The sequence below is a fragment of the Ovis aries genome, chromosome 13 (genome assembly GCF_016772045.2).
Source record: "Ovis aries strain OAR_USU_Benz2616 breed Rambouillet chromosome 13, ARS-UI_Ramb_v3.0, whole genome shotgun sequence".
NCBI lineage: Eukaryota > Metazoa > Chordata > Mammalia > Artiodactyla > Bovidae > Ovis > Ovis aries.
In genome coordinates this window covers 67,281,308-67,542,505 of record NC_056066.1, presented here as the reverse complement: position 1 = coordinate 67,542,505, position 261,198 = coordinate 67,281,308, and the positions used below count along the sequence as shown (strand labels likewise).

General features: G+C 44.4%; 5 protein-coding genes, 2 long non-coding RNA genes and 5 other non-coding genes across 23 annotated transcripts; 6 read left to right on the top strand and 6 right to left on the bottom strand.

Moving 5' to 3' along the window:
* Positions 1–60,637: 60,637 nt before the first annotated feature.
* On the bottom strand, positions 60,638–71,916 carry ADIG (adipogenin). Of its 3 annotated transcripts, XR_009595894.1 has the most exons (4): positions 71,779–71,916; positions 66,379–66,688; positions 62,297–64,313; positions 60,638–61,887 (listed from the first exon to the last, which is right to left on the bottom strand). XR_009595894.1 is itself a non-coding variant. In NM_001112822.1 (2 exon segments), coding segments are annotated over 2 exon segments (246 nt in total). In that variant the 5' UTR covers positions 71,906–71,911; the 3' UTR covers positions 66,556–66,569.
* On the top strand, positions 70,110–75,013 carry LOC121816224 (uncharacterized). The gene is made up of 2 exons (XR_006055705.2): positions 70,110–70,412; positions 71,644–75,013. It is a non-coding gene; the product is annotated as an uncharacterized LOC121816224 (long non-coding RNA).
* Positions 75,014–75,109: 96 nt separating this feature from the next.
* On the bottom strand, positions 75,110–168,326 carry RALGAPB (Ral GTPase activating protein non-catalytic subunit beta). 4 transcript variants are annotated; one of them, XM_042230127.2, is made up of 30 exons: positions 168,053–168,326; positions 152,981–153,196; positions 149,203–149,405; positions 140,051–140,214; positions 138,375–138,561; positions 135,103–135,234; positions 129,704–129,882; positions 128,259–128,407; positions 127,914–128,130; positions 124,013–124,214; positions 121,114–121,281; positions 120,488–120,602; positions 119,969–120,116; positions 118,087–118,151; positions 116,719–116,848; positions 114,779–114,912; positions 111,536–111,718; positions 110,120–110,271; positions 102,900–103,087; positions 100,761–100,867; positions 98,920–99,072; positions 96,311–96,520; positions 91,663–91,821; positions 88,602–88,767; positions 85,884–86,006; positions 84,263–84,399; positions 82,754–82,862; positions 81,946–82,024; positions 79,709–79,857; positions 75,110–79,212 (listed from the first exon to the last, which is right to left on the bottom strand). In XM_042230127.2, the coding sequence occupies exons 2-30, from the start codon at positions 153,164–153,166 to the stop codon at positions 79,019–79,021; spliced, it is 4,488 nt and encodes a 1,495-aa protein (XP_042086061.1). In that variant the 5' UTR covers positions 153,167–153,196; positions 168,053–168,326; the 3' UTR covers positions 75,110–79,018. The 4 variants fall into 4 exon arrangements, with proteins under 4 accessions (XP_042086061.1, XP_004014616.1, XP_012044579.1 ...); XM_004014567.6 differs by having other exon boundaries at positions 168,107–168,326; XM_012189189.5 differs by having other exon boundaries at positions 114,779–114,900; positions 168,107–168,326.
* A 188-nt stretch (positions 168,327–168,514) lies between these two features.
* LOC121816223 (uncharacterized) lies at positions 168,515–176,694 on the top strand. Its single transcript, XR_006055703.1, has 4 exons — positions 168,515–168,647; positions 171,289–171,405; positions 173,116–173,210; positions 174,268–176,694. It is a non-coding gene; the product is annotated as an uncharacterized LOC121816223 (long non-coding RNA).
* Positions 176,695–182,614: 5,920 nt separating this feature from the next.
* Positions 182,615–201,553, bottom strand: LOC105606886 (uncharacterized). Its single transcript, XM_042230036.1, has 5 exons — positions 201,179–201,553; positions 188,670–188,861; positions 186,563–186,738; positions 184,563–184,635; positions 182,615–183,002 (listed from the first exon to the last, which is right to left on the bottom strand). Exons 1-5 carry the CDS (start codon positions 201,551–201,553, stop codon positions 182,691–182,693), a joined length of 1,128 nt encoding a protein of 375 aa, XP_042085970.1. The 3' UTR covers positions 182,615–182,690.
* LOC114117716 (small nucleolar RNA SNORA71) lies at positions 183,908–184,041 on the bottom strand. Its single transcript, XR_003591371.1, has one exon. It is a non-coding gene; the product is annotated as a small nucleolar RNA SNORA71 (small nucleolar RNA).
* Positions 187,248–187,382, bottom strand: LOC114117715 (small nucleolar RNA SNORA71). The gene has a single exon (XR_003591370.1). It is a non-coding gene; the product is annotated as a small nucleolar RNA SNORA71 (small nucleolar RNA).
* On the top strand, positions 201,238–224,991 carry LOC105616742 (endogenous retrovirus group K member 5 Gag polyprotein). 2 transcript variants are annotated; one of them, XR_009596118.1, is made up of 4 exons: positions 202,480–202,991; positions 203,188–203,249; positions 206,585–218,040; positions 223,464–224,991. XR_009596118.1 is itself a non-coding variant. In XM_060397799.1 (3 exons), exon 3 carries the CDS (start codon positions 206,867–206,869, stop codon positions 208,730–208,732), a length of 1,866 nt encoding a protein of 621 aa, XP_060253782.1. In that variant the 5' UTR covers positions 201,238–201,414; positions 203,188–205,473; positions 206,429–206,866; the 3' UTR covers positions 208,733–214,959. The 2 variants fall into 2 exon arrangements, 1 of the variants encoding a protein (XP_060253782.1); XM_060397799.1 differs by lacking the exons at positions 202,480–202,991; positions 223,464–224,991 and adding an exon at positions 201,238–201,414 and having other exon boundaries at positions 203,188–205,473; positions 206,429–214,959.
* LOC114117714 (small nucleolar RNA SNORA71) lies at positions 202,586–202,720 on the top strand. Its single transcript, XR_003591369.1, has one exon. It is a non-coding gene; the product is annotated as a small nucleolar RNA SNORA71 (small nucleolar RNA).
* On the top strand, positions 203,693–203,825 carry LOC114117713 (small nucleolar RNA SNORA71). The gene has a single exon (XR_003591368.1). It is a non-coding gene; the product is annotated as a small nucleolar RNA SNORA71 (small nucleolar RNA).
* A 1,696-nt stretch (positions 224,992–226,687) lies between the features above and the next one.
* Positions 226,688–226,819, top strand: LOC114117717 (small nucleolar RNA SNORA71). The gene has a single exon (XR_003591372.1). It is a non-coding gene; the product is annotated as a small nucleolar RNA SNORA71 (small nucleolar RNA).
* A 3,221-nt stretch (positions 226,820–230,040) lies between these two features.
* Positions 230,041–257,688, bottom strand: LOC105616741 (lipopolysaccharide-binding protein-like). 6 transcript variants are annotated; one of them, XM_042230123.1, is made up of 16 exons: positions 257,502–257,688; positions 256,687–256,801; positions 253,588–253,716; positions 252,608–252,763; positions 249,724–249,787; positions 248,242–248,308; positions 246,533–246,766; positions 245,528–245,619; positions 242,698–242,874; positions 239,799–239,858; positions 238,464–238,634; positions 235,828–235,895; positions 234,423–234,468; positions 233,461–233,524; positions 232,209–232,285; positions 230,041–231,318 (listed from the first exon to the last, which is right to left on the bottom strand). In XM_042230123.1, the coding sequence occupies exons 1-16, from the start codon at positions 257,623–257,625 to the stop codon at positions 231,286–231,288; spliced, it is 1,677 nt and encodes a 558-aa protein (XP_042086057.1). In that variant the 5' UTR covers positions 257,626–257,688; the 3' UTR covers positions 230,041–231,285. The 6 variants fall into 6 exon arrangements, 4 of the variants coding, with proteins under 4 accessions (XP_042086057.1, XP_014955364.3, XP_042086059.1 ...); XR_006055700.2 differs by having other exon boundaries at positions 231,294–231,318; positions 233,373–233,524; XM_015099878.3 differs by lacking the exon at positions 248,242–248,308 and having other exon boundaries at positions 246,703–246,766.
* Positions 257,689–261,198: the final 3,510 nt, after the last annotated feature.

Sequence of the window (261,198 nt, the reverse complement as noted above, 5' to 3'; positions counted from 1 at the left end):
TGCATTGGAAGGCAGATTCTTAACCACTGGACCACCAGGAAAGTCCCAACCCTGCCACATCTTAATCTGAGACTTCCAGCCTTCAGAGTGAGAAAATAAATGGTTGTTGTGTAAGCCACCCAGTCCGTTGTATTTTGTTATGTTGCTCAAGCTAAGACGCTGAGTGACCTGCCAGCCCCTGGCTAGCACTAGTTCAGTGGCCTAAGGTTTTTCTAGGTCACAGCCTCCTTGAACATCTGATGAGGCTGAAGATCTTCTCTCTAGAGACAAACACAAAATGTGGCATGGAGTTTCAAATCCTCTATAGCCCACTCTTGATGGCTCTATGACCTCCAGCCTAAGGGCTCACTCTAGGAGTTTCTTTCTCTTCCGGTTCTGCTGAGAGCTGAAGTCAGGTGAGATACCAACGTTAATAGTTAGCCAATGCTTATTCCATGCCAGGTTCTAGGATGAGTTGCTTTGTCTGTGTTCTCTCACTGTTGCCTTATAGCATCTCTATGAGCTTGGGTTGGTTTCATTACAGAGGAGGACGCTGGCATACAGAGAAGTTAAGTAACTTGCCCAAGATCTCACTCACTAGGGAGTGATCCAGAATTCAAATCCAGAACCAGAGCTGATCTTATAATGTCTACTCTCTAGGTGAGTCCACCAGGAAGGGCTCAGGCCTTGGACTCCGGGGAGGGACTGAAGTCCAGATCTGGCTCCCGCTGGCCAAGCAGATCTCCATGTCTGCTCTTGGACCTGCTCCCTGCACTGACAGGTGTATATGTCTGCTCTGGCCACACTCATCTTCCTCCCAACCACCCAGGCAACTTCTCTGGGAAAGGGAGTTGAGGGAGGCACAGTGCAGCCATAGAGTAGGTGCTCAGGAGAACTTGCACATTTCACAAAAGCCTGGTGGCCTTCGAGGGCTAGGCCCTGTGTCCTGGGCTTCCCAGCCCCAACAGCACATGTTTCTTCCTCTACAGGATGGCTTAGGCTAGCACGACTGATAAGGGCTCCTGGGATATTGTTTCTTAACCTGGGATGTATGAACTCTCACCCAGAATTGATGGATTTTCTGTTGTGTTATTTTACATCTAAACAATCTACCAGCAGATTCTAGATCCCCAGGATGACCAAATAATGCTTTAAGTGTCATAGGCTTTATGACAAAAGGACAGAGGAGGACCAAATGCTGCAGCATACAGAACCACATTCCCTGTGCAAGTGGCGATTTAATTTCAGCAGGGCATCATCCATCACGTGAAATTAATCATGTCATTTTGAAATTTCTGATTTTGTAGCTTTGTTCATGTCACGTGGGTACACTGTGCTTGCTTTTCCAGTTGTATAACGTCAAAAGGATAAGGATTTATACCCAGCTTTATGTTTGTGCATATTTCAGTAAAATCATAATAAAGATAATTTGTCAACTGTTGGGCAGGGGCTGTGATTTTTTCCCCCCCCTTCAAAAGTGACTTGTGTATTAGCCAAGTGTGAGAAGCATGCGTTTAATTCATTCTGACCAAGTAGAAAATAAGCTTCACACATTGATGCCCCCCCACCACAACCCTTGTCACCTGGACGGGTCCCCATCCTCGGCTCAGCTCCCCCACTGCTGCCTTCGAGGGGAAATATGACAGCGTAATGAACAGTGGTACGACGTGCTATAAAAAGGCAATTAAGGGAACTATTGGACTGGGACAAGCCAGCGTGACCTGGTTAATAGCTCTGAGCGGAGCTGGGCTGTGAGGAGGGGGAGGGAAGGCGGGAAGGGGCTTGCTGTTTTACTGTGAAGGGCTGAGCTGAGCTGCTGCCCAGTGCCTGCCAGGTACCCAGGGAACCCGCAATGAACATGTCCAGAGACAGCCCGAGGGGGAGTTTGGTTCAGAGCTCAGCTCCAGAGTCCACTCTGCCACTCCTGGCTGAGTGACCCAGGCAGTTGACTCAGGGTCCTTTAGTTTCAGTTTACTCATCTGTTAAATGGGAATAAAAATGATTGTCCTGAAAGGATGTCCTGGCAGCGGGAGCAAGGAGTGGAACATTCATTGTTGACCTGGCCAGCACTCAGAGCTGCATAAAGAGTCCAGAGGAAGACATGCAAGAGGCTTTTGCTTTGTGTTCAGGTAGGATCTTCAATACAACACCGTGTGTGTATGTGTGTGTGTGTGTGTGTGTGCGCTCATGCATGCCCATGTGTGTGTGTTCTGATTGGTTCACCCAGGCTCTCTACTCTCCACAGGATGTGAGTTCTTGATCGGGTCTCCTGGAGTCACCGGCACAGTCTTCCATCATGAGGTCACCCCTCATCCCCTTTTCACTTCTCTCATCTTCTCAGCGCCAAAGTCCCTGTTCTCCCCGCCTGCCCCTTGAGGACGGAGACGGAAACACTTTTCACCCCTCTCAGTACCTGTTTCACCCTACCTCACAGTGTTGGTGGAAGGATTAACAAGCCCACACATGAAAAGTAGGTGAAGCACCTGGCGCATAGTATGTGCTTGATGAAAGCAAGCTATTCTCATAAATCAACTATATTTCAATAACAAAAATTTAAAAACTTATCCAAAAAAAGTGAGCTATTCTTGTGGTCACAATGGGCAAAGCTCTAGGTTTATATTTAACACCTCGTACAGTGCCTGACACAGAGCGAAAGTCGCTCAGTCGTGTCCAGCTGTTTGCGACCCCATGGACTATACAGACCATGGAATTCTCCAGGCCAGAACACTGGAGTGGGGAGCTGTTCCTTTCTCCAGGGGATCTTCCCAACCCAGGAATCAAACCCAGGTCTCCTGAATTGCAGGCAGATTCTTTAACAACTGAGCTATCAGGGAAGCCCCTGACACATAGTAGGTGCTGAATAAATGCTGGTCGACTGAATTAATTAATGAAACCCTCTTTGGTCCCATTATATACAATCTACGATTGGACACTAATCCCTCTCGCAGCCTCAGTTACTCATTAGTCAAAGATGGATGTGATCCTGCCCTCTAGTCAGAGAGATGCCTTGCTGATTGTCAAGTCCTGCCCACTGCAGGAACTGGTTCTATTCACTTCCATACCCACCCCCGCTCCTCTATGCTTGGCACCTGGATTTCTGAGAGCCTGGGGGCTCAGCCCCCCAGCACATGCATTTATCCTAAAATAAGAGACCAGCACACACATCGGTCTGCCTGGTCCCCCTCCCCCTCCCCACAGCTTCAGATGGAAGTGGGGCTGAGAGCCAGCCAGCGACAAAGGAGCAATCAAGAGTCATTATGGCTTATTTAGGGTGGGCTTGGTGATTGGCTGAGAAGCCCCAGCTCGCTCCTCACTCAAGAGGAAGAAGGTCTGAGCAAGGCAGCTGGAAACCAGCCCCTCAGCTACTTCTTTCCAGCACCCAGCCGCAAGGCGGGCTGTGAGAGCCAGGAGGCTCCCTGAAGGAAACCTTGTCCTTTAGGCAGGCAGTGACTACCCCCACCCCCCAAGCCTGTACACAAGCATCCCCTGCACTGAAGATTGCACCTGTGGGTGTGATGCTGACCCGGCAGAGCTCTAAAGCCAAGTCTGGCCATCTATCCTCCAGCCACATTTACGATGAAGTCCAAACTCCCTCCCTTGCACTCACAGCCAAGAAGACCCTGTGTGTCCTGACCCCAGCCTGCCTTAGCAGCTTCCTGTCCAGCAGTAACACTGGATCTCTGACCAGGGAGTGGCTTCTTTCCCACCCCAACTCCCACTTTTCCTCTCATTTCTGTGGTTCAGAACCCATACCGACAGGCAGGTAGTGCATGCTGTCGCTTCAGTCATGCCTGACTGTGCAACCCTATGGACCGTAGCCTGCCAGCCTCCTCTGTCCATGGGATTCTCCAGCAAGAATACTGGAGTGGGTTGCCATTTTCTCCTCCAGGGGATCTTCCTGACCCCGGGATTGAACTCATATCTCTTATGTCTCTTGCACTAACAGGCAAGTTCTTTACCATTAGCCCTACATGGGAAGCCCAGAAGGCAGGCAGAGCCACCTGCAGATCCAATCTTCACTTTGAAAGTGTGGCCAGGAGATTCACTTCACCTAACAGAACCTCAGCATCCTACCCTCATCGTCAAAAACCAGGTCCTCCTCCCAGGGTGGCAGAGAGATTACATTAAAGGAGATAAAGCATCTAAAATGTCTCACATGTATTACACCCTTCATGAATAGTAGCTTGTATTATTTACTGTGCTTTCTTAGGTCACTGCTTAGATGTCGCCTCCTCCAGGAAGCCCTCTTCTATTGATTCCCCAAGTCTGGGGTTTGCCCCTCTGAAGTATTCTGACCACCCTCTGTGCTTTGCGCTGGGCTGTTGCAGGTACAGAGAGGTGTGGTCTGTGTCTCACTCATCTTTATATCCTGGAGCTCAGCACAGAGTGTGCCATGGAGGAGGCTCTCCAGGGGCCTCCAGACAAACCACTGTCCTGACAGGCACTACCAAGCCAGTATGCCCAGCATCCCTGGCCCCCAAGCCCTGATACAGGAGGAGGTGAGGCTGTATCTCAGGCTGCCCAATCTATACTTCAGCGGGACCTGTCTCTTCATCCCAGCCCCTGGACCATTGTCCAGACCGTACCCCCTGCTGGAATGCTTTCCACACTCCTAGTCTTGCAAGCCTGTCTTGTCCAAGGGGTTTTCTAAGCCCACCCTGCTCAAAACAGTACATAGAAAATAGAATTTGCCCTACTGCACCACACAGACGGATTGCCTGTTAGGGTGTGTATTTGAGCTGGGTCTTTACTCCCTTAAGTGATAGCAACTGATTTTCAACTGTGTATTGTTCTGAATCAAGAAAATTATTCATTAAAAATAATAGCAGCTACCATTTAACTGAGGCCTGCCTTTTTCCATCTAATGTGCAAAGAACTATCTCATAAACTGTAGCATCTCATTAAATGTAGTTTCTCATTTATCCTCAGCCTCAGCCACTAGTTAATATAAAGGGGCATTCCTGGGAGGAACCTGGGGCCTCAGGTAATCCTGGAAGAACAGGAAGCAGCGTGGCCTCAGAGGAGCTGGGGCCAGGGTCCCCTCTGTTCCTTACTTCTGTTTCCTTAACGTGTCACCTTCTTTTTTTTCCTTCCATGTCGAGGGAACACAACTGCCAACAGCTCCCAAGCCTCTCATGTCATAGCTGTCACCACCAGAGGTGGACCAGCTGTCTGGCAGCTCAAGTGTCTGCCTGGTTTGTAGGGTTGTTGCAAGGTTTAAATAAGATCATGTGCATTAAAGTCCCATGCCTTCTAGTAAATGCTCAGTAAATGGTGGCTGTGATTAATATTGTTATTATTACCAGCTTTGATCATGTTCAGCCTAAGAGGACGTGACACTCACAGGTGGGGATGTGAGGCTGGATCCCATAGGCGATCCATCCTTGGAAAAGACTTTGTTCTGAAAAGGGCATTTGTTCACAGCAGAGATCATGCCCCAGACCCAGCATGTCACTGCTGCCAGGGGGATGACATCACAGCAGGGGCTTTAGGGCAGGGCTCAAAGGATGGGGCTCTCCACAAGCCTGCTGGAGGCCTCCCTCTGGCCCTGATCTTGGCAACTGCAGACCAAGACAGAGGGTGTTCTCTTAGGGACTCACAGGCTGGGCTACTTTGTCTGTTAAGCGAAGGCCACTAAGGGACTTCCCTGGCGCTCCAGTGGCTAAGGCTCCACGCTCCCATCGCAACGGCTCTAGGTTTGATCCCTGGTTGGGGAACTAGATCCCATCAGTCACAACTAAGAGACTGCATGTTGCAACGAAAAATCCCTCACGCCTCAACTAAGACCTGGTGCAGCCAGATAAATAAATAAATGCTAAAAAAAAAAAAAAAAGAAGAAGAAGGTCCCTTATAGGCGAGGAGCCTCCTCCATGCAGAGATGTAAAAGTCAAATGAATGTGCTCACCAAAGTGCCTCCTGTAGAGGGTGTCCATCCATGTTAGAAACTCATGGGCCTGCTTGAGGCAGGAGGTCCTCTCTGCAGGGTCTCCGAGTCTAGATTCCGCAGACAGGGAGAGATCCTTGTGCCTGAACAGCACCCAAGGCCCTCGAAGTGGGGCCAGTCAGCCCCAGCCTTTGGCCTCCTCCCTCTGACTCCTGAATCAATGCTGCCCTCGGGTGCAGATGCTACAGGTCATGCCCCATCCCACCTGCCGCCCTCCCATCCCTGCCACCCCCCACATCCCACCCCTGCTCTGTTCCCCCAGCTGGGCCTTCCATGTTCGAAGCTGTGTAAAAGCATTGAGGCGACCTCCACACTGGGCTATTAGTAACCCTGACATCAGCGGGGGTGCTCCCTGCCCCTGGGGATCAGAGAGAGTCAGCCTGAGTCCACGGCTGGTTGGCGCAAGTATCTCGCCAAGAAATTGGATCATTGGGTCTTTCTTGGAGGGTGGGTATGGACAGGAAGGGTGGGGAAGACAGGGGCAGTGAGGTTTCCTTCTTTTTGTTCCTTGGCTTCTTGTATTCAGGCCCTTCCCCACTTCCCCTTTCTGCCCATCCTCTAAGCTGGCCTCTGAATGCCCCCCACCCCCGCCCCGCCAAGAATTCTTTCCTGCCATCTGTCCCACTGCCATCATGGAGGATGCAGAGGCTATGACAAGAGAGATGTCGGATTTAGGGAAATGATTCTGGAAAGCTCAGGGCTCCAGGGAATTCACCTAATGCTTTCTGGGCCAAGATCAATAGGTTAGGGGATGTCTAAGTCCTTAATTAAACTAAGTCCCTGAGAATATGAGTTGTAACTAGGTATTAACTAAGCATTCTTTTCTCTCCAAACAAGAGGGCCACTCTCACTTAGCATTTTCTTGGAGCAGATATTTCCTGTTTTGTTTTCCTTTCTTGGTTTAGTTTTTGTTAACATGGTTGAGAAAATATATATAAAATGTATACAATGAAAAGCCTCCTCTAACACCTGTTTCCCATCCACCCACCTTCTGATTCTCCCCAGTTACTGTTACTGGTTTCTTCCCATTTGCCTACACCACAAATGGAAATGTACAAACAAGTACAAATATATTTTCCTATTGTCCTTTTCCTTTTTTAGTCACGCAAGAGGCAGTGCACTGTTATGCCTTTTGGGTTTATTATTATTTTTTTGCCTAATTTGTCTTTGGAGATCTTTCGCATCAGAATAGAGAAGCTACTTGACATTCTGAAGGAGCTAAAAATAGCGTTCTCTAATTATTTTTCCTTCTTTCTTTTCTTTATATTCTACAGCTTCCCCTAAATAGATATCTCATGTTCATCCATCCATTTATTCAGTGCTCACCAATCTCCTGCTCTATTCTGGGGCCCATGCAAGATGCTGGGGCAGCAGAAATGAATTAGCCCAGACTCCCTTCCTCAGGGCTCAGAGGCTGGGGGGAGCCAAGTCACCACCAGCAAGCTGTGAGTCGGGGGAGGGGACAGTCCCTGGCTCACTTTAGTTTGTGTTAGTTGATCAGTCGTGTCTGACTCTTTGCAACCCCATGGACTGTAGCTCACCAGGCTCCTCTGTCCGTGGGATTCTCCCGGCAAGAATACTGGAGTGGGTAGCTGTTCCCTTCTCTAGGGATCTTCCCAACTCAAGGATTGAACCAGTGTCTCGTGCATTGCAGGAAGACTCTTTACCATCTGAGCCACCAGGGAAGCCCTTACTTTCATTAGTGACTTGTCCTTTGTAGGACAGTGATATGGACTGGGTCTTTCCCTTTCTTACCTTTACTGCACCGTGCCCACACATCCACCAATCTGCTTTTCTGGAGGGCTGGGGGAGTCAATTTTCCCTATTCTGGAGCAATGATTTTTCAACTAGTTTGGGAGGGAAGATTTCTAAGAATCTCTAGCAAGGGTGTGTGTGTGTCTGAGTTTTATAAAAGCAAATTCATCATCAGAATTTACATTGCTCCTCTGGAAATTCCCATTATATGTTTAATACAAAGCACAGAAAATAATAACCAACTGAGATGTTGGCTAGCGAGGGATCTAGAAGGCAAGGTATTAAGATTAAAAATGTGCCTGAGATTGTGTGAATGAAAAGTTCCTTAGTGGAACATCCTTGTGTTTGCCATGTGCCTGGGATGCAAACAGTATGTATTATGATCCACTTTATGCCTCGGGTGCATTTCCTATTTTAAAGTTATGACAGAACAAGGATATAATAGCAGCTACCCCCTAAAGCCACATGGCTAACATTTATTAAACACTTCACATGGAACACTGTCCTAGTAACCCTGTGAGGTGAGTATGACCATCCTCACTGCATTGATGAGCAAACTGAGGAACAGAGAGGTTCAGTTACTCCCCTGGGCCAAATGAGTAGTCAGGGACCTGAGTGGGTCTTTCCTCCATCCACTACATTATCCCTGAGAGTCCATTTCACTTCTCTGGACCGCAACTTTTCTCATCTGTAAAATAGGGATACAAATTACATCAAAAGACTGACTTGATGATTTAAAGGGATCATATTTGTAAAGTATGTAGGACCCTCCCCAACACATTGCTATGGATATGACCTGAGATGAATGTCAATGACACTCCTATACTCAGGCTGCTAGGAAGGGCCTACTTCTTCTTCTTCTTTTTTAATATTTGTGTGTTTATTTCTGGCTGCACTGGGTCTTCATTGCTGGGCATAGGCCTTCTCTCGTTGCAACACGCAGGGGCTACTCTTCGTTGAGGTAGTCGGCTTCTCATTGCGGTGGCTTCTCTTGTTGCAGAGCACAGTCTCTAGGCATGTGGGCTCAGTAGTTACTGTTCTAAGGCTTAGTTTTCCTGTGTCATGTGGAATTTTCCTGGACCAGGGATCGAACCCATGTCCCCTGCCCTGGCAGGCGGATTCTTATTCGCTGGACCACCAGGGAAGTTTAGGGAGGGCCGTCTTCTGAGTGGGGCCCTGGGAAGATTGTGTTGCAGCTGAAAGTCAGGGGAAGGTGAGGGATGGGGTGCCAGGGGAAGCTCATTGATTTGATAAACTCCCTTCTGCATCTCAGCCCCTTCCCTGGCTCCCCTGGAGCGCATCCTCTGCTCAGCAGGGCCAGGGTCCCTCTGGGCAGAGGGTCTGTTTTGGTCCCATTTCCATTACACACTTGGCTGAGCAGAGGCGGAGAGGAGCCAGTGGCCGCCAGGCAGTAATTAATTGCCTATTTGCACACCTGCTGTCACCTAGATGGAGGATGCAGGGCAGTTCCCGCCTGGGCCTGGGCGGGCTGACGGCTGGGAGACGAGTGTCCGTCCTCTTCTGGCCTCTGCTGTCCCCTCTGAATCCATGCCCAGGCCATTTGGGAAGGAACCATGGCAGAGGAGAGGTGCCTTCTGTCCTCTGTGATACACATGTAAACGGAATCTAGAAAGATGGTAACTGATGTTCCTACGTACAGGGCAGTAACGGAGTGTGCTATGTATGCTAAGTCGCTTCAGTCGTGTCCACCTCTTTGCAACTCTATGGACTGTAGCCTGCTGGGCTCCTCTGTCCATGGGATTCTCCAGGCAAGAATATTGGAGTGGGTTGCCATGCCCTCCTCCAGGGGATCTTCCTCACCCAGGGATCGAACCCACATCTCTTATGTCTCCTGAATTGACAGGTGGGTTCTTTACCACTAGCGCCACCTGGGAAGCCCTACACCAGAGGAGACAGACACGAAGAACAGATTTTTGGGCTCAGTGGGAGAAGGAGAGGATGGATGATTTGAGAGAATAGCATTGAAACATATACATTACCATATGTAAAATAGATAGCCAGTGTGAGTTCGGTGCATGAAGCCGGGCATCCAAAGCCCATTCTGTGTGACACCCTGGGGGGATAGGGTGGGGAGGGAGATGGGAGGGGGTTCAGGAGGGAGGGGAAATGTATGCTTGTGGCCAATTCATACTGATGTAGGGCAAAACCACAATATTGTAAAGTAATTATCTTCCAATTTAAATAAATAAAATTTAAAAATATTTAAGCAGAAAAGAAAAGAAAAAAAAGCCCTGTGGTCCTGATCAGTGGTATTTACTGACTTATCATCACCACCTTGGGTACCCTGTCTTGGATGCTTTCTTGAAGATAATAAGGATCACTTTAGCCTCTGAGAAGTGGCTATTGTGAAGGGGAAAAAAAATTCAGAACTCAGAGTTTTCAGACTCTGGGTTCTCATCCTGGCTTTCCCACCCACTGGCTGTGTGATTTTGGATATGGCACTTGCCATCTCTGAGCAGCCACTTTCCTCATCCAGGAAAAGAGGGAGGGGAGCAGGCAGTCATGCGCCCTGTGGACCTGTGCTTTTTCTACCTCCAGAATCCATTCTCTTGGAGAATCATCCGCTCCCCTCCCCATTTCATAATAATCCTTCTTGGTTCCTATGGTATGGTGCCAACCCTGCAGATTCCGGAGACAGAAATTTGACCCAGGCCTAGCCATCAGCGTTCTCTGTGGGGCTTTTTAAAAATGTTTAGTTATTATTTGTGTATGTGTCTGTGTCGGGTCTTAGTTACAGCATGTGGGATCTTTGCTGTGGCATGCAGGCTTTTCTCTAGTTGTAACACACGGGCTTTAGAGTGTGCAAGCTCAGTCGAGGCATGTGGGCTTAGTTGCCCCGTGGCATGTGAGATCTTGGTTCCCAGACCAGGGATCAGACCCAGGTCCCCTGCATTGGAAGGTGAATTCGTAACCACTGGACCACCAGGGAAGCCCCTCTGTGGGGAATTTGTTTTCGAACATGTTTGAGGAAAAAATCCTGTTGGCATGCATGCTCAGCCTCGTCTGACTCTTTTACGACACCATGGACTGTAGCCCTCCAGGTTCCTCTGTCCGTGGGATTTCTCAGGGAAGAATACTGGAGTGGGTTGCCATTTCCTTCTTCAGGGGATCTTCCTGACCCCGGAATCGAAGCCAGGTCTCCTGCATTGGCAGGTGGGTTCTTTACCACCATGCCACCTGGGAAGTCCAACTTTGAGGGTTTAGGGGTACACAGTGGAAGCAATGAAGTTGACAGCACTTCGCAAGCCTCAGAGCACAAGATATGTTTGTGAATAAAATCATTATCACCTCATTGTCACCATAATCACCATTATAGTCAGTAATATTATCATTATCATTGCTATGCCTGGGCCCAAAGACCTTTGCTAGCATGAAACAGGTTTATTAATCATCTGGCAGGGGCTTGCAGGAGCCCCGGACTCTGAGGCTAACTGGATCCTCAGTGAGAAAAATTAGCTGATCGATTAGTGATGTCTGCCCTGACTGTAGAAGGGGACAGTCCTCTGTGCTGGTCATCCTTCATTCACCTCTCCTGTGTTGGAAATGAATATTCAAGGTTATGCGACACTTCCGGTGTTACAAGCAAATGCAAAATCTCAAACTAGAGACCAGAAAGGGGCCCAGAGGATACAGGGGTGAGTTCACTCGGTCGAAGCCAGAGCTTATGGGAGGCCTTTCACCATCAAAAGTTGGAAGCTCAGCCTGGATATGAAAGAGAATTACAGGCACGATCCTGGGCAGAAGAACTGGCAGACGATGGAAGATGTGTAGGCTGGGGATCTGCAGCTGAACCTTCTCTGGTCTAGGTGGTACTCCATCTACCCGGACACTGCTGATGGGTGGATGAGAGTTTGTGTTTTGGCCAAGGCTGATGGCTTATGCATTCTGCCTCTAAGAACAGCTCTGATGAGAACACCCAAAGGAAAGGCTGCAGCTGAAAGCTCCCCTTCTGCAGCCCTGTGGCCAAGATTCCCACTGCCCTCTCAGTCTCACCACCTCCAGGGTTTCCATGACCCAGGTCCTCAACACAAATTCTCAAACAGCATCTGGCTTGACTCAGGGGATTTGTCCCTGAGTCCCCCCAAAGCTGGGTCTTGAAGGATCCTGAATCTTTACAAAGCAAGCACAGACAGGTCTGAGCAAAAAGTCCACTCCTGGTCCCTGCTCTGGCTGGAAAAGTGGTTGAGGTTTTCTAATTGACTTGCCTCGTGAGAATTATTTTTACAATTTGGTGATGCTCAGACTACACATCAGGTGTAAGCTAAGCACTCCCTGCTCACGACTTCACTGGACTCTCACAGCAACCCTGCGGAGCAAGTACTGATATTAATACCTCCATTTTACCAAGGAGAAAACCAAGACTCAGAGAACTGAAGTGCTTTGCCCAAGGTCACACAGCTAGTATGTTGCAAATCTGAGTTTCCATCCCAGCGCTGTCAAATCCCACATTTCTAGGAGCTCGGGGGCAGTGCCAACCTCACCTCACTCCCGTGCATGCACCTCGGTTCTCATCCCCCAGCGTCTGAATGTCCAGCTGCCCCTCTCTGTAGCGGGCACATGCTGAGATGGCACTTGGGGGCATCTGGGCTGCTTCTCATCCCCTGACCTGGGAAAGCTCCAGAGAAGGTCTGGGAACAGGGAATGGCAAATGTGGAGGGGGCAAGGGAGCGGAGAAAACAAACTGGGAAGATGAGAGCTGCAAGGTGAGATGAGGGCACATTGCATTCTAAACATCAGGCATCAGGAAGCCATTGATCACGACCTGGAACAAAGTCATAGAGGGGGGTTCATCTTAGGTTGTTTAGGTACAGTGTAATGTGGGGGAGAGGTTGCCACCCAAAGAAAGAGTGTCGTGATCAGAAGAAGAGGAGGAGAGGGATGTTCTAGCTTAAGGGTGAAAAGTCCTAGGAAGAGGTGACGCCTGGGTTGAGCCATGTGGGCCTCGATGGAGTTGTCCAGGCGAAGAGGGTGGGGGAGGGAAACTAACAAGGTCCAGAGGCGGCAATAGGTGCATTCGGTAAATTGCAAGTATTTCGCTGGAGCAGGGGTCAGTCCTGGAAAGGGACCAGGGCTTTCCGTCCATGAGGGAGGGTCAAGCAGCTTAGGCTGGTGAAGAAGAGGAGGCCCTGGGATTTGGGAGCTGACCTGGCACCGAGCTGACGCTGCCAATCAGAGGGCATGGATGAGCTGGGGCTGGGGGTCCTAGCGCCCACCTCAGGGTGAGGGTGGCAGCAGGGATCTGTGAAGAGGGGCAATGTGACGACCTCACCACATGGGTTGGGCCAGGGCTGGGGGGCCAAGGAAGGTAGTCTCTAGGGAAAGAGGGGACCTGGAGGGGGCTGGGCTGATGGGCTTGTGGGCAAGGACTCAGATCCAATAAAGTCCTGGAAAGCAGATGCCAGAGGGAAGCAGAACAGACTGAGGACAGAGGAAGGAAGCACCTAACACGGCCCAAGAGAAGAAGGTTGGGAAGACTTCCTGGAGGAGAAATCCTAGTGTTTTGCAAGATTAAAAGGAAACAGCTCTGCCTCAGTTCACCAACTTGTACACGGGGGCATTCTCGGGGCAGGGCTGTGGCTCAGTGGGTAGGCATGAACGGTTCAGGCACTAGATACAATCTCTTTTCATCGAGGTCAGAATTAGCCCTTTGGCCAAGGGAAGGGATCTGACTACAGCCACTGGGAGGTGGGGAAGTGGGGATGGGCCACCAGCAGTCGTTTGGAGTGGCTTTGAAGAAGAAGGGAGACCAGTGAGGAGGCAGGTACAAGAATCCAGGTGAGAGGCAGTGAAGTCAAACCTCAGGCGGTGGCCTCAAGGAGGGGAAAGAGATGCTGTCCATGCTGGAGACTGATGGGTCAACAAAACCAGGCCAGGTCTGCTCGCAAGGACTTGTGACCTAGTGGGAGAGTCAGACATTTGGTCAAAAAATCAAGCAACAGCCAGAGGTGTGGAGTGCTATAAAGAGAGGTTCTGGAGCTGTAACATCCTTGTGAAAGGATGAGACTCACTCCAGGAAGCAGGAGGTGAAGACAGTCCTTCCGGAAGAAGAGCTAACAGCACGTCATGAATGTGGAGCACAAGAAATCGTGTTCCTCCTAAAGTTTCAGCCCATTGTATTACCTTTTCCAGAGACAAGCTCTCTTTCCCACACTCCCCCTGTCTTGCTTTACTCAGGACATTGTTGTTGTTCAGTCACCCAGTCATGCCCAATTCTTTGCAACCCCTTGGGCTACAGCATGCCAGGCCTTCCTGTCCCTCACCATCTTCCTGAGTTTGCCCAAGTTTGTGTTCATTGAATCTGTGATGCCATCCAGCCATCTCCTCCTCTGATGCCCTCTTCTCCTTCTGCCCTTGATCTTTCCCAGCGTCAGGGACTTTTCCAGGGAGTCGTCTGTTTGCATCGGATGACCAAAATACTGGAGCTTCAGCTTCAGCATCAGTCCTTCCAGTGAATATTCAGGGTTGATCTCCCTTAAGAGTGTTTGGTCTTCATGCTGTCCAAGGGACTTTTAAGAGTCTTCTCCAGCACCACAGTTCAAAGGCACTGATTCTTAGGCATTCTCAGGACATACTGATTAATATCAGGTGTCCACCTGCCCCAACACCCTGGGCCTTCCAAGGCTGTGACTGTGACCCATTTGCCTCTGTACAGACCCCATCACCTCCCATCCTGGCACTGGCAGAGAGCTGATGCCAATAAGTGTTGTCACAGCCTCATTACAGATTGGGGTGGGTGGACGCATTTGCCATCACTCTTGTCGTAGTTCAGATTCCTCCCAAAGCAAGAACTTGGGTGTAAGTGGTTTATTTGTGAGATGAACCTAGGGAGCTCAGTGAGGGAGTGGGAAGGGAGAAAGCCACGGAAAAGAAGGTATGTGGACAAGTGAGCTGCCGTGGTGGACCACTGGGGCTCCATCCCATTAGAAACACTCTGAGGAATTATACAGAACATGACTTAGAATTGACCCACCAAAGGACAAAGTGGTTTATTGATCCCCACCTCTCCTGGCGCCCCCAGTGTTTCCAAATTGCCCTGCGAGTGGGCTGGGCCAAGTCTCATGGCACCAGAGAGCCTTCAGGATGGGGACAAAAATCAACCAGGCGCTTGAGATGGGGAGTTGCCAGCAGGCTCTGGAACTGTCTGTCGAGGCTGGGAATGAGCATGGAGGTGGCCAAGGGAATGTGAAGTGAGGGCAATAACCGTCTGGTGACATTGCTCACTCCAGGCTCCAAGTCATCATCACCAAGCCTCTCTGTAACCATCTTCTGAGATCAAATACAGCTTCAGAATCCTCGCCATGATGCCCTGGGCAGCCATCTGCTCATCAGGGCGTAGCATCTGCAATGCACATATTCACTGTTCTAGTGAAGATGTGTGGACCCACAGATCAGACCCAGAGCCTCACTTTCCAGAACTGGGGGAAAGGCTGGAATGGATCTGTGTAGACTGAGAAGGGCTGGATGTGTGTCAGCGAGTGTCGCTGAAGTGACCCCAGAACAAAGCCCCAAATCTCTTCTCACGGGGGCTGACCTTTGGACATCTGGGCCTCATCCTAGAGAGGCTTTTTTTTCCCATACAGTCCATCCCCGTAGGAAATTTCCAAAGCAGATGGCTGGGCTGCCCCAGGGAGACAGGCTGGCTTTACCAGAGAGCGGCGGCATCTGATAGTGCGGGCCACGCTTCCAAACAGTCTGAGCAGAGGAATTCCATCCAGATGGAGCTGGAAGGAGGCCTCCACAACTGGAGCTGCTGGAGCTTTCAGCAGATCCTGCCCAGGCTCCCTGCTGCCTCTGCAGGCCAGGGCTAAGAGGGTGGCCCTAGAAGTTGTCTCTGAGCAGAACTGCCAGGCCCAGGGGATCATACCCCGTGTTCTCAGGAACATTTTGAATGTGGAGACTTCCAATGATTCATCAATTTGATCAGGAATCTCAAACACCAGATCAGAAACAGGCACTTATTCCTCCAGTGTGAGCGCAGACAGCTGTAGCCCCTCCTCCCACCCCCAACGCAGGGGAGGTTCTCAAACAGCCAATGGGAGGGGCAGCCTGGGTCTCCTCTCCCCAGTTGTTCTTCCAATGGGTCAGCTCCACCCAGCACCTCTTGACTCTTCACATTGAGGAGACTTGGGGTCCTTCCTCTTACCCATCATAGGCTGGGATCCCCAAGATGCCAGTCCTGAGACAAGGATTTTAATAGTAGGTGATTCTACGAAGCCCAATAGGAGAGCAAGCAACAGAGGGAAGGGAAGCCAGCCAAGAAATAAACAGGAGGGGGGTTATTGAGTAGATATTGCTGAAGGCAGCTGGGGTTCAGTCCCACTGGGGAGCCTGAGAGACAGTGCAGAACACACCTGTGCTGCCCGAGGAATGAGGAAGCTCGGCATTTACTGCCCCCCCCCACCTCCCGGCCAGACAGCATCGGCTGAGGGCAGCTCAGTGCTGAGGATGGAATCCCAGGCCCTCAGGGCTGCCCCAGGCACCGGCTCAGGGGAAGAGCCCTTAGGACACAAACTGAGATGGGGAGTGCTCGCAAGATGTGGGCAGGGTACTGTGATGCCTCCTACATCACCCTTCTCCATCTTTCCTCCCCTTTCTCCTTTTCCTTCTCTTCTTTCCTTCTTTCACCCTGAGATCCTTACTGTGCCTCTTGTTCTTAACATCTTTCCTAGGGTTCTTGGAATTGAATGTTTCTTCAAGTGTGGTCCCCTGAGATTTTTGTTAAAAATATAGACACCAGGGCCCTACCCCAGTCCTACTAAATCAGTATTTTTGGTTTACAGGCCTAGAAACCTGAGTTTATACAAATATCCCGAGTGGATCTGATGCACGTGGACCTTGTTAGTCCTAACCTAGACCTAACTCCATTACAGCAAGGGGGAAGCAGGGAACTGCTGGTCAGTTCTGGAATCTTCAATCCCTGCCTTTGCCCCACCTGACTTCCTGCCTGCCTCCTTGGGTTTTGTTGTTGCTGTATTACCCATCCCTTCTCTTCAGGGTCCTTCTCTCTTGACCAGTTCTTGGGTTGGCTGCCTCTTGCATTTGCCTCTGCCCATGATGGGTCCTTCATAGGATTCAGGGCTTGGCCTTTCACCGAGGAGTGAAGAGGTGGTACTCACTCCATCTACCATTCAGTCACATCTGCAACATCTGGCCAGGTGCATCGTTAGGGTCCACAGGGAAAGAAATTGGATTTGGGTGTTCACACCAGCAGTCACAACAAGGCATCCTGCTAAAACTCACTGAGCACTGCCGTGGCACTCCACCACATCTAGCACACTCTTTAATTCTTGGAGTGCCACACAGTCCAACTGAAGCCCATGTCCCTTTGTGCATGACCAGATGGCATAATTTAGCCATGTACAAACTCATTTTTTAAATGTATGTGCATTAAGCACACATCCACAGATGAGAAGTCTCACAGCGCAATACCAAATGACATAGCAACACAACGTCTTGTGATAACACATGGCACACAAGTTGTCACAGCATGAAAAAAAAACCACTTTCAAGTCTTGTGGTGACATAGCACACACCACATAATACAGTTGCACAGCAAGTTGGTGTTGAAAACACACACACACACATGCACACACACACCCACACACAACTCAATCCACAGCAGCTAACATGGACTTTTACATACAACCAAAAAGAAACCTATATGGAACACAGCCCCAGAGCAGCACATAGTCAAGGTCTCGGTTATAACAACACACCTTGTTGAAATAACACGCTATTTTACAGCCTGGGAACAGAGAGGCAGCAACACACAACCTAGCTCAGCTGACTTAGCCATAGTCAGGGCAGGACAGACCCGGGCGTGCAGAGGAGACTGATGGTGAAGGAAAAGGTTGCCTTTGTTTGAACAGATGTCTCCTAAAGGGGAAGAGGTGTTATTTAGCTGCTTTGATGAGCTAATGGATTCCAGTAGCTGTGAACCTGGGGGGATTCATTAGTGGCCCCATGAGCAATCGCTGTTCTTACACACTCTTCCACCCTCACTGATTTCTCACTTCCTTGCTAGAGCAGACAGCCTCCAGCCGCAAAGCCAAAGCCCTATTTGAACAAGAAGTGCAGAAGCCGAGCAAATATTTGTGTCTTCAGGCCTCACTTGGCACTTGCTGGGATGAGGTTTCCTTCTGGCATCAAGAGGAAACATTTGCCAGGCAGATTCTGTTGGATTTAGCCTGGGTGGGGGGCGGGGGCTCCAGGCCCTGTCCTGGACCTCTCCTGTCGGGCTGGGATGGCCCCTCTCCCTCTCTCCCTGCACTCACCTCTTATCTGTTATCAGCCTTGAACACTTGCGCTCTAGATATACAGTGATTAACTCCAGAGAACAAGGGTTGAGAAAGTGGGTGTGTAATGGGGGCAAGGGGTCCCTGGGTGACAGAAGAGAACTCCACGCCTGCTGGGAGGAGAGGGCCCTGGTGAGGTGTGGGGGTCAGAGACAAGCTTCAGTTCCTGCTGCTTTGCCCTGTAGGCTCCATGAGGGCCCCTCCCTAGTTGGAGGGGTTGCTCATTGTTCTCTTATCTCTCTGAACCAGTGACAGTCTGTCCTCCAAGGCTACTGATCACATGGTATTGTTATCATGCTGTGCCTGTCACCAGCCAGGGCTGTGGGGCTGTTGATTTCTGATGAACAGCACCTGAGCGCCAAAGGGAATCTGTTCTTGGTCTTATCTCCGGCCTGTGTATCCTGCTTGGGCTCCACGTTCACCGTCCCAGTGGAGCCATCACCATACCAGTAGCACTCCCTAGGGTACCCAGATAAGGCGCTAGGTGTCTGTGCCCTGAGCTTGGAAGTCAATGACTGTGGCAGACTGGCATCTCCAGGCCAGGTCAACATCTCTGGGTATCTTTCTGAGGGGAACTGTGACAGTTATGACCATATCCAAGGCACAGAATTTATTCTGGGGAATGTCCCCAGCTTCAGCACTCACTAGCTGTGTGGGATTCCACATCTTTTCACTTGCTTACTGCCTCCTTCCCCAGCTGAACAAGGGAGAAAAACCAGTCAGCACCAAGGACAGCGCATTAGGACGCTTTCCAAGGCGGGGAAGGGAGAGAGGGAGGGAACGGGAAGGGAGGGAGGGAACGAGGGATGGATAAAGGGAGAGGGATAGAGGAGGTAGAGGATGGTGAGAGAAGGGGAAAGAATGGTGAGGGAAGGAGGATTCTTTTGCAGGTCAAATAATGCTGTGTTATTTAGGGGTCTGCCCTTTTCAACTTGCCCAGTAGTTGAAGAAAAGTTGGCCAAGGCAGAATGCTGCTGGTGCTGCTGCTAAGTCGCTTCAGTCGTGTCCGACTCTGTGGGACCCCATAGACGGCAGCCCACTGGGCTCCCCCATCCCTGGGATTCTCCAGGCAAGAATACAGGAGTGGGTTGCCATTTCCTTCTCCAATGCATGAAAGTGAAAAGTGAAAGCGAAGTCGCTGAGTCATGTCTGACTCTTAGCGACTCCATGGACTGCAGCCCACCAGGCTCCTCCGTCCATTGGACCTTCCAGGCAAGAACACTGGGGTAGGGTGCCATTGCCTTCCCTGAAGGCAGAATGAGTGAGGCTAAATTTTTCTGATCTTAGACAGGAAGGATTTGGGGCAATTAGATATTCCACATCTGGAGAAGGAAATGGCAACCCACTCCGGTGTTCTTGCCTGGAGAATCCCAGGGATGGGGGAGCCTGGTGGGCTGCCGTCTGTGGGGTCGCACAGAGTCAGACACGACTGAAGCGACTTAGCAGCAGCAGATATTCCACATCAATATCGGCCAAAGAAGGAACTTGAGGGAAGTGACAATAACAATACAGTTCGTTGACTGTGTCATGCTCTGCGCTAAATCTTCGTGTGCTGCAACTCATGTAATCCACCCACCAAACTTGTCATATTGGTGCTATCATATCTCCCATATAACAAATGAGGAAACAGAATATGAGTGAAGCTTAATTACCAGCCTGAAGTCACACTATAGCATATGGCAGTGCCTGGGACTCGGGAAGAATGAAATCCCTACTTATTTTCCCCTCCGTTCCACTCCTTCCTGACAATATTTCCTGACAACATTTCATCTTCTTGTGTCCTGTATCTCTTTGAACTTGTCTCTCTTTAACTTATTGGCTCATGTATCCTCATGTTTGCAGAAGGAGACTCCTGGGTTCCATCTTTTACCTTAAAAATCTCCTTTAGATTTTCCTGGGCTGGAATCAGCAGGGCAATGTTTGGTTCCCTATGTTCTGCAGCAGGGAGGTTGCTGACTGGGGAAGGACCTAGGGTCTGACTTGTAGCCACTCTGTGGCTGATCCTCAAGGAGGGGTGATGTAAATAGACCTTTGATAGCATCAAACAGAAGGTTGTCTCATGAAAGTTCCATGTGCCTTTGCTGATTCAATGTGAAAGGAATAGCTGGAAAGCAGTATATACCCAAGGAGCATTTGGCTTGGTTGTCAACCCTCAGTGATCCTGAGCAAAACACCTCTTCTCCCCATAAATCGTGGAGGCCCCACAACTTCAAACAGGGCAGATACTTGGCACACATTACTGAATTGGTGTGAATTTCGTCCATCTCATTATGCTTCACTGTCTTGTAGCATAGCCCCATCTGAGCGTCTGAGGCCGTGCTCCGCACTGAGGATAAAAGTGGAGATGGAGATGTGAGGGAGAACACCTGCTAGAGGGAGCTTAACTCTGGGCAAGTTGGGGGAGAGCAGATGGGAAAATGTTTGGATACTCTGGATAAATGAAAACTGTCACACACTCCAACTCTTTCAGGAACATAATTCCTAGTGATCTGGTAGATCTGACTTAGGTACAATCTTCAGTTTAGTTCAGTCCAGTCGCTCAGTCGTGTCCGACTCTTTGCGACCCCATGAATTGCAGCACACCAGGCTTCCCTGTCCATCACCATCTCCTGGAGTTCACTCAGACTCACTTCCATCAAGTCCGTGATGCCATCCAGCCATCTCATCCTCTGTCGTCCCCTTCTCCTCCTGCCCCCAATCCCTCCCAGCATCAGAGTCTTTTCCAATGATCAACTCTTCGCATGAGGTGTCCAAAGGACTGGAGTTTCAGCTTTAGCATCATTCCTTCCAAAGATCTTAGATCTTATCTAATGTCTAGGTTACTAAGTCAGAGGATATAGAGGGATATTTTGACGGGTAAATCAATTAATAGATAATGCATACCCAAGAATTCAAGCTGGAGAAGGCAATGGCAACCCACTCCAGTACTCTTGCCTGGAGAATCCCGTGGGCTGAGGAGCCTGGCAAGCGGCAGTCCATGAGATTGCAAAGAGTCGGACATGACTGAGCAACTAACACACAAGAATTCAAGCTTCACAGCAAAAACCCAGGTTCATCAGGCCTCCTGCATAGGTAGTGCGGAGTCTTAACCCCTGGCCCACCAGGGAAGTCACCTCATTTTTCTCAGGAAAAAAATACTTAATAAGTAGAGTGTAATTAAAATAACCTTGAAGAATTTTTATATTCTTTGAGAAAAACTTGTCTTCTCCTAATAAAGCAAGCCCTGGAAGCTTAGCTATATATCTTCACAATCCAATATTTTCAGGACTTATACCATTGAAAAGGAAGATTAAAATCAATTGGATATGCAGAATTGTGAGTATATTGTCAAAGATCACCCTATATTATGCAGTGTTTTTTAAGTGTGTGTATTTACTTTTAAAATTAAAGTACAGTTGATATATAATATTATATGTTACAAGTATACAATATAGTGATTCACAATTTTTAAAGGTTATAAGTCTATATATGGGCTTCCCAGGTGGCTCAGTGGTAAAGAATCTGCCTGCCAATGCAGGAAACACAGGAGACTCATGTTCGACCCCTAAGTCAGGAAAAAACCCCTGAAGTAGGAAATGGTAATCCATTTCAGTATTTTGGCCTGGAAAATTCCATGGACAGAGGAGTCTGACGGACTATGGTCCATGGGTTGCAAAGAATTGGACTTGATTTAGCACAGATGCACTCTATTTATAGTCAGAATTAAATATTGGCTATATTCCATAAATACATCCTTGTAGTTATATAGTATATTTTGTTCAAACTAAATGGCTGCTTTCACACCAATGTGTCTTTAGAAACTAAAATTTAATTTTAATTTACTTGTACATTTTGAAAGTTAATGTATAATTTTACATTCAATAAAACGCACAACTCATGAAAGAAAAAACCAAGTTCGGATTCTGGTTCAGTGACTCTAGTTATCTGACCCTGGGAAAATCACTTAGCATTTTCATCTGTCTGAGGACAGTTAAAATTGAGAGATCTGTTTAACTCCCAAGTTGACAAGTCAAGTAGACCACTGAATATAAAGGCCAGACTGTAAAGCCAGGATGGGGCTGGAAAAATTAACATGGGAGCCATTGTCGAAGTGAAGTCCTCAGTCATGTCCTACTCTTTGCAGCCTCATGGACTGTAGCCTACCACGCTCCTCCACCCATGGGATGATGTTAAAAGCTATGAGAATGAGTTCCCTGCAGGAAGTTGGGAGAGAGATGTGTTACTTTGAACAAGTTGCTCAGCATCTCTGTATCTGTTTCCTCATCCTCAAAATGGGGATGATAATAGTACCTCCCTCACTGGATTGTCCTAAAGGTAGGACTGAGATAACTCCTATTCAAGTACTTAAGATCTGATTGATATATGTTCAATACGGAGACTTAATCTTCACCTAGCCCTTCAAGACAGGTATAATCAACCCCATTTTGCAGAGAAGGAGGCTGAGGCTCAAAAGAGTCTAAGGTTTCATGGCAAGTATGCAACAAATCAATGTCTATATACAAATTCCATGCCTCACAGCCTCTAGCCTCTGGAGGAACACCATATGAACTCATTAAAAAATTTCAAGGGATGAGTTTATGACTCTTGCCAGAAAGGACAAGGCTGACCTTCCAAAAGGCAGTGGTAGCAGACTCTGGGCTTGGAAGAAGGTGTCATTAGGAAGAGACTACCATAATCTTCAGGGTGAATTCCTGTGACAAAACCCCAAATGATGTGCACACTCGGTTTCCCATCTCACATGTATGAATGCCTCCTAGGCAGTCACTGTTCTCGGTGATCCCAGCTCCTCCCAATTCCAGAAGCCAATGAAGCAGTGTCTCTGCAAGGAGTGACTTAAAGCCTGTCCCATTTGCCTTCTCAGATGAGTCAGTGAAGCAAAATATTCAGACAATAAAGAGAGTTAATGACAGGCCTCCCCAGCTGGCCGAGCTGGCCCCTGGGGGAAAGGAGTCAATGAGCTTCCATCACAGCTCTGCTGGCTTCTCCATTTCTTCATCTTCTCACGCCCATACAGCCCCCTTGCCTGCCTTGCTTGCTGCCTTGGACATTGATTGCAGCAACTCAAGCAGCGAAATGAGACTTTGCAGGCTCTGGGGCATCTCTAGGTCAGTGGCGGGAGGCGAAGGGTGGTGGGGGAGGCAATTTGGTTCTCTTGGTAAGTGATTGCACAACTTCCCCAGGTCCTCTAAAAAGGAACTTCCTTGGAGCCCCATGAAGGTGATATATGAGGAGGATCCCTGGAACTCACAGTTAATAATACAACTAATAATAACTAACATTAAGGTGAGGAGGTGTTATTATGGCAGACACTGTATCAAACTTATTATTGATACATACAGTATCTCATTCAGTTCTTAAAACAGCCTTCCAATGCTGGTACTATTAGCATTCCCATTTTGCAGACGAGAAGACTGAGCTCAGAGAAGTGACATTGTTTTCCTAAGGTCATACAAGTTGGTAGATTTGGCTTCCTTTCTTAAGTCTTTATTGAATTTGTTACAATACTGTTTGCTTTACATTTTGGTTTTTTGGCTGGGGTGGGAGGCATGTGGGATCTTAGCTCTCTGGTCAGGGGTCAAACCTGCACCCCCTGCATTGGAAGATGAAGTCTTAAGCACTGGACTGCCAGGGAAGTCCCTCTTTTTAAAATATATTTTTTATTGACGTAGTTGAATTACAATGTTGTGTGTTAATTACTGCTGTGACTCACATGAGTCACTTTGCTATACAGCAATAATTAACACACAACATTGTAATCTGTATATATTAACACACAACATTGTACACACACACACACACTTCCTTTTTCATACACTTTTCCATTATGGTTTATCACAGGATACTGAATACAGTTTCCTGTGCTATACAGTAGGACCTTGTTGTTATCCATTCTGTATATACCAGCTTGCGTTTGCTAATCTCAAACTCCCAATCCAACCCTCTCCTACCCCCTGCCCCCTTGGCAATCACCAGTTTATTCTCTATGTCCCTGATTCTATTAATATTTCTGTTCCATAGATAGGTTCATTTGTGCCATATTTTAGATTCCACATATAAGTGATACTATGTGGTATTTGTCTTCTCTTTTTGACTTATTTCATTTGTACTTGGTAGAATTGGGATTCAAACTCACTATTACTCCAAAGCTGAAGCTGGACTGCTTCTCTCCTTACACTTTACACTTCTCTCCTTTACACTCCTGTAGAACAATAAGTAAGTTTCACTAATTTATTCAAAAATTAACCAGTCTAGCAAGGTAATGGTCACTAAGCCAGGTGTCTATTATTCCCGTGTTGGCACTGTATCTTTTCCAGTAAAACCTGAGGTTGTACATTTTCTTGTTACTCACTGAATGACACGGTTGATCTCCTTGACTTTGTGGTCAACTCAACTCTTCAAATCTTTCTCATATGAACTGGGATTGAATCAGTATGGTCTGACTTGAATTCACACAGAACACAAAGGTCTCAAGAAATTTTACTGACATAGGGAATTGGCAGTAAAGAAACCAAAACAGGCATATTGGATTTAGATTGGATTTTGCTTTTTTCTTTTTTCCCATTTAAATCAAGGTATAGCTAACATACAGTAAAGTGTACTGATCTCAAGTGTACAACCCACTCAGTTACTTCTCACTCAAGTCAAAATAGAGAATGTTTCCTCGATAGAATTCCCCTATAGGAATCCCAGTCAATTTCTCTACCCCAGAAGTGATCCCTATGGGTTTCACTTTTAAATTTTAAGCATCCACAATTATAAATTATCAACTTTTGCAAAATGAGATTTTAAAGTATCTTGGAAATTAAAATAGTTCAATTTTCTTTTTTCCCAATTGTTTCTAAGCTTTGAAAATCTGTTTTCTTCCTGAGATTTGACAACTTTTCATTTTCATGTGTTCCATGTTAAGAATACTTTATATATTTGTATTTGAGTATTTAACTTGTTTGAAATTTGTTTGATGAACCCCCTGATGTGAAGGTCAAAGCATACTTTTTCTAACCAATTACCATTTTGCTATTTACTGACCATTTCTCTCTAAATTGTTCTTTGAGAATTCTTTTCTTATAACTTAAATTGTTATACATTAACACATTTCTCATCCCCAAATTGGAATGCGAATGACACCCACCTCATAAAATGAGTGTGAATATCAGATTATGTGGAATAAATTAAGTATAGGATCTGTCACAGTCAGAGTTCTGGCATACACTCGGTCTCAACAAGTGGCAATTCCATCCCTCCCCACCCACTCCCATAGACATGCTCCTCCCTCTTATTTAAGGCACTGTAACTATGGAAAGAGGAAAAACTTTCTTACAAGACTGTCCAACAGGCTAACCTGGAGGTCAGATGTGCACCTAGAAAGTACAAGACCTCTGATTTGGATATTTATAGAGATTCTATTTATCTTCTGAGGGCTTGGCTGATGGATCAATTACTCCCAAATGCCAGTTTTGAAAATGATTCCAGTGACTGATAAAATTTTCTGTGGCTTTTAATGAAACGACAGAGATAAGGACAATGAAGTGAGTTTTCATAAATCTATTTTAGTCCACTGTATTTTATTCTAAGATTATGGCCTCCTACTTTTTCAGGTTTTATCAAAAAATGGAAAGAGTAGGTGACTGTTGATGTTTCTGAATGTCTATTACCTGAAATTGTCCTTTTGTTTTCAAAAGTTACTGGCTCACAAAATCCTTAAATCTTGAAGTATCAACTTTGAGGTTCCTTGCAACACCTACAAAACAAGATTCCCTGATAATGAGTTGATCTTTTTTTTAGTTCTTCAGAGAACCATCCACTATATATAGCAGGTGATCAGTAACTTTTGCAGAATTACTGAATGAATAATATTGTAGTATAACATCTGCCTGTGTGTTTATCATTGACTGGAAAGAAACTGTTGCAAGAGGCCAAACTTGGCAGACTGAGAAATATGCACCAGGCATTTAGCTCCAAGCTTTCCTCTCATCTGGCCGTCAGCACCTCGGACAGCTCAGCTACACTTGCACGGATCTCTGAGGAAACCTATCTAAACACAGACAAAGGCATTTTTACATGATCTTTTCTCTACTTCATTATTTAAATAAAAATCTCTTGTTCATACACAAGGCTTTCTCTTTGCTCATTTAAACCTCGCTCTCGGGTTGTTTGCCTCGTGGTCTGCAATTCCCCAGCAAAACAGTCAGCTCCAACTCCGAGCTTCAGAAATGCCAATTTTAATTAAAAGTGCAATTTTCAAATCCACCTAAAGCTCAGATAGGATATGGCACACTTGCTGCCCTGTGATCTTTCTGGCTTCCTTGTTGATTAAGATGGGTGCTGTTCTAAGTGCTTTGTCAAATCTTCACAAAAATGAGACGAAATTGACATTTACACCTTTATACCAGCAAGAAAGTGATATATTAGATTCACCTCTGTTGCTGTAAAAGCTTACTTCTGGCTTAAGGGCAGCAAGAGGCCAATAGGTCCCTAGTGACAAGTCTGTTCTGATGCTTCAGCTTTAAAGGCTTTCTTCCCAGCTGGTGGTGGGGTAGGGGAGAGTTACTATGTCATTTTCCCATTGACTTCTCCAACTCTGTCTTCCTAGAGTTCCCTTTGTTGCTATGCAAGGACTTTGAGCTTTTGGGGTAATGGCTCTCTAACTTTAGTGAATATAAGAAAAGCACAAAAGGTTCTCTTAGCGCCTTCATTGGCTCTACTTCTAGAGACTCTGATTCAACAGTTTTTGAGCATGACTCCAGAATCTGAATTCTAATGAAGCACCGATTATTGTGATGAAGGAAGATCATACTCTGAGAAGATTTGTTCCAGCAATTCCTAGAAAATTTACTACAAAAATCAAAGCTGTAGAGTGGGTGAGAAACGCTGTGTAGGGAATCCAGGAGTGTGGGACCCTGTCCAGATCTAATTATTTGCTTTCTAGTGTCCTTGAGCAACTCATTTCCCCTCTCTGTTACCACTCCTCTATCTTTATAGATGAAGGATGCTGACTCCAGTTCCTGAGACACCTCCAGTCCTCCCTTCCATCAGCAGGCTGGGTTTCTCATGGACGTGGCTAAAGTTGAGACCCAGGAACTGAGGCTATAGTTTTGGGGTTTATTTTTACCCCTTTAAGCAAAATTGTGAAATACACCACACATCTAGAAAAACTTACGACATAAACACATAGTTATTTAATAATTCTAAAGTAGGCATCTATGTAACTACTACCCAAATTAAAGAATGGAACACTGCCTGAAACTCCCCATGTGATCCTTTATAATTATGCCCTCACCCTTCGTCTAGAATAAGTCACTGATCCCATCTGCTATGGTCAATTATTTCCTTGCTTTTATATTTTAAATAGTTTTACCACTTTTGCATGCATCCCAAAACAGTGTCTTAGTTTTGCCTACTGTGGATTTTATATAAAGTGAGACAGTGAAAGTCACTCAGTCATGTCCGACTATTTGCAACCCCATGGACTATACAGTCCATGGAATTCTCCAGGCCAGAATACTGGAGTGGATAGCCTTTCCCTTCTCCAGGGGATCTTCCCAACCCAGGGATCAAACCCAGGTCTCCCGTATTGTAGGCGGATTCTTTACCTGTGGAGCCACAAGGGGAACCCAAGAATATTGGAGTGGGTATCCTATCCCTTCTCCAAGGGGTCTTCCTGACCCAAGAATTAAACCAGGGTCTCCTGAATTGCAGGTAGGTTCTTTACCAACTGAGCTAGGCTCATTTATTTTTTGCTGTCAGTATAAGAAAGATTTATCCACGCTGCTATACATAGCTATAGTTCATTCATTTCGCTGCTGTATAATATTCTTCTCATGATTATACCACAGTTAATTATTCTATTTTTAATGAGTATTTGGATTGTTTCCAGTTTTTAGCTATTATAAACCATGCTGCTATGATCATTGTATATGTGTCTTCTAAAGTCATGTACACAACTACCTCTGGAAAGAAAAAGATTTGCTGGGTCATAGGGCTTGCTGATCTCCAGCTTTGCTAGATAATGCCCAACCATTTTATAAAATCTACCAGTCTGAACCTCTTATTATAAATGACTGAGAATTCATGGTTCTCCTCCTTCTCTCCAGAATTTTATGGATACTCTTTCTCTTTTCAGAGTCCTTGAACATGCTGATCCTTCTTCTTAGAGTGTTCTCTTTCCCTATTTTGTTATGTATCTTGCTAACTCTAGGCAGTCATTAAAGACTCTTCCTCCTGAGGAGTCTTCTCTGACTCCTCAAATCTTGGTTATGTGCCCTCCATATGCCTGTAGCTCCCTTCATTGTCCCCTCCATAGTCTGGATCACATATATTGTAACTTCTTATTCATCTGCCTGTCTTATCCCCTCCCCTGCACCCATATACCAGACTAAAGGATCTCTGAAGGCAAGGTGTGTACCTTGATTTAATATAGTGCCTAGCACACAGCTCAGTAGATGATTGTTGAATGAGTAGAATACATTTCTCCTCTCAACTCATGGCTCCTGTCAACCATTGGGAAGCCAGGTGAGTATTAAGGCTTTTCAGAGAATTGTTGCCAAAACAACAAATAATAACTCTGGGGAAATTAATTGTTATATCTGGCTCTTTCATTAGTAGCTCATCAAAGGGCTCTGAGCCCCTAGGGGGACTCTTAAAGATAAGTAACAGATCAGCATGGAAGAAAAGGCATCTTCCTGCCATCCCCCCACCGCTACCACCACAAACACACAAAACAGATACACCTCCTGCGAATTGTGGGCCTGGCCATTTAACACAGTTATTACCAACTTCCACTTAGTGAATTATGAGAAACAGCCTCAAGAGAGCTTTCAAAGATCCTCAAATGCATGTTTAAAAGCCTGCGGTTTCTCAGACAGGCTCAGCTAATGGCATTTATTACTTGGAGGATAGGGTATTTACATAAAGCGGGATTTTTATTATAATGATCAGATGGTTCCTGAGAGGGAGGACAGAGAGGAGAGGGGGAGAGTGAAGATACAAACATTCTACTTGGATGGATGTCAAACTTAGGAAAGGGGTTGCGTGGGGATGATCCTGGGGCAGGAGAGGCCAGGTACAGAGAACAAGAGAGTCAGCACGCTGGACAGCTCAATGTGTCTGTCAATGCATCTACTGATCGGCATACTGTCTGACACTCCTTTCCTACTAGGGTCCTTCCTTTAATGACTTATGGCATGTTCCTCATTTATCCTAGCTATAGTCTTGGCTGAAGATAACCCAGGGTATTCACTAATTCCTGGCTTCATCAGTAGATCTAGGGATTCCTAAGCACTCATCTGCGCCACAGTGGTCAAGATGAAGAGAATTAAACCAGTTGCTGCTGACTTCAAGGGCCTTGAATTGGTTATCCGATTCTGGATAATAAGCGACCCCAAAACACTTACAGGCATAAAATAATCATTTATTGTAATTCTGCTGATTGCGTGATTCTCCCACTGGCAGTGACTAGGTAATTTATGCAACTGTAACCAGCAAGTGGATCCTTTGGGGCTGGGGTACAAGACAGTGTACAAATTTAATGAGAGTGATTCCAGGAGTGAGTCTGGAAAACATGTCTTCCAGGTGGGCAGCTCTGAGCAGAAGATTTTAGGAAAAAGAATCAGCATGTAAGCAAAGGTATGAACCAACTGGAGGCTGTTTGGGAGCCATGGAAATTGGAAAGTGGTCCTGACCAGGTTATCAAAGGGAGAAATGATTTCAGATGACTCTGGGGAGGTGAGTAGGGCACTGGATATTAAATAAGGAACTTAGCCAGTATCTTATGGATTTTGAGGAGACATGGCATAATATAATAAATATCATTTAGAAGAATAATTGCCAATAAATATCAAGTACACTACTGAGCACTGGACACAGCATTATCTCACCTAATCCTTGCTATGATTGTCAGTTTACACATAAGCTGAGGTTTACCCAGGGTTGCATAGTTAATAAGTGCTAGTGGTGTGATTCAGAACCCAGATGGTCTGGCTTTAGAACTGGTTGACTTAGTTACTATAGTTCTTCTTGGGGGAGGGGGCGGGGAGGGTGTGGATCTTGGAGGCGGGAGTGGGACTGGAAATGAGAAATGAGGCAAAATTAAATTTTCATTTCAGAAAAGGGGGGATGTTCCATAATTTAATAAATATGGAGAACACCAGATTAAACAAAGTTTATCAGGTTTCTTTACTGCTGGACTTCTTGGAGCCTAATGTGAAACACTAATATTCAACTGGAAAGTAAGTTCCATAAGTGCAAGGGTCTTTGCCTCTCATCGACAGTTCTTCCAATTTCCAACAGCCAGAATGGTACCAGACATACAGTAGTAGCTCAATAAACATGCACTGAATTAATTAACTGATTTGAGAATCTCCAAGGGCTTCCATATTCCAGAATTATTTAACTACAGAATAGCCTTTTACCAAGGCTGTTTTTCCCTATTGGCCCTTCAAACAACAATAATGCTCTGTGGAATACAATTGAGAAGTTCAGCCTTAGAGTACATAAAAATTAAATCAACTTTTATTGTGCATCCACTGTGTCTCAGACACTCTTCTTCATTTACCCACTTGTCCATGCCTTTGCATGAGTGCTAAGTTGCTTCAGTCATGTCCAGTCTACTCTTTGTGATCCTATGGACTATATATAGCCTGCCAGGTTCCTCTGTCCATGGGATTCTCCAGGCAAAAATACTGAAGTGAGTTGCTGCGCTCTCCTCCAGGGGTCTTCCTGAGCCAGGGATCAAACCTGAGTCTCTTACGTCTCCAGCACTGGCAGGCAAGTTCTTTACCACTAGCGCCACCTGGGAAACCTGTCCATGCCTTTAGAAAACATGAACTGGGAGCTTGCCACTCATTGGATCCCCTACAAAATACCAAGGGACAATGATAAGAAGACATGTCCCATGCCCTCAGCCAGGGAGCATTTTCTCATTTTATATACGATTTGGTTTTAATTTCCAACAATCTTGCACAGTTTTCTATCTCATTAGAGATGCGAAGCTCAGAGAGATGAAATAACTTAATTAAGATCTCAGCACAGTCAAGTGAAAACTGCTGGCCCTTACATGATGGACAGCCCTCTCCCACTCACAGGTGGAGCAGAGGGAAGCAGTTGTTGGCTTTGAGAATCCCACTCCATCTACACACTAGGATCCTGGACAATCGGGGGCCAGGGCTGCACTGTCCCTTCAAACAGGTAAACTGAGGTTGCCACTGTTTCTTCCTGCTGCAGGAATAAAGTGTTTCTCAGTGGTGGGACCATGCAGCAGAATTCTGAGCTAGAGACGCAGCGGACCCCAGACTGTAACGAGAATGTCCTGCGCCACCCAGTGGGTGGGTCCTGGCTGCAGGCGATTCTTTAGCCAACACACAAGTCTTCCCGCTGTGGGGGCAGGTGACATATGTGGGAGTTCCTTTTATTATCAAAGGGCCCCACCTCCCATGGTCATACAGGCACATGCATGTAGGACTATGCATACATGTCCACAGACAGGCATGAACATGCACCTGGAGACTCAAGCACATAGGCATACATACAGTCACACCAACAAAAGGGCACAAAAATGCAGGTGCACACACAGCACACCCACACAGATGCACACGCAGGGGCCTGTACACTCATCACAGTCACATACCTGACAACCATCCCTCACTCTGCAGCACTCCATGCTAAGTCCTTCCCTGGAAAGATATGAGAGGAGGTGACAGGATGAGATAAGGCCAGGTACCAAGGCATAGTGGGCCCATGGGAATCGGTGACATGCTGTCCCCTGACATGGCAGGTCTGGCCCAGGCTGGCTGCTTGCAAGGTTCTCTCCTTTCAGCCACAGGTTGTCCACTAAAGCACTAATCAGCAGACCTGGACTCTTGGAAGTGCCAGCTCTTATAACAAAGTAGTCACTTTGACAGATGGAAGAACTTAAAAGAAGTTCCCCAGGATCAGGGTACTTGTGTAACCCTATTTAACATCCCTGAAATAAGCTGTGTGTGCGCTAGGTCGCTTCCAATAAGTTGTGTGTGTGCTAAGTCATGTCCAACTCTTTGCGAACCCATGGATTATGGCCTGCCAGGCCCCTCTGTCCATGGGGAATCTCCAGGCAAGAATACTGGAGTGGGTTGCCGTGCCCTCCTCCAGGAAATAAGTTAGCTCCATCATTCTGGGAGTCAGAGTAGTCACAGCACTCATTTCCTAACATTAAATGTGATCAGTTTCAAATCCCCATCCAGCTGGCCAAGAAGAAAATTCAACTAGTCAAAACTGAGCTTCCCTACTCACCTCCACCTCTGCCAGCTGAACTGAGGTCATAAGGGTTTACTCAGAGCAGGTCATCTGGGGAGAATCCTTTGGTTCTCCATTCCCACTGGCCATTATTAAAATACTCTTTGTCCAAACTCATATATAGTCATCCCTCTGTATTCATGGGGGACTGGTTTCAGGACCACTCCAGAATACCAAAAATCTGTGGATGATCAACTGCCTTGTGTAAAATGGCATAGTACAGCCAACCTTCTGTATCTGAGAATTCTGTATCCATGTGTTCTGAATTTGTGGACTCAAGCAACCAGTAGATATTGAGGGCTGACTATAATTCTCAAAGCCATGTGATTCTGAGGTCTGAATGTCAGTCATATACACGGAGACCCCTGCTGGGTCTGAAAACTCTGATGCCTTTCCTACAGAGAGGCTCCCAGGTGGCCTTCCTTAGCATTCCAGAGTTCTAGAAGTGGGTGTGCAGATTGTCATACACACACACACACACACACACACACACACACACACACACACACTCCCTGGATGAGACTCTAGAGTGTCCTGGAGAACAATCAGTTAAAAAGAATCATTGAAATATAAATACATCTTCCTTTATCAGCCCGACTCTCCAACAAAATTGATCGACTCCCAGCACGCTTAATTCCAGTGAAGCGCACGTTCTCAGTGCTATAAAAATGACTTTATCACGGTCAAGAAGAGAATGATTAAAAGAAATGAATATGTGGGTGATTGAATACAGCATGTCCAGTGACAGTGCAGTGGAGGACGAGGATTGCTATCTCGGCTCAGCCTCTGCTGGGTTTACGGTCCTCCCAGGGGCTGCCCCATCTCTGAGCAGAGGTGGGATGGCCACAGAGTAAACGCTGCCCTGGCCACACCTGGCAGCCATCACCCGGCACACAGAATGGTTGGCTGGGCTGGCCTGGCCACCTCCAGCCTCCTGTTGCGGTCAGCACAGAGAAAGCACGGACTGAGGACCCTGGAGTCAGACTGAGAGGGTCTGGATGCCAGCTTTCTCATGTAATATCTGTGCAGCCTTACATAAGCTGGCTAACCCCGTTACACCCTCACTTTCTCCTCCCGGAAAATGGGAATAATGAAAACAGGAGGATTTCACTAAGTTTGCTGTGAAGGTTAAATGTTGTAATATACCTGAAGTAGAGTGATGGCCCCAGGGGAGGCCAGGGCTGACTGACTTGGTACTTGTGTTTTCACTCAGATCTGTGCTTGCCTTCCTGAGCTTGGGCTTCCCTTGTGGCTCAGCTGGTAAAGAATTGACCTGGATTTGATCCCTGGGTTGGGAAGATCCCCTGGAGAAGAGAAAGGCTACCCACTCTAGTATTCTGGCCTGGAGAATCCCATGGACTGCATAGTCCATGGGGTGGAAAAGAGTCAGACATGACTGAGCCTGCCAGGCTCCTCTGTCCATGGAATTTTCCAGGCAAGAGTGCTGCAGTGGGCTGCCATTCCAGGGATGGAACCCACCCGCATTGCAGGCAGACACTTTACCATCTGAGCCACCAGGGAACATATGATCCCTGGGAAGGGACGATCTCTTGGGAAGGGATCATCTTAGCTGGGAGGAGCCTGGCATGTGGGTGAAAGAATGCCTGTCTCCCTGCAGATCCCTGCTGTCCTCAGCTACAGTCCCAGGTTCTTTGCCCAGATTTCAAGGCCCTCCAAGACCAAACCCCATCCACCCCTGCTTCAGGCATTGTGGACTCACCTCCTCCAGGAGGCCTTCCCGGATCTCGCCTGGAGAGTTTGGGGGTCCCCGCTCTGGAGCTACCAGAGTGCCTGAGAATACCTCCCGATCTTAAAATAGGAAGATCCGCACTGAATGAAGCGGAGAGGGAGCTGTGGGCCAGGAGTAGGGAGACTCGGGTCCTGGGGCTTGGGATAGGACAGAGCAGAACTCACCCCCAAACCCTCTTCCCACCCTCAACCCGGGCAGGAAAGCAGCTGGGCCGGGGGCTCCAGGACGGCGACCACATGCCATCCCCAGACCAGCACTCGCCTGGGGCTCCCGGGAGCAGAAGAACAAAGGGCCTGGCGCGGGCGGCCGCGGCGGAGCGGAGCGCCCCCGGCCCGGCGCTCTGCGCTTGCGCCCGGCGGGCACTAGCCACAGGCTGGGCCCCCACGGTCGGGTCCGGGTCCGGGTCTCGCGCTCGGGAGGGGCGCCCGAGGGAGGATTTGGGGCAGGCGTGGGCGGGAGATCAGCGGGTGCTCCCTCGCTCGCTCCCCACACCCCCAATCCGCCCCCTCCCTCGCGCCTTCCGCGGACAGTTAGAAGCATTGCTTTGGTTTTGCTGACCCGCTTGGAGCCGAGTAGAAAATTATCTGTTGCCGAGAAAATGATTAAAGCTGGTGCTCGTGGGGGCGCGTTAGGGTCCCCTCCCTCCCCGCCCTGGGAGAGTCGGGGGCCGAGAGGGAGAGGAGCTATGCCTGGGAACCCCAGAGGCCCCAGAATCTGCCATACTGGACCCAACTTCGAGTGTTTCCGGACATACAGAGCACTGGGTTGGCCATCCTTTCTGACTCCCCTGGTTTAACAAACCCTGAGTCTTTACCATGGCGATGAGACCCTGTGGGATCAGCCCCTGATCCTGCCGCAACCCACACTGACCACGGTGCCCTTTAATGCGCCCCAAGCCTTCAGTGTCCTTTCTGTTTCCTGGATCATGCTGATGGCTTTCATGATCTAGGGTCTCTGCACCTGTTCCTCCTTCTGTGTGGAAAGCTGCGGACCTCACTCTACCATGACTGGCTCCTACCCTCTCAGCTGAATGTCACCGCCTCCAGAAGCCCTCCCTGAACATCCTTTTGGAAGTAGAATTCCCCACTACCTTTTTGGTCCCTGTGCCACCCTGTTGGTTTCCTTCTCTTTCAAGGCATGTATCAAATTTTGTAATTAGATTTGATTGGTTTAAATCTTCCTAAGAGCAGGGCAGTCTGTCCCTCACTACCCCTTTCTTAAGTACCCAGCTGAGTGCCTGGCTTCCCCTCCTCCTCTCTCTTCCTGAGAAGTGAAGGTTCACCGGAACCCCTGATGGAAGAGAAGGTGGCAGGGTGGACAGGTCAAGAAGCGCATCTCCTTGGCAGGTCTGGTCAGGGAAGATGGGTTCTCAGTGTGGGCTGGTTGTCTCTGACCTGGCTCCTGAGGGCCCCATGGCCATTCCAGCCTTAGGTTCCAGGTGCCTGGCACAGAAGGGTTTACCGTCCCCTATAGGAGCTACTAACCGCGTGGCCAGTAGCCATTTGAGCCCTACTAGAGATGTGAAACAAGCATACAATGCAGACTGAACTTTGAGTGTGAAGGAAAGAATGTAAAATAGCTCATTAATAACTTTTTATATTGATTCTGTTGAAATATTGACATGAATATTTTGTATCCATTAAGCCAAATAAAATATATTCTTAAAATTAACTTTACCTGTCTCATTATTTTTTTTAATATGGCTACTAAAAATGTAGAATGATATATGTGGGTTACATTTGTGATGGCCATATATTTTCTTTGGATGGTGCTGAACTGAGTATCTGATTGACTCCATAGGTCTGCCCCTCAGCTCCTGGCCAGCCACATTTAAGGGGAAGGGAATAAATTCTACCACTTGACAGTGAGTGTCCAGAAACTAGGGGGCCAAACTGAACAGACCATTTCTTCCAGCCGACACCTAAAGATGGGCTGCTGTGTCCTGCCCCTGCAGGAGGGTGGGAGCAAACCCAGATGGGTTTCACATGGATCACCTGCCTCTTTCCACTTCTTGTAAATTTTCACTGACTCTGTTGAGCACTGAGTTGGTTCACCTCCAACCTCCATTTCCTCATTCTCCCTCTAATACAACCAGGTGGCTGGTTGTACAAATTTGAGTTGAGTTCAGTTCACACTGGACTCTTCCATATTGCAATAGTATGTTACTATTTTGCGTTACAGTAAAAATCATCTTTCCCACATTCAACTAGCATCTGGCTCTGTTTACCTTTGACAGAGGACACCTAGGGAAAATTGGCAGGGGCTGTTGTGTGTGTGCACTAAATCACCAGCTGTGTCTAACTCTTTGTGACCCCCATGGGCTATAGCCTGCCAGGCTCCTCTGTCCATGGGATTCTCCAGGTAGGAATGCTGGAGTGGGTTGCCATGCCCTTCTGCAGGAGATCTTCCTGACCCAGAGATCAAACCCACATCTCTTGTGTCTCCTGCATTCCAGGCAGATTCTTTACCTCTGAGCCACCGGGGAAGCCCCAGCAGTGGCTTGGCTGACCCCAGGTCTGGGTTCCTTGGCTCCAAGGGCCACTCACAAGAGTCCAGCCTCCTCCAGATCTCTCTCTGAATGCTCAGACTTCTTACCCTCCAGATAAAGGCAGTGTTCTCTAATTTAGTCATCTACAAATCACTATCAAAATGTAGGCTTTATCTGTGTGCCAGCCACACTATTAATTATTTTCTTAATATTTTTCTTTAAATTGGTTCAACTCTTTTACTTTTTCAACTACTTACTAAATTTCAACTTTTACCCTTTTTACATTTATTTAAAAGGGAATTCATATTACTGCCATAAATGCAAAACCAGTATCTCTGGCCATAAAGGTAAGATATCTACAGAGATAAATACAATGAAAGAACCATAATGCTACTAAAATCAAGCCTGCTTGCTTTCTCCTTAAAAAAAGTTCCGGGGCTCCCCTCATTGCTCAGTGGTTAAGAATTCGCCTGCCACTGTAGGAGGCATGGGTTTGGTCCCTGGTCTGGGAAGATTCCACATGTCCCGGAGCAGTGAAGCCCGTGTGCCACAACTATTGATCCTATGCTCTAGAGCCCGGGAAACACAACTGCTGAGTCCACACACTGCAACTCCTGAAGCGGGCAAGCTGCAGAGCCTGTGCCCCACAACAAGAGAAGCCACCACAACGAGAAGCCCCTGCTCCACCACTAGAGAAAAGTCCACGCAGTGAAGAAGACCCAGTACAGCCAAAAATAAATAAATAAATAAATAAATAAATAAATAAATAAATAAATTTTTTTTCAAAGGAGATCAGGAGTGCTAGGCTTGTGTTGAAGACATACCAGCATCAAGCTGCTACTTTCTTCTCTGCCAAAGCAGAGTTGCAATATGACTAAAGAGGGCATGTCCTTCTCACAGCAGGATTTATATATTTGAAGCCAGGACAAAGCACTAACCTATACAGGGGATTTAAAATCCAGGCCTGGAAGTAGTGTATCAGGTGAGGTCATTGAGAGCTGATTTTCTGAGCTAAATGATAATAGGACTAGTCATACTAATAGAGATTACTCACTGTGCAGTTATGCACCTCATATCCTGTTGGTCACTAAAAACATTAGTTTATTTAGTCCTCCCATCAACTCGGTTTATCTGTGCTTTTAACCACTGCAAGGTATCTTGCCTCTCACCTTGAAGAAAGGTCTGATATTTGCATCCAACGTGGACATGTTGGTAACAGGGGCTGCGAGGGTTGAGAAGATACAGCTTGCTGTGGCTATCGCCACTTGGCATTCAGCACTGGTGGCTTGATGGCTTGCAAGAGTAGGCTCTCCCATTCACAATCGGTGTGACTGGGGAAAGTCACTTCACCTTTCTGAGCCTCAGTTTTCCCATCTGTCAATGGGGCCAGCCTGGGGCTCTCCCCTCCTGGCCTGACTCAGATTCAAGTCGAAATGAAGGGCAGGAAAGCACTTTGTCTGTGATCTGTGTGATGGTGATTGGCTTAAGAGCATCTTGCTGATGATCACTGCAGAAACTCCTTCCCCCAAAACACAGTGCAGAAGCCATACAAGCGAGTAGTAAAAGATGTTTAATAAGTAATAAGGACAAACACCAAGTACTTACTATATCGTATCACTGTTCTAGTTCCTGCACACATAGAGACCAATTGACACCTTACCACGGTCCTATACAGAAGCGTTTGTTATTTTCATCCTCATTTTGCAGAGTGGGAAACTGAAGCACAGAGAGGTCAAGTAATTGGCCCAAGGTCACCCTGCATGAAGCGGCAGAACTGGATTTGAACCCAGGCAGCTGGGCTTGAGCATCAGTCCCTTCACTCTGGTGCATCTTTACATTTACAACAGACAAACCAGACGTGGTTGTTGTTCAGTCACTAAGTCATGTCCAACTCTTTGTGACCCCACCGACTGTAGCTCACCAGGCTCCTCTGTCCATAGGATTTCTCAGGCAAGAATTTCCTTCTCCTAGGGATCCTCTGGACCCAGGGATTGAACCCGTGTATCCTGCATTGGCAGGTTGATTCTTTACCGCTGAGCCACCAGGGAAGCCTCAAATTAAATGACTCAGTGGTTAACAGAGTTGGGGCAAATCCCCTGTCTAATGAAGCCCTGATTGGTTTAAAGTAAAAATCTTCTAATTATGATGAGAAAAGAGAATGTCTTTAGGTAAGGTAGTGTTTACTGTCCGCTCTGGTGATTACAAGCCCTCCAGTTCTGGTTGGCAGGCAAAGATATAGTCAAGGATTGAGATAGTGATGGAGGAACAGCTCTGAGCTCATTGCAGAGAGAACCTGAGTGCTAGCCCGGGGCCAAGCTGCTGCTGCTGCTGCTGCTGCTGCTGCTGCTAAGTTGCTTCAGTCGTGTCCGACTCTGTGCGACCTCATAGACAGCAGCCCACCAGGCTCCCCCGTCCCTGGGATTCTCCAGGCAAGAACACTGGAGTGGGTTGCCATTTCCTTCTTCAATGCATGAAAGTGAAAAGTGAAAGTGAAGTCGCTTCAGTCGTGTCCGACTCTTAGCGACCCCATGGACTGTAGCCTACCAGGCTCCTCCGTTGCAAATATTTGTTCTCCCTGAGTCTCCAAACACAACAACAGCAACAAGAGCAAGCGCTCACAGGTGCCAAAAACCGCGCCCGGCATTTTCCATGCCTCTCATGGGCTTCTGAGATTTGAATCATCACCTTCACTTAGGGGGTGGAGCAATAGAGGTTCAAGATTGTGATGAACCTTCTTGGGAGGGTGGACAGGGGGTGTTCCTGGCCAGAGAGGAAGCCTGACGGGGTCTCTGGGCAGAGAGGGGGAGGGGCGGGACCATCCTGGTCTCTTTCACGGCTATGAATAGTTAAGAGGCAATTACGATGCTAATTTGCAGAGCTAATGACTGTAGCTCGGAGAGAGGGGGAGCTGGGAGACGCTATCTGCCAGAGCTGCCAGTCAGCGCCCTGCAGGCACAGTTCCCTTGAAATCCCGGGATGGTGGCTGAGTCTAGGCAGAGACACTGGCTCCTTTTCCCTGAAACGTCGTGGTCCCTGGTCCCAGACAAGACTCATCTCTGCCAGGTCCTTCCTCAGTGTCCCTCAGGACAAAAGCAGTGTTGCTAGGACTTCAGGCCAGTGATCAGGAGGTGGCTGCAGACTCCAGGGACCAAGAAAGGTGTTCAAGAAGGACTTCCTCCGTGGTCCAGTGGTTAAGAATCCTCCTGCCAATGCAGAGGACACAGTTTGATCCCTGGTCCCAGAGGACCACACACCCCACGGAGCAACTAAGCGTGTGCCTTGCAACGATCAAGCCAGTGCTCTAGACCCATGAGCCGCAACTACTGAAGTTACTGCCTAGAGGTCATGCTCCACAAAAAGAGAAGACCCCGCGATGAGGAGGGTGTACCGCAACGAAGAGTAGTCCCTGCTGTCTGCAACTAGAGAAGGCCCGCAGCAACGAAGACAAAGCACAGTCAAAAATAAATAAACCTTAAAATAAGAGGCTCAGGAAATTTTTTCATCTTCCCCTTCCCTGGAACAAAAACAAAAATAACAATAGTACTCACAAAACAAGATGTATTTATCTTGTTGGAGGCAGGCAGACTGTGACTCACTAGCCCTGTGGGTTTGGGCAATGTACTTTACTTCCTGTGCCTCAGTTTCCTCATCTGTAAAATGGGGATGAAAAAATGCCTATCTCATAAGGCGAGTATCAAGTTTAATTGACACAATGCCCATAAAGCCCTTGGCATGATACTGAAAGTGGAATAGAGGTCACTGTGGGCAGGGTCGTGGGGATGTCACCGCAAGTAAGATGCACAGGGTCCCAGGCTTGTGGTGGAAAAAGAAACAATTAAACAAGTGATCCGAGAACAACATGAAAGGTGCTGCAGTGGGCAGGGTTAAGGGGGCTGTAAGCTCATAGTGATGGAGGGGCATAATCAGGATGAAGGTGGGGAGTGGCAGGTAGGGAGGGCTTCATGGAACAGCAGGTATCTCAGAAACGCCAAATATGGGACAAAGATTTTCAGATAAAGACTGGGGTAAAGGGGTAGAGGATGGAGATTTCTTCTCCATCACTGTTTCATCAGCAAATCCGTCAGTGCCAGGCAGAGCCCTCTCCAGTCATCACACACGTGAAATTGACTCAGAAGTCACATCTCACTAGGAAGTCAGGGCTCAGGGACTGAACTGTAGGAGGGGTTCATGTGACACCAGTACACATCATGGGCACATCAGAATAAGGGAATTGCCCACAATTAACCGTGACTATGTCATTGTGACTGATGCTGGAAGACGTGGCAAAAGAGTGGGAGAGAGGAAAAGGACAGATGTTGGAATGAATTGCTGCCACACGGCTAGTGGTAAGGAACCCACTGACAACACAGGAGATACAAGAGATGTGAGTTTGATTCCTGGGTCAGGAAGAGCCCCTGGAGGAGGGCATGGCAACCCACCCCAGGATTCTCGCCTGGAGAAGCCCATGGACAGAGGAGCCTAGCAGGCTGCAGTCCATGGGGTCGCAAAGAGTTGGACACGACTAAAGGGACTGAGCGTGCACGCACGTGGCCAGAAGACAGGGAGGAGATCTCCTCTTCCCTTGAGCTCCTGTCAAGGGGACTCCAAGGAGGAAGCCTGTGAAGGCAGCAAGGGAGGGGCGTCCCTCCATGTCACAGAAGGCCTTCCATGGCTCCTCCCCCTCCTCTCGTTAATCCAGGGTTTCTCAGATGTGAGCACACACCAGAGCCACCTGAGGACTTGTTAAAACATAGCTTCTGGTCCTGGCCCTGAGGTGTCTGGTTTAGTAGATTTGGGGTCAGACCCCAAAATTTGCATTTCTAACAGGTCCCCAGGTTGCCAATGTTGCTGTTCAGTGTACCACACTCTGAGAAACCTCGTACCCCAGCCTCATCTCCTGCCATTTCATCCCACGCCCCCTACAAACCACAACTTTGCCCCCACCCCATGCCTGCTGCCCATCATCAGTGGGTTTTTTGGTTTGGTTTTGTTTTAACCTCTTGGCTGTACAGCATGTGGGATCTTAGTTCCCTGACCAGGGATCGAACCCACGCCCCCTTCATTGGAAGTGAGCCGTCTTAACCACTGGACTGCCAGGGAATTCTCCATCAGTGGTTTTGATGTGTGGTAAAGGCCAAGAAAGTCGGACCCAACCACACAGGATGAGACAACGGAATCCTGAACTCAATTGACTAGGAGACATGAAAAATAAAAACAAAACCTAAACTGAAACGAACCCTCTGAAGCTAGTTTCCATGGAAGGACTCCAGTAAGAGTGTACATCTGTGGTCCTCTCTGCTCCAGCCCTCGCGGGACCTATCTGAACACCTTGTTTTCCAACCTCTCTCCACATTCCAGCAGGCCCAGGAGAGTTAGCCAAAGAGGGCAACAGACAGTGTGGCTCAAGAGGCACGTGTGTGACATGTGTGTCTCTATTCTCCTCGCCTCCTCGCTGCAGACATCACTAATCACTCACAGCTCACTGGAACTGACTTAGCATCAGAATCTTTCCCAGTGTGGTCCAGACACCCACTTCCAAATAAGCAGGCCTGGTACCCAAATTTAAAATTATGTGTGCTGGTCAGGAACTGAGGATGCCTTCCTCACTTCCTCTCTTGACTCCTCTAATTACAAATTACTTCTATTCATTACCTGCTTCTGTCTCAGTTCCTGGTTCCATTCTCCTGCATCCCTGCCACCTCTTGATACTCCCAGCCATAAAGAAATTTAGATTTCAACTCTTCTGAGTGGCCTTTTACTTTGGAGCTTAGCACAAGGCCCAGCAACATCAGGTACCTAAGCCATGTTGTTGTTATCTGGGAGTCTCTGAGTGAAAAAAAGCAAGTTTTCCTAGTGTCTCAGTTATTGTTGCCTAATAAGCTGCTCCAAAACTTAACTAGCTTTTGGAGAACTCTATACTTCGAAAAGATAATGCACTCCAACGCTTACTGCAGCACTATTTACAATAGCCAAGACACGAAAGCAACCTGAAATCCACTGACAGAGGACTGGATAAAGAAGATGTGGTATATATATATACAATGGACTATTACTCAGCCAAAAAAGTTATGCAATATTGATATTTGCAATACCGTGGATGGACCTAAGGATTATCATACTAAGTGAAATAAGTCAGACAGAGAAAGACAAATATCATATCACTTTTATGCAGAATCTTAAAAGATGATATGAATGAACTTATTTACAAAACAGAATCAGGCTCAGACTTTAAAGATAATCTTATGATTATCAAAGGGGAAATGTGGGGGAATAAATTAGGAGTTTGGATTAATATATACACACTGCTGCTGCTGCTGCTGCTGCTTCAGTCGTGTCCGACTCTGTGGGACCCCATAGACAGCAGCCCAGCAGGCTCCCCTGTCCCTGGGATTCTCCAGGCAAGAACACTGGAGTGGGTTGCCATTTCCTTCTCCAATGCATGAAAGTGAAAAGTGAAAGTGAAGTCGCTCAGTCGTGTCCGACTCTTAGCGACCCCACGGACTGCAGCCCACCAGGCTCCTCCGTATAAAACAGGTAATCAACAAGGATCTACTGGATAGCACAGGGCACTCTACTCAATATTCTGTAATAACCTATATGGGAAAAGGATCTGAAAGAGAAGGTTGTATGTGTATGTATAACTGAATCACTCTGTTGTACACTTGAAGGTAACACAACATTATACAATAAATCAATTATGTGTGTGCATGCCCAGTCACTTCATTTGAGTCTGACTCTTTGCTGCTACTGCCGCTAAGTCACTTCAGTCGTGTCTGACTCTGTGCGACCCCATAGACGGCAGCCCACCAGGCTCCCCCGTCCCTGGGATTCTCCAGGCAAGAACACTGGAGCGGGTTGCCATTTCCTTCTCCAATGCATGAAAGTGAAAAGTGAAAGTGAAGTTGCTCAGTCAAGTCTGACTCTTCGTGACCCCATGGACTGCAGCCTACCAGGCTCCTCCATCCACGGGATTTTCCAGACAAGAGTGATGGAGTGGGTTGCCATTGCCTTCTCCACTGACTCTTTGAGACACAATGAATTGTAGCCCAATCTGTTTATGGGATTCTTCAGGCAAGAATGCCAGAGTAGGTTGCCATGCCTTCCTCCAGGGGATCTTCTCAACCCAGGGATCAAACCCACATCTCCTGTGCTTCCTGCATTGCAGGTGGATTCTTTACAGCTGAGTCCCTAGGGAAGCCCAAATCATATTATACTTGAATATAAAATTAAAATTTAAATTTAAAAAGTACTAGCTTAAAGCAACAATGGTTTTATTTGCTCATCATTCTGTGGGTCAAAGCTTTGGTAGGGTTCAGCTGGATGCTTCTTCAGCTTCCCGTGCCATCATATGGCTTTCTCACATGGCTGGCAAATGATACAGATTTCAGGAGGGTCTTTCCACGTAGCTGCTCGGGCTTCCTCACATCGTGGTGGTTGGATTCCAAGAAGGAGCATTTCAAGTGACAAGGGCAGAAGCTGTTGATCTCCTAGGATCCAGTTTCAGAGCTACACAGTGTCACGTACTACTGGTTAAATGGGCCATAGAGCCAGCGCTGACTTAAAAAGAAGGGAAATAGACTCTATTTCTCCAGGAGAGGAGTGGCAAAGACTTTGCACCATTTTTAAGCCACCAAATCTGGAGAGTTTAAGATTATGGTATCCAGTACGTGCTCAATAAGCTCTTCAAAAATGGTGGCTCAGTGGTAAAGCACATGCCTGTCAATGCAGCAGACGGGGATTCAGTCCCTGGATCAGGAAGATCTCCTGGAGAAGAGAATGGCTACCCTCTCCAGTATGCTTGCCTGGGAAATCCCATGGACAGGGGAGCCTGACGGGCTACAGTGCATGGGGTTGCAATGAGTTGGACATGACTTAGTGACTAAACAACAACAGGTGCTCAATAAATATTTCTCTTTTAAAAATTAATTTTTCCAATTTATTTTTGACTGCACTGAGTCTTTTGTTGTGGGCTTTCTCTACTTCCAGAAGTGGGGGCTACTCCTTCATTGTGACCCAAGGGCTTCTCATTGTGGTGGCTTCTCTTGTTGCAGAACACAGGCTCTACAGCACAGGCTCAGTAGTTGCGGGACATGGGCTGAGTTGCCCCGAGACACCTGGGATCTTAGTTTTCAGACCAGGGACCAAACCTGCATCCCCTGCATTGGCAGGCAGATTCTTAACCAGTGGACCACCAGGGAAGTCCACAATCAAGATGGGTTTTTTTGAATTAATTTATTTTTTATTTGAAGGATAAAATTTTTTTTACAGAATTTTGTCATTTTCTGTCAAACATCATATGAATCAGACATAGGCGTACAAATGTCACCTCCCGCAATCAATATTTTTTAAGTGAATGAATAAATTGATGTTATTGCCAGGACTGGCTGGGGCTCTTGCAATTCATCCTGTAACCCAGATCCCAGGCCTGCCCGTTTCCTTGCACAAACCCAGACTTAGGTCCTGACCCAACTGCATGCTACTGTAGGGTGATTGGTGGATTCCTACACCCATCCTTGTATGTGGGAGGGACGAAGGAGGTGCAGGCCTTAAGAGTGGGGACCCCACCAAAGGGTATGGGTAGAAGCTCCCTGGAAATTAGTCATGCTTGGGGGCGGGGAGTCAGGGCTGCCCCGGCCCATTTCTATTTTGCTGATGCGGAATTGGAGAAAATACTGAATTTTTTTTTTTTTTTTTTTTTGAGCACTGGAGACAGAGAGCAATCTGGGTTGCTATGCAACCAGTGCCTGTGCCCAGCTGATAACACCAGAGGAATTAACTGTCCTTGTCCTGCACAGGCTCTGGAGGAGGGGGCTGATGCTGCCTCCCAGCACCCTGGCCTCAGCCCCCCACCAGCTCAGTTTCTGGCCCAGCTACGGATGGGGGAGTCTGGCCTCCCTCTTGCTTCACAAAGAGCAACCAGGGGAGTCCCTTGTCTCGTGCCAAGGAGGAGGGCATTGCAGAGTGTAAGGAGGGGGCTGCCCGGGGGTCTCTTGGACACAGCGCATCCTTGTCTTCTTTGATCTGCTAATGAGCTGTGAATTAAAGACAAACACAAACTCAGAGGGAGGCTGGAAAGAGGGCAAGGCTGGTGAGGGCCTGGCCCAGAGTGAGGACAAGATGGGCAGAATGGGGACGCCTCCTGGGGCAGCAGAAGAACGCAAACACTGCCGCAGCCGGGGCGCAGCCGGGGCTCAGCCGGCTTTGCCCACAAACAAGCCCCCCAAGGCCCGGGAGAGGCAAGCCAGGCAGGGATGGGATGTTCCGGTGAGCAAGGGAGAAGGGGGCGGGCAGGAAAGGCCTGGGCATCCTCAGAAGACCAAGGACTCTCATCCCCAGAGTCTAAGGAGCAGAAAGAAGCCTGTATAGGGACTCAGGGAGGAATCCTCAGGGGGAGACCCAGGGAGACATATTTAATATGTTCATCTCCCCACTGGATCGAGACTTTGAGGACAAAGACCATGTACTATAAGGATTTCCGAGTCAGACCTGCATTCAAATCCAACCACTTATATAGCTGTGGAACCTTGAGCCAACCACTTCACCTCCCTGAACATCAACCTTCACAGCCACAAAAAAGGAGAATAATAGCTCAATGGATGTGTCATGAGAATAGAACGTGATCATGTATTTGGTTTAACCACAAGCTGCTTTTCTGTGAGTGAAAACCAGTTGAATATCAGCTCATCCTAAACCGTCCAGCACCGAGCAGCGTCCCGCACCCAGAATATACTCCATAAATAGAAGCAGCTATTGATCCCTGGTATTGTACTGGGTGGTACTCCAGTGAGTGTGTTCAGTGGATGAATGAATGAGTGAAGAAGAGCAGGCTAGGGACAGCAGAGGCTGAGTAGCCGGTGGCTGGTCCCCAGAGCCCAGAAGATGCTGAGAGGTGATAAGGGCATCCCCCTGGGTCAGCAGGGAGCAATGTTCACAGCCCCTGCCTTCGACTCCTCCCCCCTCAACCCCTTGCTCCCTCCCCCTGCCTCTGGATGCCCTCTGTTTGTTTCTCTCTCTTGCCCCATTTACTGAGCAAAAGTCTTGTTTTCAGGTTACCATGGTTACCATTTACTTGCACACTTACTCTGTGCTGGGCTCCAATCTAAGCACTTTGCAGACATTAACTCATCTACTCTGAACAACCACCTAACTTGAACCTTATTTTTAACCCTTTGAGATAGGGTTTGGCATCTGTTATTTTATTGAGGCATAATGTACATATAATAAAACACACCCCCGTCTCAGTTTACAGTTCAGCGAGTTTTGGCAAATGTATACATCCACACAACCACTACCCTAGGAAAGAGGCAACATTTTTGGAACTTCCCTGGTGGTCCAGTGGTTAAGATTCTTTCTTCCAATGCCAGGGGCTCGGATTCAACCTCTAGGGGTTCAATCCCTGGTCAAGGAATTAAGATCCCACATGCTGGGCAGTGAGACCAAAAAAAAAAGGCCAAAGTCTCATCACCCCAGAAAGTTCCCTTCTGCCCTTTGCAGTCAAGCCCCCCACGGAGTCTCCCCCCTCACGGAGTCTCCCACCCATCCCTCTGCACCAGCTGCCACTGAAGTGCTTTTTGTCACTGTAAATGTGTTTTGACTTTTCTACCATTTTGTATGGGAATCATACAGTGTGTACATTTTTTGTCTGACTTCTCTTATTTATCATTAATTTCTCCCTTTTATTTACTGACTCATTGTTATGGATTGAATCATGTCCGTACCCCACCCCTGAAAATTCAGTGGTTAAAGTCTTAACCCCCAAGGTGATTGTATTTGGAGACTGGACATAAAAAGGGCAATTAAGGCATCACTGACTCAATGGACATGAGTTTGAGCAAGCTCTGGGAGTTGGTGATGGACAGGGAAGCCTAGCGACCTGCGGTCCACGAGGTCGCAAAGAGTCAGACACGACTAAGCAACTGAACTGAACTGAACTGAAGGTTAAATTAGGCCATAAACGCCTGGTGTCCTTTTAAGGAGAGGAAGAGACAAGCAAGGATACACAGGCAGGGAGGAAAGACCACACAAGGATGCAGCAAGAAAGCAGTCATCTGCAAGGTTAGGAGAGGGACCTCGGGAGAAATGAAACATGCCTCAGCTTGATCTTGGACTTCCAGCTTCCAGAATTGTGGGAAATGATGCCCCAGCTGGAGCCCGGGGGTCCCTGCCAGGGGTAAGAAAGCAAGGAAGGGGGAGGAGGCCTGGGAGGTTCCTGGGAAGGACTACCCCCCATCTTTGCCCTCAGAGGCCAGGATACAGCAACCTTCACCAGGAGCCCAGCTAGAGGAGTAGTCGGTGCCCCACAGGCTGAGGGAAGACTGGGAGCAGGAGGTATGCAGGGGGAGACTGCCGAAGAAAGACCCTGCTGAGGACTCGGGACAGGCCCTGCTTCAACGAACCTCAGTCTGCCTGTCACTGCAATGGGCATGATAATTCTCTTCCTGATCCATGGAGCCAGAAGAGATTTTAAAGAGAATGAGAGGAACTTCCTTGGCAGTCCAGTGGTTACGAGTCAGCAGAGGCCAATTTCTCTGGTTCAGTCCTTAGTCTGGGAAGATCCCATATATTGTGAGGTGACTAAGCCCGAGTGCCCACAGACTCGAGAGCCTGTGCTCCACACCAAGAGAAGCCAGCACACCATGATAAAGACCCAGTGCCATCAAAAATAAATACATAAATAAAATTATTTTTAAAAATAAAAGAGAATGAGAGGATTGGAGTTCCATGTTGCCACGTCAGTGAAGTGGGGAGTGGGAAGACTGGTCACCTCCATTGCACAGATGATAAAGCTGAGACCCAGGGAAGGGAAGAGACACCGGGATCTGGGCCAGCCCACCATGAAGCGCCACTGCTGTGGGCTGAGACACTCTCCAGGTCTGGGCTCTGAGAATGGCTCTGGGCCTTTGTGCCTCTGACACTTGCCTCCCAAACAGGCTGTAAGCCCTGGAGTCTGATATCGTTTCCAGTTTCCTATTATCTCCCTGGAATATAGTGGGAGTTCCTGACACAGAGATGGTACCCAGTCAACGTTTATGGAATTAATAAATAAATCCATGAACAGTAGCCATGCTTTTCAAAAGGGCATAGGAATAGCCTGGCAGAGTGCCAGAGAGCACCCCTTCTTGGAATGTCCCTTTTGTTCAGAGTATGGGGGAAATAATCACGCAACAGTTATCATTCTGGGGGGTAATTTTTAGTTGTCATAAAGTAGAAACCCCAGGATGACGGTTTCTTTAAGAAAAAATTAAACATAGGATAACCATATGAATCAACAATTCCACTTCCGGGTCTATATCCCAAACAATTAAAAACAGGGACTCAAACACCCATGTGCATTGCAACATCATTCACAATAGCCAAAAAGTGGAAAACAACCAAAAGTCCATCAATGGGTGAACAAATACGCAGTCTATGCATACAAGGAAATATTATTCAGACTTTAAAAGAAAGGAGATTCTGACACGTGCTACAACATGGATGAACCTTGAAGACGTTGCACACTAAGTGATACAAATCAGACACAAAAGAACAAGCACTGTGTGAGTCCACTTAGACGGAGCACCTAGAGGAGTCAGATTCACAGAGACTGAAGCTAGAATGATGGCTACTGGTAGGGGCTGGAGGGAGAGGGGAGCAGGGAGTTTCTATTTAATGGACACAGAGTTTCTGTTTGGGAAGATGAAAAATTTCCAGGGATGGATGGCAATGATGACTGTACAACAATGTGAATGCACTTAACGTCACTGAACTGTACCCCTAAAAATGGTTAAAATGGGTACATTTTATGTATATAGTTGAGTAGTGGTAAAATACACACAACTCCACAGCACTGAAATCATCCGCATGGGTGATCAGGGTCATCTTTCTATCTCAGTGGGTGAGCCTGGTGGTCAAGGTCATTGCCCACACTGAATGACTCCTCGGGAGCTCCAGGCCCCGAAGTCCAGGCTGCAAGGTGGATGGAGAAGTCAGGGAGGGAGGAGATGGGCTGACTTAAAGGAGCCTGATCAGTCAGCTGATTTTCCCAGTATTCCACCACGTCTGCCAAACTGGTACTTCCTTTCCTTCACAGTATCTCTTGAGTGTGTGCCAAGAGCAGATTTAGGGACTTTCCAGGTGGGCTGGTGGTTAAGAACCCACCTTCCAATGCAGGCAATGAGGGTTTAATCCCTGGTCGGGGAACTAAGATCCCATATGCCTCAAGGGAACTACTGAACCCATGAGCTACAATTAAGATCCCATGTGCTGTAACTAGAACTCAATACATTCAAAAATAAATGAATATATATTTTTTAAAAGAGCAGATTTACCAGAACAGACATGTCAGGGATGAGGGGCACAGAGGCAAACCACGCCCAGGGTCTGGGGTCTGGAGCATCTAGGCCAAGAGGAAATACACAATGCCCGCATCTGTAAGATGGACTGAACGTGTCCAGGGGGTTGGAGGGATGAAACTTGAAAAGCTCTTTGCACAAGACTTGGCCCAGAGCAAGATCCTACGAGATACCAGTTGCTGTTCTTACTTTGCTTCGGTTCATTTTTATTTTTTCCTTTTAACTCTCATACAAGGTAAAGACGAACCAAGTCTTTACTTGGTTCGAACATGAGGTGTGTGTGTGTGTGGGGTGGGGGGAGGTCTGTGAAAGGAGTAGGCAGTTTTATTTTGAATTTCTTTCCAACATAGGAGAAAAATCTCACTGAGAAAGCAAAGTGGGGTTTGGCTAACCGTGATTTCTCTGCACTTCCCCACCCCCACCTCAGTCAAGGGCCTGCTCTAACATTAACCGCCGCCCTCTCTGCAATTTGTGCCCTCACCCCAGTGACTCACACTCCTCAGAACTGATTGTTCACCGGCCTCCTCAGTCCAAAGCTCTTGATGGATTTGGTAATTGGAGTAATTACGGTAATTTTACCTTAAAGACAGGCAGCTGCAGATTCGCTATTGGGGAGTCCCCTCCCTGGGCCCCCTGCCAGCCAGCGTTCAGGGACAATGAAAGTGGCTCCCCTTCCCCTCCCCCAGACGGCAAAGTGGCTGGGGTGGGAAGAGGGGTTCTCAATAGAAGGCTCTCCCACCCTCTGAGCAGCCCCCAGAGGGGGCAGGGAGCAGCAGGATGGGTTTGCCAGGAATCTTTCATTTCTATTACCCTAGCCTTGGTTCCAGGGACGTGCAAAGCACAGCAGCGGATGTCAGCTTGTTTCCCACCCAGACTTGACAATCGGGACAAGAGACTCTCCCCTACCAAGTCTGTGGATGAAGTCCCTTATAGATCACGATGGCACATATCCTGCAAGATCCAGGTGTGAGGGGCAAGCACCGGTGTGGACCCTGGGAGGTATAGGAGGAGAGTTTGCAGGCTCAGAAGGTAAAGAATCCGCCTGCAATGAAGGAGACTGGGGTTCGATCCCTGAGTCAAGAAGATTCCTTGGAGAAGGGAATGGCAACCCACTCTGGTATTCTTGCCTGGAGAATCCCATTGACAGAGGAGGCTGGCGGGCTACAGTCCATGGGGTGGCAAAGAGTCAGACACAATTGAGCAAGTAACACTTTCACCTGCCCACAGCCAGGTACCAGGCCCTCCACTCAGAGCCTCCACCCCTCAGCCCCCTTCCCGCTGAGCCTGGGCTGCCCTGCACCCAGAAGAACTTTCCCCTTCACACTAGTGGCCCTAAGATGCCAAGAGCCAAGTGTGGGGAGAGGAGGACATGGGAGGTGAGATCTCTTCTGATTTCAAGGTTAGAAGGCTTCCCAGAGAGGAAGGACTTCAGTGAAGGTCTGGAAGAATATATGGGACCCTTTGAAAGGGCCTGGGGCAGTAGCCGAAACCCAGAGCAGACCAACTGACGTTCAGTGCCACTGGGGCCAAATGTAGATTTGCTAAGAGCAAATCTGGGAATGGTCTCAGAATTCTCAGGCCACTGATTTGGTAGATTTAAACCCTTCCAGGCAGGATTTACCTGGTAGTCTAAGGCAGGGGATGCAAGCTCAATCCCTGATTAGGGAACTAATACTGCCTAGGGGGGCAACTAAGCCCGCCCACTACAACAAAAGATCCTGTATACCGCAACTAAGATCCAAGACAATCAAAAATAAAAATAAATGAATAGTTTTTAAAAATAAATTAGTAAACCCTTCCGGTCTTCCCAAACCCCTTTGGATCCAGTTCCAGTCTCTGCTCAGCCTGCCCACTGTCCCCTTGACCTTTCTCAGCTCCAGCCACACCAGCCTTTCAGGATCTCCTCCACTCAGAGCCTAACACACACTGTTCCTCCTGCCCAGAGTGGTCTTCCACCTCTCACTGTTCATCTTTCAAGTTCAGCCTCCTGGAAAACTTCAGAGCTAGTCCATTTCCCCTCGCTTTCATCTCACTTCCCACAATTGTAATTAGCAATACCACGGTAATCAGCAAATAGCAATTTGTGGGATGCATCATTTTAACTTCTTTCCTCCTTCACTAGGCTGTAAACTCTGAGATGAAGATCTGTGCTGATTCAGTGCTCCATCCCCAGTGTCTGGCTCTCAACAGAAATTTTTGTTGATTGCATGTTGGAGGTTTTCATCAGGCAGAAATGGGGTTGAAGGGCATTCTCAGAAGAGGGAACAGCATGAGCTAAGGCTCTGAGGCCAAAGAAGAGACAGAGTTCAGAAAATGTGGGGCCAACATGGGGAGCAGAGGAGGAGCAAGGGGACAGGATGGAGTGACTCTGCTGCAGCTGAGGACAAAGGGTAGGAGGAGCCTGCATGAAGGGGGTGAGGAGGGAGGGTTGGGGAATCTCTGGGAGGGAGACTCATCCATCTCTTGGCCCAGCTCCCCCAGACGATCTCTCTGCCCTGGCAAGCGATGCTCTAGCAACAGTGGCCACGGCTGACACCTTTTCTTCCCTCTATCTACAGACCTCTTCTCCTGACTCTTCCGATGGCTGGTCTCTTCTCATCATTTTGACGTCGGTTCCAGCGTGATCTCCTCAGAGAGGTGTTTGGTAGCAGACACTCCACATCAGCCCCACCCACGCCCCTTGGTGCCCACCATGATGGCTTCCGATTGCCAGCACCCAGGAATCTCTCTGCCCAGGGTCTTCCTCTGACACAGGAAGATGCCCAGCCTCGGAGTACGTGGGACAGGCCTGACGAGCTAGGGAGTTAATACCCCTGGAAGGAACACTCAACCCATCAAAGAAGAATCGGTGGATAATACTTCATCCTCTGCTCCTTGGTTGGCCTGTATTCGAGGCACATCTACACCTTTTCCCAGAAATCCCTGCAGCATTTAGCCCCAGCCTGAAGAGAAGTTACATGAATCAAAATAGCCTGGAGTTTAAAACTCCTCTCCAGGTCCTCCCCACCACTCTATGCAAAACAAAGAACTCTCTCACCTGAAGGAAAAAAATGGACATTAAGGTTGATTATGCCCAGCTCCCAGCCGGTCCAGCCTCTCACTGATCTCGAAAATTCCTTGCCCCAGCCATTTAAGAGAAAACAACTCCGCACAACCTTGGAGAGGAACAGGCCCCCTTAAGACAGTAGCTTTCCACATACATGCCCATGTGTCCTTATTTTCTTGGGTTAGTGCAGCAGCTCACGAACTGCTGCTCACTGACTGCTGCCCCTTCTCGCCTCAGCCCATGGGATTTTCCAGGCAAGAATGCTGGAGTGGGTTGCCATTTCCTTCTCCAGGGTGTAAAGTGCTGGTCTCTTCTTTTTTTGAACCTCGCCTTCTCTAACTCCCTTACCCAACACAGCCGGTCATGGCTCTAACCTGCCCTTCCCCATCTCAGATCTCTGCTCTCACTGGGTCTTCCTGGGACTACCTCCCAAATACTTATTCTCCAGCTCTTGGCTCAGGGACCCCAAAGCTAAGACTCTTCTCTGGCCACTCAAAACAAAGATCCACTCACGTTCCCACCCCGTCCCCACCCGATTCTCTCTCTCTCCCTCCTCACCCCGTCGCATCTTTCTTGTCTGCCTCATTTTCTCAGAAATTGATCACAATGTGAGATCATTTGTTCCTAAGTTAGTGTGTCTCTCTCAATAGTCTGTGAGTGCCCTGAGGGCTGAGACTCATCCTATTTATTACCCTGGCCCCAGCCTAGCCCAGGGCTGGGATCACAGTGGGTATTTAATGTCACTGCCAAGCGACTGCAGACTCCCTCATTTCATCCTCCCCACTCTCCGTGGGGAGAGTTGTAGCGATAGCACAAGAATCTGTCTCTTGGGCAAGTTACCTGCAGTCTCATGGAGTAGGACTGGAGCCCTATCTACCAGCCAGGCCCATGGTGGCCCTGTTTCAGCGCTGCCACTCCGGGGAGGCACTCACCTGAATGCCAGGTGAGACACCTCCTCCTCTGCTCAGGGGTCATTTACACCATTTGCCGGAGGAAGCGCTCCCATTGGAGGTTCTCCCACCTCAGAAGCTGGAGGCTGCAAGGGCTTGTTTCAGCCTCTTCCTACTGCCACAACAAAATACCACAGGCTGGGGGCTTAAACAATAGATGTTTATTTTCTCGCAGGCCTGGGGACTAGAAATCCAAGGTCAAGGTGCTAGAAAATTTGGTTTCTGGTGAGAACTCTCTTGCTGGCTTGCAAATGATTGCTTCCTCATTATGTGTTCACCTGGCTTTTTCTCTGTGCCCAGGGACAGAGAGAGAGCACTGGTATCTCTTCTTATAAGGACACCAGTCTTATCAGATCAGGGCCCACCCTTATGACCTCGGTTGACCTTAATTACCTTCTTAAAACCTGATCTCCAAATACAGTTATCTTGAGGGTTATGGCTTCATCATATGAATTGGGGGTGGGAGTGTGTGGGTGATGCAATTCCGTCCATAACAGGGCTCCTTAAAGGAAACATGACTCCAGGCCCAGTGAGCCCCAGGCTGCAAAGAGGCATGAGAGGCTAGGTACCCACTGTGAGCTGTGCTAACCCAGCAGCTGGGCTGGTGTGAGGTCATCCATCACCATGACGCCAGAGAGTGGGGAAAGATGAGGCCTCGGATAGTGCCGAAGATGAATGAGGAAACTGACATGTGATTAAACTGGGCTCCTCTGCTGATGGCTGATGGGCAAAGTCAGTGCAGCCACGCCTGGGCTCCCAGCACCCACTGAGTCATGTGCCCCTCCTCCCTCCAACTACACAGTTCCCTGGCATCCCAGCCTTGTTAATGAGGGAGTGAGGTGTGCCATGGGACCAGCACAGGTGCCAAGAACCATGGGGGAGATAATATCATTCATTACCATCACAGGCCGCCTGGCTTTTGTTGATAATTAATAATAATGACAGCCCTGAATGAGCTCTGGCTACAGGTCCTTCAGGTGCATTTCCTCATTCTCACACGTCACACCAGGGAGATCAGAGTTAACTCAGGTGGCAAAGACAACAGTTTCCGGAGGACACCGACAGAGGAGCAGGGAGGGACTCATGTATCTGTTCATTCAGCAAATGGATTTTTATTGAGCACCTACTCTGCACCATTATATACACAAAAGTGGACAAAGCCTCACGTGGTCTCTGCTTTCATGAGGCTGCATCCCAGTCAGGGTCTCAGATGAGAAAAAGTTAAGTATGATACTTTCAGGTAGTGATAAAAGCTAAGAAGAAAATTAATTAAGGCGGTGAGAAAAAGAAAGAGAGGAAGCATTGATCCCTGGGTTGGGAAGATCCCCTGGAGGAGGGCATGGCAACCCACTCAAGTATTCTTGTCTGGAGAAGCCCATGGACAGAGGAGCCTGGCGGGCTACAGTCCATGGGGTTGCAAAGAGTCAGACACAACTGAAGTGACTTAGCACACACGCAACTTCAAATAAGATGGTCAGAGAAAGCCTCTGAAAGGAAGTGGCATGTGAGCTGAGACCTGGAGATGAAAGGAGCTGGCTATGAGAGTAGCTGAAGGGAGAATGCTCTGGGAGGAGAAAACAGTACATGCAGACATCCCAAAGCAGGAATGAACCTGGTATGTCTGAGAAATAGAAAGGAAGCTCGTGAGGCTGGTAGAGTGGGCGCAGTGGCAACAGATACAACAGACGGGCCTCACGGGCCAGGGTAAGTGGTTGAGATACTATTAATACTTGAAGTGGCGTGGCATCTCTCTGGAAGGTTGTCAGTATGAGGGCTTTTTGTAGAGTTGAGCTTTTGTTTTGCAAGGCTCACCATGGCTGCTGTACAGGGGACAGACAGGAGGGCAAGGAGAAAGAGCAGTGAAAAGGCATAGAAGGGACTTCCCCGGTGGTCCAGTGGTTAAGGCTCTGCACTCCCACTGCAGAGAATAGGGGTTCGATCCCTGGTCGGGGAACTTAAGATCCCACACGTCATGCAGGGTGGTCAATTTTTTTTTTTTTTTTAAGCATTGAAGCCACTGAGACTTAGTGCCATCATATCACCACCACCACCATTATCACCACCATTATCATCACCATCATCATCACCATCATCAAAAGGATCGAGATGACAGAGGCTTGGACCAAGATGATAGCAGGAGCAGAGAAGAGCATCTCTGCCCCTGTATCTGAGGGCTAGCTCTGGTGACTGGGGCACACTTTGCCTGTGCCCATGCAAGCTGAGCCCTCACTCCCATGCACTCCCTACAGTGGGCTCCCACCCCATGATTGCTGTATGCCAACACCACTCGTGGACTTAGATCTGCATGGGTTTTTGTTCACGACTTTGCCTGTGTGCTCATATAGAATTGCTTAAGGAATCCACAGCCACTGGCTCCGGAGCAGGTCGGCTTCAGGTAGCCTGGCCCAGAGACATCAGTTTCACTGGAGGAGCTGTCACACTAAACAAAAATTTCTGTCCCCTCCATGCCTGAAGCCAGCTCCAGGCAAAACTCCAAACCCCAGGATGGAATCCTAAGATACGCACAAACTGAACCTTGACCTCACAGCAAGGTTCTACCTTGTTTCACAGCAGACAGAGGCCTGAGGGGGAGATTCATCCCAGGGTGGACTCTGGCCTTCTCCAGAGGGTCCCAGTGAGCCCTCAAGGCTCAGAGAAAGCTCCCAGGGACCTACATTCAGACCCGTTCCCCGTCAAGGCACTTCCTGATATTCCCTCTGACTTCACAGAGGAGGATGTTGACGGACTTTGTGAACCTGTTGCTATAAGAGAGGGAAGCAAGCAGCTAGTTCTTCTAGAGGCAGTAAGACCAACCACCGAGCATGGAGCCCAGGCCTGGAAGGGGTGGCCTCAGCGATTTTTGGTCTCAGGTGGGAGATGAGATTAAAGGACCCTCCTGAGACAGCCAGAGCCCAGGAAGGAGCCCAGCACCCAGAGGCAGGGAAGAGGCAGGAAGGGCCAGCCACAGGTCCCCCACCATGAGGCCCCTTCCTGCTGGACATCAGAATGAAAGCTAGGGGAGTGCTGGGATGATGACACGAACTTGCAGTGAGGGGCAAATTATGAGTCAAGATGATTATGAATATTGAGTGAGTATTATGTTAATTATAATTAGTATAAAAGGGTCATATAATTATCATATGATAATTATGGATATCCCAAGTTCAATTCCAAAATCTCCCCCCAATTTGTTGTGTAGCTCTGGGCAAGGCTCTTCCCCTCTCTGAGCCTCAGTTTTCCAATCTGTACAAGAGGAACTGGGCTAGATACTTGCTAAGAACTGACAGTCCAAGAGTGCTTCATGCCAGTTCTATCAGGAGGCTTCTGAGAGTTCAAGCTGTTTCTTACATCCTGGGGTGACAGTTGCAGATTATCCCCATGGATCCTCTCTCAGCTCTGTGGCCTGCTGCCTCAGGACCTTTGCACTTGCAGTTTTCGGTGTCTGGAAGCTTTATCTCGTTCTCCAGACTATGCCATACTATACTATACTTGTTTTACATTCCCATTGTTCCTTATATCTCTTATACAACCCAATACACTTTGTAACTTGATATTTACCCTGTGGCTATTTGACTTATGTCGTATCTCTTCCACAGGGCTGTAAACTTGTAGGTCCAGGGCCTCTGTCCTTTTCATTGTGAGTCTAGCATTCCACATGGTGCCTGGTCTAGAGTAGGCATTCATTAAATACCTGTCAAATGAATGAATGAATGATGGCTATCATCATTATGATTTGGAGCCAAGAAGTTCTTTAAGAAGGCTGGAGAACCCAGCTCAGGTTCAGATCTCCCCAGAAAGGGAATGGCCCACAGTCTGCACAACTCCCCTCAATGGCCTTCAGCTCCAAGGTGCTGACCCCTCCCTGTACCTGCACCCCTTTCCCTACAGGGGAGAGGCTTCTGTAAGGGGTAAGGGGAAGCTGTCCGTGTCCTCTCTGCCTTCTTGACCCTGTGATCCAGGGCTGAAACACTTTGTGAACCTGCCCGAGGACGTGGGCCACTCTGGTGTGGGGGAACAGGGCCACTCCCAGGGGATCTTTGATCAGCCAGGCCGCCGGATCTTTGCCACTTGGGGAGTCTGCAGAGAGAGAAAGATTCCTACACATGAACACACACATGCATGCCTGGAGTCCAAATGTGTGTGTAAACACTCATGCACGTGCACTTTCACAAAGACTCACGCTCAAAATACAAGATGTGCACATCCACATCCACACCAGTTGTGTGCATGGATCATATCAAGTCCACATACACAATGTTCCCCAAAGGGTGCACACACAAACACAGGCACAGAACCATGTGTGCACATGCGTTCACGCTCATACACAACAGGAGCGCGTGCAGGGCGCCTGCAGACCCACGCAGACAGGTTCACATAAACATGGGCACAAGGCCAACTTCTTGGTTCTGGACTCCTCCCTGGAACACTCAGGATTCTTAGAAGTACCTTCCTTTCTCCTGCCCGCTTCTCACCACAATCACTCCACACCCCACTTTCCCAACCCTTGGCAAAGTACACAAGAGCTGCCTAAAAACGGGGCAGTCGCGATAGCTTCCGGAAGACCCCGGTGCACCGCACCGTTCCCGCCTTGCTCAGCCGGGTCACCTCCCTAGTTTCTGAGACCCCGCCTCCTCGCTCGCTGCAATGGGCTCGGGGCGCCCCTTTGTGGCCACAATCGGCAGCGCCGTTCCTGGCAGCTTGGTCCCCAGTCCTTGCAGATGCGGAGGATTCAAACGCAGGGCCACCAGGTGCCCTCCCGCTGCCCCTTGCCCCTTTCTTCTTTCACCTGGTGGGGGGTGGGGGTGAGTAGGGAGCACTCACCCACTCGGGGCCGTCCGCCGCCCTGTTGTTGTCTGCGTACGTCTTTCACAGCCAGATCTTGAGTCGCCCGTCGCAGAGATGGGGCTGTCGGCCACTGCTGTCCTTCAGTTTTCACATCAGGGCCATCAAGAAAGGCGGCCTGGCCAGAAAGTCTCAGCAAGGACGTCAGGCCGCCGGGGTGACAGGCAGAGCTGGGGTGGGTCAGTGGGGCCCCTTTCCTGTCCCAGTCCCCCCAAACACAGCTTGGCAATATGTATTTGTTGAACTTAGCGCTGAAGCACTAGTTTGATGAGAGGAGGTGGGCCATTTAGCCCTCTAAAGGGCCATGGACAAAGGGCAGAGCCCACGCCCACTCTCGGGTTTCCTGGACAGCCTGAGACAGGTGGTCTGAACATCAAATGATTATTGCAACTTAAAGAAAACCATGTAACTCAAGTTAGCTCTTTTCTATATATGGGAAATGCTTTTCAAGAGTCTGAGCTCACTGAAATCATTCCTTTGATACGCACCTCTGCTCTCTGGAGCCAGTAAACTGTGTTTTCACATCTTGTACTACTTCAAGCCTCAGCATAGGGAGTGGCTGCAGTCTGATGGCAGCTAGATGGCAGGTGTTCCTTCCTTCCTGAGTTCCCTCAGGGATCACTGGCTCGTCATCTGTGGTGGCTGCAATCGCTGGTGACTGTGACATCCTTGTTTATTGATACGGCAGGAAATATTCCATTGCTCCATGTACTGGTGCCTCAAGATGGGGCCTGGCCCACCAGCCCTTTGGGCAGCATCCTCACCAGCCAGGAGCCCTTGCCTCAGGCACAGGTGCCTCTCCGGACCACCTGCCTCTCTGCAGCAGCTGCACAGCTTGTTTGGAGTCAGTGGAGTCCAAATGCTGAAGATTCCTACCCAGCTCTGCCTCCCTCCTGCCACCACCCGACCCAACTGCAAGCCTGAACTTGCAGCCTTTCAGACTCTGCTGCTGCAGGGAAACAACGTCTGTTTCTGAACAGAACCTCTGTTCAGTCAGACCCAGTCCACTCAGTAGCAATGGCCTAGGATGCAGGGGCTAAGATCCTGACTTAGGAAAGCAAGTTTGGAGGCTGAGGATGCAGGACTTTTGGCTGAAGAAGTGATTTCCCAGACTCAAGCGCAAGCCCCAGGATCAAATAAATGGGCTTAGAGCTCAGACCCATTACCCCCAGGAAGTTATTTCCTAGCTAAGGCTCATTGCCCCAGCAAGTGATTTTTCCAGGCTGAAGTAGAAGTCCACCCTAGGGCCCAAGTTTTCACCTCAGGGTCCCTTCCTACTGTCCTCAGGCCAGAGAGGCAAATGGATGGAAATGCTTAGAGGTGTGTGCATTCTCTCACTTCACAGAACAGCCCCTTAGTGAAGCCTGGAGGATTCCCAGGGCCCTGGAGAAGGAAGACCACTTAGGTGGAGGAGACAAAAGCCCCAGAACCGAGTCACACCCGCGTTCAGTTCAGTTCAGTTCAGTTACTCAGTCGTGCCCGACTCTTTGTGACCCCATGGACTGCAGCTCACCAGGCCTCCCTGTCCATCACCAACTCCCGGAGTTTACTCAAACTCATGCCCATTGAGTCGGTGATGCCATCCAACCATCTCATCCTCTGTTGTCCCCTTCTCCTCCTGCCCTCAATCTTTCCCAGCATCAGGGTCTTTTCCAATAAATCAGCTCTTCGCATCAGGTGGCCAAGTATTGGAGTTTCAGCTTCAGCATCAGTCCTTCCAATGAATATTCAGGACTGTGACCCTGTTTTGACAGCTAAGCAGTGAGGGAGGAGCAGTTGTTTCTTTGGGTGTACTTTCTGAGGAGGTCAGACAGGGTACAGAAAAGAAGTAAAATAAAACCCTAACAGTTCCAATGGCATCGTTGTCCTAAAGTCATGTGATGCAGTGCGACAACAAATCCCTCATTCCACCAGAGAACAAGAGTGCTCAGCACATCCATAGCATTTGTTCCGAGCATCACTAACAGGTGATTTTGTGTTTGTTTTGTTTTCAGTGTTTTATTGATGTGCAGCATATGCAGAAAAGTGCATGGATCCTCAGCGGACAGTATGAATAACAATCTCCGGTTGTCATTTTGTTTCCAACGTTTATCGAATTATTACTACTACGTGCCCAGCACCAGACACGTGCAGACATCATTTAAATATTCAAGGGTGAGTGCTACTGTCCCGTTTACAGATGGGCAGACAGACCCAGGAGTAGATGGCCCATCTACACATATCCAGCTGGCAAGCTGCAGACCCAGGGTTCAAATCCAGGTTGCAAGCCCCAGACGTAGTGCTCTCAAATGCTATGCGCTATGGTTTGTGGAAGCCACAGTGAAAGAAGTGATCTGAGCCCGTTCTTTCCCCTCCATAAACTCTGCTCTCCTTTCTGAATTCCTGGTCTCACCAGATGGTTGCTTCAAGTGCACTGAGGGCCATTCCTGAAAATGATTCGTTGCTGTTGCTTAGTTGCTAAATCGTGTCTGAACCATTGCCATCCCATGGACAGGAGCCCACCAGGCTCCTCTGTCCACGGGATTTCCCAGGCAAGAATACTGGTGGGGGTTGCCATTTCCTTCTCCAGGGGGTCTTCCCAACCTAGAGATCGAATCTGCATCTCCTGCATTGGCAGGTGGGTTCTTTACTACTGAGCCACCAGGGAAGCCCTCACATCCGACTAACCACTAGATAATTTTGTTTCATTAAAAATTTTTTTAAATTTTTAACTGGAAGATATTTGGTTTAAAATGCTGTGCTGGTTTCTGCCATACAACAATATGAATCAGTCATAACTATATATATATATACATATCCCCTCCTTCTTGAGCCTCCCACCCACCTCTCATCCTACCCCTCTATGTCATCACAGAGTGCCAGGCTGAGCTCCCTAAACCTCTAGATAATTCAATCCTTCATACATCTCTTGCATTCACCCACTTCTCCCAATCCCCACCACCTGGTCCAAGTACCCCTCCTCTCTGGCCTGGACCACAGCCTCATCACAGTCTTCCTACATGGCTTCAAGGTACCCTTAAGACCAGACGGGTTCATTTCATGCAGGGTGCTCATTCTTTGAATTGTCCAGTGATGTTCACCACCTTTCTTCCACATAGTAAGTCTGGTAGAGTTGATCTCTGGGTTGTGAATTTCTCAAGCATGGCTCTTGTGTTACAGACAACACGGATGAAAACGTCTTGAAATAGAATCGATATAAGCTTCCTGAATCCAAGCTGAGGCTGGGCCAGGAGACAGAGAAAAGCACAGCTGTGGGTGATCCCTTCTCCTAGTCAAGGTGGGTGAGAGCCAGAGAAATAGGAGACTTGCTGGGCCAAGAAACTGCATTCTAGATGTGGAGACCAGACCCAGAGACCGGTGGTTCTAAACCCTGACTATGCACTGGAATCACACAGGAAATCCTTCAAAGTCCTGACGCCTGGGCAAAACTCCAGACCAATGGCACCAAAACCAGTGGAAATGGGACGTGGGCATCCGCATCATTGGAAGCTGCCCACTTGATTCCATTGTGCAGCCAAGGCTGGGGCACTCTGCTGGAAGCATCATTATGCCATGAGGGCTCAGAGAACTGTACAGAAGCTTTCAAGAGTCAGCAGGGAACAGATGGACTGCTTCGAAATTCTTACATACCACTTCTGGGAGGGAGCGGCCGGCTGCATTCTTCAGGTGACTAGGGAAAATTACAGTGCTGCCCGTGAGCCCAGAGAAGACAAATGCTCCCAACTAGATCAGGATCCTCCAAGCTCCATTTGAAGTGGCAGAGTGGCTCCCCCTAGCGGATGTTAGAGCACATTTAATATAGCTTGCCATCATTTCAACACGGGAATGTTAGCATGTTAGCTTGCCATTATTTGAACAAGGGGCGGTCTCACATTTTAAAATCCTCTAGCTCTAATTCCTCTATGAAAAAAAAAAAAACTAAGAGAGGATTATCCTGGGGTCCTGTCCCTGAGGGACAACAACTTGCAACAGCTGAGTGGTGGCTGCTCCTTCGATGGGCTTCTCTGCAGGGCTTTCCAGAGAGGTTCCGGAAGTTCCCCAGGGGGTTGAGCCTTGCTCTGATCCTTCCTTGGAACTCGGTCAAGCTTTGCCTGCAGAAGCACTTTCTCCAATATAAAATAAAAAGGTAACCAAAAATCAAGTTGCCCAATTAATGAACTAAAAAGTAATTCCGGCTCTAATAACTCAGACTTATTCTCCCTCCTTTGTTTAGAAGCCTTGTGGGGGTTGGTGGGATATGGGTTGAGAGAGAAAAAGGGGACAAAGATGACCACCCAGGTGATCCCCTGGGTCTGTCCTATTCTCCAGCCCATCAACCCTACTGCCTCCATGTAGCCAGCGGGGATGCAGAGACAAGGGGGGTTCTGGAAAGGTCAGATCTCTGTGTCTCCTCCACTTTCTCTTCCAACACCCCATCCTGGAGAACTGGCCCCGCGGAGCAGGGCTGGCACTAGAGGCAGGGCTGAGGTTCCCTCCCAGCCCCACCGGTGTGACTCTGAGCAAGGTGCTTGACAAATCTGTGCCTCAGTTTCCCCATCTGTCAAGGAGGGATAACCAGAGACCCTACCTCACTGCATGCTTCTGAGGGTTAAAAACCATCGTGTGTATTAAAAGTGAAGTGAAAGTCGCTCAGTCGTGTCCGACTCTTTGTAACCCCACAGACTGTACAGTCCATGGGATTCTCCAGGCCAGAATACTGGAGTGGGTAGCCTATTCCTTCTCCAGGGGAATCTTCCCTACCCGAATCGAACCAGTGTCTCCTGCATTGCAGGCGGATTCTTTACCAGCTGAGCTATCAGGGAAGTCCTGTGTATTAAAAAAAAAAAAAAAAAAAAGCCTGGAAAAGCACCTGGTACGCAGTAAGCATTCACTAACCGGGAGCTCTTCTTTTTGTGATAGTTATTAAATGAATATTTGTTATTAAAATCAACCTGAAGACTAATCAAGGAGTGAGACTGAGGGAATTCCTGGGTGGTCCAGTGGCTGGGACTCGATGCTTTTACTGCCAAGGGCCCAGATTCAATTCCTGGCTGGAGGATTAAGATCACAGGTCATGTGGCGTGGCTAAAAAAAAAAAGATGAGTGAATTTGTGCCTGAAATGAGAGAACAGAAGTTCAGAGCAGGATCTGCCAGCCCTTTGGACAGATGGGAACAGATCCCCAAAGGTCAGGATGGCATGAGTCGGTGCCAGGACTACTCCGGTGCCAGGGCTGCCCCTGGCCCCACAGCTTGTCAAATGAGTGGGCTTGATCAGGCCCAGCAGGTTTGTCAGGGTCTCCTGAGCACAGGAACCCTGTTTGTTTCTTTAATACAGATCCACGCCCTCCGGCCCAGCCCTGCCCTCGCAGACCTCTGAGCTCAGCTGGCCAGCTTCTCCCCGGGGGCCCGCTTATGCTGTCTTCACAGTATAAGAGGAGCTCTGGCTCCTCCCTAGGGGGCCGGGGAGGTCATCTGTAACAGAGAAGAGCTGGGTCTCTGGAGGCATTCGTGTGTCCATCAGTGGAGGAGCCAAACTGGGCTCACAGGGGAGCACCTCATTCGCCCAAGTCCTCTCCCCTCCCTGGAGAGTCTCCCATCGCCGTTGGCCATGCCCACAGCTCCACTGATGCCAGGAAAACCAGGCTGGGAAGTAGTGGAACGCTGAACCTAGGGTGACAGGGAGATGAAAGAGTAAGTGAGGGGTGGGAAGGGAGAACGGGACGCGGGTGGGTGGGAGGTTCAAGAGGGAGGGGACATGCATATACTTAGGGTTGATTCACGTTGTAGGCAGAAACCAACACTGCATTATAAAACAATTATCCTCCAATTAAACATTAAAAGAAAAAAAAAGAACGGGACAGGATTCTAGGGTAGAGACCAAAAATCTCCGTCTCTTCCCCCATTAATGGTACGACAACATACACTACCATGTGTGAAATAGGTTAGCTAGTGGGAAGCTGCTGTCGAACAGAGGGAGCTCAGCTTGGTGTTCTGTGATGACCCAGAGGGGTGGGATGGGGTGCGAAGGCTCAAGAGGGAGGGGATATGTGTACACAAAGAGCTGATTCACTTGGTGTACAGCTGACACTAAGACAACAGCGTAAAGCAACTATACTCCAATAATAATAATTGTACATAAACAGGTCAGGCTACGTGATTTGTGGCACCCATTAAAAAAATGAACATGCAGGGCCCCTTGTTCAAAAATTAAGAATTTCAAAGGACTTCCCTGGCAGTCCAGTTGTTAGGATTTCATGATTGCACTGCCAAGCGCTTGGGTTCAATTCCCAGCTGGGGGACTAAGATCCCACAAGCCACATGGCGTGGCCAAAATAAATTGAGAATTTCAAGATGAGGACAGCAGAAGGTTAAACAAAGGACGAGGCTCTCCTGAACAGGCAACCTTGTGGGACTACACAGGTGACCACTGTGAAGCTGGCCCTGAACACAAAACTTTGAGTGCGTATCCAGGTGTGTGGTTTTCTGGGAAAGGGGCCCTCAACTGTCAAGGTCATGACCTGACAAGGTTAAGAATCAGTGTCTCTGAGGTTGAGTGAAGGTCCCTGCTTCTTGCCACCACCTCTTTTCTCCATGTGGACAAGCAGTGAGATATACGGGCTGACCTGGGGGTGGCCCTGGGGACAGAGAGAAGAGGACACGTGAGAGATGGCGTTTAGGATGTTGCTGATGGACTAGACGTGGGTAGGAGGAAAAGAAAGTCATGAAGCCTGACTCTTGGGCTTGTAGCTCAGGCAGCTAGACCAACCAATGGCAGTACTCTTTGTGGACATGGGGACCAGCTGGGAAAAGACGGGCTGCTGTGTTTTGCTTTGTGGGGTAGCAAAGGGAAGGAAGAATCTCATTCTAGCCATGAGAAGACTTTGAGTGGACAGATAACAGGGCTCAGAAGGGAGATTAGAGCGAGAGATATTTGAAGTCACTGGCACAGAAATGGCATTTAATCCCATTAGTATGTCCTAGGTGTCCTCGCTGTTCAGCAAAGGTAGAACTCTGATACTTGGGCAAATTATTTAACTTCACTGCCACTCTGCATTCCCTCATTTAGAACTCTGTAAATGAGCTTGCAAGTGCTTAGCAAGGGTCCTAGCACCTCTTAAAAACCCAGTGACTATCAGCCATTATTATTACTATTACTATATATTTTAAAGGTTTTTTTTATTTTTTTGATGTGGACCATTTTAAAATTTGTTACAATGTTACTTCCGTTTAACGTTTTGGATTTTTGGACAGGAGGCATGTGGGATCTTAGTTCCCTGACTAGGGATTAAACCCAAAGCCACTGCACTGGAAAGCAAAGTCTTAACCACTGGACCACCAGGGAAGTCCCGTTATTACTATTACTGCTGTTATGATGTCATTCGCCTTCCTTTTACAAATATCTACGGAGCCCGCATTGTGTCAGGCATTGCTGTGGGTGCTTAGGAGAGAGATGTCAGTTATCAAGCATGTCAGGGATGGTAAGTGCCATGGCAAAGTAAGTGAGGGGGAGAGATGATAATAGTAAGGAGGTTGGCTGGGGGGCCCTACTGAAAAAGTGATATTTGAGCAGGACTTCCGAGGTGAGGGATGTCTGGAGGAGAAGTTTCCAGGCAGAGGGAAGAGCCAGTGCAAAGACTCTAAGGAGAGTGGTGGGAGGTGAGGTCACAGAGATAAAGGGCAGGGGGACCTTTGTAAAGAAGCCCTTTATGGCAGGGGTGACTGGTCCTCTCACCTGCAAAACCAGGTCTCCCACACAAGGCAGAAGGCTCTCTGATGGCAGAGATCTCAAGCTTTCCAGCACAGTGGAGGGAGCAGACTTCTAGGATGGCAGCCACCCTAGGCTTTGGCTGAGGCTTCAGAAGCACTGAGGCTTCTGGTTCCAGCTCTCCAACCTTCAGAGGGGCCTCACCAGGCAAAATAGGCTCAGCAGCAAGGCCTCTCCTCCTCTTGGTTGTGGAGCATCTCCTCCTGGCAAAACTCGTCAGGGTCTTTGCTCCAGGGCTCCCAATCGAGGCATACATCTGAGTCATTTTCCTCTGAATCTGTGGAGGGACAAGACAAGGCCACTTGGGTGGTCACTTCTTATCTTCTATTCCTGATGCTGAAGGAGCCCCCTGCCGGATACCGGCATCCTTGCAGCCTTATCTGAGGCCAGGGGGCCAAGGCAGAATCACGACACGTGAGACAGCCCTCCCAGGAAGACTTCAGGGCCTTGAATGCGGCCAGAGACCAAGAAAGAAGGCTGGTCCGGGAAATACCAACCTTCTAGAAGAGGGAGGACCCCAGGATGTCCCTGGTGGCATAGTATAAGAATCAGCCTTCCAATGCAACAAACAGGGGTTTGATCTGTGATCTAGGAAGATCCCGCATGCCATGGGGCAGCTAAACCCATGAGCCATCATATTGAGCCCGAGTTCTAGAGCCTCGGACCTGCAACCACTGAACCAGCATGCTGTAACTAGTGAAGCCTGCAAGTCCCAGAGGCCACTGTAATGAGAAGCCCCTGCACTGCAATGAAGTGTAGCCCCCACTTGCCCCAGCTAGAGAATACCTGAGCAGCAACGAAGACCCAGTGCAGCCACAAATACATAAATAATTTTTTTTAAGTGGAGGAAGGACCCTAGAGGTGAAGAAATGACCTACCTGCATTGAGCATGGTCCAGAAGGGGACACAGGAAACACAAGCCCACCCATCCACCTGTTCATCCATTGGTCCACCAGTTCATTTATCAACAAAAATTTGAGTATACGTGTCCAGTGCTTTTTCTTACAGCACTGTTCTTTGGTGAAGCACACAGACACTAAAATACCCTGGACACCACGTGTGTGTCCATGATGAGAGGTCTGGGTGGTGAAGTGTGGCACACTCACACCACAGAACCCTTCCATCCTATAGCATGTCGTGAGGCTGTTACACATTAGATCTGTATCTTTCTGCCTGCAGGATGTCTGTGGTGTATTATTGGGTTGGCCAAAAAGTTTGTTTGAGTTTTTCAATAACATCCTCCCCATGTGAACTTTTTGGCCAACCCAACCAACGGCATTGCAGAGAAGTATATGATAGAATCCTTTTAATTTTAGAACACTTATGAATTTTTGCCTAACTAAAAAAATTATGACATTTTGATTCCACTTGTTTGATCTAGTATGAATAGAATTCGAGATTTCTAATTTAAGAAATAGATGTGCAACAGGTTAAAAGGTTTACTGTATAGCACAGGAAGCTACAGTCAGTATCTTGTAATAACCTATAATAGAAAATAATCTGAAAAATAATATACATATACATATTCAAGTTATACATGTACTCATATATTATTTGTATATATGTATAATTGAATCACCTTGCTGTGTACCTGAAACATTGTAAGTCAATTATACTTGAATACAATATTATATTAAGAAGAAAAAGAACACTTTTTTTAAAACAATCCAAAGAACACACCTCCCATTTTTTTAAAAATGGGATTATTTTGTATTATTATATTTTGTATTATTTGGATAATTACATATTATTAAATGGGCACATGAGCTTGCCGACATGGCTTATCTCGGAAAAGAAAGTTGAGAAAAGAAGGCAAATGGGAGAGATTATTATTTTTCTTGGTATACTCAAGGTGTTTCACCGGTTACAGAGAAGTAAAGGAGGCTGAAAACAGCCCCTCAAATGCAGATCAAGGAAAGGCCGAGCCTTGATTTCCTCCTTTGTAAAATGGGCATCATAATAACTTCTGGTATGGTGAGGGTTAACTGAGAAGTAAGACATGGTAAACAGGCTTTCAACAATGTTAGCAGTTACTGTGATTTAAAATCAGTGCGATGGACTTCCCTGGTGGCCTAGTGGTTGAGAGTCTGCCTGTCAATGCGGGGGACACAGGTTCAACCTCTGCTCTGGGAGGACCCCACAGGCCACGTGACAACTGAGCCTGTGCGCCACAAGAGAAGCCACAGCAATGAGAAGCCTGCTCACCGCAGCTAGAGAGTAACCCCCACTCCCTGCAACTAGAGAGAGCCCGCATGCAGCAAAAAAGACCCCGCACAGCCAAAAAAAAAAAAAAAAAAAATCTGTTAAAAAAAGAACTGAGATCAAAAAAAAGAACTGAGATCATTAAAAAAATAAACTCAGTGTGATGAAGTGACTTTTCCTCCCAAGAGACAGTGACTGTTTTGAACACATCCTCTGTGCTTTTTTTTTTTTTTTGAAAGATAATTGCTTTACAGAATTTTGTTGTTTTCTGTCAAAGTGCAACATGAATCAGCCATAGGTACACATATATCCCCTCCCTTTTGAACCTCCCTCCCATCTCCCTCCCCACCCCACCCCTCTAGGTTGATACAGAGCCCCTGTTTGAGTTTCCTGAGCCATGCAGCAAATTCCCGCTGGCTATCTATTCTACACAAGGTAATGTAAGTTTCCATATTCCTCTTTCCATTGTGCTAACTGTTTTGCATGCACTTTCTCATTTGATCCTCTTAACAACTTCATGAAGGCGATTACCAACCAGTGTTATTCATCTTCTGCAAGGAAAGAAGCTTGGAGAGGTGGAACAACCAGGCTCCCACCAGGTGGTGGTAGCTTGGGACGCAAAGGCAGGTTCCACAGTCCGGTGCAGTTCCATCTGGGGCCCTTGTTCAAAGGCAGAGTTCAGAGGCTACATCCTGCTTCTCCATGTCAGACTAGGGATTGGCATCACTCCCCTTTCCTCCTCTTCAGGGCTCAGCTGCCATAACCTTTTCTTTTTCTTGGCTCTGCTCTCATCTCACCAGGCAGCTCCCTCCTCCTATTCACTTGCTCCCAACTGCACTTGGAAAAGCGCCTCCACCCTCATGGGATGCATGGGTGCTGAGCACTCCACCTTCTGGGCTCTGAAATTGCCCCCCTGAGGCCCAAGCAGGGGTGGGGGGAGGGGAATCAAAACTCCTCTTGCCTGCTGTTCATACTGGATTCCAGACCAGACTGATTCCAATAAAGAAATCCAGGGCAGACTAGAAACCCCTGGACAGGGTGCCTGGAGTCCCAACCCAGCAAGCCCTGGCAGATCCAGACCCTGGGTTTGAGCCAATTCTCAGCACAAGGACAGAACAGACCCAGCAATACTGAGAATTCCAAGAAGACAGGGGCCCTCGGGAGGGCTGCTCGCCTCGCTTTAAAGACAGTTTCTCTTCATTGCAAAATTAACAAAAGGATGTCTTTCAAACTGCCATGTGAGATGTCGGTGGGTGAACGCCCGTCAGAGAAGGGGTCAAACAGGGCAGGCTGTGGATGGCTTAGAGCTGAGCCTCCAGGGAGAAAGAGTTGCTGGAGAAGATTATTGCCTTGGACCTCAGGGACGATGTCCCACCTTCCAGAAAAGTCAACCAAAGCCATGCCTACACATCCTCTAACCTTAACACTGCCTGGATTACTTCTCTCAGTGGGGGAGGGGGAGAGGAGAGGGGCGCGGCGGGGCGAGGCTGAAACCTGAGCCCGCCTCCCCCAGGCTCGAGGGAGATGTGCTTCTATAGCCACTGCTCAGACAAGGGCTTCGCCTTCTACCTGACACCATGACGCCAGGCCTCAGCCTGCGGTCCACCCTGGGAATCGAAAGAGAACACACTTACAGACATTTTCTGGAAGCCCTCGCCAGGAACGCCCAACTGCACAATTCCCCGCCCCCACATTGGAGATCATGGGACAAGTTGACGGTGAACTGCTCAGCCGGTCTGAACGCCATCTGAGCAGAGCTGGCAGCACACCCAGCGCTCTCCCTGCGCAGCTGGTCAAAGGTGATGGGGCGGCGGAGCAGGGGGTGGAGGGTCAAGCGGTCCCCAGGAAGAGGTCGCTGGGTGAGGGGAGTTGCTGGGGGGGCAGGCGGGACCCTCGAGGAGCAGAGTGTCATTCCTGACGTCCCTGCCCGCTGGCCCACCGCCCTCAGCCTCCCTCAGGCCAGCTTCGCCTTGCCTCCTGCTCCTCTGGGTGGTTAGCTGAGTTCAGGACACATGTCAGCCGGCTTCTGGGTCCCACAGAAACCCATATCCTCCCTGCGGCGCGATCTGAGCTGGAAACCTTGAGTGGTCTCTGTGTGCGCATGCGCGCGCCCTCAGGTCCAACTCTGCGACCGCGTGGGCTGTATGTAGCCCTCCAGCCTCTTCTGTGCGTGGGATTTTCCCAGCAAGAATACTGGAGTCGGGTGCCATTTCCTACTCCAGTGAGTGGTCCCCGGGTACCTGCTAAATGCCTAAGGCCGCTATGCCCATCCAGCTGGTTGTTGATTGAAAAAGCACCAGGCTGAGGGCTGAGAGGGGCTGAAAGCCAGCCCAGGCTCTCTACTCCTGGAGCCTTACGCCCTGGCTGCATCCACAGGAGGGATGGCACTGAACTACTTCATCAGCCGAGGGGACCACATCTTTCCAGTTTGTAACCAAAGACTTATGGGCTAGCGGTGGCCCTGAAGGGACGCCTTGTTTTCTTTTTGTACTTGCTTATGTATTATAAAGATTCAGTTCCTCCTAAATTACTGATTGGTTGCAAAACCAGAAAGTGTTCACTAACTATCATGCTAACACATACATTTTACATTTGATACCATATTTCATATTAAAAGTATAGTTCTGTTAGTCTATTTATTTATAAATATAAAAATAAAATATACTTTACATACATTTTTATATTAATAGCTCTTATTACCAGTGGTACATAACTACTGCTTGTTCAGAAATCATGAATTTTGTATATACAACAACCAAGTCTGTTTCTGCTCCATGTTTATTTTACCATAAATATTTATATTGTAGTGTAAAAGTAAATTGTTTTATCTTCTATCTAGAATACCTTAACCAAATTTGCAATCGCACTCACAATAATTTCATGCAGACCAAAGGCCTTCTGTGCTAGCGGTGGCCCTGAAGGGACAGACATGCACACATACATGTTGTTGCCCAAACTCAAGATTCGCTCTGGGACTCCAGGCTCAGAAACTCTAAACTAGCAAGTCAGTCCTTTCCCTTTCTCTTACAGGTGACTGTCTGTTAACACAGAGCCAGCAGTTAAAACACCTGAAGGAAGCCCTTTTCTTGACAGTTGTTTCAGGAACCCCACCCTGTTCCATGCCCTGCCCAGCTCCAGGATTACGGCCCCGCCTGGGCGGCTCACCTTGGTTGAGTAAGAAGCGTAGCCAGATGATCAGCAAGAACAACAGCAAGGCCACGGGCAGACAGAGCCAGAACACCAGGAAAGAAAATGTGAGCTCGTTCACCAGTGGCACCAGAGGGTACTTCATGGTGCGTGTGTGGCTAGGCCGGGCCAGCCGGGGCTGCCCTGGGGACCTGGCGGGCCGGGCCACGCTCTGCTCTCAGCCCAATTGTGACTGAGCCAGTGACGTAACAAGGAAGCAACAGTGTCCTTCAGGCCAAGAGAAAGTTGTTCTGGACGAGTGGGCAGAAGCTGGGGTAATGGGACAGTTTGAGAACAAAAGCCCAGGCTCCTAGGCAGGCCAGCCTGGGTTTAAATCCCTGTACGATGCTGTGGTATCACAATCCTCTTGCTTGTTCAGAAATCATGAATTTCATATATACGACAACCAATTCCATTTCTGCACTTGGAATTTCCTTACTCCCCAATCCTCTTGCAGGAGGAAATAATCCTTAGCATGCCAAGACGCTGTTAGAAAAAATGGATACAAATTGCCCCCAGGTGGGTGTTCACTTATCTGAGGTCACAGACTCTTCCTGGAGCCAGCCAGTCCCTAAGTAAATTATTATTATTTAATCTGGAAACTTCTGTCTCTCTCCTTATTAGGGTTTTTGGTGAAGAGCTTCTAAGACTTTAACCTTGTTCTTTTCTCTCTCATTCTTTCATTTGTAAAGTAGTCAGGAAAGCTCCTTGAGTCAGGCCCCTCGGCAGGAAGGAAGCCCCGGGCTTCCCGGGGCCGGAGAGCACCTAAATTGGAGGGAGGCGCTGGCCAGGCTTGGAGCCTGATGGGTGCAGAAGTCCTCTCAGAGTGGCTGCTGCTTGTGGAGGGGAGGAAGGAAGAAGTGTGGTATCCTCCAAGAGGGTGCTTGGCCCACCTGCCTCAACCACTGCCAGCAGATGGGGGTGGGGGGAGGGGACCTAGGAAACAGGCCGATTGGCACAGTTCACCCTGCTCGGCAGTCAGAACCTCTGGGGTGATGTTTGGAACCCACATGTCAATGGGCAACCAGTCTGATGCCGACTTGATTTTGAGACCATGGCATCCAGTGAAGCACAGGCTGGAAAGTCAGGCAGACCCAGTTCCAGGCTGGGGAAGCAGCTGCAGGAAGAGGGGTAGACTTAGGGGAGACACGGAGTGGACGGACCTCCTTAGAAGACACTGGCCAAAGGAGAAGGGCAAGGGGGGACACCACTGTGAAAATGGGGCAGGTGTTAGGGAAATTAAAATGGAGAAAGTCTTATTCAGGCTTCAGAAGCAGGAGAGCAGGCCTGACTTACCTGGACACTGCCTGGATTCCATGCCTGCTTGCAAGCACAGCAAGTCAGGGAGCTTGTTAGATAAGAAAGGGAATGGCCTTGGAATTCTTGAGCCCCAGGAGGTCTGGCCAATCCCCTAGGGTCTAACAAAATCCTATGACTCACATGGTGAAATGAAAAGCATTGTTAAAAACTTTAAGTAAAACCAGAGCTGCATTTTTTGCCTGTAAACTGATGGTGATATCAGTTTGCAACCTGGGTTTGTAAGCGGGAGCCCCCGAAACGGCAATTTGAAGTCTTTCCATTGGGGTGGACACACCACTAGGGACCCTTTCCCAACTGGTACTCCAGATTGCTGTTAACGAGGGACTTCCCAGTGCTGTTCAAGTCTGGATGTAGGTCGGCCCAATTTGGTGATATATACGCTGTTATTTTCTCTATTGTTTCTTTTCTTTTAATGACTATATACTGAAATTAAGTCTAATAAGCTATAAAAAAATTGAAATTGCATGTAATGAGTGGTTTAACAAATCTAAAACAAAAGTAAAATTTTCAGCAAAACAGGGACTTCCCTGGTGGTCCAGTGAATAAGCCTGGATTCCATCTCTGGTCAGGGAACTAGATCCCACATAACTCAAGTAGAGATCCCCCATGTCACAATTAAGCCAGCACAGCCAAACAGATAATTGAAAACTTTCAGCAAAACAGTGGGTAACAGCTGGGGCTCGGAGGGCCAGTGTGTTTAGACGGAGTCTTAGTCCAACTGTGGAATGACCAAAGTCCCCAGCAGAAGTCAAGGCAGATAGTATTAGAATGTGTACCTTCAAAGCATGGTCCCCTAGTGAGCTGTGCCATTGAGGACCCTGGGGCCAAGAGTAGAGGAAATGGGTCTGGGTTGGGGTGATTTCTTGGCCCTGGGTCCTGAAGGGGCTGGGGGCAGAAAGAACTGAGCAATGTAGCTGAGACAGACTTGAGCACTCATTTCTTTTCCAGACCCCACAACAGGGTCCCCGGGCAGTCAGCCCAGGGCTAAGCTTCCCTGGCCACCAGGACACAGCGGCAGGTCCTGGGGGGAGCAGGCGTAGACACACGGCTGCAGGGGAGGCAGCTCCCAGCCCTGGCTTCCAGGCATACTTTGTGAGGAGTCACACATTAGTGTCACGCAGTCAGTGGCAGGCTGGAGGGGCGGCTCTGGGCAGAGGCCCACACCACAGCTGGGTGCTCAAGTGGCACATAGCTGTGCCACCACCTGCGGCACAGGCATTAGGTGCTAATGGGCCCCATGGAACGTGCTGCAGCCAGCTCTGCTCAAAGGGCCAGTGGGCAGAGGAGGCGCTCCCCCTGTGTCTCTGCCTTCCTGACTGGCCAGTCCTGATGGAGCTCTGTTCTTCTGCAGGCAGGGAGCACAGCTGGCATTTCTGGTTCTCAAGACACAGAGAGCCAGCTAGCCCCTCAGCAACTGCTAGCCTCTGTCAGGTGGGCCTTTTGACAGCACTGCTTTAGTTACATGACCTCCTTTCAGCAGAAAATGCCAAGTACCTTTAATTTTAAAAAATTTTATGAAGTCTAGAAAAATGGTACGGATGAACCTATTTGCAGGGTAGGAATTGAGACGCAGATGTGAAGGACAGACTTGTGGATTCAGCGGGGGAAGAAGAGGGGAGTGAACTGAGAGGGCAGCACTGACATGTATACACTACCACGCGTAACAGAAATGGTGAGTGGAAGCTGCTGTACAGCAGGGAGCTCAGCTCGGTGCTTTGTGACGACTTAGAGGGTGCGCTGGCGGGAGGTAGGGAGCGATGCTTGAGAGGGAGGGGATATATTATGTACATATACAGCTGATTCGCATGGTTGTACAGCAGAAACACAACCCTGTAAAGCAATTATCCTCCAATTAAAAAAATGAAAGTAAATAAAAATTTTCAAATTTTGAGAATTTCATGATAGTCTACAAAACCAGGGTAAAAACCTACTGATGTAGATTCTGAAGAACATCCATGCAATAGTCAAACCAAAAGCAGACGTGACATTGTTAGATAAGAATCTCCTTAAAATTTAATTGACTAAATGTATTACATTCAATATTCCATGGTTTCTTCTGGACAAAGGGTCTGCATAAATACAAACAAGCCTCTGGGCCTTCTTCCCTAACCGACGAAGAGGAAACACAGGAGGCGAGGGTACACGGGACACCTTCATATTTACATTTTGCCTTTACTTTACAGTTCAGTGCCAGAAATATTTACAGAAAATACAATAAGAAAAAGATCATGTCTTGGCAACATACCAAAATTCATACAAATTGTGTATATGATTTCAAGCAAATAATGATACTGTTTATTTTTTTAGCCACAACTGCCAAGCCCTTCAGAGGAGAAAGATGTTCTTGGTCACTGCAAGAGGCAAGGACTTGGGAAACTTGGTTTGCTTCAACAAATATTTATTGGGCGCCTACTGTATGCAAGGCACTGTGGAATCCCAAATTATACCTTTCCCTCACTGTTAAAAAAAGAAAAGCATCTGAAAAAACATGAGTTGATATTCTGAGAAAAACACTATACAGTACATGGCTTCTTTTGCTGCTGAGAACCTACGGTTTGATTCCACGTTAAATGCGTGGATTACCTCCAATCTCTCCATCTCGGGACAAGAGGTTGTCATGGAAATCCCTATAACAGACCATCTAACATAACTTACCGCTTTATGTAAACATATAAACCAATTCTTTTTTTGAAAAATATAACCAGAACAGGTTTTAAAATGCTGAATGAAGAACAACCAGCAGGAGTGTCAAATTACCTCTGATACCTTTTTTTTACTGTCCAGTGCGAAACATGTCTTTGAGCAAGGCTGACTTCCATTTCTTTGGGTAAAGTTCTACCTTCCAATGCAAGTTAAGTACTCCTTGAAGACTCTGCTTCTCTAAAAATCAGTCCACAGAACTCGACAAATGTTTCCTCAGTGTATATAGGAAGTAACCACTCATGAAGGCCTCACATGTGCAACCTGTAGGGAACTGACGTAACTGGCCCAAAGACGTATTTTGTTTTATAAATGAGTCTAAAGGGCTGCCTCAGGGGAGCTGAGGACTTGGAAATGGAGGATAGCATGCATGTGTGTTGTGTATATATTGCCAGGAAGGGAGGGGGGTCAACCCACCAGGTAACAATTCCGGTCAAAGGGCCATTGGATAGGAGGGGGTCTTAGGAGGAAGCACTGGACAAAAAGAGAGCTGGCTGAACAGGAAAACGCAAAAGCACGCCTCACTGTCCTTGGTACTCTCAGGCAGACAGGGGGAGAGAGCCCCTTACCCTCAAATGTGAGAAGGGACTACGAGGGGCTACCTGCCTCTGTCCCTTGGGTAATTAATACATTCCCTGTCACCAAATTCGACATTTATCCATGCCCTGGTTCACCTGTTACAGCAGCAACCGAACTGTTCAAGCCAAAGACCCCCCAAAGGTTCTGAACCTCTGTTAGCAAACATCAAGTGGACTATTAAAGGTTATTCTTGGGACTAAATATGCCCCTCTGGCATTATTCTACTCAAAGTGATTTTTACAAAGGCAGTTGAGAGATCTCAGTGACCATGAAACTCACACCCACACTAGTGAAAGGTCTAAGGGTCCTCACCACACTCCCTTTTTAGGTAGATGTAATTTTGAGCAGAAGGAGCCAGCACCTGACGAGGTGTGCATACCCTGTATTCTGTGCTGTATATACTGGGGTTTCATGCCTCTGGGAGCAGCACAGCCCTGAATCCATCCCGTCTTCCCTGGAAGACCAGTCTTCCAGATCATAACTGCACTAAACACAGTTGTTCGCACAGTTGTTCGCTGACTTATCAAAGCCATTAGAATTACAAAGAGTTGTCAGAAATTAGAGCAAACTGAAGCATCATGAAGCCCACCACTAACACGTACAACCACAGTACGTTTTCCTGACAGGAGAACTATGCCAAAGGTCAAAGTGTCATCTCAAGGGTCACACTGTGGAGGCATACCTACATCAGCTATTTTTAGCTTCTGGAATGTTACAAGTTGCACATTAATTTATAGCCTTCTTTGCCCACACCTATTAGAAAGAAGGGCCCGTTTTTCCCCCAAGAACTGTCAATCTGGAATTTCCATGAAAGTTGTTAAATCTCACTCTATAGCTTAGTAGCTGGGCTACTAATTCAAGAGTAGAACTTACTAATAATATATCCCCCTTCCCCACTGCTACCATCTGGGAACATCAATTTATTGCCCAGATTAAAAAGAAAATCAAATGTTATACCCTGAATGGAAACTGGAGTCATAGAAGGAGGAGGTTACCTTTACCTGAGCTTAAAACAAACATGAAGAAAAAAGGTGAGGCAAACTTGGAGAGCTGCTATGCCCACATTTCTTGCTCCTAGATATCAATATATACTTCTGAAATAGAAATATCTGCACTGGGAGTTAGGTCCTATACTATCCCCTGTCCTCGAAGTAAACTACCAAAACATCGAACCAAACAGCCCACTATAGTCCTGACCTACAGCATCTACTGACATCAGAGTTCAAGTAGGAAACCACCCCTTACACAATTGCGATCATTCCTCTTTGGACTTTTAAATGTCACTTATCTTCTGAGCACAAAATAACCTTAATAAAAAAGAAAATAACATAAATATTCTTATGTTACTCTTAATAAACATAAGAATAGGAGAAATAAGCAGTGTGCACTCCAGCACTGTAACAGGAATCCTTGTGAGGATGTTCTGGGTCTGACCACCTCAAAACATGTATCCCTGGTAGAACAGTAGCAGCGAGGTAACAGAAGTATTTAAAAAACCTGGGCAGGGATTTGTCATGCCTTCAGCTGGCAAAGTCCAGAAAATATGACAACACCTGTTTCTAAAAGCAGCCACCCCAGGAGGCGGTCACTAATGTTTGTCAATTATGATGAAATCCAGTAGCTCTCTGAGAGAGATCTGAATTAGGAGCGTTGAGAGGCTATTTCCTGAACCCCAAATTAGAATCCTTCATAAACTACTGCAGTTTCCTGCTTGGTCCTGAAATAAGAGACAAGGGATGGAACCAAACAATGCTTAAACCTGTGCTATGAATTTATATTTCTTAATATTTAACCAAGAAATTACCAAGGAATTACAAACGGTTAACCTGTCGTTTTGTCTCTGAGCTAGACAATAATGAAGAGGGGGGAGGTGTCACTTCTGACTTTTAACTCCACAAACTCCATCTGTATCCCCGTTAAAGGACCAGGTCGTGCCTCCATTTCAGATCCGTTCCTGGGCTGCCCAGAAACTGAGGCCTTCAGACAGACCTTTGCAGTGATGAGAATAACTTTTTGAAATCTGGAGAGAAAATATGAAATATTTTAATATCAGACTGAGCAAAAAACACTTCTGTTCCTTTCTGTCAGTACGATCGTTGGATGACAGATGGATGACAAATGGACCTACGAGTGAGCAGAAAGTTGAGATTTCCTTCCTTCTCCTCCATGCTAGCAACATGAGTCTTTAAATGTCCTGGACGATTCTGAGACAGATTTTAATTTTGAACACAACCTCCTAAAAAGTGAGGTATAAAACTATCTTCAACTTCTAATTTGCAAATTTGAAACTACCAATGCACATGTTTAACTGAGATGCATAAAAGCCTTTCTCCTCAAAAGGCTTGTATTTAAGTAAAATTGTCACTTCTGAAAGAAAAGTTTATGGCTAAAATGTGTATCATCATTACCAGCAGGAATATGATTGTGTCTGGGAGCCCATTTCACTAGAAAGCCAAAAAGTCTTCTCTCAAATGGGTTTATAACGTGTCTCTTCTATTCTGGTGATTAAACAGTAAGCTCTTGGGGAGTGATTTATTTTTACAGTGATCGCCTATCAAATTGCTTTGCTTTGATATTATAGCCCCAAACTAGAGTTCAACAGTCCTAGACAGACAGTGGTCTAAGAACTGCAGTTTTTGAGTCCAACCTCCTGAAAAAGTGAAGTGTAGAACTCTGGCTCCAACTGTTTGTTCCGGTACTTGTTGACAATGTCAGTGATCTTCTGTTTCCGGCGGACGTGTGGTGGGCTGTAGGAGTCACTCTCCAGTCTTTTTCTTCTACAAATATTAATTACAGTCTGCCTCACCAGAAAACCTTGAAGACAGAAGGTTTCCATTCAAATCGATGTGAATAAACAGGTAGCTAGGTGAACTCTAAGTATTCAAGAGAACTATTTTTGGCAAACTCACACTGTCTTATTCCATTTACAAAACTCCTCACAGAGACAGATAAAACTGTCAGAAGAAAGTAAGACAAAACTGTCAAAAGAAACACAATGATGAGGAAAAACAGATTCAAACTCTAGCCTGACAACCCATTTCCTGCCCTGGAATACAAACAAACTATATTCATTTTCCAATACTGGAAGTTTGTGAATTACAGTTCTGCTCGTACTTACTAGATTGAAGCACACTTCAAAACAGAACAAAACATGCTTCCTCTTATAAATAAGAGTCACAGGATTTTCTACATGTGGGACCTATTAAGTAATATTACCATTTTCTTATTTCTACTCCTTTCTGGTTCATAAAAATGTTAAATAAAAAGAAAAGAAAGAAACTTCAATCCTTCAGCTACATATGAGGCTTACCGAGCGCTCGCCTACTGACAATCATCCCATCCACGAGAGGGATAACCATGTTAAATTTTCCAGTGGCTCCTTGAATTTTTATCCGGAATAATCCAGTGTTTAAAGGGTGGATGAAGATGACAGGAACCTCTTTTTCAAGAGCAGTAGATCTTAAGAAAAGAAAAGAACACTCCTTTTATTCCAGATATTCAAGAGCTGTAGTCCCCCATGTGTGATACAAGAATACCAAGGGAACTACTGCCAGGCAGTGTTTAGATGAGCCAAGTGATCAGTCTGCTCAGAAATCTTCCTGGGAGGCCATGTGGAAGCCCCCCACCAAAATCTAGTCCTACATGCCCATCACGCGGGTTAGCCTTTTGAAGCTGACCAAAAGAAGGGCCTAAAATTGTGCTTAGAAAACCACTGGGGACACAGGGTGGAAGGAAAGGCCAGAAAAATACATCATGGGGAATAACCAATCTAGCAGCCAGCTGCAGGACTTTCACTTAGTTCCTCCTCCTTGTAGGGAACAAAAACAGAACTGGCCAGATGGCAGGGAATTCTACCATGTTCAAGACTAGCACCTCAGAGCAAGTGGGAATGTAGCTTAGGCCCACTAAGGGAATCACTGATGTCATTTTTTTAGGGGCTGGGGAAGGAGGTTGGGAGCACCTTAGTCTGGGGCAGTTGCAGGTGTCCTCCTCAGCAGAGGTGAAAAACAGCTGAATCTGAACACAGCCAAAGCCCGCAAAGCCCCTGAACAGGCAACAGGGGCCAAGGCAAGCAACCACACCCAAAGGAGACTGAATGACATATGTGCTGGGGATATGCCAATGCATCTGGACATACCCATGTAGCTCTTTGATGCTATTTGTCAGGGTTTTGGTTTGTTTTTGTTTTGTAACACAATGAGCCTTCTTTCTAAAGTGATTTTGGCCAAAGTAACAGACAGTCAATTTTTCAAGACATCTAATAAAAATCAATCCTATACTAATTCTGTTCCCAAGACAAACTCTAAACTTTGCTAAACTACTAGTAAAATACAAATTTTACAGTCCAAACATATAGTACTTTTGACCTAAAAAGTTTAAAACAACAACAACAAAAAAAACAGCACAAGACACTTAAAAGTTCTCTTCTAAACTAGTTCAAGTAAAGTTTACCTCATGAAATCTATTTTGGTCTCTTTAGCAAGTCAATGTCAAAAAAGAAGGCTAAAAAGGAGTTAGAAAAACAGGACTGTTCTGTATTAAAACAGACTGAAGGAATGAGTACCGGACACAAGGCTGAAATGGGTGCTGGTTTAAAAAAACCAGCTGCAAAGACTATTTTAGGGGAAATGGAGAAATTTAAATATGAACTGGCTACCAAGTGAAATTAAGGAATTATGACTAACTTTATTACTCTGATAACGTTATCGTTATACATTTGAAAAGTGTTAATTTTCAGAGGCTCATACTGATGTATTCAGAATGTTAGAAAATCTGCAGTTTGCATTAAGATACTTTGGCATAAAACCCAGAAATTTTAGGAATGATTTGCCCTATTCTGGAAATTTAACATAATGTTAAAATAACCATCTTTCTAATGTCAGACTAAATTCATTTTATATGCAATATAAACCAGAACAGGGAAAATAGGAATTTACTCAAAGCTAAAATATCAAGTTAAGCTTGACATAAATTATTTGTCTAAACAAAAGACAAGACAAGCAAAAAGCTTTGAGATGATAAAGCCTGCACAGACACATTTTTACTATTCTGTTTTTAATCCATTTTTGTGCATGAGCAGCTAAAATAAAAATCTTAATACTATAATAAAGTGAGTAACCTGTTTTAGTTAGAAATATTTTCCCATTAAATAGCTCATGTGATGAGGATACTTTAACTGCTATCTATCCAGAATGTTTTGACCAGTTTAACTCCATTATTTCCATCTAATATTGCTACTCTATTATCACTCTTCATTAATAATACTTAATTGTCTCCACTTTTCCATCTTTCTTTTTGCCTCAGATAAATGTACAACAGCAATTAATTATGCCATTTAAAAATCCTTGCTAATTTGATCACGTGCATTTATCTACAAACTTTTTTTATTCTTTCCCCATAATTATGTTTACTTCTTACTGTCTTCATCCCTTTTGTTTCATTAAAGTCATTATTTCTTAATTAAACTACAACCACCATGTTATAAGAAATAGCTTTCTCTATACTTAAAGTCAATACTGGTAAACTTCAAGCCACGGAAGGGAGTACCTCAGAGAAGTGCTACTATTTGCAGTAGTTTCCACACCAGTACTGATTTCTGTCATCAGGTCTGAGAGGGGAAAGTTTTCTGGAAGAAAATCATGGCATTACATTTAACATCTCCCTTCAAGAAAACTCAATTTCCTAAACTCTTTACATAGCAGACAACAAATATACGGACTTTGCTCCCCTAAAACATGTAGTCCTAAATAGTCCTCACACACACACACAAAAACCCCTCAAGGCATGTTTTAGAAAAGTTCAGCTACAGCAGAGAGTTTTTAAAGAATGTAAGAAAGAGCTTTAGAAGCGTTAGAAAGCAACCATTACACTTTCCTATGAACTCTGAGCTGAATGAGATTCTAGGTAAATACACATTTCTAATGTTCTTATGCAGCTTACATAAAAATCATGAGAAACATATTCATAGCAGAATCCCTAAGGACCAATTAATCTTTACAACGAAACAAGATTGTGAAAAGACGGTGAGGAAGGTGAACTCCCTGCCCCTTTCCAGAGGTCCTGGGGTGACTGGGAGCCACATCAAGTGGGACCAAGTGGCCAGAAACCAGTACCTGCCATACCAAGAAGACCTGAAGGCTCTGCATCCATCACATCTTCACGACTACGAAATAAGTGCTGGGTCCCTCACTTAACAGATTAGTCATCTAAGGAGTAATGAAACCCAGGCTTCCTGAACTCCAACCCCAGCTCTTGGCCACCATATAGGGCCTATGCTGCCACTCCTTTTAGACATTCAGCAAGTCACTGTCATCCTACCAAAATCTTGTTTATGGACAAAGTCCTTGCACAATACCTATGTCATCATAGCGTTCCACCCAGACTACAGAAACTCTTGTCTCGGGTCCGAGGGGAGGGACAGGGCGACCCTGAGGCAGCTTCTTCATTCTGGAACTGGGACTGAGCTGTATGAGGTAGAGAAAAGTGGAAGAGGGGAAAAAAAAAAAAACTGGCTTAATAAAACTACAATCATACATTTATCAAGCTACCCAGTGACATAAGGATCAGGTCATGGGAAGTCACTTCTGGAAAACAGTATAAAATACATTTGCAAAAAAGCCCTTCTTTGGTTTCTCTGTTTATCAAGTCTCAAACTAGAACAAGGCAATGAAAGTCTAAAATATTCAAATAAAAAAAGATAAGCAATACTGAACAATTACAATTGACATTAATAAAAACAAAATTTGCAATCTATGTCTTAAAGAGGACTTAAGAGGATCAAGTCTATCTCTGTGACCAGAAGGCAGTATGCTTTTTCAGTCAGAGTAACATCATTGCTCCGCCTGGAGATCTTTTCAGTGTTGAATTCTTGTCAACTGTTTTTCCTCTATCTACTGAGATAATGATATGAATTTTTTTCCCTTAGTTTGTGAGTAGTCTGCAAAGTATGTGGTAAATAAAAACATGGTGCTTTACCAATCTTGCTCTTCTCCAAACTGTATTCTGTGAAATCTTTTTTAAATGTAGCAACTTATGATTTTCAAAATCAGTCTACTTCAGAGTTTTATACAAGCTAACTTTTTTTCCTAAATCAATTTTAAAGGTGAAACCCTTCCCATATTCTTTTAAGCAAATACTTATATTAAAAATAATTTTAAGTGTAGAGAGGTCCAAATTAAAATTCTTTACAATGGAAGAAGGGCATCAGACAAGTTTGCACAGCACTTCTTTGGTCTTTATTATTTATTCTATATCAACTGTCTTACATTTGTGAACTGATCCTATACTCTTGCTAATTACTACTTGGTCATTTTCCAGTAAGGATTAGGAGGTAACACGAGGGGAGAACACAGACAATGATGTAACATCCACTGATAAGGTAAGAAAAAAGTGTAAAACCAAAATGCTCTCTTCCTGTGTCACCTCACTCAGCTGCTGTGTCACCTCACTCAGTGCATTTATTCACACACTGGATTATTCTTCAAAATGCTATCATGTGTGTCAGACCGAAGTTGAATTTTGCATGGTTAATGCTATAAAATACATACTATTATTAGTGGATATTTCAGGGACCAAATAATAACCTATACTTGAGAACGAATGGGTGAAAGAACCAAGCATGGAACCAAAATGACTAAATAGAGAAAAGCAACAAAGATGGAATTAGAGTGAATCATCTGTTGCAAGCTGAAAAGAAGAAAATCATGAAATTTTGATTAAAAAAAATTAAGATCCTAATGAATTAGTACAGATATAATTATTCTTTGGGTTAAAGTTAAAAGCTTTTCAGGTGTGATTTCTATAATTACCTAATTACCTCCATTTCACTACAAATTTCTGGAGATCAATCAACAAAGTGACTTACCCTCTGTGAGGAATTAAGATTGTCTGTGTGATTAGGGAAAAGCTCAAGTGTCAGGGATGGCTGTTTCAGAATTCCTGGCATAAGATCCATATTTGAATCACTATCTTGGTCTGAGATGTTACTTTCCAATGAATCAGCTATAGGGTAAAGAAAAATATATATAAATAAAATATCTACTACTTCGTTAGAGCGAACGTGTTTATTAAACTAGCTATGTTAACAGTACAACTTAAATTACTTAGGCAAAGCATTGCTTATAGAGCCAGGGTTGGCAAACCTTTTCTGTAAAGGATCAAGTAATAAATATTCAGGCTTTGCTGGCTATATAGGTCTTTACTGCATATTCTTATTTTATTTACAACCCTTTAAAAATAAACATTCTTAGTGTTTTGAATTTGGCCTGTGTGCCATAATTTGCTGGCTCCAGCTCTACTGAATTGGTGCAAATAAGCTGGGCCAGAGACCCCAGGGATGGACTCAGTCCACAGAGGATGGTTGGGGCTTCTGGAATTAAGGCAGGAGATCACAGCCTTGACATGAAGGCAAACAGCTGCTCAGACATTGACCTAGACCATGGAAGGGCCCTCCTGCCAGGGACATAACTGGCCCCACAGAAGAGAAAGGGAGGAACCTCAAGTGCAAAATCAAGGGTCCAAGTACAAAGGTTAAGAGGCGGCCAAAGCAGGGTCCAGGAAAAATCATTAGCCTAGAAATGAGAAATGTGAAAGCATGATGTACAGCATCCCATCCTATGGACAGTCTCATGGAGAAGGTGAAGTTTTCCATCTCCTGTTTGGTCAGGCACAAAGTAATGTACTTAATTTGTAAGAAGCAAAGGTTCAAGGCAAAATAAGACTAAGAATTCAGACTGAGAAGTAATGATCACTTCTGATCCTTGAGAAGAACATGCTTGATGGCCACCTTCTCCAGGCTGGAATTTCTCCACTTCAGTGTTAGAAGACCAGGCAGTTACCACCATGAGAGCCTCCAATTGCAGGGTTCTCTGGGGTTCCATACAAAGGCTCTCACATGGAAAGAGGGAAGCAGGTGGGGGTTCACTCATTAGAGAGAGAAATGAATAAACTGAATAACAGGGCTTCTATGTATTAGTTAAACTAATCAGATTTGTTGTTGTTTAGTTGCTAAGTCATGTCCAGCTCTTTTGAGACCCCATTAGCCTGCCAGGCTCCTCTGTCCATGGGATTTTCCAGGCAAGGATTCTGGAGTGGGTAGCCATTTCCTTCTCCAGGGGATCTTCCCGGCCCAAGGATCAAAACTGTGCCTCCTGCATTGGGAGGTGAATTCTTTACCACTGAGCCACCTGGGAAGTCCAATTAATCCCACTAAAGAAAGTAAAAAAAATGGGTCAAAGTAGATCTCCTTTGCTATTTAAAAATTATTATTAGAGGGTCAGTCTTCTAGTCTTTCACTACCTTCCTTTAGTTAAGAGGAACTAACACCCCATACCTCTGCATAATCTAAAAGCTATCATGTCTTTGAAGCTTGAGAATGTCTTAGATGACTTCAGAATCTCTCCCAGTGCAGTAATACTGCACAAATCAGTGAATACAAAAATTGTTCCATACAAAAAAACCCAGCACCATAAAAAAAATTCTCTTACTTAAGGACTCCACAGGAGACGGAACCACAAAAGCTATTTCCGTAAGGGCATCGGCATAATACAGCACCTTCTTCTGTCCATTGAAAATGCTAGCCCCAACATCTTCAGAGGAAATCACTTCATCTATGAATGAGAAACACTACATTACTGCTCTGAAAAGTGGGGAAAACCAGTATCACCCTGCTACATGAAATTTTAACTGGTTAATAAAAAGTGATAATAAATAGAAAGTACATTTCCAACATGAACTAATGTGTAAGAAGAATAAACTATAAATGTTCATTAAATGGCTTAACACTAACTTTAAACCATAAAATCTTAATTTCACAGTTGCTGAAACTGAATCAGATCACTTCTGATGTAGCAGGACCTTAGTTCATGTGTATCAGGCAGTTTCAGGGAATAGACTTTTTGGAAGAGGTAACAGTAATTAAAAGGGAGACCACCCAGTCCCTCTGAAGGGAGGTGGGGCAGATGTCTGCGTGTGTGTACGCTTGCTGCCAGGCATTTCTGTCCCTAGTCTCTCTACTGCTCTTCAGCTTTGCTTCTGTGTCATTTTCTCCCGTGATCAGTGATATAATATGAAAATGTACAGGAAACTTTAATCATAGTATCTGCTCTAAGTCAGCAAGATAGAATTAACCAAAATAACACTCTTGAGAGCTGGTATCAGTTCAGTTCAGTTGCTCAGCTGTGTCCGACTTTTTGCCAACCCCATGAATCGAAGCACGCCAGGCCTCCCTGTCCATCATCAACTCCCGGAGTTCACTCAAACTCACATCCATCGAGTTGGTGATGACATCCAGCCATCTCATCCTCTGTCGTCCCCTTTTCCTCCTGCCCCCAATCCCTCCCAGCATTAGAGTCTTTCCAATGAGTCAACTCTTTTGCATGAGAGCTGGTCTAGTTCCCCATTAAAATGAACACAATGCCCTACAAGCAATACATAAAAGACCAACAACCTGACAAAAAATTGGGAAGAGGAAATAAACAAGTAGTTCTCAGCTAAGAAATAAAAATATGAGATGCTAAAACTCAATCATAATTAAAAATAGAAAACTCCTCATCTAACAGATCAGAAGACACCTAATTTGGTGAGGAGGTGGCAAACGAAGTTTAGACCAGAGTCTAGCAAACTTTTTCTGCAAAGGGTCAGACAGTAAATGAAGCTTTGCATGTCATATGGTCTCTGCCATGACTATGTAAGTCTGCCGTTGTAGTGTGAAAGCAGTCAGATGATACATGAACAAGTATGGCTGAGTGCCAATAAACTTTACTTACAAAAATAGGCATGGGCTGTAGGTGCTGGCTCCTGGTTTAGATGTTGGGCGGGCATTGTGTCTACCATAGCAGACACTGTGGTTACTGCCCCAACACACTCATTCTACCCGCCTCCTAGTTCACATCTCTCTTTCAGGGTCATTCTACCTCTCTTGCCACAGCAATGGTTCATGGTAGTCTAATCACTGTGTATTTCTGGCTTTGGGAGAAGGGAGGTTCTGAGACCCAGCTAACCTCTCCTCTTTAGACTAGTGTGGTATGTGAATGGTTTTAGCCTGGAATGGCCTTTTTGCAGTGTGAAGAAAGCCAGGATGGGACAAAACCAACACATGGAAAACAGAGCTAAAAGAAAACTGCAGAGAAATAGAACAGGAGTGCTGATCACATGGCAACAAAACTGCACACTAATGTCTTGGATTTTCAGTTATATGAGGCAATAAATGACCTTCAAAATCTAGCCCAGTTTGGGTCAGGTTTTCTGTTACTTGCAACCTTAAGCATCCAAGTGACACATTCATACATTTATCAACTTGAAAAATGTGCAAATCTTTTATCAATTCTACTTGTGGGAATTTAGTTGATAAATACACTCAAGCTAACTATTAAAGGTTATGTGGCAATTGAAATTAGAGCACATTCTCATATACTTTGATTCAACCTTGGTTGAAAGCAGGAGAAAACTATGTCACAAGTCACAATGGTATTTAATGGGAAACTTAAGAGCATAATCTTACTGACAGAGGAACTCTGCTAATTCAAAGCATTAGACACAGGTTTTTCCCACTTCAGAGAGGTATAATTAACTTTCCAGTGATTTCAAGGGCCCTTGGAACAGAAAGCTCCAGCCAGGTAGGGCAAAGGCCTTAAGATTAAATTTATACTTGCTATCCTGATTACAGTTCCTCAGGAGGATTTGTATTGATGTGTATGAATCTCTCAGTCAGCTGTTTACTACAAAGGTTTTTATATAATGTCCTAACAGTGTAATCTTAAATGATAGCTCAAAGTCTAAAAAACATACCTGCTAGTAGAAAAACTGTATTTATTACACAAAGTATACTTGTTAGGAAACTATTGTTTGCTATAATCTAAAATTATTATAATATTGTTATAGAAAACGGAATTTGTTCACTCCCACTATAAAAAACTTACCAACTTTATGATAATTAAGCCATTAATTTTATATTAGTCATCATAATGTATGTATATAACATACATGTTCATATATATATACACACATAATTATTCCTCATATTAACAGAAAATGTTTGGAAGATGATACAATTATTAAGTGATCTCCTGTGAGGATGAGAGGAGACTTCTCCATTCCATACATCTGCTTGTTTTTTTTTCTTTCATAAGACTACAAATTCATATTAAAGGAGAAAAGTCAAGAGTAACAAAATAAGAAAAAACAAATGACCATATGAAATTTACCTTGTTCAGGTCCTTCACCATCATCGCAACTGTTAATAGACCAACTGGTGGAAACATGCCCAGTCCAGCCAGGGTGTTTGCCCACATCTACTGACCAGCCAAGGGAGAGCAAAAATTCTAGGAAATGTGGCTGAACATTTCTGGAAGACTCCACATTCTTTAAAATCTGAAATACATACCAATCATCAACTATAGTGAAGGAAACAAAAGAGCATATCAAAGTATCTTCATAAAAATTCTCTTTGGAGTATCTGATAAATCAAGTCCAAGCTGAGAATAAACTGAGGACTATACATATGACTGCAGTTAAACATGTATGCTTCTGGGTTATATAGATCTGGGTTCAAATCCTGGCTGGGCTTTGGGCAAGTTTCTTAATCCCACTGTTTCAGTTTCTTCATCTATAAAGCGAGTAATAATGATGGCTGTGAAGATTAAGTGAGATAAAGCAAGAAAATCCTTTAACTCTCCTCCTAGCAAAATAATTACTGAGCCAGATATGCTTACCAAAAGTAAACAAAGAACACATAGGTATGTGATTATTTACTTACAAATCTTGACAAATGCTATAAAAAGTACAAACCTGTTAAAAATTCAATAATGACTAGCTATAATTAATAAGTGAGTGGGAAAACATTCTTCTCTGGGTTCAAAGAAGAGAATACAACCATCCCAGATAAAAATGAAGGCTTTCTCCTCTTCACCAGGTACCAAATTTAATTCCTGGGCCCCAGAAAGAAAAGTCCCTTGTTCTAAAACAGTGGTTCACCTCAGGTGGATTTTGCTCTCCAGTGGATATCTGGCAATGTCTGGAAACATTTTTGACATCACAACTGGTGGGACACTGCTGGGATCTAGTGAGCAGAGGCCAAAGATGCTGTTACATGTCCTATTTTTATAGAACAGCTCCCCAACAAGGAATTACTTGGCTCAAAACAGTAACACTGCTGCTGTTCAAAGTCCAATGCTAGAAGAAGGAAAATGAGAAGTCCTCTATAAATTAAAAATGAAATGGGGAGAGAGGTAGTGTATCAAAATCACCTGGGGAATTTCTTAAACATGAGATTTTCTTAGCCTACTCCAGAACCTCTGTATCAGATTAGCAGAGATAAGATCCTGGAATTACTACTTCCAAGAGGTCTCCCAAGTAACTTTTAATGTAGCCAGCCCACAGATCACTGATGTAGTTCATACAATGCTAACCTAATGAAGTCAAAATATGTGGTTACATCAAATACTTCTCAATCTAGTGGGCATCATTGCCAGGCCTCATCTCTTTAACACTTGTCTTCAGAAGTATACCTGTTTAGTTCCCCATATCCCTTCATATTCTTATAAGTGCCAGGAAACTGATCTGACAGCCAGTTTTTGTTTTCTCCCAATTAATTATTTTATTCAGAGGTGAGACTTTTAAACAATTTGAAAATGTAGCCAAGATACAATAAGTAAGTTAAATTCAACTTGCAGGCCACTGACTGGCAGCTGGAAATTCATCTAAATCTTCCCTATGGGGCTAGGGAAGGCAGGACTCAGCCATTCTAAAGGAGGCTTCTGGGAATCTTATTGTTTTCCCATCACCCTTGGTCCCTAAAAAGCTAAGGAAACTCAACTGGTGTAAGAATTACTTCAAGGGTTTGTGTCTTCTTCTATACGTAGGAGGAAAATGGCCCCACTACTCTCATATGAACCATGAATAGACTTCCTTCAAGACAGATCCCCACCCTCTGCATTTAATCCACTTCTACTGAAGATCTTCCAAAAAACTTGAGTCTACCAGTCTCATCTCTGGCTACCAGTAGCCTCCCAAGCTACAAACAAATTGGAACCAATAATGAATTTTATGAAAATGAAATTCTCTCTCACCTCCAGGGCCTTTACACATGCTGTTTCTTGATTAGTGACAACCCACTTCTACCTTTTAACCTACAGTCAATGTATACCTCATACATTAGCTTAAAAGTCTTTTATTCCAGGAAGTCTTCAAACCAGGTTAGGTTTTTGTGTTACGGCTCCTATAGCATGTTCCTATCAGCACACTTTATTCACAGTTGTGTGTTTAATCATCTGTCTTTCCCTCTACACAGTAGCAGTTCCAGAAGTCCAGAAACCTCGTATATCTTGCTCACCACTATAACCCAAGCACCTGACAGCAGACACTTAGTAAGTATTTACGGAATCACTAACATGAAATGAGAAGAATTTTCTCCTTTTCTAGTAGTTTGCCAATAATCTGAAATATGCTTCTAGTATAAACATTTTGTAATTCTGGTATATTTTTTCAAGTGTGTTTAATCTGATTAGCTAATGGTCTTGCAATGATTATAGTGAAACTCCAAGATAATACAGTCATAGTGCTCTACACATGTGAATACATGCTATATTTTACACATCTTCCTTTGGTCCTCTCTCAGTTACAGCTGGTAACTACTGTCCAATCCATGTTTCAACCGTTTATCTCTGATAGACACTCGATCTCCTGACATCTTCTCTCAGTTTTCTGTTCTCACCTGTCTTATAGCTGTCTTCATCCTTCTCCTAGTCTCTTGTTACATGTACCCAACTGTTTTTTACTTATTGTTTTTATCCTTTACTTTATTTCAGATGTTCTCCTACTGTGCATGCCTTGACTAAAATTATTTCCTTGTGAAATTACCTGGAAAGTGAGTTCCTTAAGAGGAAAGGGTATTATCACTTCTACACTTGGGCACATTAAGGGAGCCACAGGGAAGATGGTCAGTAAACAGTTGTTGCTGGGCAGTAAAGCCTAACTTTAGCTTCTCATGGTTAACTTTTGTTATTTTAGTTTCCTGTGTCTTAGGAATCTGAATTCCTTAAGATAAGAAAGACATGCTCTAGCTCTTCTCTACATCACATTCACTGAGAGTCAAGAGACTCGAGGGTCTAGGCATCATAGTTTTCATTAACTCAGTTTTTGAACTGATTCACAGGAAATCTTTAAAGATCAAGAATAACTCACCATCCACCATAGGGAAGTGCAAGTCATGTAAATTTTTTTCAGTTTACAGCATAAAAAATTATCCCCCAAATCCAGAAATCTTACCTCCTGGTTTGTTTTCTGGCCTGGCTTCATATAGAAAATAAAAACTGTGTCAAAGGGACGACACGGCAAGAGATCCAGATAACCAATGTCATCAAAAAATCCAGGTATCGTGGAGTCAAGTGCAATAAGGTGAGGAGGTAGACGACTGTTTGCAGGTTCCTACCACCAAAGGAAGAAAGGAGAAGGTATCATCTCTTTGCACTATTCTAATTATAAAACCAATACTTGCCCATGGTTCAATAAACATTAAAAAAAATTTTAAAAGTGACAGGAATAAGCAGAACCATAATCCCAAATTACAGAAACTATTTAACATTCTTGTGTATTTCCTTCCAGTTCTTTTGCCTTTTTTTGTTAAAGACGGTTGAGATCATACTATGTATTTAATTTAAAATCCAATTTTCTCTGTAATACACCAAACTTTCTAGAAAAAATTTAGTATGTATTTTATTCTTATTCATTGCTGGTGGAAATGGAAAATGGTACAGCCATGCTGGAAGACAGTTTGGCAGTTTCTTGCAAAGCTAAGCATAATCTTACCATACAGGACAGCAACTGCATAACTCTTTTCCCATATGAATTAAAAATGTCTACTCAAAAACACAGCTTCATTCGTAACTGGAAACAAAACTTGGAAGCAACCAAGGAGTCTCTCTGTAAGTAAACTGTGATAAATCCACCCAATGGAATATTATTCAATGATAATAAGAAGTGAGCTATCAAGTCACAGAAAGACATGGAGGAACCTGAAATGCAAACTGCTAAGTGAAAGAAGCCAATCTGAAGAGACTACATACTATATGATTCCAACTATATGACATTTTGTAAAAGGCAAAACTGTGGAGACAGCAAAAGATCAGTAGTTGTCAGGAGTCGGGGGAATTTCCAGAGAAGGGGAGGGATGACTAGGAAGACTACAGCAGACTTTAGGGCAGTAAAACTCTTCTCTATAGTGCTATAATGGTGAGCATATGTGATTTCATATTTGCCAAAACCCACAGAACTGTACAACACAGAGTGAACACTAATGTAAACTATAGAGTTCAGTTAATAATCCATCTGATACTGGTTTGTCAATTGTTACAAATTATGTCACAACAATGCAAGATGTTAGGAGAAACTACGTGTGTGGAGGAAAAGAGGTTATATGGAAACTCTCTACACTTTCTACTCAGCTGTTCTGCAAACCTAACTGCTTTAAAAAATAGTCTATTAATTTTTATGCATTTCTTGTTTTGTTTTCCCCCTGATCCCTTATCTTCTTTGAGATCTTGATCTTGACCAGCAGGTTGTATCATTGTTGGTATTTTTCAGGAAAGCATCCCTCAGAGATGGCAAGGATTACTTTTTCCTATTCCAAACAAGGGCTGAGGCAACACCCTGTCATTAAAGACACCACTATTTCTGCAGTCAAACAGAAGAGCATTCACACTATGAAAAAAGACTACAGATAGCCTCGTGTCAGTTCAGGTCAGATTTTTCCACTAAATGAATTTTCTAAAAACATGCAAAAAGTTCAGTTCAGTTCAGTCGCTCAGTCGTGTTCGACTCTTTCCGACCCCATGAATCGCAGCATGCCAGCCCTCCCTGTCCATCACCATCTCCCGGAGTTCACTCAGACTCATGTCCATCGAGTCAATGATGCCATCCAGCCATCTCATCCTCTGTTGTCCCCTTCTCCTCCTGCCCTCAATCCCTCCCAGCATCAGAGTCTTTTCCAATGAGTCAACTCTTCGCATGAGGTGGCCAAAGTACTGGAGTTTCAGCTTCAGCATCATTCGTTCCAAAGAAATCCCAGGGTTGATCTCCTTCAGAATGGACTGGTTGGATCTCCTTGCAGTCCAAGGGACTCTCAAGAGTCTTCTCCAACACCACAGCTCAAAAGCATCAGTTCTTCAGCGCTCAGCCTTCTTCACAGTCCAACTCTCATATCCATACATGACCACAGGAAAAACCATAGCCTTGACTAGACGGACCTCTGATGGCAAAGTAATGTCTCTGCTTTTGAATATGCTATCTAGGTTGGTCATAACTTTTCTTCCAAGGAGTAAGCGTCTTTTAATATCATGGCGGCAGTCACCATCTGCAGTGATTTTGGAGCCCCCCAAAATAAAGTCTGACACTGTTTCCACTGTTTCCCCATCTATTTCCCATGAAGTGATGGGACCAGATGCCATGATCTTCGTTTTCTGAATGTTGAGCTTTAAGCCAACTTTTTCACTTTCCTCTTTTACTTTTTTTTGGCTTTTTTTTTTTTTTTTTTTCAAAAACATGCAAAAAACGTTCTGCTTTTCATTTTTCACCTTGAAATCATGAAGAAGGAACTGCAGTCTGGCAGCGTGCTACAACACATCTTATAGGACAAGGGCTCCTCATTCTTTTGTTTTTTTAAAGCTACCTTATCAGCTTGTTCTTCTGGATGTTCTTCTAATTCAGGAACATAACACGTATGTACTTTATATCTCTTAATAACTTCTTAAAAGTTTTTTCCTCGAGGTCTGTGTTTTTCCTAATAAATTTCCTTAGGATACCTTTTGTCAATATCACAGTTGTAACTGAGTTATTTTGCATTGTATTTCTAACTGGATATTAACAGCTATAGTCATTAATATTTGTACTTCATATGTGGTGATCTTAACTTTCATTTACTTTAAACACTCTACTGATTCTCCTTCTTCTTGTCATTCAGTAGCTCAGTCATATCTGACTCTTCTGCAGCACGCCAGGCTTCCCTGTCCTTCACTATCTTGCGGAGTTTGTTCAAACTCATGTCCACGGAGTCAATGATGCCATGGCTGTCTAATTAGAAATCATATTATCTGGGAACTGTCTTTTCCTTTCTAATGTTTTTTTCCCCTCTTAGTTTCTTTTAGTATTTCATTGACCTTCCTGGTTTTGATAGTATACTACAGTTAGGTAAGATGTTACTCACCGGGGGAATCTCCCTACACACATTTTTTTTAAAAAACATTTCCTCATTCTCCACCTTGTTTCTTAAATGGGCTGCCATTTACACAGATCTACATTACTGTCCCTGGTGAAGTTTTTGGCTGTTTATTCATTTTTTAAAAATCAGACTAAATATTATTTTGCTGAATATTGACTGTTGTATTGACTGATCTGCTAACAGAATCAAATTATTTTCTTAATAACTTAACTAATATTTACCAATAACTGACTCTCCTGCATTCCTAGGATAAACTTTACTTGGTTGTAGAAGTTAATTTGTTTAACGTGCTGCTGAATTCATTTTATTAGCATTCTCCTTAATACTTTTGTATATACTTTTGCATGTGTGTTCCGTCAGGTTTATTAGCGGTATGCTTAGATTCATAAAATAAACCAGGCTACTTGCTAACTTCTTCCTATGTTCTAACCCAGGTGAGAAAGTACAGGAATTATTTTCTTGAAAGGTTAAACATTTCAACTACAGTAGATAACATGAAAGGAAATTTCAATCTCAGAGATTTGTCTTGTCTCCATTCAGTCCACAGCATGCAATCATTTCCTTCTAGAATGTTTTTATTTACTGCTTCTACTCTGTCCAATTTTCTCCACTAGGAATATCACTAATCACCTGTTAGGTTGTATCTTTGTTCCTTTCTTTCCACATTTACCACTGCTTTTCTCATTATTTTCCTCTTTCTGTTCTTTTCTTCTGCATTTTAAGAGTTTTTATTTTTTACTCTCCACCATTAATTCAATTTTCTACAACATAAAATATTTTTCATCTACATGCCAAAATCCAAACTCAAGACAGCAATGTTCCCCTCTACTTTTCTTAAAAGTTAAATGGCCTTTAGCCAAGTAGCTGCTAGAGAGTAAGGCAGGGGGCAACTTGTGCAATAAGTTACTTCTTGCCTGGCAATCTTCAGTTGGGTTTTTCAAAACAAACAGGCTTAGCACAAATTTTAAATTCACATACGTGGAAGCTATTTCACATTTTTGAGGCCCTGTTTCTACATATGTGATATAGAGATACTACCACTTTCCTAGTAAAACTGTTTTAATGAAATTAAGAGTAATGGCAACATTTACCTTACAGGCTGGTTGACTCTATGTACTACATGAACCGCCTGACACAACCGCCATGAGATGATACCCTTATCACCCCTATTTCAGACATGAGAGACTGAGACTCAAAGTTGGGTAACTTTGCCAAGATCACACAGCTGGTAAGTAGTGATGCCAGGACATAAACCAAGACAGTTTGACACTAGAAACTGCACAACCTAACAAGTGTTTACATTCGTTCCTTTTCAAAAGTGGCATGAAAGAGCAGTCAACTGTAGCCCATACTTGCAGTCATAAACTTTACTGGGGAAAAGTTTTAACATTCTTTTTCTAACTGCTTATAGATGTCATTAATATATATAACATGAGTCTTACAGCACCTAGGAAAAGTCAGAGGTGGATATATTATCAAAGCAGCTCTCACAACAGAACTCTAAATACATTCACGGGAAAACTGTCTTGGAGCTCCTATTGTAAGCTGCAGCATAATAGAATTTTATTTCCTTGTATGAAAGGTAAGATTTTAAATAGTTTCTGTTGTTTTAATTCTCCATCTTCACAAAAATGCCTTAGCTATCATCAGTTGAATGTTAATGTATGAATATATTTACTCATAGAAGTTTATGAAAATTACCTTCAATGCTTCTAAAGACAAAAATCCGAAGTGTGAAAGGAAAAGACGTGCTGTTTGGAATTCCTGGGCAGGAGGTGGGGGCTTACAATCTGTAACTGGATCAGGAAAACTTCTCTTCTGCAATTCTTCCTCACTTTGTTGCTCAAGGTGTATTTCATAAGCGATCTGCTGGGCCATGCCATTCCTTAATTTTTCATGTCTCTCTTCTAACTGAAATAAACCGAACATTTCATTTTGGGGGAATTATCATATCAGGATTAATCTTAATTTTTAAATGAAAAGAAGGCTACAAGCAACAAAACAGAAGATAATTTTCAGTGATCAACACTGAGCTTCAATTCAATACAACCAAGAGCAAATATGCATAAACCAAGCAAAAATGTTTTAAAGTTAAAATAAAACCCCAAGAATGTTCCCATAGCCTCAAAAATTGCTCCTTTATCTCCTCGCTATAAGTGAAACCATTCTGTCTCTGCTTCCCTTTACATTGGCAAGAAAGGGGGCAGAGCTGCCATTCTCTGCCATGTCCCCTTCATCTTCCACATCATTTACCCTCTTCTTCCAGACCCCTGTCCATCTTTGTCCTACAAGGATGTCCTCATTCTTTGAAGTCCACAACTGCATGGATTAGCTGCTATACTCTTGGGAGTTACCTCTGCTTTCCTTCTGATCTATCCTATTTAAAATTTTATCCTCTTTGGTGAATAGCCTGGCCTACATTCCTACAACTTCCTCAACCTTCGCAACTCTGGCCTTCCATGACAAACTCTGTACCTCAGATGTGCTATACTTTCAAGAGCTCCAATTTTGAAATTCCTTTCTTACAGCTCACCTGTACCCCCATTCTCCCTTTACCATCACTGTGGGGTAAACAACCCCTCTCTCTATTTCTCCAAGCCTTCTGGCTTCATCTATGTCCCAACCAAAACTAAACCCCCCAAATATGACATCTTAATACCCTCTTCTAAGCATATAAAATGGCTACGTTATTCCTTATGCTTCCTTATTCACCTGGCCAATCTCCACATCACTCAGATTTTTTATTTATGCCTCTGGATACCAATAACTTTTGAAGAAAGTCAGCAGAATGAGTTAAGTAACTTCACTACAGATCTAGCTGGGCTGCCTGGCAATTTTAAGAAGCATCTTTGCTTCCCTATGTCATTTCTAAGAACTAAGATTAAAATTTACGTAAGCAGCTTCAATTTCCCTTCTTTCCACCTCGAAATATCTCTGAACCTAAACCAAGCCCCTCTTCTCTCCTATCTTACCAGAAGGACCCCTTTTCTAGATACAATCACAGATTTTCTTGACCTAATTGCCTCCAGGGCCTTATTCTATTACTTATCATTTCCCCAGCCTGCCTCACAGTGTAGGCTGCTGACCCTTCTTCACTGGCTCCTTCTACTTCTGATTCTTCTTAAATTAAAAAAAAAAAGAAAGAAAAATTAGCCTTGCCTTTCCTTCACTAGGCCATTTCCTCATTCTATTTTCTACTCTGTATCTTTTGCTTCCCTGGTGGCTCAAAGGTAAAGAATCCACCTGCCAATGCAAAAGACGCAGGTTTAATCCCTGGGTCGGGAAGATCCCCTAGAGGAGGAAATGGCAACTTATTCCAGTATTCTTGCCTGGAGAATCTTGCATTCTTGCCTGGAGAATCTTGAACAGAGGAGCCTGGCAGGCTCTAGTCCACAGAGTTGCAAAGAGTCGGACATGACTATAGCAACTAAACAACAACCTTTCCCTTTACTGCTAACAGTTAAACAGTGTAGCCTATATTCATTGCCTTTTCCTCATTTACCATTCATTCCCCAGATCTTACACTTTAATACTTCTTTGAACTTGCTCTCAAAGGTCACCAACATTTCATAACAAAATCCAGGGGTCTCTTCGTGTTCCTTCCCCCAATCTCTCCAGCATCTGACACTATAGGCAGCCTCCATACGTGCCCTTCTATTCGCTCATGCCCTGACATACCTTTCTTTCATTTCTTAGAACTCTTCTTCCTTGACCTAAGTAATCAATTATTTAATCTAGTTAAGTACCTAAATTAATCTAAAGCCAAGTAATTTTTTTCCTAAACCTGTCCTCTTTCTAATGTCTATATTTCTATAAATGGCACTGTTATCTTTGCCACTCAAGCCTAAAATCTAAAGTTCTTCAGCTCTTTTCTATCCCTCATCAATCCAAGACTGTCTGGATCAAAATACCTCTATGTGACATGCCATATATTTAAACTTTACACTACCAATAAGGCAGTCCTTCCCATCCCCTGCCTGAGTTATCATAACGGTCTCTGAATTGGTCTCCCCTCTCCAAACATCCTCCACTAGGGTTGGATCATGCCGTCACACTAACGAAACCACAGACCAGTCCAGTTCCTTTAGACTGGTTCCTTTGGACATCGGCAGCCCGATGTCAAGTTCCTTTCACTTAGCCACAGTCTGTATTTGTCTTACTACATGACAACTTCCTGGATGACAAACATCTAGGTCATCTTAAGAACCACCTCCAGGAATACCGAACAAAGGCAGTATCTTGATCGCAGAAGTTGTTTAAGGATGTTTATAGTCATTCTCTTAACAACAGCTGGTAATAATTTATCTTACTTCTTCCGTGACAATTTCATGCAAATCTGGAATGCTCAGATCCGCTTTCACAAAAGGAATCTTATCCACCTCTTCAGGAAATGGTCGATGTTTCACAGTATATTTAAATCCAACATCATTTTTAGGAACTGGACGAGGTTCAGGCACAAAAAGCTGTTAAAAAAAACAACATTATATGTATTATATTTGGTGCCATCAGAAATGACATGTATTTCCCTGGTCTCTTAGATGTCTGTGTTTCCCTAGGGTTACAAAACACAGAATCTCAGTAAAAATCTGCAAATACTACTGCTCATGGTAAAGGCACCAGTGTACTCTTCTTTATTTTTATAAAAATGTTCATCAACTTATAGATTTTTGTGACTGATATATGTGTTATGGACCTCTAGTATACCAGGCCTGACTCTTCTACATTCAGTGATAAGCTAATAGATAAGGCATTTCCAAATTTAAGACTCAAACTTCCGTCTTCCCCCAAGGGCTCTCAAATCATGCACGTTTACATCCACTGGGCATCTCTAGACAGTGAATTCAATAATTAGAAACTTGGCATCGCTTAACTGAAAAAGTCTGGCACTGAATCTAGGTCTTCATGGCTCCAAATCCCTGATTTAATAAACATATATGAGCTATGTAACTTCTGTTTCCACATTTGACAAACGGAAACAACACATCACAAGACTGCTGCAAGGATTAAATAAAAAAAAAATATGGCACATATTAAACTGTCAAACAGGTTTTAGTGCCTTTTCTGACCTCCTTCCTCCTCAGTCTTTAATGGGACTGAGTGGCTTATAGTGTTGCTGACAGGTATGACGCCACTAGGAGAAAACGGGTGTGTGCTCCTCAGAGCAAACACATGTTATGCAACAGCAACATCTAGAATGTTGAATTATTTTAGGCATGCACTCTAATTTTGTGAGTTTCTCTCTCAAATGCTTGTAAAATTTTATTAAGCCAAATTTTATTCTTTTTTTAAAGAATTTTTAATAACGTAAGTAAAAGCTTTCAATGTGATAAAAAATGAAAAGAGCAGTATACAAAAATGACTAAATTCTACTGAAGTGTTAGGTACAGAAAGGGAAAAAAGATGGGAAGAAATCCACTAAAACATTAACAGAGGCCGTCTACTTCTGCAGAGTGACAATACAGGTGACTTAAAATACCGTCTTCATTATTTTCATTTTCCAACTTTCTCCCATGAGCAAATTTTATTCACATAATTACAACTGTTATAAAAAAATAAACTGTGCCACCCAAAAGAAAGACTTCATTAAATTATACAGCACATTAAAAAATTACAGTACATATTACCAGTTATACAGTTAAATGAAACAATTAGAAACTAAGTACTACTTACAGAGACATCTAGGATCTGGCCAAAGTTTTTTCATATGGCATGTACGTAAATTTTATTTAACATTCCATGAAAAAAGCTGGGGCCACTCCTCAGAACAGCAGTTCTTTTTTTTAACTTTTAATTTTACTTAGAAGTATAGCCGATTAACAATGTTGTGACAGTTCAAGTAGACAGCAAAGGGACTCAGCCACACTCAGAAGAGCACTTCTTAATCTTAAGTGGATGTCAGAGTCACCCCAGAAAGCGTTCTGAAATTACACCTGCCTTGAAGATGTCTTTAAAGAGTATTTCAGTGGACCTGGAATTCTAGCCTCCTAAGATGATTCTGATGTGAACTCACTGAGAACCTGGCTAGGATCAAAAATACTTATTTTCTCTGTTATTTTTGTTGGAGTATTACTTAATCTTTAAATCACAACACACACAAACGCATACACAGGCACTCACTCCTAGCCACTCCCCTGTAACTTCTGATGGATACCTTCTGATTTGCTTTTGCTCCTCTGGGTAAAAGGCAAAGTTGTTGTGCCCAAGCAAGTCTTCCAGACATTCCCCGGACGAGCACAGTGACAGAGGGGAAAAAATCATCTAGAATAAAATGTTGGTGGAAAAGTTTTTATTTCTGGCAACATATAAAATACAGCTGCTGTCAATTTTAGAGCCTCTAATAAACACAGCCCTAGCACAGTGCTTCTCTAGCTTTTCTCCTTTGTAAACCACCTCTGTGGATTCTGCCATATCCACGTACCGCTGTGACTATTACCTTACTTTCTCTATTAACTTCTTTCTTCCCTTTTTCTGTTTTTTCAAAAGGAAATTATATCCTTAAAAGGAAAACCAGAAACTCTGGTGTGTTAATTATATATTTTTAAAACACCTATTTAAAAATACATAAAATAACATCATATCGCATACCTCCAGCAGTACACATACACATGTTTTGGAAACATTATCCTGGCAAATACTCTTAACTGTCAGTGTTGCAGATGGTCTAAATGCAAAAGACAGGCTGGGTGCATGTGATACTGAAGTCACATTCACCCATGCCTTTGTGTACTGCTGCCCACCACTGGCAGGCACTGTTTCATCCCAAGGGGGAATGGACGCAGAATAGACTTCCTAAGCACCTAGATCCTTCTTCCTATTTCCTTCTTTTTCCTCTGGTCTAGCAGTCAAACTTGTTCAAACTTCTCTCACTTTTGTTTTAAAATGTCCTTGTACATATAAATAATCCCAATTGTTTATATTTTTGGTAGACTTTCAATGCAATGAAATCACTTAGAATGAGAGGAGTGGAGTCTTAAAAAATTTGGAAAAGGGTTGACACCCCTCAGGCCAGGAAACAGGGGAGACTGGTATTTTATAGACTCGTACAGCAGGTAGCTTGGGAGTGGGAAGCAGGAGGAGCCAGGAATAATTGATACAAGCCAAGGGAAAAAGTCAAGCAATCCCAGGTCTAAGGTAGAGAAGGATGAGGTGCCTGCAGGAAAGACCTGGGACCAGTGCTTCTGGAATTGGGCAACAATTAAAAGCCCCATCTAGTTGTTATTAAAATCACTATATTTTACCACAACATAAAGGACACCTCTGGTGGTTATTTCCCTGAACTTCTGGGAAACATCTAGTTTTATTTCATGAACAAGTCAAATATCCTCTCTGAGCCCTACTTTCTTCATCTGTAGATTCCCTGGGTTCCTGTATGCCCAAAGATTCTGTAATCTTCACTTTCCTTCCCCTTCCCAGCAATAAAGATCTCTCTAAGAACATGCTTCCTTTACATATTTGTTGATTCCAATTACCATCAGAAAAAAAAGTACTTTGAGCAGTCTGTACTGCAGGGGTAATACACCTTGAGATGGTTATAACTGGGGGAAAGATGGGAAGAAAACAGTGTATGTTGCATCAATGGAAAAATCAATGAAGGATTTTCAGGAGGGCACGGGCATGATCAGATCTACATTTGAGGATGGAGGCACCGCTGGCAGCAAGTTGGATGGAGGGAAGGGTGATGAATTTTGGAACTGGAAGGAGGGACAATCAGATCAGGCAAGAAGCAACTGCAATAATCTAGAAATAAAAGTCCTGCATTTGGTTGTATTGGGAGGAATGCAGAGAACAGAAGACGCCAAAGTCACAAAGGGAAGAGAAACTTGGAAACCAAATATATAAGGGAGTAACAGGAAGGAGCAGGTGAAGATGACTCCTCCAATTTCCAGCCTGTTTGGGTGGCAACCATAACTGAAAAAGAATAATGCGGAGTGAAGGTGGGACAGGAGAGGTACAGGATCCAAAGGTCAAGAAGGAAGGAAGAGGAATAATGATGTTCATACACGGGGAACAACAGAAAATATTCTACCAAAATAAACTTTTTATAAAGCTATGGAGCTCTTTTCTAATAGATATACATTAAGAGCCTCTAAAAGATTCTATTTCATATGTATATTCTACTTTTTGACCCTCTGCTTTTCAGTTGCTATTAGGTCATCAGCTAGAAGCCTTTTTTGACAAATGCAAAATTACTTAAAATTTGTCTTTCCTTCCCCGATCCCAGAGACAGCCTGCTAATATTGATAGATATGTTGATTTAGCAATGGAAAAAGCCCGAAGTGCTGAAACTTACTCTGTTCATTTCCAAGAGGTTGCTCCAGCATTGCCAGGATGACACTGTTATCCAAGACAAAGTACCGGAAACTATGTTTGTTTATGGTTGGCAGTCTGGAGTATTTGATCAAAGTGGTCTCATTCACCAGACTACAAGGAGAGGCAGGACCACTGGGTGAAGGAAATGCGCCAAGCAACTGCATAATACTAGAGAGAATACAAAAGATAAGAGTTAAATCCCAAAGCAAGGCCACAACTTTACCCCATGCATTAATCTGTCTCTAGATTTATCTGACCACAGCCATGCTTCCTCTTTGAGGGTCAGATTTACTCCCTGTGGTGGATGTTGTGGTGTGCTGTCCGGATTCCCTCTCCAAAACTGAAAAGATCCACTGCCCCAGATACAGAGAGACATTGGCCCTAATTTTCAGCTGAGTCCTGGAGAGGCCAATGAGAACCACTTTATTCAAGACCACAGTTTCCTCCTGGGACAGCTCATGTCCAATGAACTGTTGATGCCGGAGGATAAGGGGTATAAAGTCCCACAACATGAGAGACTCCTGAAGGGCCAGCCCAGCTCCAAAGCTCTTTGCTGCAAATGCATCACAGTTTCGGTCTTCCCTCTGCTCAGTGCGACTTCCCTCATTCCCCCGTAAGGGTTGATCCTGACAGCACTTTCCAATAAACCTCTTACAGGCAAATTTCTCTCTCAAAGCCTGCTCCCCAGGGAACCTGACCAATCATACTTCCAAATCATGAAGCTCCTAAAGATATATTTTAAAAATATGCACACTCCAGGTTTAAGGACTATGCTAGCTAAAGTATTCTAGACCCAGACATGGATCTGAAGATCAGCCAAATCCCCTCAACTTTCCAGCTGAGGAAATTCAGGCTCAAAAGAGATAAGTGATCATTAAAAATCAAGCCATGCCTGCGGGGCAACCCAAGACGGGCAGGTCACGGTGGAGAGGCCTGACAGAATGTGGTCCACTGGAGAAGGGAATGGCAAGCCACTTGAGTATTCTTGCCTTGAGAACCCCATGAACAGTAGGAAAAGGCAAAATGATAGGATACCAAAAGAGGAACTCCCCAGGTCATTAGGTGCCCAATATGCTACTGGAGATCAGTGGAGAAATAACTCCAGAAAGAATGAAGGGATGGAGCCAAAGCATAAACAATACCCAGTTGTGGATGTGACTGGTGATAGAAGCAAGATCCGATGCTGTGAAGAGCAATATTGGATATGAACCTAGAATGTCAGGTCCATGAATCAAGGCAAATTGGAAGTGGTCAAACAAGAGATGGCAAGGGTGAACGTCGACATTCTAGGAATCAGCGAACTAAAATGAATGGGTGAATTTAACTCAGATGACCATTACATCTACTACTGTGGGCAGGAATCCCTCAGAAGAAATGGAGTAGCTATCATGGTCAACAAAAGAGTCTGAAATGCAGTACTTGGATGCAATCTCACATGCTAGTTAAGTAATACTCAAAATTCTCCAAGCCAGGGTTCAGCAATACGTGAACCGTAAACTTCCTGATGTTCAAGCTGGTTTTAGAAAAGGCAGAGGAACCAGAGATCAAGTTGACAACATCCGCTGGATCATGGAAAAAGCAAGAGAGTTCCAGAAAAACATCCTATTTCTGCTTTATTGACTACGCCAAAGCCTTTGACTGTGGGGATCACAATAAACTGTGGAAAATTCTGAAAGAGATGGGAATACCAGACCACCTGACCTGCCTCTTGAGAAACCTGTATGCAGGTCAGGAAGCAACAGTTAGAACTGGACATGGAACAACAGACTGGTTCCAAATAGGAAAAGGAGTATGTCAAGGCTGTATACTGTCACCCTGCTTATTTAACTTATATGCAGAGTACATCATGAGAAACGCTGGACTGGAAGAAATACAAGCTGGAATCAAGATTGCTGGGAGAAATATCACTAACCTCAGATATGCAGATGACACCACCCTTATGGCAGAAAGTGAAGAGGAGCTAAAAGCCTCTTGATGAAAGTGAAAGAGAGTGAAAAAGTTGGCTTAAAGCTCAACATTCAGAAAACAAACATCATGGCATCTGGTCCCATCACTTCATGGGAAATAGATGGGGAAACAGGGGAAACAGTGTCAGACTTTATTTTTTTGGGCTCCAAAATCACTGCAGATGGTGACTGCAGCCATGAAATTAAAAGACACTTACTCCTTGGAAGAAAAGTTATGACCAACCTAGATAGTATATTCAAAAGCAGAGACATTACTTTGCCGACTAAGGTCCGTCTAGTCAAGGCTATGGTTTTTCTGGTGGTCATGTATGGATGTGAGAGTTGGACTGTGAAGAAGGCTGAGCGCCGAAGAATTGATGCGTTTGAACTGTGGTGTTGGAGAAGACTCTTGAGAGTCCCTTGGACTGCAAGGAGATCCAACCAGTCCATTCTGAAGGAGATCAACCCTGGGATTTCTTTGGAATGAATGATGCTGAAGCTGAAACTCCAGTACTTTGGCCACCTCATGCGAAGAGTTGACTCATTGGAAAAGACTCTGATGCTGGGAGGGATTGGGGGCAGGAGGAGAAGGGGACGACAGAGGATGAGATGGCTGGATGGCATCACAGACTCGATGGACGTGAGTCTGAGTGAACTCTGGGAGATGGTATGGACAGGAAGGCCTGGCGTGCTGCGACTCATGGGCTCGCAAAGAGTTGGTCACGACTGAGCGACTGAACTGAACTGAAAAGACCAGAAACCAAGACCTGCTGCCTTCTCACTGTGTGGCCATGAACAGCTATCCTCATTTTACAGACCAGGAACTTGATGCACTAGTAGTTACATCTTACAGGACTGCTGTAATTATTAAATCAGACTATATAAGAAAAAATGCTTTTTAAATTAGAATTCAACTGATCAAGCCTAAACATTCCAAAATGTTTACATCCACAGAGATTCCTGCATGTCTTCAAGGAACACTAATAACTTATACAATACCATTTACTATGTGCCAGAGTCTAGAGCTAAGCACTTGACACATAACATTTTATTTATTTATTATAACAACCCTATGAAATAGGTACCATTATTATTTCCATTTCATAATTAAGAAACTGAAACACAGAAAGAATCTTGTTAAGAAAACATAAAGATTTTATCTTGTGGTCCTAATATCATCAGACCTTTCCAAAGCAACTCATTTGGAAAATTAGTATTCCCCACCACTACTTATATCATTGCAATTCTCAGCTTGAGTAGCCTCTCCTCTTCTCTTTCATTCTAATGCTTGAACCCAAATCTCTCTGATAACAGAAGACAACACTGCTCAACAGATACTTTCCCTCCATTTTTTCTCCTTCTAGGACGAGGACTATTTAAGAATTTCAAGGACAAGGAGAATTTCATGATGAGTTCAGGCCTAAGGATTTCTAGAAAACCAGTAATGGGAAAAACATGGGTTTTCTAATATGGAACAGAGATGGTTGTCACAAGCATATGGACCATGTAAGCTTATGTTCCATGCAAGATTTTAAGACGTTATCAAATAGGATGCGGGGAAGGGAATAGGTTGCTAAGATCAAATCACACCAGCCTAACTACATTTTCTCTTCTCGATAATGACTAGACTGGAAAGGCAGAGAAGTATCTTTGAAATCAAGACATGCAGCTTACTTGGCAGTATATCATTAAAAACTTATAGATAAGATTTAAAAATCCCTGTGAACCAGAAGGGAAATCTCTTTATCACGTGCTATGTCAGTCTTTTTCTGTTCAATATTCTTATCAGAGTTTCCGATTAGGATACACAGGGCAGGCTCATTAAATCTACAGTTGGCCTAAAGTTGAGCTGCAGAGTTAATATTACCAGAGTAAGAGCTGGGATCCAAAAGAATCTTAAAAGATTAAAAATAATAAGGTAAATCTTATATAAAGAAATTTCAAGTTTAAATGTAAAATTCTATATATTACATCCAAACACCCCAAAATAAATGTTCAGGATGAGAAAGACAAAATGTAAATGTGTTAAAAAAAAAAAAAGCCTCTACGGTTTGCCTTGACTAGGTTTCTCAAAAACCCAATTTTAATGAAAATATAATATTCTACAGAGTTTAAAGGTGATCACCCTTTAAAGAGGTACACAGTCAAACCAATGCCACTGAAAGGAAAATGACTAGGATAAAAAGTACTATAAATCCCTGTCATATGAAAAATAGTTAAAGGTACTGGCAGAAATGAATGAGGAAGAACATGAGCATTGTTGGAATTCCTTCAGTGGCCCAGAAGCTAAAACTCTGCGTTCCAATGCAGGGTTGTGGGTTTTATTCCTGGTCAAAGAACTAAGACCCCACCTACCAGGGGATGCAGCCAAAATGTAAAATAAAAAACAAACAAAACACAAGCATTGTCTTCAGATAGCCCCACTCTTTGGAAAAAAAGGATTTTACAATCGAAAGTCTGAATCAGAACAAATGGGTAGAAGTTAAAGCGGGAGAGATTTCAGCTAGATGTAAACACCAAGTTTTCAACAGTTGAAAAAGGCACTTGGGGGGTTAAAGTTTCCCCAAATTAGAGGCTAAATAACTTGGTAAATAACTCTTAAAAATCACTAAGCAGAGGGGCTACTGAAATGACTTCCAAGAGTCCTAATGTATATTCTACAGCAAGGGGAAAACCACAACAAGCTGATCTACATTCTGTAACTATCTCCTGTGTGCTTACACCATGAGGGGTGTAAAAAGGGAAATGGGGCCTCTACCCAGGGTAGGGAGCTAAGACTAGCATGTATCAAATACAACCAGGTGTGATCATTGACACCATAGAATTCATGTAGTGTGGCAGGGTCAGACTGAATGAACACAGAGGTATGGAAAAGCAGAATAATCAAAGAAGGTTCCACAGAGGTAGCTAGATGTGACGTGAGCAGCTAACAGTGGAGGATGAGGCCAAGAGGAGAGGGAAGTCCTGAAACGCAGGGGAAGCAGACAGATAGGTATGAACACGTGCAGTTCACAGCCACAAGTGGCCAGCCAGCTGGGGCAGAAGGGTTGTGCTAGGAGATCACAGTTTGAGTGGGGACTCAAGGAGGGCCTTGAACACAAGACCAAAAATTTCACAGCATGTGGCAATAAATAGAAATCTGTTTTCAATCACTCACACAGAATAAGCACAGTACCTAAGATGATGAGTTCAGTAACAGAGTGCAAAATGAAAAGAGTAAGAGATTGAAAACAGGGAAATCAGACAGAAAGTGAGAAGGGCCTGGACTAGGATGCTGAGGTCTGAGGAAATGGAGGAAATACTTCCAAAATTAAATTCTACTGGACTTGGTCACTGACTTCATATAGGGAATGACAGATAAAACACAGATAAATCAGAAAGAGTCAAAATTTTGAGTTTGCATAGCTAGAAAACAGTCATGATACTGACACAAAGCTCTAATTGTGTGGGAATAGAGAAAATTGGTTTTGGATGTTTCATGATGACTCTTTAGGGCCCTCTTTAAGACATGAGGCATTTTGTAGAGCTGCCAGCAGAGATGAGCCACCTAGACAACTACTGCCTAAGTTGAGGACGACAAGCAAGACTCTGCTCATTCCGGGCTTGTATCCAATCCTCGCTGTCAATCATACTCTCAACGGAATGGAATGTCAATCATACTCTCAATGGAATGTCCCATCCACAGGCTAGGATGGAGCAAACTTATTTTTATATAATGCAGAGTCCCAGTGAGAAATATCCTTCCCCCTTTCTCCATATCTCTTTTATTCTCCAAGGTACCTATCAGATCTTAGTTTTTAATAACATTTTTAAGTCCACCCCAGACCACACATTAGCCCAGCATTAGCACAGTGACCAGGACTGAACTAAAGCAAGCATGCTTCTAAAACTTTATTGAATAACCTAAGCCCATGAGGAACAGAAATAAACCCAACTTTATTGTGCATGCCCCAAGTTCTCTTGGAAAAGGCTCATTTGCATATGAATCTTCTACAGGCTGTCTTCTTGTGTAGTCTGGGAGTTGTGTCTGATTCTGCTGTGATGCCATGGACTGTAGCCCGCCAGGCTACTCTGTTCATTGCATTCCCCAAGGCAAGAATATTGCAGTGGCTTGCCATTTCCTTCTCCAGGGGTTCTTTCTGACCCAGGGGTCAAATCCCTGCCTCCTGCATTGCAAGCAGATTCTTTACTGCTAAGCCACCAGGGAAGCCCACAAGCTGTCTTACCACTTTCACTAAGAAGACCAAGATGAGCCAACTCAATATGACCTGACATTCCTCCTCCCTGATTTTTATGTTGTTCTGGATCCTCATCCACACTTACCCTTTCATAAGCCACTTCTTCCCAGCTGTACCAATTCTACCCAATCTTCTCCATCTGTCTCCTTCAGTCAATAAACTGCCTTTCTTCCCTCTTTCTACTCTGCTAACTAACCGGCCAAACATAAACTTTCAACTCTCTCTGCTACTTTTTCAAGATACCAACCTGTCTCCGTCCCTTCATTACCAAAATGCTTGAAATAGGAATTTTCTCTTGCTGCCATAACCACCCCTGCAATCTGACTTACAGCTCAAACTATCCATTCTCTGAGAGTCAGGTCAATGTGATTTTCCTCAGGAATCTGACTTCCCTGAATCTGAAAGTATTCACTCCCTTTTTCCAACACACCTGCATTCCATATGTACCCCTTTCTCTTGGAGCATTTATTCTCCAGCTAATATTATAGATATTTGTGTTCATATCTTATTCCTCCCTATTGGACTAGAAGCTCTCTGGGTGTGGAAACTAAATCTGATTTATTTTTACAATTCTATTACTAGTTCGTAAGAGGATGTTTGTAAGTTTTGGCTGAATGAACCTATAATATGTAATATAAACAATGTAGCACAGAATAAAAACCACTAAGCTGGAAAGCAGAAGAGGTAATGGTGTGATCAAAGTCTCTGGACTTAGCCATCAGAGTGAGGGTGTGGCTAAGGCTCTCCAAGATCCTTTCTAGCTCTAACATGATATGACTTGAATTACTGTCAGCCAGCATAGAAAAACAAGGACCCAAACGTTTAGCCTCAATCCTGGTTTCTTTGGTCCAAAAGAACAAGACAGTTTCTTTTCCATTTTATTTCTGGAGAAAAAGTATCCTAAATCAGGTTACGTCACTTAATGTTGAACAACTGGGGAGGAGATGAAACAACACAGTATCACATCCAATCCCGTCTAACTCCTAGACACAATCCCTGCGACATCACTTTCATACCATGTTAGGGTGGCTTCAGCAGCATCCTTTACTCTCATAGAGGCAGGGTTTGGCTCCTTATCGCCTTTGTACTTGACCTCTTGCTCACTATTCTTGGACTTGCTTCCTGAAATACCCAGTTCCACAATTTCCAGCACTTCCTTAAGGCAATCCTAGAAAAAGGAAAAGCAGATTAGTTTTTATAATACATCTATCTTATGAGAAGACAAGGAAATATATCCAAGTGTCAATATTGGTTGTGTTTTGGTGGTGAGACTCTAATGTCTCATTTTCTTTGGTAGGTACATATCAACTTCATAATAATTTAATAAAATAAACTTGCTGCCCCCCCCCAATTTTTCTTTAAAGATCTAAATTTGAGTATTAAGAGATCTAGATAATAAGTAATGATAAATTCACTTCAATTTTATCAGTCACCATTCTTGTAAAATTACCATGGACTATAAATTGTGAAAGATAACTGAAAGAGATATAACTGTAATTCAGCTAAACCTGGACACTTTTAAAACAATTTCTGAAACCCTATCCTATACGTCATCATGCAAATGACTAAGATTTAATCAATGGTATTATTTTTATAAACTATATAAAGCTCTGTATAATAATAATAATAATAAGCCTGATATCTCTTCTCTTATTTATACTATGCATTCTTTTATAATTGTCTTCCCATAAGAAAAGTATTACAATGGTAAGAGAAAGCAGCCTAGATAATCTGTGTTTACTTAAGATGAAAGAAACATGTGAAATGAAATTTTTAGCTACAACCTTTACGAAGAAGGTGTTCTCTAGGTTTGCAGCCTAGTTATCAAGTTCCCTTTCTGGTCTGATGATAGGTGACCAAAGTACCTTCTGGCCATCTCAAGGCTACCATCCTTTCAAGAAAAAACAATCCTGATTGTTTGCAGATAAATTATCCAAAGCTCCAATCTTTCAAAGAATTTCTCTATGGGTTAATCTGCAATCAAATACAGTTGACCCCTGAGCAACATGGGAGTTAGAGGCATCGACCCCCAGTACAATAAAAAACTCACATATAAATTATTTTTTCTTTTTTCTGTTCCACATATAAATTAAAGTCAGCCCTCCATATATGCAATTCCTCCCTATCCACAGCTCCACATGCATAGGTTCAACCAATCACAAATCATGTAATAGTATTTACAGTTTTTTAAAAATGTGCATGTAAGTGGACCCACGCAGTTCAACCCTATGTTATTCAAGGATCAACTATATAAGCATGATGATAGTTTTTCAGTTATGCTCAATAAGATAAGTGTTCTCCTGAAATATAACAAGTTATATTCAGCTGAAAGTATGCAATATGGATTTAAATTTAGATATTCTCTTTTAAAAGATATTTTCCCAATGTACATTTTTGTTCCTATTTTCTGTTTTAATACCTAGTAAACTAACCTTTTCATCAAGCATGTCGGGGTGCTCTGTCAGCCAGACACAGAGACACTGAAAAGCGGCCACTATCATGGAGTGCAGGTCCCGGGAGTGAAGAGGAGCTGGCCGACTACACTGGTACACAATGTAGCTGCACACAGAACTGATGGCTCGCTTCCGGTCTCCAGAGTCAACCATCACCTTCACCTGAGCATATTCGTTTGGTGAACACAGTTAGCCAGGAACCACGGTACCAATTTCAAAGCCTCTACACTGAGGCCCAGCCTTTCTGAGAATATATTTCAGATGTACTATCATATACACTCTATAAAAAGAGAGGGCAATTTTCAAACCCTAAAACAGTAAAATTTTATTTTAGCATCCCTTTTCATGCTCTAAAACCTCAACTGCTGGGGTACAACTACTCATCACTGCCAGAGACCACAAGAAGAGCTGGCAATGGAACATGTACACATTTTTTTAAGCCCCCTAACCCACCCCGAAATGATGCTCTATGGGCTACAAAGCTCTATGCAGCTGTCCAGAGGTATAATTAACATATAGTAAACTACAGATATTTAACGTGTACAATTTGATAAATTTTGGACTAACTATACACCTGTAAGCTATTACCACAATCAAGATGGTAGACATATTCATTACCCCTCAATCTCATGCGCCTTTATAACACTTCCCCAGAAAAGAAAAAAAAAACAACAAAAAAAAAAACTTCCCCCTACTCCTTTTTGTCCCCTCCCTAGGTTACTGTTGATTTGTTTTTTGTCACTATAGGTTAACCTGCATTTTCTATAGTTTTATATAAATAAAATCATAGAGTACTGTACTATTTGGGGTGGGGGGAAAGTCTGGCTTTTTTTACTCAACATAACTGTTTTGAGATTTATCCAGTCTTGTATATATCAATTTTTCATTCCTTTTTACTACTGAGTAGTATTCCATTATATGGATTATACCATAATTAATTTATCCAGTCAACTGTTAGACATCTGGATTTTTTCCAGCTCTTGAGTATTACAAATAAAGCTGCTATGTATAAGACTTTGTAAGAGTATATGCTCTCTTACTTCCTAGGAGTGGACTGATTAGATTATATGATAGGTGTATGTTTAGTTTTTTAGGGACCTGTGAAGTGTGAGTCAAAGTCTCTCAATTGTGTCCAACTCTTTGTGACCCCATGGACACATTTTTTAAGCCCCCATGGAATTCTCTAGGCCAGAATACTGGAGTGGGTAGCCTTTCCCTTCTCCAGGGGATTGTTTTCTAAAATGGTTACACCATTTAACAGTCCTTTCTCTCTTTTTGTACAGGAATATCTGATTGTTCTAGCACCACTGGATGAAAAGACTATCCTTTCTCCTTTGAATTATCATGGAACCTCTGTCAAAAATCAAATGTCCATACACACGCAGATCTATTTCCGGACTCCCCGCTCTATCTACTGATCCAGCTGTCTAACCTATTCCAATACCAGACTGTTTTGATTACCACAGCTTTATAGCAAGTCATTAAATCAGGTAGTGTTAGCCCTTTATGATTTGTTAGGTCTAGACAGCACTCCATTTAGGGTTAATTATTCCTTACTACTGCAAGGATACTGAAGGTCACAGTCAACAGTATCTTGCTCTCAAAGACCATGTGGTCCTGCACATCACACAAATGGTTGTTCTTACCTCCTACATCAGTAACTGCTCCTCACAAAAATATGGCCATTACATCTATGCTTGAGAATCTTTGAGGTAAAGGTAAGCTCTAAGTGGTAGTGAGAACACCTCAGGTTTTCTTGTCTATTTTGCCTTTCATGACTCAGGTAAGTCACAGCCTCTGCTCACCTGTCCCCTCATCTATAAAATGAGGGCTTAAAGTTTACCATCTCAGACATCATCACTTTATGTGTGTATATCACCTTTGTGTTTACAAAGTGGTCTACATATTTCATTTCACTTCATCCTCACATCACCAGGTGTTACACACAAGATAATCCTGCCTATTTTACAGATATGAAAATACTTATATGCTAGTGAAGATTCAGAGAAACTGGAACCCTCCTACATCACTGGTAGAAATGTAAAGTAATTCAGTTGCTGAGGACAACAGTTTGGCAGCTTCTCAAAAAGTTAAATATAGAATTACCATATGACCCAGCAATTCCCCTCCTAGTTATATAACGAGAATAACTGAAAATTGGCATTCAGATAAACACATGTACATGTATGCTCACAGGAGCACTACTACTCACAACAGTCAAAAGGTAGAAACAGCTCAAATGTGCTACAGAGGAATAGACAGACAAACTGGTACATAAATATGATGGAATATCATTTAGCCACAAATGGAATGAGATTGAGACATTTTCCTACAACATAAATGAACCTCAAGAGCGTATTAAGTGAAGAAAGCCACATACAAATGGTCACAGGTTATATGATTTAATTTCTATGAAGTATCAGAGTAAGTAAATCCACAGAGACAGGACGCAGACTGGTGGTTGTCAGAGATAAGGGGAAAGGGAGATCAGGAAACAACTGCTTCATGGGCACAGGGTTTCTCTGGGGGTGGCAAATGCTTTGGAACCAGCAAGAGGGGGTGGTTGCACAACACTGTGAGAGCACTAATAGGCGCTGCACTGTTCACATCAAAAGGTTAATTTTATGTGAATTTCACTTTAATTAAAAAAAAAGAGAGAGAGAGAAATGCAAACGGACACCCAACTCTAAGGTTCCACAAAATAGATAAACAGTTGGGAAAGAAATCTGAAAGTACAGCCAACTTTCATTTAACTCTGATAATGGAAGATGGAAGAGTCACAGGTAGGCCCAAATGGTGTATTTTAGGATAAGTTTTTCTTTTGTTGCCAAATCTGTATTTATTCGTTAAAATTAGATGATTGCTGATCTTATAACGGCACAAAATGTCATGCTGGCACAAAATGTCATGCTGAAAATTTAAGGGTATTATGAATAAATACAAAATCAACCAGTGTTCTATGTGCAAATAAAGAGCAAGTACTGAAATGTTTCCTATCATCTAACAGCAAAAGTATCATTCACACCCTTTGACCCTATCAAACAAAAAAGTAAAGATCATTTTGTAAAATCTCACTTGGAGGCTCATTTTTGCACATTTTGGGTATCAACTGTGATGAGTGTAATCAAGACTGCAACACACACATGAAGGGGGTCAGGAGATACAGAAAAAAGAGCCATACTCCAAGGCTGCTGGGCTAAAATAAAGGGACTGTCATCTCACCTTTGCCAGTCCAGAGAGGAGCTCCAGAGCTGCCAGTGATATGCTCATGTCTTGCCGCCACTGAGAATTGAGTCTTTGGGTGACAAGATGAATGCTGCGAATCAGGAGCCCAGCAGCTGAATCTGTATTAAGAGCTAGGATATAACCCCAATGCCACATCCCGCAGGGAGGGAAAACAACTAAGCATTAGTAACGAGAAGCACAGCATTCCACCAGGCACAGACCACAGCAGCCACAGTGAGCATGACGGGCACCCACACAGTGCTACGCTCCCCGCCCCACTGGCCTGAGCAGCTGAGCCTGACTGAACAATGGTACGCAGGGTGCACACACTGGACCAGAGCAGCTTCTAGCTCCCAGCTCAGGTACTCTCACACAGACATCCACTGGGATTTGAGAGCTTCAATATCATTCTCTAACAGTATAAATCTCAACATTTCCAAATTAACTCACAGAGTTACATTAAAAAAAAAAACAACAACGAAACAATCAAAAGGCTATCAATTATTTCCTTGGAATTTTATAGAGGAAGGAATTCAAATTCTAGAATCTCTTCAGATGCTGGGAATTATCCTAAAGCATCTGCTGAAATTATTTTCAGGGTTCATATCGTCAAAAGTCACATGCAATGCTTTTTCAAGCAAACTTTAACATTTAATTCTCTGAGACAACTTTAATACTCTTAAAAAATTAAATAATCAAGTAACTGTGTTTTTATGTAGCCTCCAATTCTATATTTAAAAGTAATTACTACTCAGTTAATAATAAATTAGGACAAACTAAATTGAATTTATGAAGGAAGCTTTAGGGACATTATACCTGTCGATCCTATCAGAAAGAGGGCAGTGACAACAGAAAAAGGAATGATCATTAAAGAGAGACATTCATGCGACACTAACACAAATCTGGATTTCTTAGTAAAAACTATTTTATGACATTACAAGCAGAACTCACTAACACCAGTTCAAAATACTGAAACAAACAATAACCACTTCAAACATTTATATTAGAACACATATAATAATGCAAAAATTTCTTTAGTTTAAAAACATTTTAGAAGCAAGAAAAATAAACAAATTTTCACCTATATTTAAATACAAGCATAACGAATACAATAACAATTCAAATAACTTCTTCATAAATGCAATATTTAAATGTGTTAAATAACCACACAATGACCTTATGTATCTGACAAGCTGAAGGATACTTATAGCAAACTTAAATCACTGAAACATGCCTGGACTCCCGGGCTTATAAACTCTCCAAATGATTAAAACATTAAACTCCATCTAAGAAGTTAGATTTCATTCCAATCTAGTTGGATTAATAATCTTAGATTCAATATACCATTAGTATTTATGCATAAAAACATAAAGGCACCCATAAACTCAACAAAATCCAGAAAGCAACTGGCCATGGTAAAGGACATTATTGAATAGGATGCTCTACTTGCAAATGCTTCCTTACTCTTTGTGACTGAAGAATCTAACCAGACATAGTAGGGTACACAGGCTTCAAACACAAAGGCAGACTCTCCTTTGGGTTGCCATCTAATGCATAAACCATCCTCACTACACTGCAAAAACTGAAACACTGACTGATTCTGCCATTAGACTCTGAGGCAGTGCCTAAATCCTATTTGATTCTGAATTACTAGCACCTGGTTATAGAATTCAGAAATGCTTCCTATAAATCACTTATAAAACCTAAGAAACTATCCAAAATCTAACTACTAAAAACTGTAGAGCTAAATTTAAAAGATCTGTTTTCCTTTTCATAATGTTTTAGACTAATAGCTTCTCTGTTATATTAAGTACACAAAAATTATGAACATGAAAATCTAGTTTAAAATTTCTCTGCTTGTTTTATATATCTGGGCATTGAAAGTTATTCTATAACTTAAGATTAAAAAAAAACAAACTAAACTAAACATGGCTTACCATAATCTCTCAGGAGAGCTTGAGCAGGTCTTTCACTGTCAGGAGTTGTGGGTTCTGTGCTTCCACCACTCGCTGAACTAATACCACTATTTGTGCGACTATGACTCTTGAAGTTATTTTCTCCACCACCCTAGTCAAAAAAAAAAAAAAAAAGAATCAAATATGCAAATATGGACAGAAGCCAATCACTAAAAGCCATGTAGGTAAAATGGAATGTGCCAGCTAAATAGCACAAACTGATACATAGATAAAAATTGACAAAGGATTAAAACTGTTGTGGTATTTTTTTATATAAACAGGATTAAAACTGTTGTGTTTTTACATAAACACCATTTACTAGTGGTATCAAGGGTCTGATGATTAGAGGCTGCCCATTCTGGAATCATCTTTGCTGCTGTTTAAAAGGATCAGACTATTTCCACCTTCACTAGACTTCAATAGTTAATGGTTCTGGGTCTGTAAAAAAATACCCTAGTGCCTTCCAGAAAAACTTCAGAATAGGAATACATCTTAAAAAACAAAACACAAATAAATGACTTTCCAATGTTACATAAAATACACAAACAATAAATATATGATTAGTATATATAGCATATATTAGTATAGATAGATAGATAAAGATCAACTCATATGTACAGGAGCTAATGAAGGTATCTGCTAAAGACTTCCCTCATCTCCCCTACAAACACATTTCATCTTATCCATGTAAGGTGACTGTTATTAGCCACCTACTGGGACGTGAACATAATTTCCTTAATAGTAATTTGATCACCCATCCTACATCCACTCATCTCACCCCAGCATACTCGGTTAATTCCCTGCCTACCAACTGCCTGCCTCTATTCCAGGTAGAGGCATCACACATCTTGAAGACAGAAGCAGGGAGCATTGGAGTCTCTGGAAAGTATTTCTGATTTAGAGGCACTGGTGCTTTGGGAAAACCTTCAAACTTTGGTCTAGAGGGACAGAAAGAGCAGCTGAGATCAAAAAGGATAAACTAGATGGTGTTTACAGCAAACACTACATCTACTACAGATACATGGAATCAGAGAATAAGGGAATTTTTCTAGATTATTCAAGCCAATTCACCAACACAGCAAAAGATATAAAAGCTTTAGGTAAACACTGTCCAGGAGTAAAGACACTGTTTAGCTGGAATTTCTCTCCCGAAGAATCTCTCAGGGACCTAATGAGACACTGAAAGGTAAGAAACCTCAAAACAGATAATATTTTTAAAAGGACCCACTGAATCAATGAGCTGAATCTACAAATGCCTTTAAGAACACAAGGACAGACATTTTGGAATATAATTCACATAAAAACAGAAGTTGATATTCTCTGACTAATTACATATTGTATGCTTCTTACCATCTCCATTTGGCAACCAATAGCTTCTAAAAGTGCTGAATCTTGAACAATATTTAACATTGCCCCTGAAACAACAAAAAAATACATTTAAATACATGACAAGAATATGAAAATGTACAAAATATCTCAATTAACAGCAAAGATAAGAATATGATTTTAGCAGAATATTCCTGGAAATTCCATAAGATTACTGATAAATCCATCAGTTGGTCAAAAAAGAAACTCTTCAAAAATGACCTAATTCTGATCTGCCCCCCAAATTTTAAAATGACATTTTTCTAAAATAAATCTGAATGTCAAACTTTGTTTTGTATAAAAACATGACCAATTTTTAAATTGGTGTAAAAGACTAGATGTAAACATCTCAATTTCAAGGGTAATATAAACTAAGAAAAATATTATGGAACATTTTAAAAACCAGATTCTGATCTTTTCAGTATAAAATAACAAAGTGAAAATCCACAGCTGTATCCTTCTGACCAACTAACTGCTTTTTAAGAATGCTTTTAGGGCTTGCCCACAGCTGCATATTCTGAAGGCAAGCCGCATGTATTTATCACCAAGGAACTCACAGCCCTAGAAACTAGTAAAGAAACAAGACGGTGAACTGTGCACTCCTCGTCCCAGTGGGGGAGTGCTCCCGAGCACTAGGGATAGAGAGAACAGTTAACAGTTTTGCCAAACTATGCAAGAGTGACAATTGGCTCTTCCTTGGAACATACAAGGGGAGCTTCTACAGAACAAGGATAAAGCAGAACTAAATACTCCATCAACTGTAGAAACTATCTGATTTCAACTGATATGTGTTTTAAACAATCTAAAAAACTACAACTTGGAGGCCCTCTCATATTGAGCTTTAACCTCTGTTCATTAAACTCCTTTCCAAAATGAAAGGATTTACTCTTCTATTTATTCTCCCTTCTTGCTGCATAACACACTATAATTACGGGGCACCCACTCCGACCACTACTGTCACCACAAATTCTCCGGCCTTGCTGTTTCCCCTCCTGAAATGAAATCCTAACCTCACTGGTGCCTATTCAAATCCTGCCCTTTAAGATCCAATCTAATTTCCACTTTCCCCTATGAAGTTTCCTTGCTCTTTCAGTTTATTCTCTCTCAACACTAAAGACATCCAACATGACATGCTATCAGCACTGCCTTCTGCTGTTATCTGAGTATTCTGAGAAGGTGTTTCAATCTCTGCAATGAGACTTGCTCAAGGATAAAAGCTGTGCAATTTGCTTCTTTCTCCTCAGAGTACCTATACTTAGGACCATGCCCTTAGATTTGATTAAAAACCAAAGAAGTACAGTAAGAGACAGCTGCAGTAACCAAGTTGAGAGGTGATAAGGGTTTAAAATATAGAAGTGGCGATAATGACGAAAAGTCATTCACAACAGTATGATTAGAAAACCAGTAGGAAACAATAAGGGAAAAGGGAGGAGGCAGAAACAGTTACTCCTCAGTCTCCTCTTGGCAGGTTCTGTCATGACTTCCACAATTACACCCAACTCCAAACAGCCTTGCATGTACTAACGGGCAGGAGGAAAAGGCAGAAGTAAAAGTAATGATGGCAGAGAGGAAAGGGGAGAAAAGGGGGACGCAAGGAGAGAGGAAGGGCAAGTGGGGAAGAGAAAAATAAAGAACACACAAAAAACTAATCCAACATGACCTACCAAGACAACTGATGCGTTCCTTCCCTCATCTCACCTCTTCAAACTTTTTTCAAGTTTAAGAGCAAACAATTCTGCCTCTGATTAAGAATTAAGTAGGGCTGTACTTCGCTTAGGTTCCTATCACTGACCCCCTGCCTCAAGACGCCTGAGATCAACAACAGTATCTGGGTTTCCACTTACAGAAAAAATGTGTGAACACAAACCTAGTATCATTTGAGTGTTGTTGGGGTCCGTTTCCGTTTGCAAGGCACCTATTAGTATATTCACAAGTCTCAGCTTCAGTGACAAAAAAGTTATTGGTTTATCATAAGAAGAGCTGTCATCATTACTAAACTTTCCTTCCAGGACTACCTGCGGAAGAAACAAATAACATTTAATATCACCTGCTGCGGCACACTACAGTCCTGTAGGAACTGCTACAGTGGACAAAGAGAGGATCAGTCCAACGAGCAGGGCTTTCAGTCTGACTGATGGTAGCCAACCGTGCTAAAGTCTATCACTAACTTACACAACATAGGGGATCAGACACACTAGCCTCTCCCCACGTGAAATAGTAGAACGGCTGAGTGACAGAAGAAATACCTTCGCAAATCAACTTTGCTGATTCACCTGAAATAATCTGAAATTTTTAAGAAAGTTCCAGTTCCATCTTAAAAAATATATATTGACTTGAATTAGCACACAAAACATAAATAATAGAAAAAACTTTAATAAAATCTTACCTCAGATTTGACTGTGCCAAAGTGATGTGGGAGGGGCAACAAAGAAAGCAGGATATTAATGGAAGATCGTCTCAGTTCTGTTGGGTTTACATAGCTTTTGAATTTTGAGAGTTCTCTGCAAAAAAAACCCAAAAGCTATTAGTATTTCTGAACTGAAGTATGTTTTTAGCTATTGCCATATATATGTATTACACTAATTTTTCACAATACAAGTACTGGGTTTGGTTTTACAGAGAATGCAGAAACTACTTTCCACTGAGTTTATATTCTGTAATTTCTGTGTGTTTGAGAGAGAATCGCACTGTTAAACTGTTAGGGAATTAAACTAGAATCTGATGGATTGATTTTAAATATCAGGCCTATGCTACAAAAGACCCATGGGCTGGGGCTACTCTTATCCCTCTAGACCAGGCAAGAAAGGATTCAATACACCCATGGACAAATCAGAACTGAAGGAGTTTAGGGACAAGGTGGGTCTAGACACTCTACTCTCATTTAATGTGGCCTGAGAGCCCTTGGATTACAAAGACCACTGCACAGGAGAAACTGGGAAACCGGGGAGGAAGCACCAAAATAGACCAGGCCAAAACCAACAACTGACATACTAGTACAGGATGAAAGCTTACCTGTCAGGCAAAATGGTTTCAAGAGCTGAAATAAAGTAAGGAACCACAACGTCAATCCCTTTCAAGTCACAGCAGAACAAAGGAGGGGAGTTTAGAATAACGCTGGCCAAGACAGGATGGCACACATAATCATTTATCTGCAAACCTTGAATTAAAAGCATGTAAAATCTAGGAAAGCAAGAAAAAAATTTTAAACAAACTGCTGGTCAACCGTTTTCATTATCACTAATATTTTCTACATAGTCATCTTAAATTCTATTTCCAATCTTCACTACTTCTATCTTTTAAAAGGCATTAATGAAAGTTAGAACAATTCAGAATCAAATACACTAAGAACCAAGTTATAATTTCTTAAAAGAAAAAAAAAGATTCATGTCTATTACACTTTCTTGCAGTGTTAATTAAGCCTTGCAACTCAAAGTTACAGGTGCCTGCAAATGAAGTAACTAAAAACAAAAGGCCGCAGTAATTATCAATAAACTGGAGGAATGACCAAATTAAATTTCATGTCAGTAAAATTTTGCAGTATTCCAAAATTCCTGGAAAAAAAAGTGTGTTGTGTCTTTTCCCACTTCCCTACTATTTTGGGGGCACGATGAAAGAAAGAAACCTCATTTGACCCTTTACGAACAACATGAAGGTCACCCTGAGTAAGAATCCTTTTAGGAATGTACTTAAAGTGTACCTTACTTTCAACATCCTCCCCTAACCCCCAAAGAACTAAGCATTCAAACTTCTATCATTCAAGAGACACTATACAGGTATACTCTTCAACTATATAAGGCATTTTCTCCACAAAACTCCTCACCTCCTGTTTATTGCTCAACGCATTTCAATCTACCTTCTCTTTCTGGAACTCAACTAAAAACATGTTATAACAAATAACCAGTGGCCTCTCAATTGCTGAATTCAAAAGACATGTCTAACTCTTAATTTACTCTGCTTTTTGAAAGCATTCAACCTTTTGAGTACTCCCTTCTTCTCTTATTCTTCTCTCATGTCTATGGCTAGTTCCTTTAACAAATCTTATTCCACATGCCTCGTAATACTAGTGTTCCCCAGGCTGACAACCTTGGTTCTCTAAGCTGTTAGTCTGGTTAAATAATACACAAGCCAGCAAACATAATCAAATTAGTCTCTAGCTCCATATCCATTAGCCACAAGCACACTGGAGACCTGAGGACAGCACGTGTCTGACTCTAGAACTCCCTGTGCACCGTGTCTGGCACAAAGAAGGAACTTCATAAATACCTGTTGGTAAATAACCCACAGGCACCTCAAATTCAACAGCTTCAACACTAAGCCCATCCTTGGCCCCCTCACACATCTGTTCTTTCGTTGGTCACACTACAACCCATTCGATCTTATGGGCCAAATGGAAGGCTCATGGTCACAGCCTTCCCCCTTACTGCTACTGACACTGTTTGGAGTACCACCCCAACCTATAGTCTCCCTCCTAAGAAATCTGTCCCCACAAGGGGTACCTGTATGTAGTATGAACCACCTACACAGCTGTAGGTGGTTAGACCAGAGGCAGACAGCTGATTAATCAGATCCTCTTTCCCAGGAATCTGAAATTGGGATTCAGAATAATAATTGGCCTTTGTGTCACTAAGGCAAAGGCCATGGAAATTTGGAACTCAGAAGTACACTACAATGTAAGAAATTGCTATGCAGATAACAGAAGAATGAGGCAGTTCTAGAAGGCCATGACGACAGAGAAACAGAAAGGAAGAAAGGTGTTTTGGTCCCTGAATACTTTCTAGCCCCTGGTTTCTGCCCTTTGTGAGACCCTGCTGCATGTCCTGATCTTAGAGGATATTAAATAGCATGAGTTTCTCAAACTGTTGCTTAAGTCACATTAAGAGGGGTTTCCATTAAAGTCAACAGCTTATTAACTCCTGATTAGTTCCCTGCATGTACCATTCTGTTTCTACCTATATTCTCTACTTTTTCTGAGTCAGTTTAATCTCCTCTCCTGAGAATCTAGTATGTACACAGACACCTGAATGTTCTTTCTAATATCACTTCAGCAGCTGTGTGAAAGATCAGTTGAGGAAGGCAAAAGAGAGTCAAGAAAAATAGGAGGTCATTACCAGTTAATCTAGGGAAAAAGTGACACCTGAAGTGTCATGGTGGGGACAGAGTGGAGAGATTAGAAAGAGAGTTAAGTAGAAGAAAGGCAAGAGTTGGCTGACCACCTAAAGATACAGAGGGAGAGAAGAGAAGCCTAAAATGACGGCAAGTTTCTGGCATAAGCAACTGAATGGATGGCAGAGACATTCAAAAAGACTGGCTGAAGGTACAGATTAGGATAGAATGACCCCATTCAACTTGCTAACCCAGTCTAAGTAACTAGCCATCTAGCAAGTCCAGCACGATCACCCAACTCTCTGCACTCTTTCTTGAAGCCCTGGAGCAAGGGCATGCTGCTGCCTCCTCTGAATGCCTACAGCATTTTACCTGTGTCTCTCTCCTGCCAACTTCCTATTGCTGCTGGACTGGTATTACTATGCACATGGTTCTGCTTGAGAAACTTAGCTCCTTAGAGGCAGGATTGACAGCGAACATTTTTGGATCACCTATAGTGTCTAATACTGTGGCAAAAAAAAAAATGTATCAAAAATCGAGTGTGGCCCTTCCAAATCTCTCTATAATTATTACATGTCAATAAGTTGGAATAAATACTTTTAAAATAAAAGAGATGTATTGGGCGTCCTCACGAAATCTAGTATGGTAGGTAAAAAGGAATTCAAGCAAAACTTTCAATTACTTACATGCATTTGCAGGTATTTAAAACCAACATTTACTTATCAATTCAGCCTACCAAGCCATGCTACAATAGACTTTCACTATCACAACTATACAAATGGAAAAATAAACAAAAAAATTCTAAGACCTGGATAAATAAGCTGGCAGAATCTCTTCTCCAGTCTTCTTGCTACAAAAAATCCTACACAGTGTCCCACAAGCCTCAGCTCTTCCTGCTTCATAGTTATCGGGAAATTCACTTGCATCAAACATAGGATTGGAAACCATGGTGTCTGTGGACATTTGTGACCCTTTCCGTCGAAACTCCATGCTAGCTTGTGTTGTAATGGCTGGGGAGAAAAAAGGAGGGTTTTATTATATTTGTTGATATGCAAAAAGGCTCATGGGACCCTGGACACAAAGATCAAATGTTGGTGTCATTAAATAGCTACTTGAATAGAATCCAATAATGCTTTTGTTTGGCAAATGCTTTTGTTTTTTTTTTTTAAAGGGCTCTCTGAAATCTTCTTTGAAAAGGGGTAACAATTAGTTTATAGTGGTACTGTCAGTTAACAGATTCAACAAGAAGCATTTTTCAACTGAATTTCTGATTAGCAGAGTACATTTATATATATCTGTATTCACACACATACAGATATATAACACAGAATTTGGCTTTTCTATTACTTATTCTGTTTTTTCCTCTCCCGATAAAAGTGATGCTTAAACAATAAGAAAAAAAGGTGCTGCAATTTACACATTACCCCAGACAGACATCATAACTGAATGGGTAATCCCATGCCAGGGTGTATACTTTAGGGAGAGGACAAGGTAAGGAAAGAATGGGTAGGGAGGAAGAGAGAGCATTCCCACCACCCACCCAACTCCAAAACACACACCAAAAATTGCTCAACCAAGCAAAATGAGAATGAATTTTAACAACCACAGACAGCAGCTAACTTGAGGTTGATAAATCAGAAAATTGGATTGGGTAAGAAAGATTATCATGGTCATTTGTTGTCACTGAAACAGAAGCCCTTCGAAAGTTGCTCGTGTTTTTAGGAAAAGATTTCATTGTGTAGTGAAAGTCACTCTGAAATCTTTTATCACTCTACATGAAATGTTTAAATTATTTTATAGTAATAGATTTAACAGAATGCAGAGTCAAGCATAAATCTTTATGCAACTTCCCATGAGCCATTTTTAGTCCTGAATAAGGTATCCAGCAATAATACATTTGAAAAACACTACATGCAGAATGCATACAAATCAAACACTAAATCTGTATAAAAATAAGCTTAAGCTTTAAATTAAAAAAAAAAAAAAGCCAAAACACAGTTAGTGCAAAATCCTGGAATTCATGACATGACCAGACTAGTGTACAAAATAATGGGACTGATTCAGGCAGATTAATTTGCTTTTGCCAACAATCTTCCCCATTCAAAACACAGAAAAGTATTTTTCTTCCCAAGTGCAAAAACTACAAGAGACAATGACAATCAAAAATTTTAATGGAATTATGAAAAAAAATAAAAACATGACTGCAATTAAGGAGAAGCTTCTGGTTCCTACTTACAAGATTTATAAGAAAGAAGAATTTGGATAAAAGATGCTGCAAGATAATAGAAATAAATGGAAACAAATCAAAGGACAGCAGTAATTATAAAATACTTTAAAGATGGTGAAATTTTACAATAAGTTAAGAAGCTTTTTAGCTTTTTAAAAGTTAGGTTAAAAGCTTTATGATACCACAAGCTAGTTCAAAAACAGGAAACTGCATTCAGATCCAAAATTATGATTTTTGTATCATGCAAAACAATGAACGGAGAAAATTACACAACTACAAGGAATTGAGGTTCTGAACTGCCCATAACGTGCATTAAAATTTTAGTTCATTAACCCTTCCCAGCTCAATGTTACATTTACAAAGCACCATATACTGTCATGTATATCTAAAGCTAACTAGTTCATAGAAGCAAACATTTTAAGTTAGAGGTGAACTACATGGCAGAATTCCTTGATGGCAGCCAGTACTTAGAACACAGACTAATAGAGTTAGTATTCTCCAACTTTCCACAACCCCCAAATCCTCAAGAGCAGCACCCAAAAGGACTTTAACCCATTCAACTGTCTGGACACCTCCTATCTCCTGAGTAATACGACAGATTTTCTCATCTCTGAACACAAGGTCAGAGAAGAGCTGCTGTCCTTTCCCCACCAAGAAAAATGGTTACGAGTTGAAAATAAGAATTAGTTGCCCTCATACAATGGTGAATTTTAGTTTCTATCTTTTGGCATGAGAGGATGAGCCAAGCTGTTAAAAACTCCCTATAGAGTGGGAAGATTTGTAAGTTCCCTTTAAGCAAGCCCACCAAGGAAGCAGCAGGTTGAACCACTCTGGATTCAGGGATTTTAGTGTCAACAGCTTGATACTCAAAAGTTACACTGTAAAAGAATTATATCTTAGTGAAAATAAATATATGACTGACTCAATCCAGAAAATATAATACAATAAACATAAACATGGGTGATAAAATTCAAAATATAAGGCACAAGAACATAAGAAAATAGAAGCCAGAAAGTTTTTTAAGTGTTTTCATTTAGTCATCAAATAAATACATCTACTTATCCATAAGTCAAACTTGTAAATAAAATATGAAATGGTAGAATAAAAGGTATCTGAATTTGAACAAAACAAACAAGGAATCCCTAAACTCAATCATGCAACCTCAAATTATATTCCTGAAAATGTCTTTATATCCACTACTCTTCTAAATTATTTAAAGATTTATAAGAACATCCAGAATAATTACATGTGTATAATGCTAACAGCCATACACCCTTAGTTCTGAGATGATATATAAAAGAAAAGAATTTATTTCTGAGAGAAAGCAAGATACCCTTATGGCTATTTTATTAGTTTTATCCTTGAAATCAACACTGTCCCCAGAGATGCACTGTGTGTGGTAGTCGCTCAGTTATGTCTGACTCTTTGTGACACCATGGACTGTAGCCCACCAGGCTCTTTTCTCCATGGAATTCTCCAGGCAAGAATACTGGAGTGGGTTACCATTCCCTTCTCCAGGGGATCTTCCCAACTCAGAGATAGAACCTGGGTCTCCTGCATTGCAGGCATATTCTTTACTGTCTGAGCCACCAAGGAAGATGCATAATCTAATGCAATTAGGCATCCTTTTATCTCAAGTTATTTCCAACCCCAGGGGAAAAGTGCTTCTCTTACCAATCAACCAATATTAACTATATTATTACACAGAGCAGAATTAATGCATAAAGCACAGTGCCTGGTACAAAGTAACCACAACTCAATAAATGTTAGCCATTATTATTATTCAGCTCTATTCATTCAGTCATAAATATTCAGTATATTCTATAGGACCCCACCCTCCCATCCTGTACCCTAATGCCACTACTTACAACTGTAAGGGTAAGATGACATAGATAAGATTTAGGTAAGAGTTTCATTTCGGAAATAAAATCTAAATGAAGATATCAAGGTTGAGTTATTAATTCTTTATTAGTCTTATTTACTTACAGAGCAAATGATATTTTTTAAAATGTGCCCTTGAAATAAACTTTTCTAGACTAAAACTTAAAAGGACAGTCTTCTGTGAAGCAGAAATTTGATTTATATACAGTAATGAGCGAATGGCTGTCAAAATCTAAGAAAACACTTCTTGTGAAATTTCCGGTCAATCATGTTTAATTCTTTATATCAACAGTATTATCCTGGCTGACATGAAGGGAACTTCCAGGTCACCTACTGAAAGGAATCTGATTGAACAAAAAGTGGCTAGCCTGAAATGTGTCTAATAAAACCAGACAAAAGCCAAACCTCGTAGAATAAACATGAAAAGGACACATAGGAAAACGTTCAAAATTACTGCAGCTGGAAGGGGTTAAGCACAAGACACTGCTTGGTCAGAGACAGAGAGCTTTTTAAGATACATATTAATCTTGCAGGTAGGAAAGATTAAAAAGAAAAAAAAGGAAAGAAAAAAATGATAACGTATTTCTTGAGCAATATTTACCAGTCATGCTGCTGTCTCTGTTTATCCCATTATGAAGTTTACAGTGAACAAACGCTGCATCAAATAACCATGATCCAAAGAGATTCAAGATGCTGTTAACCTTTGGTCTCCGGGGCGCAGGCAGTGGCCGGGGTTCTGAACTAGTCTGATTTGGACTTGACAGAGGAGAGGTGGAGGATGTCTGGTGCTGAACTTTCGAGGCGTGAGCAGTACTAACCTGTTAGAAGAACAAAATAATAGAGCCACAGTGACAAGAAGTTTGCAAAAATAGCAGGACTTTTTAAAAGGATGGCTGATTAAACAGCCAATTGTATGCGGTATAATAATGGTGATGAAAACTCTTACTGTGCTTGTCTTCATGGTGGCCTTATTCACAGTAACAGCCCGGTGCCTCCGGTTATGTGGTGGGGTGGTATTGACAGCAGTGCTCTGAGGCATACTCAATCTGTTCACGGGTGTTGGAGGAGCACTGTCTGATCGGGGTCTAGAAATGCCTTTAAAGAAAGACAAGAGGAGTTATTCTTTTTATTCCAAATATGTGGTCAGCAAATCTTCCTCAAGCAACACTGGTGAAGGCTCAGGACCGACTAGTATAGCAGAGACTACAAGCTGCCTCCCAACTGCCACCCATCCTTTCTTCCTGAGTTACAGAACACAGAACTCAGCTGGACGTGGCTATCCATAATAAACAACTACATTCTGAAGGCTCGCTTATGGCCAGATGTGGCCATGTTCTCACCATAGAGAAGTGGGTGATTACTGCGTTAAGTCTTCTCCAAAAATCCCTTTTTAAGTGTCCTTTTAACGACCAATCAAAGATAGATGCTTCTTCCTTCCCAGTTACTAAGAGGACGGCTGGGACTCTTTCAACCATCATGGCCCATAAGAGTGTGCACAAAGGATGAAGAGCCAGAAGATGGAAGTGCCCTGGGTTTCTGAGAACGGTGGAACTGCCATAGCAGCCCTGTACAGCTTAGCCTGGGGCTTAACATGTATGAAAATAAGCTACTCTGTTTAAACCCATTGGTATTTTTGACCAAGTGGCAGCCAAACTTAACTAATGTATTATCTCTGTAATACCTCTGTATTATATTAAGTATACATAACAAATGTTTTTTAAATGACAGGTATTACATATCAAGGGCTTCCCAGGTGGCACTAGAATCTGCGTGCCAATGCAAGAGATGTTAAGAGATGTGGGGTTCAATCCCTGGGTCAGTAAGATCCCCTGGAGGAGGAAATGGCAACCCACTCCACTATTCTTGCCAGGAGAATTCCATGGATGGAAGAGCTTGGCAGGTTACAGTCCACGGGATCACAGAGAGTCAGATACACCTGAGCATCTGAGTACATTAAATATCACTGCTCTTTAACAGGTTAAAAAAATTCTGACTTTTCATGTGAAAAACAGTTTAAAACAACGTTTCACAAAAAGTATAATTTGCTTCCTAATGATTCATATAAGAATGATACCTAACACATTTTAACCTGCATTTTCTAGGATTATTAGTGAAATGACACTTCTCTCTTTTGCAAATCATTTATTCATAGCCTTTGTCCACTTATCTACCGGGTCTTATTCTTTTCTCTTTGCATCGCCTGATCTATTCAGCATTTATATAATAATAACAAAAACACTCAGGCTATTACATTAGTTGCAAATAATTTTTCCTAGTTTACTACTTGGCAATCAAATCTCTTCATCTTTTTCTTTGGGCTGTCCCCTAATAGTCTCTAAAACCAGACTCTAGAGTTATCTTCAAACATTCAGCAACATATACAAAATTCACCTAAGAATGCATCCACCAGACAGCTGATTCCACGCATGGCACGAAAAAATATCTGAGGCAGATGTTTAAGGCAGGGATACTGATTCAATTCTTGTGGCATTCCGCTCACATTTAAGAACTGTTCCTGAAATTTGGGAGTAGAGCTTATAATGGCTGGGTTACTCAAATCCACGGGATTACTATCAAAAGAGAGAGCAAGAATTAATTATACATTTAGAAATTTCTTTAGCAAGAAAATGCATGCAATCTAATTTTAAGAACAGGGCTGTGTGTACCTATTTGATTCAGAGAGGAGATGAATCTGTGTTTAATAGGCTAGAGAAGCAAACATCAACTCTACAGAAGACCTGCAGTATGTTTACATAAACTTCATTTGCCTATTCAGAGAATGAGAACCAAAATAAGACTAGAAATTTTTACTTTTTAAAAGTATATATGGATATATTGTTATATGTTTGGAATTAAGCAACAGAATGGTAAAATTATAAATAAATGTACAAGAACCCCAAGGAGAAAATTTTACTTTAGTATTAATATTTCCAATTTTGAAAAAACTACGTGAAAATTGGGATTAGTGCTTCCGTTCTTGTGCATGCACTCAAGTCATACATTTTGATATATTTAAAACAACATATTTGGGCTTGAGTATTTCCACTGAAAAACAGATTTATGTTTTCATTCAAAACAGTCTGCTTAAGTGTCCATTAAACAGCCTTTCCAACTCAAAGTAATAATGTTAGTTAACGCATAGCCAGCCATTTGGAAAGAACTTCCACTAGCTACAAGATCAAAAGAATTAAGCTGAGAAATATAAATCAGTGGTTTATAGAGGACCTGGGCCTTTGAAACCTTTTTTCATCCAGTTAGACTCTTAATTTCATGTAAATGAAAGTAAGGACAGAAGAATTGTATGGAAAAGGGCTTCTAGTATACTGTATACTTTAGTATACTATATCCACAAAACTGCAGTTCACTCTGTGGGGTGGAGGAGAAAAGCAGCCTCTAAGGACTTCCCTGGCAGCGCAGTGGTTAAGAATCTGCCTTCCAGGGCAGGGGATGCAGGTTTAATTCCTGGTTGGGGAACTAAGGTCCCATGTGCCTCAGGGCCAGAGAAAGAGAGCAGTGCATATGCATAAGATCATCAAAACAGCCAAGACAGACAGATGACAGAGCAGCCTATCCCAAGGCTGCCCAGATCCCTCCAATCACGAGTACCGAATGTTCACTGCTTCCCGACGCCCAGTAAGACCTCTCTATTATCACACAATAACGCCTCTTTTCCACCAGCATTTGTTCAAATTCCTATTCTGTATATTCCAAAAAAAAAAAAGTGACTAAAACATTCGTTCAGCTCAAGAAGGACAGAGTATGAAGAGATCAATTAATAGTGAAGGAGTAGGGGCTTCCCTGGTGGCTAAGTGGTAAAGAATCTGCCTGCGAATGCAAGAAACATAGGTTTGATCCCTGGTCTAGGAAGATCCTACATACCATGGAACAGCTAGGCCCACACACCACAACTACTGAGCCTGTGCGCTAAAGCCTAGGAGTCACTACTGAGCCCACTCACTGAAAACTACTGAAGCCCACACGCCCTAGAGCCTGGGCTCCACAAGAGAAGTCATCCCAATGAGAGGGCCATGCAGTGCAACAAAGAGTAGCCGCCTCCGCTCACTGCAATTAGAGAAAAACCCATGCAGCAACAAAGACCCAGCACAACCAAAAGTAAAGACTGTAAATAGTGAAGGAAAAGGAAAAGACTACCTAAGAACCACCACTAAAAAAAAAGAACTACCATTAAAAAAGATTCCACTACTAGAGTTTTACTGGTGGCGTATTTCAAATTCTTAAGGAATATATAACTTTCATACAACAGAGTACAGAAAAAGATAGAAGTTTCCTAGTTTTTTAAAGTTGCCAAAATATAAATTAGTCAAAAAACAGAAAGAGAGACAATTTGGGAAAATATTAAAAGAATAATATTCCATAATTAAGCAGAATTTATCTTTAAAGGATGCAGGATTCAACATTGGGAAAAAAATTAATATACTATCAACAGATAAAAGAAGAAAAGATATTTAATTGCTTAAACAGATCCCAAAACATGACTTGAAAATAATTCAGCCCTATTTCCCATTTATATTTTTAAATTTATAATTCTTTAATTGCTTATGAAATCACGAACACAAGAAACAGTAACTATCTAATATTAACAACCAATATCCCACTCAAAATTTCATGCAGTAGAGGCATTCGAGTGAAAATCAGAAAAGAGGGATGTCAAAACAGTGTCATTTTAACACAACAGTGTTGTAGAAATTCTGACCAGTATCAATAACCTCAGATATGCAGACGACACCACCCTTATGGCAGAAAGTGAAGAAAAACTAAAGAAAGTTGGCTTGAAGCTCAACATTCAGAAAATTAAGATCATGGCATCCGGTCCCGTCACTTCATGGCAGATAGATGGGGAAACAGTGGAAACAGTGTCAGACTTTATCTTTCTGGGCTTCAAAATCACTGCAGATGGTGATTGCAGTCATGAAATTAAAAGATGCTTACTCCTTGGAAGGAAAGTTATGACCAACCTAGATAGCATATTAAAAAGCAGAGACATTACTTTGCCATCAGAGGTCCATCTAGTCAAGGCTATGGTTTTTCCAGTGGTCATGTATGGGTGTGAGAGTTGGACTATAAGGAAAGCTGAGCGCCTAAGAATTGACGCTTTTGAACTATGGTGCTGGAGAAGACTCTTGAGAGTCCCTTGGACTGCAAGGAGATCCAACCAGTTCGTCCTAAAGGAGATCAGTCCTCGGTGTTCATTGGAAGGACTGATGTTGAAGTTGAAACTCCGATACTTTGGCCACCTGATGAGACGAGCTGACTCATTGGAAGAGACCCTGATGCTGGGAAAGATTGAGGGCAGGAGGAGAAGGGGACGACAGAGGATGAGATGGTTGGATGGCATCATCAACTCGATGGACATGGGTTTGGGTGGACTCTGCGAGTTGGTGATAGACGGGGGCGTCTGGCGTGCTGCGGTTCATGGGGTCGCAGAGAGTAGGACAAGACTGAGCAACTGAACTGAACTGAGAACAATATACAAAAATAATTGTAACAAAAGTGGCAACTTTTCAAGCACCTACCATATACCAGATGCAGTCTTTCACATTTTCTTCAGTTCTTATAACAATATGGACACTATAATTATCCCCATTTTATAGACTAAAAAAGACTCAGAGAGACTAAATTGCTTGCTCAAGCTCACAAAGGAAACAGTAGTAGAACACGAACTCATATACAGGTCTTACTGCAATCAAAATACTTTTAATGAATTACCACAGACTCAAGTATAAATGTCTGGAGAATTTCATGGACAGAGGAGCCTGGTGGGCTACAGTCCACGGGGTTGCAAAGAGTCGGACACGACTGAGCGACTTCACACAAGTATAAATTACTAGAAAGGAGACAATTTTTATTTGCAGATATATGCAAATATATATGTCTGTTATATCTAGAAATCTAAAAAGAATCGGTAAAATACAGCATTAAAAAACCCCAAATATAATATACAAAAGTAAAATACGTAAAACATTTTCTTTACAGCAGCAGCAGCCACTTGTAAGATTTAACAATAGGAAAAAAAAGTTAGCCTTTCACAACATCAGCAATAAATACATAGGAATAATGGCAAAAAAAAATTATGCAGATGTACAAAACACTTCCACAAGATATTTAAGATTCTTAAAAAGAAAAATACCTACTCTTGAAAGGCAACCACAATATATTAAGATGTCAGCTGCTCCCAAATATAAATACAAGCTAATACAATTCTCATCTTTGGCAGAGATGAGAATTGCTTAGCTGTTTGGTAATTTCTCTTTTCCTTCTATGTTCTCTTCTAATTTAATGTGGTATATGTGAGTTCCAGCCAAAGGAATATGGGTAGCAGTGATTCACATCAATTTAGGAGCTGGTCCATAAAAACTTTCTACATAATTTTCCTTGCTTTCTCTTTTCCAACTTCTAGCCAGATACAGAGGCTTCTGCCTACAAAGTTAATGCTCTAATAAAGCCACATGTTGAAGATGGCGGAGCCTTTGCCAGCCTGAGGCCCTGAACAACTACCTAAGCAAAGCTGCTCCTTACCCAAGGCTTTTATGAAACATATTGTACTAAGCCACTAAAATTTTCAGGTTCATCTGCTAAAGCAGGACATGTTCCTTACCCTAATATATACTCCAAACCCCAACAGGTTTTGTGAGGTTCTTCTCTTCACGTGTACTTTATAACATGTCAAATGGATTATAAAATTCATCTAAAATGTTAAATAGGCAAGAGGGATTCTTAAAAATATTCTAAGTGGAAAAAGGGAAAAAGTCGTTAGTTCTACCAAATACCAATAACTGTAGCAGGTTAAAGTAATTAACTGTGACTCCTATAAGAATGAATGGAAAGATCAATGGAATAATATGCAACCCAAAGACAAAACCCATACATATAAAGAAACTTAATGGCACAAAGAAAACAGTCAGAAGCAGTGAGTGAGTATAGATGAGTATATACCTGACCAAAGTACACTGAAGACTTTCTAATCTTAAGGAAACAGAAAATGGTCACAGAAAAAGGTAGATGTAAAAAAGTAAACTAAAATCACTGAAAGATGAAAAACAAACTACAAACTGAAAAATAAAATGACAGAATATAGTTAAGACCCCTAATTTATAAACAGGTCATAGAGAGTAATTTAGAATCACTAATATACAAACAGAAAAATGAGGCTCATCAAACTAGAAAGAAAAGATGCAAGGAAAAAGTTTATGAATCAAATAGTACACAACAGAATTAAAGTTCCACAGAGCACAGGATGGGGCTAGAAGAGAGAAAGGTAGGAAGCAATGAAATTGAACTGAAAACAATATCATAAAGAAAGAAAGAGCATGAAGTATTATTACTTTTAACAATTTGTCCCTCTGTGAAATTTTATGCTGTTCCCTTAGTGGAATTTTAAACAAGGTTACCAGAGGAGAGGCCTTGAGAATAAGATTGACCAGTCAGTGCTGGTCACAGAGAGGAACAAGGTAGTCTTCAGCCCCCATAGAATGTGACAAAGTCCTGGAAGAGAGACTGTCACCCAGGCGGCAGCAACAGGCAGGAGAACAAATACTGCACCTACCGCAGGGAACAAGCCCCTAAAGAGTGTGGCCCAAGAGCAGCTGAGGAGAGCCTGACCCTGCCAGGATGAAGGGGCATGTGACGCAGATGAGTGTATTGTCCAATTTGGCTCCATCTGACCCCTGGGCTTGGCAGCTACACTGTGAACTCCAACAAGGAGTTACAGTATGGTTCCTGCCTAAGACATTTACTGGGTAAGGACACATGAAATACAACAACAAAGGTACCTTAACATATGTAAAAAGCGAAACCAAGTCTGTGCAACACACTCATTATCCATTTCAGGAGGGATCAGACTGGCATCTTCATCGGGAACTTTAAATGGAGGAAATGAAGGACCATATGTAAAGCGTAGTAATCTAGAAAATTAAAAAAAAAAAAAAATCACACCACTAAGTTCGTTTTTAACAGAACTGAAGATACATTCAAGCATTAAAATATAGTAAGAGAAATATGATAGGAAAAAATAAATGAAACTTGTATTATACCTCACTGAGGTGAATAAAATAAGTGAAAACCCTTTTATAAAATAAACTGGAAGAGGACTTTCAGTTTTGTAAAAATTATTTTAAAGTATTTATTTATTTAAATATCATTTATAATTTATCTCATATATTTATGTTATATGATTTATATTATAAATTTGTTATTTACTTATATGATTTCATTATAATTATAAAATAAGTGATTTTATAAATTAAATATTTCTCATAAATTTTAATACATCTTATTATACATAACATAGTATGTAATATACAACACTGTATATAAATAACACTTATACAGAATATAATTTTATAATGTATGCTGCTGCTGCTGCTGCTAAGTCACTTCAGTCGTGTCCGACTCTGTGCGACCGCATAGACGGCAGCCCCCCAGGCTCCTCTGTTCCTGGGATTCTCCAGGCAAGAACACTGGAGTGGGTTGCCATATCCTTCTCCAATGCATGAAACTGAAAAGTGAAAGTGAAGTTGTTCAGTCTTGTCCAACTCTTAGCGACACCATGGACTGCAGCCTATCAGGCTCCTCAGTCCATGGGATTGACCAGGCAAGAGGACCAGAGAGGGTTGCCATTGCCTTCTCCATTTATAGTGTATACTACAACATAAATTATAAATTATATATAATTTTATAAAATTACAAATTATTTAAAATTTTAATTTATAACTGAAAATAACAAATCATATAATCATGCACAATTATGCTTATATTGATTATAGTCATATAATATAAACAATAAATTCTTTTTTAAAAGATTCATCACACTACAAATGCCTTCAACACAACTAATTTATTATAATTTATTCATAACAACTGCAACATAACTTTACATGAAGTTTAGAATTTATGGTATGTGTCCCATAAATTGAATTTGACAATTCAATTACTTAACTAAATACTAATATTCCAAATGTATTAAAACTGTTCAAAGCTCTTTGACTCAATTATTAATCTATTATACTGAGAACAGATTATGATCCATTACAGCTAATCTAAAAATATATCTTAACAAAATAACCAGAATACAAACAAAGACTAAGTGTAAAGTACTTGCAAATCAACAATATTTTTTCTTTTTTACTTTTATATCCTCCTTTATTTACCTCTTTTTGTTTTTTTTTTTTCCTGCCCCACTGAGCAACTCATGGGATCTTAATTCCCTGACCTGGGACTGAACCCAGACCATTAACAGTGAGGGTGCTGAGTCCTAACCACTGGACTACCAGGGAATTCCCAACAATAGTTTTTAAAAGGAAAACACAGAGAACAATTTAAATATCAAAACAGCAGAGAAACTATTAAATGAATTATAATTCCATTTATATAATGAAAAACTATAAGGCCAGTTAAAATAGGATCTTGAGATCTATGTAAGAAGAAAAAAGGTACATGTAATTACTGGGACAAGAGTCAGACATAAAGTTAAAAAAAAGCAGGTAACATTATATAGAATCATCTCAAATTGATTTTTAAAAAAGATAGAAAAATATATATTCAAAGATTGGTTATTTGTAAGTGATGGATATTTCCCCTTATGTCTTCCAAATTTTCCATTTGTATTATACTTTTATAATCAAGATAAAAAGATGTATTATTTAAAAATAGATTCATAATAGTGACATTCATAAAGACATACCAGAATAAACAAACAAAAATTCATCTTAAATGATGATAAAGATATATATATTAACTCATAAAAAGACCAATGTACCTTCTGATACCACCTATAATACCACCTAGTAATACCACCTATAAATTATCTGTTTCCACCTCCTCCACTAACCCTCCCATTAAGTCTAAATCAGATTAAGTCTAATCAGATCTCCAGTCTCCTGTCAGATTAACTACCAGCTGACAGGAAATATAAGGGAGAGGAACATATTAATTAACAAAACTAGGACATAATCAGAAAAATCCAGAATGTGAAGCATTCAATAAGACAAAACAAACCAGTTCAACAAAAAACACCTGCAAGGAAATAAAAATGAGAGAGCAGGAACCTACAGTTTAAAATAGGCTTAAGAAATATGTCAACTAAATACAATGTCCATACCTTGTCTGTGTTCTGATTCAATGGAATCAACTATTTTAAAAAGTTGTGACATTCAGGGACATCGGAACACTCAATAGCTAAACAACATTAGAAAACTGTTAACATTTTGTTCATGTGTGATAATGGTATTGTGATCATGTTTAAAAAAGAATGCTCAGCTTTAAAGAGTTATATATTACAAGAAATGAAAAAAAAAAGTCCGAAAAAAATGAAGCTTAACGGTTTACTCACAGAATAGTGATGATATTATATATAAATGGCTAAAAAAAAAGTCATTATTATAAAAAACTACCTACTTTGGTTACAGATGAGAATATTATAGTATGGTCCTATTTCTGTAAAATTATTTATAATAAGATTTCTGGTGAACTTAACTCTTTCTGTTATAACTTTCTTTGGTTCATTTTTTTAAAATAATGATCTTAAACATTTCGGACTTCCCTGGTGGCTCAGACCATAAAGTGTCTGCCTACAATGCAGGAGACCTGGGTTCAATCCCTGGGTCAGGAAGATTCCCTGGAGAAGGAAATGGCAACCCACTCCAGTACTCTTGCCTGTAGAATCCCATGGACGGAGGAACCTGGTAGGCTACAGCACATGGGGACGCAAAGAGTCAGACACGACTTAGCGACTTCACTTTCACTTTCTTTCTAAACATTTTAATAATTAGAATTAGAGTGGGATTTGGGGGGTGGGAATAGTAGGGCTCAGAATTCATCTGCCTCTCCAACATACTTTCTCAATCTAAAAGGTTTTAGATTAAACAGCCACAAGGCCAATTGCTACATCTACTTTTAAAAACTGATTGATTCTATTAACTAAAGTATAATAATAAGAGACACAGAATAGAGACTTTTACCACGTACTCCAGAAAGACACAGAATTAGGGGAAGGCTGCCTACAGCCAGATGGATGAAAGAAGGCAAGTTGATGACAGTAACTTACCTTGAAGTGAGCGCACAGATGACCTTGCTCCATTGCTCCACCACTGCCGGGTGGTGCCTCCAGTTAGCCACCATCTCCTTGGCTGTTTTCCAGTAAGGAGGTGTTGGGAAGCACCGCGTACATGCTAGTAACCAAACCTCAAAGAGAACACCAATCAACTTCTCTGCTAGATTCTCAGCAATGCCACCTTACCAACAAAAAGAAAACATCTTTGGCATACTTATTTGTAAAGCAGACTCTTTAACTCACTGATTTGGGAGAACTGGTCAAAAAATTAAAATAACTGCAATGTTAAGTTTTGACTTTCAAATAACCACTTAATAGTAAGAACAAAAAACTACTCTTAGGAGCTCTTATGAAGGAAATCATGAACACATCAACCCATTATCACATAGGAAGTTTTCGAGTAACCCTGCTGGGTTCTTATGGAAGATCTTAACCTTCCAGGAGCACACACAGAAGAAGGGAAAGGATGAGTGCCTACAATGAGCGAGTGCTATTAGTTTCTGTGCCACATAGCTCATACACGTGACCTCACATTAATTCTGCAGGGTAGGTTTTTATATCAATAGTATCTATTACCAAGTACCAATTATATCCATTTTGAAGATGAGAAAACAGGTTCTGGAAATTTAAGTAACTTGCCCAAGTTCACACAGCCAATAAGAAAAGAAATCAGAACAAATACCTGAGACTTCCTACCTTCAAACTTTGCTATAAAATGCTTCATGTGTTTGAAAGCCAACCTTCAAGGGAGAGGGAGACAAAGAAGGGAGCCAAAGGACTAGTTCTGGTAGGACAAAGCCTCAAGCATGAAAATAGAGCTGCTCCTCGGTTCCAAGCCTGGGAACTAAGGAGAACAGCAGCGGTCTGTACTCTGCCTAGCCACAGAAGGCAAACTTTGGATTTCCATACAGAACAAAAAGTTCTAAGGATTTCAAATGAGCAAAAGTGAAGTTTCAACAATAATAAGCTCCAGAAAGGGATGGATGGCTTGACTTATGGTGCTGAATCCCTGGCATGGGGATTGTTTAAGAGAGAGGCACACTACCTGTCTGGCTAGCTCATCACCAGTCCCAGACAGGGTATTTCTATTACGGAGTCCCTTTCAACACTAAAATTCAGGAATCCTGGACACTGCATTTATGTGAGAGCACAAGCACACTCATATGTGTTAATAAAAAGAACAAACAGATGAATAAGCAACAGGGGAATTTGGAACTAGAATTGTCAACTTATTGTCTGTGTATACTCTATTGTCTGTGCTCTATTATACAAAGCAAGACATCTTAAAATACACTCTGAACTCATAAAACTGAAGGCTTTTTGATGGCTAGGTAATGAATGACATACTTGTCATACTTCCAAATAGAATACTTTAAGATTTTCTAGGTTTCATTTGCTAAACGAAATATCTTCTACAGCCATCAAGTTTTCAGTCTTCCCGGAGGTACATTAGTTGTTTCTTATATAGGCGATCTGTCCTGATACATTGAACAAGCTACTGTTGCTGTCATTATCAAACATGTACATTATCAAACACTGAGTCTCTCCTCATACTGGTTTGTCAACTGTAGTGCCAAATTTTAAATCCCTACTGAGTCTACTACTCATTGAATCTAAAAGTGAACTGTGTTTGGAGCTCAGCAATAAATCAGAAAAAATAATCAACAAACCTTGAACAGTTGGTGGCGCTAGAAGTATGTCATTAATCTGCAGAAGAAACAACAATAAGACTTCCCAGGTTTCTCGGGCCATAATGGATGACTCACGGGCCAGTTTTTGAATGGCTCTCAGGACCTGTAAGCATAGTCGGATCTGACTGGAGCCCTGTTCCTGTCTAAAGAAGACAGACAGACATCACTGACAAGCTTAAGGACAGAATGCAACAGTTAAAGACAGGCAACTCCCTGACAGCACCTGCAGACAGAACTAGGCGCACCCTCTTCAGTTCAAAGCTACTTCCTCCTCATGCAGTTTGGCATTCTGGGATGTAAACCTACCACTCCTAAAGAGCTTGAAAAGCTCCCGAGGAGAAGGAGGATACTAGAAAGTGGACTTCGCCTCTGGGTTTTCTAAGTCTGAAATGTGCCTGGCACATACAACAGATACTCCATAGGTTTCTGCTGAATGAATGAGTAAATACCCACAGCTACTTCTGCTGCTCACACAGCAGAATGACCTTTGTATTCTTTAAAAAATTTTTAAACATATGTTCACAAGAATTCAGCATGAACTTCATAATGCTCACAATCCCTTTGAAGTTAATGTCTGATAGAGAAGAGCTTAAAAAATGAAATATCCTAACAGGTCCCCAAAACTGATGGGATACAGAGATAACTTCCTCAGAAATGAGCACCTGCTAACTGTGGCTCTATCAAAAAAAGGCAACTTAACCCAAAGGTACCCAAGATACTCCCAAAGAAGTTTTATAGCTCTCTTTACTTCACAACACCATTTTTCCCCAACAGTATTATTACATCAGTGTATCAGGGCTAGGGTTGAGGATGAAGATAAAAGTACAAGCCCCAGCCCTTATTCCCACTATCCAACATGGATCACCTTAAGATTTTCAGGAATCATAGTAAACCTACTGCATTGGCAAATAGTGAACTGGCTTCCAGAGTTCCCATGTGAAGACCAAGGCAAGTAACTATCATTATTGAAATAAATCTTGAGGCCAAGTTTCTACATGACTCACGTCACAAAAATTTCATAAAACATGTCTCTATCAGAGGAGGGAATCTCAGAGTCTCCTTGAGAAATCCAGACAATGAAGTGCGTGCTCTTAGAACTTCCATCACAACCTCAGGATAAAGATTCTCAGATTCTGGGCCACAACCCATAAAATCAAACACTTACACTAGAGCTGCAAGAAAATGACAACCCTAAGTTCCTCCTAAAGAAGCCAGACCTAAAGTGAAATGATGAGACATTCACCTAGGAAAAGACAAGAGTCCCCAAGGACAGGGAGAGGTCCCATGTTCAGTCTAAGGTGAATCCAGACCATGGGAAGCCAAGAGGCTCAAGCTTGTATCTGTTGGTCTGCTACTAAGCAAGAGTAAGAAATACACAGTAGCCCCAAACTTCATATAGCCATGTAAGAGGAAACCCAGAATAAAAAATAAAAATACCACTAGTGGTCCTGGGGGCGACATTCTTACAAGCTAGCAATAACACTAGAAACTTTCCAAATGGTAACCCAGGCTTACCTACCATTCCTAGTACTACCTGCCCAGTGCAGAAAAGGAAACATCTGCTCCTTAGGTACTGTGGCATCACTCAGCAGCCTAAATTCAAGAGCAGTGTCCAAGTTTATACAGCTAAGAGAAATAAGGCAACCTTTACTGAAAAACAAACAGAAAGGTCGAAACACCACAGATGCTCTTTTCCCCCTAATATTTCCAAAAGTAACATGCGAACTTCAGAAAAACTATTCTAGAACATGAGCTAGTGAACTATGTATGGTATGTGGGTCAAATCTGGCCTGTCATCTGTTTTTGTAAAAAAAAAAAAAAACTTTATTGGAACACAACCATGCTCATTGATTAATATATCGTCTATGGCCGCTTCTCTATATCAGCACAGTTGAATAGTTGAGACAGACACTATGGTATGGCCCACAAAGCCTAAAATATTTACTATATGCCTCTTTACAAAAAAAGTTTGCCGACGACTGCTTTAGAAAAATGCCACACTTTTTGAAGTACAGTATATTCGAGCAATGAAGACCCTAATCAGTTTTAAATGATGGCTATGTGCTCACTCAGCTATCAGTTCAGTTCAGTTCAGTCACTCAGTCATGTCCGACTCTTTGCGACCCCATGAATCGCAGCATGCCAGCCCTCCCTATCCATCACCATCTCCCGGAGTTCACTCAGACTCATGTCCATCGAGTCAATGATGCCATCCAGCCATCTCATCCTCTGTTGTCCCCTTCTCCTCCTGCCCTCAATCCCTCCCAGCATCAGAGTCTTTTCCAATGAGTCAACTCTTCACACGAAGTGGCCAAAGTACTGGAGTTTCAGCTTTAGCATCATTCCTTCCAAAGAAATCCCAGGGTTAATCTCCTTCAGAATGGACTGGTTGGATCTCCTTGCAGTCCAAGGGACTCTCAAGAGTCTTCTCCAACACCACAGTTCAAACGCATCAATTCTTTGGCGCTCAGCCTTCTTCACAGTCCAACTCTCACATCCATACATGACCACAGGAAAAACCATAGCCTTGACTAGACGGACCTCTGATGGCAAAGTAATGTCTCTGCTTTTGAATATACTATCTAGGTTGGTCATAACTTTTCTTCCAAGGAGTAAGTGTCTTTTAATTTCATGGCTGCAGTCACCATCTGCAGTGATTTTGAAGCCCAAAAATAAAGTCTGACACTGTTTCCCTGTTTCCCCATCTATCTCCCATGAAGTGATGGGACCAGATGCCATGATGTTTGTTTTCTGAATGTTGAGCTTTAAGCCAACTTTTTCACTCTCCTCTTTCACTTTCATCAAGAGGCTTTTTAGCTCCTCTTCACTTTCTGCCATAAGGGTGGTGTCATCTGCATATCTGAGGTTATTGATATTTCTCCCGGCAATCTTGATTCCAGCTTGTGTTTCTTCCAGTCCAGCGTTTCTCATGATGTACTCTGCATATAAGTTATGCACTCCCCCAAATCAAACTGACAGGGAAAAAAGAAAGGCTACACCATTCTGACCTAATCTTCAGCAAAGTGGTAGAGGCTGTTTCCTCTATTTGAGCATTAGTTTTCATAAAAACAATTAAGTAAACTTGATGATTTTGTGACTATTTGACTCAAAAAACAAAATCAAAAAACTCCCAATAACAGGAGATAATATCATAACTCCCAATATTTAGCACTGAAAATATTCAGCTCCCTAAGATACAATTATCCAGGAGAACTCTAATACTCAGTTCAGCAAGCACCCTCTCAGAATTACACACACTTTTGGGAAAACAAGCTAATTACCAAATAGTAAAATGAACAATTTATACGGTAGTCATGCTTCTCAAAAGAGAAAAGCAAAAGCCTAATTAATATAAATCCAATTGATTTTTCTCATTAATAAAATTAACTGAGCACTCAGAGTTGGTAAGAGTACAAAGAGGAGACAATACTACCCATGAAACTCTCCCATTTACTACGAAAAAGCCTAGTAAATTAGTCTCCTAAATGGGATGATAAGAAAGCATTAAAAGTATTATCATTTTAGAAGAATCTGCTTAGCTACAAACAATGTCTTCCTACCACTTACTTTCCACCATTTCCTGTTATAACTTCTATTTGAAATCAATAAATACAAACAACCAGCATTTAATTCACCCAAATGTAACCTAGACAGTGTATTAAAAAGCAAAGACATCACTTTGCCAACAAAGGTCCAAACAGTCAAAGCTATGGTTTATCTAGTAGTCATGTACAGATGTGAGGGTTGGACCATAAAGAAAGCTGAGCACTGAAGAACTGATGCATTTGAACTGTGTGTTAGAGAAGACTTCCCTTGGACAGCAAGGAGATCAAACCAGTCAATTCTAAGGAAATCAATTCCAAACATTCATTGGAAGGACTGAGGCTGAAGCTCCAATACCTTGGCCACCTGAAGCAAAGAGCCGACTCATTGGAGAAGACCCTGATCCTGGAAAAGACCGAAGGTTGGAGGAGAAGGGTGCAACAGAGGATGAGATAGTTGGATGACATCACCGACTCAATGGACATGAGTTATAGCAAGTTCTGGGAGATAGTGAAGCCTGGCGTGCTGCAGTTCACAAGGTCACAATGAGTTGGACATGACTGAATGACTACACCATCAGAAGTAGAACTGGGTGGCTGGTGACGGGGTGGTAAGATTAAGGCGTTAACAGACATACCTCAATGTACTGCACTTCGTTTTATTGCACTTCACCAATATTGTGGGTTTTTTACAAACTAAAGACTTATAGCAACCTTACACGGACTGAGCAAGTCTGTATGTGCAATTTCCCCCACTGCATTGCACACTTTGTGTCTCTATGCCACATTTTGGTAATTCTCAAAATATTTTCATTGTTATTATATCTTTACAGTGATTTGATGATCAGTGATCTTTGATGTTACTACTATAATTGTTTTGCGGCATCAAAAAACACGCCCATATAAGATGTCAAACTTCACTGATAAATGTGTTCTGACTGCTCCACCAACCAGCCATTTTCCTGCATTGTCTTTCTCCTCAGGCCTCCCTATTCCCTGAGACACAGCAATATTGAAATTAGGCCATTTAATAACCCTACAATGCCTCTAAGTGTCCAAATGAAAGGAAGAATCAAGTCTTTCACTTTAAATCAAAAACCAGAAATAACAAGTACCTACCGTAATAGCACAGGGAACCATATTCAATATCCTATAATAACCTATAATGGAAAAGAATCTTAAAAAGAATATGTGTGTGTGTGCACGCACGTGCACAAAACTGAATCACTTTGTTGTATAACAAAATGTAACACGGCACTGTAAAATGGTAGAAATGACTAAGCTTAGTGAGGAAAGCAGGTCAAAAGCCAAGACAGGCTAGAAGCTAGGCCTTCCGCATCAGTAAGCCAAATTGTGAATGCAAAGGAAAAGCTTTTGAAGGAAATTAAAAGTGTTACTCCAGTGAACACACAAATGATAAGAAAAAGAAACAGCCTTATTACTGATATGAAGAAAGTTTTAGTGTCTGGATAGATCAAACAAACCACAACATTCCCTTAAGCCAAAGCCTAACCCGCAGCAAGGCCCTTAACTCTCTTCAATTCTGTGAAGGCTGAGAATGGTGAGGAGGCTGCAGAAGGAAAGTCTGAAGCGCAGAGGCTGGTTCATGAGGCTGAAGGAAAGAAGCTGTCGCCATAAAAAAAAAAAAAAAGTGTACATGGGGGGTGGGGGCAGCAGCAAGGTGAAGCAGCAAGTGCTAATGTAAAAGCTGTAGCAAGTTATCCAGAAGATCTAGCCAAGATAATTAAGGAAGATGAAAGTAGCCACACTAAACAATTGATTTTCAGTGGAGACAAAACAGCCTACAGGCTTCTAATGGAAGAAGATCCCATCTAAGGACTTTCATAGCTAGAGAGAACTCCTGGCTTCAAAAATGCAAAGGACAGGCTGACTCTTGATAGGGGCCTCAAGCAGCTAGTGGCTTCAAGTTGAAGCCAATGCTCATTTACCATTCTGACAATTCTAGGACCCCTAAGAATTATGCTCAATCTACTCTGCCTGTGCCATATAAATGAAACAATAAAGCCCAGATGACAGCACACCAGTTTACAACATGATTTGCTAAATATTTTAAGCCCATTGTTGAGACCTACTACTCAGGAAAAAAGATGCCTTTTAAAATATTACTGCTCATTTACAAAGCACTTGGTCATCCAAGAGCTCTGATGGATGTCACCTGCCATTTCAGTAAACAATGTTGTGGCCATAAAGCCACAGTCAATAAAGCCACTCCCTACAGTACACCCTAGGGGAATTCAGGACAGAGGAAAACAAAATACTGGGCCTACACAGTTAAGATGCATATCAAAGGAATAATTTCAATAAGCTCAAACTCTTGCATCTTCCTATACAAAGAAAGGCACTAAAATCATTACCTTAAGATGTCTTCTTTTTGAATAGCAGTAATTTTTCATGTTCTGCTACACAGCTTTTTTTTTTTCCCCCAGAAAAACTCCTATATATCTTTGCTCCTTCTTTACCTCTTTGGAACACTCCCTCTGAGCATCTGAGAGGCTATATCCAGGCTATAGTTTTCAGTAAATCCGATGAATAAAATGTAATTCTCAACTTTTAGGCTGTGCAGTTTTTTCTGTCAACACTGAGATGTACAATGAGATTAATGTTGCCTGCTAACCTACCATTCATTCTGCTGCCCATGGATGAAGGAGAAATTTGAACTTTCAAGTCCTATTATTTAAGAAATACATTTGGGTAAGACTACAGCTGCCATAGACAGTGATTTCTCTGATGGCCACTTTCAATTTCAAGTAGAAACTGAAAACCCGGTGGAAAAGATTCATCATTCTAAATGGCATTAAGAATATTTATGATTCATGGGGAAAGGTCAAAATATCAACATTAATAACAGTCTGGAAGAAGCTGATTCCAGTCCTCATGGATGACACTGAGGGGCTTAAGACTTCAGTGGAGGAAGTGAATGCAGATGTGGTAGAAATAACAAGAGAACTAAAATTAGAAGTGGAACCTGAAGACGGGGCTGAATCGCCGTAATCTCATGATGAAACTTTCATGGATGAGGAGCTGCCTCTTATAGATGAGCAGAGAAAGTGGTTTCTTAAGATGGAATCTACTTTTGGTGTAGATGTTGTACACATTATTGAAGTGAAAACAAAGGATTTAGAATATTGCATAAATTTAGTTGATAAAGCAGAAGGCTTTGACAGGATTAACTCTAATTCTGAAAGAACCTCTATTGTAGGCAAAATGTTATCAAATAGCACTGCATGTTACAGAGAAATCATTCATGAACTGCTGAGTCAATCCATGTGGCAAATGTCACTGTTGTCTTATAAGAAACTGCCACATCCACCCAACCTGATCAGCTAGCAGCCGTCAACATCAGGGTAAGACCCTACACCATCAAAAAGGTAACAGTTCACTAAAGGCTCAGATGATACTTAGCACTTTTTAGTAATGCTAGTATTTTTTAATTAAAACATGTACTTTGTTTTTTTAGACATAATGCTATTGCACACTTATAGACAACAATATACTATAAACATAACTTTTATACTGGGAAACCAAAAAATGCTTTACTTCAATGTTTGCTTTACTGCAGCAGCCTGGAATCAAACCAACAATATCTTGAGGTATGTTTGCAAACTTGATCCTATAGATCACAGCATGTAATGAAGATTCTCTTTTTTAATTCAGATTTTCTAAAGTAATCTTCCTTCTAAATTTAAAAAGCTAAAATTTACAGAGATGCTTTTTGGATAATTTATAGCCCCTCATCATCTGACAGACCAAAAGTCCTAACCAAAACTTTTCCAGAAGGATAGAAGTCAGCCCTCTTGACCCTTCCAGACATTTTCAAAATAGAAACACACACAGATGAAAACAGATTTTTCTCAAAGGAAATCCCTACAAATGGGTAGGCAACTAATGTTTTCCTCTCCATTTTCTATTATTTCCAAAATCCTTTAAAATGACATATAATTTTTTTAGAATGGGAAAAAATGTTTTAGGTATAAGTAAGGCAACCCTGTGGATCACAATAAACTGTGGAAAATTCTGAAAGACATGGGAATACCAGACCACCTAACCTGCCTCTTGAGAAACCTATATGCAGGTCAGGAAGCAAGTTAGAATTAGACATGGAACAACAGACTGGTTCCAAATAGGAAAAGGAGTATGTCAAGGCTGTATATTGTCACCCTGCTTATTTAACTTATACGCAGAGTGCATCATGAAAAATGCTGGGCTGGAGGAAGCACAAGCTGGAATTAAGATTGCCGGAAGAAATGTCAACAACCTCAGATATGCAGATGATACCACCCTTATGGCAGAAAGTGAAGAGGAATTAAAAAGCCTCTTGATTAAAGTGAAAGGGGAGAATGAAAAAGTTGGCTTAAAGCTCAACATTCAGAAAACTAAGATCATGGCATCTGGTCCCATCACTTCATGGCAAATAGATGTGGAAACAGTGTCAGACTTTAATTTTTGGGCTCTAAAATCACTGGAGATGGTGACTGCAGTCATGAAATTAAAAGACTCTTACTCCTTGGAAGGAAGGTTATGACTAACCTAGATAGTATATTAAAAAGCAGAGATAACACTTTGCCAACAAAGGTCCATCTAGTCAAGGCTATGGCTTTTCCAGTGGTCATGTATGGATGTGAGAGTTGGACTGTGAAGAAAGCTGAGCACTGAAGAATTGATGCTTTTGAACTGTGGTGTTGGAGAAGACTCTTGAGAGTCCCTCGGACTCCAAGAAGGTCCAAACAGTGCATCCTAAAGATCGGTCCTGGGTGTTCACTGGAAGGACTGACGCTAAAGCTGAAACTCCAATACCCTGGCTACCTCATGTGAAGAGTTGACTCATTGGAAAAGACCCTGATGCTAGGAGGGATTGGGGGTAGGAGGAGAAGGGGACGACAGAGGATGCAATGGCTGGATGGCATCACCGACTTGATGGACATGAGTTTGGGTGAACTCTGGGAGTTGGTGATGGACAGGGAGGCCTGGTGTGCTGTAGTTCATGGTGTCGCAAAGAGTCAGACACGCCTGAGCGACTGAACTGAACTGAAGGCAACCGTACATTACAATATTTAAGGTCTCTGTCACAGAAGGTAGGAGAAAAACTCAGTAATACAACTGTCAAAAGTATTCTTTCGGTCTACTACAAATTTGCCCATAATTTCAAATCTGCCCATAATTTCAAATCTGCTTACTTCTATATCTTCATTCTCTCATAAGATTCATTTTAAGGTACAGGGCTTAGTTATTTCTTTAGCTTAAGTTTAGACAACAATTACGTTAGGCAAAAACAGGGTTTTTTTACTGTAAGGGAAAGGGGGTCACAGTATTTTCATACCTAATAGCTATCAGATCTTAGAAGCAAAGCCAAAAGCTGTTAAAATGAAAACACATTGTTAAAGAGTCCTAGAAAACATTATATAAGCCCATCTCTCTCATTGATATTAACACATTTTTTAACTGAAAAAGACATGAAAATTACTGCTCAAAAGACTAACAATGAAATCAGTTCCTAGAATATAAAAAAGTAACAATGATGAATATTTTATTATGATCCGGATAATGGCCAGATAGACTAGTATAGCTTACCTTGGTACAAAAAGATTTTGCAGGTGTTTTAGTATACTTTGAACATATAGATTAGGCTCTTTAATAACTGGCAATGGAATAGAATCTTTCGGTAACACTAAAGCCATAATCCAGTCGGTATATACATCAACACAATATTTTACAGTCTCTCCATCCAATGGAAGGGTCAGTCCATAGCAAATTACTTCCATGGTCCATTTTACCTAAACAAAAGAAAATATAGATATAGAATTATTACACATCCCTCGCTGTTTATCAGTAGACTGATTTAAAATGTTAACTTATTACCAAAAACCTCTCAATTGAAGTATATTCGTCTCAACATAGATCAGATTAATTTTAGAAAATGCACCTCCCATGTATAAGACATACTCAGACAACACTCTCTAAGCAAAAGATTTAAGAAAATAAATTATGTGCTTATTTCTAATTATCAAGCCTACATTGGCTTTCACCCCTTAGACATTATTACTGTTTGCTCTGTAAAATAAAAAGTACAGGTCATCTTGGCTTTCCACAGAGATTAGATGCACAGAAATAGAAAATTTTAGATATTTTCCTCCACTTAATTTGCATGTGGGTATGTGTCATTTAGGAAATCATTTACATAAATTTAATCATATTCCATTTTCAGATTATGCAACTTTAACAAACAACAGGAAGGAAGATGAACTGTCCAACTCTTGCTGTGTGACTATTTTCATTTGGCAAAGAAAATAATATTTTAAATGGAAGGGCAAGATCAAACACAAGTCAGAAGAGACTGAAGCTGGGTAACATCTTAAAAAGGCACTTGCTGCTAAGTCACTTCAGTCGTGTCCGACTCTGTGCGACCCCATAGATGGCAGCCCACCAGGCTCCCCTGTCCCTGGGATTCTCCAGGCAAGAACACTGGAGTGGGTTGCCACTTCCTCCTCCAACGCATGAAAGTGAAAAGTGAAAGTGAAGTTGCTCAGTCGTGTCCGACTCTTCTCAACCCCATAAATTGCAGCCTACCAGGCTCCTCTGCCCATGGGATTTTCCAGGCAAGAGTACTGGAGTGGGTTGCCATTGCCTTCTCCAAAAAAGGCACTTAGCTACACTAAATGACTTCCAGTCTCCTGACCTGTCTGAATCATAGGGGCTGAGAGAAATTGTCTGAGACTGTTGAACCACTGCCAGCAATTATGAATAAATAAGGTACAATGAAAAGGGGAAAATGGTCCAACTTGCAAAAGAAGATAAAACTATATTCCAGATAATGTAGACTGGAAAGTTTAAGTGAATTCCAGACAAAACTCTGGGACAAATTACTAAGCAGATGATCAGGGAGTACTTATAAAAGGGAAGAAGGGTCAGTGGGAACTAGCCTGCTCAAAAGAACAAGTCATACCAGACAAGCTTCATTCCTTTATCAAGAGGATTACTATGAAGGCAGCTAGTATAAACCTGGTACTGATTTAAAATCAGTTTCTGAGGCACTTTCATAAATATTATCTAACCATCAGAATAACCCATGTGAGAGGGTAAACTATCCTCATTTTAGACATAAGAAAACTGAAGTTTAGCAAATTAAGCTATTTGGCCCAAAGCCTCTGCTTCAAAATACCAGAGCTGAAAACTAGATCCCTGGCCTAGAAATCTAAAGCTATTCTCACCATGCCATTAACAGCCTTCTCTGGCAAAGGGCGATCTGGGCTTTAACAAGTTTGGTCCTTGTGGACAAGATGGAGACAACATATAGTCCAGAAGAAGGTAGAATGGCTGGATTTGTAACTGGTCAAAATAACCTGGGAGACTAGCAGTGGATTACTGTACCAAGATCATTTTGGAAGCAGATGCCCAATGGCATGCCAAAGGCTCTGCCAAGATTTTAACTTAGAGAAAATTGGATTACCATTTTGTAATGGTAATCCATTACATGGACCATGTGTAGACGTCACAAAACTAAAAAAATAACTAACTTGTAAAACAGAAATTCAGGATTCACAAAGATTTCAGCAGTTTAAAACTAAAGCTGAATGTAACAAGATAAATACATGTACTGAAATATTTAAGCTCAGAACAAAACTACAAAGGTCACAGGTAGAAAATATGTAACAACAGTGTAACAGAAAACAACATGTCACAGCAATTAATATTAAAAGCAACTATAACAACACATTGAGGCTATGACAAATAAGGTGGGGAGGGGTGCAGAGCGGGATTAAGCTGAACAAGGGAAAGAATTTTAAAAGAGGCTGCCAAGTTCCTAATTATCAGAGGAAAGACCAAGGAGAAGATGTACCTTTGGTGATATCTTCATACAATAGTTCACTTACATAATTTGAGAGGGCACTGGATTTAAGAACTATTATTCTCTCATATTCTTTCGAGGGTAGAAAGAGCTGCACTGAACACCACCACCTAATCACATGCCATCTCTTCCCAGGAGAAGGCAGCAAGGAATCACAGATACACCAAGAAGAGAGTACACCAGGGCAAGTGCTAGTCCTTAGGATAGGTCTCTGCCAGGGCACTCTGAGAAGAAAATGCTCTTCAGTATGAAGGGCTTCCCCTTCGGTAGTCCATGGCCTACAGAGGGTAAATAAACTGCCTCCTGAGCTATAATCTTCAGTCTCTCTAGAATGGTCCTATACCTGGATTAAGTCTAATCTCTCCTTCAGGAGAAATCAGAACATAAGTGAAAAGGGACGGGCAGGTTAAGTCCAACTTAAAGCAACTTAACTGTAATGCCCAGTCCCCTGAACCCAAGAATAGAGGACCAGCTCCAGGCCAAGCCATTCCAAAAACTCCTCATCTTTAGGGACAGCAAACATGATCCCCATTCCAATCACTTGGGCTCACAGCCATACAGATTGAACTGCTCTGCAGAACTCTCAAACTTGTAAGTCAGGATGGAGACAGCAGGAGAGCCTCAGGCTCAATGCACACGGGCAGCCTGAAAACCACACAAAACAGGCCTTTGGTTAGAGGCCTTTTAGAGTTAAAAACAAAGAGCTTCCAAACACAAGCCTCTGAAGAGAAATCTGAAGACTGAGCCTAGAACCTGGGGAAAGGGCCTGATGTCCTGACATCCAAGTCTGCTCAGCACACAGCTCAGGTGGAGGAGAATTGGGTCCGAGAAGGCAATGGCACCCCACTCCAGTACTCTTGCCTGGAAAATCCCATGGACGGAGGAGCCTGGTGGGCTGCAGTCCATGGGGTCGCTAGGAGTCAGACACGACTGAGTGACTTCACTTTCACTTTTCACTTTCACACACTGGAGAAGGAAATGGCGACCCACTCCAGTGTTCTTGCCTGGAGAATCCCAGGGATGGGGGAGCCTGGTAGGCTGCCGTCTATGGGGTTGCACAGAGTTGGACACGACAGAAGCAACTTAGCAGCAGCAGGAAATCCCAACAGCACAATGGAACAATCTATTCCTTGAACTCCCACAAACTCTGAGCTCTAACCCACAACCCATATAAGTTCAAACTGAGAAGTCACACTCCACTGAGCAGAAATCCATTTTAAAAGTGTGTGTTAGTTGCTCAGCTGTGTCAGACTCTTTGAGACCCTATGGACTATAGCCTACCAGGCTACTCTGTCCATGGGATTCTCCAGGCAAGAATACTAGAGTGGGTTGCCATTCCCTCCTGCAGGGGATCTTCCCGACCCAGGGACTGAACCTGGGTCTCCTGCATTGCAGGCACATTCTTCACTGTCTGAGCCACCAGGGAATCCCATAAAATGTTAAATAGATTATGCAGTAACAAACATACTTTCACACAGTAGAATGAAATCAAGAAACACTTACTTCTTTGTCAGTTTTTAACAAACTCTCACTCCCAGCCACTGAAGGGGTACCTAAGGCCTGCCCGAGAGGATGAACCACCGCGTTTGCCACCTCTCGCCCAACGCTCTCTGGATAGCTGTGCAGCACACTGGTGTGGCCCTGATCATTCTGAATCACCAAATGCAGCGACCTCCACTCAGAGTACATCGTGCCGCTAAAGGACTATCCAAATGGCACCTGAAAAGACAAAAGAGAATCCCACGTCAGATTATACTGCTGGAAGCTAATAAAAATACGTAAAACACATATTTACCCTACATAGCACAATAAAGCAGCTGCCTTGAGATGACTGAGGGAAAAAAAACCAAAACACCTAAATGTTTTGAGGATGTTCTCAATAGCCTCTTGGTGAGATCAAGTAGGAAAGGCAGACCCTGGGAAGCAGCTGTCTGAGCACCTCCCCAAAAGAGCCTTCAGAAGCCCAGAGGAGAGCTGGGGCAGATGGCCACAGTGCAAGGGGATAAAATAATCAGATCTGGGACACTCACGGCATGAGGGAACCCTCCTCATTCCATGTTCCAGAATGGAAAAAGATGGAAGAAGGGTATGCTCCAAGCAGAAAAGGGAGACAAAGGAAAGGGTTTACTTCAAGCCCCAGATTTTTCAGTCAACAGTTTCCAAGTACCTATTACATGCTAGAAACAGACCCCTGCAATTTCCCACCACTGCCCTTAAATCAGACATAAAATTATTTGAGAACATTTCATTCTCTACAGCAGTGGCATACCCTCTTCTGGTAATGGAACACCTGGAACTCAGTATTCTTCAGAAAATCTATTAAGACCTGCCACTTACTGAGCATATATTACCTAGTGCTCATGAAAGCCTCACAACTCTGTGAAAATTAAGTCACGTTATCCCTATCTCACAGATGAAAAAACTGAGGCATAGAGAGATGTGCTGCTTCTCTGAGGCTTAAGAACTATAACATGATAGAGCTGGGTTTTGAGTCCCATCTGTTGCGCTCCATGGACCATGCTCTTAACCCGAGTACGTACTGCCCCTCTCTAGCCTATAGATTCTCCATGACACAGACTGCTTTTCCCAATGCTGTATATTCTCTATGAAATGATATCTAAGTCTACTATACAAATAAAAAATTCTAGCCACATAAAACGTTATTTATATGATTACAATGTAAATATTATAATCACAAATGCCACATTCATGAAGCAAATCAAGGATGATTGGTCCTTTCCAAATCATTTCTGTAAACTTTCATTTTCTACTTGCTCTGAAATCTGTTGGCCCAACCAGCAGAGTTTAAGGGTACATTTAAACTTTAAAATGTTCCATCCCTTAAGCTAGTTTTTCTTCAAATGAGTAGCTTTGTTTAATTTTATCTTAGAAAACCTCATTCCCGCTCAACAAGTACCAGTGTTTTTCAAGAGGATATGGCCCGCCTCTGGACAAGAGTCCCTGAAAACACAAAGGCAGAAGGGATGAATCAGCATCAAACAAGGTACCTACAATGTGAAGGATGGGTGGATGTGAGACTCTATTAAAATTGCCTCAGTCTCCTTAGGATTTATAAGGAACCCCCGACAAGGGTATCCTGGTGTCCCCCCAGCCCCCGGCTGTCCTAAAACAACTCTCTCAAAACTGGAAGGGAAAAAAGGGGAAATTCTGATAGGGTGCCATTCCCATCAGAGGACAACTTATACCCACACATTTTTTCTCACCTTTGAAAATAAGCATATATACACATAAATACATATACATATAGTACACAGTATAATATACATACACACACTATAATCTCTTACCTAAATGCACAGGAACATTACACTACAGGGTTTTTTGTTTTAGTGTGATTTTTCACCCTTTTCGTTTGTTTGCCTTCATTCCCTATCCAAGTAATTTGCTCCCCAGAATAGATAATCCATTTAAACAACCTAACACTTCCTCTTGTACTCTGCTCAATCATATTAAAATAATTTATATACACGCAAAGCTAGGAACTATATACTTTTTCCTATATCTTTTTCCTATTCACCAGTACCTCACAAATATACTTCTTTCTAATGACAGATTCTTTTTCATGACTATGTACTATTCCATGATATGGCATAATTTATTCAACCAATCTCCTAATAATGTTTTTTCCAGGAGAAAAAAACTAATATATTTACTTCATTTCCCATTTTTTTGTCACTAGGAAATACTAATGCAAGAAATAGGCTTGCTTATATATCCTTAATCAGTGGCCTTTAAATTTCTACTAGAGAAACTACTGGATCAAAGAGTATATTTATTTTTAACGTTAACAGATCTTGCCAGATCACTTCCCCAAAAGCTGTAATAACTCCCATTCACATTAGGAATGGATGAGAGCTTTTCCATCTTCTCACTCTCAATCTTTTGCCAAGAATCAGACTTACTTATGTATTTATTTATCTGCCAGTTTGGAGGTATGAAATGAAATTTCACTATTCTAGCCAAATATATTTTTATTTTACACCTTCTTGTTTTGAGTCTGCCTTAGATGATTTCTCCCTCCTACCCTCCATATCAGTGCTTTCCAAAAAGTGGGCCATAAAATAAATGTAATAGATAATACTTTTCAATTATATGGAATAGAATATATAATAAAGGCACCATACACAGTAAAGGTAAGCAAAGTTCTATGAAATCTTGTTTCATTTTTTATATATGTGTATGTTCTGGGTCACAATATAAAATACATAAAATATTATTGTGGGTCTAGGTCCAAAAGTTTAAAAACATAACCCTAAAATGTATATGTAGTCTACTAGATTTCCAAGAAAGATAATTTAGTCCTCACATTTAAGTTTTTGCCATCTGGAATTTACTTCTATAAGTGTTACAGGAAAGACCCAATTTTATTTCCTTTAAGATGTATAGTCAGTTGTGTCAACATCATCTATTAAAAACACATCCTTGGGACTTCCCTGGTGGTCCAGTGGTTAAGAATCTGCCTTGAAATGCATGGATATGGGTTTGATCCCTGGTAGGGGACACGACTGAGTGACTTCACGTTCACTTTTCACTTTCATGCATTGGAGAAGGAAATGGCAACCCACCCCAGTGTTCTTGCCTGGAGAATCCCAGGGACGGCAGAGCCTGGTGGGCTGCCGTCTATGGGGTTGCACAGAGTCGGACACAACTGAAGTGACTTAGCAGCAGCAGCAGCAGGGGAACTAAGATCCCACATGGAGTGGGACAACTAAGCCCCTACACTACAACTACTGAGCTCGCATGCTCTGCAGTCTGAGCATACAACTAGAGAGCTCGCATGTTGCAGCTACTGAGCCCACACACCACAACTAGAGAGTCCATGCATCGCAACAAAAGACCCTGAATGACGCAACTAAGACCTGATATAGTCAAATAAATACATTAAAAAAAAAAAACCACACCGTTTCCTACTGACCTGAAATACCAATTTGTCATATATTAAATTCTCATTTATGTAGAAATTTATAAACCTGTTCTGTTCAACTATTTGTCTATCCCTATGCTCATGTTATAATGATTTAAATTCAGTGGCTTTATACAATGTTTTAGTATCTAGAAAGGAAGCTCCCTTTACCTTGACTATTTTTTTCCAAAACTTTCTTAGCTATTCCCAGGCATTTACTGTTTTATATAAAATTTAAGATGATTTTATCCAAATAAAGGAAACAACCTTGCTGAAATTCTAATTGAAACTGCTTATCCACCTTCCCAGTTTCATCTTCTACTGCCACTTTCCCATCCCATCCTCCAAGCAATGGTCCCAAGAACTACTGATGAACGCTCAAACTCAACAAGTTTTTTCACACCCTATTATTACAACTCATGCTGTTCCCCACATCAATGCACCTTATGAAGTCTCTACCCTTCAAGGCACAGCTCAAGTAACCTCTTTGGGAAAACTTTTTTAACCTCTTTGGGAAAACTTTTTTTTTTTGAATCCTCCAATCACCCCTCTACCCCATCTCTGAGTGCCTATTACAGGCTATCCATTTTAAGTGTCAGGTTAGGTTATTCATTAGCTTTGTAAAAATATCTTTTACCACAAGGTGTCAGCCTTTTTTGAGGGGAAACCTCACTTCCTGAATCTTTGAGAAGTCCTTGGCACACAGTGCATACTGAATGTTTTAGAATGCCAAGGTTTACCAAAGGGGAAAAGAAAGATGTTAGAAGCTGTTCCCTTTATGCCCCTGAAGGAAGTCCAAACAAAAAATTGAAAATGTCCATTCGCTTTAAGGTATTTATTAGTTTAAAAAAAAAGTAGTTGGAAGGTTTTCAAATATTTAAGGAATATTTAAGTAATATTTAGTGTCCATTCCAGGCAATACATTATTGGAGGGGGAAAAGTGTTTTAAGGAAAAAAAAGACAAGCTAGCTCTCAAACTCCACTGTACACATAAGAATAGCCCCTCTAGTTTAAAATGCAGATTCCAAAACTCTATCCCTAAAAAGCTTGATTCTATAGATCTGGGTTAGGGCCTGGGAATTTGTTTTTAAGAAACAGCTACCACCCTTCTCAATTCTGAAGTATAGACAGGAGTATCTTTCTTGAAAAAACACTCTGGAAGACCTGTCAAAACAAGACTAATAGCTCTTAAATTTTTCTTAAAATTTTGTTTAAGTTTTTAAATATAAGAGATTTTTAATTCTTCAAATTTATTAATGTTTAAAAGATTACATGGAAGAAAATGAAATAAATACTTAAAAATGCTTATCACATTTCAAGAAACATGTAAGGTAGACGGGAATAGAAAAGATACAATGAAAAGGTTGAATTAAAATATTTAAATGCATGTAATATCAATAGAAAAATACAGATGCTAACTTTCAATAAAATACATAAAAGACAAAAACATTAAGACAAAGATATACATTGTAATTGCAACTGTCCCTTGGTATCCACAGGGTACTGGTTTGAGGACCCTCCGACAATATTAAAATCACAAACAACCAGGTCTCTTACATAAAGTAATTACATATAATCTATGCACATCTTCCCATTTACTTTAACACATCTCCAGATTATTTATAATAAATACCTCATACAGTGAAAATACTATGTAAATAGTTGTAAATACAAGAGAAATGCCATATAAAAAGCCGCCTACACACGGTAAATTCAAGTTTTTCTTTCTGGAACTTTCTGAAAATTTTTTTCCTAAATATTTTGAATTCATGGTTGGCTGAAGCTGCAGATTCAGGACCACCAACAGAGGGCTAACTGCACAGGCAAGTTAAATAAAACTATGAAGAGAAAATAAACATTGCAAACAAATAAGAAAATCAAAAAGTAAAGCAACTAAAGGTATCCTTTTGTACCTATTAAACTAGCAAAATGTGTGATAAAACCACTAGGAGGTAAGGCCAATGGGACACATTTCAAGAGTTTAAGGGAAAGAGTTTCAATTAAAAAAATGACTCCCCCCCCCCCCCCCACCTCCCAGAGGGTATCTGGGAAACATTAAGTGCACTTCTGGTTAACATTATGATCAGGGCATGCTACCGGTTATTTACAGACAGATCCAGGTTATTTATGGGCAGGTCTTCTTATAATACAGAAGACAGTCCTGCACAAGGAATAATTATGCTACAATTACGCTACATTTTACCTGACTTTCTAATGTCTGCGAGAAAATCATTGTGTTTTCAATGGTCTAAGCCTAAAAATCTAACTTTTACTCATATATACAAAATATTTTGTGGTGTTTTAATATACATCAGATTTTCCAGTAATGCAATTAACCCTGCAAACTGAGGAAAAATTCAAGTTTTTCATGTTCAGAACCTTACTATACCAAGAACTGTTCACCATTTCAGAACAATCACATCACCAAAGGCCATAGCATTTGTGGTATCTGAGTTGCTAATACCACACACTGCTTTCAGGAATACAATCACAAGAATTTCGTATGTACTTAGCCCTTATTTCAAAATGTCAAATATGAGGTGCCATATTACTATCTTACTTCTCAATTTATAAGCAGACACAAGCATCTGACCACTTTATATGTCCTCTAGCATAGCTGGACCTGAGCATTCTTACCAAAATACCAATTTTATTGGAAGGATAGTAACTCATGGTTTTAATTTGTTACTGTTAGTTTCACAGTTTTTTAAATTTCTGTGTTGTTAGGTTATATATTATGCATTAATTTCAACATAGTGAAGCAGTCATTAACAAATATTAGATCTGGGAAGGATGAAAACCTCCAGTCTAGGAAACGAAACACAGTAAATTGTGAAGCAGGTAGGGTGGGCACTGTGGCTAACTAGAGAATTAAAGCTCTCTTTAATGGCACAGTCACTACTCAGCCTTAACCAACTATTACCCTTAAAAAATGCAGACCCAATTTTTCAAGAGACACAGAGAAAATTTGAGCTTTTCTGTTAAGTCTACTCTTTAAATGTTTTCAGCTGACTCAAGTGTAAAAAGCAAAACAAAACAGGATGCAAGCTAAAAAGAACCCGTGGGTCAATTTATGACCGATCAAAGATAAGAGCATATGCTAGTTTTTATAACCAAATTAGCATGATCCTTGTGGAAGGAAGATAGGGAGGCGTACATTAAGAATGAGCCATTGCCGCCCTGGAAGTTACCCTAACCCATCTCTGCCCCAGGGTCTGGGGTTATAATCTATCTGTGGAGGTCCTATAACATCATTTTGTCTCATGTTTGCTGCCATTGCTGCTACTGCTACTGCTAAGTCACTTCAGTCCTGTCCGACTCTGTGTGACCCCCATAGATGGCAGCCCACTAGGCTCCTCTGTCCCTGGGATTCTCCAGTCAAGAATACTGGAGTGGGTTGCCATTTCCTTCTCCAATACATGAAAGTGAAAAGTGAAAGTGAAGTCACTCAGTCATGCCCGACTCTTAGCGACCCCATGGACTGCAGCCTACCAGGCTCCTCTGTCCATGGGATTTTCCAGGCAAGAGTACTGGAATGGGGTGCCATTGCCTTCTCTGTTGCTGCCATTAGGGGAGGAAAAAAGATGAGGGTCGAGTGTAACATGGCAGATTTGGCAGGGTAAGTCCTGCTGGGCTCAGTTTTGTCAGTGGTCAGCCTACTCTCAAACACACAAAGAAGAACCTCCTCTTGCTGGACCGCTCAGGCTGTCCAAACACCAAACCCAGAGATCTCAGAGAACATCAACAGTTTTAGGAACCAGAAGTACTCCATAGTCTAGGGCCTCCTGGACAGGGATGTTCATATCAGCATCAACCTCTTAGGAGTCAAAAATCCTGTTGGGCCTTGACTGCCTAGTTCACTCACCATGGAACCGTTTCCAGTTCTATCCTGTCACTAAATGGACACATTTGTAAGGCACCTCAGGCTGATGCCAATTTTCTAACCATTCACCCAAGAATAGCACGAATGTTTTGCTGATACATAGTAGGAGACATAGTAATGTCAGGTGCTTTGATGCAGTAATATTAATATCGCTTAATTTATCCTCATGAAACAATTCAACAGAGAAATGCACTAGACATTCACTGTTGTACTGCACCTAAGATGGGGAAGTGAGCATAATTTAACTGTCCATCAATAATGGAATACCTTCATAATTAGGGCATATTAACTCTATATACTATAATGCAGCCATTAAACACAGAGATGAGAAGCATGAAAACAAATAGGAGACTGGTTAAAAGTCAGGACTCTGGAACTAAGCTTCTTATATTCAAACCCAGCTCCACCACCTGCAAGCTAAGAAATCTTACAAAAGTTACTCTACCTCTGCATCTGAGCACCTTCATCTGTAAAATGCGAATAATAGTAGGATAACGGCCCACTTTAGAGTCGTGGTGATTAGAGAATCAAGACATGTAAGATGTTTGGAACATGTACGGGGGGATGTATATATCACGATTACAACTAGAAAAACATTCATGACTGAAAATTAGACGGATCACAGAAAAAATGAGTAGTTTTAGCTGCGTAGTAGAACTGCTATACAGTTTGATGATGAATAAGTTCTTATCAATAGCATGAATGCGTGCTAAGTCACTTCAGTCATGTCTAACTCTTTGTGACCCTATGGACTGTAGTCCGCCAGCCTCCTCTGTCCATGGGATTTCCAGGCAAGAAAACTGGAGTGGGTTGCCATGCCCTCCTCCAGGGGATCTTCCTCAATCAGGGATCAAACCCATGGTGTCTTGCATCTCCTGCACTGGCAGGTGGGTTCTTTACCACTAGTGCCAAACCTGGGAAGCCCCTAATTAATAACTCATGTCATAAAGGCAGAGAACCAAAGAACTGATGCTTTCAAACAGTGGTGCTGGAGAAGACTCTTGAAAGTCCCTTGGAGAGCAAGGCGATCAAACCAGTCAATCCTAAAGGAAGGAAATCAATTCTGAATACTTATTGGAAGGACTGATGCTGAAGCAGAAGCTCCAATCCTTTGGCCACCTGATGCAAAGAGCTGACTCACTGGAAAAGACCCTGATGCTAGGAAAGACTGAAGGCAGAAGAGGGCGACAGAGGATGAGATGGTTGGATGGCATCACCGATTCAATGGACATGAACTTGGGCAAACTCCATGAGATGGTGAGGGACAGGGAGGCCTGGTGTGCTGTAGTCCATGGGGTGGCAGAGTCAGATATGACTTGGTGACTGAACAACAACATGTCAAAGAATTGCTAAGTATATATGGGTAGACTTCACCATACACACAAACATTCAGACACTGGCATCAAGTTGATTTATTCAATAGACAGTTATTAACCATCTATTCCAGTCCATTCTAAAGGAGATCAGTCCTGGGTGTTCTTTGGAAGGACTGATGCTAAAGCTGAAACTCCAAAACTTTGGCCACCTCACGCGAAGAGTTGACTCATTGGAAAAGACTCTGATGCTGGGAGGGATTAGGGGCAGGAGAGAAGGGGACGACAGGGGATGAGATGACTGGATGGCATCACTGACTTGATGGACATGAGTTTGAGTGAACTCCGGGAGTTGGTGATGGACAGGGAGGGCTGGCATGCTGCAATTCATGGGGTGGCAAAGAGTTGGACACGACTGAGCGACTGAACTATCTATTACGTACAATGCAGTAGATCAGGAAGGAAACAGATTACCAAGACTTGGTTGCTATTTCACTATTTCAATAAGTTTATAGTCTAATCGAGGTTAAAAAATATATAAATAAATTCAAAAATTCAAGTTCTGAACACCTTAAAAAAAAAAAAGAAAAGCTATAGGCAAGATATTATCTAAGTTTAGAGGACAAAAGACTTTTGGATGAAAGAAAGGCTGAACTGGAAAACAAAAGGATACAATCAGGGAAGACTATAGGATATAGGGCATATGAATTGGGTACTGAAGGAAGATTATAAATTTTAACAAGAGATAAGAAAATGGAGTGGATAAGAGAATACAAGGGTCAGCTAATATATAAAAGGAAGGACACTCATGGAAGGACACTTCCATAAGTTCATTATTATAATGATAATTAATAATTATGAAAGCCTATGAATACTAGGACTGGAGATCTGAAATTAACGTAGTAAAAACTGGGGGCAGAGATGAGAAAAAGGTTAACTTTATCACAGGAATAACACAACAGGAACTGAATTCCTATTAAGGAAATTTGATGGAAGTGTTCAACACAGGCTGAGGGGACAGCAGAAAAGCAGACTCCAGTGTGTCTGATACACTGAGGAGGGGAAGGGCAGGAAGGATGGGAACATGGCTGGGAGGCTTGGGCACTGTGGTGAAATAGGAAAACATAACTGAAGTCAGATGGTTGAGAGCTTTGACTGCTGTGTTAAGGATCTTATGAGTCTCCTTCCCAGCTATCAGGGCTGTCGGCTATCAATTTGAGCTGCTAACAGCAAAGTCTCCACTTTCAACACTCCAGAAGTAAATGTGATACTGAATTGAAAGTCACTCAGTCGTGTCCGACTCTTTGCGACCCCATGGAGTATACAGTCCATAGAATTCTCCAGGCCAGAATACTTGAGTGGGTAGCTGTTCTCTTCTTGAGGGGATCTTTCCAACCCAGGGATCAAACCCAGGTCTCCCGCATTGCAGGCAGATTCTTTACCAGCTGAAGAACAAGGGAAGCCCAAGAATACTGGAGTGGGTAGCCTATCCCTTCTCCAGTGGATCTTCCCAACCCAGGAACCGAACCAGGGTCTCCTGCATTGCAGGTGGATTTTTTACCAGATAGAAGGAAGGCAAAAATGACAGTGTTCCCCTAAAGATCACTTAATATCCTTGCCAACTCTACACATTTCCACTTTCTAGGTAATCTCTGGATGTTTCTAATGTCAGGTCATTGTGTGCTAGGTAACAGCTTATGGCTTCTAAGTACTACCACAGAGTAACATGAAGGTCTGGTCTAATTGACAAATTACCAAAATGATCAATATGGTGGTAGACACACTAAGACCACAGTCTGGCACTAATTACATCAATTGATTCAGCCAATATTTATTACATGCCTTCTATACACTAAGCACGGGGAATATCATAATGAATAAACATCATTCTTGTTCCTAAGGAGTTTCAAATCTAATTACAGAAAACAATTTTTCTTAACCTTGTAAAATACATTCATACATCAGTTATTTCACTGAACAAACATTTATTAAACACCTGCTATGTGTCAGATATTGTCCTAACATGTAGGGAGGCAAATATGAATATGACACAATGGCTGCCCAAGAAAAAGTTTCATAGTGAAGAAGAGAAACCCATGATGAATAAATCCATGATACAGTAGCATTCAACATGACAACTAAGTGATGATTTATGAAGGGAACATCCTACAACAAAAAAAACTACTACAGATCCTGCTGGATAACAATGCAGCTGGATACAATTGACCATTTTCAAACAGTTCTCACGTTACTTCACTTTAGTTCCATAACAAGCCTAACAAGTTAAGGAAGACAGATGTCACTAGCCACTACGACTAGCTCATGGTCACATCAAGCAACAGGTGAGCTGGGATAAGAAATTCCACCTCTTGCCGCGAAGTCCAGTGATCCTTCTTTTGTTCAGACTCCACACCTCACCATATGACCTTGGACAAGTCACTTGGCATTTCTTTGTCATAGTTTCCTCACCTGTAAAACAGGGAGAACACCTGCAGTACCTAGCTACACTGACTCGGGAGAAGTATCAAACAAAGCAATGTCAGTCAACATACTCTGAGTAGTACAAATTCAAGATAGACACTATCAGGCTTGCTTTGTTTCTCCAAGGAAAAATAGGGTATAGGGTGCCAAAACACTGGATAAATGAACTGAGTAAATAAACGCTGGATTTTAAGGCACATACATATGTTCAAAGTCACGCAGAGAACTTTTGTAACTAACAAAGACAAAAAGAACATATTTCCTATTTCTGTTGTAGTCCTATTGACCCCCATGGCAAATATCAATCAACCTTGGCCAAAAAGGAATGTATTCACCTGTGCACCAGATTCTAACTGTTAGGGATCCTATAAAATGCCTGAATTACCCGAAAGAGACAAGTTCTGCCTGCATTCCTTCTAAAAAGTGAAAACAGGTAGTTTTTGCTAGCCTACCCCCCCACCACCACAAAAGAATACTCTGCCTGTCCCCACCACCACAGTGCTCATGCTCATCTTTTATGCCTCACACTTGCTCTGATACAGTAACCATAGCTACATGTTACTTAAATTTGAATTAAATTACAAATTCAGTTCAGTTACACTAGTTACATTTCACATATCACATGTGGCTAATGGCTACCATATTGACAGTGCAGATATAGAACAGTTCCAGAAATTTCTATTTGGCAAAGCTGCCTTAGATACTACACTTTTATGACAACCCTTATTAGACTATAGATTCCTGAAGAAAAGGAGCTGTGTCTTATTTATCGTAACATCCTCAATTTATACAGCAAAGTACATGTGATATGATGAAAAGCACTCACTATTCATCTAACTTAGTATCTCAAACATAGCACACTACTCTGTCCACTTCCCCTATCCCCAGCACACACACACACACACACACGAAACAAGAAATCCTCTCATGAGAGGTGTGAGGGTGGAAGGGGATGCTGTGTCCAGAGCAAGGAGACCTGCATTCTAGCCTTGGATGTGCTACAGCCAACCATGCAGTCCTGAGCAAGTTACCTGCTTTCTTCATCTATAAAAACTTGAACTCCATGTACCTTAATTCTAAAACTCTTAATCAGCTTGCACCGAAGAAAATAATGTATTCTATCTGAAACAAACCTGAAAGGTCTTTACAGATGTCAGGCAACACATCTACTAACACCGATGGGTACCTCATATTTAAAAGAATCATTTTTAGTCCTCAGGCTCTCATGATTAGTCACTTTTGGTCTTTAACTGAATCTGTGTAGTTTTTCACCTTTTCTTGGGGATCAACTAGAGACTTAAACCCGAGGCTTAAAGATTGAGTTTCTTCCATGTGCTGAGGCCAGAATGGGATAGTCTGCCATATCTGATCAGAGAAACAAGGGCAAGTTTCTTGAGTATCTGAATTTAACACAAATTATTCCATCAGTTTCTACATTAGCCTTAGCCTAAAATTTGAGAAAACAATACAAAACTGAACCAAGAAAATCTTTCTATAATAATCTGTATAATGTAAAAAGTGCCATTACATGAAATGTGCTTTTTATTCAGTCCATATACTTCACCATATTTAACTGCAATTAAAAAAATCTTTATTGTCAAAAAACCTCTTTATAATTACCTTCACACACATACTCACTCACTTTTATAAACCTTACATGGTTTTAAGACTAGCCAAGAACAAATATAATCTGAATTACCAGCTTGCCTTCCTTTATAATTTGTAAATATGTTGGACAATAGCAGTTCAGGGATACTGTAATAAATATATACTAACTTTATCAATTCTTCTGACATCAAAGTTTTAATCTTTGTTAAGTATTTCTTAAATTCTCCCTCCCGGTAATAGGATGAACTACCAACAGCACTTCCATCTATTAGTATTTACCAAGTGCCAACAAGATAGTAATGTTTTAAAGTATTAAGTTGCTCAGTGGTGCCCAACTCTTTGTGAACCCATGGGATGTAGCCTGCCAGACTCCTCTATCCATGGGATTTCCCAGGCAAGAATATTAGAGTGGGTAGCCATTCCCTTCTCCAGGGGATCTTCTCGACCCAGGGATCGAACCCGGGTCTCCTGCATTGCAGGTGGCTCTTTACCCTCTGAGCCACCAACGAAGCCCAGTTACACTGAGTGGATGATAACTAAACACTACTTTGGACAGCATAGTGTTCAGCAGGGAACACAGACAAAGGTCTAAGAGCAATAAAAAGGTTTCCACTACAGAACTGATTGTATCTGCTTGTGATAAAACTAGATATTAAAAATCAACCAATGTTGACTGCACATAGTCCTTTTGAGTGTGTCACTAAATGCTAAGTGTGCAACTTAGTGCAATTCGAGTGCTAAGAATGCAAAGTGTTTATTCAACTTGGGGAAATTAATTAACCTAACTAGAGTATTTTCAAGCAAAAAAGAGCAAAACTCTGTAGACTAAGAACTACCAAACACCTTTTGCAAAAATGGAAATAGAGAAGGATCTGTTTGCCGCATGCAATATGTGGCATAAAAGGGACTCAAACATTCCATTCAGTAAAACCTCTGTGAGTCTGTATGCCAAAGCACTGGGAGGAATACAGAGATGAGAAAAGATGGTTCAAGTCGCTCACAATCTTAGCAGAAGAAAGAGAAATATGGCACAGAACGATCACTGCTAAGTTTCATTAGGATCATGCTAAGGAGCAGATAGGAAAGACCCAAGGTTGTTGGGAGTGAGGGGTTGGAAGGGAAGGGTCACAGAGAGGCATCCTGAAGGTTAAAACCTCTGGGCGTTATGCAGCCAAAGATAGGAAGAAAAGGCTCCGTGCACGTGTGTAAGAAAGAGCAGAAGTGTGTGTGTTTGGGTGGCACAGGGAGAAACCAAAGAGGACAGTCTAGGCAAAGAACAACATATGCAAACAAGACCCTGAGATCAGAGACACTATATCCATGAGTACTGTGTATCTAGGAAAATTGCAAAGCAACAGTTTCACATGAGATGCACGCACTTTACAAGGTCCAGCTGACTTGGAAATCCTGCACAGAAAGTTACTTTCCACCCCCAGTAGACTTTCACAAGGTGCAATGAGCCTAATGAAAAGATTATGTGCGGGTGGAAACAGAGTTTTTTAAAAAAAAAACAAGTCCCATAAGATTCTCCTACATACTTAAACTGGAGAAACACTGAAACGTTTTCTTGAGATGCAAAATTATCTAGCAGTTCACAAACTTTGCTGCACACTGAATTCATGGGGGGGATCTTTGAGAAAAACTGTCTGGTGTCGTCCCCGCCCCCCGCCCCCCAGCTCCCCTCCCAGACACGCTGATTTAATTGGCCTGGCTCTATTACCTGTGCATCAGACATCTTTAAAAGATGTTCCAGGTCATTTTTACGTGCAGCGAAGTTGGAGAGCCACTGACCTAATAGTTAAGAACTTGGATCTGGAGTCAAATTTACAGCTCTGTGACCTTGGGCATAGACGTCATCTAACCATTAAGGGCCTCAGTTGCCTGATCAGGAAGATGGGGATAATCATCTTCCCATAGCGGGTTGTTGTGAAGTTGGATGGGGTGAACGTAATGGCCTGGCACAACGCCCGGCGTATAGTAAGCGCTAAACAAGGGTTAGTTGTTCATCTTCATTATTAACTCTTCCTCCTCTAGAGTCACCGTGCAATGGGCAGCATCGTTCCCACTGGGCGGCAGCCACTCGACCAACCTTGCTGCTGGACCAGATTCTTCGCCGGAGTTGTCTAGCTCCGCTCCAGACCCGCCCCCTCCCCCAGGCTACCAGGAAAGCGCTTCTCCTGGCCAGGGTAGCTCTCAAGGACCACCCCGGGTTTGAGGAGACCCGACAGAGGCCACCGACTCCAGGGCCAAGCTCCCCCGGACCCCGTGTCCCCCCCCTCCCCACCCGAAATGAGATGCGCTTCCGAAGGCCGGGCCCTTAGAGCCTCCGGGGCCGAGAAACAAGGCTTAGCCATCCTTGGACCAACCTGAGGGGAGAAGAGGGGAGGGTCTGGCCCAGACCTGATGGCCCGCCCGGTTACCTGAGGCGACGGGCGGGGCCCGCATCGCTGGGGTGGGCGCCGCCGCCGGCCGCACTCGGCCTTCCGCCTCACGCCACCCGCGCCATAGGACCGGCGCTTTCGCTGCCCTGGCCGGCTGTCCTCAGGCGGTCGTTCTGTCCACCCGTCAGCGACTCTCCCAGGGCGCCCGGGGACGACGAAGGCCAGTCGGGCCGGCCGGCTGGGATCTGCTCAGGCAACTTCCGACTGCCAGGGGCGGCAGCGTCAAATAGCTCCCCGAGCCGACTGGGCCACTGCGCGTGCGCAGCGCGCCTGATCAGAGACTTGTGCGGGTCCCAGACGGCGGCGTCAAATAATTCCCAAGACACGGAGCCGGAAGCTGCGCGTGCGCAGCTATCCCAGATCGCCGCGCGCGGGACATAGTCCCTCCTTCTTTTCCGGATCAAGAAGAGCAGGAGTGGAGTGACGGATACTCCTGTCTCATCGCAATACAGGCGTGGAGGCGGTCCACCTGCGTCCGTACGAATCAGTCGGAACTCTGCCTGTTTTTGATGCGAACGAAGTAAGGTCTTCTCTGCAAGTTTCTAGCTCCTACTCAGGTTCCAGGAATTTCTCACGTCCCACCATTACAGCACCCTTCCTTTGAAATGTGGCCTTTACCCCCCTCCCCCTTATAGCATTATGAGCAATGCACAATTCCAGGCCACATGTGAGTTACCAAGATGAATCAGACATCAACTTCAGAGCCTGTCATTAAGGATCTGAGTCTGATAAAGGCAGTAAGACGTTATTAATAGTAGTAATAATAGCAAGAGATACCAGTTTGAGCACCTACAATGCACCACACGTTTCGTAAACAGTACCACTTCCAATCGTTTGGTTTCAGCTTCAATGAAGAAAATGATAAATGCCATTAGAGAGAGACAGCTCAAGTGCCTTGGGGGTGTAGAAGAGGAAACTTGGGCTGAGAGAGAAGAGGAGGGAGAACCTGGCCTTGAGATTGTCCTTGATATTAAGAAAGGAAGGGATCAGGGTAATAGCGCTGCAGTCACTATCTGCAAAGAGCAGAATGGAGCATAGAAGATGCTGACTCCTCCTCCTTACCCTCAGAAGAGACTAGGGAGCAAAGAGTGACAAAGGAATTGGTATCCTCATGGAAAGAAAAGAGAAGAGTGTTTAAGATTTTGTACACACACGAAAGTAGCTAGAACAGAGCAAAATCTAGGTCACTTTGTGGATCATAGCTATACATTTCAATTAAACACCGTGTGGCAAATGTTATGAGAGGCTCTCTTATTTATTCCAACCACTTCAACTTGCTCTTCTAAACTACAGAGGCTGGAAAGCAAAGCACACACTTCCCAACTTCCTTTGCAGTTGGGAGTGGCAGTAAGACAAAGTTCTGGCCAATAAGATATAGGTAGAAGTCTCAAGGGAGAGCTTCCTTTTCGGAATAAGAAGGAACTCTGTAGAAGTTTGTGAGCTTCACCCTTCCCCTAATTCCTGCTTGGAACTGAGGCACAACACCTGGAGGTACAGCAATCATATTGGCACCAGGAGGAGGATTGTGCTAGGGAATGTGAAACAGAAGAACAAAAGAAGCCTGGTTTAGGACATACTCAAACAGCTGAACAAACCCTGGACTGCTTTCCTGTTTAATGGGGGAATTGGTGGGGGCTAGAGGAGATTCTTCTTTAGATCACAGTTTTTTTTAGTTATCTGTTACTTTCAATCAGACTCATTCCTAACAGAAATATGGAACTCCTGTAATAGACAGGTAAGGGGCTAATAATGGAGGTGACAAATTAGAAGAGCGAGGGATGATAGAAACTGGGAAAATGACAGACATAGAGGACTGGGAACCTGTCAGAGCTTTTAGGGAGATGATGAAAATAATCTGTCTCCTACCTGGTGACTTTAATTCATTCCTGCAAATTCTGCCTCTAAGTGAAAAGCTGATAAATGAAAAAAATTATATTTCCATTAATTTTGATGGGAAAAAATATGTTTAATTCCAACTCGAGACACCTAAATATTTTAAACAAAAAAATATAGCAATGAAACAATGCAAACAAAAATCATAAGCAATAAATAAATAATCTTAAGACTATGACTTCTACATAAAATGTAAGGTATAAGGACTAATATGACTTCTACATAAAATGTAAGGTATAAGGACTAATACACTGACCAAGAAGATAAGATTTAATATTAGGTGGGGGCAGGGGAGGTGGAGGAAAGATGCACGTGAGTCATTCTTTAAAGGTGATATTTCTGCACCTTTTTCATTATCAGTTTCTAAGAACAAACTTTGAGGGTTTCTCTTAAACCAACATAGCGCACACAAAGCACCTTGTGGGAAAATGAAGACTAAGTATCAGAACACTTTGAAACGTGGGGAAAAGTATGCATACACAATAGACTGAAGAGATGTGAAATGCTATATAGAAAAAAACTTGGATTCTCCAAAACAGATTGGTTCTTCACCATAAATCCTAACTATAAAAGTAGAATAAAGTGGGGAATTATCATCTGAAACTGAAATGGAACAGTTACATCAACTTTTCTGGCAGACTTTTTTCCTAAATTGATGACACCAATATACATAATCTATCCCCCAGTACTTCTTACAATGTAACCAACATCTTCCCACTGAGAGATGGGATCTATACTCCCTCCCCTTGAGTCTGGTTGGCAGTTGTGACTGTTCTGGCCAATAGGGCAGAAGTAATGCTTTGTGACTTCTGGGCTAGGTCATAAAGAGGATACAGCTTCCACCTGGCTTACCCTCTTTTGCAATGCTCACCTTCAGAACCCAGTCACCATATTGGGAGGAGGCTTAGACCTCAGGAAGAGAGCATATGGAGATGTTTCAGCTGACAACTTGAGAATGTTTCAGCTGACAACGTCAATGGCCAGACATGTGAATGAGGAAGGCTTCAGATGATTCCAGTCCCCAGGCTTCAAGCCAGCCCACCTAAAACCAAGCAGAACAAAGACAAGATAACCTCAGCCCAAACAGCAGATTCATGAGCAAAATAAATATTGTCATTGTCTTAAACCACTAAGTTTTAGGGTAAATTGTATGGAATCATAGTAACTGGGACAGTTTTCAAGAGCCATAATTGAGAAAAGTTGTTAACTGAACAGATGTATGAGAAGTATGTTGTCTGTAGCCAATTTTTCTTTTTTCCTTTTTTTAGTTGAGCAGAACTTGCTTGGTGTAGATAATGGTTGAGAAGACCCACTTCTATTTCTCCTGAACCTAACACAATACTGGCACAGCGTTGGTGGTCAGTGAACATTAATTGGATGGATAGGTGAGTGGGTGGAAAATTCATTGGCTCAGCACTGAACCCACTTTCTTGCTGGACTGTTAAAGTCTTAATGAATAATATCCATTGGTAATGGTAGTAACCATTATTAGACCTGGGTAAGAAGTCCCCAGGCTTCCCTGGTGGCTCAGCAGTAAAGAATCTTCCTGCAGTGCAAGAGCCATAGGAGACACAGGTTCAGTCCCTGGGTTGGGAAGAGGAGGACATGGCAACCCACTCCAGTATTTTTGCCTGGAGAATCCCCATGGACAGAGGAGTCTGCAGGTCTATAGTCCATAGGGTCGCAAAGAGTTGGACATGACTGAAGCGACTTAGCACAGCAAGAGGTACCCTGCCCCAGATCCTGTGCTTCAGGCAGTACTTCATTTTGGAATGGTATTTCTCAAAATTTTCTAAGTGCCTTTCTTAGGCCAACAATGCCATCTTGGTCAGGTGCCCCAGTTAGACCAGTCCCCATGAGGGACCCGTTAGCCAGAAATTTCTAACTTGAAATTTTCTAAGGCTCCCTCCAGTGGTTGGGACTGACCAGAGCCAGAAGTGTCATCCGAGCAGGACTAAGCAGTCCCAGACCACATCCATCCCCTGTGGGTCTCATTCTCCATTTCTTCTCTTTGAAGAACTCTTCGACCCTCTCTCTTACCCCTCACTGTTCCCTCACGTATGTGTGGGTTGACCAGATGCCCTGAGATACTCCAGGACTCATGAGCCTTATAAGCCAGCTGTGGTTCCAAGTGGACAGCCTGGCAAGGACCACACTCTTGGTATCTGGTGCAGTAATTTTTTTCATGAGTTTGTGAAAGATTGGGCTGCCAAAATGGTTTTAACATGCTGATTTTGATGATTCTCACTCACATTGAAACCAGGCTGGGTTTCAGATTCTGAGCTACCAGCAGTCCCCTGCAGATGCTTGAGCTGCAAGCATGGGCCCAGGCATTGGCTTGCACCGCTCTCTTCAGACCACACTGCCTCTCTGACCTACTGCAGCCAGAGCAGTGAAGAGAAGGGCAGTCGATGGCCTTGACTCTGTGTTCTGCAGTCTCTTCCCCAGCTGGCCCCTGCGTGGTCACCTCACTCCCTTTGGCAGAAGCAGCCATGCCTGTCTCCTCTGTGGACTTCTGAGACGTTGCTCTGCAGTGCCAATGCACTCTTCCCACTGATGTCTCCGTGAAGCTTTGTATTTCCCAGTCTTGACTCGCCTCAAGCAGAACACAGCTAAACCCGTGAGAGCAGAGCTCGCAGAGGGTCTATTAGAAGTGGTGTGATGTTTATAAGGAGGCGGCACATTCTGAAAAAAGTTAGCACTTACTGGCAACACCTGTGACATCGGAGCAAACTTCATTACTCAGAAATTTTTATTTTAAAAAGAGGTTAAACCTGTATTCTTGTGTGACTTTTTTCACTACTGGGAAGTTGTCTGTCTTGGATTTGGAAAGGACAGCTTCTTTTAAATGATAAATCGCTTGCTCCCAACAAAGCAATGTCTTTAGCGGATCTAAATCAAACAACATAAAGCCTGGTTTCCCTTAACACCTCTGACGGAAACCACAAGGCCAACTTACTTCGCAAAGCTACGATAGGGAACACATCTCATCCCTTTTCTCTGTAAAATTGAAAAGAATCTGTTCTGTACCTCCACTTTTCAGACGGGGTAGGCTATCCAATCTCAGTGTTTTACTGTGGTTCTGATTCTGTCAGGGTTCTCCAGGCCAAAGTCCTGGTGGAGTGCCCAAGACCAGAACACTGGGGAGAAACCCTCTGAACTCCTGGCCACACTCCTGTCCACAGTGCAGGTAAGTCTCCTGTGTGCTGAGTCACGTGTTCCCTTTACTGGAGAGACGTTCTCAATGAAGTCATTTGCAGTTATAAACTTCTCCTTACATACTGATTCAGCTGCATCCCACAAGTTTTGATATACAGTATTTTCATTATGGTTCAAGTCTAAGCGTTGTCTAAAGTTTTTTGTATTTTTTTTTTAAGGTATTGTTCTCTAATTTTACTTATTTGTTTTGGCTGTGCTGGGTTTTCGTGGCTGCATGGCCTTTTCTATGGCTGTGGTGCTCGGGCTTCTCACTGTGGTGGTTTCTCTTGTTATGGAGCACAGGTTCTGGGATGTGTGGGCTCAGTAGTTGCGGTTCCTGGGCTCTAGAGCATAGGCTCAGGAGTTGGGTAGTGCATGGGCTCAGCCACTCCACGGCATGTGGAATCTTCCCAGACCAGGGATGGAATCCATGTCTCCTGCATTGGCAGGCAGACTCCTTACCACTCAGCCACCAGGGAAGCCCTGAAGTTTTGGTTTTGTGTCTTTATGTTGTAGTCACATATTGTAATCTGTGTGATTCTGATGCATTGGTATTTGAGACTTGCTTTGCAGCAGATAATGTGGTCAGTAGTTGTAAATATTCCAAATGTGCTTGAGAAAGAGATAGACTCTCGTTGTTGAGCATATGTTTTCTAAAATAGCTATCAAAATTAAGCCTATATTCCAAAGACTAGAGTATGGATAGGGAAAAATAGTGGGGATGTCTGGCAACAACCTCTTTAACCAAGTAATCAAGGTGATAAAGCGTGTTGATGTCATGTACTCTCTGATATGACATGATGAGAGTGGCATTTCACCTCTGTGATACTCTTTCCCAAAACCCATAACTCCAGTCTAATCATGAGAAAACATCAGAAAAATCCAAACTGAGAGACATTCTTACAAAATACTTTTACCAACACTCCAAAAAAACAGTCAAGGCCATGAAAAATAAGGAAAGACTGATAAACTCTTTCAGATTAGAGGTTAAGGAAAATAAGGAAAAAATAATGACTATATATAATGTGGTATTCTGGATTGGATCCTAGTACTTTGGACACCTGATGCGAAGAGGCGACTCGGTGGAAAAGACCCTGATGCTGGGAAAGATTGAGGGCAGGAGGAGAAGGGGATGACAGAGGATGAGATGGTTGGACGGCATCACTGATTCAATGAACATGAGTTTGAGCAAGCTCCGGGAGACGGTGAAGGACAGGGATGCCTGGTGTGCTGCAGTCCATGGGGTTGCGAAGAGTTGCACGTGACCGAGCGACTGAGCAATGACAACAGAAAATGGACATGAGAGGGGAAACTAGGGATAACTAAGTTGAGCTTGGAGTTCAGTTAATGGTATTTAATAGCAATATGAAGTTCTTAATTTTGACAAATGTGCTTATTAGGAACACCTCAGTAAAAGATATGTGGCAACTCTGTACTGTTTTAAACTTCTCTGCAAATCTAAAACTATTCAAAAACATTGGGTTGACCAAAAAGTGCATTCAGGTTTTCCCATAATGGGAAATTATGGGAAAAAATTTCCCATAATTTTTTATGAAAAAACCTGAATGAACTTTTTGGTCAGCCCAATAAAATGTTCGTTTTTAAAGTTAAGCCTATTAATCATATCATTCAAATTTTCTAGTAAAAATAAAGTCAGGAAAAAATTAAAGGGGGGAGCTCTGCCTCTCCTTCTCCAAACACTTCTAATTTACAACCTTCAACTCCAAAGTCCCCATTGCGATGCATGTGTGCATGCTCAGTCATGTCTGACTCTTTGCAACTCCATGGGCTGTATCCCACCAGGCTCTTCTGTCCAGGGAATTTTCCAGGCAAGAATACTGGAGTGGGTTGCCATTTCCTTCTCCAAGGCATCTTCCTGTCAAAGTCCCCAAGACAAGGAAACAAACACAAAACTTGGCCATCTTCTTGATATGGTACAGAAGACCCTTCAATAAATAATAACAAGGGTCAATAATTTAATGAGGCAGGGCAGCTGGTATACCAAGAGTTTTCTTACATCACTCTGTTTAATCTTCACCATGTCCCCCTAAGGGCTTCCCCTATGGTTCAGCAGTAAAGAATCGCCTACAATTCAGTATACCCAAGAGACATGGGTTTGATCCCTAGGTCAGAAAGATCCCCTGGAGGAGGGCCTGGCAACTCACACCAGTATTCTTGCCAGGAAAATCCCACGGACAGAGGAGCCTGGTGGGCTACGGTCCATGGGGTCGCAGGGAGTTGGACACAGCTGAAGCGACTGAGCAAGCATGTGTTTCCTTCTAAAGGAGGTAACTGGGGCCCAGACAGGTTGAAACTTGGCACCCAAGTTTCTGGCTGAGTTGCACCAGGTCTGTGTGACTCTGAAGCCAGGGCTCTCCCATCCACACTAGGCTGCTGCATTAAACCTCTGTGGTGCTCACCATCCACACTGGCCATGTTAGAGCACCTCCCAGCATCCCTGACACTGCTTTTGCATGTAGACCACTCCTCCTCTGCCCAGTTAATTCTTCTTCCTCCAAGAGAACTTCTCTGACCCCCAAGAGGTCAGGTATCTGTGTTTAGACTCACAGCACCTGTCATTTGCCCTCCATAGCATTTCTTACAGCTTGTTCTTTTTTTTGTTTCCCAAGTTAGTGATCTTATTATTATTATTATTATTATTATTTATTTGGCTCTGCCAGGTCTTAGTTGTGGCATGCAGGATCTTTAGTTGTATCCCTGTGGGATCTAGTTCCCTGGACCAGGGATTGAACCCGGGCCCCTATATTGGGAGCTTGGAGTCTTAGCCACTGGACCACCAGGAAAGTCCGTCTTAGTTTTTAATGGTTTCTTCATTTTGGGCTACTTGTTTATCATGATGGGACTGTGAGCTGTCAGTTATCTGTGTTCACTGGTGTGTGTTCCCAGTGCTTACTTAGCACAGAGGCTGGCAGTTAGTAGATGCTCAATTAACAAGTGGTAACTGACGGAATGACACATTCCGGGCACACTGAGATTAACTTTAGGAGGCGGGGCTTATGCTATGCTAACACTACAGAACTTGGCATCCTGCCTCAGGAAAGTTTGGGAACAGGCCTCAGGGATTCGATCAGGCACACCTGATATATACCTGGCCCCACTCTGATTAGATAAGGAAGAGGGATACCAGAGGATGGTGAACCCAGGCTGGAGCAGCTTCTTTTAAGCCCCTACAAGATGCAGCAATCTTCCAGTAAAGGAGGCATGTTTGCAACACTCTTCTTTGATGGAATTAGCCTTGAGCCCCTCATCATTTAGATCTGTGCTGTAGTCACCAGCCACGTGTGCTATAAGCATAACCCAGAGGTGCTGTAAGCGTAACATGCACACCAGATTTCCAAGACTGAGTTTGGGAAAAAAATAGAAAACATCTCAATCATTTTTTAACCTTGATTATATTGTTGGAATGACAGTATTTTTTGATGTAGTGGATGAAATAAAATCTATCACTGAAGTTATTTCATCTGCTTTTTATTTCTTTAATGCAGTGCCTAGGAAATTTTTATTTTATTTTTTTGGAAAATTGTCGATTACATGTGTGGGTTTCTCTTGGCAGTGATGTTCTAGACCGTACACTCCATGAGGCCCCTCCTCAGCTTTGTTCAGGGTTTCTGTGCGCATCTTAGAGCCAGGCCCACACACAGTGACTGTTCCATAAATACCTAAAAATAGAATTTAGAGCTGTATATGATCCCTGGGAGGGCAGACACTTTTTTAACATATATATATAATTTTGTTTATTTATTTTGGGGAGTACTGAGTCTTGGTTGCTTTGTGGGCTACTCCCTAGTTGTGGTATGTGGGCTTCTCATTGCAATAGGGTCTCTTGTTGCAGAGCACAGGCTCCAGGGCACTCGTGGGCTTCAGCAGTTACAGCTCCTGGGCTCTAGAGCACAGGCTGAACAGTGGAGGCACTCAGGCTTAGTTGCTCCACGGCATGTGGAGCCTTCCTGGATTAGGGATGGAACCGGTGTCTCCTGCATTGGCAGATGGGTTCTTTATCATGGAACCACCAGGGAAGCCCCGGAGGCAGAAACTTTCTTATTGATCCTTGTATTCCTATTCTCAGCTTTTTTACAGGGACAAATGAACCTTCATTCTCCTAGCTCTCCATTCTCCTGGCTTGATTCTGCTATGTATAATTCCCACCAGTGGCTTCACCAGGGCCTCTGGCCAGTTTAATTCAGTTCAGTCGCTTAGTTGTGTCCGACTCTTTGCGACCCCATGGACTGAAGCATGCCAGACCACCCTGTCCATCACCAACTCCCAGAGTTTACTCAAACTCATGTCCATTGAGTCAGTGATGCTATCCAGCCATCTTATCCTCTGTCGTCCCCTTCTCCTCCCGCCTTCAATCTTTCCCAGCATCAGGGTCTTTTCAAATTGAGTCAGTTCTTTGTATCAGGTGGTCAAAGTATTGGAGTTTCAGCTTCAGCATCAGTCCTTCCTGTGAAGAATATTCAGGATTGATTTCCTTTAGGATGGACTGGTTAGAGCTCCTTGCAGTCCAAGGGACTCTCCAGAGTCTTCTCCAACACCACAGTTCAAAAGCATCAATTCTGTATCGTTTCACATCCATACATGACCACTGGAAAAACCATAGCTTTGACTAGACAGACCTTTGTTGGCAAAGTAATGTCTCTGCTTCCTGCTAGTAGGATCATGGCTCTTCTTTATTTTTTTTAAAATAACCTTTACTTTAGTCGTATTTTTTTTAATTGTTTCTTTATTTGGTGGCACCGGGTCTCAGTTGCAGCACACAGGCTTTTAATTGCATCATGTGGGGTCTTGCATGGTGGTGCAGGGACTCCAGTCATCCAGAATGCGGAGCCTCAGTGGTTGCAGCAGTCAGAGCGTAGTTGCTCTGAGGTATGTGGGATCTTAGTCCCTCGACCAGGGATAGAGCCTGCTTCTCCTGTATTGGAAGGTAGGTTCTTAACCACTGGATCACCAGGGAAGGCCCTCGTGGCTCTTCGTGACCCTAATCCTGGTTCTTGGGGCACTTCAATCATACCCTGCAAAGGTTTCCTCAAGCTTGGAAGACCTAGGATGAGTCCTGCTTCGGACACAACCATAATGAGATGCACACAGTATTTTGGCCTTGGCTGAAACATGCCCATCGTCTCTGTATGTGTCAGGTTCACAAGTTCAGTCCTCAAGACTGGTGGTTTGAATGTGGAATATTTTAGGAAGACTGGATAATAGGCAATAATTTGAAACAGATGGAGGGAATAGTAAAATATCCTAATTTCCTGTTTTCCAGTACAAACAAGCATCTGACAACCTCGTATGCTTGTGCTATTTATGAAATAAGCCTGCAACATTTTTCACTACTTCATACACTAGGAGATGGAAACCAGCTGGGCTGCTCATTGGAAGGGAGACAGGTCCCTTCATTTCTCTGAGCTTTGGTTTCCTCATTTATAAAATGGAGGATAATTAAGTCTACCTCACTGGGTGGTTGTGAAGATTAAGTGAAGTAATTATATACACAGGCTCACTTAGTACAGCACATGGAATTTAATAAAAGTTCATTCCATGGTAGGGATGATTAACACCAGCCCCACTGGGATGCCTGCAGATCTGCACAGAAGTAAGTATTCATGGTGTCACATCAACAGATGAGTCTATCATAATGACATTTTATATTTGTTATTCATTTTTAACTATCAGCAAGCTAGACATACTCATCAAAAACAGCTGATGTGTACAGAGCACTCAGTGTTTGGTAGGTACTGTGTTATGCCTTTAGCACGCATCGTCTTATTTCATCGTTACTATTTGTCGTAGGTCCTTATAATGGTCAAACTACAGAGCCAGAAACTGAGATTCAAGAAGGCAAAATAATGTGCTCTAGGCCCCACGACAATTAAGGGACAACATCAGAGTTCAACAGGCTCTTGGGACTTCCCTGGTGATCCAGTGGTTAAGACTGTGCTTCCACTGCAGGGATCACAGGTTTGATCCCTGGTCACGGAACTAAGATCTCGAATGGTGCAGGGCACAGCCAAAAAAAAAAAAAAAAAAAAAAATTCAACAGGCTGTTAATGATTTCCTTAGGTTTCTTCCTAATGTAGGTGGAATTAGGTATCCTGGTGACATGGCAGTTGTAGTCACAGAAACAGAGGGGCCTTGGTGAACTATTCCTTGTACCCTTGGTCCAGGCTACCACTGGCTTCATCCTTCATTAAATATACATTGAGTTCCTCACCTGTGTCAGCTTGTAACACACTATAGGCTGTTATCAGCAGAGACTCATTTAGTGGCACAGTGATGGTGAATGTAAGGACTCTTAGAAAGAAAAGGAAGATGGCAATTTTGGTCACATGACCAACCACACCTTGTTAAAATTCAAGGGAAAGCTGAACCCCAGGCCTCGTATCAAGTCTGAGTGCTGCTCTGACTCCAGAGCCAGGCCTTGTGGAGCATGAATGTGGCTTGGAAATTGGAATCTCATCCTGTCCCTGTAAGAATTCCAGAAATGGCTCTCTTGTCTACAACAGGAGCTCAGCTCTCTGCACCTCTAGGCTCCATTTTATTCTTGGCTGCGCTGGGTCTTCATTGCTGCATGCATACTTTCTCTACTTCGCGGTTCAAGGGCTCTTCATGGCAGTGGTTTCTCTTGTTGCAGGGCATGGGCTCCGGGGCACATGGGCTCAGTAGTTGGGGCACGTGGGCCTAGTTGCTCTACAGCATGTGAATCTTCCCAGCTCAGAGATTGAACCCAAGTCCCATGCACTGCAAGGTGGGTTCTTAAACCACTAGACCACCAGGGAAGTCTTAGACTCTGCTGTTAAAGGGACTTAAATCCTCCATCTCTTCCTGTTTTTGTTCCTGCAAGCAATTACTCAGGCTCTTGACACACTCAGGCGGTGCGGTGGTGAAGAATCCACCCATCAGTGCAGGAGACACAAGAGACGCAGGTTCACTCTCTGGGTTGGGAAGATCCCCTGGAGTAAGAAACGGCTGCCTACTCCAGTATTCTTGCCTAGAAAAATCCCACGGACAGAGGAGCCTGGTGGGCTACAGTCCACAGGGTTGCAAAAGAGTGAGCATGCACGCATGACACACAGCTCAAAAGGAAGACATGCCTGGTTTGGTTAGCACTGCTCTTGGTCCTCAACCTAGGGCAGACCTAAGAGGCTGGGTTGGGGTGAGCATCATTTATAATTTGAAAGTGAACAAGTGAATGGTCAAAAACGTGTCCTTTTTTTTTTTTTTGCTACACTGCATGGCACATGGGATCTTAGTTCCCTGACCAGGTCATAGGCTAGGCCTGTCCTTGGGTGACAGCACCAAGTCTACTGAGCTGAGGATGGGGGGTTGGACGAAGGGGCCACAGAGCTGACAGTGGAGAACCTGCCCTCAAGATGCACACAGCCTGGTCTGACTAGCTAACCCCAATTTGATTCGGCCGCCACCCCTCAGCACATGGCAGACGTTGCTAATTAGCCTTAGTCCTGCAGTTCCCTGGGCCTGAATCCCAGAGGAAAGATGCCTCCCAGCTCCAGTCCATGCTCTGACAGCTGGTGCACAGGTTGCCATGAACACCCAGAGGTGAAAGCTCCTCACTCTGCTCAAATCACATCTCCTACGGGAGGCCTTCCCCATCTCCAGATTCAGAAGGCCACACCCCCTACTTGCCCTCAGGCTTCCTGTCTTAGCTCTCTGCTCAATTTGTAAAGCGTCTGCCTGGAATGCAGGAGACCCGGGTTAAATCCCTGGATTGGGAAGATTCCCTGGAGAAGGAAATGGCAACCCACTCCAGTACTCTTGCCTGGAGAATCCCATGGAGGGAGGAGCCTGATAGGCTACAGTCCATGGGGTTGCAAAGAGTCGGACACGACTGAGCGACTTCACGACGATGCGACAGTCCTTTTCCTAGCACACTAGACATTTCAACACTTTATGGTCTCTTATCTAAAATGGAAACACCAAAAAGTCAGGGGTTTTTGCTCTTCTGCCTTCTTCCATTTACCAATTCCTAGAATTAGGCCTGCCCGAAATTGACCCTTTACGTGAATGAAAGCCATTTCCTTCTCCAGGGGATCTTCCTGACCCAGGGATCGAACCTGAGAAGCCCACTGTGCACAAAACTGACACTTGATGTGAATGAAAGGAAGGGCAGGGAATCCAGGCTGGGTGGTGGTTTAGCCATTGATGGCTTCCTGCAGGAAGTGACACAAGCTGAGTCAGGCAAGCATCTGAAATGAAAGGGGGTTTCCAGGCGTGTACACAGGCTGGGAAAGTGGCAGCATGGTCAGGAACATTATGTGGTAGCACGGCTGGGCCTGTGGTGCTTCTGGAGTGTGATGTGTGAGATGAGGGTAGATACAGACCATGGGCCATGAGGCGGCCCCAGGTGTCTTCCCTGGACAGTGGGAGACCTCTCCTGGGGCTGAGGGTCAGGTGGGCAAGGGGGGCAGAAGGCAGGGGAGGGCAGACCTAAGAGGCTGGGTTGGGGTGAGCATCATTTATAATTTGAAAGTGAACAAGTTGAATGGTCAAAAACATGCCCCCCCCTTTTTTTTTTGGCTACGCTGTGTGGCACATGGGATCCTAGCTCCCTGACCAGGGATCGAACCTGTGCCCCCTGCAGTGGAAGCATGGTCTTAACCACTGGACCGCCAGGGAAGTTACAATACACTTTAGATTTTTGACGAACCATGAACTCTTATATAAGCCCAACACCTGGCCTTTGCCCACCACACCCCCAGAGTCCTCCCGAGGGCAGCTATTCCTACTATATCCCTCTTCTGCTGCTGCTACTGCTAAGTTGCTTCAGTTGTGTCTGACTGCGACCCCATAGATGGCAGCCCACCAGGCTCCCCCATCCCTGGGATTCTCCAGGCAAGAACATTGGAGTGGGTTGCCATTTCCTTCTCCAATGCATGAAAGTGAAAAGTGAAAGTAAAGTCGCTCAGTCGTGTCCGACCCTCAGCGACCCCATGGACTGCAGCCTTCCAGGTTTTCTAGGCAAGAGTACTGAAGTGGGGTGCCATTGCCTTCTCTGCTCAAAACCCTCTCCCTAAATTCACCCCATGTACTTCCACCCCAGAGCCCAGGGCTCTCCTGCCCTCCTGGAGGACTTCAGTGCCTGACTCTACGTCCAGCCCAACCCTCATCCTCACTTCCAAAGCCAACAATTCTAACAGCTCTCTTCTCTCCAAAACCTGAGCCCCCAGAGCACTTGGGATGGTTTAAACCCATGGCAATTTGCAATTCTACATCCCATCCTCAGGTCAGGCCTCAGGAGTGTGTGAAGTAGAAAGTCTCAGTGAGTGAAAACTGGAAGACCTGCCCGTGACCCACGGTCTCTCCACCCAGCTGTGCACACGGAGGCAGGGATTAAAGGAAACAAAAGAAACAAGCGGCAGGGCAGTTTCAAGATTTATTGAAGTGGGTGAGAGGACAAGATGCCCAGCAGAGACGCCTCCAACAGGAACTCCTGGTTCTAAAAGTTACACCAGAAACAGAGAGGGGGACATGGAGGCCACTGGAGGACCTGGTCCAGATGGAAGGAAACCAGTCTTCTGGGTCCGCTGTGCCCTGTGGCACCTGCTGGGAAGGGGCAGAGCCAGCTGAAGGTCTCCAGCTGTGAATCCCGAGGTCCCAGAGTCTCAGGCCTTAGCCAGGCCCCTGACCTGGTCACATGGGGCCAAGTCCTTCCATATTGTGCTGAGGCAACAGGAGAAGGAGGTCTGGCGGTGGTCACGCAGCAACACCCCTCTTCAGTCTGCTCGCCTGTCATCAGACCCAAAACAGCCTAAAAGAGGAAGTCAGATGAGGCTGGCAGCTTGGAACATCTGTCTCAGAAACAGAGGCCGACTTAGCCCCTTGGCAGTAACTCACCATGAGGAGGCTCCTCCAGGGGAGCTGGAACCCAGGACACCATCCTGAGAGGCCAGTGCTCCCATCCCTGAGGTGTCCTCCAAGGCAGCACCCCCAGCGTGATGGGGAGGTCACAGGGCAGGAGGTCACGACAAGGGTTTGCTCTCCAATGTTACCTTGCCTTTCTTCAAGCCAACATCTGTGAGAATGCCCCCAAATAGTCAGGGATGCGCTGTGGCTTTTTTCACACCAACCTCAGCAGAAAAAGGAAATCTCAAAGCTCCCAGAAAAGAATCAAAAAGAACACTGTCTTTTAAAAAATGCACCTTCTGAGGGCAACAGAGCAAATGTAGGAACTGGCAAAGAGATGGCTGGAGAGCCTGCTCTCAGGAGCTCCTCCCACTTGGTCCACCCCCACTGTATGTCAGAGGGGGACTGCCACGGCCCAGCAGCCCTCCCCCCACACTTTCATTACCTGCCTGCACACCTGACTTCAGGTGCGCACACTCACCCCAGCCTCAGATCATCCTCACGTTCCTCCCCTCCCCCCGAAGTCCCTCCTGTGGTCTATCACGTCCCAGTCCTTCCAAGGCTGGTCCACCACCACCTCCAAACAGCCGCTCCCCTTGACAATCTTACAGCAGTCCCCACACACCACCCAACATCGCGTGTGTTCATTACGCGTAATGCAGCCTGGCTCCTTACACCTGCTAACGTCTCGAAGCCTGACATGGACATGGCCTGGCTCTGGTAACAGGAGGCTATGCTGAGACGTCACTGCCCATCACAAAGGAGCCCCCAGCACCTGAGGGGGAAGCCCAGGCTGGAGAGAAGCAGGGGTGTGGGAAAGCGCCAGCATTTGAAAGGGACAGGTGCAGACCCTCCAAACTCGGGAAATTGCTTTCCACAACTTTTCTCCCTGCATTGTCAACGACCAGAGCACGGACAGCCCGTGGTCTCTTTTGAATGCAGGTGCATACAGGGCAGAGAGCACTCTGGGAAGAGAAGGCCAACAGTGGGCGAAACATTGGGAAAATACTACAACTGGAGGTTACAGGACTCACGTGGTCTTGGGTACCACAAAGTCACCTCCAACATAGCTGTGGTTTTTCAAATGACAGAAACAAGGTTCTGAATAGGATGCTGACTGAGACGGCAGTCAAAGGAGACTCAAGCCCAGGGGCGGAATCTCTGGCGCCCAGGTTCACATGCTTCTGCCCACACTCCGGGGAGGAAGGCAGATACCGCATAACTCTCAGTGCCCTAATGGGACTCGAGAGGTGCCATCCCTGCAGAAGCCACTGAAGACAGTGACGCTCCAGATGTGACCCAGGCTGCCCGGGGCTGGGCTGGTGAGTGGACCTGGGAACTCGTGGATGCGGCCTTCATCCCACCTCTCAGCTCCCCTACATCTTCATCCAAAGCCTCTGGGAACACACACATGACCACCATGTGGGAGGACCCAATACTCTAGAGAACGGACCAGAGATCTTACCTCAAGGACAGTGCAGTCTAGAATGCTCTTGACACGACAGCTTCCATGACGCCTCTGCACACAGTGGACTCGTCTGCAACAGACCAGAAGCCAAGGGTGAGCGCTCGACTTGCCCCTGCTCACAGGAGGGCAAAGGCACCAGGAAAGGGCTTAGCACTAGAGTTAGCAGACAGTAAACATCCCCCAAGTGTCGGCTGTTGTTACTTCCTGAAAAGACATGCTATTTCTTCAGACAAAAAACAGTAGTTAACTCTGAAGGAGACAGTGGATGCTCTGTGGCAGGGTGCCAATGCTGATTGATGTATAATTGATCAGGGACAGGCAGAAAAGGATGCCGTCGCCAGATTTATGGGAACGTGCATGGCCAGCTGACAGCAACTGGGCATCAAGGGGAACTGAAGCAACACACAAAAGGAAACTGTTTCCCGAGAGCAGGAGCCAGAAGGAAACGCCCCAGCGATGGCACGGACACACCCCAACAGACCCTGGAGGCCCAAGGGGTGGGCAGAGAGACACAGAAGTGTAGAAATCTCCCAAAACTAGGGAGCGAGGATGCGAGGCAGCCCTACTGTGTGTCCTCTGTCTGCACTACCAATAAGCAGGCCACAGGCAGCCCAGCATCACTTCCAAGCGCAGCGGCTGAAAAGGACAGAGGGCTTACTGAAAAAGGAGGCCAGTGGCAGAGGCTCGGAGCAGTCAGCCCAATTGGGCATGAGGACCCAGTATCTGCTTCTAGTCCTGCTAAAAAGCCATCCACGTGGCCCAGAAGGGACAGCCAAAGGGAGGACACCTCTGAAAGAAAAGTGACGGAGTTCCTAGGTTGTAACAGACAGCAATGACATGAGCCGGAGACAAACAGCCTCACTGCAGTCCTGCTTTCTGGAGGGTGAAACCAGAAACAGGAGAAGGTCCCAGGGTCAGGAGGAGGCAGAGAAGTGACTGACACACGAGTACCGGTGGACATGTCAGAATCCTTTCCCTGCTCCACACACTCTGCTGCCAACGTGTAGGGCTCCCCAAGGGCTCTCAAGACCAAGCACACAAAGAGGAACCAGGTGGGTCCTCAGAGACCCCAGAGAGGGTGAAGCTGAGTGCGAGGACCAAGTCACCCTTGTCTCTCTTCTATCTATTCCCAGACCACGCGGGGACATCATGCACCTTGCGGGAGGCAAAGCCCCAGATCTCCAGGGAACAGGACTCACCTGGGCCAGCTGTCTCCTGACAGGATGGGACACCTCGCAGGGACCCCTGTGCACCATGCTGCTTCCTCTGAGACGGTCAAGAAGCCCTGGATGAGCAGCCTGGATGCCACCTGGTCACCACGTCCTGGAACCCAGAGTACCTGGGTTCTCAGAGAAGCTGGCTGCTTCACAAACGTGGGCTGTGTTCCCAACCCACGAGCCACACCTTTTATTCCCAGGACGGAAGTCGACTACTCCACACAGGACAACAGCTCATCTGCGTCTGAGACAGAGACGGCTTTTCAGATCATCTTTTGTGCAAACTCAGATGACTGAGGACCCACCATTAGGGGGTTGGGGGTGTGTGTGAGGAGGTAAAGGCACCTCCGGCCTCCTGCAGAGGTGAGGCCTGGTGTCTGTTTAAGCCTTGTCCAATTGCATTAAAAGTGAAGTCACTCAGTCGTGTCCGACTCTTTGCAATCCCATGGCCATGGGATTCTCCAGGAATACTGGAGTGGGTTGCCATTTCCTTCTCCAGAGAATCTTCCCAACACAGGGATCGAACCCAGGTCTCCCGCACTGCGGGCAGACTCTTTACTGTCTGAGCCACCAGGGGCTCCTAATTGCATTACTACTGTGATTCTTGTTATTTAAGCCTGTCCAAGGGCATTACTGTTCTAGTTCCTGCCACCATAACCACAGGTCATGGGGAAACTCTCCCTTAGTAGACTAGGCTCGGTCTCACACCAAGGAACCTCCAATGGATAAATAGTGGTCAACACGGAGAAAAACTCCAAGAAAAGAAAACACAGGAAATACCTCCACCTCTCCCTGGGCTGGCTGGCCAAAAGCAGTCTTTCTCTGATTCTCCATGACGTGATGGGCCACGCCACCTCACTGGGATGAGTCTGTGCTGTCCTCTCCTGCTGGGCAACTGTTCCACAGCTGCTGAGCACCAGACACCTGCCAGGCACTGAGCAGATGACACTCAGATACTGACCTTGAGATAAAAGCAGAGAGAGGCAGAAAAGACAAAAAAACTCATGATTCCCATGAAGTATGATTAGTATCCTCACCTTGTGTCAAGCCACTCTCCAGACCACAAGCTGGACTAAGGACCTGGAAAGGGGGAAGAGGGGAGGTAGACCTGGCTTTCTGGAGGGAAGCTCTTGGTGAAAATTACCCAGTGGCTCCACAACCAGCCCCAGCTTCTAAGAAACAGCCCATGCTTTATCTTCCTTTTTTTTTTTTAAACACATTATTGACCAGAGACTTATTATTAATGCATCTTTTTTCACCCAGACATTTTTGACCACGGATGTATCAATATCACTTTCATAACAAATCACTGGCACCAGACATTAGTTTCCTGCAAAAATCCCCTGGTCAACAATGAGTTAAAAGCTTCTCAGCAACTAGCACTGAGCCTGGCATAGGCAGCACTTAGTAAGCTGCACACCAGGTGCCCGGAGGCAGATCTAAAAAGGCGGTAGAAGGGAGGAGGTGTGTGACAGCTCCAGAGTTCAGAAGGGACAGGAGTGAACCCTCCAAACACGGGGAAAATGCTTTCAGCAGTTCCTTTCCCTGCACTATCAATGACCAAGGCACAGGCAGCCCACGATCACTTTCGAATGCAGGGGCAGAGAAGGGCAGATGGGGAATCAGGCAGAGCAGCCCGGGTTAGCAGCTGGCTCTCCACCCAGGCAGGGGAAAGCCACCCAGCCAGGCCCAGGACCCCAGGCACTAGCCTCACTTCCTGAAAAGGTTCCACCGCCCCCCATCAAAAGAAGCCGGGGGAAGACTAACTTCTGGTTAAAAAAAAAAAAGAAAAAAGCCTCAATTACTCATCCACCCCACAAATACCAACTGAGGACCCACTACATGCCAAGAACTGTGAGTTCAAATAAAAAGAACACAGACCAGGCCTCTGCCCTTCCGGAGTGATTGCCATTTTCCCACTTGAAGAAAAGGAACGCTCAGGAGAATAAAGGAACTCACCCCAGGTTCCCCGGCTAATGCTAATGAGGGGCTGAGTCAGGATCCGAACTCTGGCCTTTCTGGCCCCCAAACCCACCCCATCCTCCTGCACAAGGGCTTTGCAAGGCAGGTCCCAGAACCCTCAAGCCCAGGAACCACCCCCTCTGCAATAGGGCAGGAAGGCCACAGCTCCACCACTGCTCCAGGGGACACCTCCGTCCCTGGACACGGCGGGGGCGCGGCAGGCAGTGCGGGTCAGGGTCCTGCAGGAGGGGAGGGGGCGCCGCCCGAGGCAGGGTCTTCAGCTGCGCAGGGCCTGGCCCGGAAAGAGAGGGGAAGGCCTTCAGTTCGAAGCAGGGGCCCAGGAAGCCAGACTCTGCTCTTCTCTAGGGCCCTGGGGGAGCCCTCAGTTAAAGTGGAGGTTTGAACACTTTTCCCTTAGAGGTTACCGAGATCACGAAGGTCACGAAGATATTTGTCCGGCAACAGACAAGCGGCTTCAGGGGATGAAACGTTGGAGTCGGACGTGATGGGATGTGATCAGGGGCCTCTGGCGCCACAGCGCGGGTGCGGTTCACACCGGCTCCGCACGAACCTCCCTGCGATACCTCGGGCCTACGCATCCCGGGACCCGCTTCTCGCCGTCGGTGGGCTCAAGTCTCCCCACCGGGCGAGTGAGGCCCGGGACCCGACGCTCCAAAACGGCGCCGGCCGGTAGTGCGGTGACCCGAGGGCCCTTTGTCAAGAACACGAGTGCAGAGAGGTCCACATGCAGCGCAGGGAACCGGCTCAGAACCAAGAGTGGGCCTGGGCTTGGAGCTGACCTGCACTCCCCGACCCCAAGGGCCTCAGTTTCCTCTCCTGTCGGGCGCAGGGGCGTACGGAGAACCGGCCTTAGGGGGGTTCCGGTCTGGGGGTTCTGGGGCAGCTTGGTCCTGCAGTGACTCACCCGGGGCGCCAGGAATGTCGGCTGCAGGTCAAACTGGACGACGTGAGAAGATGCTGGACGGTCCCGGCGACTCGGAGACAGAACCCGCCCTCCCTCTGTTGGGTGCTGGCGGAACTGCAGTTGAGAGACGGGCTGGGGCCTAGAGCGGCGAATCCCCGGATGGACCCCGCGCAAGCAGTCTCTTCGCGCCCCCTAGTGGATCGGAGTTGAAACCTACCCGCCAAGTATTCAAGCATTCTTTCATCTCCCCAACCATCCATCCGACTATTAAATGGTTAGGACGTCTGTAGTTTTGAGCTGTCTATTCCTTCTCTCTGATTTTCTGTTGCATTCACTCTTCCTATTGAATTCAGTCTTGCTGGGAACGTCAATTATGGTGTCCTGCCTTCTGACAAAGTGTTGTGTGTGGGGCTGAAGCTGGGGAAACTATGCTTTCTTCTTTAATTTTGTATCTCGAGTGTGAGAGTGTGGATCCTAAAGAGCTTGGAGGCTAGTTGTGGGGCTATGAGTAGAATCATACTTCAACCAATTTCCAAATTAAGATGGCTGCACTGTGGAGGTGTGACTTATTGGGGTTCTGAAGGACTCAAACAGAAAAGGGAAATGGGAAGATGTTCAGAAAAGGGAGGAAGAGAAAGACTAAGAAGCTGATGTCGGGGCAAGGATGGGGGAGTGGATGCATGTGCTGGGATGTGAAGAAGTTAGAAACTGCATGGGGCATCTCATTGCATGATCTTTAAATTCTGATGCAAGAGAAGAAACAGAAATTTTCATTGTTGCAATGAGAGAGGGGCTCACTAGATTCCGAAGTGTAAGAAAAATTCCATGTGTCTTAGTCAGCTCCTGGCTCCTGAGGGCTTAAAAACGAGAAAAAGGACAATTGAAAGGATCTAAGCAAAGTGAAAGTCAATAAAACAACAAGAGTAGAAACTAAAATAGCAGAAAATGAGCATAATCATATGTAGAGCAACAGAGCCAAACAATTTTAGCAATGAGGAAGTTGGTACAGTCAGAGCAGAAAGTAAAAAAATGAGAGAACAATCTATTTGACTTTTTGCTCATAAAATTTAAAACTTAGGTAAAATGAGCACTTTTCTGGAAAATATTTAACAGAATTGTCTTAAGGGAAAAATAGAAAACCCAAATAATTTCATAACACTGTAAGCAATTGAATCCATAGTTAAGTCTTCCCACAAAGAAAACATCATAACCAAGTGCCTTAATAAGTAAGTTCTACAAAGCTTTACGATATTATACAGCCTCCTGGATAAGAGAAAAAGAGAAAACAGTTCTAAGTTCACATAATTCCCAAATTAGAAAAGGTTAATAAAATAAAAAATAAATTATAGGTTAATTTATTTAGAAATATAAACATCCTAAAAATATATTGGTAAATCTCAGATAGAACCAGGCTTGGTCAGTGATAACAGGAAAGCAAAGGACCCAGCTCAGATTCAACTGCCTTTCGACTCCTCTTCCTTTCACTGTTCCCCACCCTCCACCCACTGTATCCCTGGGTATGGCCTGCCCGCCCAGTGAGCTCACCCAGGAAGGAGCAGGGTCTTGGCCAAGCATGCCAAGCAAGGCAAGCCACAGAGACCCTGAGATGTTTGCACGCTCAACACCTAGGCATCTCTGCATGGTCAGTACCTCCCAACCCACCGATGAGATGAGACACCTCCCAGATGCATGACTCTTCCCCCAGCTACAAAAAGGTGGAAGTGCCTGTCCTTTGGCCTAGAAAGTAACTGAGAATTGAGAGTTTCAAGATTGTGGAGTTAAGGATTGCATTTCTCAGAAGTCCCTCTACTTCTTGCAAACCTTTCTCTTATTCTAGTGGACCTTCATGGGTTACACTGTCACAGGTTTAGTTATTAATATCTTCCGCTTGTCCTCATGAAGCTTGTGGGAAAATTCCCCCCAAGTGTTGCTCTTTAAAGATATTTCCAGGGACTACTCTGGTGGTCCAGTGGTTAAGACTCCAAGTTTCCTAATGCGGGGACCAAGGTTCAATCCCTGGTTGGGGAGCTAAGATCCCACATGCTGTGCAGCATGGGAGGGGCAAAAAAAGATATTCCCAAGAGTCTTCATTAGAAGGGCCCACCATTTAAGGATTAGAATGGAGATTTTTTGAATTCCCCCCTCCTTCAGGGTGGTAGAAAATAGGGTGACTCTGCAGGGCCAGAGAAGGATGTGCTAGGAAAATATCAAGTGTTTTCTGTGTTTAACCAAGCATCCCTAACATCTCTGCTTCTCAGCAAGAGACTATAATATGAATGGCATGTCCATGAGTTGGGCAGTGCACAGCCTGCACCACCGTATGTGGCAATCCTGCCTCCCTTCAGTGGAAGGTGGGTGGATGTGCACTTCAGGGCACACCCAGCCTGTGTCCCCTTGCTACCTCACATGTAAGAAATGGAGTAAATGTAAAGTCGGAAGTCCACACACAGAGAGAGGGGGACATACAGGACAGAGTGTCCTGGTAGCATTTCAGTCCCTGGTGTTTGTCACCTTGGAAGCTCGGTTCCACCTCTGCCCTTCCTCTTGTTCAATTATGTAGGCTTCCCAATAATGTAATTCGTTGTTAGCATAAGTTAGGTTTCTGTCTCCAACACTCCTGGCTAAAAGCCCATAAATGGCCAATTATTAAGGTATTCCACCAGTGGCATGGAGCATGGGAGGTTGGCAGTTGCCTGATGCACTGTGTGTGCTTATCTCACATGACTTTCTCATCTACGACACTGGCCTGCCTAACTGGAGACTGCAGCAAACAGGGCAGCATGTTGAAGTCTCAAAATCAAAGTATTGTGACAAGCTTTGCTTGGGGCATTCAGATAACAGTCCATGCTCAGTGGCTTGGCCTTTTTTGTCAGTCCGTGATGTGTCTGCAGACCTTAAAAACAAAACAAAATTGCAGTGCATGCTCTGGAAGCTCCTGAAGGGGTGGATGTTTCAAGGGAGTCTACTGCTGCCGGGGATGTGTTGGGGACCTATCCAGAACAGGAGTAGGCTGATGACTAGGTCTGCCTGGAACAAGGCTCTTTCAGGAGTGGACACAGTGGGCTTAAGGAGGCTCTACGGGGAGGAGAAGCCACCAGCCACTTGCTACTGGTCATCAAAACAGAACAGTAGCAGCAAAAAGAGGGCAAGGGCACTGCTCTGCCAGTGAACCTTCTATTCATTCATTCAATACACAGTGAGTAAGTGCTTCCACTCTGCGGGCACTGTGCTAGTGGGTGTGGCCAGCAGATGACAATCACAGCCTGACTGGCAGGAAATTTAAAAAGGAACAGTGAAAACTACCACCTAAACAATTCCCCAAACAACTGTTAAGTTAATGATTTTTTCCCATAAAGGCACTGGAAAAGCCATGCCCCTTTTCAAATGCTGATTTTTGTTTTTCTACTTGTATAATGACTGGGACTTCCCTGGTGGCTCAGACAATAAAGTGTCTGCCTGCAATGCAGGAGACCCAGGTTCGATCCCTAGGTTGGGAAGATACCCTGGAGAAGGAAATGGCACCCCACTCCAGTTCTCTTGCCTGGAAAATCCCATGGACAGAGGAGCCTGGTAGGCTACAGTCCATGGAGTCACAAAGAGTCGGACACAACTGAGTAACTTCACTTTCACTTCTTTCACTGAATGACTGGGAGGTATAGGGATGAATGAAAGAAACCCTTTGTGTCTGCCTCATTCCAAGCTTATGGTCTAATAATCCACCAATATCCAATTAGCTCTGTCCCACAAATGCAAGCATGGGTTTCTATTGGGAAGTCTAGTAATTTATCCCAGTGACATCAAAAGTGTGGTAGATATCACAGAATCGGGAAGAAGACAAGATATGATAGACTGAGTTATGACCCCTCAAAAGGTGTTATGTTGAAGTCGTTTAACACCTGGTACCTGGGGATGTGACCTGCTGTGGAAACAGTCTTTACAGAGGTAATTAAGTTAAAATGAGGTCACGTTGCAAGAGGGAGGACCATTAATCCAATATGACTGGTGTCCTTACAAGTAAGGAGAAAGGTACTCCAGGAGAATGCTGTGTGACTCCCAAGGTTGATGGGCACCACCAGAAGCTAGGGAGAGGCAAGGAAGAATCTTGCCCAGAGTATCAGAGGGAACATGGCCCTGCCGTCACATTGATTGTGGACTTCTAACCTCCAGAATAGTGAGAGAACACATTTCTGTCTTAAGCCACCCAGTTTGTGGCACTTTCTTATGGCAGCCCTGGGGAATAAATTCAATACACATAAAAATTTTCTTTCTCTTCCACATCTTACCTGTATTAGCAAGCTACTTAATCTTTCTGAATCTCAGTTTCTTGACTCTAAAGTAGATCGAATATGCAAAATGGAGCAGCTGCTGTGTGAAAAAAAAATTTTTTTGGCTGCACCATGCAGCTTGCAGATTCTTAGTTCCTTGACCAGGGATCAAACTCAGACCACAGCAGTGAAAGCGCTGAATCCTAATCACTAGGCTACCAGGGAACTCTCTGGTGCAGCTGCTGGGGCAAATAGTGTGGTGGTTGCTCAAAATATTAAAAATGGAATTGCTGTAGGATCCAATGATTTCACTTATGGATATATCCTCAAAACAACTGAAAGCAGGGTCTTTAAGGGATATTTGTCCCCCCACGTGCATGGCCATATATGCACTATAGCCAGAAAGAAGCCACTCAAATGTCCATTGGTGGATGAATGGATAAATATGATGTGGTCTATCACATAATGGAATATTATTCAGCCCTCAAAAGGAAGGAAATTCTAACAAATGCTACAACATACATGAACCTTAATGATATCATGCCAAGTGAAATAAACCAGTTATAAAAGGACAAATACTGAATGATTCCAGGCTTCCCTAGTGGCTCATTGGTAAAGAATCCATCTGCCAATGGTGGAGACACAAGAGATGTGGGTTTGATACCTGGTCCGGGAAGATCCCCTGCAGAAGGAAATGGCAACCCACTCCAGTGTTCTTGCCTCGGAAATCCCATGGACAGAGGAACCTGGTGGGCTATAGACCATGGGGTCCCAAAGAGTTGGCCATGACTTAGCAACTAAAGAACAATAACTGAATGATTCTACTTATGCAAGTTTCCTTGACTAGTCCAATTCAGAATCAGAAAGTAGAATGGTGGTTGCCAGGGACTGGGGAAAGTGGAGTTACTATTGGATGGCTGTAAGTTTCAGTTTGAAAGATGAGAAGAGTTCTGGGGATTGACTGCACAACGATGTGAATGTACTGGACACTACTGAGCTGAATATTTAAAAATGGCTAAGATGGTAAGTTTTATGTTATGGTTATTTTACAATTCAAAAATTTAGGAGACTTCCCTGGTGGTCCAGAGGTTAAGAATCTGCTTTACAAGGCAGGGGACACAGGTTCGATTCCTGGTCGGGGAACTAAGATCCCACATGCCTTGGAGCAACTAAGCCATCAAGCCACAGCTGGAGTCAGTGCCCCACAAAGAAAGATCCCACATGACGCAATGAGGATCCTGTGTGCCGCAACTGAGACTCGGCGCAGCCAGATAAATATATAAACATTTTTAAAAAATTAAAATAGGTAAAATAATGCATTGAAATATGTGAATACCATAAGTGCTTTTTTCAGTAGTTGATATCTTACCTTAAATAGTAAACTAGTAATACATTTTAGCTATTACCATGGTTATCATAATTTGATTAAAAATTAATATTCATTCATGCTGCTGCTGCTAAGTCGCTTCAGTCGTGTCTGACTCTGTGTGACCCCATAGACGGCATAAAAATTCTTAGAATTCTAAAAATAGAATATACATCATAAAACATTGTGCTCAGTCACTTCAGTCATATCTGACTCTAACCCAGTGGACTGTAACTCGCTAGACTCCTCTGTCCGTGGGATTCTCCAGGCAAGAATACTGGAGTGGGTAGCCATACCCTCCTCCAGAGGATTTTCCTGACCCAGGGATGGAACTCGCATCTCTTTCGTCTCCTGCATTGGTAGGCAGATTCTTTACCTCAGAGCCACCAGGGAAACTGTCAGTCAATATCATACACAATGGTGAAATCATGGAAGAATTCTTCTATTTTTATCCTAGAAGCTCCAGAAAAATAGTCAGGGATGTCTGCTGCCCTTGGCCAGGATGACCCAAGATCATAAAAGTAAAGAATTGGGGACTTCCTTTGCGGTTCAGAGGCTAAGATTCTGCGCTCCCAACGCAGGGGGCCCAGGTTCCATCCCTGGTGAGGAAACTAGATCCCCCACAAACACCACAACAAGAGTTCACATGGCACAGCAAAGACAGAAGGTCCTGTATGCTGCAACTAAGACTCAGCACAGCCAAATAAACAAAGGCACAAATAAATAAATATTTTAAGAGTACAGAATTCATATCGTCAACTAGCATGGTGAGAGAGAATGAGCCAAAGTCAAATATTGTTATCCTGGAATGCTCAGGTATTCAGGCAAGATAGATAATGATTCTCAAGTCAGGAAAGTTTAAGTTAATTAGCCACAAACATCTCAGTTATTTAGTTAGCAAAGGAGGCCCAAAACTGCTGCTCAGGGAAACTCAAGTTAAATAGCTAAGACCATCCAGAGTCATTAGTCAAGAGGGTTGATTCAAGGATTGTCCACCGCCGAATGAAGGAAAGTCTGATGTCACCAGGCAAAGTTACCAGGCTTTCTCTTGGGCTCTAGTCCCCCAGGGCCCAGCCTGCCAGTTTCTGAAGGGAGAAAGCCACCTCTTCTCCTGTCTGTCCCCATGGCAGAGGCCTGAGCTATATAAACCCTCAGTGAGCTCACACTGACTCCCCCTCCAGCATCAGTGGCCTTCAGCCCAGGACAAAAATGAACCAGAAGCAAGACTAGTCACAGGGAGGTTTGGAAGTCAGAGAACCCAGCTAGGGGGACCCAGGGAAGTGGGGGTGTGGAGACCTCGGTGGGAACTGACCCTGGTGGAGAGACCCTCTGTCTCATCTCTGTCCGAGCATCCAGTGAGGGTTTGGGGCTGCTGGAGACCCCCAAACAGGCCCAGACCTGGGCCACAGGACAGCAGAGGCCCTGGGCGGCTAGACTGGCCAAGGCTACCACTGGGCCTCAGTCCAAGCCTATTCCTCCTGAAAGATGTAGTAACAGAGCATCAATAAGGTGAGGAGGAGGAAGAGGAACAGAAAAATAAAAATTGCCAGTATGTTGTTCATTCTTAGTGTGGGGATGGAACTTGGAGCTCCTGCAGGGCTCACCAGGCCAGCTGCTGACTTCCGGCCTAGACCCTGGGCATCACTTCCTTGGGACAATCTGTTTAGTCAGCTGAGACCTCATCTCCAAGCCCCACCCCTCTGCGACCCCACCCCAGGTCCAGGCAGCAGGAATCTCTCAGCCACTGTGAGGTCACAAACTCCAAGATGGCAGAATGTTGGCCTCCCAGTCACAGCCCTATCCTTTATAAATGCGATTAGTATTCTGAAAGTGAGACTTTTCGTATGTCATCATAAAACATATATATTATATATACATATTTTGCCTCTCTCTTTGAACTTTCTAAATGGAAATATCTTTTCCCTATCCTTAGAAAAATATGAGGCAGTCCTCATAACTTCTCTGATCCTTCTTAGGTAATAAGTCTTGTGTTACTAAAAATAGCAAACATGATTTCTATTCCATTAATTTAAATGTTCATCTCATATATTCATCATGCTTTCAGTGACTGTTGATAGTTAAGACTTCTCTGCTCTCCACCGTCTGGGACCAAGCATAGGGTGGGCTGCTGTCTGCTAGGAGGGAATGGGAACCTTCTCCCTTTACTTGCCCAGATGTGTTTCTAGTCACCAGTTTCTGCTCAGTCCTCCTACCCCCCAACTCCCAGTACCTCCAGGATCAGGTGAAATGAAGAGTGAGATGGGGGAACATTTCTCCCCAGGCTGGACCTGAAATTAAGGCTGTGCATTCTCCTTCGGCCCCTATTTCAAGGGTTCTTCAGCGAGCCTCCTCCTGGTGCCCTTTGACTGAACCCCATGTGGTGTGAACAGGCCCTCTTCTAGCAGGCTCTGTCTAAAGTAGAACCTCTTGGGCAGCAGGTAGCCAGTCCTAGCCCAGATTCTACACCTGCTAAAGGAGACAATATACTGAGGAAGGGGTTGGGCACGGGTCACCTGGGGTTTCCAACGCTAGGTGACATTAATCAAGCTCCAAGGTGTTCCTGCTGGAGCTCCCGGTATGAGGATCACCAGAGAAAAAGGAACATCCTCCTACTCTTCCTCTTAGGGGCAAAGGAGGAGGGACTATTTTAACACACAGAGCCCATGATTCCCTCTTTTTCATGCCTAACACTGTACTTTAAAATATATATATACATATATATATTTATTTATGGCTGTGCTGGGCCTTCATTGCTTTGCACAGGCTTTCTCTCGTTGCAGAGAGCAGGGGCTACTCTCTAGCTGAGGTGCGTGGGCCTCTCCTTGTGGTGGTTTCTCTTGTTGCAGAAGACGGCTCTAGGGCATGTGGCTTCAGTAGTTGCTGTGCGCAGGATCAGTAGTTCTGGCACACGGGCTTAGTGGCTCGGCAGCACGTGGGATCTTCCCGGACCAGGGATCGAACTGGTCGCCCCTGCATTGCAAGGCAGATTCTTAACCACTGGACCACCAGGGAAGCCCCACTATACTGTTAATACCCTCGGATTGGAAGAGAGGATTGAGTCACAAGCAACCATTTTCCAGTTATTTCTTCCTAAATTCTACATCTAACCCAATACACTCTTTGGAAGGTAGCTGCCATTTTATCAGGTGGAACCTTCAAAAATTACAACCATGATTTGCTGTTGTTCAGCTACTCTTTCCTGTATTTTGGTGCCTCCTTGGTACCTCGGCTGAAATACCTATTTTAATATTTTGTTACACTAACAACAAGCATCAACCGCGCCTTTCAGATGGTCAGCCTCCTCTAGAGACTGGGGATGCAGAAATGAACCCTCCCAGATTCCCTCCCTGGCATCACGGGCACAAAGATGCAGATTACCTAGGCTGGAATCATGGCTCTGACCTTTCCCAGGCTTCTGAAAGCAGCTTTCCTTTACTCTGCAGCTTAGAACTACAAGGCTCCTCGTCTGAGTGGCACAGGAGACCCAGCCCCTCTCAGGAGGTCCCAGGCTCGTGGCTGGGGCCTGCGGAAGGGACTTGCTGTCAGTCCCCCACTTGCTGTTCCTCTCCTCTGGCTCCAGAGGGCTGATCAAAGCCAGACGGCCTGAGACCTGGGCTGTTGGACACAGCAGCCACCAGGCCCATGTGGCCACAGAGCGCTGAGGATATCTCCAGTCCCAGCTGCAATGTGCTGTCAGCATAAAACATACACTGATTCCAAAGACTATGCGCAAAGGAAAAGAAATAGTAAATATCTTATTAATAATTTAAAAATATTGGTTACACATAGAAATAATATTTTGATTATCTTGTATTAACTAAAATATAGTATTAAAATTAATTTTGCCTTTTAGGTACTTTTAAATTTTTTATTTCTTTTTATTGAAGTATAGTTGATTTACAATGTTGTGTTAGTTTTTGGTGTACAGCAAAGTGACTCTCTCTCTATATATATTCTTTTTAAATTTTTATGGATTTATTTACTCGGGCTTTCTCCAGTTTTGGAGAGCAGGGGCTAGTCTCTAGTTGTGGTGCGCCGGCTTCTCATTGTGGCGACTTCTCTTCTTGTGAAGCATGACTTTTGGAGCACGTGGGCTTCAAGAGTTGCAGTACATGAGCTCAGTGGTTGTGGCACACGTGCCCCGCCACATGTGGAATCTTCCTGGACCAGGAATCAAACCTGTGTCCTCTGCGTTGGCAAGCGGATTCTTAACCACCGGGCCACCAGTGAAGTGCGCTGTATTCTTTTTTATACTCTTTTCCATGATGGTTTATCACAGGACATTGAATATAGTTCCCTGTGCTATACAGTAGGACCTTGTTGTTTGTGCATTAGACACATTTTTTTTTTTTTTTACCTTGGTGCTGGTTTAATCACTAAGTCGTGTCTGACTCTTGCAACCCCATGGACTGTAGCCTGCCAGGCTCCTCTGTCCATGGGATTCTCCAGGCAAGGATACTGGAGTGGGTTGCCATTTCCTTCTCCAGGGGATCCTCCTGATCCAGGAACTGAACCCAGGTTTCCTGCACTGTAGTCAGATTCTTTACCAACTGAGCTATGAGAGAAGCCCCCACCTTTTATAATCTTACTTTTATTTTCTTTTTTATTAAGTTTTATTGGAGTATAGTTGCTTAACCTTTTTAATGTGGCTCCTGGGAAATTTAAAATTACACATTCAGCCAGCATTGTATTTCTACTGGATAGCGCTGCCTGTAGACCCTTCAAATACGGAGCACTCTCTAGGTCTCATAAATAATCCCATCGTGTTCTAAATAATCCATGGTGTCCTCACAGTGACAGAAACTCTGGACTTAAAATAAAAATACTTACGTAGAGCAACTACCATGCTTGGCCATCTGCTCTGTGCTATGTCCTTGATGTGCACTGTTTCATTCAATCCTCACAGCAACATTATGAGGAGGGGAGCTCTGACTCTGCCCATTTTCCAGAAAGGAAAACTAAGGCTGGACAAAGTTAGGTCATAGCCACACGGAGAGTGAGGGCAAGAGCAGGAGACAGGAGGGCACCAGCACTGTGTGCACACCCAGCTCGTTAGTCTAGTGTCCTACCAGCCACAGCATCCCCCGGCCCCTCCTCCTCAGGAGACCCCCTAGGGTCTCACAGTCTTAGAACTGCACCAGCTCCTCCCAGCTACAGAAGATGGAGTGCTGTCACCCTCAGACACCACCCCCAGCCATCTCCCTCTTTGTTGTATCAGTCAATGCAAACATGATTAAGTCCTTCTTGATCAAAAGCAGCTTCAAGGCTCAGTTCAGTTCAGTCGCTCAGTCGTGTCCGACTCTTTGCGAGTCCATGAATCCAAGCACGCCAGGCCTCCCTGTCCATCACCAACTCCCGGAGTTCACTCAGACTCACGTCCATCGAGTCCGTGATGCCATTCAGCCATCTCATCCTTGGTCGTCCCCTTCTCCTCCTGCCCCCAATCCCTCCCAGCATCAGAGTCTTTTCCAATGAGTCAACTCTTCGCATGAGGTGGCCAAATACTGGAGCTTCAGCTTTAGCATCATTCCTTCCAAAGAAATCCCAGGGTTGATCTTCAGAATGGACTGGTTGGATCTCCTTGCAGTCCAAGGGACTCTCAAGAGTCTTCTCCAACACCACAGTTCAAACGCATCAATTCTTCGGCGCTCAGCCTTCTTCACAGTCCAACTCTCACATCCACACATGACCACAGGAAAAACTATCGCCTTGACTAGATGGACCTTAGTCGGCAAAGTAATGTCTCTGCTTTTGAATATACTGTCTAGGTTGGTCATAACTTTTCTTCCAAGGAGTAAGTGTCTTTTAATTTCATGGCTGCAGTCACCATCTGCAGTGATTTTGGAGCCCCCCAAAATAAAGTCTGACACTGTTTCTACTGTTTCCCCATCTATTTCCCATGAAGTGATGGGACCAGGTGCCATGATCTTCGTTTTCTGAATGTTGAGCTTTAAGCCAACTTTTTCACTCTCCTCTTTCACTTTCATCAAGAGGCTTTTTAGCTCCTCTTCTCTTTCTGCCATAAGGGTGGTGTCATCTGCATATCTGAGGTTATTGATATTTTTCCCGGCAATCTTGATTCCAGCTTGTGTTTCCTCCAGTCCAGTGTTTCTCATGATGTACTCTGTATATAAGTTAAATAAGCAGGGTGACAATATGCAGCCTTGATGTACTCCTTTTCCTATTTGGAACCAGTCTGTTGTTCCATGTCCGGTTCTAACTGTTGCTTCCTGACCTGCATACAGATTTCTCAAGAGGCAGGTTAGGTGGTCTGGTACACGCTAGGCTTATCTCCTTGTCATCCTCACGTTCCAGTTGCAGGTCATCAGAACACTATTTAAGTCTGGCGAAGTCCTAATGAATCCACAGTCAGAATTCATTCATTTGTTCAACTGAGCCAGCCTCGAAACTAGGTACTCTGAATACAATGGTAAATCAGATTAAGACCGCTATTGTCCAAGCTCAACACAGTCAACACAAGCTCTTGCTAATAACAGTTCCTGTCTTAGGCTCCCTGGTAAAGAATCTGCCTGCCAAGCAGGCAGGTTCAGTCCCCGGGTCGGGAAGATCCCCTGGAGGAGGAAATGGCAACCCAGTCCAGGATTCCAGCCCAGATAATCCTAGGGACAGAGGAGCCTGGCGGACTACCAGTCCAAAGGGTTTCAAGAGTTGGACACGATTTAGCAATTAAACAACAACAGGTAGAAGAGTAACCATTCCTACAGATTAATGACAAATCAGTGACAACAAACAGAACCCAAAGAAAAGCAGAGCAGATGAGGGAACGTTACTGCCAAAATTCCAGTCTGCTTCTGGAAATTACCCAGTCATGCAGACGCAGAACTTGGACTCCGCTCCACAAGAGGGCGCTACAAAACCGCTTGCGCGGGATCCACTCCGGGCAACGCCGCTCTAGGCCACAAGCCCCGTTTCAGCTGCATTTCCGCCGTCGCCGTGCGCGTGGAGGCGGTTCTTGCCCCTTTGTCCACGTTTCGTCGTGGATCCCACGCCATCTGCACGTATCCGGGTTCCATCCGCGGACACCGGTATCTTCCCGCACTGTTGGCTTTGTCTCCGCCGCTCTCCCGCGCCGTCTGGTCGTGGGGCACTCCGGGTGAGTCCTCTGCGGGAAGCGCCGGGCACGTGGTCCGCTCCCTCCCCAGCCCAAGGGGAAACAGACCCGAGCGGGGAGTACAGGCCGCAGGTCGCCTCAGAGCCCTCCGCTCCCTGTTCCGAGCCCGTCCCCTGAGCATGTGGGTCTCTCGGGACTCGTCTTCTCGACAGAGGGGCCTCTGGTCGTCTGGCCTCCTGCCGGCGCCGCTTCGGAATATGGGGGTCCCCTGGCCTCACCCATCTGTGGGGAAACTTGGGCTGGCCGACGGTGAAAAGCGGGTCAGGGGATGCGTGGGCCCCAAGGTCTTGCAGGGAGGTTGGTGCGGAGCCGGTGTGAACCTCACACGTGCTGCGCCAGAGCCCCCCGATCACATCCCATCACCTCCGACTCCAGTATTTCATCCCTTGCAGCCGCTCCTCGGTTGCCGGGCAGATAACCTTCGTGACCGTTAGCCCATTTCCCCTCGGTAACCTCTAAGGGAAAAGTGTTCAAACCTCCACTTTGAGAAAGCCCCCAGGGCCCTAGAAGGGTTCGCACTGAAGGCCTTCCCCTCTCTTTCCGGGCCAGGCCCTGCGCAGCTGAAAGACCCTGCCTCTGGCCGCTCCCCATCCCCTCCTGCAGGACCCTGACCCTCACTGCCTGCCGCGCCTCCGCCGTGTCCAGGGACTGAGCTACTGCAGAGGGGATGGTTCCTGGGCTTGAGGGTTCTGGGACCTGCCTTGCAAAGCCCTTGTGCAGGAGGATGGGGTGGGTTTGGGGGCCAGAAAGGCCAGAGTTCGGATCCTGACTCAGCCCCTCATTAGCCGGGGAACCAGGGATGAGTTCCTTTATTCTCCTGAACGTTCCTTTCCTTCAAGGGGGAAAAAGGCAATCACTCCGGAAGGGCAGAGGCCTGGTGTGTGTTCTTTTTATTTGAACTCACAGTTCTTGGCATGGAGTAGGTCCTCAGTTGGTATTTGTGGGGTGGATGAGTAATTGAGGCTTTTTTTTTTTTTTAACCGGAAGTTGGTCTTCTCCTGGCTTCTCTTGATGAGGGGAGGTGGAACCTTTTCAGGAAGTGAGGCTAGTGCCTGGGGTCCTGGCCCTGGCTGGGCAGCTTTTCCCTGCCTGGGTGGAGAACCAGCTTCTAACCTGGGCTCCTCTGCCTGATTCCCCATCTGCCCTTCTCTGCCCCTGCATTCGAAAGTGATCGTGGGCTGCCTGTGCCTTGGTCATTGATAGTGCAGGGAAAGGAACTGCTGAAAGCATTTTCCCCGTGTTTGGAGGGTTCACTCCTGTCCCTTCTGAACTCTGGAGCTGTCACACACCTCCCCCCTCCTACTGCTTATTTAGACACTTCCTGGCAGCTGATGTCAGTTGACTGCCCTCTGCCTGGCTCAGTGCTGGTTTCCGTGAGGCTTTGGGAAAGAATGTGGGTGGGTTCTGCTACTGCAGTGGTCTTGTGACTCTGGTCCCTGGTCTCAGCAGCCCTAAGACCTTGTTTGCCACTGGATTTGTAGTGATTGCAGGCTGCCTGTGTCCTAGTTGTTGGTAATACGGGCCGAGGAAAAGTTGCAAGAATTTTCCTCATAATTCAGGTGATCCTTGCTTGTCCCTTCCAAACCGGACCGCCCTTTAGTTGTTGTGACAGTGGCCAAGCCCAATGTGCACTGAGGGTGTTGGGAGCCTCAGACCCGGCTTCCCCAGCATTCACACCCCGGGTTTTCCTGCTGCTGAGCATGATGGTTTCCTGTCCGGTTGGCTGATCACCTGCTGGCCTCTTGTCCCCTGCAGGAGTGTCACGTGGCTGCTTTGGGTGAGAGGTGTCCTCGGGGAGAGCCAAGACTGAGACCCAGGTAAGTGGTGTCCTGCTCATTCTGTCCTGCTCATCCTCCCAGTTCTGTGCAGGCTGGGAGGCCAGAGGTGTGGGGAGTGAGGGTGCAGTTGGAGGCCCGGCCCCTTTCTGCTGCTGAGAGCCCTGGGTGGAGGCTGCAGTGATGTTGAGAGGATGGAGGTTCACACCCAGTGACCAGCCGAGGGCTCTTCTGTGAGCCTGAGCAAGAGCTCTGTATGGTGTTCAACCCTGGTGGTGTGTACACTCACTCCTTCGGAACCCAGGGTCTCTCCGCGTTTCTGCCGTCAGTCTTCCCTTCGGCTCTTGGCAGGGACTGGGTAGATCTGCCGTCTTAGACTGTGAGTCTGGTCAGTGCTCCTTCTGGTGGTCTGCTCCTCGTCCAGGCTGCTTCTCAGGGTGCTGGCAGTGGCGTCTCTGCTCAGCTCCCTCACTGCCCTTCTCGGCCCCTGCATTCGAAAGTGATCGTGGGCTGCCTGTGCCCTGGTCATTGATAGTGCAGGGAGAGGAATTGCCGAAAGCCTTTCCCCGTGTTTGGAGGGTCCATCCTGTCCCTTGCAAACCCTGGTGCTTTCGTACATGTCTGTCTTTCCCCTGATTTGTGTTGCTTCCTGGCACCCAGTGCCGTGTGCTCACTGAGCTCCCCTCTTCCGGAGTAGGCACCTGCCTTGGGTCTTTGGGCTGGTGGGGGAGGGCTCCCCTCCTGGAAGCTTTCTCTGCTTCCTCCCTGCACCGCTTCCCACATCCTCAGCCTACCACCCAGCACTAACCCCACCTGGGAAACTTGCTTGGCTGGTTGTGCCCGTTATGCTGTGATCTTGAGAGCAGTGCCTCTTCTGACCTGACTATAGCAGCTGGTCATAAAAGGGGGGGGAAACCAAAGAGGTAGAGATACCCTATCTGTTGCAAGGAGATCGGACTCCTCCCATTGCGGAGGGTCAGGGCACCATGCCCTCCGGCAAGCCAGCCTGCTGGGTCAGCCTCCTTTCCTTCTTTCCTGGGTGTGTTGTTTCTCTAGCACAAGGTAGGCTTACTATTACCTGCCTTTAATCCTGCTGGGGGTGATTTTCTAGTAATAGACTGGACAGAGCACAGTGTTGTTGAGGATATATATGTACTTAATCCCTTATACTAGATGGTGGCCCCACGGCCCTATCCCTATAGCTGTTGGCCCTCCCAGTCCATTCTGGTCACTGCCAGTCAGCCACAGGCTGCTCCGCAAACCCTGACCTGAACATGTTGTTTTTAATGAGGTGGATGTGCAGCAGGTTGATCACAGTTGCCCCACCAGACAGATGACACGACTCTGTGTAAGAGACATTGCCCCTTCTAGTCCTTTACCCCGCAGGAGACCACCAGGATGCCCTGCTCGGGCAACTCAACAAGCCTCCATACCTACCTGGGGACAGAATAAGATGCTGTGTCACCAGGCACAGGGAATAGCTTCTGTCCAGGGATCTTCAGACTCCCCCGAGAACGTGTTTGTTGCTATGCTTGCCCTATTATCCCGCCAGAATTCTCCGGCAGAGCACCCAGAAGCTCACGACTGAATTGCATCTGGCTGTCTTAAATAAAAAAGGGGAGATGCTGGGAGCCAACACGGGAGATCCCACCCATGACAAGGTCATATGGGAGAGCCTGGCAGGCAAGGCAGGATCAGGACTCCAGGGACTCCCCGTCCTCACCCATGACAAGTCATGCGGAAGAGCCTGACAGGGCAAGGCGGATCAGGTCTCAAGGGGTCCTCTGCCCGAGCATCTACCCCAAACCAAAATCTGTCTGTTTACTGTCTGCTATACTACACTCTTCTGACATTAACAGGGGCTATCCCCGACCACCTTCCTCTGGAAAATTAACTTACAGCTCCAGTTAATAGTCTCCTGCATATAAAAGGAGTGTCTCAGCTCTGCTGGCAGTCTAGCTTGTGTGACAGGTTTACCCACACTCTTGCTACTATGCACATTGATTATAACTTCTCAACCATAAACAGCACAGAGAGTTTGGAGTATTTTGAAAGTCTTAGTTAGCATAGGGCTTTTCTAAAGATAAAAATCATGTTGGTGAAGGGTTTCATTGCTGAGTTAATGATTGCCACCAGGCCTCCATATCCTCAGGCACCTGGAAGTGTATTAATGTAATTGGAATGTAGAAAAAGAAATACAGTCGTTTTGATGTTAGCAATATTAGACTTTTGAGTTAATGAATTTTCTCTTTGTTATAAGGAGAAGGCAATGGCACCCCACTCCAGTACTCTTGCCTGGAAAATCCCATGGACAGAGGAGCCTGGTAGGCTGCAGTCCATGGGGTTGCTAGGAGTCGGGCGTGACTGAGCAACTTCCGTTTCACTTTTCACTTTCATGCATTGGAGAAGGAAATGGCAACCCACTCCAGTGTTCTTGCCTGGAGAATCCCAGGGACGGGGGAGCCTGGTGGGCTTCTGTCTATGGGGTCGCACAGAGTCGGACATGACTGAAGTGACTTAGCAGCAGCAGCAGTACTCCTCTTTCTCTGTTATAAGTTGTTTTATCCTTGCTATGTAAGAATGTAACTTTATCACTGTCTTAAGACTAAGCAGATTTCAGAAAAAACATCTTAAGGGAAAACAAGTTTTCTGATTAACCTTTATCAGTAGAAACAAAGGCTTGTAAGAACAAAGATATGCAAAGAACACTCTGTCTTTAGATAAGGGTCAGAGTGGCTGACCCTGCGTGACTCTGCTTCTTACATTTATCTCTATGTACAACTTAAAGTATAAAAGCTTCCCTGAAAAATAAAGAGACGGACCAGTTCCTCGAAAAACTGGTTTCCCCCCGTGTCGTTCTTGCTTTATCTTTCTCTTACTCTCCTTTTCAGGCTGCTTCCTTGGTGCGCAGGGGCTCGCCGTGTTCACTTATTTGCCTGGGCTTCTAAGACCTGAATGGGGAGGCGCTCTGTGTCTTCACTCCTTCGGGAGACTGGGAGGGCGCCTGCGGCCTAGGTGAACAGTGCAAGTTCCTTGTCTGGAACTTTATTGGCTTTCTGCGTAAAAAAGGAATATCAGCCTCTTTCTCTCTTATATTTTCTTAACTGCTATATTCCTTCTTTATCTCTTTCTATGAAAGTGATGTCGCTCAGTCGTGTCCAACTCTTTGTGACCCCATGGACTGTACCCTACCAGGCTCCTCTGTCCATGGGATTTTCCAGGCAATAGCACTGGAGTGGATTGCCATTTCCTTCCCCAGGGGATCTTCCTGACCCAGCGATCGAACCCAGGTCTCCCACATTGTAGACAGACGCTTTACCGTCTGAGCCACCAGGGAAGTCCTATCTCTCTTTATATCTCTAAATAAATATTTTTAGGTCGCTGACGCTGTAACTGGGGCTAGACTCTGGTAAGTGGCACCTGGAACAGGCTATCCGAAGGTAGGTCTCCCCCAGTGTGCAGTTTTCGAACAGCTAGGCCCCCACTCAGGGTGCTACGGACCCCCCTGCATAAGATAGGTAGGGAAAGAGGGGTGGGAAGTTTTGGGTTGAAAAGAAACCTGGTTGATAGGTTGAAAGAAACCTGAAGTGTTGATTCTTACAATATAAAACAAGAAATCTGTACTGAAATCTGAAATCTTTTTCTATAAAATTTCTGACATGGGTAGCAGTGAATCTAAAGAAGGACAGCTTTTTATAGGAGTAATTTTGCAACTGTTAAACAAAAGAGGAATTAAGGTTAAGAAAACTAATGTTCGATGTTTTTTTACTTTTGTACAAGAGCAGTGTCCTTGGTTTCCAGAAGAGGGCACTGTTAACTTAGATACTTGGGAGAAGGTAGGGAAACAGCTAAAAACTTATTACACTCAGCATGGTCCGGAAAAAGTACCTACTGATACTTTTTCCTTATGGAATGTGATTAGAGATACTTTAGATCCAGCTCACGAATCTGAAAAGGTACATGTTAAAGAGGGAAGTGAGGAGGAAGAGTCCAAGCCTGACTATCGACAGTTAAACATGCTGTCTGCCATGAACGCCGATAGTCATGCTGAGAATAGAGATGAAAAGAAAGATCAGCTTTCACCTCAAGATGAGGAAGATTCAAAAGAAGTGGCAGTTCAATATCATTCTGATGAGGATTCGTCTTTTTTAGCTAAAGATACTCCTAAGAGCCTAAGAGAAATATCCCCAACTAGACCATCAGTAAGATTTAAACATCAGACAGTTACAGGATCTCTAGAACAGGAGAAGAAAAACATGGGACGCCTTCGTTCCCCCATGCCTCCCCCTCCTCATAGGGATGAGGGGCCTCCGCTAGCAGTTCCCTGGAGAAGGGTTCTCTCTAGCCCTGAGGATGAATTTGATCCCCACCTTGAGGCTTGTTTTAGCGATAGGGGAGAAACCCCCTACTGGGAACCCCTTCCAATGAAAATGATTAAAGAACTCAAACAGGCTTGTGCCGTGTATGGGGCTACAGCCCCGTACACTATAACAGTATTAGAGGCCTTAGCAGCCAGATGGATGACACCCCATGACTGGAAGACAGTTGCTAAAGCTTGTCTGTCTAGAGGGCAATATGTACTTTGGAGAGCTGAATATGAAGATCTTGCCCAAAAACAGGCTGATGCTAACCAAAAATATGGCCCAAGATATATTGTAAAAAGTATGTTGACAGGGACTCATGAATTTGGAACACTAAGAGAACAGATGGGATTAGACAGAAGAACTCTAGATCAGGTAACTGCCTGCAGCCTCGGGGCTTGGCGACATTTGCCTCAAGGGAAGGAATCAACCTCTTTTTTAAACATTAGACAAAAACCAGAAGAGCTATATGAGGACTTTATATCACGACTTACAGAGGCCGTTTACAGAGTAATTTCCAATTCTGAGGCAGCTGAAATACTGATAAAACACCTGGCATTTGAAAATGCTAACTCTACCTGCCAGGCCGTTCTATGTCCTATAAAAGAATCTGGACAAATAGAAGATTATATCAGACAGTGTGCAGACATAGGACCAGCAGTGATACAGGCCATTGCCATAGCTGCAGCCATAAAGGGAAATTGTTATCAACAGGAAGTACAATCCTTTTTTGCAAGCAGGAATAACCTGTCAAAGAGTCGTTCCAGTAATCCAGGCCAGAATACTAGTTTATCCAAGGCCTGCTACTCTTGCGGACAGGAGGGACACTTTGTCCGTGCTTGCCCCCAAAAAGCAGCTGGTTCTTCTATGCCAAATCCTGCCTCCCTGGCTGCGGCTCCTAATCTTCCTAAGGTTCTTTGCCCTCGTTGTCAGAAGGGGTATCACTGGGCAAAGGATTGTAGATCAAGATTCCATAAAAATGGAACCTTGCTAGTTCCTGACCAGCAGTTGGGAAACAGGTTGAGGGGCCAGCCTCAGGCCCTGACAATGATTGGGGCAACAACGCTGAACCCATTCATACCCTTTGTCCCATCACAGAACTCATCAGAGCAACCCCAGGCAGCGCAGGACTGGACCTCAGTTCTGCCACCTCAACAATATTAACGCCAGATAGTCCCACTATAAAAATCCCTACAGGGGTTAAAGGTCCATTACCGACAGGCTTGGTAGGAATTATATTAGGCAGAAGCTCCTTAGCTATGCAAGGTTTGACAATTATCCCTGGAGTGATTGACTCAGATTATACAGGAGAAATTCAGATAATGATTTCACCCCCAACTAAAACTATTCAAATTTGGCAGGGACAAAGAATAGCTCAACTTTTACTTTGCCCTGCTACACTGCTATGGGACACACCGCTACTCAAAGGGAAAGGCAGGAAAAAGAATTTGGGTCCAGTGATATGGCCTTTTGGATAACAGAAATTACTCAGAAACGCCCCATGAAAAATATCCTGGTCAGTGGCAAGTCTATTTTGGGTCTGTTAGATACAGGAGCATCTCTTGCATCGCTGGGAAAAACTGGCCCAGCTCCTGGCCCACGCATACTACTGAAAATGAGTTGGTGGGGTTAGGGAGAGCCCCCGCAGTAGTCAAGAGTGCAAAAATATTAGATTGGCAGTTTGAGGATACCTGTGGAACTTTCCAACCCTATGTAGTTCCTTCGTTCCCCTTTACCTTATGGGGGAGGGACGTGCTGTCTCAAACGGGAGTACTACTTTTTTAACCATGATGATAAAGTGACCTCCCAAATGCTCCATATGGGCTATGATCCATCAAAAGGATTGGGTAAACAACAGACAGGAATAATTGAGCCAATTTGCCTGACCCCTCGACAGCTACGTTCTCAATTGGAGTGTCTGCCAGGAGCCAGTGTGAGGAACTCCGCCTGTGGCAAAGAGAAAAACAGAAAAAGAAAGAAAAATAATCATAATAAAAAGGATTCTACAAATAGAAATGTTTATCTTATGGCCAAATAGAACATTTTTGTCAGCAATGTCCTGCTAAACAGAGACAACAAGCTGTGCCAATCAACCCCAGGTAGCTCAGGACTAGACCTCAGTTCTACCACAGCAACAATATTAACCCCTGACGTGCCAGTTACTCAGATTCCAATGGGAGCGGCTAGACCCCTGCCTGAGGACATTTTGGACTTGTGCTAAGGTGTAACTCGCTTTCTTTTCAAGGAATTTCGGTGGTGCCTGGTGTAGTAGATTCTGATTATACTAAGGAAATTAAAGTTTTTATCTCGCTGCCTGCTAAAACTGTGCAAATTAATAAAGGTCAAAGAATAACACAGCTTTTGCTTTTACCTTAACAGACAAGAAAAACCTTGACTTCTCAAGGTAGAGGCCCCAGAGGATTTGGATCTAGTGATCTAGCTTTTTGGGTGCAGGAAATTACTGCTTCTAGGCCTTTGAAAGATCTTTTAATTCAAAAAAATAAAAATGTCAGGGCTGTTAGACACAGATATCTTTTGCATTGCTGGGAAAGACTGGCCAGCTCCTGGCCAACACATACTACTGAAAATGAGTTGGTGGGATTAGAGAAAGTGGTATGTGGAGTGGGAACGCTGCAGAAGAAAAGGTGAGGGAGAGTTTAGAACCTTTGGGAGTAGTGAGTTCCCTGTTGCTGGAGGTATTCAAGCAAAGATTAGATGGTTGCTTGTCATCTAAAGAGCTATAGACCTGATTTAGGTTACGGAAGGATAACTGGAGAAGCTTATAAAGATATTGTGCAACACCACTTTACTTGCTTCTTATATTTAGGTCTGCCAAAAGTTTTGAAAACTGATAATGCCCCTTTGAAGCTGCGGAGAGATTGTTTACTAACTTTAAATGATTTCCAGAAATTATTAGGAGATATTAATTAGATACGCCCATATTTAAAACTGACTACTGCAGATTTAAAGCATCTGTTTGATAGCTTAAAAAGAAAAAAAGCGATCCTAATCCCAGTTCTAAGGGAAAGTTGACTAGTGAGACAGAGTCAGCTCTTGTTAAAGTGGATGAGGCTTTAAATGAGCAGTTAATTAGGATTGTGTGAAGTCGCTCAGTTGTATCCGACTCTTTGCGACCCCATGGATGGTAGCCTACCAGGCTCCAAGTCCATGGGATTTTCCAGGCAAGAATACAGGCAAGAATACTGGACTGCCATTTCCTTCTCCAGGGGATCTTCCCAACCCAGAGATCAAACCTGGGTCTCCTGCATTGCAAACAGATGCTTTACTGTTTAAGCTACTAGGGAAGTGAACTGACATACGTAAATGTCATGATCTTTCATAAGATTATGGTCTCAAACTGGTGGTAAACTGATACTTCAGATTAACAGTGCTGGGTAAAAATGGTGACTAGTTATGGAAAACAGTGTGCTGATGCCTCAAAAAAATCAGACACAGAATTGCAGTATGATGGCAGTTCTACCTGTGGAGTATAGAGGAAAAATAAGTGAAAACAAGAACTCAGACATTCATAGACCTGTGTTCATAGACCTATTAATTAATTAATTAATATTACCAAAAAGTGAGATTAAATTACTTGCCACGAAACATACACCTACAGGATGCTTGTGACAAGAAGGCCCATTGGTTCCATCTACCAGTGACCCCAAGAAAAATAGTTTTATCCCAGCTTGGTGGCACAATTAATTATATTATTTTAAAAAAAAGTGTGGAACTTTTTGGAAAAGAAGTAACAAATACACTAATTCCATTCAGTAAGGATCAACTGCAAGTCTTACAAAATAGTGATGATTGGCAAGTTGCCCTGATAGATTTCAGGGGTCAAATTTTGTTTCATTTGCCCTTAAGTCCCCCATTGCATTTTTTGAAAACACATCCAGTAATTTTTCTGAAAATTTTTCTATTCAGCCTTTGAAAGGGGCTACGACTTGGCCTCTGGTTAAGTGAAAAGATCTCCTTACAGGAGAGTCGAAAGGGCCAGCTATACTGCTAACTTGTGGGAGAGGGTATGCTTGTATTTTTCCCCAGGGTGCTGAGTCGCCAATTTGGATCCCGGACAGACTGATTCGCCATGTCGCAGTCCCTCAGACACCTGGTTCCTCCACTGCTGCAACCACAAAAAGGAGAAAGGACGCTCCTCTGCCCCTGCCTCCGCCGCCCACCTGAAAAGTCCAGCAGACTCTAAGACAACTGGCAGCAGAGATCCCAGAAGAACCACCCACTGAGCAGAGGTCATGGCTTTACATAAAAGACCGTGATCCTCCTTCAGTTCAGTTCAGTCGCTCAGTCGTGTCCGACTCTTTGCGACCCTATGAATTGCAGCATGCCAGGCCTCCCTGTCCATCACCATCTCCTGGAGTTCACTCAGACTCACGTTCATGGAGTCCGTGATGCCATCCAGCCATCTTATCCTCTGTCGTCCGTCCCCTTCTCCTCCTGCCCCCAATCTTTCCCAGCATCAGAGTCTTTTCCAGTGAGTCAACTCTTCGCATGAGGTGGCCAAAGTACTGGAGTTGATCCTCCTTAATCTTAGAGAATTCAGCATTAGTAAGAGCAATTACTTCTGTTACTGTTACTATTACTCTTACTATTACTGTTACTGTGGCAGCAATATCGTTGACTCAACAAGTGCAAGTGCCCAATATGTTGAAAAATCATTTTAGGTGTTTGGAATAGCTCAGATATTAGTTTAGATTTAGGGAAGCTTCATAATCAGATACAGACCATGGAACACTCCTGATTAGATTTTACTGCTGCAGGAGAAGCCAGTGACTTTTTCCATACATTCTCTAACTTCATTTCTGGAAAGATTATTCTTTCTACTGTTTTTAGTTATGTTGCTGTGGGTGCTCTAATCTTGCTCCTCATAATCATTTTTCCTTGTATTGTCAAGATTCTTTGGCAGAGAATTCAGAAGCTCGTGACTGAGCTGCATCTGGCTGTTTCAAGAAATAAAAGGGAGATGCCGGGAGCCAGCGTGAGGAACTCCGCCTGTGGCAAAAGTCATGAGGCGGGAGGCTCGGCAAAGGCGGGATCGAGCCTCAGGAGACCCCCTGTTCCCGAGCATCTACCCCTGCCCAGAGCCAGCACAGGAGATCCCACCCATGACAAGGTCATGTGGAGAGACCTGATGGCAAGGCGAGTCAGGTCTCAAGGGGTCCTCTGCCTGAGCATCTACCCTGAAACCAAAATCTGTCTGTTTACTGTCTGCTATGCTATACTCTTCTGACATTACAGGGGGCTATCCCTGACCACCTTTCTCTGGAAAAAGTTAACTTAGAGCTCCAACTGGTCTCCTGCATATGAAAGGAGTGTCTCAGCTCAAATCCCTCGATGGCTCTCTAACTTGCCTGACAGAGACTTTCACAACTTGTGATTGTTTACAGCCCCTCAACCGCGAGAGGCATGCAGCTTAAAACATCTTAAAGATATAGAGCCTTTTCTAAAAAGCAAAAAATTATATTGGTGATGGGTTTCACTGTTGAGTCAATGACTGCTGCCAGGCCGCCATATCCTTTATCTTTTAGGCACCTGGGAGGGTATTAATCAATGTAATAGGGATGCAGAAATAGGAATATAGTAGTTTTGGTGTTAGCAATACTAGACTTTTGAGTTAGTGAATTTTCTCTTTGTTATAAATCACTGTACTTCTCTTTCCTTGTTATAAATTGTTGTGTCCTTGCTATGTAAGAATGTTAACTTAATTTAGTGCTTTCTGAGAGTGGCACCAGATTTTGGAAAAGAACAACACTATTAAGGCAAATAAGTTTTCTGGTCGACAGACCCTTATCAAAAAAGGGCCGTAAAATGCTAATTGGCCTTCTGGCCAGAAGATGATGTAAATCAGGTAAGACTTGTGTATACAGCTAGGTATGCAGAGAGAAAGCCTGGTCTCTATAGCTGCTGACGCTGCATAATTTTGTATTATCCATTGATCTCTGTGTGCAACCAAAAGTATAAAAAGCTTGCCTGAACAATAAAGGATGGGCCAGTTTCTGGAAAGACTGGTTTCCCCCGTGTCAACTTTCTCTCTCCTTCTCCCTCTCCCTCCCTCTCCTTTTCAGGCTGAATTCCCATCTGGAGCGTGGAGGCTCACCAGGTCTACTTACTTGCCCTAGCTTCTAAGACCCACATGAGAGGGAGACCAGGGCGGGGCACCCTCTGCTATTCGAGCAGGCACCGGTGGCCTACGTAGATGGTGCAAACTTCTTGTCTCGAGGTTTTATTAGCTTTCCGCGTAAAACAATTTATTCAGCCTCTTTTCTGCACTAATTTTCCTACTATACTATTCTTTCCTAATCTTATATTTCTAATTAAGTAGTCCTTTCCCAGACGCCGACTCCATCCCTGTTTCGAATTATCCTGGATTCACCGGGGCTGGACCCCAGCGTACCCCCAAAAACCAGAGTCTGCCTGCTTTACTGTGTTATGGTTTCTACCTACTCTTCTGACATTAACGGGGCTGTCCCCTCACCACCTTTTTCTGGAAAAAGTTAATTTAGAGCTTTTAGACAATAGATCTCCTGGGCATAATAAGAGTGTTTCAATCCAAAACCCCTCTGATGGCTTTCTAGCCTGCTTGCTGGACTCTTATAGCTGTGCCTGTGATTGTTTGCGGCCTCCCAACTGCGAGAGGCACAGGAAGCTTAAAACATCCTAGGAATGTAGGGGCTTCCGAGGAGTCAAAATCACTTAGAATAGGATTGATTAAGGGTTTCATTTGTTGAGCCAATACTTGCTGCCAAATTTTTATATCTTTTATTGATTGGTATAGTTGATAGGTAGAAAAAACAGGTAGTAGCCCTGGTATTAGCAACATTAGATCTTTGAGTTAAGTACTTTCTTTGTTATAACCCATTGTACCTTTGTTCTACAAGGATGTAACTTCATTTAGTACTTTGAGGGTGATGCAGATTAAAGAAAAAAAACACTAAAAGGGAAAAAGAGTTTTCTGGTTGATAGACATTTATCTAGGAACAGAGCCATAAAAATGTTAACAGGTCTCTTGGCCAAAAGACCTGAGACCTTTTGTATATGGGAAGGTGCGGGGGACTGCCCGTGAAGGGTAAGTCTTGGGAGCTGCTCAGCAGGTTATGCAGAGCCTTAGGCATGTTCCTAAGCTCCCTGTCCCGCCCCCCTGAAGAATTTTTATAGCCCTTAAGACTCCAGGATGTCTAGTTCCTGCAACATGTCATAGGAAAGAGAATTATGTTCTGTACACAATAGGTAAGGGTCTGGTGATTTTCTGTACACAACTGGTGATTGTATCTTGAGATTAAAAACAATGTCACAAGTCACGTACACTATCCTATATATACTGCTGCACAATAAAGAAAGGCATCAGCCATTTTGGTCTGATCCTCTCAACCCCATCTTTTGTCTCTCTTATTTTTCTTAGCGGGGACGCTCCGTTCTCTCCCTGTGCAGGTGCGACTCTTGCTTGTGCTGGCCGCGGCAGGAAGGTATGCAAAAAGAAAGTCTGGTCTCAATAAGGGTCAGGACTGCTGCCCCTGCATAACTCTGCATATTCCATTATTTCTCTGTATACAACTTGGGGTATATAAGCTGCTTTTGAAAATAAATTTGTGGGCCTGGCAGCGATGCTTGACTCCCCCATGTCGTTCCTTGCTCGTTTTTCTGGCTGAATTCCCATCTGGAGTGTGGAGGCTCACCGAGTCTACTTATTTGCCCTGCTTCTAAGACCCACGCGAGAGGGAGCCCAAGGTGGGGCACCCTCCACTATTAAAGTGGGTGCCGGTGGCCTACGTAGATGGTGCAAGTTTCTTGTCTTGGAACTGTATTGGTTTTCCAAGTAAACCAAGTTATTCAGCCTCTTTTCTCCACTAATTTTCCTACTACACTATTTTTTCCTAATCTCTCTTTATATTTCTAAATAAATAAATTTTTCCTCGCCGACTCCATCCCCGCTTCGAATTCCCTGGATCCACCGGGGCTGGACCCTGGCAGATATCCAAATGTATAATGGAGGCCATTCTTTTTGCTGCTGACCCCATTACATGAAAATCTCAAGACCCAGTGTGGGTGGAACAATGGCCTCTGCCTAAAGAAAAATTACTGGCAGCTAAAACGTTAATTTTAGAATTGGGACATACTGAACCATCCAATAGTCCCTGGAACACTCCTATTTTTGTCATAAAGAAAAAATCTGGTAAATGGCGACTTTTACAAGATTTGAGAGCTATTAATGCCACCATGGAAGACATGGGGGCCTTACAGCCTGGGCTCCCTTCCCCAGTAGCCGTTCCAGAGGGATATTATGTAATTGATTTACAAGACTGCTTTTTTACCATTCACTTAAGTGCTGAATAAAAAGCGATTTGCCTTCAGTCTGCCATCAGATAATTTTAAACAGCCTTATTTAAGGTTTCAATGAAAAGTGTTGCCTCAGGGAATGAAAAATAGCCCTACCCTATGTCAAAAATTTGTTAATGCTGCTTTAGAAGAAATTATCGGAGAAGGCAATGGCAACCCACTCCAGTACTCTTGCCTGGCAAATCCCACAGATGGAGGAATCCCTGGTAGGCTGCAGTCCATGGGGTCGCTAAGAGTCTGACATGACTGAGCGACTTCACTTTCACTTTTCACTTTTATGCATTGGAGAAGGAAATGGCAACCCACTCCAGTGTTCTTGCCTGGAGAATCCCAGGGATGGGGGAGCCTGGTGGGCTGCTGTCTATGGGGTTGCACTGCTGGGAGCCAGCGTGAGGAACTCCTCCCATGGCAAAGGTCATGAGGAAGGAGGCTTCGGCAGGATCGAGCCTCAGGAGACCCCCTGTTCCCACACATCTACCCCCAAAACCAGAGTCTGTTTTATGCTCTCACCTATACCTCTGACTTTACGGGGGGCTCTCCTCCATCACCAGTTCTCTCAGAGAAGGAGCTAACTTGCAGCTCCAGTTAATAAAAATTCCTGGGCGTGACAAGAGTGTTTCAACTTACAAACTCCTCTGAAGTTTCTCTAGTCTGCCTGATCAGGTTAATCCGGCCACATGTGATTGTTTACAGCCTCCCAACCGTGAGAGGCATGAGATGCTTTAAAACTTTCTAAATACAGGCTGTTTTGAGAAGTTATAAGATTATTAATATAGTATAGTGGGTTGGTTAGGAATTATATTGGTGAAGGGTTTTTCATTCGTTGTGCCAATAATTGCTGCTAATTCCCTGCCCTGGGTGTGACAAGGGTGTCTCAGGTCAAACCTCTATGCTGACAGACTAGCTTGTGTGACAACCTCTCAACCATAAACAGCACAGAGTTTGGAGTATTTTGAAAGTCTTAATTAGCATAGGGCTTTTCTCATTGTTGAGTCAATGATTGCCACCAGGCCTCCATATCCTTAGGCACCTGGGAGTATATTAATCAATGTATTTGAAATATAGAAAAGGAAATATAGTAGTTTTTGAGGTTAACAATACTAGACTTTTTGAGTTAATTAATTTTTTCTTTTGTTATAGATCACTGTACTTTGTTATAAATCACTGTGTCCTTGCTATGTAAAATGTAACTTTATCACTATCTTAAGAGTAAATAGATCTTAAGGGGAACACTGGTGAAGGGTTTTCATTTGTTGAGCCAATATTTGCTGCTAAATCTCCATATTCCTTGCCCTTATACTGAATATAACTAGCATATAGGAGAAATAAGTATTAACCTTTAATCATGTTAAACCTTAAGCTAAGTAAATTCCTTTCTTGATTGTAATCCACTACACCCTCACCCTATAGGAATGCAACTTTATTTGGAGGGTGGTGCTTGGTTTAAGAAAAAATCACCCCTGGAAAAAATCAGTTTTCTATTGACTGACCATTATCAGAAAGGGAAATGTCACCAGGCTTCATGGCCAGAAGATGATGTAAAACCCATAAGACTTTTGTATAATTTTATATGAAGCACCTGATTGTGACAAGGGTCAGGTCTGCTGACCCCCGTGTGACTCTGTATTCATCCCTATGTATAACAAAAAGTACATAAGCAAACCTGAAAAAGAAATCGGATCAGTTTCTGGAAAGACTGATTCCCCCGTATCGTTTCTTTCTCACTCCCCGTTTTTCTGGCTGAATTCCCATCTGGAATGTGGGTACTCACCAAGCCTGCTAATTTTGCCTGGGCTTCTAAGATCAGACCGGGGAGGCCTCAGTGCCTCCTCTCCTTTGGGAGAACGGAAAGATGCCTGTGGCCTATGTAGGTGGTGATTGGTATTCCATATAAACCAAGTTATTCAGCCTCTTTTTCTCCACTAATATTTCCTACTACACTATCCGTTTCTAATCTCTCTCTATATCTGTAATTAAATAAGTTTTTTCCTAGGACGCCTACTCCGTCTCCCCTGCAAATTACCGTGGACCCACCGGGGCTGGACCCTGGCATTGCACAGAGTCGGACACAACTGAAGCGGCTTAGCAGCAGTAGCAGCAGCAGAGCTAAATATGCACAGGTATATATGATTCATTATGTGGATGACATTTCAATAGTTCATTCATTTCAATAGCTCATTACAAACCGTTCTCCAAGATTTCACTCAGCCGCTGTCAGCTAGAGGCTTGAAAATTGCCCTGGAAAAAATTCAAACCAACCCACCCATAACTGTTACAAATTCAGAAACAGTGACTCATTCCCCACTGGAATTAAGATCACCTTGTTTCTCTGAATGATTATCAAAATCTTTTAGGTGATATTAATTGGATAAGGCCTTATCTTAAACTAACACTGCTGAGCTAAAGCCTCTTTTTAACATTTTGCGGGGATCCTGATCCAACTTCAAAACCGCAATTAACTATTGAAGCTCTGGAGACCCTAGGCAAAGTAGAAAAGTCTTTATCTGATAGTTATGTTCAGTTCAGTCGCTCAGTCGTGTCCAACTCTGTGACCCCATGAATCGCAGCACGCCAGGCCTCCCTGTCCATCACCAACTCCCAGAGTTCACTCAGACTCATGTCCATCGAGTCCGTGATGCCATCCAGCCATCTCATCCTCTGTCGTCCCCTTCTCCTCCTGCCTTCAATCCCTCCCAGCATCAGGGTCTTTTTCCAATGAGTCAACTCTTCGCATGAGGTGGCCAAAGTACTGGAGTTTCAGCTTTAGCATCATTCCTTCCAAAGAAATCCCAGGGTTGATCTCCTTCAGAATGGACTGGTTGGATCTCCTTGCAGTCCAAGGGACTCTCAAGAGACTTCTCCAACACCACAGTTCAAAAGCATCAATTCTTCGGCGCTCAGCCTTCTTCACAGTCCACCTCTCACATCCATACATGACCACAGGAAAAACCATAGCCTTGACTAGACGGACCTCTGATGACAAAGTAATGTCTCTGCTTTTTAATATGCTATCTAGGTTGCTCATAACTTTTCTTCCAATGAATAAGCGTCTTTTAATTTCATGGCTGCAGTCACCATCTGCAGTGAATTTGGAGCCCCCAAAATAAAGTCTGACACTGTTTCCCCTGTTTCCCATCTATTTCCCATGAAGTGATGGGACCAGATGCCATGATCTTCGTTTTCTAAATGTTGCGCTTTAAGCCAACTTTTCATTCTCCACTTTCACTTTCATCAAGAGGCTCCTCTTCACTTTCTGCCATAAGGGTTGTGTCATCTGCATATCTGAGGTTATTGATATTTCTCCCGGCAATCTTGATTCCAGCTTGTGTTTCTTCCGGTCCAGCGTTTCTCATGATGTACTCTGCATAGAAGTTAAATAAGCAGAGTGACAATATACAGCCTTGACATACTCCTTTTCCTATTTGGAACCAGTCTGTTGTTCCATGTCCAGTTCTAACTGTTGCTTCCTGACCTGCATACAGGTTTCTCAAGAGGCAGGTCAGGTGGTCTGGTATTCCCATCTCTTGAAGAATTTTCCACAGTTTATTGTGATCCCCACAGTCAAAGGCTTTGGCATAGTCAATAAAGCAGAAATAGATGTTTTTCTGGAACTCTCTTGCTTGTTCCATGATCCTGCAGATGTTGGCAATTTGATCTCTGGTTTCTCTGCCTTTTCTAAAACCAACTTGAACATCAGAGAGTTCATGGTTCACGTATTGCTGAAGCCTGGCTCGAAGAATTTTGAGCATTACTTTACTAGCATGTGAGATGAGTGCAATTGTGTGGTAGTTTGAGGATTCTTTGGCATTGCCTTTCTTCGGGAATGGAATGAAAACTGACCTTTTCCAGTCCTGTGGCCACTGCTGAGTTTTCCAAATTTGCTGGCATATTGTGTGCAGCACTTTCACAGCACCATCTTTCAGGATTTGAAACAGCTCAACTGGAATTCCATCACCTCCACTAGCTTTGTTCATTCAGTTCAGTTCAGTTCAGTCGCTCAGTTGTGTCCGACTCTCTGCGAGTCCATGAATCCAAGCACGCCAGGCCTCCCTGTTCATCACCATCTCCCAGAGTTCACTCAGACTCACGTCCATCGAGTCCGTGATGGCATCCAGCCATCTCATCCTCTGTCTTCCCCTTCTCCTCCTGCCCCCAATCCCTTCCAGCATCAGGGTCTTTTCCGATGAGTCAACTCCTCGCATGAGGTGGCCAAAGTACTGGAGTTTCAGCTCTAGCATCATTCCTTTCAAAGAAATCCCAGGGTTGATCTTCAGAATGGACTGGTTGGATCTCCTTGCAGTCCAAGGGACTCTCAAGAGTCTTCTCCAACACCACAGTTCAAAAGCATCAATTCTTCGGTGCTCAGCCTTCTTCACAGTCCAACTCTCACATCCATACATAACCACAGGAAAAACCATAGCCTTGACTAGACGGACGAAGTAGTGATGCTTTCTAAGGCCCACTTGACTTCACATTCCAGGGTGTCTGGCTCTAGATGAGTGATCACATCATCATTATTATCTGGGTCGTGAAGATCTTTTTTGTACAGTTCTTCTGTGTATTCTTGCCACCTCTTCTTAATATCTTCTGCTTCTGTTAGGTCCATACCATTTCTGTCCTTTATCAAGCCCATCTTTGCATGAAATGTTCCCTTGGTATCTCTAATTATGTAAAAAGGATTGAGTTAACAGCTGCCTGGCAACTCCTTTGCCTGGCTACCCCCACTGCACCTATGGGAATTTTGTGGCAAAACGGCCCCCTGGAGTGGGTCCGTCTTCCTGCTCCAGCTCAAAAAGTAGTGGCTTCTTATCCAGGGTTGATTGCTACGTTGTTATTAAAGGAAAGAAAGTGGAGCACTGAATTATTTGGTAAAGAGCCATCAGAAATTGTAATTCCATATAACAAAGAACAGCTTGATGCTCTTTTAATGTTTGGTGAAAATTGGCAAATTGCCATAGGAAACTATTTTGGTCAAATTCTGCATCATTTACCTTCGTATGTTTTGTTAAATTTTATATCTAGACACCCAGTTATTTTCCCTGTTAGATGCAAACAGTTCCGTATTCCAGGAGCTCAGACAGCTTTTACTGATGGGTCAGCTAATGGCAGAGATTCTATAGTTATAAGGAATCAGCATAAGGTTTTACAAACACAGGAAACTTCAGCTCAAAGAGCTGAACTCACAGCTGTTATAGAGGCTTTTGTTATGTTTGCAGAGCAGGAATTTAACTTTTACTCTGACTCTCAGTGTGTGGTCAAGCAGTTTCCACATATTGAGACTGCGGTTCTGCCCAAGAACAAATTTACTATCTTTTACTTGCTAACTAAATTGCAGAAACAAATCTGGAAACAAAACCAAGCATTTTTTATTGGCCACATTCGAGCTCATTCTGGACTGCTTGGACCTTTAAATGCCTTAAATGATTTGGCAGATTCACTAACTAGGGTTACAGTGGCCTCTGCTTTTAAAGAAGCCTGATTGCCCAGAGCCAGCATGGGGAATCCCACCCGTGGCAAAGGTCATGAGGAAGGGGGCCTGGCAAACGCAAAGGCGGGATCAGGTCTCAAGGGTCCCCCCTGGATTTTCCTGAGCATCTACCTCCACAGCCTCCAGAGTGCCTGCTTTATTGCGCTATGCTTTCCATCTACTCTTCTGACATAACGGGGGGCTATCCCCACCACCTTTCTCTAGAAAGAGTTAACTTAGAGCTGCAGTTAACAGTCTCCTGCATATAAAAGGATTGTCTCAGCTCAGATCCCTCTGATGGCTCTCTAACTTGCCTGACAGGTTTATCCAGACTTTTACAACTTGTGATTGTTTACAGCCCCCCCCAACTGTGAGAGGCACGAAGCTTAAAACATCTTAAAGATATAGAGCCTTTTCTAAAGAGCTAAGAATTATATTGGTGATGGGTTTCATTGTTAAGTCAATGACTGCCGTCAGGCCTCTATATCCTTTATCTTTTAGGCACCTGGAGGATATTTATCAATGTAATTGGGATATAGAAAAAGGAATATAGTAGTTTTGATGTTGGCAACACTAGACTTCTGAGTTAATGAACTTTCTCTTTGTTATAAATCACTGTACTCCTCTTGTTATAAATTGTTGTGTCCTTGCTATGTAAGAATGTAACCTTAATTAGTGCTTTCTGAGAGTAGCACCAGACTTTAGCAAGAACAACATTTTTAAGGCAAATAAGTTTTCTGGTTGCTGGACCCTTATCAGAAAAGGGCCATAAATGCTAATAGGCCTCTTGGCCAGAAGATGATGTAAATCACCTAAGACCTGTGTATACAAATGGATATGCAGAAAGAAAGCCTGGGTCAGAGCTACTGACCCTGTATGAGTTTGCTTTTTTACGTTTATCTCTATGTACAACTCAAAGTATAAAAGGTTTCCTGAGTAATAAAGAGATGGACCAGTTCCTGGAGAGACTGACTCCCCCTGTGTCTTCTTTTCTTTCTCTCCTCCTTTTCAGGCTGATTCCCGTCTGGAGCATAGAGGCTCACCGTGTATACTTATTTGCCCAGGCTTCTAAGATCCACACGAGAGGGAGCCCAGGGCGGGGCACCCTCTGATATTCAAGTGGGCGCCTGTGGCCTTTCGTAGACAGTGAAAGTCCCTTGTCTTGGGGCTTTATTGGCTTTTTATGTAAACCAAGGAATACAGCCTCTTTCCTCCTCTATTTTCCCCACTACACTATTCTTTCCTAATCTCTCTTTATATCTCTAAATAAACAATCTTATCTGATTGCTGACTCCATCTCCACTTCGAATTACCCTGGATCCACAGGGGCTGGACCCTGGCACCCAAGCCTCTCACTCACTTCATCATCAAAATACTATTGCATTAAGATATCAGTTTCAGATTCCTCGAGAGTCTGCTCGAGACATTGTTCGTTCCTGTTCACATTGTCCTACTACTATAAGTAGTTTGCCTATGGGAGTTAACCCTCGCGATCTCAGACCTAATGCACTCTAGCAGATGGATGTAACTCAGGTCTCCTCATTTGGAAAATTGCCTTTTGTTCATGTAACTATAGATACTTTTTCTCATGTTATTGTTGCCACTGCTCACACTGGAGAGGTGTATAGGGATGTAGTGCAACATCTCTTTATTTGTTTTTCATACTTAGGCCTGCCAAAACCTTTGAAAACCGATAATGCCCCTGCTTACATTTCTAAGTTATTTCAAGAATTTTGCATAAGATTTTAAATAAAACATAACACAGGCATCCCCTGTAATCCACAGGGACAAGCCATAGTGGAGAGAGCACATCAGACATTAAAAATACAAATTCAAAAATTACAGGAAGGGGAATATAAATATAGTTCTCCCCATCCAATCTTGCAACATGCTCTCTTTGTAATAAATAGCCTAAATCCTGATTCGTCTGGAACCACTGCAATGCTTCGTCATTGGTGTGCGGAACAACAGAATGCAAAGCCATTGGTAAAATGTAAGGACCTCCTCTCTGGACAATGGAGGCATCTTGATCCACTGTTAACCAGCAGCTGAGGATATGCTTGTATTTTTCCACAGGACGCAGATTCTCCAATTTGGATCCCGGACAGACTGATTCACCATGTCACAGCCCCCCAGGCACCTGGTTCCCTCTTTGCCTCGACCACAAAAAAGGAAGGGGCCTCCTCTACATCCACTTCCTCTGCCAATATGGGACGTCCCACTGTTCTTGAGACGACTGACACCAGAGAGCCCGGATGAGCAAGAAGAGGACCCATCCACCAGACAGATGACACAACTCCATATAAGAGACACTGCCCCTTCTAGTCCTTTACCCCGCAGGAGACCACCAGGATGCCCTGCTCGGGCAACTCAACAAGCCTCCATACCTACCTGGGGACAGATTAAGATGCTCTGTCACCAGGCACAGGGAGTAGCTTCTGTGCAGGGAACTTCAGACTCCCCCGAGAACGTGTTTGTTGCTATGCTTGCCCTATTATCCCGCCAGAATTCTCCGGCAGAGCACCCAGAAGCTCACGACTGAATTGCATCTGGCTGTCTTAAATAAAAAAGGGGAGATACTGGGAGCCAACACGGGAGATCCCACCCATGGCAAGGTCATGCGGGAGAGCCTGGCAGGCAAGGCAGGATCAGGACTCCAGGGACTCCCCGTCCTCACCCATGACAAGTCATGCGGAAGAGCCTGACAGGGCAAGGCGGATCAGGTCTCAAGGGGTCCTCTGCCCGAGCATCTACCCCAAACCAAAATCTGTCTGTTTACTGTCTGCTATACTACACTCTTCTGACATTAACAGGGGCTATCCCCGACCACCTTTCTCTGGAAAATTAACTTACAGCTCCAGTTAATAGTCTCCTGCATATAAAAGGAGTGTCTCAGCTCAAACCTGTCTGCTGGCAGTCTAGCTTGTGTGACAGGTTTACCCACACTCTTGCTACTACACACGACTGTTTATAACTTCTCAACCATAAACAGCACAGAGAGTTTGGAGTATTTTGAAAGCCTTAGTTAGCATAGGGCTTTTCTAAAGATAAAAATCATGTTGGTGAAGGGTTTCATTGCTGAGTTAATGATTGCTGCCAGGTCTCTATATCCTCAGGCACCTGGAAGTGTATTAATCAATTTAATTGGAATGTAGAAAAAGAAATACAGTCGTTTTGATGTTAGCAATATTAGACTTTTGAGTTAATGAATTTTCTCTTTGTTATAAATCCCTATACTCCTCTTTCTTTGTTATAAATCGTTGTATCCTTGCTATGTACAAATGTAACTTTATCACTTTCTTAAGACTAAGCAGATTTCAGAAAAAAGCATCTTAAGGGAAAACAAGTTTTCTGATTAACTAACCTTTATTGATAGAAACAAAGATGGAGCCATAAAATGTTAATCGGTCTCCAGAACAGAAGATATTGTAAACAAATGTAAGACCCTTGTAAGAACAAACATATGCAAAGAACACTCTGTCTTTAGATAAGGGTCAGAGTGGCTGACCCTGCGTGACTCTGCTTCTTACATTTATCTCTATGTACAACTTAAAGTATAAAAGCTTCCCTGAAAAATAAAGAGACGGACCAGTTCCTCGAAAAACTGGTTTCCCCTGTGTCGTTCTTGCGTTCTCTTTCTCTTACTCTCCTTTTCAGGCTGATTCCTTGGAGTGCAGGGGCTCGCCATGTTCACTTATTTGCCTGGGCTTCTAAGAGTTGAACGGGAAGGCGCTCTGTGTCTTCACTCCTTCGGGAGACTGGGAGGGTGCCTGCGGCCTACGTGAACAGTGCAAGTTCCTTGTCTGGAACTTTATTGGCTTTCTGCGTAAACCAAGGAATATCAGCCTCTTTCTCTCCTATATTTTCCTAACTGCTATATTCCTTCTTTATCTCTCTCTATATCTCTAAATAAATCTTTTTAGATCCCTGATGCCGTCCCCTTGAGGATACCCTGGATCCAACCAGGGCTGGACCCCTGTACTCCTGGGCATGAAAGGAGTATTTCAATTCAAACCCCCTGTTAGCATTCTAGCTTACTTGGCAGGTTTATCCAGACTCTTGCAACATTGTTGAGCCAATGCTTGCTGCCAAATTCCCACATCCCTTATCCATTGTGTTCCTGGGAGTGCATATAGTTAGGATGTAGAAAAAACAAGTAGTAGCCTTAACATTAGCAACATTAGACTTTGAGTTAATAAGTTCTTTCTTTGCTGTAACCCACTGAATCTTTGCTCTATAAAAATGTAACTCTGTACTTTAAGGGTGACACAGGCTAAGGAATTTAAGAAAAAACACTTCAAGGGAAAGTAAGTGTTTTAGCTGACCAACCTTTATAAAAAAGGGGTCATAAAATGTCAATAGGCCTCCAGGCCTGAAGATAATGTACAAAAAATAAGACCCTTGTTTATGAAATGGTATGCAGGAAGAACCTAGCATTGGTAAAAGTTAATACTGATGGAATGTTGAGCTGACTCTGCATTTTTCACTTTGTTCAATGTACAACTCAGGGTATAAAAGCTCCCTCTGAAAATAAAATGACGGGCCTTGCTCACTGAAACTTGGTCTCCCCATGTTCTTCTTTCTTTCTCTTTCCTTTTCCTTTTCAGGCTGATTCCCTGGAGCACAGGGGCCCTCTGAGTTCACTTTCCTGCCTGGGCTTCTAAGACCCACTCGAGAAGGTGCCCAAGGTGGGGCACCTTCAGCTATTCGAGAGGGCGCCTGCGGTCTATGTGAACAGAGCAAGTCCCGTGCTGGGGCTTTATTGGCTTTCTGCATAAACCAAGGAATATCAACCTCTTTCTCTCCTCTGTTTTCTTAACTGCATAATTCTTTCCTTATCTCTGTCTCTATCTCTCTCAGTTGCTGACACCATTCATGCTCCAGATAACCCTGGATCCAACCGGGGCTGGACCCTGGTAAGCTCTGAAGAAACCTGCTTGCCTGGCACCTCCATTCCAGAGACTCTGGTTCCACCTTTGAACCTGACTAGCCCTGTGACCCCCATCTCAGACTGTGCTTACCTGAAAAGGGAAGCCTGGATAGCAGTGATAGTTTTAAAACAGTTTTCATGGCTGTGTCCTGACCAACATCCTGATCGTTTTCAGTCAGAAAGCTGTTTTTTATGCTGGGAGTGTGTTGACTCCCCCTGGCAGGGAGGTCTTGTGGGGTCTTGGCAGGGTGCTACACAGCTGCCAGGACTCAGTGTAGCTGGGCTGGGCTGCTCCCCCTGACTCGGGCATTTCCCAGGCCCCTGGCACCAGTCTCCTGTCCTTTCTGGCTCCCCTTCTGCCCTCTTCTGCTCCTGCATCGAAAGTGATTGTGGGCTGCCCGTGCCCTGGTCATCGATACTGCAAGGAGAGGAGTCTCTGAAAGACATTTCCCCGTGTTTGAAGGGCCCAGCCGTCCCTTCCAAACCCTGGAGCTTTCACACACTAGTTTTTTTCTCCTGCCATTCCCTTCAGAGCTTAGACCTCGGCTGGTCCCTTGACTTGCAGGGGTTCACTTTGTCTTTGAAGTTCAGGGGCCTCGTGGCAGAAACGCGTCAACACATTTATACTTACTTGGTCTTCACTCTGGAATAAGTTCATGTAGTGCGAAAGAGCATGGGGTGGGGAGGGAGGGCTGTAAACCGTGGCTTCTGCTCCGTGGACTTGAGTGGAGGACAACCTGTAATGTATTATTCAAGACAGCACGTGACTGATGTGCTTGTTGGTGTGGCTGACAGAGGCCCCAGCCCTGCCGTCAGCAGAGGGCTGACGACCTGCTTTTTGTCCTATGCTGCAGATGTGTTCGGTGGGAGGCAGAAACCCTCCACCAGTGCCCTTGCTTAATACACTCCGAAGATGCAACATGGCACCCCAGGAGGTGTGTCTGGCTCCAGGATAAAGGTGAGGTGGGGTCCCATTCACCATTGCCCCCCGCCTTCCCCTACATTTGGTCTGAGGGCTCATGTCTAGTTCTCTCCTGTCTACATTTGAGTTTGATCCTATTTTGCTCGAAGTTTCTATTTGCATCTCATAATGTGAAGATAGTGAGACTATTAGATGTAAGCCACAGGGTACTTGGTAGGCATCCAACAGCCTGAGTGTTCCCTTGGCTTTCAAACCTGCCCTCTGCCCCTGACATGCATCAGAGGCTTTCCTGTCCAGTCCCTGGTCCTGGGGCTCCTCAGCTAGCCTTTCCATTTTTCTTGGCTGGCCAAATTAAGTGGGTCTTTGCCGAATAGGGGCTTCCCTGGTGGCTCAGGCGCTAAAAGCGTCTGCCTACAATGCAGGAGACCCAGGATCAACCCCTGGGTGGGGAAGATCCCTGGAGCAGGAAATGGCAACCCACTCTAGTACTCTTGCATGGAAAATCCCATGGACAGAGGAGCCTGATAGGCTACAGTCCATGGGGTCGCAAAGATTCAGACACGACTGAGCCACTTAACTAACTTTAACTTTTGCAGAATAGGATGACGGTGGGAGAGCTCCTGAGGGTGGTGGTCCATCCTTTGATGAAGACACAGTGGGAGTTTGGTGTCACAGCCCCTGATAGCACTAAAGTCTAGTCTGTCTGCCCAGATCTGGAAACTGCTTGAAAGAAAATCCTTTGTTCTAAAAATCAAACCTTTGAGGTGTTTTTCTTTGTTATTGCATCTATTCTGGTGATTTCTAGTTGAGCTTGCATAAATTGGAAGCTTGGGCCTGGTCAATTGGAACGCTCTCAGTGATGCTGCCTCATGAGAAGATGGTGCTGGAGACTAAATGCTTGTATTGTTCTTCCCTCCTAGGTCAGTCTTAGATCTGGAGGTGGCTAAGGAAGTCCCAAGGTCCTGAGTCAGTGACCTTGGGGTCACCTGGGATCTGGAATGGCTGGTATTTCTCCCTGAGGTGGGAAACAAACCAGCCCTGGTGGAAACAACCCCCAGAGGGTTGGCTGGTTTAAGTGTATGCAGATGGGAACCCCCAACCATTGGTCTTGCCTGTCCTTTCTTGTAGATCCCTATTGTTTGTGGACACCAGTGGAGCAGAGAATGGAGAGTGCCATTCCCATGTGAAGAGCTGCCCGCCATCTGCCCACAGTGTCACAGAAGCCGTGTTCACTCAGCACTTGAGATCCGGGGCAAAGCTATGGGACTGGCAGCCTGGATCCCCTTCAGCCGCTCTGACTGCTGACAGCGGTGCCCTCGGAGGGCGTAGACCAAGAAGCCTGGCCCCAGTCCCTCGGTGACCGGTGACCAAGAGTTTTTCTGTTGAGTTGGCAGCTATTTATGATTTTTCTCTCCACCTGCCCATTCAATAAACTGTATACACCCACCTCACCTGTGTTTTAAATCTACAACAGCCACATGCCAGCAAAGCAGGGCAGCGTGAATGTGGGTTATGGGCCGGATCCTGTTTTCACCCTTTAAGTCCTTCCATCCTGCTCCTGAGGCTAGGCACGTGGGCTGTTGTTTGAGGTGTTGTGTTAGGACAGAGGTGAACAAGTGCTAGTGGTTGGCTCAGGTTAGACCCGTGAGAGTTGAGGGCTGTGACAGGAAGCAGAGTGCCAGAGTGAGACAGGTGCTGATGTCATTGGAAAAGCTGCAGGGGTAGGCGCAGCATGTACCTGCTTGTGTGGCCAGCTGGCCTAGCTTGCTTGGGATTGAGGGGTTTCCGAGGACATGGGACTTTGTTTACCAAAACCAGAAAAGTCCTGGGCAAGCTGGAACAAGTTGGTCAGCTTGTCTGGGGTGTAAAGTACATGGTACTGGGACTTCCCTTGTGGTCCAGTGGTTAAGAATCTGCCATCCAAAGCAGGGGACCAGTTGGGCCCCTGGCGGGGAACTAAGATCCCACATGCCTTGAGGCAATAAGCCCATATGCCAATCAAACTGGGGGTCTGTCACTACAAACCAAAGCATCACTGACTTTTTCTAAACTTGTGAGGTATGATGCTTCTTATTAGGGTATCCTGTGATGGGCCTGCCCCTGGCATGAAGCCTAGCAGGTGCTGTACTTCATTAGGAAGACTTGCCCACTTGTGATGCTGGCCTAGATAACCCAGGAGGCCAGAAGCAAGGGGACCCGCTGAACTCCAATCAGTGTGTGTCATCCTTCACTCTCAGCTTCTAGACAATGGTCCCTTCTCAGAGGTATTTTTCAGTCAGTCTATATGTCTGCTGACATTAAAAATAAAGCAGTAGCCCCTGCTCACTGCAGCCAGAGAAAGCCTGCATGTCGCAACAAAGACCTAGAGCAGCCAAAATTAATTAAAGCAATAGGCATGCCTCCTGCCAGCAGGAGAGGTTGTGTGTGTGAAGTGGGCCTTTTTGGTGGGATTTTCCCTGAAAATATGGGAAAGTAGGTTTGTCCAATGACCTTGGCCAAGAAAACCCATGAACGGGAATCCTTTGCTGCCAAAAGATGCAGAAGCAGAGAATGAGGTTTTTGTAATCACAAACAGCCTATGATTCGAACAATAAACAGTAATCTGCAGGAAAAATGGTAACTTTCTTTGCTAACTAACCAAACATTTCAGGATAATACTTGGCTTTGGTTCATTACCACTTTCTGGGGAAGTCCTCTCTTGCTATTTTAAAATTGAGGAATCTGGGGTTTGGGGAGATTTAATAGATTTTTCCTAAGAGAGCAAAGAGGTGATGGAACCACAGTCATAAAGCAGGTCACACTTGCCCCAAGTCTATGCTCTTTATTACTCCTGTAACTGAGTATGATATGTTAGTAAATTTCCTAATTGTATTATAGATTAGGGTTGCATTCATGGTGTAAATCCCTTTTATTCTTGGTGGGTTATTTTAGACCAGGGGTTTGTACATTGTGGCCCATTGCTCAAATCTGGCCTGCTGCCTGTTTTTTTTATTTTTATTTTTTTAATAAAGCTTTACTGGAACACAGCCACACATACTCTAGCAGACTGTTCTCTGTTACAACAGAAGTGTGGAGTAGTTACAACAGAGACAATATATTCAGCCAAGACTAAAAGATTTGCTCTCTGGTCCTTTACAGAAAAAATCTGCTGGTTCCTGTTTTTGGCTCTAAGCTTGTTGTAGGCAGAGACTGTGTTTTTCTCATTCTGATCCCACCTCTTCTAGCACTCAGCCCAGGGACAGAAGCCAGTGCAGGCAAATTAAAATTGAAATCATTTACCAGATAGATCTGTAGTCTGTGTAGGAGCTGGGTGGTCTGTGGTCTCAGTGAGTCTTCTACACCAAGAAAGTAACAGAACAAGGCTTTAAGCCCATTTCTGTCTGACTTGCTCCTTTAACCATGACATCAAATAACATCTACAAAGTCGCACTGCTGCTGCTAAGTTGCTTCAGTCATGTCTGACTCTGTGACCCCACAGATGGCAGCCCACCAGGCTCCCCTATCCCTGGGATTCTCCAGGCAAGAACATTGGAGTGGGTTGCCATTTCCTTCTCCAATGCATGAAAGTGAAAAGTGAAAGTGAAGTCATTCAGTTGTGTCCAACCCTCAGCGACCCCATGGACTGCAGCATTCCAGGCTCCTCTGTCCATGGGATTTTCCAGGCAAGAGTACTGGAGTGGGGTGCCATTGCCTTCTCCGACAAAGTTGCACGTGTATGTTTAATGTTGAGCAGCATGCTTTGGGCTACATGGTGGTTGAACACTGCTCATGTTTTTTTCCATCACTGAAGTTTTCTCTAGGGGACCACGGGCAAGGAGTTGGAATTGGCTCCCCAGAGAAAGGCTGAGGACAGCTGAAAGAACGTGTAGAGACACAGGAAGGGGTGGAGGGAAGTCAGGTGTGTCTTCAGGCGTCAGCCGTTTCCTGCGTCCATTAGGACAGAAGACACTCATGGGAGAAGAGGCAGCTTCAACCCCTTCAAGGTCAAGGGCAGTCCACTTGTGTTGTCCACTCCTCCAAGCCACAGTTACTCTTCCATTATCAGGCTAATCAACATTGGCCCCTAAGAACAAGAAGTTCTGGAGAGAAGGCAAAAAAGATGAGAAAGATCATTTTCTGAGCTGCACGGCATTGGAGCTTCCTGAAAGGGAAAACTTTACAGGAAAACGCAAATCCTCACTTGAATCAAAAACCAAGTCAGTCTACAAACCAAGCCAGTGGAGGCCTTAAACACTGCCCCTCAGCTGCCTGCCCCTAGGGATTTATCTGCGATTTCCTGATCTGACTTCTGGAAGACATCCACAAATGTCCTTTTCCTGCTTCAATTTTTTACCCCCACTGGGAGAACCATGTACACACTGGTGCTGGTTGAGTTTACTCCCCTCACATAATTAATTTCTAAGGATGTAGCCCTTACCTTGGAGTAAGAAACATACTAAACAGTGATGACACCAGTAAACTAGTACTTCTGGATTTATGTCAGAAAGTGTCCTATGCTTGTTCCTGGCTCTGCCCCTGGTATGTTTCTTCCACCAGAAAGCGTCGTCAGGTTTTCTTCAGGACCACCCGTCCAGGGTGGGAAGCCTGGTCAGGGGCCTAGTGGGGGCTCACAGCCATGGACATTCTGGGCTTTTCAGGTGGCCCCTTATCAGCCAAGTGGTCCATCTAATCTGACCCCTTTACACCCTCATCCTGCCTTCAATGGCTAACAGGCCTTGTACACTGAAGGTGCTCCATTATCATGTTTGAGCTGAATTATTGGGAGCTGAGCTATTTGACTGAAGCCAAGATTCCAGATCATCAAAATGTGCCATTTATACTCCAAAATTTAAAACAAAAATTCTTTTCCTATGAGGATTCAGTTCAGGATCTATGTGAGGGTCAGGGACTCCCCTGAGTATCCATCAGCCCTAAAGCAAATATCCCAGAAGGTCTAGAGATCCCAATTCAGACACCACTTCTCACTGACCTCGTGGATTTGGAACTCCAAGCTGTTGAGGTAGGTGTCCCTTGGCAGAGGGAGTGGGATGCCCTCCTCAAGCTTTGCTGAAAGATAAAGAGCAGAGCGCAGTGGGCTGGTCAGAGGAGACAAGGGAGATGTGAAGATGCAGAACATTGCATTTGCAGCTGGCTAATGCAAAGAGAGAGTGGGCTGCTTTGACATGTGGCACGCTACTGGATGCAGGGCACATCTATCCACTCTTCAGCCTTTTGAGCTTCTACTGGCCCCTTCAAGAGCCCCCTTTCATCCGCTATCTAAAGTGGCCTGGGCTGGGACATGCAGCGAGCAGTGTTTACATGCAAGGACTCAACCCCAAGGACCACCATCTCCTCCAGGCCAGTTTTGCTGCTTGTAGCTCTTGGTGAGGCCAGTTGAAGAAGGCCCTGGTATCAGAGGAGGCGCGCTGGGTTCACAGACAGCCACTATCCCAAGAACTACTTCCATTACGGTCATCCAGCAAGTCAGCGACCTCGCCTCACCCTAGGACCCAAATGTGCTAACCCCAGGACTTCCCTGGTGGTCCAGTTGTTAAGAATGCACCTGCCAACATAGGGGGCAAGGGTTCAGTCCCTGGTCCAGGAAGATCCCCCAGGCCGTGAGGCAACTAATCCTATGCACTGTCACAACGGAGCCCACGCTCTGGAGCCCACAAGCCACAACTCCTGAGCCCACGCACTACAATTACTGAAGCCTGTGTGCCTACAGCCTGTGCTCTGCAGCAAGGGAAGCCACTGCGATGAGAAGCCTGAGCACCGCAACTGGAGAGTAGCCCCTGATCGCCACAATTAGAGGAAGTCTGTTTGCAGCAATGAAGATCCAGCACAGCCCAAAATAAAAATTAAAATGTGCTAACTCCAGGTGCTCTCCACAGCACTCCCTGGAATGCTCAGTCTCCCTTGGGCTAACTCCTTGGGCTTTGGGACTCAACCCAGCCCTCTAGACTGACCTCCAAGTCGTGTTCAGCACCTCCTGCTAGCTGCCACAGTCCTCTAGTTCCCACAGCTTTCTTCTGTGGTGTCATTTATCTAACCATTGTCATTTACATGTCTGCCTTCCCAACAACGTGTGAACACCACGAGGGCAAAGATCATGCATTGCTAATCCCCCAGCCACCACAGAAGAGAGGCTCACCTTGTTGAATGAATTCATGAACCATGAGTCCTACAGAAAGGGAAGAATTCAGCTTTTGCACGGGGCAGGCTGTAGCAGCTATTCTTACCATTGAGAGAGGGGTATACAGTGTGGAGTGCATAGTAATTGAAGATGGATTCCATCAAATTCACCTGGAGCAGAGAAGGGGCCAGAGCAAAGGAACCAAGTAAGACAAGAAAAAAACCAGCAATCCAAGGGAAGAACATCTGACTCCCCACTCTGAAGACATCAGCCTGTTATCCCATTTACAAAATAGAGGTTGACAATGACCGTCACCATGACACATAAATGGTTCCTTGCTCACAATTCCCAAATCCCAAATCTCTGAACTTCATTCTCCACAGGTGTACGTAGGCACGTTTTGTGACAAAACATGACTTGAACTGTCTTGGTGCTATTTAGCGGGTATTTTCTTAAATTCTACTTTATTTGAATGTTTTAAAATTTTGCTGCAAAACTATGAGTGTGTTTGATTATAGAATGCTGCCCCAGATCCAGGGGGGCATGCTCCACAGTACCTCCCAAGAATTCCCAGTTCTGAAACTCATCAGTCTCAAGGGCTTTTGAGAAGAGATTGTGTACCTGGCCTTTGTTATAATGACATATACTGAGAGTGGAATATGTGTGACACATTTGGTCAAGGTGTCTTACTGAATTCATTGCCCCATCTCAAACTGCAGTCCCCATTCGAGATAGATGCTATTATCATTCCCATTTTATAGTCAAAGAAACAGGCTCAGAAAGGTTAAGTGTTTTCCCCAAGGTCACACAGGTAGCAAGTGGCAGAGCTGATGGACGAGCCCAGACCCATCATCCTCCAAAGCTCATGCTCTGAACATGCACGTCCTGTCACTCTTTTTGCCCTTCTTGGATGATTAACTTTCAGATGTGATATCCTGATTCCTGCAAGACTACAGTGCATCTTTTCTGGGATCTCATTGCTTCTCCTGGAGCCCTTCCATGAAGCTTCTTCCCATGAAGCCCTGGTTGGAGAGGACATTCAAGAAATGCTGAAGGAAAACCACTCACATTGAAGAAACCGATGTTGGAGTGCTTCAGTTCCAATTTCAGCTCACTGTGCAGAAAGAGAAGCACAGGTCACTCCACGCTATGGCTGGTACTTTCCCCCAGGTTCCCCCACCAGTGGGGCATGTGGTACTTGTGGGCAAGGGCATTTCTGGGGGCTGGATACCCAAGGGTTCCTCTGCAATGTGCTTGTGGATTTAAGCCGTTAAGCATGCACTGTGTGGGACTTCCCTGGTGATCCCATGGTTGAGAGTCCACCTTGCAATCCAGGATTGGATCCCTGGTCAGGCAACTAAGATCCCAGATGCCACCAGGCAAGTAAGTCCTTGCACCACAGCTACCGAGTGATGAAATGAAAATATGAAGCATGCATTGTGACTTAAGAAGTGACATCGTTAAAAATAATGTTCGCTGAGGCTCTTTGATAATTTGAAGAAATTATGATAATGTAAATATTAACCAGAAAAAGTGGAATACAAAAAAAAGTGGTGATGTATGCCTCCAATGATATAAAAATGTATAAAAAACTGGAAGGAACCATGAACCTATTAATGGTGATGATCTCTGTGTGGCAAAATGATGGGGGAATTTTGTCTGTTGTTTTTTTTTAATACTTTGGTAATTTCCAATTTTTCCTTGCCATGAGCATGCGTTATTTTATAGCATGGCAATAGACAATAAAAATAGAAAAGAGAGGCACCATAAATGATGCTGGCACGTTGACTTCTGTCACTATAAAAGCCAAATCACCCACCATATTTATCTCCCTCCTCCCAGGCTTTCCCTTGGCTGCTGACTTGGTCCCCTTGTTCGGAAATTCTACTTACCCTGGATCAATCTCTCTGTTTTCCACTCACAGGGCAGGGGAGTTTTGATAATTCCTTGGTAAAATTGTGTGAGGTCCTCATGAATTCTCCTTGCTTTGCTGTCTCATACTCTAAGCCCTTGGCTGTCTTCTCTGACACTGCAGAGACCCCCAAGCCATATGCATAAACTCCAAAAGCCCCAAATGCTCATTGTTAACTTTTTATTTCTGTATTTATTTATTTTAATTTGGCCACTTGGCATATGGGATCTTAGTTCCCCAACCAGTGATCAAACCGGTGCCCCCTGCATTGGAAGCACAGTCTTAACCACTGGACTGCCAGGGAAGCCCAGCTTCTCTTTTTTAAAGATCTCTTAAGGAGATGTTCATTTTAACAGGGTCAGGGCATTCTATGAGCCAACAGCATCTAACCGTGAGACCAGGAATTCATTCTCCCAGGGAAGCCACTGCACGTGGGTCTCAGCAGGGAGCAGAGCATAGACTGGATGAAACGTGGGGCACAGGTGAAGGCTCTGAAAAGAGGACACTGCTAGGACAAGCACCAATCCACCCACTTCTCTCCTCTTCCCCATGGCCTCTTACCTCCCTGTGGTCAACGAACCAGTGATCCTCGTGGAGTTCACATTGATGGTGATGGAGATGTTGGTACTCTAGAAGAGCAAAAGAGGATGATCCAGATTCTCGGCCCATGAAGACATGCTATTGGGTCCAAGAGCGAGACAAATCTCCAGAAATAGATACCACAGCCAGATGTGGGACATATGAGCGAACAGCAGCTGCCTAAGGATTATGGACTGAGGAGGCAGGAAGGAGGTGGCTCCACAGATGACTTTAAAGAGAGGTGAGCTGAGGTTTCAGACATCTCCATCTTCATGGAAGCATCAGGAAGGGGGAAATAAGGCCAGACTAAAGACACAGAGCATTTGAATGGGGAGACTGTCCATCTGTAAGCAGGCCACCGAAAGTTCAGAGTCCCCAAGCCCTAGGGACATTTAAAGACACCAGTAATTGACATCTATGTTTAATGATTAAGGTTGACCCGTTACAGATGTGGGGTTGAACCAGGTGACCATATCAGGAGGCTCCATAAAGCCTGTCCTGTCTATGATGGTTAGCTGTTCTACCTGAGTCCATTTCCTCTTTCCAGGAGGTGAGATCTTACCTGTAACACCTGAATCAGTGTTTGTGGCAACATTACTGAACAGCTCCACTTTGAAACCTGATTGATATCCCAGAGGCTTGTGGTAGGAAAAACGGAACACTGTTTGTGTTCCTACCAAAGGACAGAAGGCTGGCTGCTGCTTAGGCATAGACAAGGTCATTATCAGTTTGAACAGTGGCCAAGAACTATTGAAGATGAACAGGGAAGGGTCTGTGGCAGAGTCAGCTTCAAGTTTCATAAGACAACCCACTGGACTACACTTCCTAGCTTCCTTTGCATTTAGGTGTGGCCATGGGACTGAGTTCTGGCCAATGCAATGTGTGTTACTTCCCGACCTTATCTTGGATTTTCCAGTCTCAGAACTTGAGAAATAAATTTCTATTGTTTAAGTCAGCTAGTTTATGATATTTTGTCATGGGAGCCCGAGCTAAGATAGCGCTTGACATATATCATATCTGGAAATTCCCTGGCAGTCCAGTGGTTAGGATTCTGCCCTTCCACTGCAGGTTTGATCCCTGGTTGGGTAACTAATATCCTGCATGCTGAGTGACTCGACCAAGAAAAAGAAAAAAAAATCATTTTCTTTTGACCCCCATGTTTTCTGGTGAAAAACATGCTGCCATTGGAAAAGTTTTTCCCTTAGAGATAAGGTGGTTTTTTTTTTTCTCTTGCTGCTTTCAAGACTTTTTCTTTACCTCTAATTTTCAGAAATTTAATTATTATGTGTCTTGGCATAGATTTCTTGGGGTTGATCTAGTTTGGAATGTGCTCAGCTTCTTGAATCTGCAGCTTTGTCTGTCTCTTGCTAAATGTGGGGAATTTTCAGCCATTATTTCTTTGAGTACTTTTCAGTCCCTCCCACTTTCTCCTCTCCTGAGATTCTGATGGCCTGAATATTAGATCTTTTGTTATAGGCTCTTTTCATTTTTTTTCTTTGGTCTGTTTTTTTCTCTATAGTTCAGATTGGGTAATTTCTACTGTTCTATTCTCTAGTTCATTTATTCTTTTCTCTCTGGAGTTTAGCAATAAGTTAAATGTTAGTCACTCAGCCATGTCCAACTCTGGGACCCCATGGACTGTAGCCCGGCAGGCTTCTATGTCCATGGAATTCTCCAGGCAAGGATACTGGCTGGGTAGCCATTCCCTTCTCCAGGAGATCTTCCTGACCCAGGGATTGAACCCAGGTCTCCCTTCGAGCAGGCAGATTCTTCATCATCTGAACCACCAGGAAGCTATGGTAAAACAATTATTGTCTAAAAGTTTTCTATTTTACTAGACTTTGTTTTTCTGGTTCTTTGGGTGGAGAAAGGAGGGTTTTGTTGTTTGTTTATTTGTTTTTTTGGGCCCCACGTGCAGTATGTGGGTTCCTAGATCTCAGTTCCCTGATCAGGGATTGAAACTGCACTCCCTTCATTGGAAGCAAAGAAACTAGAGGGGATTTTGATAGGGATTGTGTTGAATCTGTGAATGAATTTGGACAGTATTGCTATTTTAAAAGTTCTTTAAATTTTATATTTTCTTTAAAAAGGTAATTTGATGATTTTTATTTATAACATTTTAAATAGGTTTATATAGGAGACACAAGAGACGAGTATTTGATCCCTGGGTTGGGAAGATCCTCTGGAGTAGGAAATGGCAACCTACTCCAGTACTCTTGCCTAGAAAATTCCATGGACAGGGGAACCTGGAGGGCTATAGTCCATGGGTTTGCAAAGAGTCTGACATGACTTAGCAACTAAACAACAACAACAATGCTTTAAATTAAATAAAATTTCAATTTAAGTAAATGTAACGGCGAGAAAGCTAAAAATTTCCACCTCAGCTGGAGTGAATGACTTTTAAGGTTTCTTGCAACTCTGATAGTGTTATGATTTGATTAGCTATATGGGGAAGCTTGGCTGTTCAGACCAAGCGTGCAAGACCCACTCACAACACACCAGAAATAAATAGCCTTCAGCTCCTTCAGCTGTGTAGTCTCCCAGTCCTTTAGCCAAGGGAGGAGCTTCTACCCATAGCAAACATGACCTTTTATTGCCCTGGACAGATTCAGACTTACCGCCCTGATTTGGAAGAGGGACTTGCGGCCAGCAGAATTGGGCAGGAGAACGAAGGCCTGGATGTCCATCACTGGCATGAACGTCACATTTCCGGGAGTGAATGTCAGGAATGGAGCTGATTCAGGTGATGTCTCAAGCTCTAGATCCATATTAGGATACAACATGGCCAGCTGGAAAAACAGGGCAGATACTAGGGGAGGATACGAGACAGACCAGAGGGACCTTGAGCTGTACTAGGGAAGGCCAGATGGGCAGAACCCCCAAGACTCAAATCTTCAAGGACCCTGAACTGGCAGTGGAAAATCATAGGATGATGGGGATTTTATATGTATATATATAAATATATTAAGTTAAAAAATATATAAAATATATCAAATGGTTAATGTAGCAATTTAGTTGATGAGAAATACTGATGGCTATAAATAAATGCATACATGTTAAAATTCAATAGTAATGGGGATATGCACACAAAATGTAGTTTCACTTTATTCCATGAAAATGGCCAAAAATTTCATACATGTGACAATATCCAATTTAGAAGAAAAAACACTCAAAATAGTGAGAGAAAAAATTAGCTAATATTCTCCAAATATTTGTTAGTAGGGAATTATATTTTTAGAACTCTTTTTCAGTGGATGGCTTTATGGTTGCAAAGAGCACTTTGATAATGTATCGGGATGGGTAGAAATACCACAATGGGCAAGCTCCAATAACAGTGGATGGTCACTATACTGCCTCCTACACTGTGTTGATTAGTGTGCAAATCTGGGGCCAGAGCTGAATTGCCTGGCTCAAGAGAGGGCAGGCTGAGAACTCTTCTCCACTCTGCTCCTGCTACTTTTCAGCTCTGCTATACATAAACAGCAAACAAATACTGATTGTTGGTCTAGACCCCAGTTATTAGCCTGCCCAATATGTCCCATTTGCACCCTGGAAGGATCCTGAATATTTGTCCTGGCTGAGTGTTATCCCCCATTTGATAACGACCAATCCAGCAGCAACTTAGTGGGGGCAGGTACTAGAGTTGTTCCCATTTGATAGATGAAGAAACTGAGGCCCAACAAGATTGAGTTCCCAAGACAGGAAACAGCAGATCCCAGATTCAAACACAAGCAATCTGAATCTGGATCCTGTGTCTTCATGCCTCCAGAAGTCAGAGAATGATGGAAATTTTGAGGCAAAAAAAAACTTAATAACTTACTTAGTTGCTTACTTTTATCCACTATGTTAATAAGTAAGCTGTTTGTTCGGAGAAAGTTTATGCACAGCTTGTAGATGTCCACACACAATCTCAACATTTGGCCCATGTCAATGGGCTTGTCCTAAGGTCTTACCTGAGGAATAATGGCCCAGAATGAGCTGGTATGCAGCTGGATTGGGAAGTCCAAGGGAATCTGCAACACACCAAGCAAAAAGCCACTTGAGAAGCAGGATGCCAGAGTAGTTAGAGGCGTGGACTTGGAGGTCAGGCAATGGGGCCTCAGATGCTGCTTCCGCCAGTTTTTGGCTGACTTATGGTTGATAAACTTTGTTAGGTTCTGTATCTGGAAAAGGAGGATGATCATAATAGCACTTGTACAGGGTGTGCAAGGACTGAACGAGATATTCTAAAGGTAAAGAGCTAAGTGCAGGGCCTGGAACATAGGAAGGGCTTAATAAATGTCTATGATTGTTATTCATCACTTCTCAGGATTCTCCCCTAAAGGGCCAACAAGAGCTGGTAACCACTACAGTCTGGACTTAACGTGCTTTCAGATATGGCTTTCCCCAACCCCAAACTCTTTTTCTGGCCAGAAGTCTCTCATGGTGCTATTCTCTACCCATGCCCTGGAATTGCTCATCTTTCAGCTTGGAGAGCCCTGCCTATAACTGTTGACAGCACACCTTTCTCCATCTCTTCCCCCTTCAAGATCCTCACCCTTGGGACTTCCATGGTGGTCCAGAGGCTAAGACTCTATGCTCCCAATACAGGAGGCTCAAGTATGATTCCTGGTCAGGGAACTAGATCCCAAATGCCACAACTAAAAATCCTGCATGGGGCAACTGAAATCTGGGGCAGCTAAACAAGCAAATATTAAAAAGAAAGATCCCCACTGTTTCTTTGGGCTGCTGGGAGTTGGTGATGGACAGGGAGGCCTGGTGTGCTGCAGTTCATGGGGTCACAAAGAGTCGGACATGACTGAGCGACTGAAGTGATACTGATTGTTGTTGTTCAGTCACTAAGTTGTCTGACTCTTTGGGACCCCATGGACTATAGCATGTCAGGCTTCCTTGTCTTTCACTATCCCGCAGTTTACTCAAACTCGTGTCCATTAAGCTGGTGATGCCATCCAACCATCTCATCCTCTGTTACCCTCTTCTTCTGCCCTCAATCTTTCCCAGCATCAAGGTCTTTTCCAATGAGTCAGCTCTTCGCATCAGGTGACCAAACTATTGGAGCTTCAGCTTCAGCATCAGTCCTTCCTGTGAATATTCAGGGTTGATTTCCTTTAGGGTTGACTGATTTGGTCTCCTTGCTGTCCAAGGGACTCTCGAGAGTCTTCGCTAGCATCAGTTCTTTGGCACTCAGCCTTCTTTACTATCCAACTCTACTTAGCACTTATCACAGTGCTCGACTGGGAGCTGTGAGAGTGCCCTGCTCAGACCTCCCTTCACAGGCATCAGCTGTGAGACAAGCAGCTGGTTGACAGGCTCCCACACCCCCTGCCTCACACTCAGGCCTCACACCATTCACACTGGGACCACCCTCTCCCAGACAGCTCCCAGCCCCTGACTGGGCACAGCCCACGTGGTAGAGCTGGAGAATTTTGTCAGATTTCAGGATTCAAGGGGATCGCTTAAGACAACGAGTCAAACTGAAAGTCACGATCAAGGCTTCATTTGCTTACTGCGAGAGAGGAAGCGAGAGGGTAAACCGGAAAGGGTGCTGGCCCTGCTGTGTCCCCCTTTTCCCTGTGGCAGGACATAGGATGCCATCATGGACCCAGTGGGAGGTGGTGGAGGAGACAAGGAAGCACCAGGAGGCCAAAAAAGAAAAAGTACTGACTATTGAGTCAAACTGGAGCAAGCTGTCTTCAAGGCCCCCAGGAAGGGATCTCAGCTGAAGTTACCCCCTCCCCCTCCACAAATAGGCCTCTGAATGGGACGTATCAAGGCTGGGAATGCAGATTGACAGGCGAGGCACGGGCTTGAGTCCCTAAGGGCACCTCACTCTGGAAACTAGCAAACACTGGCCATGAACCAAGTCTGGACTGGGTGAGGCCTGCCAGGTAAAGCTCAATGTAACTGCCTGCAGGTGGACCTAATAGATCACACATAGGATTTCACCTTGGAGCCAGACTCCTTTGATGCCCGCCTGATACACACTCCTCTAATAAGCAAGCTTGGTGCTGGGGCTCCCCTTCGGCTTAGCTGAGACTTAGAGACTCAGCAGCACTTCTGCCGCTGAGTCTTCCTTCCCTCTGCTTTGCAGTTATCTCGGGTGGCTCAGATGGTAAAGCGTCTGCCTACAATGTGGGAGACCCAGGTTTGATCCCTGGGTTGGGAAGATCCTCTGGAGAAGGAAATGACACCCCACTCCAGTACTCTTGCCTGGAAAATCCCATGGATGGAGGAGTGTGGTAGGCTACAGGCCATGGGGTCGCAAGGAGTCGGACAGGACTGAGCAACTTTACTTCAAGGGCTCGTCCCACCTGTTCCATCCTCCAATGCCCGTTATCTCTCTAGGTGTTTTCCTAATAAATCTCTTATAAGTCTGAAGTTGTCTTGGCATCTGCTGCTTGGAGTACTGATACAACACACCAGAGCCTGCGTTATTTTTTGAAAATACTATCGAGACTTCACTGGTGGTCCAATGGTTAAAACTCCAAGCTCGAAATGCAGGGGGTGGTGGTTTGATTCCTGGCCAGGGAACTAAGATCCTGCATGCTGAACGGTGCAGCCAAAAATAAAAATTGAAAAAAATAAAATACTGCTACTATAGCTAACATACATACACGCATCAGACTTCAAGTTCTTACAGGCTGTCTCTCATATAATTCCTGGGGAATAGGCATGCTTGGGATTCACACGCACAAAGAGGGAAACCGAGGCACAGCCTGGATTCAAACCACTATTTGGCAGGCTCCAAATACCACATTCTTCTCCCGGCTCCCCAGAGCACTCACAGTGGATCTACTGTCCCATCTGATTTTCTCTCCAGGGACCCCCAGCCTCCTCCCCACCCCCACTCACATGCTTATTTTGGATGGTGAATTTCATCTGCCCGGCCTGGTAGTAAACCCTGCTGGCCGTGTTGAAGGCATATTCGGAGACAGCAAAGTAGATCATGTGGTCATGTTTCTGGGGCAGCGTGATGGGTGGAGCATCAAAGGGGACGGAGGTGTTCCAGTTTCTGCCGAAGAATTCACCCTGCAGACGAACGGACACATTGGCTACCAGGGTCCCTACCAGAGACGTCAGGCCCAGGTGGCGGCTGGGCTGGCGATTCCTCTCTAGGCTGTAGGGCTGATGTCTTCGAAGATTCATGTGGCCCTACAGTATGAAGGCCCTAACAGCTACCTGAAATTCCCCTATCGTAGACTGTTTTCTTTGGGTGGGAGCTATGTCCTGTGTTCTTCCAGGCCCAGGATGCAGGGGAGGGAGCACTGCCCAGCGATAAGTATGGACTCTGGAGCTTAACTGTTTGGTTTTGGATCCTGGCCTGCCATTTACTCGCTCTGGGATCTTGGGTAAGTCTCTGACTTCTCTGTGCCTCAACTCCCTCACCTGAAGAATGGAGATGTTGTGGGACTTCCCTGGTGGTCCAGAGGTCAGGAATCCGCCTTGCAACGCACAGGGTGCGGGTTCGATCCCTGGTTGGGGAACTAACACCCCACATGCCACGGGGGCAACTGGGCAATTAAGCCCATTTGCCATAACTATGGAGCCTGTGCTCTGGAGCCCTCATGCTCTGACCAGAGAGCCTGTGTGCCGCAGGGATAAACCCCGCATGCTGCAGCAAAGATCCCATGTCCCGAAACGAAGACCAACACCACCAAAAAAATTAATTAAAAAATTTAAAAAGTGGGGATGATGCTAATGGTTTCTACTTCATAGACGCGGTATGAAATTTACATACATTAACATTTGTACAAATACTTAAAATAGCACTTGGCTTATAGTGAGATGAGCTTCCCAAGGTGGCACTAGTGGTAAAGAATTCGCCTGCCGGGGCAGGAGACATTGGTTCACTCCTTGGGTCGGAAGATCCTCTGGAGGAGGGCATGGGAACTCATTCCAGTAGTCTTGCCTGGAAAATCCTATGGACAGAGGAACCTGGCAGACTACAGCCCATAGCGTTGCAAAGACTCGGACATGACTGAAGCGACTTAGCATGCACGCTCAGAGTAAAAAGCATGTAAAGAAAGTGTGAAGTCACTCAGTCGTGTCCGACTCTTTGCCCCATGGACTGTAGCCTACCAGGCTCTCTAGGCAAGAATACTGTAGTGGGTTGCCATTTCCTTCTCCAGGGGATCTTCCCAACCCAGGGATCAAACCCAGGTCTCCCAGGGATCAAACCCAGGGCTCCCGAATTGCAGGCAGACACTTTACCGTCTGAGCCACAAGGGAAGCCCTGTAAGTGTTAGGTGTTAGTTAAATAAATAAAACTGGAGAGGGTGACAGTCCAGGACCTGGCTCAACAGGGGCTGTGGGAAAGACCAGAATGAAGACAGGGTGTATTCTTTTCCTACTGCTGCTGTAACAGATGAGTGTAATCTTAGCGGTTTAAAACAGCAGAGATTGTAGTCCTTCACATTTCTGGAGGTCAGAAGTTAAAACTCAAGATGTTGGCAAGTCTGCCTTCTTGAGGCTTCCGGGGTGAATCTGCTTCCTTTTCTACCCTTTAGAGGCCACCTGCATTCCTTAGCTTCTGGCCCCCTCTCTTGCATCACTCTGACCTTTCGTTCCAAGCTCTTGCTTCTGTCACATAACCTCCTGTCCTTTATCACCTGCCCCCTTTTTATAAGGGGCTTCCTTGGTGGCTCAGATGGTAAAAGATGGTAAAGCATCTGCCTACAATGTGGGAGACCCAGGTTCGATCCCTGGGTCAGGAAGATCCCCTGGAGAAGGAAATGGAAACCCATGCCGGTACTCTTGCCTGGAAAACTCCATGGACGGAGGAGCCTGGTAGGCTACAGTCCATGGGGTCGCAAAGAGTCAGACATGACTGAGTGACTTCACTTTCTTTTCTTTCTTTTCCTTGTTATAAGGACCCTTATGATTACAACTGGCTTCCCTGTTAGCTCAGCTGGTAAAGAATCTGCCTGCGATGCAGGAGACTCCGGTTTGATTCCTGGGTTGGGAAGATCCCCTGGAGGAGGGCATGGCAACCCACTCCAGTAATCTTGCCTAGAAATCCCCACAGTCAGAGGAGCCTGGGGGCGCAAAGAGTGACTGAGTGACTAAGCACAGCACTGTGATGACAACAGCTAGCCCATTAATCCAGGATAATCTTGTCATTTCAAGATCCTTCATTTAATTAAACATTTTACCATATATTTCAAAATCCCACTTGCCATATACAGTAAAATGTTCAGATTCTGAGGACTGGGACACGGACCTCTAAGGGAGCCATTCTTCAGTCTACTATAGGGAGTAAGGCAGGAGGTAATAATACTGGTGCCCATATACATACTACGTGCCAGGCACTTGGCTATGCACGGTATACACATCTCACTTAATTCCCACAGTCACTTTATGATATAAGGCTATTATTATTCAAATTCCATGGAGGCTCAGAAAAGTTAAGTAATTCTCCCAAGGTTCTTCAGCACATAAGTGCTAGGGATTTGACCTCAGGTCTTCTGGATTCCAGACGGATTTACCGTGCTGGTTCAGAGACCTCATCTTGGGTTTTGTTCCACAGTGTGTGCTGTGTATCACATCTTCCCACTGTGGGCACTGGTCAGGGACATGGACTGACAAGCAGATGGTCTGGAGGAGAGGAGAAGCCAACTCTGAGAGGGAGAATTGGTTTTCTGCCAGCCCCCGGCTCCAAGGCCCTTTCTCTACAGCCCCTTACCTTGAAGGGTGTATCCAGGCCTTGGGAGGTCACCTGGGGAGCTCCTGCTAAACTGTAGTCAATGCCAGCAATCTGGTCAATCATCAAGGTGACTATGGAGCAGGAGAGAGACAGCATTATGAACAAGGGAGCCAAACACAGTTGTTCAAGTTGTGCACTGTGCAAATCTATGGCGCTCTTTTCCCATATAGCCTTTGGAGAGTGAAAATGGGGCTGGTGCTGATCAATGGTAACTTCAGTCACAAAAAGAGTGCTTCATACACTCATTCATTCAATATTTATTGAGTACTTGCTATATACCAGGCACAATGAATGCAAGAGGCTAATGAAACAGGTTAGTAGGAGAGTCAAAGTCTCTGTTTTTCTGGAGCTGGCAATCCAAAAGGGAAAACAAGACAAGTATTTGAGCAAATAGATATAAAATCACAACTCTGCTAGGTAGCATAAATTCATAGGATGATGCTAGCCATATAAAGGGGGTGACATGGGGGATATAGAGTCAGAGGAGGTTTTGCTTGGGCCGAGATCTGAAGGAGGAATAGGTGTCAATTGGTTGGCAGGGCGGGCAGAAGGGGAGACTCGGGGAAGGATGCTCCTGGCAGAGGGAATGGCACATGCAGAGATCTTGTAGAAGTATGGGACATGGTGTATTAGTGGAATCACAGGGACCCATGTGATTCCAACCAGCCAAGTTGCCCAGAGCATGACGAAGCTGCAGTCAGGCCTGCCCATGCGATGCTGTATCACCCACTGTGGAGTTGATATTCTGATAGTCAGGGGAGTCTTTGATCGCTTTAAGAAGAGGGGAGGACCTGACCTGATGTATGATTGTACAAGGTACTGTGGACGCCGGATGGGCAAGGCTCAGGGGTGCATGGGAATCTCAGAGCACCCCTGTTTTGTTCAAGCAGCCAGTACAGAGTCAGCAAGTGATTCTCCCATGTGTTTGTAATCCATTGCCCACCGGTGCACCCAGCAGGTTGCTGAGTCCCCACCCTCGATCACCTATGCCCCTGTCTCCAGAGAGCAGACCCTCAGATGTCCACATGTAGGATGGAGAAATACTCGATGGGGAAAGTTCTCCCAGGGTTCTTGGGAGATGATGGTGATGGTTCCAGGGGCACTGGGTGCTGCGGCACCTGACAGCACCCAGAGGAGAGAGGAGGGCTCCAAACCTGGCAGGGTGCGGAGATAGGGCTCCAAGCGGGAGATTGCTGACTTCCTGACCATTTCGCAGATCTGCCGGAAGTGGACGAGACAGCCACGTGAGTCCCTCCGCATCTCCCTCCCAGGCCGTGTCCCTGCCCACTTCCCCACCGCCACTTCAGGAACCATGGGTCATATGCCAACCCTGTAGGCAGGTGAGTGGAGAGGAGGGGGAATATGAAGAAAATGGAGATGAGACCTCCATCAACCACAGCACTTGGTCACTGCCCATTTGTGTTTGCCCAGCTTAAGTTCCTAGACTTTTCTGGAACCCTCATTAAAAGCAGATGTTGGTCAAGTCGGCATTGCCCTGAAGTCTGCTATTGTCATGGTCTTCAGTTCAATGCCCACTGGTTGCTAAGTGCCCAGAAGTGCAGTGTGCATTTATTAGACAGCAGGGGTTGGGGGAACTTCCCTGGCGGTCCAGTGGTTAAGACTTCGCCTTCCAATGTTGGGGGTGTGGTTGGGGAGCTAGGATCCCACATGCCTCCTGGTCAAAAAGCCAAAGTATAAAACAAAAAGCAATATTGTAACAAATTCAATAAAGATTTTAAAAGTGGTCCACATCAAAAAATATTTTAGAAAAGAAAAAAAGACAGAGAGAGATCAGAGGGACAAAACAGAAGAGCTTCTAGGTGTTGGAGGCAGCTCTTATATCAGAGGCTCCACCGCCCCATTCTCCTGCTCCTTTACCCTCTCTTCCTACTGGGATTCCTTGCCATCTGGAATTACCGGATCTGTGAAGGATTTCGGTGCCTGGTTTGCAGGCAGTACTCACTAGGGCCACCAGAGGGCGCGCCAAAGCACAACCAGGAGAATTCCTTTCCTCAGCCAGCCACCAGCTTCCTCCTCCGTGTCAAGAATGGGAGATCCCAGAAGTTGGAAGCTTGTCATTTCCTAACGTTAGCCTTATCTATACCATTTCTATGAATTTTCCTTTCTTACCTGTTAAAGTAATTAATATTTCTTTTATGCCAAGTGTCCTTTTAAAAACTATATAGTCACTTAGTCGTCTTTGACTCGTGACCCCATGGACTGTAGCCCGCCAGGCTCCTCTGTCCATGGAATTCTCCAGGCAAGAATACTAGAGTGGGTTGCCATTTCCTTTCTTCCTGATCTAGGGATCAAACTCCGGTCTCTTGCACTGCAGGCAGATTCTTTACTGTCTGAACCACCGGGGAAGCCCCTAAAAGCTACAGACGTTTAATAAAAAATACAGAAAACTCTCACTGTTGTCAAAGGGAAACAGTTATCCCTTGGCACAAACAGGATATACCTGGGAAAAAGAGTCCAAGGGGTTGAAAAGCCACTCTGCAAGGTGGGCTAGATATAGCTGCCCACAAGATAATGCCCCCTCTTTGTTAAAGGAAAGTGTTCAGCACGTATTAGCCCTAAATGGAGACTTCCCCTTTGACATGAGAAGAAACAGAAAAGGGACCATGTAGGGAATCCCTTGTTCATTTTATCATTCTGCATAATTTGAATGATTATGGGGGAGCTGTACCCACCTTGGGAACCACTGTTTGATGCAAACTCCAAGTCAGCCTGCGTCGGGTGCGCCTGGCCTGGCTTCTCCTGAAGCAGAGGGTAAAGGCAGCACTCCTGGGCAGCCAGCCCTTCCAGGCCTGCATCCATCCACCCTCAGCCCCCTTCTCTGCAGAGCCACCTGGGGCTTTGCACTCACAGCCCCGTGGAGGCCAGTCAGTGACCGCACCCTTGGAAACTGTCTGTTCTTGTGCTTAGCCTCTCTGACACCTGCCCCGCTTCCCACTGGACGCATGGCACCGGGATTTTTCTGGCCCATGTTTCCTATGTGGGTAGGGCAGATACGGCCTCAACCTGCTGCACAGGGCTACAGGAGCATACATGTCTATGAAAATAAGCTTGCCCTTCCCTTTTTTTAAGCTTGCCCCCTTTAGCTAGCTGCTCTTCTGTATTAGGCACTGGTCAGTGCCTATAGCTATGATGTTGTATGGTCCTCACAATAGCCCTCCAAGGTAGGTGCTATATGATTCTTTCTATTATTTTTTTGGCTGCACCTCACGGCATGAAGAACTTCCCCAACTAGGGAAGGAACCTGCACCCTGCCGCCTTGCAGTGGAAGTGAGGAGTCTTAATCACCGGCCCACCAGGGAAGCCCTATTTCTATTTTATAGATAAGAATCCTAGGGTCCAGAGAGGTTAGGCCAGTTAACCAAGGCATCACAGCCAGCAAAGTGGCAGAGCTGGGATTTTTCCCAAAGTATCTGCTTACAGAGTTCATGCGCTCAACAGTGAGGGTTCAAGGAGGTGAAACCCAGATGGGAAATGACTCTGTAACAGTAATAACGTGAGCCCTCTGAACACACCCAGTGTACCTCTATCCAACCAAATCCTCACAGCTCCCTTCAAAATAGGGGTTATTGTCTCCATTTAACCAATGAGGAAACTGAGACTCCAGGGGGTCCCTCAATTCGCCCAAAGATACACAGAGGGAAATGGAAGAGGTACCTCTTTGCCTCTAGGACCAAGGCTTTTTGTAGAGGTGAGAGATACCAAGGGCTGACCTCACTGCTATTTTCACTGTGGTGCATTTTACGGGGTCAGGAGAGGGAACATTATTTGAGAAATATTTTCCTCTATTTGAGATAAGAAAGATATCCTAGGTTTTCTCCCTGAAACGCTTAGATTTATTTTGGCATTTAAATCCTTAGACCACCTGGAGTTGATTTTTGTATATGCTGTGAGGAAAGGATTTAAAGTCACTTCTCCGTATCTAACATTATTTATAACAAAGATATCACTCTTTCGGCTCCAAATGCCAATTTAGCATGTGTGGTTATATGAATCTGGAAAAGCCTTGACATTATCCTTTACGTCATGATTGAAGAAGGTTTTGCTAAGCAAATTCCAGTGACAGCATATTTAAGAGCCAAGCCTGTCTACACACCAAACGTGCACATGCCGATGATCTGTGTGTTAACTACAAATCTGCTCATCCTTTTGTTTACCTTTTGTTCCAAGATGGGTTTGACGTTGTTTTCAATTCTTTCATGGAAGAGGTTCAGGATCCAGCTGGAGAAAAGAGGAAATCAGGTCAGAACCCACTTTATGATTAGCTGAGACTCCTAAGAGAGGGCTAGTGGTGGCGCTAGCGGTAAAGAAACCGCCTGCCAAGGCAGGAGACACAGATGTGGGTTGAATCCTTGGGTCAGGAAGACCCCCTGGAGGGGGGCACTGGCAATCCACTCCAGTATTCTTGTCTGGCAAATTCCATGGACAGAGGAGTCTGGCCAGCTACAAGTCCATGGAACCCTAAGGAGTTGGACACGACTGACTAACACGTTCACTTTCACTTCCCAAGAGAAGGGTTACCCCTGGATCTGAGCTTTCCTGTGTGTTATTCCAAGGGACCTAGCCAGATGAACTTAATCTGAGGGATGGTGACCCATAGTATGCTGCTAAATCAGAAATATAGGTGAGAGTAGGCTAGTTAGGGGTGTGGTATTAACTATATACATCAACATCTCCAATATTCTTTTCCTTCCTTAAAATCCACTCATTTCCTATTTCCAGAACTGGTGGTTCAGTGGGACTAACCCTACTCCTAACCCCTAGGTCTAGAGGCGGGCCCTAGACCCTGGCTCAGCCAATAACAGTCCAAAATGATTGATCCAAGGAATGGCCTTGTGACCCCACATTGACCAACAAGAACTTGGTCAAAGTTCTTATTCGCCAATGCTCTGCCTGGAGCCCTACGGAAAAGGCTGCTCCTGCTTGCTGAGATGGGCTCTAACCGACAAGGAAACCTGGCTTTCTGCGACCATCTCTGCCACTCTGAGAGTGGAGGACCCTGTCTGAGACTAACCTGTCAGACCTAGACCCAGGAGACAGAGAGATTCCTGGCAATATCAAACACCTGAAGCCAATCACAGCTTTGGCTTCCTCCATGGACTTTTGGGGCTTCCCTGGTGGTTCAGTGGTAAAGAACCTGCCTGCTGATGCAGGAGATGTGCGTTCAATCCCTGAGTGGGGAAGATCCCCTGGAGGAGGAAATGGCAACCCACTCCAGTATTCTTGCCTGGGAAATCCCATGGCCAGAGGAGCTCGGCGGGCTACAGTCTATGGGGTTGCAAAATCCTCTGACACGACTTAGCGACTGAGGATGCACAGACTTTTTAGGTATATGTGAGCCAGTCAAGTCCATTTTCAATGCTTAAACACCTGAGTTGAATTTCTGTAACTTGCAACTTAGAGGAGGCTGGTGAATTTGTATGTCAAAAGTTTTAAACATTTCTTGGGGAGAAGGAACGGTGGACCGAGAAGAATAAGAATGGATATGAACAATCTGTTTAGAAAACATGAAATACGTGGCTCTTAAGGATGCACAACATTGTTCACAAGATAGACACTCACTAAAACTGAGACACTGTTACCTTTCAGATTGGCAAAAAGCTTAATCTCTGATGATCTGCCTGTGATGGCCATCGTACTTTCTTACCTTGCTAATGGATGTGAAAACTAGCAAGTCCCTTGGAGGGAAGTTTGTTGGTAAATATTAAAATTACAAAACGCACATACCAATTTAAGAATAAATCCTAGAGTTTATTTGACCAGGTATAAAATGGTATTATTCCCCAAGGTTATTCTTCTAGCATTATTTATAGTAACAAATGACAGGAAGAAACCCTCACTCCCAAACTAAAAATGTATTTATAGAGGACTAATTATATATGTTTTGAAAAGTTAAAGTGTTAGTTGCTCAGTCGTGTCTGACTCTTTGCGACCTCATGGGCTACAGCCTACTAGGCTCTTCTGTCCATGGAATTCTCTAGGCAAGAAGCTCCCCTGCCAACTCCATTCTGCTCTTCTCTGTGTCCTGGAGGGCTGATGTCTAGAGATTCATCTCCCAAACTCTCTTGCTCTCTGGCTGCTGGTTGTTTTGGCTAGTGGGAGGCACAGGCAGGAAGGAGAGAGGAGATGGGGTACTTATACCAGGCGCCTCCCTGTTGAACCCCTATAGTCCTGTCCCCTGGTCCCTCCTCTGAGATTTCAGTTCCTTCAGGCTCTGGTAACCTCCTTGCCTCCCTTGCTGACCACTCCTTCATCCTGCCCACACTCCAGTTAATATTCCCCTCTTGTTTGCCACTGACTCTTGTCAGTTAAGCCTTTCGAGTTGCCCTGTGTGTCCTGCTGGGATCTGAGTGACGCATTGCCAACCCAAACCCAGTGAGAGGCTGTCACCCCACAGACCACCACCGTTCATCCTACATTCACTGGTCGGACCCTCCAGGGAAATCACTTTGAAATGCGGGCTTGCCTTGGAAGACAGTCTTGCCCAGGCATTGGCAAACTGTTTCTTAAAGGGCCAGATTGTCAATATTTTGGGTACTGCATGCCAAATAGTCTCTGCCAACTACTCAACACTGCTGTTGTCAGACTAAAGCAGTCCTGGACGAATGGGCATGGCTGTGTTCCACTGAAACTTTGCTTACTGGTGGCTGTGGCTTCCCTAGTGGTCTGGTGGCTAAGACTCCATGTTCCCAATGCAGGGGGCCCAGGTTCAATCCCTGGTCAGGGAACTAGATCCCATGAACCGCAACTAAGAAGGTGCTTGCCACAACTAAAGATCCCAAGTGCAACAAAGATCAGTGATCCCACATGCACGATTAAGACCTGGTGCAGCCCAATATATAAATGAATATTTAAAAATAGATAAATTTAAGCAATGGTTGGCAGGTGGATTTGGCCCCTAGGCCTTACTTAGTTTGTTGATCTCTGATCTTGATGGATCCTCAGTTTTGCTCTTATGTCCCATCGGAGGCGTCCCCTGGGTGAGCTGGCTGCTGAGGCAGCTCTGACAATCTCCAGCAAGTGTGTTTGGGGGTCACTTACCTTATGTGTCCAGAAATTTCAACACTGACTTGGCTGATGGAGTTGTGGCAGTGGATCACAGAGACAGTGGGTCGCCCAGACTGGTCCTTGCCCAAGTTCAGAGAAACCAAGATGGAAATGCCGTCCACACTCAGATCAAATGTACCGTGTAAGGTGCTGGGTGGGAGAAATGAGAAGCAAAGGGTACAGAGTCAGTCACCTCTGAGAAGATGAGCCAAACTTATGCAGACCCAGGTTTGTCTCTCAGTCCCCACCAACTAGTTGTGGGTCCTGAGTCTCAATTTTTAAACTTCCCAGGTAGGGTAGTAGTAAAGAATCTGCTTGTCAATGCAGGAGACATAAGAGCGGTGGATTCCGTCTCTAGTTCAGGAATATCCTCTGGAGAAAGAAATGGCAACCCACTCCAGTATTCTTGCCTGGAGAATCCCCATGGACAGAGGAGCCTGGTGGGCTGCAGTCTGTAGGGTTGCAAAGAGTTGGACATGAGTGACTTAGCATGCACACACAGCTGGTGTCGAGTATTAGCTGTGTGCCAGGCACACTGCTAAATGCCTTATAACTGTTATTTTGTATAAGCTACAACTGCACCTATGAGGTGGATTATTATTGACCCCATTTTACAGATAATGAAACTAAGGCTTAAGGATGGTCAGATCTGCATCATTTATTGACTGGAGAGGTTTCAACCCAGTAAGGGAATTCCACTGGGGGAGGACATTTTGTTTTATGTTATGCAGTCTCTAAGTTGTGTCTGACTCTTTTGTAACCACATGGAGCCTGGCAAGGCTCCTCTGTCCCTGGGGCAAGAATACTGGAGTGGGTTGCTGTTTGTTTCTCCAGGGGATTTTCCCAACCCAGGGATCAAACCTGCGTCTCCTACTTGGCAGGCGGATTCCTTACCACTGAGCCACCAGGGAAGCGCAGGAGAGGATATGCCCTTGCCCAAAGTCAAGAGACAGTCTAATGCCAGTACTACTCACATGAAAGACTTTTCCACCTTCCAGTTCCCACCGACAGATATGTAGTTATCGGACAAGGAGGCTTTGATACCCTGACCTGGATGTAGACTCAGCTGGGAGTCCTGGAGTAAGAAGCGATGGATCCTCATTCTAGGGAAGGAAGACAGATTATCAGACTCAGAAAAACCAGGGGCACATCAGTCCTCTAAATGAATCTTGAGAGTCCCCTTCAGCCTCTCACACTCTTTCAAGTTTACTGACTTAAACCCAAAAGGACAAATAAATCATTTCGTTCACATCCTTCATGGTCTGCTCAGGTTTTACCTCCTCCAGGAAGCCTTTCTTCCCCAAGCTTCCAAGACCAAAGACTTTCCTCTGGCCTCTGACACCCGCCCTCATGAGCTGCCCATGTCTATCCTACTTACTGGATTCTCACCACCTTGAGGACCCTGTGGATGGTCTGCCCCTGGCCCCATGCCGTCTGCCTGCCTTTCTGTAGAAAAACTTTAGTCAAAGAATATGTTTTAATCGGAGAAGTGAGAAAACGCAGAAACAAAGGAAACTAGTCAAACCAGACCAAACAATAATAGTTTAGTCATTAAAGAAAGAACCTTTAGTTCCTCCTCAAGGGCTTCAGATAATATTCTGAGCCATATCCTTTGAGCCGTTTTGTATATAGTGAAACTCCCACTATGTGGAAGAAGTTAACCACATGATAACCAGAAGGTAGCTATGACATAATTCCAAGAATCAGCCTCCAAGAAATGGGAACAAACCAACTCTGTAACTATAGATTAATTTTACTTAAGAGTCAAGATGATGCTGATCAGACCACTGGATGGCCAGTTCCAGGGTGACTGGCAGAGCTGACTATGCCGCTTCTGCATGCAGCCCGCTCCCTCCACCTGTGCCCCCCTGAAACTCTTGCCCACTGATTGTCAGCGGGGAGTTGGCCTTTGGAACTGACTCCACCCTCTCCTTTGGTTGCTAGCCTCTGAAATAGCACAAACTTTCCTTTCCACCAAACTTTCCCCTTTCAAATGGCAAGCATCTGGATCTCACTTTCGTAACACTGTGAGCTGGCTTTGCGTTATGTATCCTTCAGCTTCCCTTTTGTATTCCCACCCTAACCCACTTGGAATACAAATAAGGGCTCACTATTTAGATCCTGGGACCTGTGGGGCACACATATGAGAAATATGCTGTAGATACATTTTTCTTGTCCTATAGAGTTTAAAATAAAACATTGTTCACTTTCCCTTACAGCCTCAATCGACTGCAGGTGAGTAGCAGTGACCCCTTTAAAGAGGGCAGGTGCCTTCCAGGTAAACATTGCTCTGGTCATTTGTTTATTTTTGTTCACAGGTCCATTGCTTGTTCGTCCCTTCTTCTAAACATATGTTAACTGGGAATGATGTGTGCAAACCACATTTCCCAGAATTCTTTGCAACTGGTGTTGCAAAGAACAACCGGCCAATGGGATGCTTTGGGAAGAGATGAGTGGATAGGAAAAGGGGAGAAGCCAGAATATTTTTTCTCCTCTCTGCCTCAGATTGTGTCTTGGTAGTGTTGGTTACATTTCCACATTGGGGCAGCTCCTGCAGACAGTCCCTTCCCTCATGATCTTAGCTCCCTTCTAGAGATCCTTAGATCCTTTCTAGAGATCGTGTACTCGGTTGATTTTGTCTTTTGTCTTGTCTTTTTCTCTCTGGCTTTTAGAGAGGATGTTAGTAGCTTTTCATTGCTGCTAATTTTAGGTTGCGTCATCATTCTCAAAGTGGCTTTTCAACTCTCAATTTGTAGCAAATTCCTTATATGCGGTTCCCTCCACTGAAGTTCCTGGCATGGGTTCTACTTTCCCAGCTAGTGACTGATGGATACATTCACCTTGCCTGGGACACTCATCTTCATTACTCACTGTGGTCATTTAAGTTGGTGGTTCTTGTCAGATCAACACTTATTTGTCCACTCAACAAAAATTCATTGAGATTCTCCTGCTCTGTCAGACCTGGCTCCAGGCACAGGGGCCACAGAGATTCAAAACTCAGTCCTTGACCTGGAGAGTTTGCAGTTGGTGGTAGATCCGGATGTTAACAGACCACAGTAACTCACTGTGAACACCAAGTGCAAGGGGGTACTCTAGGGCTGTGGTAAGGGGCATCGCCCTGTAAGTGGCATGTCCTAGATATTTACTGTCTGTGCATAAATTTAAAATGGCTTCTTTTTGCCGACTATCTCAGGGAAATTGTCTTGAGAGACTTGAGAAGGATTCTAAGAAGCAGCCTTTTCTGTCAGTGATGGACAAACGATCCCCAAGAACCTATTCTGGACATTGAGGAAGCTGGGGAAGAATTTATATAATCAAAGAATGAATGAAAAAAGAGTAAGGGGTGAGGATTCTAGGGCTGAATATGAAAAAGCTGGGGGAGTGTAAGGTCAGTTACATCTCACAGGGAGGGAGAAGGGAAACCAGGGCTGTTAACCAGAGACCAGGAGGCTCCTTCTTCATTTCTTATTGGGGATATGTGTGGATGCTATCTTCAAGGAGCAGTATGCAAATAAAATATGGACAAGGTCCAGAAAGACTTAAAGTCCTTGATTGCAACCCCTAACAGGCTCTGAAGGGTGGATGGTACGTCTCAAACAGGTCCTTGATCTGGAGAGTAGCCAGGATTCCCTGTGTGTTTGTCCCTCAGTCGTGTCCTACTCTTTGTGATCCCAGGGACTGTAGCCTCTCCCCATGGAATTCTCCAGGCAAGAATACTGGAGTGGGTTGCCATTCCCTTCTCCAGGGGATCTTTCTGACCCAGGGATCAAACCCAGGTCTATCACATTGCAGGCAGATTCTTTACCATCTGAGCCATAAGGGAAGCACCCAGGTTTCCCTGGCAGAGGAATAATCCAGAGCTGATCTTTGCAGGGCTGGCATAGGAACTGATGAATGGTTTCTAATTCAGAAGATTCAAAAAACACATAGCACCTTCCAAAAGTCCCACAAGAGCTGGCCACGATCCCTTTACCTTTAGTCCAAGTGATGGTCCAATGTTTATCCCCCTTCCCCATGACCCTCGGTCCCCATTCTTCCCCCTCTGCTGCCCCCATGGAGAACAGAGACCTCACCCACTAAACACATAGTTCACACTTCCAAGCCAACCAATTCCATAGCTTCCTGACAAATCATGCATCTTGGTGGTGGACAGCTCATTCTTCAGGGTGGCTTCTCCATATTGACGGGCTGGGGGAACATAGAGTTAACACATTCAGTGGGAGGTAGCTAAATATAACAGTTGAATGGCTGGGCTTTGGAGTCATGTGGACTGGGATGAAATGCAGGATTTACCACATACTATTGTAATCCCAAGGAATTTCCTTATACTCCCTGAGCCTCAGTTCCCCCATCTATAAAAAGGTAACAACAACGATGATGATGATACTAACCTGAGTCTGAGCATTAAATTAGATCATGAATGCAAAGTGCCAGGTCAGTGGCAATCATTGTTATTTATTCATCCGGATTAAGGTTGTGGAAGCAATAGTGGGATACAGTGGGGCTTTTGAGGAATCCCTGACTGCAGTTTGGTCAAACCTTAGGGTTTTTGACTATTGCCTGGGTCGTGTGAGCAATGCAGATGTCCGGATCCAACTTCATCCAGTCTTGGGTGGGTCTCTGGAATCTGTATTTTAATATGTGTCCCAGCAATTCTAATTCTAATTCTAATTCTAATTCTAATTCTGGGAAGAAATACTGATCTAGTCCTATCCTTGGCTTCTGTCATTCAAGATGAGGAATCTGAAGCCCCAAGGTTTCTAAGGCTGATATCCAAGGTTTCTAAGCCAGGCAGTGGCAGAACCCCAGCCTGTGATTCCTCAACCCGATGACCACACCAGTTTGGTGGGCAGAAAGGAGCCCCAGAGAAATCACACCCCTCTCTTACCATATTCCAGGCCTTTTCCGGTGATTCTGGCCACGAACCCGGGATTAGGTGTTCCTTCTTCAAACCTGGTGAACTCTGCCAGCAACAGTAGGGCCACTACCATATAGTATGGTCTGGCCATCATCCCGTCCTCAGCTCCTTCTGGGCAGGGATGGGTCAGAGTCTCTTTGTAGGAGTCTCCCTTAGTGAAGGTGATAGCAGAATCTTAGGTGCTTATAAAGCCAGGGGCCGGATGAGGAACTGAGCCAGCTAGGAGGGGCTGAGAAAGTTCAAGGCTTTGGTGCAGCCCAAGTTTCTGCAGCTTGAGATGCGGGGCAAAGGTTGCTTGTGACACTTTTTGAGGTTTCTTTCTGGCCTGAGAGCAGAAATAGTAGCACAAACTCCAGCTGCTTCCTCTTCCAATAGCTGCTGCCCAGGGCTGCCAGTGGAGCCATCCTCCCCACACCTCTCTCTCTAGCTGAATACCTTCCATTCATTCCCCATTGTCTACAGACTGAAATCTAAACACACAGCCTGGCAGCGAAGGCCCCCACTACTTGGCTGCAATCCGTCTTTCCAACTGGTCCTTCTACCCGCCCAGCTTGCTAAGACCACACTCTGGCTCTGCTGGAATCTGCTGTTCTCCACTTGCATCATGCAAAACCATCTCAAATCAGGTCATGAAAACAACGAATGGCTTCCACAAATCCAGACCCCAGACACTTTTGGATTTTTCTTGCCCACATTGTAATCTAGATAAAAAATTTCCATCACTCCAAGAAGTTCTCTTGGCTCTTCTCAATCCTGTCCCACCTTCTCTGATTTCAGAGAACCACTGATCTGCTTCCTGCTTAATGGAGGAGAGAGTGCCAGACGAGGAGGCATGAGCATTGGTGGGGAATCTCCTCTTAAAGGGCCATGTTATGCAGTCCTTGTATGAACATGGAATAGTTTTATTTTCCAGTAATTGATAATCCCTATGCTGTCTTAAGGGCTTCTCAGATGGCACAAGTGGTAAAATATATATATATATATATATATATATATATATACTGCCTGCCAATGCAGAAGACATTAGACTTTCAGGTTCAGTGCCTGGGTCAGAAAGATCCCCTGGAGGAGGGTATGGCAACCCATTCCAGTATTCTTGCCTGTAGAATCCCATGGATAGAGAAGCCTGGCAGACTATCATCCATAGGGTCAAAAAGAGTCAGACATGATGGAAGCAACTTAGCATGTATGAATGCATGCTTTGTTAAATTCTCTGTTTTCCCTGGAGAGGCAGCTGGCTTCATGACATCTCAGTCCTGATTCTATCACTTTTACATCATGTTTGGCTTAATAAGACTTGGTCTGGGACTTTGCTGGCTGTCCAGTGGTTGAGACTTACCTTCCAGTGCAGAGAGTGTGGGTTCGATCCCTGGAGCGGGATCTAAGATCCCACACGCCTCACAGCCAAAACTGTGAGGCATAAAACAGAAACAAAACATAAGACAGAAGCAATACTGTAACAAATTCAATAAGACTTTAAAAATGCTCCACATCAAAAAAATCTTAAAAAATAAAAAGTGATGTGGTCCTGTTCTTCTAAAATCTCAGTCTCATCTTCTACTTAATGTTTTCCCTCTACTTCTGTGCAGGCTTCCGTGGCTCTCATGGCTTTGAGCAAGCAAGTATGTATATGTGTGTGTGTATACATGTTTGTACACAAGTGTGTGCTTGCATATGTGTGCATCTGTCTACGTGGAGGGGTGGTCTTCTCTTTCACATACCCCTCCCTCTTCTCTGCTCTGTTCCTGTAAGGAAGAGGGAGGGGAGGCTAACTGGAGGAGTTGGGGCTCCTCTTTGCTTCTCTCAGTGGTGATGAAGGTGACCCTTCCTGAGGGTCACCACCACTGACGGAGCTCATTATCTGTCAGCTCCAGTGGAGGAACAGAGGCTCCGTAAGTTCAATCCATGTGGAACTCAATTCCAAAGAGCTGTCTAGGCAAGAACCAGTCTGTGAGAGACTCATTCTCTACCTGCAGCTCCCAAATTCGTGCCCTCAACCCTACACTTGTGGCCAATGTTGCCAGAGTTTTGCATCCCTTTGGAAGATGGGATCATCTCAGAGAGGTGGTCCATGCCTCTTCTTTGTCTGCCCAGAGCATCTTTGCCTCTCTCACCAATGTTCTAGGTCACTAAATAGGATACCTCAGCAAGCCCTGGACTCAGCAGATAACCAATTAGGGAAGGAGACATCAGTCTCTGCTAGTTTCACTCTGCTTGGACTTTAATGGACCAGAAGAGAATTCTTTCTCCTCTTCCACAGGATGGAGTGGGGCGGGCATAGCTGAGAGTGGGCAGGTCATGTTTGGCTTCTGGATGGAGGTCCAGCAGCCCTTGGAGGATGGAGAAGATCTGCGTGAAGGATGCACAATGGGGTTGGACTCCAGAGTGATTTAGGGGACAGAACTTGCCGCCTGTACTAGTTTGCTAGGGCTGGCATAGCAGGGTACCAAAAGCTAATAGCTTAAACAGAGATTTATTTTCTCAGAGTCGTGGAGGTCAGACATATGAGATTGAGGTGTTGGTGGCATTACCTGCCAGGGCTGGGAGGGGTAATCAGGTACAGCCTGCCGTTTCCCCCTCTTTCAGTGGTTTGCAGACAAGCTTTGGCATTTCTCGGCTTTGCAAACACATCGCCCCAAATTCTGCCTTCATCTTTACATGGCATTCTATTTGTGTGTGTGTCTGTTTCTAAATATCCTTTTTTTAAAAAAAAATAGGACACCAACATATTGCATAAGAGGTCCACTCTAATGACGCATCTTAATTAATTACCTTTGAAATGACCCTATTTCCAAATAAGGTCACATTCTGAGGTCCTGGGGGCTAGGACTTCAATATATGCATTTGCAGGGGATACTGTTCAATCCATAACAATGTCCCAACTGCTATAAGGTGTAAGGATGGCAAAGACATGGCAATGCTGAAAGTTGAGTCAGGGTCCTGTATGAATGATTCTTTGTGAGCCTGTGTCCCATCCCCCACACAAGCACAGTCCTACAAACCTTTCAGGATCCTTGTGGGGATCAAATAAGACAACATTTGGGAATGTTCAGAGTACCCAAACCTGTTGAGTCTGGGCAGTGAGGTCATCTGCCTCGAAGACCATCCTCTGAGATATCTTGTCTTGCTGGAAATGTGGAACCAGCAATAGAGGAAATCTTCTAATCATAGTTTTCACTTCTCCTTTGACTTGAAACTTGGGGCAGAGCCAGGAAATTGGAAGTTCACGTTTTTGAACTCAAGAGTTAAAGCTCCTCAAAAGCTGCAGGCTGAACACATGCCTTCGAGACATTTTTAAGGCGTTTTTCCCTCCAGCCCTTCCGGGCACCTGGATTTGTTTCCTTTGCCATCTCATCCTGGAATTGATCTGCCCACTGCTCTCCACACAAGTTCCTCTTCTCCCCAGGACTGGGAGCTCATTATAATCCATGAACACCCATGGGTGGCCTGGTCTTGGCATTTTTTCCTTCCCCCCAACAATGGGACAACTTGTCCTCTATTTGGGTTCATTCCTGGCCCACACAGACCTCAATCTGCAGCAAGGACGTTGTGTCAGTCTTTGGTCCCTTATCCAGGCTCAATTGCATTCACCTGTTTCTTCTAGGATGGGGCTAAAGCTCAAGCTAACTTGATTAAAAACTATCTTCATAGGCAGTATCTGTACATG

Bases quoted from the DNA above. Each gene is read 5' to 3' on its own strand.
- RALGAPB (XM_042230127.2), bottom strand. From the start codon at position 153,166: ATGTACTCTGAGTGGAGGTCGCTGCATTTGGTGATTCAGAATGATCAG. The intron at 149,406-152,980 runs GTAAGTGTTTCT...TCTTTTGTTTAG, and splicing joins TGTTAAAAACTGACAAAGAA to GTAAAATGGACCATGGAAGT. The intron at 135,235-138,374 runs GTAAGTTACTGT...TTAATTTTCTAG, and splicing joins ATCTGTGCGCTCACTTCAAG to ATTACTACGCTTTACATATG.
- LOC105606886 (XM_042230036.1), bottom strand. From the start codon at position 201,553: ATGCTCAGGGGACGGGCTCGGAACAGGGAGCGGAGGGCTCTGAGGCGA. The intron at 188,862-201,178 runs GTTTTGTAGCGC...CCGATCCACTAG, and splicing joins GAGTGGATCCCGCGCAAGCG to GGGGCGCGAAGAGACTGCTT. The intron at 183,003-184,562 runs GTAAGATCTCTG...TTCCTCTTTTAG, and splicing joins TAGACTGCACTGTCCTTGAG to GCTGTTTTGGGTCTGATGAC.
- LOC105616742 (XM_060397799.1), top strand. From the start codon at position 206,867: ATGGGTAGCAGTGAATCTAAAGAAGGACAGCTTTTTATAGGAGTAATT.
- LOC105616741 (XM_042230123.1), bottom strand. From the start codon at position 257,625: ATGATGGCCAGACCATACTATATGGTAGTGGCCCTACTGTTGCTGGCA. The intron at 238,635-239,798 runs GTAAGACCTTAG...CTGTTTTTCCAG, and splicing joins TCTGGGCCATTATTCCTCAG to CTGGCCATGTTGTATCCTAA. The intron at 235,896-238,463 runs GTAAGTCTGAAT...TTGCTCTTCTAG, and splicing joins CCCTCTTCCAAATCAGGGCG to AGTACCAACATCTCCATCAC.